This window comes from Drosophila navojoa, chromosome 4 (assembly GCF_054131105.1).
Source record: "Drosophila navojoa isolate 15081-1374.11 chromosome 4, UAZ_NAV_1.0, whole genome shotgun sequence".
Taxonomy (NCBI): Eukaryota; Metazoa; Arthropoda; class Insecta; order Diptera; family Drosophilidae; genus Drosophila; species Drosophila navojoa.
Genome location: NC_142892.1, coordinates 24,916,839 through 25,202,098, shown reverse-complemented (window position 1 = coordinate 25,202,098; position 285,260 = coordinate 24,916,839). Strand labels below are relative to the sequence as shown.

General features: G+C 40.3%; 29 protein-coding genes and 3 long non-coding RNA genes across 52 annotated transcripts; 20 read left to right on the top strand and 12 right to left on the bottom strand.

Annotated features, from left to right (window-relative positions):
* Window positions 1-12,297: 12,297 nt before the first annotated feature.
* On the bottom strand, window positions 12,298-12,963 carry LOC108658185 (uncharacterized). Its single transcript, XM_018110841.3, has 2 exons — window positions 12,644-12,963; window positions 12,298-12,582 (listed from the first exon to the last, which is right to left on the bottom strand). The coding sequence occupies exons 1-2, from the start codon at window positions 12,853-12,855 to the stop codon at window positions 12,405-12,407; spliced, it is 390 nt and encodes a 129-aa protein (XP_017966330.1). The 5' UTR covers window positions 12,856-12,963; the 3' UTR covers window positions 12,298-12,404.
* A 9,741-nt stretch (window positions 12,964-22,704) lies between these two features.
* DCX-EMAP (Doublecortin-domain-containing echinoderm-microtubule-associated protein) lies at window positions 22,705-61,775 on the top strand. Of its 2 annotated transcripts, XM_089260439.1 has the most exons (12): window positions 22,705-23,591; window positions 24,345-25,599; window positions 50,775-50,969; window positions 58,067-58,183; window positions 58,342-58,730; window positions 58,805-58,954; window positions 59,015-59,186; window positions 59,247-59,342; window positions 59,413-59,811; window positions 59,885-60,305; window positions 60,364-60,760; window positions 60,823-61,775. In XM_089260439.1, the coding sequence occupies exons 2-12, from the start codon at window positions 24,679-24,681 to the stop codon at window positions 60,974-60,976; spliced, it is 3,411 nt and encodes a 1,136-aa protein (XP_089116565.1). In that variant the 5' UTR covers window positions 22,705-23,591; window positions 24,345-24,678; the 3' UTR covers window positions 60,977-61,775. The 2 variants fall into 2 exon arrangements, with proteins under 2 accessions (XP_089116565.1, XP_089116566.1); XM_089260440.1 differs by lacking the exons at window positions 22,705-23,591; window positions 24,345-25,599 and adding an exon at window positions 45,282-45,762.
* Window positions 61,776-76,566: 14,791 nt separating this feature from the next.
* Window positions 76,567-159,636, top strand: LOC149091547 (uncharacterized). The gene is made up of 2 exons (XR_016196876.1): window positions 76,567-76,896; window positions 159,539-159,636. It is a non-coding gene; the product is annotated as an uncharacterized LOC149091547 (long non-coding RNA).
* Tom (Twin of m4) lies at window positions 88,673-89,827 on the top strand. Its single transcript, XM_018099797.2, has one exon. The coding sequence runs from the start codon at window positions 88,740-88,742 to the stop codon at window positions 89,229-89,231; it is 492 nt and encodes a 163-aa protein (XP_017955286.1). The 5' UTR covers window positions 88,673-88,739; the 3' UTR covers window positions 89,232-89,827.
* On the top strand, window positions 97,554-98,499 carry Ocho (ocho). Its single transcript, XM_018100278.3, has one exon. The coding sequence runs from the start codon at window positions 97,645-97,647 to the stop codon at window positions 98,131-98,133; it is 489 nt and encodes a 162-aa protein (XP_017955767.1). The 5' UTR covers window positions 97,554-97,644; the 3' UTR covers window positions 98,134-98,499.
* Window positions 99,933-102,386, top strand: LOC149091548 (uncharacterized; the record flags this gene model as incomplete). Its single annotated transcript, XM_089260115.1, has 2 exons — window positions 99,933-100,001; window positions 100,074-102,386. Coding segments are annotated over 2 exons (2,376 nt in total), but the record flags the coding sequence as incomplete, so codon positions are not given.
* LOC108650927 (angio-associated migratory cell protein) lies at window positions 103,405-105,082 on the top strand. The gene is made up of 3 exons (XM_018100267.3): window positions 103,405-104,397; window positions 104,471-104,678; window positions 104,734-105,082. Exons 1-3 carry the CDS (start codon window positions 103,536-103,538, stop codon window positions 104,945-104,947), a joined length of 1,284 nt encoding a protein of 427 aa, XP_017955756.1. The 5' UTR covers window positions 103,405-103,535; the 3' UTR covers window positions 104,948-105,082.
* Window positions 110,326-117,709, top strand: mnd (L-type amino acid transporter minidiscs). 2 transcript variants are annotated; one of them, XM_018100266.3, is made up of 4 exons: window positions 110,331-110,671; window positions 116,191-116,409; window positions 116,469-117,064; window positions 117,126-117,709. In XM_018100266.3, the coding sequence occupies exons 1-4, from the start codon at window positions 110,350-110,352 to the stop codon at window positions 117,510-117,512; spliced, it is 1,524 nt and encodes a 507-aa protein (XP_017955755.1). In that variant the 5' UTR covers window positions 110,331-110,349; the 3' UTR covers window positions 117,513-117,709. The 2 variants fall into 2 exon arrangements, with proteins under 2 accessions (XP_089116620.1, XP_017955755.1); XM_089260494.1 differs by lacking the exon at window positions 116,191-116,409 and having other exon boundaries at window positions 110,326-110,671.
* On the top strand, window positions 118,141-126,271 carry Zip71B (Zinc/iron regulated transporter-related protein 71B). Its single transcript, XM_018100260.3, has 5 exons — window positions 118,141-118,464; window positions 122,305-122,584; window positions 124,141-124,440; window positions 124,497-124,535; window positions 124,595-126,271. The coding sequence occupies exons 1-5, from the start codon at window positions 118,327-118,329 to the stop codon at window positions 125,581-125,583; spliced, it is 1,746 nt and encodes a 581-aa protein (XP_017955749.1). The 5' UTR covers window positions 118,141-118,326; the 3' UTR covers window positions 125,584-126,271.
* On the bottom strand, window positions 126,179-127,726 carry mRpL39 (mitochondrial ribosomal protein L39). The gene is made up of 5 exons (XM_018100272.3): window positions 127,544-127,726; window positions 127,086-127,407; window positions 126,923-127,023; window positions 126,424-126,866; window positions 126,179-126,355 (listed from the first exon to the last, which is right to left on the bottom strand). The coding sequence occupies exons 1-5, from the start codon at window positions 127,614-127,616 to the stop codon at window positions 126,296-126,298; spliced, it is 999 nt and encodes a 332-aa protein (XP_017955761.1). The 5' UTR covers window positions 127,617-127,726; the 3' UTR covers window positions 126,179-126,295.
* Window positions 127,945-129,145, top strand: Prosbeta2 (Proteasome beta2 subunit). The gene is made up of 3 exons (XM_018100274.3): window positions 127,945-128,125; window positions 128,191-128,370; window positions 128,432-129,145. The coding sequence occupies exons 1-3, from the start codon at window positions 128,064-128,066 to the stop codon at window positions 129,000-129,002; spliced, it is 813 nt and encodes a 270-aa protein (XP_017955763.1). The 5' UTR covers window positions 127,945-128,063; the 3' UTR covers window positions 129,003-129,145.
* Reck (Reversion-inducing-cysteine-rich protein with kazal motifs) lies at window positions 130,107-140,907 on the bottom strand. Its single transcript, XM_089260441.1, has 7 exons — window positions 140,356-140,907; window positions 136,950-137,005; window positions 133,910-134,027; window positions 133,641-133,852; window positions 132,801-132,954; window positions 131,138-132,739; window positions 130,107-131,072 (listed from the first exon to the last, which is right to left on the bottom strand). Exons 1-7 carry the CDS (start codon window positions 140,699-140,701, stop codon window positions 130,279-130,281), a joined length of 3,282 nt encoding a protein of 1,093 aa, XP_089116567.1. The 5' UTR covers window positions 140,702-140,907; the 3' UTR covers window positions 130,107-130,278.
* LOC108650935 (uncharacterized) lies at window positions 143,566-146,961 on the top strand. 2 transcript variants are annotated; one of them, XM_018100276.2, is made up of 5 exons: window positions 143,566-143,722; window positions 143,788-145,808; window positions 145,874-146,276; window positions 146,352-146,624; window positions 146,676-146,961. In XM_018100276.2, exons 1-5 carry the CDS (start codon window positions 143,668-143,670, stop codon window positions 146,837-146,839), a joined length of 2,916 nt encoding a protein of 971 aa, XP_017955765.2. In that variant the 5' UTR covers window positions 143,566-143,667; the 3' UTR covers window positions 146,840-146,961. The 2 variants fall into 2 exon arrangements, with proteins under 2 accessions (XP_017955765.2, XP_089115022.1); XM_089258896.1 differs by having other exon boundaries at window positions 145,868-146,276.
* Window positions 147,130-155,382, bottom strand: Cep135 (Centrosomal protein 135kDa). 2 transcript variants are annotated; one of them, XM_018100250.3, is made up of 12 exons: window positions 154,949-155,382; window positions 154,759-154,885; window positions 154,559-154,705; window positions 153,096-154,497; window positions 152,823-153,033; window positions 152,650-152,765; window positions 148,507-148,632; window positions 148,190-148,343; window positions 147,991-148,115; window positions 147,682-147,928; window positions 147,407-147,592; window positions 147,130-147,335 (listed from the first exon to the last, which is right to left on the bottom strand). In XM_018100250.3, the coding sequence occupies exons 1-12, from the start codon at window positions 155,114-155,116 to the stop codon at window positions 147,174-147,176; spliced, it is 3,171 nt and encodes a 1,056-aa protein (XP_017955739.1). In that variant the 5' UTR covers window positions 155,117-155,382; the 3' UTR covers window positions 147,130-147,173. The 2 variants fall into 2 exon arrangements, with proteins under 2 accessions (XP_017955739.1, XP_017955741.1); XM_018100252.3 differs by having other exon boundaries at window positions 147,991-148,097; window positions 154,949-155,380.
* LOC108650925 (uncharacterized) lies at window positions 149,240-154,648 on the top strand. Of its 3 annotated transcripts, none has more exons than XM_089258897.1 (4): window positions 149,240-149,558; window positions 150,664-151,094; window positions 151,148-151,485; window positions 151,547-154,648. In XM_089258897.1, exons 2-4 carry the CDS (start codon window positions 150,673-150,675, stop codon window positions 152,320-152,322), a joined length of 1,536 nt encoding a protein of 511 aa, XP_089115023.1. In that variant the 5' UTR covers window positions 149,240-149,558; window positions 150,664-150,672; the 3' UTR covers window positions 152,323-154,648. The 3 variants fall into 3 exon arrangements, with proteins under 3 accessions (XP_089115023.1, XP_017955754.3, XP_017955753.3); XM_018100265.3 differs by lacking the exon at window positions 149,240-149,558 and having other exon boundaries at window positions 150,299-151,094; window positions 151,547-152,213; window positions 152,420-154,648; XM_018100264.3 differs by lacking the exon at window positions 149,240-149,558 and having other exon boundaries at window positions 150,299-151,094.
* LOC108650923 (uncharacterized) lies at window positions 155,697-158,238 on the bottom strand. The gene is made up of 6 exons (XM_018100261.3): window positions 157,568-158,238; window positions 157,320-157,474; window positions 156,707-157,259; window positions 156,377-156,650; window positions 156,213-156,319; window positions 155,697-156,053 (listed from the first exon to the last, which is right to left on the bottom strand). The coding sequence occupies exons 1-6, from the start codon at window positions 157,923-157,925 to the stop codon at window positions 155,758-155,760; spliced, it is 1,743 nt and encodes a 580-aa protein (XP_017955750.1). The 5' UTR covers window positions 157,926-158,238; the 3' UTR covers window positions 155,697-155,757.
* A 4,887-nt stretch (window positions 159,637-164,523) lies between the features above and the next one.
* Ctps (CTP synthase) lies at window positions 164,524-178,018 on the bottom strand. Of its 2 annotated transcripts, none has more exons than XM_089259666.1 (4): window positions 177,588-178,018; window positions 166,314-166,484; window positions 165,754-166,255; window positions 164,524-165,689 (listed from the first exon to the last, which is right to left on the bottom strand). In XM_089259666.1, the coding sequence occupies exons 1-4, from the start codon at window positions 177,751-177,753 to the stop codon at window positions 164,597-164,599; spliced, it is 1,932 nt and encodes a 643-aa protein (XP_089115792.1). In that variant the 5' UTR covers window positions 177,754-178,018; the 3' UTR covers window positions 164,524-164,596. The 2 variants fall into 2 exon arrangements, with proteins under 2 accessions (XP_089115792.1, XP_089115793.1); XM_089259667.1 differs by lacking the exon at window positions 177,588-178,018 and adding an exon at window positions 171,261-171,700.
* LOC149091546 (uncharacterized) lies at window positions 166,996-168,994 on the bottom strand. The gene is made up of 3 exons (XM_089259668.1): window positions 168,695-168,994; window positions 168,298-168,447; window positions 166,996-168,223 (listed from the first exon to the last, which is right to left on the bottom strand). The coding sequence occupies exons 1-3, from the start codon at window positions 168,846-168,848 to the stop codon at window positions 167,208-167,210; spliced, it is 1,320 nt and encodes a 439-aa protein (XP_089115794.1). The 5' UTR covers window positions 168,849-168,994; the 3' UTR covers window positions 166,996-167,207.
* A 429-nt stretch (window positions 178,019-178,447) lies between the features above and the next one.
* Window positions 178,448-180,985, bottom strand: GlyRS (glycine--tRNA ligase). The gene has a single exon (XM_018100254.3). It carries the CDS (start codon window positions 180,906-180,908, stop codon window positions 178,617-178,619), a length of 2,292 nt encoding a protein of 763 aa, XP_017955743.1. The 5' UTR covers window positions 180,909-180,985; the 3' UTR covers window positions 178,448-178,616.
* Window positions 180,986-181,286: 301 nt separating this feature from the next.
* Window positions 181,287-184,995, top strand: sstn (stepping stone). Its single transcript, XM_089259665.1, has 3 exons — window positions 181,287-181,618; window positions 181,686-181,746; window positions 182,254-184,995. The coding sequence occupies exon 3, from the start codon at window positions 182,404-182,406 to the stop codon at window positions 184,549-184,551; it is 2,148 nt and encodes a 715-aa protein (XP_089115791.1). The 5' UTR covers window positions 181,287-181,618; window positions 181,686-181,746; window positions 182,254-182,403; the 3' UTR covers window positions 184,552-184,995.
* A 1,136-nt stretch (window positions 184,996-186,131) lies between these two features.
* Plp (Pericentrin-like protein) lies at window positions 186,132-210,741 on the top strand. 7 transcript variants are annotated; one of them, XM_089259663.1, is made up of 14 exons: window positions 186,132-186,534; window positions 190,380-192,467; window positions 192,532-193,392; window positions 193,451-193,591; window positions 193,764-194,003; window positions 201,652-201,777; window positions 201,835-203,010; window positions 203,177-203,344; window positions 204,269-204,931; window positions 206,305-207,000; window positions 207,060-209,269; window positions 209,334-209,444; window positions 209,540-209,635; window positions 209,855-210,085. In XM_089259663.1, the coding sequence occupies exons 1-13, from the start codon at window positions 186,508-186,510 to the stop codon at window positions 209,607-209,609; spliced, it is 8,577 nt and encodes a 2,858-aa protein (XP_089115789.1). In that variant the 5' UTR covers window positions 186,132-186,507; the 3' UTR covers window positions 209,610-209,635; window positions 209,855-210,085. The 7 variants fall into 7 exon arrangements, with proteins under 7 accessions (XP_089115789.1, XP_089115788.1, XP_089115787.1 ...); XM_089259659.1 differs by lacking the exon at window positions 209,540-209,635 and having other exon boundaries at window positions 186,139-186,534; window positions 209,855-210,741; XM_089259660.1 differs by lacking the exons at window positions 186,132-186,534; window positions 209,540-209,635 and adding an exon at window positions 188,971-189,143 and having other exon boundaries at window positions 209,855-210,741.
* Or71a (Odorant receptor 71a) lies at window positions 197,599-199,451 on the top strand. Its single transcript, XM_018100269.3, has 3 exons — window positions 197,599-198,942; window positions 199,008-199,274; window positions 199,328-199,451. Exons 1-3 carry the CDS (start codon window positions 198,088-198,090, stop codon window positions 199,382-199,384), a joined length of 1,179 nt encoding a protein of 392 aa, XP_017955758.1. The 5' UTR covers window positions 197,599-198,087; the 3' UTR covers window positions 199,385-199,451.
* Window positions 210,742-221,181: 10,440 nt separating the features above from the next.
* Window positions 221,182-249,897, top strand: Sytbeta (Synaptotagmin beta). Of its 4 annotated transcripts, none has more exons than XM_089260488.1 (8): window positions 221,182-221,383; window positions 221,449-221,508; window positions 248,029-248,259; window positions 248,338-248,869; window positions 248,932-249,212; window positions 249,285-249,434; window positions 249,494-249,634; window positions 249,696-249,896. In XM_089260488.1, the coding sequence occupies exons 1-8, from the start codon at window positions 221,270-221,272 to the stop codon at window positions 249,840-249,842; spliced, it is 1,656 nt and encodes a 551-aa protein (XP_089116614.1). In that variant the 5' UTR covers window positions 221,182-221,269; the 3' UTR covers window positions 249,843-249,896. The 4 variants fall into 4 exon arrangements, with proteins under 4 accessions (XP_089116614.1, XP_089116613.1, XP_089116612.1 ...); XM_089260487.1 differs by lacking the exons at window positions 221,182-221,383; window positions 221,449-221,508 and adding exons at window positions 236,347-236,367; window positions 247,534-247,961 and having other exon boundaries at window positions 249,696-249,897; XM_089260486.1 differs by lacking the exons at window positions 221,182-221,383; window positions 221,449-221,508 and adding exons at window positions 236,487-236,589; window positions 247,534-247,961 and having other exon boundaries at window positions 249,696-249,897.
* ind (intermediate neuroblasts defective) lies at window positions 228,704-230,110 on the top strand. The gene has a single exon (XM_018100273.3). The coding sequence runs from the start codon at window positions 229,052-229,054 to the stop codon at window positions 229,988-229,990; it is 939 nt and encodes a 312-aa protein (XP_017955762.1). The 5' UTR covers window positions 228,704-229,051; the 3' UTR covers window positions 229,991-230,110.
* On the top strand, window positions 231,082-232,041 carry Rpn12R (Regulatory particle non-ATPase 12-related). The gene has a single exon (XM_018100275.2). The coding sequence runs from the start codon at window positions 231,167-231,169 to the stop codon at window positions 231,959-231,961; it is 795 nt and encodes a 264-aa protein (XP_017955764.1). The 5' UTR covers window positions 231,082-231,166; the 3' UTR covers window positions 231,962-232,041.
* Window positions 244,488-245,189, bottom strand: LOC108650940 (uncharacterized). The gene is made up of 2 exons (XR_001925498.3): window positions 244,840-245,189; window positions 244,488-244,784 (listed from the first exon to the last, which is right to left on the bottom strand). It is a non-coding gene; the product is annotated as an uncharacterized LOC108650940 (long non-coding RNA).
* A 3,351-nt stretch (window positions 249,898-253,248) lies between the features above and the next one.
* Window positions 253,249-259,428, top strand: LOC108650917 (uncharacterized). Of its 3 annotated transcripts, none has more exons than XM_089260474.1 (2): window positions 253,249-253,671; window positions 256,816-259,428. In XM_089260474.1, exon 2 carries the CDS (start codon window positions 256,824-256,826, stop codon window positions 259,242-259,244), a length of 2,421 nt encoding a protein of 806 aa, XP_089116600.1. In that variant the 5' UTR covers window positions 253,249-253,671; window positions 256,816-256,823; the 3' UTR covers window positions 259,245-259,428. The 3 variants fall into 3 exon arrangements, with proteins under 3 accessions (XP_089116600.1, XP_089116599.1, XP_030244985.1); XM_089260473.1 differs by lacking the exon at window positions 253,249-253,671 and adding an exon at window positions 255,702-256,321; XM_030389125.2 differs by lacking the exon at window positions 253,249-253,671 and adding an exon at window positions 255,702-256,704.
* On the top strand, window positions 254,701-265,858 carry LOC149091545 (uncharacterized). The gene is made up of 2 exons (XR_016196871.1): window positions 254,701-254,776; window positions 265,190-265,858. It is a non-coding gene; the product is annotated as an uncharacterized LOC149091545 (long non-coding RNA).
* Window positions 259,487-262,610, bottom strand: Liprin-beta (liprin-beta 1). The gene is made up of 3 exons (XM_018100255.3): window positions 262,136-262,610; window positions 261,067-262,076; window positions 259,487-260,836 (listed from the first exon to the last, which is right to left on the bottom strand). The coding sequence occupies exons 1-3, from the start codon at window positions 262,352-262,354 to the stop codon at window positions 259,936-259,938; spliced, it is 2,130 nt and encodes a 709-aa protein (XP_017955744.1). The 5' UTR covers window positions 262,355-262,610; the 3' UTR covers window positions 259,487-259,935.
* Vps36 (vacuolar protein sorting 36) lies at window positions 262,833-264,328 on the top strand. The gene is made up of 3 exons (XM_018100268.3): window positions 262,833-263,023; window positions 263,091-263,807; window positions 263,871-264,328. Exons 1-3 carry the CDS (start codon window positions 262,928-262,930, stop codon window positions 264,249-264,251), a joined length of 1,194 nt encoding a protein of 397 aa, XP_017955757.1. The 5' UTR covers window positions 262,833-262,927; the 3' UTR covers window positions 264,252-264,328.
* Window positions 265,859-268,004: 2,146 nt separating the features above from the next.
* Window positions 268,005-277,423, bottom strand: Spt20 (transcription factor Spt20 homolog). Of its 3 annotated transcripts, XM_089260433.1 has the most exons (8): window positions 276,709-277,423; window positions 275,534-276,640; window positions 273,284-275,470; window positions 272,213-272,290; window positions 272,029-272,173; window positions 270,318-271,952; window positions 269,637-269,864; window positions 268,005-269,569 (listed from the first exon to the last, which is right to left on the bottom strand). In XM_089260433.1, the coding sequence occupies exons 1-8, from the start codon at window positions 276,742-276,744 to the stop codon at window positions 269,232-269,234; spliced, it is 5,754 nt and encodes a 1,917-aa protein (XP_089116559.1). In that variant the 5' UTR covers window positions 276,745-277,423; the 3' UTR covers window positions 268,005-269,231. The 3 variants fall into 3 exon arrangements, with proteins under 3 accessions (XP_089116559.1, XP_089116558.1, XP_089116560.1); XM_089260432.1 differs by having other exon boundaries at window positions 272,029-272,290; XM_089260434.1 differs by lacking the exons at window positions 268,005-269,569; window positions 269,637-269,864 and adding an exon at window positions 269,871-270,005 and having other exon boundaries at window positions 272,029-272,290.
* Window positions 277,424-277,776: 353 nt separating this feature from the next.
* Window positions 277,777-284,221, bottom strand: Tgi (Tondu-domain-containing Growth Inhibitor). The gene is made up of 3 exons (XM_018100262.3): window positions 283,517-284,221; window positions 279,046-279,414; window positions 277,777-278,974 (listed from the first exon to the last, which is right to left on the bottom strand). The coding sequence occupies exons 1-3, from the start codon at window positions 284,076-284,078 to the stop codon at window positions 278,211-278,213; spliced, it is 1,695 nt and encodes a 564-aa protein (XP_017955751.1). The 5' UTR covers window positions 284,079-284,221; the 3' UTR covers window positions 277,777-278,210.
* Window positions 284,222-285,260: the final 1,039 nt, after the last annotated feature.

Sequence of the window (285,260 nt, the reverse complement as noted above, 5' to 3'; positions counted from 1 at the left end):
ATACCAGAAATCATGTTAGTTGAAGAGCTAGAAAGTTGAAATTCGGTATCTAGATCCGCGTTGACCCCCCAAGTCCAAAAAGCTATGGTGGATATATCTACGCCCATTGGGGGCGTGGCAAATCAGATATAACTGTATCTACTAAAGTTCGCACGTGAGCTAATGCAATAATTGTATAATGACTCATGAAAAAATTTTATGTCTATGCCTAATAGGGGCGTGGCAATCGGCATTTGTAGTATCAAATTGCGAAATTTATATGCTTGAGCTATCTATGTATGTACATGTATATACAAATAGGCTTAATAGGCATTGATAACACGGAAGGAAAGATTTTTATAAAATTTAAAAATAAAATTTAAATATTTAAAAAATATAAAACAAGCTAAAATAACAAAATTTGCAATTTACAAAAAAGAGTTTTCCGCGGGATTTGAACTCTCACCCAAGTCATGTTTGTCAAAAGAACAAAAACAAATTGAACCGGCACCTTTGCCGACAGCGCCACCAAATGAAATCCAAAAATAAGATTCTTGTTATGAGAGTAGCGGATGGTAAATTCAAGAACAAAGCAAAAACAAATCAGTCTCATTTCAACGCTAGAGTTTGCATTTATGTGTACATACATACACATATACAAATGAGCGCGTGCATAAGAAACGCTGGAATGCTTGATGCTACATATGCGTGCAGACTTATGTATTGTATAAATGCGTACATATGTATGTACATATATGAGGGTTATTTAAGAAGAAACAAATTTAAACTTATAAAATTTTTCAATTAGAAAAAAGAATAAAATAAGTATCTATTTTATAAAAAACGAAATATGTATGAAAAAAGCACACAACATTGAAGGGGCTTTGAACCTCCGCCGGTGTAACATAACCTGCGACGCCCCTATCACCAACGCTATCGTTTTGCTTGACAACCTGGTAGCTAAAATACAATAAGCTAATAACAGAGCGTCATCTGACAAAACTACAATAACAGCTAGAAAATCCAGAAATCAATCGCAATTCTTAGAATGCTAAAAAGCGCGTTTTTGTAATGTAAGCAAACACTAAAGAATCTGCAATAGGTGTGACCGAAAGCTATTAACGAAAATTGCCATACATTTGTACTCAAAAAGTGCACGATCAATATAATAATTATCGATTATTCGATAAAAATTACCAAAAGCTACAATATAGTCAAAAAGCTTAATTGTTTTGTACAAAATTTTTTTAAAGCAAAATTAAATTTGAAATAAGAATAAATGCCCCTTTGTAAACATAGCATCATGTATACGGACTGTGAATGAGTATTCCGCAGTCGGTAGCGCCCGACTGCAACCACTAACCAGAGAACACATAGACTAGACAACTAGTGGAAAGCTTTTTGCACGCTTTTTCTTGGACTTTAGCACCCCAGACTGCTTTGAATTCGCTCGGCGAATTACTTTTAGGCTCGAGCAACGAAAATATACGAAAGCACAATCATTTCGCTTCACGCGCTCGACCGAGATGGTCAAATGTTGAACAAAAGATGTGTGAGTAGTTCACAAGATCTACCAAATGCGAATTCGGGGCTCTGAAATTGCTACAGGCAGCAAGAGCTATGCACACAGGCACACAAATGTTCATAATACATGTAGCAAGGGAGAGTGTGTGCGTGCACATTCGTCGCGAAAGCATTTTCATGATGAGCAGCAACGCTTTTATACCCTTCCCACAAGTAATATCGAAAACACATATACATATATTGTACGAGCTTGTTAAACGGTTTGATAAGTTCGGTATACTCTTCACACAGAAGGGAAGGCATGGGTTCTTGCTGCGAAGAAATTTCAATTTTCGTGAGCTGGCAGCTCAGAGCTGCTGCTTGTGCTCACATGCATACACACATATACACATTTGAGAGAGCATAGAGCATCGAGAGAGAGAGAGCAAGGGAAAGATTGAGCATAGAAGGATCTTTTGTTCAACATTTGACCATCTCGGTCGAGCGCGTGAAGCGAAATGATTGTGCTTTCGTATATTTTCGTTGCTCGAGCCTAAAAGTAATTCGCCGAGCGAATTCAAAGCAGTCTGGGGTGCTAAAGTCCAAGAAAAAGCGTGCAAAAAGCTTTCCACTAGTTGTCTAGTCTATGTGTTCTCTGGTTAGTGCTAGTAGCCTGTTACAACTGTAAATGTAGAGTCTGTCTAATGGTATTCCAATGAGGCTCAAAAAACAAAATCAATTTTTAGGTTATTCTCGATAAAAAAGTTGTCGGATGAGTTATCGAAAAAATAAAGAAAACTCGTACAGCGTATGGTATACACGAGTGTGCACACATTTCAGCTCTCTAGCTCTTATATCTTCTGAGATCTCGGCGTTCATACAGGACAGACGGACGGACGGACGGACAGGGCTATATCGACTCAGCTCGTGGTGCTGATCAAGAATATATATACTTTATGGGGTCTGCGATGATTCCTTCTGCCTGTTACATACTTTTTCACAAAAACATTATACCCTGATTTCCCATTTTCAATGGGTTCAGGGTATAAACATTATACCCTGATATCGCATTTTCAATTGGTTCAGGGTATAATTAACTTATTTTATTATATGATAAGTATACCCACAATTAGGAAACTCCTAGGTTGTATGTACTTAGTTTAATGTTTTATGCAGCTTAAAATTCAAGTGGGGGTTAATAAACCTGCTATTATATAACAAAGTTCATAGCCCGCATCATAATGTGGACCTTGAGCCTAACCACAGCCTTGTTGCCCTAGGTCTGAAGTCATGAAAGGAAGACTAACATTTCTGGTAAATATGCGAACGTTGTGTGATATCTGCGTTTAGGTGTGTGTGTGTAAAGTATATTCAGACAACACTCGCTTAAGTCTCACTTTTATATATTAAAACTGGTTATTACATTAACACTTGAGCGCTATTTAACACGATTTTCTTAAGTATTTTTATTCGCTCTCCAGCACAGCCCACTGCCAAGGAATGTCTGTGTCCTGTTGCTATCTGAATGGCAGGGCTGGCGGGTGTACAGGCGGACGGGACGAGGCAAAGTGTCTCTAGCTACTTCCACCCATCTTCAACCTTTTCAGTTGAAGTGGCAATCGTGAACTACCTGCCCCGGTGCACTTGTAAGCATTTAACTTACCTACACCAACAGCAGTTTCAGCAGCCCGAGCTGCTTCTTCATTTTTAGTCCTTGGTGCTCACTGTGCTTCTTACTTGCCACGACTGATGCTGCGACTTATAGGCTGCCGTTAGCTACATTTTTTGTTGCTGTTTGTCCTTGTTTACTGCTAAACGCCCTACTGAGAGTACCTAGACTTGGTTGCTCGTCTCTCTTGCCTTGCCTTGCCTAGTCTGAGCTTGCCATTATTGCCAGCCGCCTGGCCTGAGACTAGGTTGGTGACTAGAGCCAGAACTGCGCTCGAGAGTAAACCAGAGACTAGGGCTGTGGTTCCGGATTTGGTTTGTTTTTGCCTTTAATATTGGATTGCCTGTTGTCAACACGCTCAATCTATGTGCTGTCATTTGCTGGTGTTTTTGTGTTGATTTCATATAATTAACTTGTTTGTTTTATGTTTCCCCGTGACTTTTGCTATGATTTGCTGATCGTCTTTAGCCGTGTCCTGTTTGCCCGTTGCCTATTGTCCCAAACTGCTTATTTTAGGGCTACGTTTTATTGTTCCCGGACTCGTTTCTCCAAATAATACAAATAAAAGATAAAAAAAATTTGGGGAGATTAGTTTCTCTCATTTAAAACATTCTAATTTGAATGTCAATATCTAATTAAATTAAGGGTTGTGCTTAGTCTTCGTAGTGACTGCTGTTAAAGTATTCATATACTAAATAGAGATGAAACAAGTAAGAACGTTGCAGTCGGGCGTTACCGACTGCGGAATACTCATTCACACCCCGCAGCGATTTGGTGAACTTTTGCGGTTTGCCACGCCCTCTGAGGGCGGACATATTTCCACCAAAGCTTTTTCGTCTTGGAAGGTCAGCCCGACATACATATATACCAAATTTGAGGTTTCTAGCATAAATAGCGCCTAAAATATAGCATATTAATTAATTTAAATAATCCTTATATTATAGAATCAACACATTAAGTCATGTGCAAGATTTTAACGTTCTAGCTTAAAGACTCTAGGAGATACAGTTTTATCCGATTTGCCACGCCCCCAATGGTCGTAGATATATCTTAAGTGAGCAATTCGGATCTGCATTCCAAATTTCAGCTTTCCAGCTCTTCAACTATTGTGATTTCTGGCATATCGGAAAATGTATTTTCGGATTTGCCACGCCCCTAATGGGCGAATCGGGGAAATTTTAACATCTTATGTTAAAAATATGTATATAAACACCGCTGAAGGTCTATCTTTTTTGCTAAAATTATTCTATGTTAGGTTCTATTAATTGTAACGGACATTCTTTCGTTTATGCTTTTTTTATTAGTCAAAGCGTGTGCTATGCTCATATGTGCAAAATGTTCAATGCTTGCAATTGAGAAACTAAATAGTGAAAACTATAGTGCGTGGTCAGTGCAGATGAAAAGTCTGTTGATTCATTCTGTCTTGTGATCGGTGACATGTGGTCGGTTATTGAAAAGGAGAACGATACAGTGGAACAGAAAGCGTCGTGCATGCCTTCGGGACCCGCGCGTAAAGTACAGTAGTTCAAGCAATTGTTGTATATTAAAATGTCAGCTACAAACAGTGTTTCTGAGCATTTGAATAATTTTTATCAAGCCATGGTATAAGAAGTAAGAAAACTCTAGTCGAGACTGCTCGACTAGGTGATACCCTGAGCCCTACAATCTGATATTCTAATCACTCTACACTTTCTTACGGCACACATACATATACTCTGTTAACTGCACAGTAAGCAGCGACTGCGCTTGGTCTGCGCTGCAGTGTGGGCAATTAATACGAGTTTATTTGTTGAATAATTTAATTTCTAGACGTACGATCTTAATGAAACTTTCTGAACGTAAACATAATGTTAAATAAGTAAGAAGACTCTAGTCGAGACTGCTCGACTAGGAGATACCCTGAATCCTCCAAGCTGATATTCTTATCATTCTGCACTTCTTTTATGCACGCACACATACATACACATGCATCGGCTAACTGCGCAGTAAGCAGCGACTGCGCTTGGGCTGCGCTGCAGTGTGGGCAATAGTATGAGAATTTACTTGGTGAATAACTTCTTTTGTAAACACACGATCTTAATGAAATTTTCAGGGTGTAAAGGATCTAAAGTACATGTCTCTAGTACTTGAAATACGTTTTTTACAAATTGGGGGCGAAGGGGGTGTGGTATCCAAAATCTGTTGACTACAAAATGTTTGTATTCATCATATTGTAAGGTGGCCTTTTTGCCCACCTTACATGTTGAATTATAGTTGTTGAGTTCACAGCATATTTGTAGCAAGTAAGTTAATGAATTGAATCGAAGTAAATTATAGTCGTTGAGTTTATATGAGATTTGTAGCAAGTAAGTTAATGAATCGGATTGAAATGAGTTATAGTCGTTAAGTTTATATTATATTGGTAGCGACTAAGTTGATGAATTGAATTGAATTGGTTGATCTTTATAGTTGTTGAATTTGTATTATGCTCGTAGCGATTAAGTTGGGTTGGATTGATTTTTGTAGCCGTTAAGTTAATATCTTATAGTTGTGGTATATTTTTGGTAGATAATAAGTTAGATAGTAAGCAGGCTAAGCGTTAGTTTGTAAGATAATTAAGATATAGGTGCCATAGCTATTAACTCTAGACAGTAAGCAAAATTAGTGGGCGGGCACACGATCAGCAATGCAACCGTGCGGTTTGAAAGCTCGCGGTTGTGGATTGCATTGCTGGTCGCGTGGTAAAATCTGGAGAGCGGGAGGAGAAGCTTGAAAGCTGCACACAGATTTCAGGAGGTGTTTAGCTCTCGGTTTGAGCAGTAAGAGGAAGTTTTTGGCTCTCGGCGTGAGCAGTCAGTTTTTAGCTCTCGGTTTGAGCAGTCGGAAAATAAGAAGTCAAAAGAAAAGGAAATAAAAGAGAATTGATAGGTGCAGGGTAGAAGGTATAAGGTAATATTTGAAATAAAATAAGAAAAGTATATAGAAACAGTTGCGCATTTATTTGTAGTTAGTATGCTAACAATAATTCACCAATAATTATAACAATACTAACAGGTAGTTAGAACGTGGTCCAACCCCGTTCGCCAGACGGTTAAAACTCTGGCATGCAAAAACCGCGTGGTCTGGAGCGAACGCCGGCGACAACGCTGGGCGTTCCTCGATCCGCGGTCTCCCAATCATAGTAGCTACACTAATACCCCGCAATACGCCTTTGCAACCCCGACCCCAGCAATCTTGAGTGCGCTTGATCGCGCCACTCGATCGCTGCAGCCTTCCCACGTGCGAACGTGTAGGCGTGGTCGGCGAGTTCAGGCTGCGTGGCCGTTTGATACGGAATAACTCCCCCACCCTCTCCTATTTCTCTAACCACGTAAAGTCCCGTATCTACTTACAAATTTCTTGAGAGTTATGGCCCTGGGCAGACTGAGACTCTGACCCCGGCTGGAAAACAAATGTAACCTTACAATATGTATATACACAGTAAATCTGAAGTCTCCACGTCTGATAGTACTCCGATGAGGCTCAAAAAACAAAATCAATTATTCGGTTATTCTCGATAAAAAACTTATCGGATGAGTTATCGAAAAAATAAAGCAAACTCGTACTGCGTATGGTATACACGAGTACACAAAATTTCAGCTCACTAGCTCTTATATCTTCTGAGATCTCGGCGTTCATACGGACGGACGGACGGACGGACGGACAGACGGACGGACAGACAGGCGGACAGGGCCAAATCGACTCAGCTCGTCGCCCTGATCAAGAATATATGTATATACTTTGTGGGGTCTGCCACGCCTCCTTCTGCCTGTTACACACTTTTAACAAAATCATTATACCCTAATTTCCCATTTTCAATGGGTTCAGGGTATAAAAACGGGTGTGCCCGTTGTTGATGGCGACTGGGCTGGCGACAGTAACGATCGGAAGTCATTTACGTGTTGGTCATTCTACCTTACTGGAGCAGCAGTCTCTTGGGAATCAAAGAAGAAGTTGGTCGCCCTTAGTAGCACAGAGGTCGAGTACTTGGCACTTTCTACGGCAGCCGAGTAGGTGGTATACGCTAGAAAATTTATCAACAAAATGGAGCTCGTGCCGATAGTAAAGGTGCTGATTTATAGTGATAATCAGAGCGCACAATGTCTTGCTAAAGATGCAAAATTTCATTCGCGTAGTATTGAAATAAAATACCATTTTGTCAGGGAAATGTACAAAAATTATGTAATAGATATAAAGTACATTCCCACAGATGAAATGATATAAGATATATTTACTGGAATGTTAGAATTAAAATGATACATTTTCGTAAAATAGACATCGCGTTGAGAAGGAGTGTTAAAAATATGTATGTAAGCACCGGTGAATGTCTATCTCTTTTGCTAACATTATTATCATGTTAGGCTCTGTTAATTGTAACGGACATTCTTTCGTTTATGCTTTAAGTTCATTTTTCGACTGCCTGGGCTGCAGCGTATATTCTTATGTATTTTTAGTCTCTAATAAACCACTGAATCGAATACATTATAAATCGGAGATATATACGAGTATTTTTATACCCTGAACCCATTGAAAATGGGAAATCAGGGTATAATGTTTTTGTGTAAAAGTATGTAACAGGCAGAAGGAATCATCGCAGACCCCACAAAGTATATATATTCTTGATCAGCACGATGAGCTGAGTCGATATAGCCCTGTCCGTCTGTCCGTCTGTCCGTCCGTCCGTCCGTCCGTCTGTCCGTATGAACGCCGAGATCTCAGAAGATATAAGAGCTAGAGAGCTGAAATTTGTGCATACTCGTGTATACCATACGCAGTACGAGTTTGCTTTATTTTTTCGATAACTCATCCGATAACTTTTTTATCGAGAATAATCGAAAAATTCATTTTGTTTTTTGAGCCTCATTGGAATACTATTAGACATAGAGACTTCAGATTTACTGTGTATATACATATGATGAATACAAACATTTTGTAATCAACAGATTTTTGATACCACGCCCCCTCCGCCCCCAATTTGCAAAAAACGTATTTCAAGTACTAGAGACTTGTGCTTTAGAATGTACACACATTTTGACCATATGATTACGCTCTGAAAGATTAAGATTGCATGTCTACAAAAAAAGTTATTTATCAAATAAATTCTCATACTATTGCCCACACTGCAGCGCAGCCCAAGCGCAGTCGCTGCTTACTGCGCAGTTAGCAGAGCGCGGGCGCGTGAGGGTGGATGCATGTGTATGTATGTGTGCGTGCATAAAAGAAGTGTAGAATGATAAGAATATCAGCTTGGAGGGTTCAGGGTATCTCCTAGTCGAGCAGTCTCGACTAGAGTCTTCTTACTTGTTTTTTTTCGATTTCTAGCCTCTAGCTTCAATAGCGCCGAAATAAACTGGGGACACACAGACGGGCATTGCACAAAACCGATATACTCATTTCACTTTCGTGAAAGAATATAAAAACAAGGAGGAAGGCTCTAGCCGAGACTGCTCGACTAGGAGATACCTTGAACCCTTATTCTTATTTTATGCACACACACATACACATGCATCCACACGCACGCATAAGCCCGCGCTCTTCTAACTGCGCAATAAGCAGCGACTGCGCCTTCCCTGCGCTGCAGTACAGGCAATATTATGAGAATTTGTACTGCGTATGGTGTACACGAGTATGCATACTAAATTTCAGCACCCTACCTCTTATAACTTCTGAGATCTAGGTATTCATACAGACGGACAGACAGACGGATAGGGCTATATCGACTTAGCTTGTCGTCCTGATCACTTCATGGAGTCTGCGACGACGCCTTCTTTAAAAATGCCCATGTATATTAAGTATCAAACGTATATATCAAGTCGGTTAGTTTAAGTCCAAGAGCGCCATTGGTACGCATAAGTAAAGTTAAATGGGTTATGGCTCTGCTGAAGTGGTCATTCACTATACTTATTTGCGAAATGAAGGAGTATTTTGGTGTTGAGCCATTGTCCTTCTTGCATCGCGTCTGTTCGTTCACTTGTGTGTTCATCTATAAAAAAATAGACTATAAATTTAAAAAAGTACATCTCTTGGAGCTCGTTTTTTTTTTTAGAGTCACTCCTGATACCTGATCTCAACCTCTTCGTACACCAGCAATGATTATTATGCAGTCTGTAGCACCTCACAGGGCCATTCTCACTTGGATTCTATTGCACTCTGGATGTCTCTGTACAGTGCACACATATAAATAATTTCAAGTTAGTTATAGTTTTCGGTGTGCAATAGCAAGGGACTTATAACAGCAGCGACTCCATCAGAAGCAGGCCCACAGCACCTGTACAAATATTTTGCAGGTAGCTACTCAGTCCTCGACTTTCAGCTCTTGCCATGCAGTTCAAGCAGACTGCGAAACGCACAACTAATGCTGCTAACGATGTTCGCATTTCACATTGAGTTCACTCAACCACTGATTTGGAGCACCGATTGAAGTTAGAATATTTTTATATTTCTCATATCCTGTCTGCCATATCATCAATGCAGATGGCTTGATGTGACTGATAACATTATATCATTAGACACTTATATAAATCTAATTCATCAATACAAAAGACAGCATCGGATAAATGAGACATTATTTTAGGCTAACATAGATATCTAAAATCGAAAGTAGGGTAAACGATTTCACTACTTTTTGTAAAAATATTTATTCGAATCTAAAATTTGTAAAAACGGATATCTTTGGACAGACGCATTCAGTATGCAACTATTTAATATTATTATTATAAAATTATTAAATATTCTCTTATTACTCTTCGCATTCACCGCCTTCGCTATAATCCATACTTTATATTGCATATAATGGAAATATTTCATTATACATATATGGCGTTTTCATATATTATTATTGCATCGCTTATGTAGAAAAGTTGTATTAGTTTTGTCAGCTAGTTTTGAGAAAATTTCGATGATTTTTTAAATGTCTGCACTAAGAAAAGTTCAAAGTAATTGCTTTTCTAATTTAGGTTCTTTCAACATCTTTTCAAAGTACTTAAACGTTTTGGCTTTAATTAAAATTTCAACATGCTTTACATGTAGCCGTTCAAACACACACACACACACACACAGTCGCTTCCACACCCGCATAAATTAACTTTGCGTAGTTCGTGTCCCATGCCGATCCCCCCTAAACGTTGCTGTAAGTACCTTATCTTAATGCGCGCCATATCTACCCTAATGCAGATAATAGGACAGGCCGCTGTTTAAAGTCTAACAACCCTTTTTATATGCAAATTGTTGCTCTGTGCGCAACGCCCCGGCGTCCCTTCACCACATCTCCCATCGCCGCGACGCTCCAATATTCCGACGCCTTGGCTGCCAACTGACTGACTGTCTGACAGCCAAGTTGCGCGCACAACTTGACATTTTTTGTACATATATACATATAAATATATATATATATGTATATGTATGTATGTATGTATGTACAGTAGAGGTGCGCTCCTTTTTTAATTTCCCCTATTTAAACATGCTGTGAAAAGGAAAAGCAATGAATATACCGTGGGTGTGTGTGAATCCTGCGAAGCTCTGGAATGGGCGATAACTCGCCTAAGGTTTACTCAGCAATGTGGTCCTTAGTCTATGTGTGTACTTCTTGTGTTTCTATACAGCATTTTATAAAGCCTTTACGGAGGGTACATGAGTATATTGGTTCTGCTCATGTTCGACTATTTGTCCTCATCAACGAAAATCGTTCAAGATTTGAAATATCTGTAAATTCGTGACAACTGAGTAAGAACTTCAGAGTCAGGCATTACTGACTGCGAAATACTCATCCCACACCGCCACCATATTAGAAGATACAGCTGTTTTCTGCTTATCGTTGTACCAGGCGCATGGTAGTCGATGAATGAACGAAGATATATGTATATTTAGGTTTTATGGCTCTAAAACTAAAAGTAAAAGTATGATTATACTTTGTTGTTTATTAAATTACAAATACGGTGGATTAATCTATATAATCTCTCACATTAGAGCAAATCGATAGAAATTGCAAGCCGATTACAGCCATTACCTCACTCATGAGTTAAATTTAATGATCCGTTAAGGAGTATTATACAGTCGGTAGCGTTCAGCTACAGCTCTCTAGTTTGTTATGTCTGCCTGTTCGCGTTGGAATTTTTCTATACTTATATATATATATATATATGTATATATACATACATACATCCAGATATACACATACCTATGTATATATACATACATATGTATATGTACGTAGAGAGTGTGTATGGGAAAAGTTTAAAATAATTTGCAATTTAAATAGTTTTAATTAACTTTTACTAATTTGTCGACGCTCAACTTGCTCAACTTGGCAAACTAATTTTAAAGTGATTTATTATTTAAACGGTTTGATGATTGACAACGCCCAAAATGGGCGCTAAATTGCCTACGGCCTAATTAGCAAGGTGTGTTAAGCGCACTGTGGTCTCCCAGTCGATTGAGTGAAAACGCAACGAAAATGGCCGCAAAAGGTGTTCAAAACACAGACATAACTGGGAGAGTCAAAAAGTGTTATGCTATGGCTACGGATATCGCATATTCAGATGTTGCTGACAATATGAGAACCCTGAAACCATTGAAAATGGGAAATCAGTGTATAATAGTTGTGTGTAAAAGTATGTAACGGGCAGAAGAAATCATCGCAGACCCCATAAAGTATATATATTCTTGATCAGCACCACGAGCTGAGATATAGCCCTGTCCGTCTATCCATCCGTCCGTCCGTCTGTATGAGTGCGTCGATCTCAGAAGATACAAAAGCTAGATGGCTCATTTGAACATTATTAGACCTGGAAGCTTCAGATTTACTGCGTATATACATATCCAAATTTGAAGCTTCCAATTTAGATAGTTAAGTTACTAATAACTTCCTTTACCGATTCCTCAAATAAAATTGTTACGCTTCTTTAGGGGCGTCATTTTTTCATTTTTTAAGAGTAAGTATCCACATTTTGCATCTAGGTTACCGTTAACTTGTTCTATGAGGTGGCCAAAAATAAAGTGCCTACATTATTACATTACATTATTAGAGCTAAACTTGGCTACTAAATTGCTGATGGGGTGTGAATGAGTATTCCGCAGTCGGTTTACTTTTACGTTCTGAATCGAATAAAATTTATAAATAAAACACCATATTATATAAATGACTTGCCATTGATAGCTTTTGGCACGAATTTAAGAAATGAGAAGGTAGCTAAAAATATAGTTACAGAATAAAATATCTATCATACTTGCTGTTTGACTAGGCCATTACAATGCAATCATTGTAGGTCCAAAAAATTCCCGACTTGCAACTACCAGATCCATAAATATATGTGTGGTTATATCGACGTATCAGTATCAGTGCCAAACCCATTAAAAGGATAAAGAATATACAAAATAAGCCGGCATAGATTCTCTTGGTTGTGATGAAGCTGAATCTAAATTTTAATGTAAAACTCGTCAAGATCCACTTAAAATCTTTTGATTACACATACGCACCGTTGCCCACTCTTCAATAAGTCAAAGTTGCAACGTCCAATCAAATGGCCACAGTCGCGGCATTTCGATCTTTCGAGTACTTGGCGCGTCTCAGAAAATAGTCTCTTCTTGTACTTGCTTATGATTTCAGCAATACTTTTACACGTTCGCGCCACAACAAGGCGAGTGTGAGAGGGCTTCTCTGTGCAGCTTTTGGGATTGAGGTTTGTCATATTCAAGAGAATGTAATGTATTCATAGTCATCATATAATAAAACGTATATCTTTGAATGAGAGTAAGAAAATGATCTCGGCCTGCTACGCTAGGCACTCACAGATCTGATAGAACGCCAGTGGCATGAAGTTAGTCCAGAATAAATATATATGTATGTAATATGTCAATTCATTGGCTATGAGTTTTCATTACTTTCTGTCGCTGTGTTCTTTTAAAATCATTTTATCGGTAAAATGTAAATAGGGTGAGAAATGGGTCAATAATAAGAATTCGTAATGAGTTTCAGGCAATTATGTAGAAGAGAGTCAACGCTGTAGACCCTGTTAATAGAAATATTGAAGCTGATTTCAATTATAACGACGCCGGACCGTTACGTTGCCAGATGACCAATCCGCTGGCCTTAATTTTCAATAAAAAGTCCGCGATGCAAAATGTAATTAACAACAAATGACTGAGATGTGGAAAACAATGGCGAGCCGCAGACGATACACTTAGAGCTAATTACATTTGCAGCGGCTCTGAAATGATGGCTGGCAATAAAGGCAAATGCCACGGGACAAGAAATTCACATTCCTAAAGTATTCTGGTTTCCATTAACGACAAGCGCTGCGTCAAATTAAATATAGCAAATAAATTAATAGTAGCGAACGAACAATTTAAGGCCATATAATTGATTTAAAAATGTATTTATTTCTTCATAGTGCAGCTAATGAAAAGTTTCACATTGGTTGAAAGGAATTTTGGAAGCCAAGTGCCATACACAGTATGTAATTAGTATATATGTATGTATAAACATTCCAGATACATCCATGAAAAAAGCCGTTTTTAACTCAAAACGCTCGCAAAGTAAAAGCTACGGGCTCGAGCCACAGCATTTTTGGCAAGTGATGCGAAACTAATGTGCGCAAAAGTCGACTACGAAAATGGTTACCATTGGCTATTTTGTCGGAGACGCCCACTGTGCAGCTGGCTTTCACCATTCAACTCTTTGACGGTCCTGGCCACCAAATGTTGGCGCAAATTGCAATTATATTAAAAGCAGTCGCCAAATGAACGAATTAAAGGAGCCAACAATTAGTTAGCTGACCACACAACTGAAATGGGTATTGAAAGAGCATTGAAATTTCAGCTTTTGCTTCTATTCAGTTCAATTTTTCGTCTCTAACTGTCAAAGACTCTATAATGCATTTCGCCAAAGCCTTTATAGCAAATGGGACTGTGATACATTAAAATTTTAAATTAGTAACTCTTATTTATATTATACTAGCTGGCCCGGCAAACGTTGCATTGCCCTATCCATTATTTCTAGGTAAAAAATTGTTGAAAGCTATGTTGTTCAAGTTGGGATACACTCTGATTAATTTATTAATCGGATTTTCATTCAAGCACCTTGTGGTAAACGACATTCTTTGTTTTTTGGTCAGGTGCAAGAACAAATAATGCGGATGCTTTGCCAACACGTGAGCATGCCACGTACAATTGACCATGAGAAAAACACGCATTTTCTAGATTGAGGCCACAAATAGTCAAAGATTGGCCCTGTGATTTGTTGATCGTCATGGCGAAGGCAAGACGAATCGGGAATTGAATTCGTTTAAACTCAAAGGGCATATCTGTTGGGATCATCGGAATCCTTGGAATAAGAACTTCCTCATCTTTAAATTTTCCTTTGAGTATCGACGCGTGAATCACATTGCTCATCAGTTTTCTTATCATCAAACGCGTTCCATTGCACAGGTTTGGTTGGATTAAATTTCTAAGCATGATAACTACCGAGCCAACCTTCAGTTGTAAATTGTGCGGTGGTAAACCAGGCACATCCAAGGAGTTCAAAAATTCAGTTGGATAATTAGTGTCTTCTTGTTCGTTTGTTACACAGTCGATAGATTTGAATGAATAAAGAGTACCAACGATTTTATTTTGAATTATAAGATTAAGGTCATCTACATCTTTATTTTTAGCCGCCGAAATTGCTCGCTCACTTAACCATTTAGTATTTTTGTGGAGAGCAATGATATTCGGAAATACTTTGTTGATAAGCTCATCTTTTAATGAGACGAAATTGCAAAAATTTTGAGGAAATGAAATCAAGCCACTCGATTCGTCAACAGAAATACGGCCATTACCGATATTCAGCAATTGCTTCGAGAAATCATCAGCAGATAGATCGTTCAACAATGCAACTCTCATATTTACAGACAGTTGAAGTTTGGTTACATATCGCCACAGCTTTGATGCTTTGAAGCAAGCGTTTATTTCGTCGGCAGTAGTAGATCTTGGAATTACTGGTAGTGTTTGTCGGAAATCGCCAGATAATAAAATCCTTGAACCGTTTCTTATTGCCGTTTCACGGGCTGCCTCTCTTTGAGAAACACGAACTAAGGACCTTCTTTGCTGGGTACTAACGCGGCGCCTTTCCCAGGTGATTTCTCGTTCTTCGTCAGATAATTGACTCGCGTTGTTCCGTTGCCTAATTGCATCATGGGTCCGCCGGGAAAGATTAGATCTTCTAGGACGCGGCATTTTTATTAATAGTAATACTGAATATGCCCTCGCACAAAACCACAAAACAATCGAGATATATAAATATGAATAATTTACACAAACTAATGTCTGAGACAAACAAATTTTTTTTTTTATAAAATTAGCTTTTTTATGAATAGTCAGGATCGCCTGAGGCTGTGCCGTAGACTGACTGACTACATTTGTTTATATACTTCTATACTATTGTATAACATGAGAGCAGGACCGAAAACTGTCACTGTTAAAAAGCCTACTGAGTATCAATGGAAATTTGAATTTTTAGGGAAAAACCGCGTTTTTCAAGTATTCGTGAAATTTTTTCAGTATTTTTAAGATCTGCTATCCTACTCGTTGCAGAGACAAATCCAACAAATCCAAAACCATGAAAATTGGTCCAGCAGATCTCGAGTTAAAAGTGCTGGAAAACTTTTCACAACTCTCTTTTATATACATATATAGATTTTATACTGAGTTTTGAGGATTTTAAGGTGTGGAGGTTTTACTATTATCCAAATTTTTGGCAAATCCTTGCCGCTTCATATAAGAAAATGCAATGAACATATTCCGCTCGCTTGCATCTCAGCGGCAATGTGCTCTTCTTGTTGTTTCTTGGCTGTAGCTTTTGGGTGTGGCCTAAAGGTGAGGCGATTGTTCAAAATGATGCCAAGGTATTTGACTTGTGACGGCTGCTCCAGGGCAACCCCCTCTACGTAATTGGAGGGGTTTGCATTGCTTTTTGAAGGGTAAAACATGGGCTTGTGGTTTACAACGAATTAATTTTCATGTTCCACCGTTTACACCATGCATCAAGAGTTTCAAGATACCTGTACTGGCATCAGTGCAAGTTTTTGAGTTGTAAATGACTGCGATGTCATCGGCATGTGTCGCAATAATAGCCTTGGCAGGATCGTCCATATGCTGAGAGGTGGGGCTTAGTATATCCGAGACATACAGGGAAAAGAGCAGTGGATCCAGGACACTGCCTTGTGGCACACCTGCTCTCATATAGGTGGCCGAGTATATGTCCTTTACCCTGACTTTAAACTCTCGTCCTTCCGAATATGACCTTAGTAGACAGTAATAAGGGGATGGCAAGAAGTTTTTTATTTTGCACAGCAGACCATCGTGCCATACTCTATCAAAGGCTTGCTGCATGTCAATGAAGGCAGCGCTTGAGTATTACATATCATATCATACGCCTGCATGATGTGCTTCACCAATCTATGGACCAAATTGGTGATCCGGTAATGTATTGCATTGGCTTATATTGGCAGAGATCCGATTTGCAATAGTCTTCTCCCATAACTTAGACAGGGAAGGCAGGAGATTTATCTTATAAGATTCTGGATCCGCTTCTGGCTTGCCTGGCTTGTGTATCATTGTTATTGCAGCTAATTTCCATTGCTTTGGAAAGAATTGCAGCCTGACGATAGCATTGAAAATTTAAACTATATAAACTAGCGCTCTTGTAGGCAGGGCCTTAGCGTGGCATTGCAAATCCTGTCAATACCTGGAGCATCCTATTTTAGTGAATTCTAATCTATCGATAGCCCGATTAGATGTGAGATGGTTTGGATGCACTTTAAGCCTATCCAAACCTGTCATATTTTATTCTGACTGTACGAATCCTTAAGTCCTTATGTCAATAAGAAGTCTGTTCCAGTCTAGTGTGTGGGCATACAAATAAAATTAAAAGGCGGTAAGTGTCTATCATTCCCTCATTTAAAGGAGATTCCTTCCCAAACATCTTTAAGACTCGAGTTTTATCAATGTCATGAAGTATTTGCAGCACACAATATTGCAATTAATTGTGTTCGTACACGCAGCAGTAGGAGGCAGGGCAAAAACTTAAACAATCACATTCAGAATAGCATACACATATCCTCGGGCGGAGACAATTGAAACTTTTGCCAACAACCGTTGACAGCTCGAACTGATTCTCTTTTGAGGACACGAGTTTTTTCCTGATTGCCGGCATGCCAGCGACCAAATTATCGCAAGAGATGTGTTGGCCCACAATGCGAACAACTGCATTGACTTTACCATTTCTAAGGGTCCGGGCTTACCGTCACACATACTCCAACATATAAATACGTAAGTGTGTGCACATTGCTATGCGTATTTATGTGCAGTACTTAAGTCTGTGGCTGGCTGGACTGACCTACGTAGCTGGCCGAGTAGTACTCCGTGGTCGGTTTCATGCCACCCACACTCGATTCAGTTCTTTCTTTTCTCTTATTGTCATTTTGTCATGCGTTTCATTCGGCTGGACAAAGCAGATGCTTGCTGCTTCTGGACTGATGTAGGTCTTGGAGTCTATTGGATTTTCTTCTTTGCTGCCGGTGCTTACGGAACGAGCCATTGATATTTGGGTGTAAATGCAACAGCATCCACATTATTGGCAGGGCCCCTGGCACACTCAGAGCCCGTCTCTGGCTCATTATTGACATTTTCGTTTTGTCGCATCTTCCATGAAACAGCTCGCTTTTGTTGCGGCCCATCACGCTAGCTGCACACTGGCTTCATGTCCCTCCAATGTCATCGTCACGTCTCGGCTGTCGGAGATGCATTCCTTAACGTTTGTTTTCCTTGCGCAACGTGATGGACATTATGCTCGTACATTGTACTGAAATGTTATCTCGCGCGATGGGAAGGACTGCAATTATACCCAGACAGCCGTTTGTGAAGCTGAGCTATAGACACATAATTCGCGAAGCTAGTTATCTGAGTACTAAATACAAAATTTTAATGTCTGGGTCAGGTAAATTTTTTCATAGTCGTAGATTAGCTCAGATACAAACTGACTCGCTCGCTTAATATATCTTTTTGAAATTGTTTATTGGGTAAGCAGCGAGCTTTTGTTGAAGCGTTAACTGCACCCAGTGGTGGCTTTGTGTGTATGTGTCTGTGTGTATGTGTGTGTATCCATTGTCCTTATTGCTATTGTTTAATGGTCACATTAAAGCAGCCCCATTGTTGTCGCTCTCGTTCTCGTTTTCATTGAGGTTCTCTGGCAGTTGCTGTCGTCGTTGCAGTCATTTGACCACACCCTTTGCACCATTTTTTCTATCGCATTTATTTACAATACTTCAGATAGGAACTGCGAATCACACATTAAAAAACAAGTAAGAAGACTCTAGTCGAGACTGCTCGACTAGGAGATACCCTGAACCCTCCAAGCTGATATTCTTATCATTCTGCACTTCTTTTATGAACGCACACATACATACACATGCATCCACCCTCACGCGCCTGTGCTCTGCTAACTGCGCAGTAAGCAGCGACTGCGCTTGGGCTGCGCTGCAGTGTGGGCAATAGTATGAGAATTTATTTGATGAATAACTTTTTTTGTAGACATGCAATCTTAATGAAATTTTCAGAGCGTAATCATATGGTCAAAATGTGTGTACATTCTAAAGCACAAGTCTCTAGTACTTGAAATACGTTTTTTACGAATTGGGGGCGAAGGGGGCGTGGTATCCAAAATCTGTTGATTAAAATGTTTGTATTCATCATATATATATACACAGTAGATCTGAAGTCTCTATGTCTATTAGTACTCCGATGAGGCTCAAAAAACAAAATCAATTTTTCGATTATTCTCGATAAAAAAGTTATCGGATGAGTTATCGAAAAAATAAAGCAAACTCGTACTGCGTATGGTATACACGAGTATGCACAAAAAATTTCAGCTCTCTAGCTCTTATATCTTCTGAGATCTCGGCGTTCATACGGACGGACGGACGGACGGACGGACGGACGGACAGACGGACAGGGCTATATCGACTCAGCTCGTCGTGCTGATCAAGAATATATATACTTTATGGGGTCTGCGATGATTCCTTCTGCCTGTTACATACTTTTACACAAAAACATTATACCCTGATTTCCCATTTTCAATGGGTTCAGGGTATAAAAAAGGTATGCAATAAAAATGTAGGCTTGTGCCATTGGACTTGCTAGTGGGTTTTTGGTGCACTGCCACTCATATGAGCAGTATACTCAAGAGGCATTTGTTCTTTGTGTACATACTTGACTATCTCCATATGCACTTAAATACGGACAGCAAGGATCTATATATGTCTCTAGAAATTCACCACAGACGACGGAATGAACGAAGTGAAGTGGGCTTTCTATTGGTTTTAGCTTGGTCGCAGATACTTAGGTTCAAAATAGATCTATACTAAAACCTGATAATTTATTGCATCTCAGAGTAGTCCGATTTCTCTGTCTGTCATATAATTATGAGCAATTAAATTGATTAGTTACTAATGCGACTGATAATGTGCCTAACAGTTCGATTTGAAATGTCTATGGAAACCGTCGAATTCTTTATGGATATCTATACTGTTATCAACTTGATAACTGAAACTAAATAGTCCAAGTCTTGACCTTATTGTATATATTATATCCTGGACCCAGCGAATATAGGATCTTGACAGCATGTGTATATATTTTATTATATTGTATTTATCAAGAAGAAAAAGTAGGGTTAGACCTCAGGACAACGAGCTGAGCAAATCCACATAGGTCTGCATGCCTGTCCAAGTAATTAATTCTTTAAGCCACAAAAGCTAGAGATTTGAAACCTTAAATCCGTATGGCTTAGGGTATGTAATAGTCAGCAGTCCTAAGGTGTTTTACTTGTTCTTCTTAACTGCAAAAGCAAGATTATACACGATTTAACTTTTTATTTGCAATGAGCCAAAGTCACGCACTTTCCGGAAATAATATTAAAATAATACATTAACTTCACCAAACGGTGCGTCGCCCACGCGACTGTAAGAACAAGGAGTAAAATTATTAATTACAAAACAAAAGTTATCAACAGAATATCGAACTTAAGATACTCTAACGGAGAGACATACATGTATGTATAATAATTCTTTTTTGCGTTAATTCATTACTCTCAGGCTATATAAGCAATTTCAGTGATATTTGATTTCTATATGAATGTGTCTACCTGTGTTAGCATACAAATAGCATCAAATATATTTAAGGTGAACAATTCCTTTAGAGAGTCAATGGATTAATAATGTCTCCCACAGGGGGCTATGTGCTTCGGCTTAGTTGTGGAACTCCTGAGATTGTCGTGGAGAAATTTAACCCAACTAGACCTTGAGACTACCTAGTTCAATATTTCAATAGTCAATATTTCCACCGGAGTTTCGTCTACTTGCGAGATAAGTAATTAAGAGTGAATTATTAAAAGTGCCATTTTATAAGATATCCCGTATTTAACTATAATTGGATACATATTTTATCATATAGGCATTTTAAGATTTTTTTCTATTGTTACAACTTTTACATTCCAACGATTTTAATTAAATTCTTCATTAAGAGGTTATAGGGTATACAGCTGTAGTTGCACTTCTGTTAATCAGTTCTGGGTGAATAGCGTGACCCAAAACAGAAATTGACGGGATTGCAGCTTGGGTTTACCAAAGAAGTGGGAAAAGTATGTAGGAAATACGTTTTACTCACACAGATTTGTATACCCTGACCCCATTAAAAGTAGGAAATCAGGGTAAAATGGTTTTGTTAAAATTATATAACAGGCAGAAGGAAGTATATATATTCTTGATTAGGGCGACGAGCTGAGTCGATTTGGCCCTGTCCTTCTGTCTGTCCGTCCATCCGTACGCCCGTCGATATCAGAAAGTATAAGAGCTAGAGACTTAAAAATATCGAGTTTTTTTCTCTAAATCGATAACTTAAAACCTTATTGAAAGCTAGCAATTTAATTATATTGCCTTTAAGCCTTATAGCTATACATCTTTAAAGCTAGAGCTTCTGAATTTTAAATGTAGACTTATATGTGTTACTTATATATTTTCGATTTTTGTTGTAATTTATCCTCACAACTTTATATTCACCCCCTGACCTTCACCTTTGTAAAAGGCATATTCAAACTACTAGAGATCTGATCTTTTGCATATGCACGCACTTAAATGTTATAATAACGACCTGCAGTTTCATGATCATAGTTCATAGTTCATCAACAAGAAAAGTTATTAAGCAGTTAAATTTCCATAGTAATCCCACAGCCCATGTGTGTTAATGCTTGCATCCCTGTGTTTTTATACCCTGAACCCATTGAAAATGGGAAATCAGGGTATAATGGTTTTGTTAAAAGTATGTAACAGGCAGAAGGAGGCGTGGCAGACCCCACAAAGTATATATATTCTTGATCAGGGCGACAAGCTGAGTCGATTTAGCCCTGTCCGTCTGTCTGTCCGTCCGTCCGTCCGTCCGTCCGTCCCTCCGTCCGTCCGTCCGTCCGTCCGTCCGTCCGTATGTATGAACGCGTCGATCTCAGAAGATATAAGAGCTAGAGACTTAAACTTTTTTTTAAAATGTCCGTACATATCGCGCGCATATCGAGTTTATCACTAAAAAACGATAACTCATTCCGATACTTTTTTATCGATAAAAAACCTTATCGAAGATCACTTAAAAAATTATATCTCCTACATCTTTCAAGCTAGAGTCTCCAAATTTAAAATGTATATTAAGATTCATTTTATACAATTTCGATTTTTGTTAAAATTTACCCCCCACCCCTAAATCCACTCCCTCACCCTCATCTTTGTAAAAGTCGTATATCAAATACTAGAGACTTGTGATTCGGTATACACATACATTTTAACATTATGATTACGTTCTGAAAGTTTCATTACGATCGTACGTCTAGAAATTAAATTATTCAACAAATAAGTTGTCATTATATTGCCAACACTGCAGCGCAACCCAAGCGCAATCGCCTGTATACGTGAGTGTGTGTATATGCGTGTGTTTGTTTGTATGCGTGTATGTGCGTGTGTTTGTTTGTATGCGTGTGTGTGTGTGTGTGCGTGTGTGTTTGCTAATTATTATTGAAATATCAGTTGCTTGCAGGGTTCAGGGGATCTCGTAGTCGAGCAGTCTCGACTAGAGCTTTCTTACTTGTTCTGTGTGTATTTCTTGTGCAAGCAGAAAGGCTCGAAGAATTGTTGTGAAATATCAATTCTTCGAAGGGTTCAAGGGATTTTGCAGTCGAGCAATCTCAACTAGAGCTTTCTTACTTGTTTGTTTGATGAGATCGGTATCATGAAATTACCCCCTATTATAAAAACAAAGTTAAGTAAAAGACACAGGTTTGATCCTAGCTTACGTTCCTGATGATGTGCTTTCTGATTGTATCATCATAATTATTGATTACTTAATATTGATGATATTATAGCTAGATTCTCGTTAATGTCTCTATTTAACGACTTTCCGATAGGGTTAAAGTGTACGGTATCCCGTTGTATATACGATCGAGTATAAAACGTTTGAGCCATTAAGTAACAAGTGCTAACTTTTGTGATACCTCAAACTGAGTTCGAGCACTTTACTCATGTCGCCGAGGTGGTTAAACCTCCCGCTAGCATGTTTTAGAGGGGTTTTTCGACCACGAGTTTGGAAGGAGGCGGAGGAAGTGGCACAGCAAAATGGTTAAACGAACGACTACAATGCCCGCCACAGGGACGGGTGACTTATAAGCAGAGCACAATTAGGCGAACGGGAGCTTGGAGGTGTGGCGATGCCGGAGAAGTCGCGTGGCAGCATTAGCCCATAAGTCAGGCGCCTGCACCACAATCAAAGCAACACAACAACAGAAAGTAATTCAATGCCCGCGACGTCGAAGTCGTCGTCGTCGACGGAGCCCGAGGCGCGCTCTCTATGAAAATTGGCTACGTGTAGGACTTTAGAGTGGACAGGCACATGAAACACAATTCAAAAACGCTTCGACCGGCAAAGTTGCCAGACGGAATTTCTTCTGCATTGTGCACAACACGGCCAAGAGTTTCCAAGGGAAGTCCAGTCTAAAAGTTAAGCATTCCTCTTTGATAACTTTCTCGTAAGATATTTTAATAAACTTTGCTCGACTTCATTAAATTCGATTCAAGTAAATATGTGCGCTTGTCTCCGCGCCGGCTGTTTTCCCCAATAAGTAGAAACAATCGAGCCTGATTGATAGTCAATTAGTGCGAGTAAACGCGACGGAGCTGCGCCATCCGTGGAGCCAACAACCGCTTGCACATTAGCGGTGACTGCTCATCCCAAAGGTCCGTAGATAAAGTGGCATTAACCTAATTGCCGCAAAAAATAGTGCAAAGGACAACGAACGACCGCAGAGCAAAGCAGTGCTGTGCAACGTGTTGCAATAAAAGTAATTTACATAACCCAGGTAAGTCAACGGTAGAAAACGTGGAAGCATTCGCCAATTTCCCACAGCCGATTCCACCGACCAACCAACCATTATCCAAAAAAAAAAAACTTCGCAATGGTAAATTTCAATGCGACTGAAATAGTTGCATATGAGCCAAGCGTCAGTGGGGTCGACGGGCCAAACTGAACAGACCCACATCACTTGAGGCATGCTACGCCCAGTTCTTGGTCAGCTGCAGAACTTGGATATACTTGCATATAAGTGAAAAATACTTGCCCACTTGTACGTACAACAGAGCAAGTTGGCCAGCTGGCCCGAAATTTCGTTTAAAGTCAACTGTAGGAGCAGCCACTTCTGAGGCCCTACACAGGCGGACTGCGCCAACACAGGCATAGTTAAATGTAGGGGAGACTTAAAGGGCGGATGCATGAAACAAGACAAATAGTGCGCGATTTTTCCAGTCAAGAGCCGAACGCTGGCATCATTGTCGAAGCAGTGTGAGAAGTTGAAGTGGGTTCCTTACACAGTTTCACTGTTTACAGACAAAGGAACTGTGAAGTTGTTGGTCCGACAGTTGTTGAGTTGCGTCTGGAGTGGATCTGAAGAGCTTCTGAAAACGGACATGACATGGACGCAATGCCTTTTGCTAGTGCTGCGATGATGGCTATCGAGTAGAAAGGCCCAAATAGCTCAAATGGCGAGATTTGAGTGCTACCCCAAACCGAGATTTTATTTAAAACGAATTTCTAAGTAACTCGACATGTTTTTTAGGACCATCTACAGCTGTGCATTTGGATCTAATAACGGAAAATGTAAGAGGAAACCAGAACCTCTCAGCACATGAGGCCCACGTCGACTACGTCGAATCTAAATCTTATACGCGAACGAATCGAGTAGAAACTGCACCTTCAAGCCGCTTTGAGTCGTCGTGATACAGAAGCTACCCTGGCGACTTTTGACCACAACAAAGGAGTCACGCAAGGCAACGGCACGCTGAGATTGGTGTCACGCCAGAGTGTGCGAAGGAGAGGTAGGGGGAGAGAGACAGAGACAGAGAGCCGAGGAAAGCAAAGAGAGCTTGAGCACAACTCTTGCTACACGGACAATGTCCAACGAAGAGAACGACTACGGGGACACTGTTGCTGGGGGTGGTGCTGGTACAGGCACTGCTTCTAATGTTGGTCATGGAGATTGCGATGGTGATGGTGGGCTCGCAGCTGTTAATGGCGAGCCCATTCTCGGCGGCCAAACAATGCCTCAAATTAGTTCGAACTTACAACTCGAAGGAGACGTTTCGCCGACATTCACTCAGCCGACAGCTCAGTTCGATGATAACGATAACCTCTTAAATAATAACAACTCGCGCCTGGGCCGAAACAGCGATAGTAACTGCAATAGCCCCACTAAGAGTCCCACAAGTCGACGTGCCGGTAGCTCAACAAGCTTTCAAATACATCTACAGAATGCCCAATACGACGAGGATGATGACCTAGCCGTCGGGGACTTGCAGGGCAATAGCAGTGCAGCTCCGACTGTTGGTGGAGGTGGCGCCGCAGTCCGTGCCGCTGCCACTGCCGGTGGCTCCTCGCAAGATTATTGGTCTCAGCGCAACGGTAGAGCCAGCGGACCAGGTGGCGGTATCCAGGGTCGTGCGCTTAGTCCCAGCTATCTGGATAACATGAGTGAAAACTCAGAGCAGCCGCCAGTCGTGCCGCTTGTACGCTCCAAATCACGACCAGAAATCTCGAGTGCCGCTGCCTCCCGTTACTCGAATCTATCGTACTGGAAGGCTCGTCGTGTCGTGTTCTACCGCAATGGCGACCCTTTCTTTCCGGGCGTCGAGTTGCGCTACCGTCCCGGGCGAGATGTTACCTCGCTGGACAATCTGCTCGACAAAATCTCTCCCAAAATGGACTTGCCACGCGGTGCACGCTACGTCTTTTCCATGGATGGCGACCGAAAGTACCACCTAGATGAACTGGAGGACGGTGCATTCTATGTGGTCTCCTCATTCAAGGTCTTCAAGGTAAGTTCTCCTTTTTATAACGCGTATTATAAGCGACGCGTGCTTAGCTTTAATTTAAATTTGTTTTACACATTTTGAAGTTTAAGTGTTGCTTTTCACGTCAACTTTAGTGCAAAATCAATAGAAATTTGAATATTTTGGTATAATTATGCAAATTGAATTCCAAAAAACATATATATATATATATATATATATATATATATATATATATATATATACACTTTATATACATATATACTCATATAAATTATATACACTGTAGGTTTTTGCGGCTAGCGTTCCATTCCCCAACTCCAGTCCGAGCCCTCTATTCGGGCCAGTTTTGGCCCAAAAACTTAAGAAACTCTCACTTTTGTTTTTCCACAGTTTTCGGTTCCGCACTCACATGTTTGCATGCGAATACTTTCGTCTTTTTTGACCATTCGTCGCTCTCACTGCTGAGCGCTTTTTCCTAAGTTCTCAGTATGTGTACAAGTGTATGTGTACAAGTGTATGTGTACAAGTGTATGTGTACAAGTGTATGTGTGTGTGTACAAGTGTAAGAATATGTGTATAGCAACTGAAACTATGTAATACTCGTTTGCTAGTATTTCTAGCCTGTTGGTCTATTTGTATAACATTCGTGGGAGTTTCACTTTTTACACGCTACGCGCGCAAAGTATAAATTCGTGAAATGGGGTGAATTTAAAAATTAGGTCTTGCGTTTTATGGCCCTTTTATATGGTTTCTAAGAGAACTATCGCTGTTTGTAAAAGAGCAAAAGAGAGTGCTCATCAGCCACGACTTTGGCATGGTTGGTAAAATATTTTTGTGAGACAGAATTGAAAGTTCGAGACGCAAGTACCGATACTTCACTTCTTAAGTAAAAAGCAGCTAATCTAAGCAAAAACTAAACAAAAACTCAATCAGACACACATTTCTATCCAATTCATTCAAATAAATCATTATACATCGATAGATTCCGATAAGCTCACGTGGAAGGCAAATACTCTAATGCACGATTCTAGCCCCCTGTAAACGCAGTGAGACTCTGTAGATATTTTCGAATTGCATGAAGCTCAAATCGAAATTTTAGGCAATCAACGAACTGCACTTCCTGCACGTCCCACGGCAACTATTGAGCGAGTGTTACATGCCTTTGGGAAAGTCTGAGCAGTGTCGATAGGAGTCCATGCATTCATAATCCGCAAAGATAATGGCTTGGTGTGCCTTGACCTGCCTGGGCATTCCGCGTATTCAGGTTATTCGCCGACTGTATTCCTAGTGCACTCAGCCCGGCAAGCGCATAAGATCGTTCGAGACAAAGGCTCAAGCTGAAGCCAGCCAAAACCCATGCACCTGCACCAGCAAAGTACCCCGGGCACTGCGCGTGGCTGGTAAACAAAAGCGCAGCAGGAGACTTTTACCATATCAAATCTTATGACGAGGCGCCGGTCGCTCCGCCGGCGGTGCTGCTGCCGCATGGAGTTCCGTGTGGAGCAGGAGGTGCACGAAAGGCAAGAAGGAACAATACCAAAGCATCAGGCACCGGAGCAGGGAGGGGCAGCCATGCCTTGCAGCTGCTTGAAGTGCATGGGATCCAGTGTTGTTCTCTGTAGCTCTACGAAGCCCCTTGTGAGGAACGGGCCAATTTAAAACTTGCGGCATCTCACTTAGGGAAATTAAACGTGTATGCATGAGAAGGACAATGGGAAAGGAGGGCAACAGAAGAGAGCCCTTCCTCGAGAGGGCGTCGACTGCGAGCGCCCTAAGCAAGTGTAATAATAGAAATTAATCTAGGCTCATATTTGATTAAACAGGAGCTGAGCTTCTGGCACGCAAGCAACGGCAGAGGTTTACCAAAGCATTTATGATAATTCATTTGTCACGGGGCGTGCGTGACCCGTGTGCTGCAGCCGTTGAAGCTCATATGATTTGGGGTGCAGCAAATTGCATTCGCCTTGTTAAAATAATTGATAATATGGCAAAATGGCCCTGAGTAACTAGGCCAATCGAGACTGGGATACACCTACTCAATGCTAGTCAATTAGCTGCTCTACAGTATGCAGAAATGCTCCGTGTCCATCCACAAATGTTATGGCAAAATCTTTCAGAATTCAGAAATTTGAAGCTCCTCTAAAGTTGTTAGGTGCAGCCAGTTGGAAATGATAACCGGCTAGGGCAACCGCGAATCGCATGCACGATATTAAAGGAACGGAAGGGTGTCGGCGTCGGCGTGTGTACTTTGAGGCTTGGGCTTGTGCGCCCTAAATTGGAAGAAAAATGGACACGAAGGGCTTCTGGCTTTCAAGCCATTCAAAAGAAATTAAGATTTTTGGCACAAACGTGCGCCGCAGGCCAAGAGCGAAACCTCTGCATCGCGAGTGCAGCACGCAAGGTCAGGAGTCAGAAGTCAGCAGCCAGGAGCAAGGAGCCAGCAGGAGTCACGAGTCAGGGCCAGGCGCATTGTAATTAACTCCAAAACAGAACCGCACGACCGCACGAAATTTGACGAGTTCTTATATGTATATATATATATATAAATATTATAACCCCATGCATCTGTGCGCTTCTACCGAGCGTCGCCATCATCCACAGACAAGTAATGAATTCCGCTGCCATTTACGTGATGCATGCGACTGAAATGTGGACACAAATTGCGCGTTAGCATCTGTTAGCGAGGACAATCTCATCTGCAGCCATCTTCGTCGGCAGCTACCACAATGAATTGTTGCTGCTCGCATGTCCATCCGAAGAGGGCTGATGCATTTTTGAGTACGTCAGCATTGCTTTGCATATTAAGTGAATTGATTCGATAAACAATTGTTGCACGTAGCGTCTGCCAGTCGTTTGCTTTTTGGTTTATCGCCAATTTAGCTTAGAGTGCGGGCTCAGGGGTGCTCTGGAAATACCTAAGCACACATACATATATATCCATATAAATACTTGCGTGTGTGTGTGTGCGTGCCCTGAGCCATATGCTATTAGGGTTAAACGACGCACAAGCCGTTGCCGCAGAGGCAGCAGCAGCTAAATAATCTCTGCAACGCAAGCACCGACTTAACATCTATTAATATTACGCATAGGCCATGTTGCAAATGCATTTGAGTTGCAAATGTGACCGAAGCCGGCACAGCTGCTGGTGTTGCTGCAGCTGCATAATCCGTAAGCGGACTTCAACCTGGAGCCCAAAAGCACTTTAGCAAATTACTGGCTGCCAATTACGAGGCATTTCCAAATCATAATAGACACGTTTGATGCCATTTAAAAGCCATTCAGCCATTTCAAATGTTGTGGTCAAGTGTGAATGCGATGTTTTAATTGAAACACAGCAGACGTAAAGCGACAAGCGCTGATGAAATAAATATCGCAGCCACATATGCATATATGTAGGTGTTGAAATTAAAAACACACAAGAGAGAAAACATCGCCACCCAACCAGACCAATAATAACAATTATTAAATGCAATGGAACACAAATTGAAAATAATAAAGCCAACAACACACTCTCACCGCCTTCGGTGGCGCAATAACAACTCGTTGAGCTACAGTGGATACTACTTTAAGAGAGCACTATTTAAATATATTTTAATATCATACCAACATCATTAATTACAGGCAGGAGGAATTCGGGTTTTTCTAAAGCAAAATAATGGAATGAAATTATAATTAATTAAATTGTACATATCTAACTTCAAAAGACGCGATAAAGATGAAAGAGAAGCTTTAGATACATTTGAGTGCATCATACATTCGATTTGTGAAAGTATAACAATACTCAAATAGATTCAGGGTATCTGCATGAAAGCACTACCGACTGCTACAGCTATTTCACTTGTTAGTTCATCTCTGAGCTATTTTTGAGAAATATTATAAATGTTTTTGGCTGACTGCACTCTGTTCTCGACCATTGTTCACTGTTCAACAACCAGTGGTCAGCATTCAGCTCCGCTCAGTGTGAGCAGGCCGACTCGCCGGGAACAGCCAGAGCGTTCCGGCCTCTTGGCACCCGCCGGACATTCTTGTATAAACATGACAATTTAAAACGCATTACAGTGTGGCAATTAATTAAACTGTCATTGGTTGCAGGATTCGAAATTGCTCGCGTGCAAAGAGTCAAAATAAATTGTGTACAAGGCGCACTGGGCTAAAAGTAGCTCCCAGGGTAAATGGATGGTCAGCCGGTCGCACTGCCAGACAGTCAAATGGCTAGACCGTAGATGGCAGTAAAGCATTGCGTGAATTTATTGAATTGTAAAAAGAACATATATCAGCGTTTTTAATTGCAGCATCAGAAATTGCGACGTAAACACCAACAAGAAGTGGCGTTGAATAAATAACGGAGAACAGTCGCAAGTTGCCGTGGTTGCAGCCGCACCACTATAAATTAATAGAGCGACGGCGTTATATTTCGCAGCGGAGCACGACTCCAAGGCAGTCTTATCATATTTGCAATTTTGAGCTTCTTTAAAGATGTTCTATTTTTATATATGGGCATATCTCCAGAAAGGTCAACCACAGCCAAAAAATTCAAAGTCAATGAATGCATGTTCTGATAACATATTTTTATAGCTAATCGATTAAATTTAACTAATATAAACTAATTTTACATTTATTCATAGCACATCTCGAAATATTGACACACAAAGTCGAGCAATTGCCAAAGTTCGGCTTTGAGCATTTCTATTGCACATTTTGTTTTTATTACTGTTCTTAAAGAGAGACCGCTATGCAATGAAATATGCTATTTCAAATCTTCGTTTATGCATAAAGAGTACAAGAAAAATATAAAACGTACGATGCAATTGACTATTCGGTAAATTTGTTCTTCTGTTCCACCGTATGTTTCGATGTCACCTGCGACCTCGAAAAATAGGTTTTATTGTCAGTAAGTCAAAGGTATTTGCGCAACTTGCATCAAAACATATTAGCAAACATAGTTTTGCATTGCAAATTTATTTTTTCACACGAAAATATCTCTAATGCTTTTATTCATGTACAATTACTAAAAAATTAAAAAAAAAAAAAACCTGTGTTAAAAATGTCTCATTCGACACGTCACCTTCGACCCTGATTAAATCTAAACAATAAAAAAAACTACTCAATATTTTTGAATCAATTAAAAAACATTGTAAAGATGTGCCAATTTGTAGTAATTTCAAATTACTCGTAATAAATCGTCACTTAAGGTTTCGCTAAAATCTCAGGTTGAACTGTTCATTTAAAAAGCGACTTACGTTTTTTGTAGCCTGCGAACTTCTTGGTTTTTTGTGATTATCTTGAAAACTAACATTTGCCTAAAATCAGATTTAGCACCAATTATAGAGCTAATCAGGAGCTAACAGATTCACTATTCGTCAAAATAAAAAAATGTTTTGGCATTCGTTTTTTTTTTTAACTCAAATGCGTACGAATGTCACATTCGCCACTAGAGAATTGCCCATATTATAAATACATCTACATATGAGAAGAGGCAATTGAAAAGCCACTTCGGGGTAACCCGTCGCCGCATTTTATGCCCTTTCATAGATCTCAAGACCCACAACCTCAATCGCAATGAATTGATTAGGGGCAAAACAAGCCGCGAAATAATTGTATTGTGCCAGAACCTAGCCAAATTGTGCGCGCTCAGACATATCGCAGCACAAATTAGCAAAATGTTGGCATTTACCCCTGCATTTGAATGGCCACAAAGCCCTAAACTTAAGCCAAATGACAATGTTTAGAAATTGTAGTCTGTTTTGTTTTTTGTTTTTGTTTGCTCCTCTTTTTTGCGGAAGGGGTCTAACCCAGATGCTGGCACGAAGGTTGCTGGCTGCCAAGAAATAAGTGGCCAACTGGCAACAGCGGCTGAAACAAATGATCACAAATTTTATACAGCGACAGAACGACACAGGACAAAGCACCTCAACTATTTATCCCATTTGCAAAATATATATAAATTATTCACAGGCATCTCTGTGCAGCTGGAATAGCGGCGAAGCAACAATGTCCCGACCCCATCATATTTTCATAACTACTGACCAAGACTTGCCGTCAAGGGATTTGTTTAAACTATGCAAAACAACTCAATTCAGCCGGCGCGCTGAAAAGGAGGTAACGGCGCCCTGACTCAATGCGCGTAGCCATAAAACACAGACGAAGCAAAATTGGTGTCGCCTGGGTGGAAAACGGGAAGTGGGCAATGGGAATAGGAGGAGCACGAGAATGGCAAAAAGGCGTCTTCAACTTGAATTGATGGCTCAGACAACAAATTCGACTTGTGTGTCGTGTTCCATTGTGCGCTAATGGAGAAAGTTGTCAAGCAGCTGAACAGGGGCGGGAGAGGCCGACGCCGATGCCGACGCCGATGCCGACGCCGATGCCGACGCCGAGGCCGCCTCTTGGGCGCTAGGGCACACTTCCGTTATTTTTCCAAGACAGCTTTCGCTGCCCGGACAAGGGATCAATACCGAGCATTGCATAATGAAAACGAGTAAATGAATGCCAATCTCCTCCTTGGCTTTCGCTCTAGCACGCCTCAATATGTGTCTGCCTCAAAGCCCCCACACATGCGGACAAAGCCCTTGGTCATTTGCTATCTGCTTAGCTGTTCACAAAATTATTTATTTTTGCCACTGACAGTTTGCATTTGCCCCACAGTGTGCGCCGCAGTACGGCGACATATTGAAAAGTTTTAGAGTTTACAGATACTCGTGCCGCGCCGTCAGCCGCAAGATCGCGCACTGTCCAAGCAGCCAGCTGAGCCGGGCATACCCAAGCTGGTCACGTCGTACGTCGTCGTCGACGACGCTGTCATCGCTATCGTCAACGTCGCCTCGTTGACTAAAACTTATGAGTTTTGAAATGAAAACTGGTACAAGCGGAAGTGCAATTGAAACGCCGCCATAGTCGTTCTGCATGTGTGTCGTCGACATTGTTGTTGATGGCTAACGTGTCACTACGACCAGACCCCAAGCCCGACCTCAGCCCCAGCCCCATCCCTAACATCGTTACCGTCATCGTCTTCTTTGGCGGAACCGTTAGCGCAGCCGTTTGTGTGTATTGTGTAGGTTTTATACAAAGTTTGTGAGCTATTTGAAAATTCCATTAGACCTTGCCACACACACACACACTCACAGCTGCGCAGCTCTGCCAAGGCACTCGGCCTGCCCTGGCCTGGCCGCTTCTGTTGCTGGATCGGTTTTTGTTTGCTTATGTTTATGTATGCAATGCAATATTTGCGCCATATTGTCGCCTGTGGTCTGGCGGACTCACAACTTTTCAGCGGACATAGGCGCGAAGAGCCAAATGGCGTAAGCAGCTCGCACAGGCCAAACAGTCGTGAAACGGCAACACGGGTATTGTGGTTGTCCGGGTCCGGGTCTAGGCAATACGCCATTAAGAGTGGCTCCCAAAAACATAATTTGCTAAGCGCGGATCGGTACGTGCAAACGATTTTCTCGAGACATATGATTTATGCGGCAAGTGTAGTGCCAGTGACATTAATTATATTAGCTGTGATAAATGCTTTTTTACACGGTCCATATGGTGTCGTAAGGCCAATTATTCAAATTACCAGAGCCAGCGTCAGAGCCAAAGCCAAAGCAAGAGGCGAGCAAAGCATTGCCGCATAAATCAGGTCAGACCAAGTGACACGTGCTTTTAATTCATTTATTAGGCGAATCAAGTCAAGGCACACATTCTATGCCAAAAATAGCAAATCAAGGCTAACTAATCCGCACAAGAAAAGCCAATTACCGACCGACATGTACGCCGAGTCGACCACGACGGAGATGACCACCTACCCGACCCGAGAGCCACCCGAGAAGTCAACACTCCGTGATTTTTGGGCGAAAGAGTCCGCTGTAAATGCGTTTTTGCAAACATCGCACGTAAATATCAATTGATTGTAGTCTTTCCTTCGACCCTCTCTGAAACACTTCTGAAGAGTCATCACAATACATGTCCAATTCAACATAAACTGATTAAATGCAAAAGGGATTGAAGTGCTTGGGGGAATCAAAACTGCATTAATAAATTGAATATTTTCCACTTTTGCAACGTGCATCTTTTCAATTATAATCCTCCCGTTTTTGCAGCCTCATTGTATTTTGCTTAGGGATTACTCCCAATTCCGGATATATGTTTCAAAACAAAGCCTAATTGCAAGCATTGATCATACAGGCTATCAATGTTAAGAAAGCAATCGCATTTTGTTTTTAGTTAATGGAAGAATGGAGAGCTCTACTTCCATATAAAACGCTACAACGCTAGCAAATACTTGATATATTTTCTGTGTCTGATATATTTTCAATCTATGAGCTCCGACTTTATTGTCTATTTTGATAATATAAATTGATTTCAAATCCATAATAAAGCTACACTAATGATTACAACTAGAAAGTTTGACGTGAGAGAATCATAGAATGATCGGAGTGGAAAGTTTAATGCTTTTCTGTACTTTGCTAATGTCATTTGTATAAAATGTTGGTGTAAATACTCATTAGCAATTTTTGCTAGCAGGAAACTAGTCTCTTGAAGCTGCTTGGAAGTAAATCAATGGTATTATCACATTTTATTTATCATTTATATTATATCTGAGATGTGGCTATCCCCTGTGAATAGAATTGAAATAGAATAAGCGTGTTTTATGTAATATTTTGAAAACTTCGATATTTGCGAATGATTTTGGTTGTTCTTTTATCATCCCAATATCAATGAGTCGTGTTTAGGTCACCCACGTTTCTAAAAAGCCCAATAGAGATTCACCAGATTAAGGAATTGCAAATTTTATATCTTCACGGCATAGCTCTGCTCCAATAAACAGTTTTAAATGGAATATTTGTTCAAACGATAGAGGATTCAAACAGTATGTTATTGTTAATACTTGACAATTATCAGAGAGGTCATCATCATCATGCAAATAATAGCAACAATAAAATGTAATAGGAGCTGAAGATCATCAAGTGTAAAAAGTTGCAGAAGACGCGAGCAATATATCGAATGCTCTGATGCTGTGATTCTTAAAGACTATCAAGAGTGAGTTCCTTAACGGATAATAAAACAAATTCAAAAATTCATCACAGAACCCGTTTAATAATAAATCGGAACAATGCAAGCCAGAGTAGCATCCTGAACGACAACGGAAGTCAAATGATTCAGACACGTATGTGCACGCCATTTTACGACCTACTCTAAACGCTACAAGAAATATGACTCCGTGCGGAATATTTATGCAAACTATAGCTATAGCAGAAGTCCACCCACATACATTCCCCCACACAGTTGCATAGACGTTTTACAGACTCTAAGTACAATGACGCACTCACATAGTGTTGGCAGGCAAAATATTCGAAACTTTGCATATGCATGAGCTGGCGAGTGGCGAGACAGAGACAGAGAGAGGGAGAGCAAGTATGTATGTGTTTGTATGTGTGTGTGTGTGTGAGAGAGAGAGAGAGAGAGAGAGAGAGAGTGAGAGAGAGAGTGAGAGAGAGAGAGTGAGAGAGAGAGAGTTGGGAGTGTGGCGCATTACATTTGTTAAATCTGGCACACGAATGCAATAAATCACAACACAGCACACAATATACACCCCCGATCCAGCATATGTAAATACACGCACATATCCACCATCCAACACTTACACACACCCACACACACACAGGCAGGAGCCACAAGCTCACACATACACATGTCTCCCGCCCTCTCAGACGCCGCGTGCATACATTTGTATAATGGTTATTATTAGTAATGCAAGCGCATAGTTCGCCAATGACTCAGGCTCTAAGAACTCCGAAAATTATTGGGGTCACACGTGTAAAAGGATATTTCCTTATTAACTGAGCGTCCCGCATGTATGAGCGTGTGTACGGGTGTGTGTGTGCATGTGTCCTTACTTCAGTGTCCATAAATGTATTCTGGTCACAAATTATTATGGTGTCAAATAATGAGGCGGAGACTGTCAAATTTGCATACGTAGTATGACACAGTATCAGTTTGTTATTTCCAAGGACTATTCTGATATATGCATAAATTTAAGCACAATGTATGAAAAATGGGAACGGATCCGCTTTGCAAAACAAAAGATGCCCGCAAACTCTTATGCCATTCGTCCGACATGGAAACTCCATATACAATTGTCAGCTATGGAACGTACAACTCTTTGTGTGGGTGGGATGTGGATATTTTTAATGCATTACTTTGATGCACAGATGATTCTCCTTAAGATGTATGTACATGGGCATGCATGTGGTGACATGCAAGCGGGAAAGCGGAAGTAATAAGTGTATACTTAGCTATTTGTCTGCTCTGGCAGCATGTGTGGGCACCCAGCATTCATTCAAACGCATGCAACAGCCAACATAACATATATGTAACTAGACGTCCCTTGCGAACACCATCGCAATCGCATATGGACAGAAGAAGGGACTCCGGACAGTTGGCAAGACTCGGAGCCCGCAATGCGAAAAAAGTTGAACGTGTTGGGCCGCTCCTCCACTTCCATGTTGACGGGTCGTCTGTTAGACATGATGAAAATAATGGAGCAGAAAATGTCACCGGGCATGCTAAAGACACACATACACATGTATGTGTGCTGATATATAGTATTATATTGTATATCATGCATGCAGGCCACATATCATAGTATTTGTCCTTGTATGTCCATGACAGTCGACACTGATAGTGCTGCTAGCCTGGTCACCCACGCCATCTCTAACGCAGTCGCCCTCAGATATTGTCTAACATGCTTGAAATGATTTAGAAAAGTTGGCATTGCTACGAGCATAGTGCCACTCATTAGACTCCTGCCCAAGACAGGTTCAACACTCGTCACGAAGTGCAATTAGTTGAGCACGCCCCCTACTCTGCGTGGGGCTCTCAGCTACCTTATTTATCAAATTCATCAACAATTTGTCAGCGTTATGAGGAATAACAAGTCCGAGTCGCGATATTGATCCAGTCGTCTCGCGAGCCAAACTCAAATTTGCATAACGGTTATCGGCTAACAAAACAGAGCCCAATGTCAACTCCACAAAAAGGCTGTTGTGCCGCATAAATTCGTAATTAAAATTAAATCAGCTAAGCATTTTCTTCAAAGTGTACATTAATTAACATTCGTTATTTTAATTTGATATTCACGGATAACTACATAGGTAGCTGACGAGACCCCATCCGTGCTCTACTTCCATATTGCATGCTTCTCGTTAAAAAGTCGAGGGCTAAATGGGGGATGCAGTGCAGTGAGTGTAAATCTTTGTAAGTCTTTGTGGATCCCTAAAATATAGAGTGCACAGAAGGCTAGAAGACACTCTCTATACAGATATTTTAATATGGACATAGAGGATGGGTTACGTACACAGCACACAAGGTGGAATAATAAGAAAATAAGTGGCATAAAAAATTTAATGGTAGCAATTATAAATTCCAACATAATCAAAATAGATAACCTATATATGAACAAGTAAAAAGGCTCGACTAGGAGATACCTTGAACCCTCCAATCTGATATTCTAATAATTCTGTACTTCTTTGATGCACATATGCACACATACGCATCCGCACCCTTGTATGAAAATGCGCTCTGCTAGCTGCGCAGTAAGCAGCGGCTGCGCTTGGGCTGCGCTGCAGTGTGGGCAATATTATGAGAAAATATTTGTTGAATTGTTTAATTTCTAGACGTAAAATCTCAATGTAACTTTCGGAACGTAATTATAATATTCAAATGTATGTATATTCCAAAGCACAAGTCTCTAGTACTTGAAATGCGTTTTTTTCAAATTGGGGGTGAAACGGGCGTGGTATCCAAAATCTGTTAATTACAAAAAGTTTGTATTCATGTCTAATAGTAATAAAATGAGGCTGAAAAAACAAAATTAATTTTTCGATTATTTTCGATAAAAAGGTATCGGATGATTTATCGAAAAAATAAGACAAATTCGTACTGCGTATGGTATACACGAGTATGTATGCCAATGTATTTCAGCTCTCTAGCTATTGTATCTTCTGAGATCGGTGCGCTCATTTAGACGGACAGGGCTATATCGACTCAGCTCGTCGTCCTGATCAAGATTATATATATTTTTTGGGGTCTGCGATGATTTCTTCTGCCCGTTACATACTTTTTCACAAAACCATTATACCCTGATTTCCCATTTTCAATGAGTTTAGGGTATGAAAATTAATAAAAAATTAAAATTTCATTCGAAATCACGTATACGCCTTGTTCCTATATATGGGATATTCGGGTAGGCGTGGTCAAATTAACTAAAAATTTTCTTTACATATTTAAAGAGCCATAATTATCAAATATACCAAGATTCAGCTCGATATCTGCGTTTTTCGACTTTATGCCAATTATTTGGCGATTTCGCCCAGCGTACTAGTAGGCCACTGCCCATCGCACCACTCTTGTAGTGCTTTCTTAACCTCTAACCAACGATGAGAGCTTATGCCGATATTGACCTCCACACTGGAAATTAAGAAAACGGGAGCACTTGACTCAATGGCGAAGCCAGTGCTGATGTGGCCATTAATTAATGGCGAGCATGAAGGAAATAATTAAGACAAAAAATACACTGCACTAAAAGTTTTATAAATCATAAAAAATTATGTGTTATACGCGTGCGTAAAGGAATAAGTATATTAAAAATCAGAAGTAATCCAAACAAAAGGCCAGCCATAACGAAAGCCAAACGAGCAGCCTTCGGGTCACCGGTTGAACATGCCAAAGTCTTTAGCAATCATTTCTTAGGTCATAGGCACAATTAAAAGGGGAAGCCCTTGCAGCCACGTCCACGCAGAGGCACAAGAGTGCCAAGGCTTTGACTTGGGCTCCGTCTTTAGCCCGGATGGCAACGAGTTTCATGCATTGGAATAATTAAGCCATAAGCCTCGACCTCTTTCTTGCTCTCGTCGCGAGCTACATTTTTGTTTATTTAGTATTCGGCCGATTTGTGAGCTTGAAATATTTACACCTAAACAAATAATTAAGACCGAAATTATTTATACACGCACGCACACCCAAACGACGGCGCTGCTCTGAGTAAGCTGCTTGGATCTGACAATAGCCGACGAATGGACGCAGGACTATTGTCGGCAGAGTGACGGCGATAAGTCACCAGCCATGCTACTTCCGCACGAATGTTGCATAAAAATAATTCGACTTGGCGAGGTAGTCGGACATGGGAGATGAGGTTGGTAGAAAAGCTGTGCCCTGGTGGAGACTTGCTGGGGATGGAGCGTCCAGCATGTACGTGCTTACTCGTATTTAGTAAGTCAAGAGGTCGAAAAAACAATAATAAAACTATGAAGGACACATAAATGAGGCAACAATGTACAACATTTGAAACTGCTTAAATCAAAAGCAAAGCATGCGAGCAGGGTGCCAGGGGATAACAGTATCTAACGACCAATGAGGTTTCTTTTTCCTTTGGTGCAGCCCAGTTTCCCCAGGAAATATTCTCAAATATATTCGTAGTTCAAATATGCAAAAAGCTTGTGTCGAAATGTGGGCAGGGTGAAGGAAATTGCGAGTATTATTATGACGTTTATTAATTTTCCATCCCGTACAGGCTTTTGTTTTATGCTCTCATTCCATTGTGTCTCTGTCTCTGTTACACACACTCGCCTCCCTGCCTGGCCAAAAGGGCTTTTGTTTTCATTCTACTTTTGGACTTTTTTTTGCTCCCTACGAGAATAATGGCAACGGCTGTGTCCAGTTCAAGTTTTTCACTAAAGAACTCTGCACGCACGCGTTGGCCAGCACCAGCACCAGCACCAGCACCAGAAGCAGAAACAGCGCAGAAACAATATCAAAACTGAAGCAGAGCCAGAACCAGAACCAGAACCTGGAACAGTGTAGGCAGTCGACCCTGAGTTGCGGCTTAGCTTTGGCTTTCGGCTCGGATCTTTGATTTATGTGCGTGCTAAAAACTTTAAATTGTGGGCTCCGCAGTAATCATTTCGCCAAAGCATAAAATAGGTAAAGTTTTATTAACAACTTGTGCGACATCCAACCAATGCGGCGTCCAACCCCGCCGAACTCGGCGTCCAGACTGAAGTGTGGGCGCTGACAAGAACAATAGAAATTGAAAATATGTTTGCAAGTTGCCTCTGCTCACAGAACTATGCGCCACAATGCTGACCACTGGCATAGTTTAGGCCGACAATACGAATATTTTGGCCAATTCCGTCGCTTTTATTGAAAAATATTGCAACAGTGTAGAAACTCGACAAATAACATGGCATGTGATTTTCATAGCCAACGATTTTTATATATACATACAGAAAGGAAAATATTCGAGTTAGAATTCGTTGAACGGCTTGCTAGGAATTAACACGTATTTGTGAATATTAAAGCTTGTTCTCGACTTAAATATGAAATTAAACAAGTCCGATACTGTCCGACTACGAGATCTCCTGAACTCTCGAGCAACTGATATTTCAATAACAATTCGCATACTTTTAACAAAACCAATATACCCTGATTTCCCATTTACAATGGGTTCAGGGTATAAAAATCTAGCAGCCTTATAATCGACTTGAAAGAAAACAATATTTACTTATTAATTCACTAAGTTAATCAGTTTTGATTTTAAGAGAGTAAGAGTAATGCTAAAAAAAAAAATTAAAAAAAAAATAATAATAAACAAGTAAGAAGACTCTAGTCGAGACTGCTCGACTAGGAGATACCCTGAACCCTCCAAGCTGATATTCTTATCATTCTGCACTACTTTTATGCACGCACATATACAGACACATGCATCCACCCTCAAGCGCCCGCGCTCTGCTAACTGCGCAGTAAGCAGCGACTGAGCTTGGGCTGCGCTGCAGTGTGGGCAATAGTATGAGAATTTACTTGGTGAATAACTTCTGTTGTAAACATACGATCTTAATGAAATTTTCACGTCGTAATTATATGGTCAAAATGTGTGTACATTCAGCACAAGTCTCTAGTACTTGAAATACGTTTTTTACAAATTGGGGGCAAAGGGGGCGTGGTATCCAAAATCTGTTGATTACAAAATGTTTGTATTCATTATATGTATATACACAGTAAATCTGAAGTCTTCACGTCTAATAGTACTCCGCTCAGCTCTCTAGCTCTTATATCTTCTGAGATCTCGGCGTTCATACGGACAGACGGACAGGGCTAAATCGACCCAACTCGTCGCCCTGATCAATAATATATATACTTTGTGGGAACTGCCACGCCTCCTTCTGCCTATTACATACTTTTAACAAAACCATTATACTCTGATTTCCCATTTTCAATGGGTTCAGGTATAACAAGAGGGCTCTAGTCGAGACTGCTCGACTAGGAGATACCCTAAACACTCCAATCTGATATTCTATTCATTCTGTAATTATTTTATACACATATACATATATACACATGCATCCGCACGCACGCATATGCCCGCGCATAAGCGACTGCGGTTTGTTGAATTATTTAATTTCTAGACGTATAATCTTAATGAAACTTTCAGAACGAAATCATAATGATCAAGTGTATGTGCATTTCAAAGCACAAGTCTTTAGTATTTTAAATCGTTTTTTACAAATTGGGGGCGAAGGGGGCATGGTATCCAAAATCTGTAAATTACAAAATGTTTGTATTCATCATCTATATATATAAAAGAGAGTTGTGAAAAGTTTTCCAGCACTTATAACTCGAGATCTGCTGGACCAATTTTCATGGTTTTGGATTTGTTGGATTTATCTCTGCTACGAGTAGGATAGCAGATCTTAAACATACTGAAAAAATTTCACGAATACTTGAAAAACGCGATATTTTCCCTAAAGATTCAAATTTCTATTGATACTCAGTAGGCTTTTTAACAGTGACAGTTTTCGGTCCTGCTCTCATATTATACAATAGTATAGAAGTAAATAAACAAATGTAGTCAGTCAGTCTACGGCACAGCCTCAGGCGATCCTGACTATTCATAAAAAAGCTAATTTTATAAAAAAAAAAATTTGTTTGTCTCAGACATTAGTTTGTGTAAATTATTCATATTTATATATCTCGATTGTTTTGTGGTTTTGTGCGAGGGCATATTCAGTATTACTATTAATAAAAATGCCGCGTCCTAGAACTAATCTTTCCCGGCGGACCCATGATGCAATTAGGCAACGAAATAACGCGAGTCAATTATCTGACGAAGAACGAGAAATCACCTGAGAAAGGCGGCGCGTTAGTTCTTCCCAGCAAAGAAGGGCCTTAATTCGTGCTTCTCAAAGAGAGGCAGCCCGTGAAACGGCAATAAGAAATGGTTTAAAGCATCAAATCTGTGGCGATATGTAACCAAACTTCAACTGTCAGTAAATATGAGAGTTGCATTGTTGAACGATCTATCTGCTGATGATTTCTCGAAGCAATTGCTGAATATCGGTAATGGCCGTATTCCTGTTGACGAATCGAGTGGCTTGCTTTCATTTCCACAACAATTTTGCAATTTCGTCTCATTAAAAGATGAGCTTATCAACAAAGTATTTCCGAACATCACCACAAAAATACTAAATGGTTAAGTGAGCGAGCATATAAAGATGTGGATGACCTTAATCTTATAATTTAAAATAAAATCGTTGGTACTCTGTATTCATTCAAATCTATCGACTGTGTAACAAACGAAGAAAAAGCCACTAATTATCCAACTGAATTTTTGAACTCCTTGGATGTGCCTGGTTTACCACCGCACAATTTACAACTGAAGGTTGGCTAGGTAGTTATCATGCTTAGAAATTTAAATCAACCAAAACTGTGCAATGGAACGCGTTTGGTGATAAGAAAACTGATGAGCAATGTGATTCACGCGTCGATACTCAAAGAAAAATTTAACAAGTAATAAAGCTCTAGTCGAGACTGCTCGACTACGAGATCCCCTGAACCCTACAAGCAACTGATATTTCAGTAATAGTTAGCACACTTACACACACACACACACACACACACACACACACACACACACACACACACACACACACACACACACACACACACACACACACACACACACACACACACACACACACACACACACACACACACACACACACACACACACACACACACACACACACACACACACACACACACACACACACACACACACACACGCACACGCACACACACGCACACACACACACACACACACACACACACACACACACACACACACACACACACACACACACACACACACACACACACACACACACACACACACACACACACACACACACAGGCGTTTGCGCTTTGGTTGCGCTGCAGTATTGGCAATATTAGGAGAACTTATTTGTTGAATAATTTAATTTCTAGACGTACGATCGTAATGAAACTTTCAGAACGTAATCATGATGTTTAAATGTATGTATATACCGAAGCACAAGTCTCTAGTATTTGATATACGACTTTTACAAAGATTAGGGCGAGGGGGTGGATTTAGGGGTGAGGGGTAAATTTTAACAAAAACCATTTTCCCATTTTCAATGGGTTAAGGGTATAAAAATGAAGTTGTTATTCCTAGGACTCCGATGATCCCAACAGATATGCCCTTTGAGTTTAAACGAATTCAATTCCCGATTCGTCTTGCCTTCGCCATGACGATCAACAAATCACAGGGCCAATCTTTGACTATTTGTGGCCTCAATCTAGAAAATGCGTGTTTTTCTCATGGTCAATTGTTCTTCCACCTGACCAAAAAACAATGAATGTCGTTTACCACAAGGTGCTGTGTATATACACAGTAAATCTGAGGTCTCCTTGTCTAATAATGTTCAAATGAGGCTAAAAAAACAAAATCAATTTTTCGATTATTCTCAATCAAGAAGTTATCTGATGATTTATCGAGCAAATAAAGCAAGCACGAGTATGCACGCCAAATTTCAGCTCTCTAGCTTTTGTATCTTCTGAGATCTACGCACTCATACAGGCGGACGAACGGACGGCCGGACGGACGGACAGGGCTAAATCGACTTAGCTCGTCGTCCTGTTCAAGAATATATATACTTTATATGACATACCGAATTTTATTTTATTATCCGTTCCCACTATTTTGTATTTATACTTATGATTTGAATTATGCTATTTATTTTATTTCGCCTACTACAATTGCCTTGATGCACAGAGGCAGATGTGTAAGAAATGTATTTAGTCATTGTCTTGCAACATGTTTGAACATGCAGGGGATATTCTAAAGAAAAGTAGAAAAAGAACTTGTGAACTTGTGAATGAAAACGGATTAGTCAATGAAACTGCGATACATATTTAAGCACTAAGCTATAATAATTTGAGAACAGAACAAAATGAAACGTTTTGCCAGCTCGCAGGAGAGTGGGAATTGATAAGAGTGCGTGCTACTTGTAAATGAAACACAAACACAACCGACATGGTAATAAATATCCGAATAAGCTACTCAAAGTCAAAAGCAATAAGCCAACTAGAGGCCAGTCCGAGCAGTGAACGCCGGAGCTTAGGACGCAACTGCTTGGCATGCATACCAATTCCCAACCAATAGCGATACTATGAAGCAATGCCAACACTACTGCCGCTGCAATACATCCTCTTCCTTACCTATGTCAATACCAAGGCCCACACCAAAAGCAGCGCAGTGCTATACTACTGGCTATGCAAGCCAACGCAAAGCCAAACACAAAGGAAGAAAGTTGCGCCAATGTTGATGGTGTGCGTGGGAAAAACCAAGTGAGCTCGTGCTGCCGTAGCCGTACCTGGAAGCTCGTGGGCAACCAAAAGGTTCAACTGGGTGCGTTAGGGAGGGGGAGCTGTATTCTCCAACAATAATTAATAGAATCCATAATATTCAAAAAGGTGAAATATACCATAACTGGTACATGAACAATGACCGTGACTGTTCCATCTGCCGACTTACAGCTATGTACATACAATGTTTTTAGCGACCCTTTGGAACTATTGACATACTGAATGAACGTCGAGCGCCACTCAGCGTCGAGTGGCGGTACTACCGAATTGTTGACGGACAAACACTAAAGCAAATTCTACACCAACACCAATACCAACACCAACACCAACACCAACAACCTATCGGTATACAATACAAATACAACAGCAACACTACCACTAATATAACAACAACTAAAACATAAAACGGACACAACAAAATGGCAGCTAATGCATGCGGCGTGAGATCGCCATTGCCGATTTGACTGAGCAATAAATGAATACAAGTATATACAAGTAGTAACGCATACTGGCCGGAGTATACAGTTGTAAAGCTATAATTGTGTTGGTATACAGTTGTTGGGGTGAGCGAGTGTAGCGGGACTCACGATGTCGTAAGGCTGGGCGTCAACTTGGTAATTTGAATATGGTTTATGTATACAACACGTGTATTACACGCTATATTGCCTTATGTATATATGAATACAATAAATACATATACACATATACATAGATATTTATATATATGGTCAGATGATATCGGATAGCGTAACGTAACGTTGTGTGTAGCCTGGCGTGACGTGACGTGATGTGGCCTGGCGTGGCGAGGCTTGGCTTGGTCTGCCGTTTTGAGCAAGTGAGCCTTTCGATTTTGAAATTCAGCCACTTAGCCGCAGTCGTTTGGCAAACGCCAAGGAAACGATACGTAAATGCGACGCAAGAAGCCACAGAACGAAATATAATTAAAATAGAAGTGAAAGTTCACTGGTCCAAGGAAGCTTCACTTCCGACTCTGACTCTATGTCTATGACTATGACTATCTATCATGAGGTGTTGCATAAGCGCGATCAGTTGCACTGGGCAAGCAATCAACTAATTTAAAGTGCTATTAAATGAATTGCTGTTAATTGCTGAATTAACACTTTAAAACGGCAGCCAGACAAAGTGAACGTTTAAGCTATACATACTGCGCTTTGGCGGGCGAGAAAACGTTTATTTATTATTAAGTTAATGCCGTGCGCAGCTCCTGCTGCTGATGTTGTTGATGTTGTCGTTGCTATCATTGTTTTTATAAAGAAAAACTGCAACTGCAAGTGAATTAAAACCAAAAAGGCAACTAAAGTAAGCAAACTGGCGCACCCGTAGGACTCAGAACGCCCAACACTCAGCGGCCAACACAGACTCATCAACAGCTAGTGCAAAACTTTCGCACAAATGTACATCGACGAGGATAGCGAGGAAAGTTCGCCCTTTGTGATGCTCACATCGCCGACCAAGTCTTGGGTCAGTGTTCAGTGTAAACAATGAGCTCACCCCCACAATCCCACTAAACAACATCCCAGCCAATCCCACGCCCACCGCCTGCCAACCACCGCCCACCGGCACACATCTCTTAATTTCACATTTTTTCTGCTATTTGCTGTATACACACACTCAAACTGCAGAAAAAAAGTTGGTAAAAAGTTTAAATGACTTTTGTTGTTTTTCTAAGTGTTTTTTAATGGTCTACGTGTGCAGGCTGGGCGACTGCCATTTTTTGATCCACCGTATGCGCATGTTTAAATATTTCATTTGAAGTCCACAAAAGAATGAAATGCCTTTTGCATGCAGCCCAATAATATGCAAGACCTGCGTCACAAAATAACATTTGAGCGTTTTAAAAGTTTACAATCCCAAATTCAGTATTCATAAATCATTTCCTACAAATAAGTTTAAGGCAGTTGGCCTAAATAGACTATAGAGTGGACTATGAAGGTTTTCTGGCTGATAAAAATGGGTTTGTTAATGAAATCAATGAAGGTCTTTGCATCGGAATAAAATCTTTGAATAATTTTGGAACAAATTTTCACTCATTCAAAAGCATAAGCATGCTTGAAATATTAAAACATAAAGGCCAGATAAATGAAATTACAGTAGTGTCGAGAGCACTGATAAATTATACTCTTTCATGTCCATGTACAATGTTAAATACCTTAACTTTGACTGAGACAATGTTTTAAAAGCATCTATCTCAACTGGAAGCTGACTCGTGAGAATTTAAAAAAAAATCTTAAGCGATTTTATTGAATTCAAGGTAAACAGAAGATCAGAAGATAAATCCATAAATTTATGTATTCAACATGTAAGATGGCTCTAGTCGAGACTGCTCGGCAAGGAGATACCCTGAACCCTCTAATCTGATATTCTAATCATTCTGTACTTTTTTTATGCACATATACATACATACACGGTATAATGGTTTTGTGTTAACGGCAGAAGAAGGCGGGGCAGACCCTATAAAGTATATATATTCTTGATCAGGACGACGAGCTGAGTCGATGTAGCCCTGTCCATCTGTCTGTCCGTCCGACCGTCCGTCTGTATGAATGCGATAAGTCATCCGATAACTTTTTTATCGAGAATAATCGGAAAATTCTTTTAGTTTTTTTCAGCCTCATTTGAGCAAATTTAGACCTGGAGACAACAAATAAATTCTCTTATTATTGTCCATAATGCACTGCAGCCTAAGCGCAGTTGCTGCTTACTTACTAATTAGCAGAGCGCGGGCTTATGCGTGCGTCTGGATTCATGTTTATGTTATGTGCATTAAAGTAGTGCAAAATGATTAGAATATCAGCTTGGAGGGTTCAGGGTATCTCCTAGTCGAGCAGTCTCGACTAGAGACTTCTTACTTGCTTCTAAATGTAAGCGAACAAAACTTATTTACAGACAACCCGAAACGGTGAACAGTTATTTGCAAGCTAGGATTTTACGCGATGGGCTCTCAGACTCTCTATTAATATTCTAGGCCAAGTGTCGAATTATTTTCCGAATAACAGAAAACAGTCTAGACTTCCTCTCATGTTTGCGTATTTATTTGTTTACAAGATATTTGCATAACAACCTTTTCGCTTAGGACAATAAAATAAAATATCCTCAAGTAATAATAATCGGGATGATAATGGCTGTTGTGGAAAAAGTATGGGCAAGCTGTTCCTGCGATTGAGATACTACTTGAGGAGCTGAAGGGCTCATGGGCCTGTGGATTGCTTCAATGAATTTTCTGGAAGGCTGCATCTCAAACGAAGGGCTTTGAAGTTGCGCTTACTTAGTCTGCCTGCGTGCTACTGCTCACTTTTCCGAGTTGCTCAAAGTTTAATTGAGCGCGTAATTTAAGCTTTTGCAAAGCTATTTGTAGTAGTTGTTAAGGTATGCTGTCATCAGAAATGTAAGCACCATAACAACATTTATCGAGGACCCGAATCATCTCCCTGCTCCTAGCTCATTTGAGTTGCCCATTAGGGGCGTGGTGAATCGGATAAAACTGTATCTCCCAAGGTTGTAAATCTAGAATGCTGAAATTTTGCAGGTGAGCTAATGTTTCGATTCCTTAGAGATGGAATCTATTATCACCGCCCAAAGGGGGCGAGGCAAACCGCAAACTTTTATATCTGCTAAAGTATAAGAGCTAGAAGCTTCAAATTTGCATATTTAAGTTACCAGTAACCTCCTCTATCGATTCCCCAAATAATATTGTTACGCATTTTTAGGGGAGTGGCATATCGAAAAATACCCTGTAATTTTTTCATTTTTTGAGCGTAATCTCCTAAATATACCCTGAACCCATTGAAAATGGAAAATCGGGTATAATGGTTTTATGTAAAAGTATGTAACGGGCAGAAGGATCATCGCAGACCCCATAAAGTATATATATTCTTGATCAGCACGACGAGCTGAGTCGATATAGCCCTGTCCGTCTGTCCGTCCGTCCGTCTGTATGAGTGCGTCGATCTCAGAAGATACAAAAGCTAGAGAGCTAAAATTCGGCATGCATACTCTCGTATACCAACGGAGTACAAGTTTGCTTTATTTTTTCGATATATCATCCGATAACTTTTTTATCGAGAATAATCGAAAAACTGATTTTGTTTTTTCAGTCTCATTTGAACCCTTTTAGACCTGGAAGCTATACTGTGTACATACATATGATGAATACAAACATTTTGTGATCAACAGATTTTGGATACCACGCCCCCTCGCCCTCAATTTGAAAAAAAAACGCATTTCGAATACTAGAGACTTGTGCTTTGGAATGTATATACATTAGAACATTATGATGACGTTCTGACGTTTCATTAAGATTGTTCGTCGCAGATCGCAGCCCAAGCGCAGTCGCTGATTACTGCGCAGGTAGCAGAGCGCGTTTTTATACGTGCGTGCGGATGCATGTGTATATATGCATATGTGCATAAAAGAGGTATAGAATGATTAGAATATCAGACTGGAGGTTTCAGGGTATCTTCTAGTCGAGCACTCTCGACTAGAGCCTTCTTACTGGTTTTTCAGCTAGGTTACCGTTAGCTTGTTACTTAAGCTGGCCAAAAATGAAATGCAAATCGAGAAAAACTGTTCAGTTTTTAGCTACTAAATTGCTTTTGAAGTGTGAATGAGTATTCCGCAGTATGTAACTCCCGACTGCAACGTTCTTACTTGTTTTATTTTATACACGTTCAGGTAGTGAAGTTAAGGACTTAGTTAAATTTGCGTTAATCTCTCTAGGTAAACTGTACATATTCAAATGTATTGGAACTTGAGCTGGAATATTAACACAAATTCAAAGATCTTTCATATATTTCTACCTTGATGGGTTCAGGGAATGTTGAAAATGGAAAATCAGGCTATAATGGTTTTGTTAAAATGTATGTAACAGGCAAAAGGATGTGTGGCAGACCCCACAAAGTATATATGTATATTCTTGATCAGGGAGACGAGCTGAGTCGACTTAGCCCTGTCCGTCCGTCCGTCTGTCCGTATGTTTGAACGCGTCGATTTCAGAAGATATAAGAGCTAGAGACTTGATTTTTTTTAATGACCGTATATACAGCGCGGATGTCGAGTTTATTTTTAAAAATCGATAACTATTCCCGATATTTTGTTATCGATTAAAAACATTATCAATCAAGGCAGACGCCACTGTAGCTAATTGTACAAGATTTTTAATTTTTTCAAATTTGTTAACTATTCATTAAATTCGGTTTAGTCAATCGACGTTAAATAATAATAATATGCTTGGCCAATTATCAAACGCACGTGCTGCAGCAACAGCAGCTTTCCTATACGTGTGCACACATGCATTCAAACATCTTCTAGCACATTCTTAGAATCACATCAGAGTTAGTTTCGTTTGGTTCTGCTAGATGGCGTTGCATCAGTGAATCTATTTCAGTTTCGACATCGCTAGTTCGAAAATGAAAATGGGGAAATCAGGGTATAATGGTTTTGTTAAAAGTATGTAAAAGGCAGAAGCAGGCGTGGCAGACCCCACAAAGTATATATATTCTTGATCAGGGCGACGAGCTGAGTTGATTTAGCCCTGTCCGTCTGTCTGTCCGTCCGTCCGTCCGTATGTATGAACGTGTCGATCTCAGAAGATATAAGAGCTAAAGACTTGAAATTTTTTTTCCTAGGTCCGTGTGTATCACGCGCATATCGAGTTTATCACAAAAAATCGATAACAACTCCCGATATTTTATTATCGATTAAAAACCTTATCGAAAGCTAGTTCTTTAATTATATCTTCTACACCTTTAGAGCTAGAGCTTCCAAATTTTAAATGTAGACTTATGTGTACTTTATATAATTTCGATTTTCGTTAAAATTTACCCCCCACCCCTAAATTCACCCGCTCACCCTCACTTTTGTAAAAGGCGGATTTCAAGTACTAGAGACTTCTGTTTTGGAATATACATACATCTGAACATTATAATTACGTCTAGAAATTAAATTATTCAAATTCGCACTGCACCACAGCATTTTAAATACATCGAAATTGAAATTTGAACCATACTAAATGTGCTTTTCTATTAGTTTGGTTCAGGGTAGTATCTAGTCGAGAACTCTCGACTAGAGTTTTCTTACTTGTTGTACTAGCACAGGATACAAATGAATTAAACATTCTGTAATATATTTGAAAATATCTTTTCCATTTTTATATAAACTTGAATGAATCTTATTATTTATAATTACAAATATATATACATATACATATGTACCTTTTTCGACCATGTCTATTACGTTTTGCAAAACAATTTCATTAAATTCAGATTTGCGCGAAAATTATTCGCAGAGACGTCAACTTAACGAAACGAACGCCTACCAACAATTTACACACAATTACGAACACAAAGACAAAAATAAAAACACACACACATGCGCTCGTATATATGCGCTCGTGTATATATTTGTACATGGTCAGCGGTAGAATTTCCAACAATTTACGTATTTTCCTATTTGCTTATTTTTGTTGCCGTGGACAGCCCGCCAGCTACGGTAAAAAGAACGGCATGTGGTACGCTTCACCCGGAAATCAGGGCTGGGGCTCGAAGCCCGCCAGTCGAAAGCCCTCAATAATGGAAGCGGATTTGGGCACATTATCGACCACATCGGGCTCGATAAAGCGCAGTGCAGGTCGGGTGATACGCATCATCAATAATTTGGATCATTCCGTTCAGGTGAGTGCAGGGGCAAAAATCTTCCAAATATTTATCAGGCAGAAATACATTCCTCTGCACATGCTTTTATTATTTCATCCATCAAACTGTTTGTAATATTGAATGTAGATTAAAAAATCCAAATACCCATCTCGTTTCTCATATTTGTTTAATAGATTTATTTACTGCGTTTAGAATTGGCTCTAAAATATTATTCAACGATTTCATCAATTATTTTTAGTGGACTTTTAGTTAACATTTTTTTAACTACTTAGAATTTTTAAAATGTTAACTAAAAGTTCACTAAAATTAAATCGTTGAACAAAAGTACATAGTTTATGCATATGATATCTACAGTTATACCGAAATGTCGGAATGCTTACTGAATATTCAACAGAGTGAATTCGCAAAATAATACCACATATTCATTTATCTGCATGCATACCTGACCACAGGGGGCCCGGTGATCACCTGGACGCGAGGCTTGGATATATTTTTAACCAATTCGCTGTTCAATTGGCTTGTTTGCATTTTAGATATTGAATTGGTAAATATTATTTATTTGGCTTGTCCGATTGTCCACTTAGCAGCATATGCAAACATGCTTTTCTGTTTTCAATAAATAAACTATTGTTTTTAAACATTTATATGATTTGCATGGGCATCTCTTTGTGGTAGCTATTTGCAAATACGGCAGCTATTCGCACATATACTCCAAGCAGAATTAATCTTCAATATATTTATCATGTGTAGACTTGGAAATAATCAAATCAATGGAGTACTCCTTCTCGCAAGGGTCAATAAGTAGCGGTACTTCACTTTGACATTCAAATTTGTGTATGCAGAGGGGCAGGCAGGCGGAGCACAGGGCAATTAACCTTTGCCTACTTTTCGGTACACCCAAAGGAATGCAGCAATCATATGAAAAATCAATTGTCTGCAATTTGTATTTTATTATACTCGTATGCATGCAACAATGACGCGCGAGCCAAATTGACGCCACGGTCAATTTGGGTGTTTCCGCTGAAACTGAAAAATCCATGGCTCCCACACTTCGCATTCCGTACTTTGCATAGAGGGTTAAATATCTGCTGGCTCTATAGGCGACGTGGCTTAAATAGGTTTGGGACTTGCACTTTTCTTCACCACTTGGACTATCCTAGCCAAACCTAGGTCGCGTAGTCGGTCCTAGGTTTCAGCAGACTTCGACTGGGCTCGGTTTCGGCTCGGATAAATTGATTTCGGGCTTGCAGCAGTAATAGTGTTTTATGGTAATTTCGCTAAGTGCAGCTCAATTTTTTAGCACTCTTTTCCTCTCAAGAGGCGGGTGTTGTTTTATGAATACACTTTACATATCAAGCGGTCCGCGTAGTCTGAGTCTGGTCCCTAGGTAAAAGCATAGTGAGTATGGAACGTGATGGGACTGGGCTGCATTTCAGAGAACGGCACTCGTGCTGCCTCCGCCACGGACTCTAGTACTAGGTTACTTAGCTGTATATATTTTGGTAAAAGCTATTTTCGAGGTCACTACTGAGTCACATTAAGTAACACATATTCTGACACGGCAAGTTCTGAGAATGAAATGAAAAACAAGTCAAACCGACTGTAATTATAAATCAAATAACATCAACAATTACCCTCGACTGGGATTAGTATCTCAATTTCGATATACATATCGGACGAATTATTCACATTGCTTGAAGCCAACATAAATATACTCATTCACGAAAGTGGATTATTATACTCATTTACGAAAGTGAAAAATTATGCTAATCGAGAAAAACTGAATTTTCTACAGTATTAGAGCAAAACTTAGCTACTAAGATGCTGATGGGGTGTAAATAGGTATTCCACAGTCGGTAACACACGACTGCAACATTCTTACTTGTTAAACTTACATATTTAAGGGTACGGGTTTGGCGTCGAATCAAAGTCTTATTGAACTTCAGTTTTTTATCTCGTAAGTTTTTAAGACTTTTCATATTTAGTAGGTACTGGTAATGTTCCTATTAATTATTATTGCCAGCAAAAAGCATTTAATACAGATCTGATAAATTAGATAAAGCTCTTTTTGTAAAATGGAATGTGGCGTATGAATTGAGAATCAATAAGACAATATTAATTAAATGTAATGCAACTTAAATAGTGTTTCTATAAATGTCCATATATGAATTAAAGTCTCATTGTATAACAAAAGATGTCAGACACAGCCACAGAACCCACCGACAATCCAAAGCTCACAAAACAATATACATACTTATAACATCAACAGCAGTCATAAGAGCAACAACGACAAACGGTAATTGTTATGCCTTTGAGTTTTGTTTGTCGAACGAGACGAGCCAGGGCTGCACGCGCTCAGTGCCCAAACAGGCCAAGGACATGACCCAGCCTAGGCGAGCGTAGCAGGGAATACCGCCAAATATGTTACAGACTCGCAGACAAGCATAGCACAAGCATAGCGAGCATTTGAGCATTGGCCACAGAGACATAGAGGTCCTTCCATTAGCCAATTCCATTACCATTTCTGTCGCCATCGACGGTGACGGCGAAAGCGACGGCAACCGCGCTTGGCTCTGCTCCCTCTCGTACTCTGCCATAATGGCGTGTTGCAGTCTCGTGACTGGTGCTAAATAATATTTGGCATCGCGAAGTAGCACGCGCAACGTGGCTCATTGTATTTTGATTCGTGCAGCTTTGCCGTGAAAGCTTTCCTGCTGACGTATGATCAACTTTACTTTTTACTTATTGTTTCGGCACACACAAGGAAACTTTTTCAGCTCTCCACATGCCCGTGGCGCGGAGGCCACATTCTCTCCATCCGCCGGCCGTATTGAATAGTCAACAAAGACATGCCAACTGAAACTGATGCAACAGCACCTGACGTACAGGTACATACGTTAAATGACGGCAAACATAAAAAGTGCTGGGCCCTGAAAAGTATGCAAAAACCCAAAAAGAATGCACAGCCCGGCCCAACTGCCAACTGAGAATGCCCTGCAAAACGAGGCATATCAATTTGTCTACCACTCAACGACAGTTGTCATTTAATCAATTACAATCCATTGTCATTGTTGTTGTCATTACTTTCGAGTATTATTAAGAAATACGTTGAATATCTTCATGAAACTTTGCCCTATTAGATCGACATTTAAGTACATTCCTAACAGATATAGCTTTACCTTTAAAGCTAACAATACGTCCAAATAAATATACATGTATTGTATTCCATGTTTAGTTGTAGTTATCTGACTATTTTACTTTAACAACCTGCGAAGATCTTTGAGGATAGCTTAGAAAAGAAAATAAAAACTGCGTTGAAATATCCACATAGACTCTTTATTATTATGTAATTGCCATATGTGAATATTTGTAATGACTCACAAATTAATAAACATGTATTCCGAAAAGTATAGTATTCGGAAGTCGGTGCCTGCCTTTGGCTTTGGCTGCCTCTATCCATTTGCAATAAACCGGTTGCTCGTTTGTTTAGGGGTCCTTTGCCTTATGCAGATATTTCTGAATTCTATTGAACTCCTATGTGTCAACAGTATTTAGGAGTCACACAAGTTATTTTTAAAAAATTTCTGTGATTTTAACAACGGAGGAAGACGTCTGAATGGGATTGTTGGGCAAATGTTCCTGCCAAATGTTGTTCTCAGTTTGAGCCTTCAACAAAAAATGTTAAAATTTCAACTCCACAGCTGTCGCCTGCTGTCACACACACACACATACAAATGCAAATACACATGCATGATTGTGTCATGCGGAAGGAGGAAGTACGCATTACACGGACATGGAGTACGGCGTACTTTCTTCTTCCGTCAGCTGCTAGCCACCATGTCCCAGCCCTAGCACCGACCCGACCTGACCCGACCCCACCGAAAGTGCACGTAATTGGCTTAACAAATGCCATTTGTTTGGGGTCACCTGATTGGAGCTGCCAGAGTAATGTAATTATTTACGCACATAATTATATTTGTTTATACTGCAACGACCGGCATCTTGAGTGCAGCTGCTGCTCCTGCCTGTCACCTTTGGGGCACACACACACATAAAGACATACAGACAGAAAGAGAGACAAAGTATGTGTGTGCAAGAGAGAGAGAGAGAGAGAGAGAGAGAGAGAGAGAGAGAGAGAGAGAGAGAGAGAGAGAGAGAGAGAGAGAGAGAGAGAGAGCGCTATATGTATTTCCAATAAGTGCCAATCATGCATAATTTGTGCACAGCTTGCAGATTTTGCGTACACAGAAGTTGAAGTCTCATAGTGTAATAATACCGTCTTGTCTGCTAGTTTACTATGCATTATTAAATGTTATCGCTACTGTCGACTCAATCCGCCGAGCGAGACACATCATACCGCATCGCATCGCACCGCTTTATCCGTCCGGCTCTACAGTTCCCGTACGCACAGCAGTTCGCCTCAGGTGTGTCGGTTTGATAAACAATCAATAAATCGTGATTAATAGTTGCCAACACTAGTATAGGCAGTCAGCAAACGGTAAGCCTGGCCCAGTCCGCCTCTTCGTCGACATCAGCTAGAACCATTAGGCCAGATGCTCTAAATGGTACAGTTTGAGCGTTTTTGCACAAATGTATAAAAATCAAATTGATCGCTTAAGAGTCGGAAAAGAAAACAAAAAGGCTTAGCAGCAATACAAGAACACATTTTTTTCCAACTGGCGAAGGGTTTTAGGCTTAAGGGTTAAAGTGGCTATGACAATTTTAAAGCGTGTCCAACTAGTAAACTATAACGCGGAGGTAGGAAATAAGGGACCAGAGGACAGTGTACGAGATAGCATGAATCTTGAAATGTAGACACTTTTCAGACTTTCCAAATTTAGTTGTTAGTATTTGGCAGCAGTATTGACAAAAGTTCTCCGAAGCATTTGTTTAAAGTGTCTACCAGTTGGGCTCAATAAGCTTTTTATTCGCAATTGTGCTATTAGTAAAATCTGATAAGATGTATTACCTAAATGTACAAGATAAATTTATAAAAGACACTGAAGATATCCGAATAGTAGTTGAGGGGTAGTGCCTAAACAACATGCGGCTTGCTATTTATGCGCCACACTTTTATAATGGTTATCTAACATCATGTATCTGGGTATTCTGGGTATTCTAATACTAGAATACTGATAAACAAGTAAGAAGACTCTCGTCGAGACTGCTCGACTAGGAGATACCCTGAACCCTCCAGTCTGATATTCTAATCACTCTGTACTTTTTTAGGCACACATACATACACACGCACGTATTAGAATGCGCTCTGCTAACTGCGCAGTAAACAGCGACTGCGCTTGTGGGCAATATTATGAGAAGTGTGGGCAATATTATGAGAATTTATTTGTTGAATAATTTAATTTCTAGACGTACGATCGTAATGAAACTTTCAGAACGTCATCATATTGTTTAATTGTACGTATATACCGAAGCTCAAGTCTTTACTATTTTAAATACGCCTTTTACATAAGTGTTGGTGTGGGGGTGGATATAGGGGTGGGGGGCAAATTTTAACAAGCCGAAATTGCATATAATGCATCTTAATATACATATTAAATTTGGAAACTCTAGCTTTAAAGATGTGGGAGATATAACTTTATAAGTGTTCTTCGATAAGGTTTTTTATCGATAAAAAAATATCGGAATGAGTTATCGTTTTTTAGTGATAAACTCGATATGCGCGCGATTATACGGACATTTAAACAAAAAATTTCAAGTCTCTAGCTATTATATCTTCTGAGATCGACGCTTTAATACATACGGACGGACGGACGGACGGACAGACGGACGGGCGGACGGACGGACAGACAGACAGACAGACGGACAGGACCAAATCGACTCAGCTCGTCGCCCTGATCAAGAATATATATACTTTGTGGGGTCTGCCACGCCTCCTTCTGTCTGTTACATACATTTCAACAAAACCAATATACCCTGATTTCCCATTTTCAATGGATTCAGGGTATAAAAAGTTTCGCAATCATTCTCAGCAAAATCAACAGCACACAGCTCTCAACATAGAAATAAAACCATTAGACACTTTTGCCACGAAAATTAACTAAATACATAAATTAGATCCAGTTCATGCAAAATGTCAAAGTTGGTCCTGTTGGCAATTGTCAGCAGGAGCCGGGCAGCAGATAAAGTTTACGCCATATGACTTACTTTTTTGCTAGACATGGTCTCGCGTGACTAACAGATATCAAGGCTTGAAGGTCGTTAAAACTCAAGATGCACACTTGACATAAGCACCGAGAGCAGGCAGGCGGAGGGAAAGCAGCAGCAACTAAAGCCACTGCTAAGCAGCCAAATGCAACAATGCGTATCGTTCATCTGGGCTGGGGGTGGATGTTGCGTGTACATCCAATTATGAGCGCAAAAGTTTAAGTGCAACAAAAACAACAATAGCAACAACTAGCAGCGAGCAGTGGCAGCCGAAACAGCAAGAAGCAGCACAAGTAGAAGGCAAACAATGCTGGAATAGCCCGACGACCCCTAGCAACTACAAATAATACCATTAAGCAGTGAAATAAAAAGCAAAGTGGGTCACAGCCTCGGCTGGCGGCGGAGCCAAGAAGCATACGAGGATGTTGGTGTCGCCGCATTCATATAAATATGAATATGAATATGAATATGACTATGAATATGAATATGAATATATACATATATGTATATATTTATATTTACACATTAACGTTTCTGGGTGAGAGTATATATATATATATTTGTGTGTATGTGTGTTGGCACGTAATTATAAATATTTGTTGCTACCAACTTTGCTTACAAACTTGAAGTGTCATGGCCGGGGCAGCGGAAGCGGAAGTGGCGTGTCACGGCTAAGTTCCTGTCGCAGGACGAGTGTTGAAAAGTCAATGCGCGCAGTCAATGCCGAACTCTAAGCCTGCACATATACACATTTATATTTATATGTGTATATGTATGTGTATGTATGTGTGCACACACACTTCACGCAGCCCAATAATTCATATTTTATGGCTCCCTGACTAATTACGCACTCATAAAACGGGCTGTGGCCCCAGTACATTAGATTAAGGACGCAACATTTTCTATATACGAATTATGCATATAGAGCAGATACTTTCTTTGTTTTCCAGTGTCGTGTTTTGCTTAACCTACGCACCTCGCAGCCGTTTGAGGAAGTGCTCGAGGATTTGGGTCAAGTGCTGAAAATTAACGGCGCTAAAAAAATGTACACAGGCACTGGGCAGGAGGTAAGCTGGCGTGGGCTCCGAGAGCTCTTTCTTTTCATTTCCTTCATGCCAACCAATTTTCGTTATAATATCTTAATTAGCATAAAATAATATAAGAAGTGAAATATCACAAACCTTGCTAAATTCTGCACATTTGCGCTTGCTCTATGTGTTGACAGGTTCGCAGTTTTTCGCAGCTACGCAATGAATTCGCCGACGTAGACACATTCTATTTGGCCACTGGGACAGCCTTGATTGCTGGCTCGCCCATTCGACGCTCGCGCTCACGCCCTTCGGTGGTCGCTGCCGCCCCCATACTCTCCACAGAAGAACTGCCCAAGGTGCCGTTGCGTGGCACGCGACCTAGGAGCAAGAGCCGGCCCCGAATCCTCTATGCCCCAGAGAGTGAGATTCTCCGGCCGAATGGAGAGTACACCATGCTGGACATCATGAAAGAGGAGCCCACAAAAGTGACCATACGGGGTTTGAGGCGCACCTTCTATCCCCCCGTGCACCATGCACCGGCTGAAAACTCGCCTCCAGACAAAAAGCTACAGCTCCAGTGGGTGTGAGTATATATATTCCATAGTATAAATACCAACTCAGCACTTATTCATTCACTCACTATTTTTCTTTCTATAGACACGGTTACAGGGGAATCGATGCGCGCCGCAATCTCTGGGTACTGCCAAGCGGAGAGCTGCTCTACTACGTAGCTGCTGTGGCCGTCCTATTCGATCGCGACGAGGATGCCCAGCGCCACTACATAGGCCACACAGAGGACATAATGTGGTAAGCGAAACCATTTGAGATCTCAGTCATGGTTGTCTCATCTCCCATGTTGTTGCACAGCATGGACGTGCATCCGTCTCGGGAATTGGTGGCATCAGGCCAAAAGGCTGGACGCGATCGTAAGTCCCAGGCGCATGTACGCATTTGGAGCACCGAGTCACTGCAGACGCTCTACGTCTTCGGCATGGGCGAATTGGATACGGGAGTTACCGCAGTAGCATTCTCCCAATTGGTAAGCCGTGTGAAGCTCTATCCAATGGATCCCAAGTTACCTAATCCAATTTCCTTTCAGAATGGAGGCAGCTATATACTGGCCGTGGACAGCGGTCGCGAGAGCATCCTGTCCGTCTGGCAATGGCAGTGGGGCCACCTGCTGGGCAAAGTGGCCGTAAGTGACGAGCATGCTTTATCTCTTCTAGATTCTTCATCGATTGTCGATTGTTTTGCTTCACTTGCAGACCCTGCAGGAAGGCCTCTCGGGCGCTGCGTTCCACCCCTTGGATGATAATCTTATCATCACCCATGGCCGTGGTCATTTGGCCTTCTGGCACCGGCGTAAGGACGGTTTCTTTGAACGCACTGATATTGTAAAACAGCCGTCGCGCTCCCACGTTACCAGCGTTCAATTCGAGCCGGATGGCGATGTGATTACCGCCGATTCTGATGGTTTCATTACCATATACTCCGTGGACTCCGATGGCGCATACTTTGTGCGCACCGAGTTTGAGGCTCACAATAAGGGCATCGGCTGCCTGATTATGCTGGGCGAGGGGACTTTGCTGTCGGGTGGCGAAAAGGATCGCAAAATTGCCGCTTGGGACTCGCTGCAAAATTACAAAAAAATTGCGGACACAAAGGTAGGTAGTCGCTTTTACAATCTAAATACACGTATATATGTATGTATATACATTAATCGATGTGACGCCTCAGCTACCCGAAGCGGCTGGTGGCGTGAGGACAATTTATCCCCAGCGACCAGGCCGAAATGATGGCAACATCTACGTGGGAACGACAAGAAACAACATCTTAGAGGGCTCGTTGCAACGGCGCTTCACGCAGGTTGTCTTCGGCCACGGCAGACAGCTGTGGGGCCTTGCCGCCCACCCCGAGGACGAGCTTTATGCCACGGCCGGCCATGACAAGCACGTGGCGCTGTGGCGCAAGAACAAACTCATTTGGACCATACAGACGGGCTACGAGTGCGTGGCACTGGCCTTCCACCCGTTTGGCACGGCATTGGCTGCTGGCAGCACCGAAGGGCACCTGCTGGTCATCAACTGCGACAACGGAGCAGTTATGTTAACGCTACGTGTATGCGGCTCGCCTTTGAACTGCGTCTCATTTAACCAGGGTAAGCGTGCTTAGTTATCCCCACTATGCAAATACTATATGCCAAGTTTGTGCAACAGTCGGCGACATGATTGCCATGGGCTCGCAAAATGGAAGCATTTACCTGTTCCGTGTCTCGCGCGATGGGTTCTCCTACAAGAAAGTCAACAAGATACGCGGCTCCCAGCCACTGACGCATCTGGATTGGAGCATGGACGGGAACTTCGTACAGACAGTGACCATTGACTTTGATTTGTTGTTTTGGGATGCGAAGTCTTTGTCCCCGGAGCGAAGTCCCATCGCCATGAAAGATGTTAAGTGGCTGACCAACAATTGCACCGTCGGCTTCCTGGTGGCTGGCCAATGGAGCAATCGGTACTACGGCAACGCCAACACCATCATAGCCACCTGCTGTCGCTCCGCGGCTCACGATATGCTCGCATCGGGCGATGCGGAGGGATACCTGCGGCTGTTCAGGTGAGATAAGATACACGGCGCTTAATAATATGTGATAATATATTATCAATTGGCATTAACAGATATCCGTGCATCTCACCGCGCGCCGAGTTCCACGAGTGCAAGGTTTACTCCGGCATGCTGGCCTGCGTGCGTTTCCTCTGCGGGGATCACACACTTATCACTGTGGGCGGAACAGACGCTTCGCTCATGGTGTGGGACATTGTTGAGGAATAGCTGAAATGGCCACCGTGGCACTCTACTGCACAACCCGAATCGCGGTATCAGGACTACTGGCATAGACGCATCTCGGAAGTGTCCTCGACGTTTCTGGACAGCGACTCCGTCGACTATCAGTAGCGTGAATTGAGATTGTGTAGATTCGCTTGCTTCTTAAAACAAAACATAACAATTGGTCAGTAACACATTGGCTTACTATATTAGATAAATCGAATATTGAATAACGAGAGTATAAGAAAACAGTACACATATTTACGTTTCCAAGGCAACTTAAACAAAATTTATCTCGAAATATATGATCCGTTGATAATTATGTGAGGCTCTGATATGGGCAGCTCAAGTGCACCCAAACTTTGGCTTCCAGTTCAAAATCTTCCGTCAATATGCTTCCCGTCTTTGTCCTCCGTTTACAAAAATCTTTTATTGCATCCTGAGTTGGAACCTAGAAACAGACTTAAATGCCACTGGTGGATAATGTAACAATACAATGCGAACGCATCTATATCTATATATATCTCGATGTCTATAACTTCTATGCAGACTTACGACATATCATCATTTGACTCTCCTCCCATTGATGTCACATCCTATTTTAAAGAAACGCTGTAACTGACACTCTACACTCTACACACACAAATAACGAAAACTAAGTGCACTTAAGCATGTATTGAATGAAAAGAATTACCCATAAAATTATATTCGATATACATTGTTAATGCAAATTTTTAATATAAGCGTTGAAATAAATAAACCGTTTTAACAGAACAAATTAGCTCTAAATATCACTCAAGTTTTCGAGAGACCTGAAAAAACAATCGCGGTCAACAGTAATACATTTTTAAGTAAAGCAAGTAAAGGAAGCAGTATGAAAGTCTTAAATTTATATTTCAAATTTCAGGGCGCTATAGCATTTGAAAAGCCTCAACGTTAACAAAGAACAATTACAAAAAAAAAAATAAAAAATAAAAAAAATAAAAAAAAAAAAATTCCACAATATATATGACATTAGATGAAAAAATTTAAGATAACGGCTCTACCAATATGTCAGATAAAGTTTAGTAATGTTAATACAATAAAATATATGGTATACTTCTGCCCGTGACATATACTCAAATATATGTATATTCTAATTTAACAGCGTTTCGGTAATTTGTCAAAATCAGGTTGGCAGCACACAATAGTCATTGAGTTATCGATTGTTCAATATTGCAAATTGCTTTGCCGATAGTTGGTTAGGACATTCAGTATGTCCACCCTAAATTTATAATGCAATAGGCGCGATTTTTAAATATGCTCAATTCACAATCGCAGATTGTACTTGTGAATCTTGTCTTTCATAAGAAACTAAAAACTCATCTCCGTTTGTCCGCCTTTTCGTACATTTTTGTTAATATATGGACAGGTTCGCGTTTAGTAGCAGAGCACATTTCGAAATATGGCGCAACAATAGAAAACTTCAATCTGTATCGAATGGTACTTGCATCAAAATTATATTATATTAATTATAATACTATATAACATTAATATAATTAAAATATAATAAAATACTAGACAAAAAAGAAATATATATAAAAAAACATTAATTTTATTTCATTAGTTCTATTCATAGACATCTATCTATGTATGTATGTTCCTTAGGCGACAACGCTTCAGAAGCCAGTATGCAAAAGATAAATCTATATATAAAAGAGAGTTGTGAAAAGTTTTCCAGCACTTATAACTCGAGATCTGCTGGACCAATTTTCATGGTTTTGGATTTGTTGGATTTGTCTCTGCTACGAGTAGGATAGCAGATCTTAAACATACTGAAAAAATTTCACGAATACTTGAAAAACGCGGTTTTTCCTTAAAAATTCAAATTTCCATTGATACTCAGTAGGCTTTTTAACAGTGACAGCTTTCGGTCCTGCTCTCATATTATACAATAGTATAGAAGTAAATAAACAAATGTAGTCAGTCAGTCTACGGCACAGCCTCAGGCGAATCTGACTATTCATAAAAAAGCATATTTGATAAAAATAATACGCGTGCATACAGAAGCTAAATATCTCGAAAGTTCAGGTATTTATATTACTATTAATAAAAGTGCCGCGTTCTAGAAGATATAATCTTTCCCGGCGGACCCATAATGCAATTAGGCAACGGAATAACGCTAGTCAATTATCTGACGAAGAACGAGAAATCGCCCGAGAAAGTCGCCGCGTTAGTTCCCAGCAAAGAAGGGCCTTAAATCGTGCTTCTCAAAGAGAAGCCGTGAAACGGCAATAAGAAATGTCCGAAGCATCAAATCTGTGACGATATGTAACCAAACTTCAACTGTCTGTAAATTTAAGAGTTGCATTGTTGAACGATCTATCTGCTGATGATTTCTCGAAGCAATTGCTGAATATCGGTAATGGCCGCATTCCTGTTGACGAATCGAGTGGCTTGATTTCATTTCCTCAAAATTTTTGCAATTTCGTCTCATTAAAAGATGAGCTTATCAACAAAGTATTTCCGAATATCTTTGATTTCCACAAAAATACTAAACGGTTAAGTGAGCGAGCAATTTTGGCGGCTAAAAATAAAGATGTTGATGACCTTAATCTTATAATTCAAAATAAAAGCGTTGGTACTCTGTATCCATTCAAATCTATTGACTGTGTAACAAACGAAGAAGAAGCCACTAATTATCCAACTGAATTTTTGAACTCCTTGGATGTGCCTGGTTTACTACCGCACAATTTACAACTGAAGGCTAGGTAGTTATCATGCTTAGAAATTTAAACCAACCAAAACTGTGCAATGGAACGCGTTTGTTGAAAAGAAAAGTTATGAGCAATGTGATTCACGCGTCGATACTCAATTTAAAGATGAAGTTCTTATTCCTAGGATTCCGATGATCCCAACAGATATGCCCTTTGAGTTTAAACGAATCCAATTCCCGATTCGTCTTGCCTTCGCCATGACGATCAACAAATCACAGGGCCAATCTCTGACTATTTGTGGCCTCGAGCTAGAAAATGCGTGTTTTTCTCATGGTCAATTGTACGTGGCATGCTCACGTGTTGGCAAAGCATCCGCATTATTTGTTCTTGCACCTGACCAAAAAACAAAGAATGTCGTTTACCACAAGGTGCTTGAATGAAAATCCGATCAATTAATTAATCAGAGTGTATCCCAACCTGAACAACATAGCTTTCAACAATTTTTTACCTAGAAATAATGGATAGGGCAATGCAACGTTTGCCGGGCCAGCTAGTTGTTTATATTTTACAGAGCAACAGATTCGTCGGATCCATTATTATCGAGTGTTTGCAAGAAATCATTGGTGACTTAATAATTAAGTTTCGAAATTTTTAATTTAAATCAAAAATGACAATATTTTTGTTATAGTTTATTTTATTTACTAAAAGATTAGATACTTAAACTAATGGAAGGCAAGTACTTAATCTAAATTATGAAGTTAGCTATCACAGAAGAAATTTAAAGCCGTTGCCGAGATTGGATTCCTGCCGGAGCACAGATCCCATCGCATATCAGGATATCGATTAGAGCTTTATTAGACAAGCAAAGCCATTTTTGATTCAATTTGCGCAATCTGACAATTTTGAAGCTCCTCTAATTAAGGAATACTACTGTGCTTGAGAGCTCTATTATATTATCTATTTCCATCCCATTTATTAACGTTATTGAGCACTCAAACGGGTTTCTCTCTTTAGGAGCACTAACAGCTTTACTGTTACTGATAGTAACAGGTAAGAATGTCGAAGTCGGGTTTTACCGACTGCGGAATACTCATTCACACCCCATCAGTAATTTAGTAACCTAGTTTTCTCTAATATTGTAGAAAATTTAGGCTATAATAGTTTTGTTGAAAGTATGTAACCCCACAAAGTATATATATTCTTGATCAGGGCGACTAGCTGAGTAGATTTAGTCCTGTCCGTCTGTCCGTCCATCTGTCCGTATGTATGAACGCGTCGATCTCAGAAGATATAAAAGCTAGAGCATTTTGTTTCCTAGGTCCGTGTATATCACGCGCATATCGAGTTATCACAAGAAATCGATAACTACTCCCGATATTTTATTATCGATTAAAAACCTTATCGAAATCTAGTTATTAAATTATATCTCCTACACCTTTAGAGTTAGAGCTTCCAAATTCAAATACAGACTAGTAAACACATTGTAACGAGTTACATTATATAGCGCAGATGGTGGGATAGGAGGGTTGGTGTCAGTGCACGCGCTGGATCCGGCCATTGGGTCATCGGGAAGGGGAAGAGGGTATGAAGAGGGGAACTGCAACTCCTAGCGCTGCCAATATATATTTATAAATAAAAATTCCCGTGCAAACGACTATCACCGGCCAATTGTTTAGAATAGAGAGATTGGAAAGAATTAGACACACACAAACATACATGTCCAAGCTGGGTCTCGCTGCGCAAGCAATTATGTGCTTGCTCAGCGAAAGTCGGCCTTCGATATTAAGGCGACCGACCGTGCCCACCCTACCTTGATCGCTGGCTACCTGCCTCTATTGTCAGCGACCCCATCCCCAGCTTGGAGAGCTAAACACCTATCAAAACGCGCCGCATGGCCCCAAAATAAAGAAACTTAGTTATACTTCATTAGATTTACTATTAACAAAATAATTATACATTATTGCTTTGGGCAGAAGGCAGAAGCGATAGGAGAGCTTTTAGAGAGCTTTTTCTCTCAGCATTAGATCAGCTGATCGAATTAAATATAATGCGTGGGAAAGAAGATTATTGCTTATGCATTATGTTTTTTTCTAATGCAGCTGTTATGACCGCTGACAGAAAATAATAACAATAAATGTGCAAAGTGTTAAATATGAAATGATTCGTCACTTACAGCAATATCCCTCGATGAAAGCGCTTCCACTTCGGTGTGGCTGCAAGATGTGCTAAATTTTGTAAATGCATCTAAGTACCGAAAAAAAAATAATGCATGGAAGAAGAAGAAAACAAAAGTGGATAGTGACAACGAAAGAAGTTACGATAGAGAGAGTTTAGCTAATAAGAAATTTTCATTGGTAATAGGTGTATAGTTAGGATTAAGAATACACAATGTCTATAGCTTATCGACTAGACCTAGATTATTTTATTGTATAATTATTATTTATTCATTTCATGACGAAATCACTCCAAACTGTGCAAAAAAAATATAAGCCCAGTGACTAATTAACACTAGTAAAAGCTGGCAAGATAACTGTGCCCTTTTTAAATAAAATTGTGATGCACTGTGTGTAGCAGTGACAGTGTAGAGGCGTGGCAAATGCGAAGATATGATGTATTAATGCAGCTGTAGATATCCAGACAGCGCGATGCGTATATTTAGTTGCGCGGCTGCAAACCCAATTGCACGTTGGCAAAAAAAAATTAAATTTTAGGCTGGGTGCCAAACCTGCAAAGAGGTTTGTGCATAAATGGACATAAATAATTGTTGCTTTTTTCTTTTGTTTTATGGCCTTAAAGGATTTGGCTTACCACTTATTAATCTGGCACTTTCACAAAACAAATTGTACTTTTAATTTCAATTTTCACAATTCTCACATCAACTTTTCACTGTGAAATTTGTAGTCAACCTTTATGGTCGGTGGTTGAAATGTGAAAGAAAAAGGAAATATGGCCGATCCCATGAGGCGGCAAGTCATCGCTTGGGAACAGTTCTAACCGTGGCCGGCGAAAGTGACAATTGCTCCTGTTAATAAGGTAGATTAGGGATTGCCAGATTTGTGATTGCGCTCAACTACGCTAAGCCAATCAGCGGGCTTGCCTACTTTTAGGCTGTATCTATTTTTCTCTATTGACATATATATATGTTCGCTATTCCAGAGCCACTACAACATAGTATTTTATATATATCGATATTTTTTGTAGTTTACCCCCACCCATATATCCACCGCCTCACCCACACTTTTGTAAAAGGCGTATTTCAAATACTTAAGACTTGTGCTTTGGAATTTCAATACATTTAAAGATTATGTTTACGTTCTGAAAGTTTCATTAAGATTGTACGTCTTGAAAATAAATTATTCAATAAATAAATTCTCATAGTATTGCCAACACTGCAGCGCATCCCAAGCGGAGTCGCCTGTGTATGTGAGTGTGTGAGTGCGTGTATGTGTGCGAATTATTTTTGAAATATCAGTTACTTGAAGGGTTCAGGGGATATCGTAGTCAAGCAGTCTCGGCAAGAGATTTCTTACTTGTTATAATTTATATGGCTTGATCACAAAAGTACCAGATCATATAGCTGTATAAATGCTAACAGTAACACCGTTCCGGAAAAGTGTAAATTGTTATTGTACCTACTAATATATGATAAATTTGACTTAGAATTAAAAATTATGATTTTAATATTTCATAATTGTCTCCCTTGCCTATAAACAATATTTATGACGTTGATGTTTTGTTATAGTTATTCCTTAAAAATATTATGGGTTGAGAGTTGCTCCAGACGGCAACGTTGTACTCCATACTGTAAGTAAACGCTTAAACGTTTATAATACGATTTCCAAATTCGTGAATCATCATAAAAAATAATTTTTAAGTATTTGTAGAATTTTTTCTTTTAAGTTTTAATTTATTTACACAAATAAATATAAAAGCAATTACTTAATGCTAATGGAAGACAAAGGATCGAGTATTTAGCTTATTATTATTTGCAAGAGAAGGGGGCTTTTGAGACTTCGAGACGTGTATCTACTCATCAATCCATTACTCTTGCTATCACAATAAAAATATAAAGCCATTTGTAGACATTGGAATCGTGCCGGAGCACAAGTCCCATCACAGGTTATAATCAATATCCGTTGATTACAGTCCCGTTACCGAAGCAGAGCCATTTTTGATTCGATTTGCGCATTCAGACAATTTTGAAGCTCCTCTTCTGTAGGAATACTACACGCAATCGATTCAGAGAAGTGCTCCTCCGATGATGCTGTTCTCGAAGTTGCGAAAATACGTTTAACTGACTTCAATAGTTTTTTCAGGTTGACTACAGCACCAGTAAACGATCCCTTTTCGGAGTCCTCGAAGGTGTTGCGTTGTCGCATGCTTTCGGCAATCATTTCAAAGGTGGTTATCAAAACTGATCTGATCGATATAAGAGCTGGAACAAGAATGAAATCCTCTTCTGATGAGACTTCCTTTTATACGATTTTTTGTTCGACAAACAACCACTGCGAAAGTACGATAAGGACAATAGCCGTCAGGTAGTGCAATCTACCTGTCTACCGGGCATATACGTATATGTTTCTCTCGCTTGCCTATCTATTTATATGTTAGTTGTGCTCTAAATTAATAAATAGAAAAGCTAGCACATCAAATTTGGCGTCGTATATGAAAGACAAGCTTGCCGCAAACTTCTAAGGAATCCAATCATTTTTTGGATTTCTCATAAGGCGGCTATGTCAGGAATAGAGAAGATCGCATTACGATGCGTATCCACCCGTGATAGCTCAGTGCCTTCGAAGCGACTTGCTTTGGCAATAAAATGTGTTGCCAGCGAGTCACGAAGTCGTAGGATGGATAATCATATCACAGAACGCTTTTTATACTCATTCACGAAAGTGAATGAGTAGATTGGTTTTACGCAATGTCCGTGTTGCTGTCCGTCCGTCTGCCCGACTGTCTGTCTGTCCGTATGAACGCAGTTTATTTTGGCGCTATTGAAGCTAGAGACTTGAAATTTGATACACATACTCGTGTATATCGCCGATTTATAATGTGTCAAAATTTTTACGAGCCGCCTACTAGGGGCGTGGATATCGTGTTATATTTTGGACATTATTGACCTCAAATTTGGTAAATATACTCGGGCTGACCTCCCAAGTCCAACAAGTTTTTATGGAATATGTACACCCACAAGGGGCGTGCATAACCGCAAAAGTTTATATCTCCTAAAGTATAAGAGCTAGAAACTTTCAAATTTGGATAGTTAAGTTACCAGTAGCCTCTATCGACTCCCTAAATAATATTGTTACGCCTCTTTAGGGACGAGGCATATCAAAAAATACCCTGTAATTTTTTTATTTTTGGAGCGTTGGCATCCAAATTTTGCAACTAGGTTACGGTTGGGTAGTTCCATGAGCTGACCAAAAATGAAGTGTCTACGCCAGGTAGAGGCGAGAAAAATAGAATTCTCTACAGTATTAGAGCAAAACTTGCCTACTAAATTGCTTATGAGGTGTGAATGAGTTCCACAGTCGGTAACGCCGAACTGCAACCTTCCCTCAAGTTTTTAGTTTTATTTTTTTAATCGAAAAATATTGATATATCGATTTTTGTTTAAAGTTGCATATCAAATATCATTATGATATTTTCTCAAAACTTAAAACATTATTGATACGATATTTTAAATATATTTGACAACCCAATTATATTGAATTGTTCAATAGCGAAGCAATGGGAGAATCGATAACATAACATATTCAATAAGAAAATTCCCTGAACCCTGCAATGATCTGATATTTCAATCATATTACGTTTCTTTCTTTGCATACAGAATACACAAAAGCTGCACATAGACATACGCATGCGTAAGCGCGCAAAACTACGCGCTCTGCTAACTGCGCAGCGCAGAGGGCGTTGCTGCAAGCTATGTTATTGATATGCATTTGTAGGATTCGTTTATTATCGATACAAATTGATGAGTTATTGAGATTCTATCATTTTCATTTTCGGAGATCTCTGCGTTAGTACGGGTGGATAGATGGACATAGATCAACTCAGTTCGTCAATATATGTAGCTTTATTTTGCAGTGTTTTGCGCTGGTTGTACCTCACAAAAATTATCTTTATCAGTACTATCGTTCAGGAAAGAAAAAAACCAAAGAACATTAACATATTCTATTATTATATTGATGAAATTAACTCAAAATAATCGTGCAAATTGCGATTTCTCGGTATGATTTCAACAAGCTTGCAACTACTTTGACACATTTCGAACTGCATTTGAGATGAGCCTGTGTGGTGAGTTAGTGATACGAGCGTAAAATGGAAAATTGCTCGTATCGAACATCTGAAACGAAACGCACTTCACAATTGAATTTCAACGACTTGGAACCAATTGATTTAACATAGGTTTATTTCCAAGAAATAAAATGAAAAATAGTCAAAAAGTCCAGCAGCAAACTAAGCATTGTCAAGTTCCAGCACACACGCTATGTTGAATGAGTCTGCATCGACGAGCAGGAGTCACAGCCAAAGTGTGCAGCTCCTTTATGCTCGGGTTGCTATTGTATTTATTATGAAAGGAGACACCACTGCTGGCCTTTACTAATGACAACTGCTATGTTTTCTTTCAGCTTCCAATTTGCAACGCATGAGCCTACGTATTCTTAATTTTGGTACAAAGATCACGTTCCTCAATACCCTACACTATTCTTCTCTGCTCTGCTTTGCTCTGCTGGTTCGACCTAGTCGTCCGTTAAGGAAAATCAATTTGTTCCAAATGGGTGACGATGTATTGCTTTTATCCAGTAATATTGTGTTTCACTTACTATCCCAATCTTTCTAGTTTTAGGTATAATGCTGACCAAAGATAAATGTTTTAAAGTCCAACCATAGTAAATGGCACATGAAATGCTAGGCGTACGCTCTGTGAAAATTGTGATTTAAACGGCAATCGAAATTTGTCATCCAATTCCAATGTAAATGTCTAAATGTCCTAATACTTAACATATATTTAGTTTAACCATTTCCTTCTTTGATCAGACTATATTTATGATCCGCCACTAAAAACTTGTTAAGTTGCTGTCCATTTCTTATTAAATTTATACAATTAAGCAGCCCAATAGGCATACAATATATCGCGTTTTGGAAACAGATTTACACGGGATGGAATGTAATATTTGAATTGAAAACTTTTGTATATATTCTGAAAAACTTAAGAGTTCATGCTAAATGCATAAAGTACGATTTTCGACTTTAGTTAGTGGATCGAAGAACTTCAATTTTTTCTCGACATTTGGAATAACTAACGAATTCCAAGTTAACAATCGATTGTCATTGAAACTCAATATTTTAATAGTCATTAGCACAATCATATATAAGAAAATTCATGTGATATTAGCAGATTTGTTTCCATTTTTATCAATTGCCTTTATTATCATTATTGATTAAGAAGGAATGACAGGACTAAACTATAAGCAACAAAATTAAAATTTCTTGCTCAGACATCTGGAACATTGGCGAATCAAACAAACCAAACAAGAAAGATTAGGCCTATCTGCCTGCTCAAATGAGCTCGTTATTGAATCTTAACCAAGTAGAACGAATCAAGGTAAATTCTTTTAGAAACCAGTCAACCATTTCCAACGCATACATCTGCATTTATGTATGGAACGTGTGCGTGTAAATGTCAAAAAAGAAGAGGAGGCTAAAATGTTTTTTTTTTTTTTTGGTAATAAATAAATTATAAAATGAAATAAATAAAGTACCGGTTCACAACGAGAAATGGCAAATAAAGCTTAGGTACAATCTTTACATAAGCATTAATTTTCAACAGTCCGAACGTTGCATTTACACCCTATCAGCAATTTAGTAGTTAAGTTTTGCTCTAATACTGTAGAAAATTTATTTATCCTCGATTTGCCACGCCCCTAAGAGGCGTACACACTTCATTTTTGGCAAGTTCATAGAACAAGCTAACCGTAAACGAACTGCAATTTGGATGCTTGCGCTTTGTGAGGGGGTTCAGGGTATAAAAATCCCTATGTTGTGAAGGGCAGAAGGAGGCGTGGCAGACCCCACAGAGTATCAGGGCAACGAGCTGGTCCTGTCCGTCTGTCTGTCCGTATGTATGAACGCGTCGGTCTCAGAACATATATAAGAGCTAGATATTTCAAATTTTGTTTTCCCATTGAAAATGGGAAATCAGGGTATAATGCTTTTGTGAAAAAGTAAGTAACGGGCAGAAGGAATCATTGCAAACCGCATAAAGTGTATATATTCTTGACCAGGGCGACGAGCTGAGTCGATATAGACCTGTCCGTCTGTCCGTCCGTCCGTATGAGTGCGTCGATCTCAGAAGATACAAAAGCTAGAGAGCTGAAATTTGGCATGCATACTCGTGTATACCATTTTTCGATAAATCATCCGATAACCTTTTTTTTATTGAGAATAATAGAAAAAATTGATTTTATTTTTTTTAACTCATTGAAATATTAGATTTACTGTGTGTATGCAAATTATGCATACGAACATTTTGTGATCAACTGATTTTTGTTACCACGCCCCCTTTCGACCAAAATTCGTAAAAAACGCATTTCAAGTACTAGAGACTTGAAAGTCCTGAAAGTTTCATTAAGGTTTTACGTCTAGAAATGAAATTATTCAACAAATAAGTTCTCATTATATTGTTCACACTGCAACGCAGCCCAAGCGTAGTCGCTGCTTACTGCGCAGTTAGCAAAGCGTGGGCCTATGCGTGCGTGTTCACAATGGAGGGTTCAGGGTATCTCCTAGTCGAGAGGCCTCGACTAGAGCCTTCTTATTTGTTTTAATTTCCGTATACATATATAGCGCGGACATCGAGTTTATCTCATCGATAGCTCATCCCGTTATTTTATTATCGTTAAAGAACCTTATCGAAAAACAGTTATATATATTATATCTCCTACATCTTTAAAGCTAGTCTCCAAATTTTATATATTTGCTGTGGCACATACATATGTACATATACATACATGTTATAATCAAAATCTGTTCTCTTCTAAGTTTCATGAAGATCGTCCACCCACAAGAAAAGTTATTGTACGCCCACGCTTAAGCGCATGCATGTTTATGCGTGCGTGCGTATGCCTGTGTATGTGCGTGTGTGTGTGTATGCGTCTGTGTGTTCATGTGCAATCGAGCAATCTATGTCTTCTCTATCAGAAATCTGTAGTACATGGAAGCTCTAGCTCTAAAGGTGTCGAAGATATACATAATTAAATAACTAGCTTTTCATATGGTTTTTGATCGATAGTAAAATATCGGGAAAAGTAATTGTACTGCGTATGGTATACACGAGTATGCATGCCAAATTTCAGCTCTCTTGCTCTTATAACTTCTGAGATCGACGCACTCATACGGACGGACAGACGGACAGGGCTATATCGACTTAGCTCGTCGTACTGATCAAGAATATATATACTTTCTGGTGTCTGCGATGATTCCTTCTGTCCGGTAGATACTTTTCATAAAACCATTATACCCTTATATCCCATTTTCAATGGGTTCAGGATATAATTAGCTCAAATTTATTATTGGGTATAGCCATGTCAGAGTTTTTTAATAGAGCAATGCTTTTTTGTATTCTCTCTTATGCTACAACTTTACTGGTGGTCCTCGCTGTACTAGATTCGACGGCATTTTAAAAGTGAATCGGAGACTGCCGTGTTCAACCCATCGAAATCAGAGGGACAACACTTCTCTGCATGAAGACGAGCACGAGTAGCAAAAATCACAAAGGTAAGTAAGGGAAAGGAACTGCTACTTTTCACACAATGTTCGGCGTACGAAACAAGACACCTCCAAACTATTTTCTTGTCACGTTGGGTATGCCGCCGTAGCATTATTTTGTGTCAAGCCGACGCATCCGTCACCTGGTGCGATTAGCAACTACAAAGAGGGTCCTCGATACGGCAGGATCAAAGTGGAAAATTCATTTTTCTTGGTGGTCTTCGCCATGGTTGCTTTGATGTTCGCACAAATTACCGTTTGTAAAGGTAAAGAGAAAATTAACAGCCCAAATAGGGAATTGAAAGGTCTATTTCGTTATAAATACATATCCTTCTACATATTCTAACCGGTATGTTCGGACCGACCGTCTTATGAGGCTATAACTGAAAGTGTACGAGAAAGGGAAATCGAGCAAGTGAAGGACAATAAAATTACTTTTTATACCCTGAACCCATTGAAAATGGGAAATCAATTTGTTAAAATTTGCCCCCCACCCCTAAATCCACCCCCTTACCATCATCTTTGTAAAAGTCGTATATCAAATACTAGAGACTTGTGCTTCGGTATACACATACATTTTAACATTATGATTACGTTCTGAAAGTTTCATTACGATCGTACGTCTAGAAATTAAATTATTCAACAAATAAGTTCTCATTATATTGCCAACATTGCAGTGCAACCCAAGCGCAATCGCCTGTATATGTGAGTGTGTGTGTATGCGTGTGTTTGTTTGTATGCGTGTGTGTGTGCGTGTTATTGTTTGTATGCGTGTGTGTGTGCGTGTGTGTTTGCTAGTTATTACTGAAATTTCAGTTGCTTGTAGGGTTCAGGGGATCTCGTAGTCAAGCAGTCTCAACTAGAGCTTTCTTTCTTGTTATACCCTGAAACCATTGAAAATGGGAAAACAGGGTATAATGGTTTTGTTAAAATGTATGTAACAGGCAGATATTCTTGATCAGGGCGACAAAGTGAGTCCGTATGTTTGAACACGTCGATTTCAGAAGATACAAGATATATTTTTTTTTTATTCCGGCTCCAAATTTAGCAAAATCCCCAGTGAAAGCTGTGTTCTCTGGTTAGTGTCGAAAGCTAGTTATTTAATAATATCGTTTACACCTTTAGAGCTAACGCTTCCAAATTGGTGCTTTGGAATTTACACACACTTAAACTTTCTAATTACGTTCTGAAAGTTTCATTAAGATTGTACGTTTAGAAATTAAATTATTTAACAAATAAATTCTCACAATACTGCCCACACTACAGCGCAACCCAAGCGCAGTTAGCGCGTTTTTATACGTGCGTCTGGATGCATGTGTATATATGTGTGCAGAGGAGAAGTGCAGAATGATTAGAATATCAGATTGGAGAGTTCAGGGTATCTCCTAGTCGAGCAGTCTCGACTAGAGCCTTCTTACTTTTTTTTTAATTGTATATACATATGTATGTATGTCTGTTGTGAGACTTTAGTTAAAGAGGAATCCACATGATGTGTAAGCCCGTAGGCCATTGAAGGTTTGCTCACAGAGTTGATGTCATTGTGACTGCTTGAAAAATTAGACATTCGTTACGCATGTGCAGATAAGTATCCTTTGTCTGAAAAACTGAATGGAAGGACCTACTCTATAAACAATGGCTGCGCTCTTCAGTCGAGTGTGAATATCAGCAGAGGTCCGGCAAAAGTAAATCTTGGAATATCGTTTATTGATAAGCAATGGTGAATAGCTCCGCAGGACTAATTCACAATACGTTGCATTTTAAATGCCAATTGAAAATTTTAAACGGAAGTGAATGAACAATCGCTTATATCGGAATACTCTTACAACATTTCCTGCCATGCTCTTTTCCCAATTGCCTTAACCAATTGTGTTCCTCAACTTTGCAGGCGCAACTAAACCTTTATTCGTTACACCTAACACTGAAATTGTATGTTAGAAACGGAAAAAACAAATTAGGAATAGAATATAATAAAACGATTTCGTTTAAATTTATATGAATACTTAACTGTCGCCCAAAAAACTTTTACTCACGCTTGTAAACGTTCTAACGCTAATCCGAAATGTTATACAATTTTTATACCCTGAACCCATTGCAAATGGGAAATCAGGGTATAATGTTTTTGTGTAAAAGTATGTAACAGGCAGAAGGAATCATCGCAGACCCCACAAAGTATATATATTCTTGATCAGCACGATGAGCTGAGTCGATATAGCCCTGTCCGTCTGTCCGTCCGTCCGTCCGTCCGTCTGTCCGTATGAACGCCGAGATCTCAGAAAATATAAAAACTAGAGAGCTGAAATTTTGTGTGCATACTCGTGTATACCATACGCAGTACGAGTTTGCTTTATTTTTTCGATAACTCATCCGATAATTTTTTTATCGAGAATAATCGAAAAATTGATTTTGTTTTTTGAGCCTCATCGGAGTACTATTAGATGTAGAGACTTCAGATTTACTGTGTATATATATATGTAGAATTCAAACATTTTGTAATCAACAGATTTTGGATACCACGCCCCCTTCGCCCCCAATTTGTAAAAAACGTATTTCAATTACTAGAGACTTGTGCTTTGGAATGTACATACATTTTGACCATATAATTACGCCCTGAAAATTTCATTAAGATCGTATGCTTACAAACGAAGTTATTCACCAAGTAAATTCTCATACTGTTGTCCACACTGCAGCGCAGCCCAAGCGCAGTCGCTGCTTACTGCGCAGTTAGCAGAGCGCGGGCGCGTGAGGGTGGATGCATGTGTATGTATGTGTGGGTGCATAAAGTAGTGCAGAATGATAAGAATATCAGCTTGGAGGGTTCAGGGTATCTCCTAGTCGAGCAGTCTCGACTAGAGTCTTCTTACTTGTTGTACTTAACTTTAGTTTTCTTAACCGACAAACAGTCACAAATACCTTGCACGGATAGGTGGGCAGAATAATTTATGTTACACAAAAGCCAAATACTTTTTTTAAATTTTTTTTTTAAGAGAAATTATAAAATATATTTATTTACAGCTTCGCGCACCGCTACCTTATTGTTAACTTAATCTAAACAGAATTACAATAATTTATCTACTTAATAGCTAAATTAATATTAATATTATATATTGAGATATTTATGGTTATTTATGTACATATATTTCTGACAAATTTGGATGTGTTAAGTCAAGACCCTATCCAGTAGGTCTTGAGGGTGGTGGTGTTTCAGTCTTCTCCTTATATTTCTACGGTGGTTGACTGCAGAGCCTAGTCGTCTGGCCAAGCTATTTGGGTGTGCATTTAGACTTCCAGTGTATTTTTTGGCTAACTCTTGTATTTTGTCTCCGATTTTGGTTATTTTGAGGTCGCACTCGATGTTTCTTGTTCTAATGTACCACGGAGACCCAGTGATCATCCTTAAAGTTTTTGCTTGTAATACTCGCAGTTTATTTAAATGACATTTGGCTGCGATGCCATATATTTGTATGCCGTAAAAAAGGCCAAATACTACCGTAACTTTTTGAAAGTTTTAAAAAGTGTCAGATATAACAAATGTCGAATAAAAATTCAGATGAAACTACAATACATCATACATACATTTCTTAGACATATACGTAAACCCCCATAAGACAGTCCCCCCATACAGTCCTCTCATTTCAGCAATTTGTTATACTCTGAACTCATTGAAAATGGGAAATCAGGGAATAATGGTTTTGTGAAAAAGTATGTAACAGGCAGAAGGAAGCATCGCAGACCGCATAAAGTATAAATATTGATCAGGCTGAGTCGAATAGCCCTGTCCGTGCGCCCGTCCGTCTGTCCGTGAGAACGCCGAGATCTCCGAAGATATAAGAGCTAGAAAGCTGATATTTTGCATGCACACTCGTATATACCATAGACAGTATGAATTTATCATATTTTTTCGATAACACACCCGATTAATTTTTATCGAGAATGATGGTTAAATTGCTTATCTTTTTTCAGCATAATTTAAACACTTTTAAGCCAGGAGACTTTAAATCTACTGTATACATATGTATATTTGATCAATACGAAGATTTTGTAATACCATGCCGCTTTCGCCGAAATTTGTAAAAAACGTATTTCAAATTCTAGAGACTTGTGCTTTTAAATATACACATATTCTAACCATACGATCACGCTCTTTCAAAAAAATAGTCCTTACTGTGCAATTAGCACAGCGCGTTCTTATACCTGCGTACGGATGCATGTGTAGGCATGTGTGCATAAAATAAGTGCAGAGTAATTAGAGAGTTCAGGGTATCTCCAAGTCGATCAGTCTCGATTAGAGCTTTCTTCATTGTTTTTTTATTAATTTATATATTTTGAATACATGCCGACGGATATTCTAGATATTCAAATAGATACTAATATATTGAAATGAAATATGTTATTCTTCTGTTGTGCTGATTATAAAAACATCTTAGTTAATTGCGTTCTGGTCTGCTTTTAAATATAATAATACAATGTCTATGTCTCAGTTTAAGAAATACATAAATACAGTCGGTGAAGTAATGGTCGAAATGTTTATTGAAACAAGACGTATACAATCACTAGCATGATATTTGATCCTGTTTCCATTGTTTATTTTATCAGGGCAAACATATCTTAAAGAAAATAAGAAGAAATCTAAAAATATTTACGCACTTAGACGAAACCAAAATAAATTCAAGTACATACAGGACTTCTGTCTGGTCTCGCTTGATCTCGTCTTCTTTTGTCTCCGGTCATCTGGTTGGTGATAATCCGGTCACATAGGTCCAAGATATACGAGTATCGGTGTTAGCAGCGTATTAAGAGATGCACACAAGAGATAAAAACTTTAAAAGCAGCACAGTTTAGGATTAACAATGTAATGTACATGTCCCTGTTATCCATGCAAGTAAAGCTGATATCCTGTGTGATAGGAAAATTTATTAGGCGCTACTACTACAACTGCTTACTTTTTATCTTCATTGCTAAATGATTATCAGATAAACTTTTGTAACCAAATTGGTTAACCAGATAACTGTGTTCGAGCTCTTAACATCATTTAGATTTCAGCTTCTATACATGGATTACAAATTAAAGAAATCGAAGATCTAAGGCCCATAGCCCCCTATGTATAACAACAGACTTCACTTCTCAATCTTGAAACAAATAAATGGAGAAAATAAAGCAGAGTAACGGAAACAAAGAACAAAAAGCCAAAGGTTTTTGTTTCAATTTGTTAAAACAAAATTAAATATCTTATAATGGAAGTAAAATTAGTTTATGAATTCGTGCATCTGCACATTTCTCCTTATGAATCATTTCGTAACAATTAGGGCTAGGCATTTTTTAGAAAGAACCTTCTTCATATAAACTACTATACTATTAATTTTCCCACTAATAAAGCGACAGTTTCATTAATACTGTTGCCAACATCTATGAAACTTTTCTTTATAAAGCGTAAATTAAATTAAAGTTATACATCAAAAATACCCTTTAATTTTTACAAGTTGTACAATTTCATTATGTTACACTTCTTCTAGTCGAGAAAAACTATATTTTTAAGGATTTGAAATGGAAAAACGATAATACTGCATCTCAATACCTAGATTTGATTATTATACCCTGAACCCATTGAAAATGGGAAATCAGGGTATAATGGTTTTGTTAAAAGTATGTAACAGGCAGAAGGAAGCGTGGCAGACCCCACAAAGTATATATATTCTTGATCAGGGCGACGAGCTGAGTCGATTTAGCGCAGTCCATCCGTTCGTCCTTCCGTCTGTCAAATGTCTGTACATACTTGACCGATTAAAAACCTTATCTGTTATAAAATTATATCTCCTCCATCCTTAGAGCTTGAGTCTCCAAATTTTTCATATATATTCAAATGCATTTTATACAATTTCTAATTTTGTCAAAATTTACCTCCACCCCTACCTCCCTCCCTCACCACCTTATTTGTAAAAGGCGTACTTAAAATACTAAATATACTAAAGAAAGAAAATACTAAAGACTTGTGCTTTAGAATGTTCATACTTGAACATTATGATTACGTTCTGAAAGTTTCATTAAGATTGGACGTCTAGAAATTAAATTATTCAATAAATAAGTTCTCATAATATTGCGCAGTCGCCTATATATGTGCGTGTCTGTGTATGTGCGAATTTTTATTAAAATATCAGTTGCTGGACCTCGTAGTTGAGCAGTCTCGATTAAGCTTTAGTACTTGTTTTTATTAGGAATACAAATATGTCATATACCAGAAACTGCTTAATAAGTAAGATCAAGGGTGATGAACAAACATGGTCAAGATGTCAATGGTATATAACTAGCATTGGGTAATCCCAAGAGTATCCCACATAATGAGCGAGGACCAAAATAGATCCAGACAATCAGGTCTCAGTGGTAAGCCGAAGCAGTGGTTGCCCGTTGAAATTGAAGGTTTGCTCTTCGAGAGTTCATATGTGCTATTCTTTGGCTGCTTTCCATTGTGAGCGCCTTGTTTGAGTGAATACAAATATGTCAACTGGCTTCAAGAAATCCACCCTAACAATAACCTTTTATTGTATTGAGTTCCTTTTTACTTTTACATTCATATGTACTTCTTTATCAATATAACAAATCTATCGAGATGTATTATTTCAACAGAAATGCTCGTTCTTAACAGCACAATAGTATGGACATTTTTAAGAAAATAATTTTGTTTGTATTTTCTAAAGCTAAAAAGTAATACAAACATTTTAAATAACTATATATATAACTACTATATATGTAAATTGTTTGTATATGATCGTTAAAACTTATTAAAAGCTAAATCAGATCATAAGTAGTTAGACTGGAACCCGAGCCCGACATATTGATGTAGAACATGTACATATCTTCAACTTGTATACAATATTTATTTGAAATAGGGTTGACGATCCCTTACACCCACTGAAAGCATGACTAAAGACTTGGATTTTATTCCATATCCTAATGGATCTCTTGCCCAAAAATATAAAGTATTTACTACTGGTACTCTGTAAATTTAAGTAAAACTGTTTCCATAGATTGGGTAAAAGTATACATAGATTTAGTATATGTCAGACCAGCCACTAACTAATATAAGAAATTAGCAAATACAAACTGTACTTTATTTGGCTTGTATAGGCATTAGGTTTGAAAATCGAAAAGAGTCAACAGGACACTGCCGAAAAAATCGAAAATCAACATGAGACATCAACCGATTGTCCGAAAAGTCATGTATTGAAACAATAGTAGACGTGTCTTTGTTTAACTCGCTTCAAAAATATTTGTAAACACATTTTTGGAAGTATGCAGTTTTCAATGTTTTGTTTGGTGTTGCCTATCCGTGGGTTCGACGGAGGTATGTAGGTATGGCCGACATAGTGAGACGTCGTGGAGTTTCACGTGTTGTCACCAGCCACCAACCACCAGGCTTATTAATGCCCTGAAAAATGCCAGCGAGAACCAGTAGATATTGTTGAAATGTGAAACGTGATGCGTTCAAGCCAGACAATAGGGATTACTGCAACCTACGGGGGCGAATAGAAAAAAGTGTGCCTTTTAACGAGCTCTAATTTGCTGCTGCTACAAAATTCTGTATGATGGAAATAAATTCTCTATAATCTCCACTCTGTTGAAATTAGGGCCTGCTCAACCGAACTCAAATGCTCGCAAAAAGGATATATGCGGGTACAAGGCATGTTCGCACAAATATCGTCGAACAAAGTCCCATTCCAAATGCTATTTTCTCGGTCACTCATGATAATCGTAATTTATCTCTAATCCTGGTCTGTCTTTAGAAAGTTAAATTTAAGATCTTGCTACTGCTTACATTTTTACCTTAATTGAATGGAATTCGTTACTGTTAAGTTATGTTAGGAGTGGCTCATATTTGAAATCTGATAAGAAGAAATCAAACTTTACCCCTGTAGACATAGGAAATAATGTAATTAAATATTAATATCATAAGTGATTAATTATTATTGTTAGCCATCCTATAATAATATAGCTTGAATGAAGCCACCCTTGAATAAAAACTGCGTTTTCCAGCAAGGTAGTCTTGCATTCCTTTTTATCAACAGCTATCCCTTTGTACAAAAGTACATATCAAAATGATAGAAATTGAGATTTTAATGCAAAACGGTTAGAAAATGTCTGTCTCACATAATTGCAAAAAAATAAGAACTCAATTCGCTATTGTTTCGGAAAAAACCAATCTCAATTTTTTGTTTGATGACTATGATTACTTTTTAAAGAGGTATGCAAATTATAAATTTGTAAACAAAATATGTTACCATAAATGATGTAAGTAATATATTGATAACAAGTAAAAGTGTCGAAGCAGCTCGACTGAGAAATGTGATCTTTTCTACATACTCAGTAAACAATGGTAACATTTCATGCAGGTTTACAAAATATTCCAAAAAAGAAAAATTTCTTAAAAAACACATCAATTTGAAAATTGTCGATATTATAGCTCTAAAGACTACAATAAATCAATCTTAATTAAACTCTTAGATCGTAAACATAATATTTAAATGTATGTACATTCTAAAGCACAAGTCTCTACTATTTGAAATACGCCTTTTACAAATATGTGGGTGAGGGGGTGGATATAGGGGTGAGGAGTAAATTTTAACATAAATCGAAATTGTATAAAATGCATTTTAATGTATATTTTAAATTTTGAGACTCTTGCTTTAAAGATGTAGGAGATATAATTTTATAATTGATTTCCGATAAAGTTTTAATTTGGGAAAAAATAACGGGACAATTTCTCGATTTTTAGTGATAAACTCGATATGAAGTCTCTAGCTCCTTTATCTTCTGGGATCTACGCGTTCATACATACGGACAGACAGACGGACAGGGCCAAATCAACTCTGCTCGTCGCCCTGATCAAGAATATATACATTTTGTGGGGTTTGCCACGCGTCCTTCTGTCTGTTGCATTCATTGAAAAATATACCATTATACCCTGATTTCCCATTTTCAGTGGGTTCAGGGTATAAAAAATCAAAAGTGTAACTTTTATAATTTTTGAGATTTATATTATATATATATATATATATATATATATATATATATATATATATATATATATATATATATATATATATATATTATTTTTATTTAAAAGATTACAGCTTTTTATGATATGCGACTTTTTAATTATAACGGATTGGAGAGGTTAAATACTGGAATTCGAACGTAGTCATAATAACTCCCGAACTCATCGGTCAACATAGAATTAAATTATGCGTCAATCCGAATTTAACAAAGATGACCAATTTCAACAATACACATGCAGACAAACATTGTTCATGACCGTATATATATGTATGTTAGGATCTAATGTGCTCACGCACACACACACACACACACACACACAGACAGCAAACTGCCCAAAAAATTTCGCTGAACAATAGAAACCCAAATCAATAAAACTGGGCACCGCAGGGGACATTGCTATGGATTAGACAAACGAGTAAAATAAGAGACCGTGCACACGTGTTCACAAAGGAAAGTGGCCGACGCATCTATTGGGATGTTTTGTTCTAAAGAGACCATAGAACAATTTATTTAAAATTTGTTTGTGTTTTTTCAAAAAATGCTTAGGTGGTTTAGATCTCAGTGGTTGTTGATCGAGTCGATAAAACGTATCCATTTACAACCATAATACGCAAACGTTCTAAACTATGGCAAAGTATGGGTGTATTTCTCCAAAAGGCACTTTTTAGCAGTCTTCAGCTAAGATGTTGACTCTGATGATATTAATACTATTCTATAGTATATTCTATATTCTATAGTAGTCTATTCGTGAGAAAAATAACTATCAAGATATATTCTGAACAGCTTCGATTACTATAAGCATTTTAAGAAAGACTAACGCATCATTACGTAGTTAGTATCAATTATATTAGTATTTATGGACAGTAGCTTAAAAACATAATATAAGTAGACGTTTCTTAGCTCATAGTCTGGTTTGATATTAACAAATGGCTACTAAATATGCGACCTCAACTTTTCATACATTGTAGACGTAACAGACACTCCACCGATTTTCCTTACCACCAACAACGTAATTTGATCCCAGTACAAGACCTCGAGCAGCACTTGACAATTAAGATTAAAAGTGGCCGTCGCGATGGCGAAAGATTGAAGTGATATGTTCGTTCGTAAATATCACTTTACAATGGAGCAACAATAGCTGAGATGGAATGGTATCCCAGACGCTGTTATATTTGACAACAGGCGTTACCCGCTTCAGATCTCGTAAAACAAATTTCAACAACCCCAATCAGTGAATACATTTTTCATAAATTAAGTGCCGCAAAATGTAAAGTGAAGGATATTGGTATTCATCAACTATCGATTTTTCATCTTAAACGTTTCCAGACCCCTCGGAGTTGGTACTTACCTTACTTACATGAAGGCTGCTTTACTCATTGGCTCTTTATACTCATTCACGAAATGAAAAAGCATATTAGCGTTGTGTACTTTTCATACTGTTGAACACTATCGTGCCGCTTGTATTTTATTTTCGGAACCATTTAACCGCTATTGTAGTTAGGATCTTAAGATTTTAAATATACCTATCGTAGACTAGATCTGATCTGACAGAATCTCTATGATTTGTAGTTTCATAGACTATAATTTTGAAATATTCTATAAAAGATCTACGCACGCTGGATTGGTAATAAGTATTATACGGTCCGTACCATCCGTCTGCAACAAACTGAATTTTCTTTTGGGTTTTGTATTAATGGAAGCTAAAGATCATTTATATGTTGCTTACATAAGTGCAGTAGAGAGTGCAATCTCATCACATAACTAACGGATCTTAAAGTATTGATCAACTTGAAAGAAAAGATGAACACTATTCTACTTTTGGGTAAAAAAATAACAAGTAAGAAAGCTCTAATCGAAACTGCTCGACTACGAGATCCCCTGAACTTTTCAACCAACAGATATTTCAATGAAAATTCGCTCACACACACATACCCAGGAACTGCTCTTGAGCTGCGAGTTATACAGTGTGGGCAATATTATAAGAATTTATTTGTTACATAAATTCATTTCTAGACGTACAATCTTAATGAAACTTTTAGAATTTAATCAAAATGTTAAAATGTATGTACATTCCACTCCAAGTCTCTAGTACTTGAAAATCAAATACAACAAAAACTGAAATTATATAAAATACACAGAAGTTTACATTTAAAATTTTGAAGCTCTAGCTCTAAAGGTGTAGGAGGTATAATTAGATAACTAGCTTTCGATAAGGTTTTTAATCGATCATAGATAAACTCGATATGCGCGAGACTAATTTCAAGTCTCTAGCACTTATAATTTCTGAGATCGACGCGTTCATACAGACAATCGGACGGACGGACAGACAGACGGACAGGGCTCAATCGACTCGCTGATAAAAAAATAAATATACATTGTGGGGTCTGCCACGCCTCCTTTTGCCTGTTACATACTTCTACACAACCATTATACCCTGATTTCCCATTTTCAGTGGGTTCAGGGTATATTTAAAAATGTACCAGTCATGGAAAACCGTTTGTGACATGTACTTGGAAGATGTGAAGAACTTAGGTAGGTGCAGACACCTACCCCTAAAAGGTTTTTGGGCTAAGTTGTGCCAATTACTTTTTACCTAAGGTACATATAATTTATTTAGGTGGTAAAGTATGTGCGAGTATGTACCAAAGCCTTGTAGACGTCTGGATAAAGTAAGCAGCAGGACGCCGGCGCCACTTTAATTTACGTTTACTGTATTCTCATTGTTTGGGATTCTAAGAAACGCTACAAATGCATCAGATTTTTAAGATTGGTAGTGAGATTTGTCACACTTATTCAACAAAAACGGCTCCGTAGATGCGCCTGTTTGGACGTAGCCACTTAACAAGTAGTATAACAGTTTTAGTCAATTGCCGTTTGATGCCACAGTACTCTATGCATTTTCATAAAAACGCTTCTTCGATAAGTCCAAGTCAATATACACTGTAAATACTTATATGTAATCAGAAGCGGAATTAGATGCGTTGGTTTCCTAATCCAGCCGACTCTCACAGGTGGGGCTATTAGGGAGCTCCAAGCTATTGTGCGCGTTAATAGCGAAGTGGATTGGTATTAATGATAGTTATGATGGACTGCTATTAAAATCGCTTGTCTTGTGGCTTCGCACTAGAAGATATATTATCTAACTTTAACGGCTTGGTCGGAACTATTACGTTCAACACTGCAAAACTAACTCAATGAATATCAAGAATAAATAAAGTAAATCAAGGCTAAATACAAGTAAATTAAAGGTTCATAGCTGGAACCATGGAAAGGGAAATTTAGCATGCATACTCGTGTATACCATACGCAGTACGACTTTTTTTTCGATAAATCATTCGATAACTTTTTGTATCGAGAATAATCGAAAAATTGATTCTGTTTTTTCAGCCTCATTGAAACACTGTTAGACCTGCAAACGTCAGATTTACTGTGTATATACATATGACGAGTACAACCATTTTGTAATTTACAGATTTTGGATATGACGCCCCGTTCGCCACCAATTTGTATAAAACGCGTTTCAAATACTAGAGACTTGTGCTTTGGAATGTTCATACAATTGAACATTATGATTACGTTCTGAAAGTTTCATTAAGATTGTACGTCTAGAAATTAAATTATTCAACAAATAAATTCTCACATTATTGCCCACACGGCAACGCAGCCCAAGCGCAGTCGCTGCTTCCTCCGCAGTTAGCAGAGCTCGTTTTTATACGTGCATGTGTATCTATGAATATGTGCATAAAATAAGTACAGAATGATTAGAATATCAGATTGGAGGGTTCAGGGTATCTCCTAGTCGAGCAGTCTCGACTAGAGCCTTATTACTTGTTCATTTCCTCATTGCATGGTTCCGGTGTATGGAGTTTTTAGTATATACGTACTATATAATCATTGCTGAGCCCAATAACTATCTTATATGCTACTTTCAAAATTATATCGATGTGATATAAAATAATATCTTCATACATATACATATATACTAAAAACTCCATACACCGGACGGAGAACACCATAAAACCAAGCATATTTTTAATCCGTTTTTTCTGTTGAATTTTCCTTTTCTAATGCATTCGGGCTATAGAATTCCGATTGTGTGTTGTTAGGTTTGGTGGCACAGAGTTCCACACGTGCAAGGGTCAGTTTGGAATTTGATCCAGGTAAAAACACCAAACGCATAAAAATATAAAAGAGGTCCAAATGGAAGAAACCCTTAAATTACCCCAAAACGAAATACGGTACGCTTTTCTCTGAGATAGCACGATAAGCAAAATTGAACTCGCTAGCAAATGATCGCGAAAACGGACAATGCACAAATACAACAAAAGTCTGATCAAGGAGTCTGACTAATGACAGAGGTAGAAAAGTTGTTATCTTTGTGTCTTTACCTTGCCTTAATAATAATGAGTTATACATTATATTCTTTAACAATTGTCATAGTGTTGCCTTTTTTTAAGTGAAGGTTTCTAATTTCGCATTAAAAACCTGTTTGTTAAACTTGAATTATTTAATTCTATGAAATCCAAAATTTAATATATTTAATAATATATATATATATATATATATATATATATATATATATATATATATATATATATATATATATATATATATATTACAACCATATATATATTAAAAAATAACTATAGATCCTCAGTGTGATTTAAGTAATTCGTCAAAAAATCTAAAACAAATTTTATTAAAAGAATGCCTAGCGTAAAGCCTTTAAAAAACGACTGTGACGTTTCACATGGAACGTTCAAATAACAATCGGAAGGCCCAGAAATAATTTGCCGACAAATTTTCAGAAAAAATTTGAAGATCAAGGATGCATCACCCGCGTCGCAAATTGTTTACGGACCCACAGAGAGATCCTAAAAATAACAATGACGAGCAAATGTGTGTGCAAACGGTTATGTGTGCACACTACCTGCCACCACGAGAACGTTGTAAGTCCCAAATATCGCGTTAATTCGATTTGACTAACCATCAAAACTCACAACAATCCGGCAGACAAAAACAGGAAACAAGAAGGATCTAGTCCAGACTGTTCGACTAGGAGATACCCTGAACCCTCCAATCTGATATTATAATCATTCTGCATTTATTTTATGCACTCAAACTTATACATACGCTCTGGGCTGCGCTGCAGTGAGCTGCAGTGTGGGCAATATTTTGAGATTTTACTTGTTGAATAATTTCTCTTATAGTAAGACTATCTTCATGAAACTTTCAGAACGTGATCGTATAGCCAAATGAAATGTGAGTGCATTCCAAAGCACAAGTCTCTAGTACCTGAAATATTTTTATTACATATTGAGATCGAAAGGGGCGTGGTATCCAAAATCTGTAAATTATTAAATATTTGTATTCATCAAATATACATACATAGTACAGTAAATTTGAACTTCTCCTGGTCTAAAACTGTTTAAATTAGGCTGTCATAAGAAAAGTAGTTTATCGATTATTCTCGATAAAAATAAATCGGATAAGTTATCGAAAAAATATGACAAGCTCTTACTTAAGGTATACACGAGTAGTATACACGATTAGCTCTTCGCCCTGATCAAGAATGTATATATTTTATGCAGTCTGCTATGCTTCCTTCTGGCTTTTACATACCTTTTCCCATTTTCAATGGGTTCAGGGTATAAAATACGTTACTTTCTACCGACAGGTTACAGAGCTCGGGACGGTATTGGAATTTTCGTATTGTGTTAAAGAAAAGGCCAACAAGTAGGTTTTTCCAAGCGAGATGGCCTGAGAGATATGTATGTATGAGTGCGCACTATTGTTATTCTCGTTCCTACCCTGCTATTTTTCGGATAGTGTGTCCAATTTTAAAATCCTCTGCACTTAGTGTTGGGTATTTACGGACTTGTTACGACTTGTCTGTTCATGTCAGGGCAAGGCACTTCGGAATGTGATTTGGAAATATCATGCTGAGCAGGTAGCGGCGAGCGAGCCAGGAGATAAGAAAGTCGATTTTGAGCAACCCGAAAACTCCAACCAAATATACACTTTCAAAGATCTGGAATATCAGTCTCTCCCTTTCTTTCACTCGGGTCAGTCAATGCGTAAACAACCACCTGCCTCAAGGAAGCATTTTCATTGGCTGCATGAGGAGAGAGCGTTGAGAGAGCACAGAGGTTCAGCTGAGCGCTGATCGTATAAAAGCGGAGCCTTCACTATCTCAAACAGCACAACAGTACAGACCAGCAACGTGACAACATCCTCAATTTAAGTCGCTCTCAATGTCTTTCATCACACGGGAATACAAGTTCGAAACGAGCATCATGATGCAAAAAAAATCTGATCAACATGCAATGGCAATGCTTAGCCTGAAGAAACTTGTCAAACCACTGCTGCGGCTAATGAAGAAGAAGAAGCTAATTCACAAGACCCTGGCCGAGGTGCAGTCCCAGAACGAGATAAACTCATCGCTGGAGGACATGCGTAGAGATTCAGTGACCAGCTGTGACAATACGGCAAACGAGCTGCTCGAACAGAGACTCTACAACGATCTGCGCGAATGCCCCAGCAATGCCGCTATTATCGTCCAACAAGATCAAACGCATTGCATTGTTCCCGTGCATCCTGATCAGACCTTCATCCCGGTCCACTTTGCCCGTACGAGCAGTGGAACATTCTTCTGGACTTCTCTAGATGGGAAGTGCCAACAGCAGCAGCAACATCAACAGGAGTACCAAATGCGAACCAAGTACGATCGCTGGGTTCAGGCCTGAATCTAGTTCGATTAGACAACAACGGGAAGTCAGCTTTAAAGCCAAGTCTAGGGTGATGCTGGTCTTGGTACGGTCGCAATTCTTAGGTGATATTAGCATAGGGTTTTCCCCATTTGTTTCATAGAAGAACCAATCTTCAATCAATATGAATACTTTTAAATTATTGTGATTTCATAGTAGCTTTCTTTCATAGCTATAAGAAAATCATTGTCTTCCATGTTTGTTTATTAGGTTACTTATGTATAGGCTAAGAATCATTGTCTTCCATGTAAAATAGTTTTTAGTGTTAGGCAAATAAATAAATAGACTAACTAAAAAATTAAATCTGTATTCTTATTAATTTAACTTTTAAACAGATTATTTCTCATAAGATAACAAAAAGTGGATAGAACAGGCCCATATATATATCGGGTCCACACTGTAATTGCAATAGATAACGTTATTCTAGTTTGATAAGATATAAAACTAGTTGTTTCGATAAAGAAATTATCCATTAAAGAAAAGAACAGTATTTTAAGTACATTTTACGATTGTTTAAAGAAAAAGATCTATTCGAATATGACTCTTGATCAATAATAAATTTATAGTCAATTTAACTGTTGAACTTGTTATATTATTGAATGTATTCAGAATTGGTGCGTCAATTTATTTATTTATTTATTTATTTATTTATTTATTTATTTCTTAAAGCTATTGACAAAAACGAGAGTCAAATTAAATTTAAAAAAAGAAAAAGCCTAAACAAAGTACAGGATATAATATCAATAGTAACACCGACCCGATGGGGGTATTTTATTTGCCAGTCCGGCCAGCTATGCCCACGTCTCACAGCCATATATGGTCAGTGAAACTAACGATGCTATAAAAAGAAGTGTTAGTAGGAAAACTTAGAAAAAAATGTTAAATGTAAAATAATAAATATTTCTTAAAAATATAAAATAAAAACAAATATATTAAAAAAAAGAAAGAAAAAAATGTGATAAATAAGAATTAGTACAGAAAAAGAAAAAGTAAGGTTTTAAAAGAAATTGCAAGAAAAGTTAATAATAAAAAAAATAAATAAATAGATAAGAAATAGTAAAAAGAAAAGAGTAAAGGAAAAGCACAGAATAGAATGTAGGATAGAATTGAGAAATCACTACACAACATTGACAACGAAAATGTATACCAATGCTTATGCCTGGGCATTGTGAGTGATTTCCCTAAGATGAGCTAATAGCAAACTTTTTAATTTAGGAAGAGAGAGCTCTAAGGAAAAAACGTGATAATATTTATTAAAATTAACACTAAGAACATGAAACGCACTGTGCAAAGAATAATCCCTAGTGCACACCGGTAAATGAAGCGGACGATAGTGTCTAGTTGTTCGGGACGGAACCGAAAAGTTTAGACGACCCAACAAAGAGGACGAATCAATATCACCACTAATCAATTTATGCAGAAAAACAATTCCTAAAATTGTTCTGCGATTGGTTAGCGATGGAAGATCAATAAGCTGGAGCCTACTATGATAAGACGGTAATCGTAAATTACTGTCCCATCGAAGATCCCTTAAGGCAAAGAGAAGAAACTGTTTTTGGACCGATTCAATGCGATCCTGATGCAGTTTATGCTGCGGAGACCAAACAACAGAGCAATACTCTAAGATGGGACGCACAAGCGACGTAAATAAGCGCTTGGTGATAAAAGGATCTTTAAATTCCTTGGACCAACGTTTAATAAAGCCAAGCACACTTTTGGCTTCATTAATGATGGTAGAAATATGAAGATTAAAATTTAGTTTACAATCGAAAGAAACACCAAGATCTTTGATTGTGTGGATGCGTCGCAAGGAAATATTGCTAATTTTATAATCAACAATTAGAGGAACGGTACGACTGAAAGTCATTGTCATACACTTTGAGCAATTTAAGTCAAGCTGGTTTGCCACACACCAAAGTTGAAATGCATTTAGGTCATCTTGAAGGTGATGATGTCCAGTTGCACTGGAGTATGGAAGGCAAAGTTTTACATCGTCAGCATACATAAATATAGTAGAATACGAGATACAACTAGGAAGGTCATTTATAAAAAGGGAAAAGAGTAATGGACCCAAATGGCTACCCTGAGGTACACCAGACGAAACAAAGATAACTTTAGACATAGCTGTTCTGAGCAAGACTCTTTGGGTTCTACCAATTAAATAGGATGAAATCCAAGATACAAGTCTAGGCGAAAATCCTAAGCGTTCAAGCTTAAGAAGTAGTATCTGATGATGTACTGAGTCAAATGCTTTACTGAAGTCAGTATAAATAACATCCGTTTGCATTTTTTTAGAAAAACCATCATTGACAAGCGAAGTGAATTCAAGTAAATTAGTGGACGTTGATCGATTTTGAACAAAACCATGTTGAGATGGTTGAATAATCGATTTGCAAAAATGCTGCAAGGCCGATGTTATAATTTTCTCAAATAACTTCGGAATGACAGATAATTTCGCAATGCCTCTATAGTTGGAAATATCAGATCTTCCACCTTTTTTGTATAAGGGAATGATGAAAGATTCTTTCCATATTGAAGGGAACACAGCAGTATCCAAGGACAAGTTAAACAATTTTAGTAATTGTGACTGAAGAGAAACACTGCACTCTTTAATCACACAACTAGGAATATTGTCGGCACCGGGAGAGAAAGATGATTTCAACGTCCTAATGGCCGCAGCCAGAGAGGCTGCAGTAACTTTGGGAATATTTATAGACCCATATTCAGAAAGAGGATATGGATATGAGTTGTTGTAGAGATTAGCAGAAGAATAAGTTGATTGAAAAAAATCAGCAAATAGATCAGAGGAATCCTGGTCATTGCAAGTTTTTTCACCACCAAGGGCAAATGAGGACGGCAAACCAGAAGATTTACGCTTCAAATTTACAAATGAATAAAATTGCTTGGGATCTCGAGCAAACTGACGTTTGCAACGTATAAGATAATTCTCATAACAGCTAGAATTTAAAAGATTGAAGTTTGACTTGGCAATGGAATATTTTGACCAATCAACACTTGAACCAGACTTTTTATAATTTTTAAAACATTTAGTTTTAATGTTTCTCAAGTTCAAAAGAGTCTTGGTAAACCAAGGTGGCTTATTTGAAACTGGCGAAATACGGCAGAGAGGGACACAAACATCCAGAATAGAGTTTAAGGTAGAGTAAAAAAACGATGCTGCCAAATTAATATCATTCGACTCATATAAAGTAGACCAGTCTGTTGAATTAATTAATTCATTAAGCAAAATAAAATCGCATTTACGATAACAGCGACATGGATAAGAAGGCAAAGGAGTATAATTGGGATGATTATCGACAGCTAATAATACTTCTAAAGTGGGGTGATGTATATCCTCAGGTATACAGAATGGAGTCGTTCTCACGACATTTAAGAGCGAATCGTGATTAGTAAACACCAAATCAAGTGTGCGATTTAGGTGATTAGAAATAGAGTTAATTTGAAACAGAGACAGGTTAAACAATTCATCAAAAAGACAGTGATCAATTGTCGGAATTAAGTAATTCGTATTACAAGTTGCTAACCAAGAAGTGTTGGGAATGTTAAAATCCCCCAACACAAGAAGCAAGTCTGTATCATTCACATGCTCATAAACCTCTTTAATACAATTAATGTGATGAGCATAAACTTGTAAATCAGAAGAGGGAGGGATATAAGAACATGTGATAAACAGTGAGCGCGATGGGAGAGTTAATTTAACCCCTAAAATCTCCGCATCATGAAGGGACGAAAAGGTAAACACATCAGAGAGTATACTGGATTTAACCGCAATTAGCACTCCACCCCCTCTGCGCATTGAACGATCAAGTCTAAAAATAGTGAAATTATTTGAAAGTATTTCACTATTATGAATATTATTACTTAGCCACGTTTCAGTAAATGCAATAATATCATATTGTACACTAAAACTGTGTAAGAATAAACTATTAAGTTTAGAATTCAAGCCGCGTACATTTTGATAAAGCAGAGACAGCTGAGAAGAAGATAGGAAAGAATTTAGTTTTTTGGTACAGTGTTAGATGACGATTGCACCGAAGGTAGATTTACAGCAGTAGGAGTAGATTTATTACGATTTTTAGGTCTAAATTCATGAACTACCACATGAGGTGGCCAGAAATTTGGATCACATAAAGTTTTAAAATGTTCTATCGGCACATTTATTTTAAAAGAGGCAATTTCGCGCGGAGCTGCGAAGCTAAACTTCGATATAAAAACCTTAGCCGAAGTCTTGCTTGCTATAAAAGCAGTTACCGCCTCACAGGTCGTATCTGATGAAAGCCTAGATAAGAAAACTTGCTTTCGAGGAGAGACGACTGATAAGGATATGCCGGGAGTGGCTGAATTATTAACACCCGTGGCTTGAACAGCAATTGGAGAAGATTCCAATTTTTGAACAGAAACCTGAGTATCAATAGCAGCCTCAACAGAAGAACCAATAGCTTCAGGAACAGGTGATATAGGATCGAGCGAATTAGGAGCGGATGACAAAACTGAAGCGCAAGGTGAGGGAGGGGCAAGCGAATTAGGTGACGGTGTTGGTACAGAGGGAGGTACCAACAACGATAAAGACTCCAAATGAGATAGGGGACTCTCGAAATTAAACTGGGATAGTATTTCTTCAGCAGCAGCCATATCACTGGATAACTGCTTAGAAATCTTTTTCAGTTTTAAAAACTGAGCCCTTACAGCGCTGTACATTTTAGAAAAGTTGATCTGTCTTTCTAAGCAAATCGGACAAGACCAGCGTACACCCCCACTACCAATTTTTACCGTGGACATAATCTTGTCGTAATCACGACCAGTGAGACCTGCACATTTAATATGCATCATATTATCGCACAACCAGCAATTGACAAATTGCGCTTGTGCAGAGTCCACTGCCTGCCTGAACGTACAAGATTTTTTGCAACAGCTCATATTGGCAATTGGGATTACAGTAGAAATTAAAGAAAAGCAACAGAAATAAAAACAAAGAGAGTAAAATATGCTGACAGAGCGAGTCCAACAACAACCAGCCGTTGAAGAGTAGAACGAATGATTATGTTGAGAGAGATAATCAACAACAAAAACAGACGTTACAGAGCGTAACTAAAGAAACACAGAGAGTTATTTGCACAGCACGACGACCGAAATCGAGAGAGCAAGTAAGCTCACACGCACACTAACAAACGTGTAGAGAGTAAAGTCAGGGAGCAAAGTGCAAACTAAATGTAAATAAGACGCTGCACCAAACTTCAAAAAGATTAAACAACAATTTTAAAAGAAAACACAGCAAACCACGGATCAAACCTTGCACAGGAATATTACAAAACCGACCGCAGTTGTGTGAACAATTAATAAAAATGAATTAATTAAAAAATCAGGCAAATTTGCGGAGCAGAAAACAAAAGCGACCGCACACTCTCATCCCCGAATGAATAAAACTCAGATTAAAAGTCACCACCTTATAAAAACTTTAGTTTGCATTTAAGAATTTGTCATTAGATTCAATGAAAAATCATAAATGAATTATTCCACCAAATTTTTAATTACACCATTTACGATTCAGCTCTAACGGAATAATATTCCACCGAAAATGCATAAATTCAAATAAATTTTAATTACTGAATCCACGCAATACTGTAGAAAATATAGGTTATTTTATTGATATTGAAGAACTACCACCAGTAATTGATTTTAATTTAATAGCTCTCAAACGCTAGAAGATGTTGTTTGTTTTAACGCATGTATGTATGTATGTGTTAAATGATAAGATATTCAAGTATTTGTTATACCCTGAACCCATTGAAAATGGGAAATCAGGGTATAATGGTTTTGTTGAAATGTATGTAACAGACAGAAGGCGGTGTGGCAGACCCCACAAAGAATATATATTTTCTTGATCAGGGCTGAGTCAATTTGGCCCTGTCCGTCTGTCTGTCCGTCCGTCCGTTTGTCTGAATGAACGCGTCGATCTCAGAAGATATTAGAGCTAGAGACATCAAATTCGTTTTCCTAGCTTCGTGTATATCACGCGCATATCGAGTTTATCACTAAAAATCGATAACAGCTCCAGATATTTTAATATCGATTAAAAACCTTATCGGGAGTTACTTATTTCATTATATCTTCTATATCTTTAGAGCTAGAGCTTCCAAATTTTAAATGTAGACTTAAGTGTATTTTATATAATTTCGATTTTGGTTATAATTTACCACATCCCCCCACCCTAAATTCACCCGCTCACCCCCATGTTTGTAAAAGGTGTATTTCAAGTACTAGAGACTTGTGCTTATGATTACGTTCTAAAAGTTTCATTAAGATTGTACGTCTAGAAATTAAATAAACTCGTATTATATTGCCCAGCAGCGCAGCCCAATCGCAGTCGCTGCTCACTGCGCAGTTAGTATAGCAGTAGAGTAGAATATCAGATTGAAGGGTTCAGGGTAACTCCTAGTCGAGCAGTCTCGACTAGAGTTTTCTTACTTGTTGTACTTGTATTTGTTGAGCATTGAATAATAGCGCTATTTTACATACAGATTGTATAGTATTAAACATGTCCTGGTATGTCTGTGGAAGTTTATCTGAAAAAATCGAGAGTACATATTCCTTGTACATATACTGTATAGCTTATACTCAGTCGGACGGGCATTGCTATATACTCCGTCACTTCATAAAATGTTTGTAAAATAGTTTTCTAACTACAAGTTAAACACATTGACAATGACTTAGACTTCAATGTTGTGAAAGTAATGTGTTTTTATTACAAATATGCAAATACATTTACAAATCTTAGTTCATTTGTTACCTGCATTCGCTATAAAACCTCAGCAAGGGCCACCAAAATTATATCAGAATAACAAATAACTGATCCGAGACCTTTTCTTGGCTACCTGTTCCTTCGCCCTTGAGCTGAAAACCTGTTCTCGATCCAAAACATGTTACTGCTAGTGCATTGTCAACGGTTGTTTTGCTTTATTTGATAACTCTTAAGCAGTGCCAGAACATTCTCATATTTCATTGAAGCAGGTAAGAAATGACCCTAACCCCTGACCCATTCAATCCGGAATCTAGTTGTCTTATATGACTTGCACGATCCGTACGTATACTGTGTTTTTTATACCCTGAACCTAAAATGGAAAATCGGGGTATAATGATTTTGTTCAAATGTGTATCGACTTAGCCTTTCAGAAGATATAAGAGGAAGGGACGTGGTCCGTGCATATCACACATAAATCGACAACTACTCCCATTTTGTTATCCCTACACCTTCTCAACTGAGTGTCCAAATTTTAAATATAGATTTTTATGTATTTTATAGAATATTATTATTTAAATAAAAATTAGTTTAATGAATGCATTCTTATTCGTTAAAAATGAACATATCATTGTTTAATAAGCTTACACACGTACATCTATGTCTACAAGATATCGCCTATATAAATTAGTCGACTTAATAGTATTACCATAAAGTAGGATAGAACAAGTACGAAGGCTCTAGTCGAGACTGCTCGAGGAGATACCCTGAGCCCTTCGAGCAACTGAGATTTTAATAATAATTCGCACATACAGACACACACACGCATACAAACAAACACGCACACACAGGCGACTGCTCTTGGGCTGCGTTGCAGTGTTGGAATATTTTTTTGAGAATTTATTTGTTGAATAATTTAATTTCTAAACGTACGATCCTAATGAAACCTTCAGAACGTTATCATAATGTTCATATGTACATATGTATACACCGAAGCATTTTACAAATACGGAGGTGAGGGGGTGGATATAGGGATGGGGGGTAAATTTTAACAATTATCGAAATTGTATAAAATGAATCTTAATATATGTTTTCAATTTTGATACTCTAGTTTTAAAGATGTGGGAGATATAATTTTATAACTGATTTTCGATAGGGTTTTTTATCGATAACAAAATAAAGGGATGAGTTTTCAATCAAATAATTAAATTAAATAATTAATATGACATTCAACAAATTCGAAGGAATACATAAATAGATCAGTAAATCAGTTGTAAAAAGCCTACGAATCTAGGTAATTGTAACAGATTTGAATTTGAAAATGGTTAAGTTATTTATTTCTCACGCATAAAGGTTTCAGGATAATGACCTAGAGAGACGAGGCGAGAGATTCTCACGCTTCTAGTCCTTTTTAGGACTCTAACCTGCGAGCGTTGGGTATTTCAAATCACTGCCCAAACGTGAGAATCTTCTAATATTCCACCTGGCGACCATCAGCATCTGTGATTGGCTGAACCGCTTTGAGACACTCAAAGAGAGAAACTGTATAAATAGGGTAGACACGTTAGAGACAGCATCATAAACAGATTGACTACCGCACCGGCAACACTCACAACATTTACTCAAGGCAACGCAATGTCGAAGATGTCAGCTACAAATAAACAACAACTCAACTTCAGCAACAATAAGAAAAAGATTATGGTTTATTCGCACAAATCGAAAGTCTCTCCTACACGCCGACTCACAAATATAGTGAAGCCCTTGATCAGACATCTCTTCAAGGTAAAGGCAAAGCAGCCAAAGCGAAGCTCCTACATCGCATCAGAGGAAAAGGAGATAGAGTTCGACTGGCTAAACAATGACATGGATAATATGTCAAACGAGCATCTAGAGAGGCGACTTATTGATGAGATCAGGCAGTGTGCCAAGGAGGACGCCATAATCGTTTACGACAAAAACGGATCCGGCGAGCTTCACACGTTCGATCAAGAGGACTACTATGTGCCCGTGCACTTTGCACGAACCCATGGCGATACATTCTTCTGGACTTCATTTCAACCCAGCCACCAGGTGAAGCCCTATGACATTGAGTGGCACTTTCACGATCGTTGGGCACAGGCGTGAAGGACACATTTCTGAAACATCTGGGTTCTAGCTTTTTCAAGTCTGGGTACGACTTTAGCAGGTTTCGAAATCAAGACTTTGCCTGTCTTCGGGATCAAATTTTCTGGATCTTCGATCTTGGCCACCTCAGGATCTTATCTGGGGTAGGCAGACATATTCGTAGGGGTAATCGAATTGCTTTGCATTATAAATGGAATTTAAAATGCTTAAAGCGTCATCAAAATTCATTCACTATGGCACGACATAAGCAATTTGTTCTTTTACTAGCATAAAAGTATTTAATTTGCATAGGACTGTAAAGTGAACGTGGGTAGTACAGTTGAAAACAAGATACAGTATCAATAAAACATATTATTTGAAATACTATTCCAAATTGTATTTATTATATCATATTTTTATACCCTTAATCCATTGATACCATTAATCCATTATACCCTTAATCCGTTAAAACGGGAAATCGGGGTACAATGGTTTTGTTGAAATGCATGTAACAGACAGAGGGATCTTGATCAGAGCGACGAGCTGAGTCGATTTGGCCCTATCCGTCTGCCCGTACGTATGAACGGGTTTAGAAATTCTGAGTAAACTCTCATTTATCACAACGATACTAAATTGAATTTATTTTTTAAATATAACAGAAAACGTCGATTTTGCGATTTTACATTAAGATATCTCAAATCTTTTTATTACATCTGCGTTTCCTTCACTTTTTCAATATCTCTTTGAAAACAAAAGTATATTGACTACAAAATCTTTCAAATAAAAATTTAATCAAAAAGTTATCAATATATTTATTTTTTCACACTAAAAGCCGAATTACTCAAAATTTATGGAAGACTTAAACGAGCAACATCGTTGACTGTAGTAACTCGTTTCAAAATAGTATATATGCTATTTCTATTTCCAAACCGCATCGAGTCCGAATAATATATATACTTCTGAATACGCTTGAAAACATGTTGCCATTTGCGGTCGTCGCTGGGTACTGATTTGTTGGTCAGAAATACGTCGGCCCTATTAAAATACAAGCCTCGGTATCAGAACTCTCCAGCGAACATCGCATAAATTGAGATAGGCAAAATATAAAAGAAACCTTATATAAATGGACCTATCAATTATGTGCTGAACGGGTTTTGTTATCAAGAAATATGTTCATATGCTCATAGACGAACTGAATAATGCACCCATATAAGCGGCTACTCTGTGTCTGCTTACACACACTCGCCGACACACACACATATGTGTACACTCATATTTGTATGTATGCATTTGTTCATTCATGCATTCGTATCGCTCTTATCATTAAAGTCTTGATTTGTATGTATACACAGACTTCCTGTTGAAGCCCAATATACCTGTTGAAAATGGAAATACTGGCTATATTGGGTCTTTGAAAATGTATGTCAAGCCTAACAAAATTAATAAGTATTCTTTCTATTAACTTGAAATATTTATATCATATCAAGTTCAATTAAATAATTCTTTGTCAATAATAATAATAATTATTATTCAATAAAATATGTAGAACATATGGTCTTAATGATAACACTTGAGAAACCGGAGAAAAATACTCGGAGACATACTCATTGATTGTGGCTATGTTAACTTAAATTTAAATATTGTAATTACTTTAAGTGAAGATCGGACGATCTTTAGGGTATTTCTTATATACACATGGACTCCCAAATAGAACATTGTGCACTTTATGGCAAAAGTATAATTATTACGCTCTGATGATTTCTGTTTTTTATTGGTAATCAATTATATAAAAAGAATGATGTAAGTGAATAACAAAACTACATTCAGTATTCAGAACAGTGGCGAAAAGTGCAGTTGCATTCAGAATAAGAAGTTGGCAACCGAACATGGTAATGGGACTAAGCTTTGTCAAATGCAAACAAAATATTCCTATAATTCTATTTTCAATTATCTTATTGCAGGCAAATGCATTTCAAATGCTCTTAATCATTTCAGCTTTTCATTCTAACAAACTGTTTGTAAATGTAAAATTAATGGTAGCACTATCAGACATGGATGCGTCGGAAATGGAAAAATTTGAATATTGCGTTAAAATACTTATTATTTGCTATTGTACACATGATAATCCTGCTGATTACAACGTGGACGATACAGACGATCGTTATGATTACTATTTAAGGAAAAACGGCTGCATTAAAGAAGACCTAACTGGACAAGACAACGCTACATTTTGGAAATATGTTCGTGAATGGCAACATGACGTTGAGGAGATAATGTTGGATCTTAATATACTTTCAATTTCCGAAGTATTTGATCATGGAAATAGTATAAAAATCGATTTAACCTTGTATTTCCACATACCTAAAGTAGTTATATGCGATCGGAAGAAAATGTTTGAAAAAACGACATCTTCTATTATAACGACGACAAAAACAACAACTATTACCACTACTTTAACAACCACAACATCTACAACGACCACAACAACAACAACCACGGAGCCAACAACAACAGAAATCATTGAGCATGGACCGCAATGTAACGAGAGTGATCCAAAGGGAAAATGGATCATGGAACAGACAGAATTAGGACGTAAATTGCCTACACTGGTCTCCAGACTTCCGAATGTCATGGTAAAGCTGAACGTATTATTGAATCGGAATTGTTGTCCATATCCTATTATTCGTGATAGAGTCGAGATAATTAATGATATCGTCGACCTTTTAATACAATTGTTCTGTGTCCCGTATACTGAACGAGCAAAATCCACAGGCTATGCATTACTTGATATAGAAAATTTAATGACAAGACTAGGCCAACTAAACCTACATGCACCTCAAAATAATCGTTTCAATTGCAGTTGCTGCAGCGACTGGGAAGTTGCTGTTAAAGGTGTAACCGAAAGATTTAGGAAAACATTAATATCCATAGTTCCAGACTATGTTTCAATCATTTCGATATTTAATTCACTAAGTGGAAACCAAAATAATCTAGTGAAAAATTCTAAAATAGCCGAAGATAACCTCTCCGCGATCGCAAGAATAATCGATAATAATAATAATGAAGTCAAGTGCTGTAATATCACATATAGCAACGTTTCACTGATCGATAAAATAGAATTCAATAATTTCAATAATGTTTCAAGTCAGCAGCTGCACGAAACTCTTATGACCTTTAATGTTTTTATAGAAAACACACAAAATGCCATCCATAATGTGGAGTCCAAAATTACAAAATTTATTGCGTTTTGTGAAGGAAAGCGATTGGAAAATGAGCAGAAAAAGTTGCAAATGAATTTCACAAAAACTAAAGTAAATCAACTAGAAGAAAAAATTAAAAATTTTGCATTTAATGTCCAAAATTCACTCGATAAAGCTGGTAAAGTCGAGTTGCAGCTTCATGAATCGGTTGACAAGGGGCAGCAAAATGTAGAGATCTTTAAGGCGCGACTGAAAAGTTTATTAAATGAAGCGCACCAAAGACAAATAGAGGCCCAGGAAAAAAGATCCACATTTAATTTAATGAAAAGAAACGCTCTGACTGCCTGTTTGAAAAATATAAATGAAATAAGTAACTTGAAGCCACTGAGCCTAGTCCTTAACCAGAGCTCCGTTTCATTCATAAATTGGCAGCAGAAATTAACAATCTCCCAAGAAATCGTAAGTGACAAATCGAAAAAATTAAGAAATAAATTGAACGAAAAATTGGAGGAGTGGGAATCGAGTGGGAAATTCCAATACAATTCAAGTGCAAACAAGCAATTTACTATCGTTATTTATGCTATGCAAAGTGAATTAACGGAGCTATACAATAACATTATAGGTGTTAGCGGATTACAAGATGCAGAGTCCAAGAAGATTAGCAGCCTTTTGGTAAAAATGGAGGATATGCTGGCAAAAGAGTGGAGCAATATGGAACAAAATGATGTACTCGATGCCAAAATCAAAAAATTTACTGAACAAATTTTATACGATTTCGAAAAAAAAATAAACGCATCATCCATGGGAGCATTGAATGAGCTTTATAGTAAGTTGGAATATCTAGAAACCAACTTCAGTGACATCAAAAGCAAAACTACTTTTATGGAAAATGACATGCTAAAGAAAGTTATAAACATTCAGTATATTTTCAAGGAGCTTAACGAGAAGCTAATTCATGCGGACATTGGGGTCAATAAATGTTTGTCGGATTGTGATTGGGGGGATATGCCGTCCTTAGATAGCCTAGAGGCACGTATTGAGGCACTTGAAGAAAAATTAAATATTTAATTACTTGTTTTTTTTTTTTTTAAGTACATTTAACACCTTGTTTTTTAATCAAATTACGTTATAAAAAAGTGTTGGGCCATTATTATTCATTTAAGATAACAGGGCACAGTAGTCCTTTTCAATTTAAAACTAATCATTGCAAATTGACTTGTATTAAAGTATAATAAGTATGTGGGGAAACCGTTATATAAAAGTCTTATTAAAAATTAACTTTAAAACTACATCTCAAAAGTTATTTTATTATTATCATCGAATATCAATTATCAATATCCAATATCATTATCCTCAACCAAACATACATCAATTGGAGAAACATTTTCAAAATGCATAAGTGAAATATTAGATCACGAGCTATGACGGATATATCTACGCCCATCGGGGGCGTCGCAAACTCTATCTCCTAGAGTTTTAAAGGTTTAAAGTTTTGAATGAGCAAATGCTATGATTCTATAATGACATGAGGATCTGAGGATATAGTTATTTTTCAAATTCTGCTATATTTTCGACACTATTGATGCTAGGGACCTCAAATTTTTTTTTATACACTCGAGCTGACCTCTCAAGACCAAAAAGCTTTCTTGGATATATATATATTCGCCCATAGGGGGCGTGGCAAACCGCAAGAGCCTATATCTCCTAAACTATGAGCTAGAAGCTTAAAATTCGGATAGTTAAGTTACTAGTAGCCTCCTCTCCAATGGGCGTAGATATACCTGAAATAGCTCGTGATGTTGGGTGGTCGTCGCGGATCTATGTACATTCCAATTTGTGCTTGCATTACAAAACCAATATACTAATTTACTTTCGTGAATGAGTATAATTACACTTTGCTGATCACGTCCAAAATGTCATAAACATCTAATTCGAACCTTGTATCAATTTATAAATGTGAATTCTCGCCTAAGTTTAGAAAATAAAATTCTAGGTTCATCATAAACAAATTTTGTACAACAAATTTCTTTCTTTTTTCGCTTGTAACACATTTTTAAAAATACCGCCAGACTCAGGCTCATTTAGGTAATTTCCAGTGCGCAAGAGTTGGCAGGTCCGATAGCAGAAACAGCTGAGTGTGCTAACACGTGTGCATTACTTGTATAGATTTCTTTATTTATTGAATTGTGTAAAGGACAAACAAGAACAAATAAATCATACAAAATGCGTCAAAACACACCACCACATCGTCCCGACTTCGATTATGAAAATGACGAATTTCTGGAGGAAATCGAATTAGATGGCGATCCACCGGCAGATGATGATGATGAACTGGAAATGGAGGAGGTGACTTTATCGCAGTTAGAGGCTCGTTTGGGAATGCAGAGCGATTCGGACGACGCAATGGATGGAAATGAGGACGAAGAGGAAGAAAATCGCATTGCAGCCATCAGGGATGATGCGTTGATTACTTTTAGGAAGCACACAGCCCCCGTCTTCGGTTGTCATCTGCACCCGCGACTCGATTGGGCTGTGACCGGCAGCGAGGACGACCGGGCCTATGTGTGGGACACCAATAACGGCGAGGTGTTGTTCGAGATAACTGACCATAAGGACACGGTCACTGAAACGCATTTCAGTCACGACGGTTGCTATTTGGCGACAGGCGACATATCCGGCGAGCTGTTTGTGTTCAAATTGAACGAATCGCAAGACGATCGCTCGATTCTGTACAAGGTTTGGGAGTACTCCATGCTCGATATGGCCTGGATGTTCTGGCATCGTGCCGCTAACGTCCTCCTAGCCGGCAGCGATAGCGGCGAAGTGTACGTCTGGCGTATTCCCAGCGGCGAATGCAAAATTCTGCCTGGACATTCGGCGCGCTGCGAAGCCGGCGATTTAAGTGGCGATGGCAAGAAGCTACTCACTGCGTACACTGATGGTGTAGTCAAGCTGTGGGATATAAAAACATGCCAGGTTCTGATGGAGGTCAACAATCAACATCCACTTGGCTTTGGAGAAGTCAGCCATATCGTGGTCGCATGTGAACAGAACTCGCCATTCTACTTATGTGCTGAGGGCGGTGGTTAGTAACTCAAGTTCTCAAATCCTTATCCGTACATGATACGAAATCAATAACAAAAACTGTGACTTTGTAGGTAAATTACTCTTCTGCACTAACAATGGACCGGTGAATGTTATACAGTCCGAGCATCTCATTGAATGCGTTGCATTTGCGCCTTCAACGACAGATCTGAAGCTTTTAGCATGCGGCTCGTTGGAAGGGCAAATTTCCATTTGGGACTATTCAAAATACGCCCTTCGCACGGTCTGCGAAAGCCCCGTGCCATTTGATGGAATTCTTCGGTACATTTTTTAGCATATACATATGAACAAACTAATCAAACTGTAATTATTTCAGACTGAAATGGCTAAATGACTATACTTTGCTGGCCGCCACCGCACAGGGAAAACTGAATGCGTTTGATGCACGCACTGGCTCGCTTAAATTTACACTGACTGGCCACTTATATCATATATATGAATGCGCTTTTAAATGCGAGGAAAATTGTTTATTGACCGTTTCAGAGGACAATACAGCTAAAGTTTTTAAGCTACCACATTTGGGTGAATAGATATTAGTTCAAAGGTGTCAACTACAATAAGTAATTATTCAATAAGATTCTTGTATATACACTAGATATGTATGGAAGTGTGCTCTGAGTGCAGCATCAGCAAAATTACAAATGCATTGTATTAATCTCAATGAAGACCAGCTGTTTACTTAAATTCGAGATAAGATTTTAGCACCGTGACGTACTTTTATGGCAAAAATTATTATTATTATTATTATTTATTTATTAGATAATATATAAAAAAATATAAATCTAAAAATTATTAAACGTGCTAGCTACGAGGGCCATCGACGTGAATGTTGGAAGTTAAATTGGATGAAAAATATTACAAAGATTTATAAACTTAACAATTAAATTAATATTTACAGCTGTAGGTTCGCTAAGTAGTGTGGTAGGAGGTGTGTTGCCGAAGAGTCTTATCCTCTCCCGTTGGTAGGTTGGGCATTGGTCAAGTATATGGTCTACCGTTTTACGTGTGTTGCTGTTGTTGTTACAGCTGCAAAGAGGAGGCGCAGAGCCCGTAAGTAGGTGACCGTGTGAAAATTGTGTGTGTCCAATACGCAGACGAACAAAAGTTGACCACTCCTGTTTTCGGGTATTGGGGGGATATTTGCTGCTAAGTCCAGTAGCGTTGTACGTTTTGTAGCGATGGTGGAAGTTATTCCAGTCGCATGAAGTTATGTTGGCGTGCCGAATAAGTTGTAAGCGGATGTCAGTCTCAGCTAATGGAATATGCATGATGGTTGGATATTGTGCAACTAGATTAGCTGCTGTATCCGCGTTTTCATTGTATGGCAAAAATATTTGTGTATCTAATACTATCGTACTATAGATGCACATTGTGACTGCACTTTTCGGGTGAATTGTGCTCTCCGGTGACGCACATGCGTGCAACAGTTTAGAGAGCGGCTTGCTGTAGAATAGAAATACAGAGTGCACGTACAGATAGCGACGCGAAATGGTAATATATGTTGAAAAGAGCTTATTTATATTATGTATGCGTGTCTACAGTTCCTGCTCAACACATATCACTCTAAACGAGCATAAATCCACCCGAACAATTGTATACAATTGTCTAAAATTTTGTGGATTTTTTTTATTATTATTATTATTTTATTAAAGCTTTTCGTATTTTATTTTACTAGTGCAGGGTTTGTGTCATTGTGCATCAGACGGAAATAAATCGGTCTCAGTTCTATTCGGAATTTCGAACCGTGCGTTACGCTTGTCCAAACGGACTGGCAAACAAATTCATGTGCATTATAGGTATGTATATTAACCTATAATACACATGGTGTTTTACCCTCTCCGTACTTTCACTCTTGATAAGGGTCACTGACTAGCCGAACTATCATAGAACAAGGACTTGTTCACAGTGACCACATGGCTGCAAATACAAACGGGAAAAAATCTATTAAAAGAATTCTGAATACAACATTCACCATTAATACAAATGTCTAACAGATAAAATGAGAAATTAATGAAAATTGCATATGGAAGTAATCCATCATTTTTATATATACATATATAATTTTTTTTTTTTTTTTTTTATGAGAGTAGGGCGCAAAACTAAAAACATGAATAACAAACAATAAAATTCGAAACCACAGTTAATCAACGACAAAAACAACCCACAGTATGTGCACCCACACAATCACACAGACATGACAGAATGTTCCTGTGTGGCATGCGTGTGTCTCATTGACGACTCTTACAATTAGATTACCAGTTCAAAACAACAACAACAACCATCGCCGCCATCTATAACATTATAGTTGGCAATCAAAATCACAGGCACTATGTAAAAGCATTCGGTTCGTTTCATGCAGCACAGTTGACAGTAGCTGACACATATATACATATATGAAGACGTCTTAAACAATTATTTGTATTTCGTTTTTTTTTTTTTTTTGTATTCTTTTCATATACATATATTTATTACAATAATGTCTTTAATGATCAGTCGATTTTCGCAAGTGATAATGACTTATATACCCTTCATGTACGGTAAATGAATATTGTTAATATTTATATACTATATGTACATACTAACGTATAAGAATCTTCACTAAATGTTCATTGGCATTACGATCAGCGCAAAATTGAATTATCACAGTTTGAAATGTCATACACGCGCCTAGTGATCCCCACCAGCAGCAATCAGCGATTTAGTTCTGAATACTTATAAATGTGAATAAATAATATATAGAATTTATGTTTTTTTTAGTTGATAATGCTCTAATATGTTATATACATTCATATAACACAAAAATTATATGGTATGCACATACATATATATAAATATATTTAATCACTCGACGAAGTATTAAAGCATTTATTTAGAATAGACCGAATAGAAGCTTACTATATATTTGTTTAAAAGTTTCGTTTGCCAACAAAAAAGACCTAAAAGCTTAACCCTATGATCAGTTTTACACAAGTCAAGAATGAGATCCACGAATACATCGGAAAATAATTCAAAACTACGCAATATTTATACAAACTATAATGATTATATGCTATTAATTCAAAACTTGAAATCTATGAAGCCGTAGCCAATAAAATTTAAATTGTCATTTCTATATTTAATCCTAATGCTGTTGCAAATTATATGTTTATTATTATATTATTATTATATATTTATCATATATCATACATTTATATTTATCATATTTTAAGTATAATTTGATGACATGATGAGGTTCCCCAAAATTAAGTTCTAGTAATAAAATCAATGCTGTTGACACAAACCCTTTTAATAAACGTGCTCAAGTATACTTTATATTGTGCGGCTACAACCACAGAGAATAGATACATATGTATGCAGCTATCAAAGTTTTAGTCAATTATATATGTATGTATGTATGAAACACAAAGCAGACGCAGTTTCGGTACCGACTGCTTACGACTCCTTTGGGTCTACTACAAAATGATATCTTCTAGTGGACACTAAGCTAAACTTATTCTTTTAAGTGAGAAATTGGTGTTTGTTATTACCTTTCCCGTACATCCCATAATTGTTTAATGGATATTCAGTGAAACAAATCAAATGCTACATTTACCAGCATACCCACCCGGTTGATGAACTGGCACGCCTTTAACATGTCTAAAAGTGTCAAATTTTATAAACAGCAATCAATTAGCACGAAATATGTATGGTATATTCCGATTGTGCGTGTATTCTTGCGGACTTATACCAGGAGATTTCGATATTTCGTTGTTACGGTCTCGCCACTTCGACTAGTTTCTACTAGTTTAGTGAAAGTCGATAACCAAAAAAAGTTGACACTTAATTAGCTTTTAAGATACTTAAATTAATGTGGGAACGCGAGCGCATTAGGCGATTAAAAGTCGACTAGAAAATACCTTATATACATACATACATGTGTGTGTGTGTGTGTGTGTGTGTGTGTGATTGATACATATGTATGTATGTATGTAGTATATGTGATTGTCTCAGCAAATTTTATGGGAAATGAACTGGAAATCAAAAGATTTGCCCAGCCCCAGCAATGGGTTTTGACAAGAATCAGTAGTACACTGCTAAAAAATAATGATTGCCACATTTACATACATACATACGTACATTAACCTAACATTATTGCGTACATACACGTAGCTTTAGATGTATGTAAATACATTTACATAAATATAATATATACATACACATGTGTTAATACATAAAAATGTTGTATTTCAATTGTACATATAAATACATATGTATGTATGTACATATTTAATATGAACATAATTACACAGAAATAGCTTAGGGTAAATACAACATACTTACATATACATACATACATACACATGTATATCTACTTACATATCTGCAGTAGTAATCAATGTAAATGAATGAGCGTTTTTAATTTGTATATTATTAAATCAAATACACTGCACAGAGAATAGGGAGAAGCTTGCACGTAAACTATGTTGGCAGCTGATGTTGCTTACATGGTTGTACATACATATGTACATATGTATGTGTGTAAATACATATGTATACATGTATATGTATATATGTATATTTATGTACATATGTACATATTTTTATATTCTGAATATGTATAAAAATGTGGCATACATTCAGAGTGAATGCATACATATGTATGTATGTATGTATGTCATGTATGTTTTTGTTTTGTATGCGATACAAAAAACATCCATGCTGCGTACACGCATACATACATATGTACAGATATCGAGAAGTTAACGTACTGCTGAAAATAAATGCTGCAGAAATAAGGCCGATTCTTGCATCATGCTAACGCCACACATACATATGAATGTATGTATATTTACATATGTATGTACATAACCAATGCGTATTTGGGCTATGCGAAAAAGAGTGAACTGTGCGATGGAGTTAAAGAGAGAAAGAAAGAACGCGTTTATAGAGAAGCAGTGACACGCATGCGAAAGTAATGCTTAGCTCTAACGACCATCTTTCATTACAGGTTCTCAGGTAACGACCCATCAAGTCTGTTCAAGACTAAAGGCCTAAGAGCGAATGCGTGGCGAACTAACAGAGAGGCGACAAAAGTGTGACAGTGAGAGAGAGAGAGAGAGAGAGACAGCTAGAGAAAGAGCGCTAAAGCACAAACACAGCTGTCGCAGCCGCCTATGTCGCGGTGGCTAATGCAAACCCAAAGCCAAAGTTAACCGCTCAGCCGCGCAGCGACGCGTCGCGCCTCATCACATAAAAGGGAAGTGTGTATTTATATGGGAAACTTAGTTTGGACTCGGAGCGCGTAAAGTGCGGTCGATCGGGCAGCGCAGCGCGTGAAGCTAATTCTTGAATTGTGAGCAGGAATAGAAACCGAAACCGATCCGAAATTGAAATAACAATTTAAACGGCAAAAGTTTTGAAAATAACACGCCAAACAAACGATGCTGTTCATCGCACAGCGAACTCTTCTCACTAAAACTGTTTAAGAGCGAGTGTCGCTCCACGTGTGCTTTATGTTTTTTTAGTGTGCAGCCAAATGAGTGTGCATGCGTGCACTGACATACATACAACATATGTACGTACACACACTTATACATACACACACTCACAAGCAGAAGCACATACGAAAGTGCGACAAGTAAAGTAAAGTATAAAGAAAAGTAAAGCATGAGGCCGACCGCAAAGTAAAACACGAAATTTTGCTTGAAACTGAACAAAATCCACGCTGGCAGTGCGAGTGTGGAGAGCGCAGGCTGACAGAGAACTCAAAATACCAAATAGAAAAGAAAAACGATAAAATTAGTGTGCACGATTATATGTATGTACATACATATGTACATATGCACAAAACACTATATTTTCGAGGCTATTTAACAAAAGGACCAATTTGTGGCAGTCGAATATTTGAAAACAAAGTAATTCGCCAAATATCTGAGCATTCGTGTCGAAAAATATGACACGCATTCAAGCTAGCGATACGTTAATACCGCGTCAGGTATTTGAGGTGCCAATAGAGGCGGGCAGTGATAAAAAAGCACGTGACCGGAGCAATTCCGCCACAGATACCTCCAGTCAGAGTTCGGGAGTAAAGCTCAAGAAACAAATCGGATTGCTCGATGGCGTCGCAATCATCGTTGGTGTCATCGTGGGTGCCGGCATTTTCGTTAGCCCCAAAGGTGTGCTCATGTTCTCCGGCTCAATTGGACAGTCGCTCATCGTGTGGGTGCTCTGTGGAGTTCTCAGCATGGTGGGTGCCCTATGCTACGCCGAATTGGGTGAGTAAATAAATGAGGTAAGCACCTGTAAATCCGCTGACATCAGTCAGCTTTGCCATTTGATGTGCTGACGAAGAAACACCTGTTACACCTTTGCCAAAAGTGGCGCACGACCTTGTTAATACTTGCTGAATGCCATGCCAGCTACGACAGGTGTTACAATTAGGGTCATATATAATTCAATTCCATATTTTTTGTCGTGAATAATCTGATGAGTAGACCGGACCAAATCTAAAATTTTACTGATCTTTAAAAATAATCCGTTCAGGTCGATATATGTATATAATAACGTTATACCAGTCGACAGTAGTATATAGAAATGCGCCACATTGTTCTAAATATATTCAATTTTAAATATAATTATTTCACTTATAATTTCATCAATAAAGCAAAAAGAGAATAATAGGCCAATTTAGAACAAATCCGGATTGTGTAAATTTCTTCAACAAGACAACAAACGACTGTCTTCTTATTCTCCTCAAATTGTGATTTCTTTATGTATTCTTTATTTTTTTCAAGTCGCATATTTTGAATAACAGATAGAACGTGTTTAATGTCTGACAAACTTGATTTGCTAAACTGTTATTTGCTTATAGTATTTACATATATCTGCTCAGAACCGTGTAAAAAAGTTTGTAGAAGCTTTGAATTCTATGGCAGTCATTTAATTAAAGCACCCATATGAAGACTCGCTGCCTCGAAGATAATTGATAAACTCAAGCTGAAGAGTAACTCGATAGAATGGATGACATAGACCAATGCCTGTTATAGCATATTATCTATTATATATAAGAGATAAGACCACTACAATAAATAGATAATCTAAGTTAATGCAAAAGAAAAAGGTGTTCTCACTGGAAGAAGAATAAGTTTGCCCTTTACAGGCTTCTATAGATATCGTGTGGAGAATTCTTCAGTGCACAGTAATTGCTAACATTCGAAGCTGTAAAACAGAAACATATTACAATACATTAAATATGTATATATCCTTAATCCGGAATTCAAAATTGGCAATTATGAAGGCTCTAGTCGAGCCTATATACCCTGAACCTTCCAAGCTAATATTTTAATCATTTTGCATTTCTTTTATGCATTTATGCATTTCTTTTATGTACGTATAAGCACTAAATGCGGTTGGGCTATTATGAGAATATTTTTGTCTAATAATTTCTTTTGTAGACATACAACTATAATGAAACTTTCAGAACGTAATCATAATGTTTAATTGTGTGTATATTCCAAATCACAAGTCTCTTGTATTTTAAGTACGTTTTCACAAATTTTGGAGAAGGGGGAGTGGTAACCGAAATCTGTAAATTACAAAAGTATTTTATTCATCAAGTATATGTACACATTAAATCTAAAGTCTCCAAATCTAAAAGTGTTCAAATTAGGCTGAAAAAAAAAAGTTCGATTATTCTCGATAAAAAAGTTATCGGATGACTGAATCCTGAATCCATTGAAAACGGGAAATCAGGGTATAATAGTTTTGTTAAAGTCTATGTAACAGGCAGAAGGAGACGTGGCAGACCCCACAAAGTATATATATTCTTTCTTTTCTTTTCGATTTGGCCCTGTCAGTCTGTGCGTCCGTCTGTCCGTATGCTTGAACGCGTCGATTTCAGAAGATATAAGAGCTAGAGACTTCAAATTTTTTTAAAAAATGTCATAGCATACATACGTACATACATGTCATGTCATACATAGCGCGCGCATATCGAGCTTATTATTAAAAATCGATAACTCATCTCGTTATTTTGTTATCGAAAATCAGTTATAAAATTATATTTCCTACATCTTTAAAGCTAGAGTCTCCAAATTTTAAATATATATTAAGATGCATTTTATACAATTTCCATTTTTGTTAAAATATATTTTTTGTTAAAATATATTATTTATAAGGGTACCTTAACTATTAAATTGGCTATATGCCTTTATTACTAGATGTTACTTTAATTGAGGTCACTTTTCAGGTCCATGGGGTGTGAACTTTTCAGCCTTCTGTTGATGGTGTTCGTTAATAAATTGGCTTCAAGCTGGTTTGGGTGGGCGGATAATCTGTCCGCGTACCTTGTGCTGTGCTGAGCTCAGCAATTGTCGGTATCTCGAGGTCGGTGTGCAGGGTTTCGTTTTTGACGTACCATTCGGCTCCGGTCCAAGTCCTTAGTGCTTTGTTTTGTATGACTTGAATTTTGCTTATGTGAGTTTTTGCAGCAGACCCCCATAAAGGCATTGCATAAGTAAAGACCGGTGCCACTATTGCGTTGTATATATGCCTCTTACTTTGTAGTGACAGAGGGCTATAGCTTCTTAACATCCAGTCAAGTTTTTTTAATTTGAACTTGCACTTTTTGGCTGTCTCAGTTATGTGCGGGCCATAGGTCAGTCTCCCAGGCTCTCCTTCTGGTTGCAAATGTGATGTGCGTGGACTTTTGGGCGTTGACTCCGATGCTCCAGCGAGTTAGCCACCGATTGAGATCCTGCAAGTAAACTTGCATTTGACTAGAGGCTACTTCGGGCGACTTGTTGCGACTCAGTATGGCGGTGTCGTCTGCGTATGTCGCTATAAGCATGTCGCTGTTACTGAGAGGCAACGGCATGTCTGCGGTGTAGAGTGTGTATGTAGTGTAGATTTTGCCTGTCCTTTTAGCACCTTGAAGCTTCTTCCTGATAGATAGGAAGCTAGCAACTTGAAGTGGGAGACAGGTAAGGCTTTTCTAATCTTGTCAAGGAGACCCAGATGCCACACCCGGTCGAATGCCTGCTTGACATCGAGAAAGACTGTCTCCTGAAGCCGGATTGATGCTCTGGTATGGTACTTCTTAGACTCAGCTCGTTCAGTACTCTTCGCAGCAGTATTCTTTCGAATACTTTAGAGAGTACCGGTAGCAAACTGATGGGTCTGTAGGAAGCAATTTCCTTTTCGGGTTTTCCAGGCTTCAGGATCATAATTATCTCAGCACGTTTCCAGCAGGACGGAAAGTGCTGAATGCGAAGGATGGCATTGCATAATACTACGAAGTTGTCTATAGCTGAATCAGGCAATGCCTTGATAACTTTTCCATCTATTCGGTCGTGTCCCGCCGCCTTTTTTGCTTTTACAGCTTTCAGCTGCTTGAGAACCTCTGCCTTTGTGGATGCTTCGATGGGGATACCTTCTGGGATAGGAGAGTTCGCAGTTCTTCTGATGCTATTTAGATCTGGCAGCTCGGTAGTTAGCAACGGCGAGAATTGCTCATAGAGGTGGTCAGCAAAGGCTTCGGCCTGCGCTTCGTCTCCAGTAAGCCACTGACCCTTAGCACTCAGGATGGGGTGACGACGCAGAGGCTGCCTTTTAATATTGCGCGTATATCGCCATAGCTGAAATTCCGCCCCAGCTGGAGTATCTGCTCGTTCTAGCGCCTCTCTAATACGCGTACATTGCATGTGGGCCAGGGCAACTTTGAGCTGTCTGGTAGCTTCATTATATCTGCTTTTGTCGCTGGCTATGCGCTTTCTAATCCAGCGGCTCCTTGTCCATCGTTTGTACTCAAGCAGATTTTGAGAGGGGTGAGAGGAAAGGTTGTGGGTGAGCGTGGACGGTGACTATCAGCGGAAGATGATCCGAAGACAGATCGAGACATTCTTCAATGCTCAAGAGTCTGTCGCCTATTCCTCTGTAGATAGCGAAGTCGATTGCAGAGGGATGGTGTCCATTTATTGGGTAGCGTGTGCGGGCTCCCGTGGCCAGGATGTAGTATTGTGCGTTTTGTATTGCGTCGAATATTGTCTCTCCGCGTTGGTTCGCTCTGCTGCTACCCCAAAATGGGTGCCAACCATTCCAGTCGCCTCCAATTAGCGTTTTTTGGTTTCTGCGATTGATGAGTTGTACGATGTCTTGTACACAGAGATCTGCGTTAGGCGGGCAGTATATCGATGCAATCTCAATCTCGCCAGTCGATGTTGAAAGGCTAATGGCAGAGAATTGAAGTGTAGCGTCGGAGAATTGAGCCGATGGTGTGAGTGCCAGAGTTGAGCGGATAAGCAGCGAGGATCCTCCGAAACTGTTAGCACCACCACCATGAGCGTGATAGTGTTCGTATCCGTAGATTTTTAGCGTGGGGCATTCACGAGTTTCTGCAATCAGCATGACGTCGATGTTTCTCCGTGATAAGAATACGGCTAATTCTTGAGCCTTGCTGCTCAGGCCATTAGCGTTCCATATGCCCACGCGAAGCGAGCTGAGTTTTGTTATGAGAGCCATAAGGCTGGTCAAGACGTTTGCTTGCTGAGCTTGCAGCTCTCGCATTGCTTTGATTTCAGCATTAATGACGTCGAATTGTCGCTGCTGCTGTTGAAGAAACTCAATAATAGCTGGATCGGGCTTGTTAGATGCTGGTGCCATACGTGCATCAATTCTGCTCTGCATTTCTGCCTTAATCCTTTCGGATTCAGCTGCTAGACTGTCAGTGTTCATCGCTCTTTTGTTTTACTTCGCCCTAGAAGTATGCTATATTTCTTGGGTGATGACGATTCCGAAGACACAAACCAGTTGAGCTTTGTTGCGAAAGCCCAGCTAATTTGCTCAGCTGTTTTGATCGTGGCCGCCGGTGTGTGGCCGGGGCTCCACTTTGCAATTTCGCTGGCACAAAAGTAGTTTTGACGACTTTGGCGTCTTTGGTGTCTTAGAGAAGATACTGCAGCAGCACTTCAACACTGTTAGGAGGCTTGCGGTATATTTGTATCAAGATTTCTTTAACTTTACTTTACTTTTGCAGAACGCGTATGTACACTTGGAGGGCTTACACACGTGTGAAGATCACATCTAGAAATCAAATTACTCAATAAATAAATTCTCAAAATATTGCCAGCACTGCAGCGCATCCCAAGTGCAATCGAAATATCAGTGGCTTGGAGGGTTCAGGGGATAGTAGTCGAGCAGTCTCGACTAGAATTTTCTTACTTGTTACTATTCACTATTCATTCTTTATTATCATAATTAATTATTCGTAATTTATTATTTATTATTCCTAACTCATTATTCATAGTTCATTGTTCATTATTGATTACAGATTTTTCATGATCAAAATTTAACAATAAGAGATTCTATTAAAACTTAAATACAATAATAATTCGTTATATTTTAAAACTTAAATATAATTATAATTATAATTATATTAAACAGTGTTTTCTTGTGGGGAAAAGCATCTTCAAATGATTTTTCAAAATGAAGCTAAATCATAAGTAATAAGTCAAACAGATACTGTGTGGCATAGATTCCGTTAAATTCTACAAAAAGTACATGGACATTTTCTCGAGAAACAATTTCCACATGAAAGACAAATCTATGAAAATAATCCTGTTATGAAGTTTAATATTTCATTAAATTTTGCATCTGCCTGAGAAATATAAAAGCCTTATTTCAAATCCTCATCTATTCTTTTAAAAATCTAGATCAGGACCTTTGACTATAAATGTAGAATACCAAGGATCGTATTATCAATGAGTTGCCATAAAACTAAACGTTTTTATTTTTGTAGGTACCATGATACCGAAATCAGGAGGTGACTACGCCTATATTGGCACTGCATTTGGGCCATTGCCTGCGTTTCTGTATCTGTGGGTAGCGCTGCTCATACTTGTGCCCACCGGCAATGCCATCACAGCGCTAACATTCGCCCAGTATCTGCTGAAACCATTTTGGCCCTCATGCGAAGCACCTATAGAGGCTGTTCAGCTGTTGGCCGCTGCTATGATCTGTAAGTGGTGATTTGTAATAGTATCATATAGCACTCTTATCATATATGATATTGAACAGGTGTCCTGACTGTCATCAACTGCTACAACGTGAAATGGGTCACTCGGGTAACGGACATATTCACAGGTACAAAGGTGGTTGCGCTCATGGTAATTGTGGGTGCTGGCGTGTGGTACTTGGCGGGTGGCAACACAGACTACTGGGATCAGCCGTTTAGCGGAGGACACAAAGAGCCTGGATACATAGCGCTGGCCTTCTACAGCGGGTTGTTTTCTTACTCGGGCTGGAACTACTTGAACTTCGTTACAGAGGAATTGAAAGATCCGTACCGTAATTTACCGCGTGCCATTTGCATATCGATGCCGGTTGTCACGATCATTTATATGGTGACTAACGTAGCATACTTTTCGGTGCTTTCCACTGATGAAATACTAACATCTGATGCCGTAGCCGTGACTTTCGGCGACAAAATGCTGGGCTTCCTGTCGTGGATAATGCCCTTTGCTGTGGCGTGCTCGACGTTTGGTTCCTTGAACGGCGCCATCTTTGCATCATCTCGCTTGTTTTTTGTGGGAGCACGCAATGGCCATCTACCAGCGGCGATTTCGCTAATAAACATTAATTGCCTAACGCCGGTGCCATCATTAATATTTCTGGTAAGAATCTGGACTACTAAAATCCCGCAAGACATCATAGCTCATATTTTTCTTCTTACAGTGTCTAATTACGCTGATGTTGCTGTTCATAAAGGACACATATGTGCTCATCAACTACGTTAGCTATGTGGAAGCACTCTTCACGCTCGTCTCTGTGTCTGGCTTACTCTGGTTGCGGTTTAAGCAACCCAAGGCGGAACGACCCATACGCGTCAATCTATCACTACCCATCATTTATCTTATTGTCTGCCTGTTCCTGGTCATCGCATCCTGTACGCAGTCCCCCACCGAGGTGAGCGTCGGCACTGTGATCATACTTTCCGGCATTCCCGTCTACTATTTGACCATACATAATCCGGTTCAATGGTTGGCCGACACCTCTCAAACTATAAATATGTGGTGCTCCAAATTCTTCATCTGTATGCCAAATCAGGATAAGTTCGACTAAGATTCAATTAATATTATTAGGGCTAATCAAGTGCCTTCTCTGTAGGAATCAATGATCAATGAATAATTCGCCTGCTAAGCAATTATTATAGGTACCTCATAGGCTCGGCAAGCTTTTCCAAATACCATTTTTGTAAATATCTTATAATTCTCAAAGAAGTCAATTAAAAACCAATATCGTTAGCTTGTAAATCTAAATATGTTGTATGTGATTATGTACGACTATATATATACATATATACAAATCTATACATATATATAGAGCGTTTAAGCACAAATAAAAAAAAATAAATAGAGAAAAGACAAACCCAAAACCAACAATAGATTAACTTTCTCATATAAGTTAGAAATAAGAGTTATTATGCAAACAGAAGTATGATGTTGTAACAAATTTTGTACTCGTGTAAATCAAATCATATTGTATAAGTTTTACAAAATATATAATAATACGCTTTTCTAGCCAAAGACTGTTCGCAGTCAAGCCAAAATCAGACAGCTTTTATCTGCATTTAAAAGCCCAAGGTAAATATCGGTCGGCAGCAGTAAAAGCTCTCGAAATTTCGAAAGCTTGGCAAACAAATAAATGCGACGAGCGACGAGCGCTGAGAAGCGATTAAGATCAGTGCAAAAGCGGCGCACAGACGAGATGGTCGCTCAATAGACCTCCGAACGGGATTACGGACACCTGCGTTCCGACTCTGGCATTTAAATTGAAATCGCCTTTGAAATGATTAGAGCGGCATAATAATTGTTCGGCACAAATCGTGAAAATAAAAAGTGTTCTTTAAAGTAATAAACTTTTGAAACTATTTGCAATGGCGCTGAAGTCTATCGGTCTATACCTTTTCGTCGGGCTGCTTTGGGGTACCACGATTTACGCATCGTCCGAATATAATCGTTATGTGACGCAGATATTTGAAAAGTACGGTAGTCGCAACACCATTAGCTTCGAGGTAAACCCAAATAAAGTTCATCAACTAGATTAATCGCCCACATATGTTTGTCCGAAATTTTTAAATTAGTCCAATTCATACAGTTTATAGCTACATGGATATATTTCTGTAAAATTTTTAAGTTTTACACGGGTCTAGGTCATGTATTTGTGTTGAATCACCTTTACTGTGCCACACTTGCTAATCTGTTACCATTTGGGAATTGTGTGTTTGCAGCTTTGGTAAAAACACACGCAACAGTCACTTTTCATGATAAAGAATTTAAGGAAAGTTTAGTTGATTGTTCTTAAGAGATGAGTCAATCAGCTTAGTGTCTCCCTCATTTTTGGAAACATTTTCAGTTCTTGTTGTTGTAACCGTTATTGGCAACAATAAATAAATTTAGTTATTTATGACTTTTTTAAAATACGATTTGATGTTATGCAAGAAAAATTAAGAAGACAATATATATAAAATAATGAAATCATTAGTAAAAAGATTTTATGAAGCTATACGCTTCAATTAATCTTATAATCTGTTCTCACTTTCACATCTCAAAGGGTATGTACTATTCGACGTGTCAAATATAGTAGGTAATTTCTATATTTTCACTGTTTATCACATTGGCTGACGATTTCCAAAACTGTTAAGAGTCTTCAATGACCAACACTTTATTGGGAGTGAAATCTGAAACCTTGTCTCGGATATCCCAGAAGTATTATGTATTTGTGTGATCGTTCGTTACATAAATGTGTGCCAGTTAAAACGTAGAACTAGATAGTAAATACTAGGCTTGGGCTGTAGCAATCGTCGCAACAATAGTAATCTTTATAATCATTCTTATACACGGAGCCTTTTATTACAGACAACGAACGTCGAACCGTAGCCAGAGGCTGTTCATGTACTCTTAGCATTAACGGTATCATAAATTTAATCAAAATCTTGACATATGCTTATCACTCGTCTGGCAAACACTCCCGCAAGCACGCACAAGGACAGATACATTCAGATACATCGCGATATTTATATGTATATATACTTGAAGAGTCGGTCGGTTATATTTATGAAGAGTCGGTCGCCTATACAAATGTTTCGTAAGTACGAATCATAGCAGTCACCCATAGACCAATCATTTCTAAATATTAAGAAGCGACGGCTTATGCTATGTGCGATGTGATGCAAAGCTTGTGACACTAAATAGCTGACATTATCTAAATAATAAAGAACAAATGAAAGGGATAGAGCGGATTGCCTCTCCTTCTAGTAAAAATTAATGCTTTGCTTTGAGTTCAATTATAAAATTTAATTTTCAAAATGATCCTTTAACAATTTGAAAGTCGTAAATAAGGCTCAAAAGTAATTTTATAGATAGTCCTCATCAATTGTCGAACAGAAATGCTACTAGAATAATATTATTTTCAACAACGTTTACTAAGACACATTAAAGTAATGCAAATAATGCAAACCTTTTGTTTGAGTACCTTAATCTCTTGTTGCGTTACTTAAGAACGTTAAGTTTTTACTATGATTTTAAACATCGATAAGGTCAGCAGAGATGACATATCAGAGAGTTTAGTATCAACACGCATAACACACTCAGTTTGATTTAGGTGGAAGAGGTTTGCACTATTTATTAAATATAATTATACAAATTAATGATACTATATATGAATTCGCGTACCATCAATATTATTCATCCAAATAATTTGAGTATAATTATTTTTGCCTATTTTTTCGCAAGCATATCATGAATGGGCAGTAAAAATTAGGCAATAGCCTTTGACCATAATACATTCGTGCTATCAATATTTATACATATGTATGTTTATATATACATGTTTATGTATTAGTGCATTATGTACATGCCTGATGGCGATGCTGACACCTGTCCATAAGGTATTCAGCCAAGTCCAATTAATTGGCATTACTCATGCGTAGGCGTCGCCGGCACTACGCAATACCTCTATGCACTTAAATGAAAGTCTCGTTACGTATGCGGCATGCCAACTAAGCGACCACATGCTCCAGCCATCATGGCTGGGTAGCGCATGTCCCGGCAACAGCTCTTGGCATAGAATATGCTGAATGAAAGTAAAACGGCGGTACCCTTCTGGTCCACTAATATCGGCAGTGATGTTAGAAGTTAGAGCAATGCGTATACCCTGTAGAAATTCAAAGTAAGTAACAGATATCCATGTGCTATTATATAAATAAGTCTATGTATCTATAATAGAGATACACATAGGGATATTTTATTTGCTCAATTTGAACACATACATTTAATCTCATAAGATAAGATTTCCATATAATTTATAAATACAGAATGTGTTTACAGGGTATAATTCAGTATACCAACACAAAATGTAGTACACTCACTTTTCATACTCATTCGCGAAAAAGAAATGAGTATATTGGTTTTGCGCAATATCCGTCTTGCTGTTCGTCCGTCTAATCGTATGAACTCACTTTTTTCGGCATTATTAAAGCAACACATACTCGTGTATATCTCCGATTTCTGAAGTGTAAAAATTTTCCCGATCCGCCCACTAGGGGCGTGGCAAATCGGAATGTAGATCCGCGTCGACCACCACAGAAGAACACCTGCTATGGCGGATATATCTACGCCCATTGGGGACGTGGCAAATCGGATAAAACTATATCTCCTAGAGTCTTACAGCTAGATTGTTATGATTTTATAAAGATAAATGAACAAATTATACATATGTATATGTGTACGCCTACTAGGAGCGTAGCAAAACGGACCTGAAAATATAATGATTTTTCAAGTTCTGCTATATTTTGGACACTATTGATGCGGACCGCAAAAGTTTATATCTCGTAAAGTATACGAGCTAGAAGCTTCAAATTTAGATAGTTAAGTTACTAGTAACCTCTTCTATCGATGAGACAATAATAATAATAATAATAATAATAATAATTTTTACGCCCCTTTAGGGGCTTGACAGATCGAAAAATATCCTGTAATTTTCACATTTTCGGGGTGTATAGCATCCAATTATAAAACTGAAGTTTCGTCAGTATTAGAACTAAACTTAGCTACTAAATCGCTGATGCGATGTGAATGAGTAATCCGCAGTCAGTACTTACTTGTTTTTATTTTGGCTTATGGGTTAAGCGCGTGTATACTAATGTGACTGACAGACTTTACATACAAAACAACTGCTTAAAAAATCCATACAGCTGTGGACTGCCGCCAAAAACTTTATCGTTTACCCCTTGATGGGCCTGATCTCAAATGGACTTCTGAGTGTCCTAAACTATATAAATAATAGCTGTGCTACTCTCTCAGCTGTTAACAGACAGGCCGCACTCCCTATGCCCATGCCAATGGACAGAGGCTGTCAAGTCAAGTCAAGTGTGTACGAACCCAGCTTCATTCAATTTTCCATCATTAATATGTAAGTGGAGGCGTGCATAGACATGTAAATATATAATTGCTTTGCTCGGTAACAAGTGATTTTTGTGAGATTCTCGTGCATCCACAGTTAACACGTGACGCCGCATAAACAAATATTTTGTCAGTAAATGAACCTATATTTGAATATCTGTTCATTTTCGATGGATGCAGTGTAATGCGTTGGGCTTTCAGTAGACAAATTTACTTTGATTGGGTCGATTATAAGCTCATCCTTATGTGGCCTAAAATAACCTAACTTATCATTTGAAGCATGTATCATCGAAAAAAAGTTGTTTTTGATGTTATTTTAAGTACATACATATATAAATTTCCCTATTCTTTTGAAGTGTTACTTTATTATTAATACCACATTACTCACTGTAATTTCTCCTCGCTATTACATGTAAATTTAATATTTCTATTCCACATATATTTGTACATAGGGCTTGGAGCACTTGATGTACAACTTGGGCCTTGGGCATATCGAATTTGGTCCTACGCATACGATAGAAGAGCACCGGCCGGAAGGCTACAACACCACCAAGGTGAAGATTAACTCAACGTATTCTAGTACTGATGATGCCTCCAATGACGTGTTGCTGTCTATCAATCAGCTGCATAAGAAGGACGACAATATCGAAAATAACTCCATTGATGATGTCTCTCTGATTGAGTTCCGAGAGATGCACGATCCCAAGCATCGACACCCCAGGGAGAGCAGTGGTAAGCAGCTACTCTTGAATTTTTGCGAATAGATGAGATAAGATGAGCTCTAATTATTTATAGCCAATTTGCCTCGAATTTTATTAAGCATTGTAAATCAGTCGTATGGCTTAAGCCATGCTTGTTTTTTGTTTACTCAGATATATGTACACTTGATATACATATATGTACATATGTATGTATGCGTATGCGTAAGTCAAGTATACGTCAAATATTCCCACCACAATCGAGCGGAGCACTTGACAATGGAAAAGTGCAAGGTACCCACGACAATGAGAACACAATGAGTTTAAATGAGAACTTAAACGACAATTATAAGCTGGCGTGTTCTTCATCCCCGACTAAGTATACGAACTGTTTCTTGACGAGTATAATAGGTAGACGGATAAGGAAAAGAACACTATATTGATCTTGGAAGCATCCGCCTGACTGTCAATATGCCAATCCATACTAATGAGACTAAGGTGAAATATCTCCACGTAATTTTAAATGCGATATACATAGGTATATTTTTCCCGTTCCAATTGTCGCATTCAAATATAGGATATTGTGGCTTTGGGTTATCATTAATTGTGCCAACGCCATATAAATATTATATATTATCTAACAATCTGAAGCAGTTCGTAGATCCCCATTTAGCAATAGATAATTTAAATACAAATATAAACGCTAAGAAGCTTTAATATTCCCTTCAATTACTATATTTGATTAGAAGGCGAACTACAAAAAGACATAATGATAAGAACGTGTTGTTGTTCTCGTCAAATGCGACATTTAGTTCTAGAATGGAGCTAAGACTGGCAGCCAGATCATAATCTATATCTCGGTCTCTAGTCAAGTTAGAACCCCGTACAGTGGGGCTGAGTGCACTATTTCCTTACAGTTAAGAGTTAATTCCAGATAAATACAGATAATTTATATCTATTGTTTTGCGATTACTTATATACAGAGGTGTTGTATATACATACATAGATATGTATCCGTCTAGACATATCGCTGAACGTGCTAAAGCAACGTCAACAAAAAGTCAGTAAAACGATCCCCATACTTGTAATCATATCACCCTGGACTATAAACGCAGACCTATAATGATGGAGGAAATGAAAAACGCACCATAACTGTTGATCTTTTCCCATTCGTTTTATGATTATGTATACCTGCCCAGTTTCACTACACATTTCACTGACAAAAATCGGAAGCATTTTTATTACCCGTTACCTTGCTCAGGTGTGATTTATATAGCTCTTGTAAAAAGCGGGCTTTTATGTTTGATATATATATTGTTAAATATACGATCTTATCTAAAGTAATTTCACTGATTTTTTTGTTAAATCTTTTGCATGTAGTTAAAAATTTATAAAATGAAATATATTGGCTCAAGTACTACCGTGTTTTTTCAAAATTCAATACTTAAATTAAGACAATATCTCACTCAATGGTGATTTTAATGTTTTTTATTAAAGCTTTATTTCCGTAATGTTGGTTTAAGGGAAATCGCGATGGCACGAATACCCTATTGAAATGAAAAAAAAAAACTATCTTTTTACCGTCTGCAGCTGCCATAGATGGAACACCGTTCCCTGAGGCCACGTGCCTATCGCCAAAGTCGCTGCTGACGCTGATTGTGGATCACAACGATCTGCACCGCGGCACACGGTACAGGCAGATTGTCAAGACGGAGGAGCACAATTGGGAGGAGGAGTATAATGAGTTCATCAACAACGTTCGGATCACAACAGGCGCATTCATGAAGTTGTGCCCAGCGCTGCTGGCACAGATCGACAATGGAGTTTGTATTCAGCCGGCACCGCATCCAAAGCATTCTGAGATGGACAGGGGACTGAGGATCTGGAATGGTAATTCTCTAAAGAGGAAGTCATTAGAGTATATTTTAATACTTCATTGTTCACAGCTTGGATATATGCGAGCATTTCCATGTTTGTGCTCTCAGGTGAATATCGCATTAAAGTCTCACATCTCTCAAATCACTAAGCAAACCTGCCTTTAAAGCTTGTGGGCTGCTGGGTATTCTGCTCGTGCCGCTAATGAAGACGATGGCTTATCAGAAGATACTTAAGTTCCTAGTGGCGATAGCCGTTGGCACACTTGCGGGAGACGCCTTTATGCACCTGCTGCCACATGCGCTTTTTAAGGAGGAGAAGCACGAGCATGCATTGGACACTATTCGTTTGATAGACAAGGACAAGGAGCGCGGCCACAAGCACAGCACGGAGGCAGCTCTGCTCTGCGGCAGTGCTTTTCTTGCAGCCTTATTCATGTATGTGCTGGAAAACCTCATCCCGATCTTAAAGGGCGATAAGGCTGGTCATGGACACAGACATGGCCATGGACACGGTCACGCACACAATCACACTCACCCGAACACGCACAGCACACAGAAAGATGTGGACAAGGTACAGGCAACACTCGAGGCACAGACACCTCGTGAACTGAATGTCATGCTGCACGAGACAAAAGAGGATCAAAAGTCTCCAAATCGCCCACTGACCCCAGTGGCATTCATGGTCATTATTGGCGACGGACTCCACAATCTTACCGATGGCCTGGCCATAGGAGCCGCCTTTGCCAGCGATCCCGTCACAGGGCTAGCTACTGCCTTTGCCGTCCTATGTCATGAACTGCCCCACGAGCTGGGCGACTTTGCTTTGCTTATACAAACGGGCGTATCCATACGTCGTGCCATCTATATGAATATTGTCAGCTCGGTGCTGAGTTTTGTGGGTATGTCCATTGGCTTGCTGCTTGTCGGCATTGGCAACGACATGACTCAGTGGATATATGCGGCAACTGCGGGATCCTTCCTGTACATAGCATTTGCCGATCTGGTGCCAACGATGAGCGTGGCTCACAGCCCCGATCAGGCCAACGACCCGAAAGGCATATTCATTCAAATATTAGGCATTTTCCTGGGAGGAGCCATAATGTTAATTATTGCAGTCAATGAGCACGATTTAGAGGATTTATTCCAAAGTTTTTGAATCCCTCACTGTTTCACAGTATTAGAATCTCAATTATCCAAAAACCGTAGTGGCAACATGAGGTTGTTAAAAAATTTACAGAAAATCAGTGTGGAAAACCAAACGCTGTTAAACTAGCCCAAAAACTAATGAACATACGATTGGTTGCTTAGTTAGTAGTATACATTAAATATACAAACATATGTATATAGTCTTTTGTCTGCTCGTGATCCATTGACTAAAATACACCTAACCTCTTAAATGTTAGTTGACTCGTAGCACGAAACTGTTTTCTGTTTGCTTCCACTAGTCTTTAGAGATCGAAGAAACCTTGACAGCCAATCCGTACAAAATTATATATATAGTATAAACATTATATTTGGTAGTGTTCCATTGAATGATCATTGCCGAGCAGGTGAATTTTAAATATCAACCAAAAATTTAAACTATCGCACATATTTATGCTTAGATATGTACAAGATATATGCAATAAAAATTACACAGTCTTTGTTTTTATAAACAATAATAGTGTATGCAATAAATATATGTTCCAATTAAGAGGTATTTTTGTGCACAGCTTTAGGGACTTACAAAAAATACAAAATCTGTTACAATATTTACAATTAAGGTCTTTATAACGATCTTTAATGTATGGGGTAAACATTTTTGTAGACTATAGCTTTAAATATTAAAGAACCTCTTGTGAATATATGTACTAAGCTTTCATTTCAATTTAAGATAATTGCATTTGTCGTTGTTCCTCAAAGGGTTCGTTGGGCAAACGAGCGGGGTTCTGCAATGGGTATTAAAAAGAGGATTACTGAATGTAAGGAGTCGATATTCACAAGTAATCAGACTGACCAACTTCTGGGCACGCTGCTCCAGCAAGCCGTATGCAAAGTGATTTAATGCAAAGCCGGCGGGCAGGGCCACGCCTTGTACTCGGTAAAATGCGTCCGATACACCTTCATTGGCCAACTTGTGTGCCGCTAACACAGTGCATTTTCCAAGGAAACGGGTGGAGGCTACCATTGGGCCACGCGAAATGTCAATATGTTCGCCAAGGCGATAAAGCGTTACGCGATTCTGATGCTGCTGTGCAATACTTGGTAATTGCTCACTTTTATAGCGTAGGTCTTTGAACATTTCCGTTGCTAGATCCAGATCCACCTCCAAGCGCTCAATGCGGAAGTCCTGTGCCGCCAGTTTAACCATTTCTGCTGAAATGGCTCGCATTTCAGCTTTCGTCGGCTCCCAGTTTTGCACGCCAAGCACGATGTCATGAACAAAGCTTCCCGATTTAACTGCAAAGTATTATCGATAAATATTGTTCAACTGTAGTGTATATATTTAAACTTACTATTTGGTCCCGGAAAGCTGTGTAATTGAAGATTAGCTTCCTGTTTAAAAACCCTCTGCAAGGCAGCACCTAGCATGAAGCTGCAGGTGCGCCAAAAGGCTCTAATAATATTTTATAATATTGTTAGTCTACTGTGTATACGCCGATATTTTGTTTCACTCACTTGTTAACTAAATGCGGATCGGATACGTTAAAGTTAAGAAGCTGCAGCGTGCAGGATTCCTGCAGAGGCCTGTGCATATCCCAGGGAACACTTCCGTCTATTAATGCTAATGCACTTCGTTTGCAGAGGCCCTCGCTTAAGTGCTGAGCGCAATTATATGGAGTCGAGATGTTATTATTCATGACCAATGTCACATCCTCGGGTAGACCCAAATAACGTACTTCGATCTTCTCAACTCGACCAACTGCACCCTGCTGGCGGCTCCGCTCTTGATTGAAAAGTTCATTCCGCTGTCCATTTGAAGTACTGTTCGCTGATTTTGCTAGTTTTTTAGTTACCAATTATTAATGAAACTTTAACTCACAAAAATTAATAGGTTACTTTACTAACATAAAACCCATCCGGCGTTACATAAAGTTTCCGCATGCGGCACTCAAAATGTTTGCGAAATAACTTACCAATGTTTCGATATTGCTGTATTTGCGAAATACCGCCCAATGATTTTCTTAACAGTTTTGTTGCCGCAGCCATTGAATTTCAGTCAATAATATAATTATTATTTAAACAAGTCAGCAAGCTATTAACATCTGTTGGTTTGGAATATAACAAGAACGACTCTTTTATTGCTTTTAGTATTTTTTCACTTCCTAGTCACTGTCGCGACTAAAAGTAACAGTAGCACTTCCACATAAAAATATAAGTTTAGCTGTGTCAAGATTTCGCAGCCTTAGTTATAAATAAAATAGTTTAGTAGTATTAGCAGAATGTGTCTCAAATTTCTTTAATTGCACAAATTATTAAAAATCGCATCTTCATCACAGGGACGCATTAATCACAGCAACTCGATAAATTATTATCGATACTCAACATACAAAGTATGCGAAGTGAAAATTTCTCGATAAGCAACAATTTGTGCCTGTCATTTGCACTGTCATTCTGTTTGTGATTTTAAAAGGAGTAGAATATTATTAATCCAACATGACTTTGGATACTGCCCCAGATCTACCCCGCGCTGGCTTCAACTTTGACAATTGTCGGCGGTAAAATTACTGTGTGACTGCTCTTAGTTTTGCTTACTCAAGTATGTACATTTGTAAAATTTCAGCAATGCTGCCCTCATACAAGGCGGCTTCAAGCCACCGACAATGACGAAAACTGGCACCACAATTGTTGGTATAATTTACAAAGATGGTGTCATATTGGGAGCTGACACTCGTGCCACTGAAGGACCCATTGTATCTGACAAAAACTGCGCCAAGATCCACTATCTGGCTAAAAACATTTAGTAAGTAGAATAAAGGCTAGCTCTATACTTACACATATAATATAAATATATGTTGATTTAGCTGCTGTGGTGCCGGCACTGCCGCTGATACGGAGATGACCACAGACTTAATCTCATCACAGCTGGAGCTCCATCGGCTCAACACTGAGCGACAGGTCCCTGTAGTATGTGCTAACAACATACTAAAGCAGATGTTGTTCCGTTACCAGGGTCACATTAGTGCTGCGTTGGTCTTGGGTGGTGTCGATAAGTACGGACCGCACATATATTCCATTCATCCTCACGGTAGCTCCGATAAATTGCCCTACGCAACCATGGGATCAGGCTCTCTAGCAGCTATGACCGTTTTCGAGAGCCGTTGGAAACCCGATCTATCTGAGGAGGAGGGCAAAAAATTGGTACGTGATGCTATTGCTTCTGGAATCTTCAACGATCTTGGATCTGGATCCAACGTGGATCTATGCGTAATTCGAAAGGACAGCACTGAATATTTGCGGAACTACGAGCTAGCCAACAAGAAAGGAGAACGCCAGTTGGACTACAGATTCAAAAAGGGCACCACCCTTCACACAACACTTAAGGATCTGGAAATCACCGAGCGAGTGCAAGTCGTTCCAATGGAAGTCTCTTAAGGCATATGGCTTGCACTTAAATGATAAATTCAATTAATATGTATGAAGTTCACAAAGGAAAATAAAGAACTTTTATACTAAAAAAAAAAAAAAAAAAAAAAAAAAAAAAAAAAAAAAAAAAAAAAAAAAAACAAGTAAGAAAGCTATAGTCGAGACTGCTCGACTACGAGATCCCCTGAACCCTACAAGCAACTGATATTTGAATAATAATTATCACACACACTTGCACTCATACAAACAAATACATGCACACACACACGCATGCAAACAAACACACGCACGCACATACACACTCACAGATACAGGCGATTGCGCTTGGGTTGCGTTGCAGTGTTGGCGATATTATGAAAACTTATTTGTTGAATAATTTAATTTCTGAACGTACGATCGTAATGAAACTTTCAGAACGTAATCATGATGTTTAAATGTATGTGTATACCGAAGCACAAGTCTCTAGTATTTGATATACGACTTTTACAAAGATGAGGGTGAGGGGTTGGATTTAGGGGTGGGGAGTAAATTTTAAGAAAAACCGAAATTGTATAAAATGCATTTTAATATACATTTTAAATTTGGAGACCCTAGCTTGAGAGATGTAGGAGATATAATTTTTTAACTAATTTTCGATAAGGGTTTTTATCGATAAAAAATATCTGAATGAGTTATCGTTTTTTAGTGATAAACTCGATATGCGCGCTGTATATACGGACATTTAAAAAAAAGTTGAAGTCTCTAGCTCTTATATCTTCTGAAATCGACGCGTTCAAACATACGGACAGACGGACAGGGCTAAATCGACTCAGCTCGTCGCCCTGATCAAGAATAGATATACTTTGTGGGGTCTGCCACGCCTCCTTCTGCCTGTTACGTACATTTCAACAAAACCATTATACCCTGATTTCCCATTTTCAATGGGTTCAGGGTATAAAAAAAATAAACGATAATGCAGCGAAATACATATGTGGCGTGCTTTATAAACCATATTAACTTTAGTACAATACATTACATTAGATTGATTAGCTATAATAATAGGTAAATAACGCTGCTTTGGTCGGTATAATTGAAACTTACAAGTGTTCAATATTTAATACTCGTATCCATGTCTTCAATGTGAGTCGCCGTATATTTCAACAAGTAATTTTGCTAATATCACATTATAAAGAGGGTCAATCCCTACCTGCTAAAGGCACGATGGGGGTTCCTAACTTAACTGCTAGATGTTTGGCACCAAGAATTCACTTGATTTGTAAGACCGTATGATTATCTAAAAATACACTTAAATATATATATAGCGGCTGATCAAAAGTCCAATTAGCAATATGCTAATTCTTTGCGATGGCATTAACGCGCCGCCATTTACAGTGGGTTCCAGCATATGGGAAACGGTCAGGGCGGACAGCGCAAGATTCGTTGTAATCCGTGGGGATTGCGAGCTAATCAAGGCCGAAATTTTCTCCGCTTCTGTAGCGCACACTTTTGCCTGCAGTAAGGTTGGAGGGCCACGAGGGACGAGCGCCACAAAGATGCCCACCTCGATGGTGAGAAAGCCGGTCAGCTGACAGTCGCTGACTTGAACCAAGTGATCGATCTCCTGCAGAATGCCATGTAAAGTCAGCAGAGAGCTGTGCTGGCCACGAAGTGCATAATAGGCTCGGTCCAGTTGCTTGCGGGAGTATATGATCCGAAATGCGGCGCCGCCACAGATCGGGCAGCAAGCCCCAGGTGGCACTATCTGTAGGCAATGCTTAGAGGGAAGGTTTGGGCATTGCACCGTCTTGCAGCGCCGTCCCATGTCGCTGACAAGCAGTCCCACCTCACGGCAGCGACCCACGTAGTCGACAGTCACAAAGTCGGCCAAAGCAGCAAAGCTACTCCGATAGGTTACTCCGTTAGTGCCGCAGACTAGCTCAGACAACTCATTTCTCGCCTCGTACTCCGGCCGACATGCACCCCAATAGGCTAGCTGAGAGTGACCCTGCAGCAGGGAGCAGGCGTTCGGGTGAGTCTTACCCGCCGTATCGCACAGCTGTTGCCGGTGCTGAATCCCACATCCAGAAGACGAGACATTCACTGCAATAGCAGCAGAGGCGGAATATAAATCACTTGTTCTGTTCTTTTCGCACCGTTTTACTTACCGCAAATATATTGTGGACACGGCCTCTGCATGCTGGAAAGGCAAACTTGACGCTTCTCCAGACACTGAGTGCCGGACGGACAGCTAGTAGACCCTGACTGGCAGGCATTTCGGGCATTACAGGCTCCGTACACAAAACCGTTCTCGGGCAAGCCCAGGCACTTAGCCACACAAGCCGATGGATAGGTGTTGCCATTGGCCCCACAGACGGGCACGTAGTGGGCAGGACAGTTGCACGGCAAGCTGGTGTAGTTCACATCCACATAGCCTGGCAGGCGGCACTGCTGCTTGGTGCATGTTATTTCACCGGCAAAGCAGCTGCACAGATTACACTCTAGATAAAAGGATGAGCCGTGGCGAAAGCTTCGCCCACCAGGCAGCACACAGTGCACATGGGTGTAGCTGGGCAGCGGCTGACACTGATCCACGTTGCCACGAATGCCACAACGGCACACTACATGCTCCACACTCAGCAACTGATTACTCGCCAGCCCAATACCACTGCGGGGGCTGCTTATTTTGCGAACCCGGACGTATGCCCCAAATGGCACGTTGAGAGTAGAGGCCTGTCCCAGGCTGCAGCCCGGAACACAGGAATACCCCTGGCTACCGTTTCGCTGGGGCACACACACCTCGCTGGCATTACAGGGCTTAAAGGTGCAGGGAGAATTGACGGCCAAATCCATCCTGCCCGATCCCTCGTTCCGCACTTCAGCTGGATCGTTCTCTTTCAGATAACCCCGTAGTGATATGCACGGCATTGGGTCTTCTCCGTCATCCATCCCTGAGGGCGGCTGCAGTCGGTCGCAAATCGCTTGAGGCCGCTGCGGCTGTCTAGTCCAATCCAGGCACTCGTCCAGTAGCTCCGTGCAATCCTCTCTGCAAATCCCATTGTACAGACCGACCCGGGTGCAAGGCTGCAACTGTAAGGCGCAGACCAGCGCTTGCCATTTGTCAGGGGCGCAGCGCGTTGTGTTCTTTATGTAAAGCTCCTGACCCAAGACACGAATGAAGCCGCGCTGCTGCAACAGTGAGAAATCTTCCCGGGCGGCCGAATCATGCGCGGGCGAACAGCTGCGAAACAGCTGAGTTGGCCGATTATTGAAATTGCTGCAAAAACTCAGTCCACGACAGCCCAGCTCACAGGGCGCGTCTACGCTCTCAATGCAGCGCCTTAGATCCATCTCAGCGGGCTGCTCCAAGCACTCGGTGTCGAAGCTCGCGCGTGTCTCCCACCAATCGTTGGTGAATATCTGGGTGCACAGGCGGCGGCACTTGTGGCTGCTGGCATGCTCGCAACACTGACGCTTGGCTGCATCGATGCCCAGTTTGTTAGGGTCCTCGTTGTCAACGCCCTGGGAGGACAGCTCAGGGCGCCACTGCCTCGTTCGCCCCTCCTGCGAGGGCACATACAATTTGCGAGTCACCGTCAGGAAGCATTGCCAAAAGGGCAGATGGGGCATCGGGAGTCCGCAGCCTGCCTCAAGGCGCGCAAAGACCACGTCACTGCGCTCGGCTCTTTGCTTCAACTTGGATGCATGTAGCACATTCGTGCATGTTTGGTGGCACTTCTCCTCGTGACTGAACGCACAGCATGGCAAGTCTATTTGGGAGAATCTAAATTAATCATAGATCATTTATATACGGGCGTGCGTGCACTTTACATTTCTCAATGTCTACAGGCGGGGTCATATCCGTGCGATTGTGAATGCATTGCAGCACATCAGCATTTCGTTCCCCACATGTCTCATCCACCAATTTACTATCGGTGTTTGCGGATCCAGTTTCATTCGGGGGCTCAAAAACCTCACGGCAAGCCTGTTGTAAGTAAATTATACATATGTATCTAGCTCAATCGTAGTAAATTTTAAGAAAAACCGAAATTGTATAAAATGCATTTTAATATACATTTTAAATTTGGAGACCCTAGCTTGAGAGATGTAGGAGATATAATTTTTTAACTAATTTTCGATAAGGGTTTTTATCGATAAAAAATATTGGAATGAGTTATCGTTTTTAGTGATAAACTCGATATGCGCGCTGTATATTACGGACATTTCGAGCCAATTTACCACGCCCCTAATGAGCGTAGACATATAAATTTTTCATTATCCTTATAAAATCACTAACCAGAGAACACATGATTTTGTGTTCCCATATTTTAATAGCACAAGCCTAAAAAGTGAGGAGCCGAGCAAATACGAACGGTCTGGGAACCAATGCTTGAAAATAAGTGTGCAAAACGCTTTGCTTTACGTGTCCGGCCTATGTGTTCTCTGGTTAGTGATAAAATCATAACATTAGCTCACGTGCAGTTTTACGTTACAATTTTAGCAGTCTAGATCTTGGAGATACAGTTTTACGCCGAATTCCCATTTTCAATGGGTTCAGAGTATAAAAAACGATCTATAATAAACCGAACCCTATTGCCCTACCCAAGCGAAACTGCACTGTACACCACAATTAGTAGAGGCATTGCGTCTTATTTATTGCATATTAATTACCTGCAGGCACTCAGAGGTGCGCGCCTTCCCACAGCAACTGTCAGCTGCCTCCTGGTGCTCAAAGCAATCGTAGAGCACTTGCTCATCGCTGCGCCGGCAGACTTCAATCAGCTCGTTGCTGGCCGCCGCAGTTGCGCAGGAGTTTTTGCACTTTGGTAGAACGGCCACTTGGCAGCATCGACGGCCGGACCATGATTTACCTCTGTCAACCGCTGTAAATGCCATTTAGGAAACACTCTTTGTACTGGAAACACTGCCATCTCACTCACCTTCAAGTGTGCGATTCACACAGCTCCAAAAATCTAGTTGATGCACCTCACAATACTTTCTCAATTCCGTGCGTGGCTCCTCGCGTGCATTGGTAGACTCCAATTGAATCAAAGATATCTGAAAGTAAATAGTCCATATGTATTTACTGTCAAGACTATATTAAATATTAGAATAAACATATATATGTATATGTATTCTGTTCTTGTTTAGGTTCAGTGGAACCAGATCCTTCTTTTGCATTAATTCTCAAAGGTCCTCAATTCTGATCAACATTTTCTCATATCATCAATACATTTTCAATATTATTATATATGTATCTATTCGTAAATTATTTGTTCGTGAATTTTCCTAACCTAATTGCTAAGTGTCACAGTATACTCCGATTCGCTCTTAATGTCACATCAATCTGTTTCAATAGTTTAAAACGGATTTTTACAAGTTAATAAACTCATATTTGCATAAGCCATGCCCGCTGTGAAACATCTTACTTTGGAAATCCGTAATTTCTGGGTGTTATCGATCCGATGTTTGTCAGTTTTATATGACCTATCTTCGATTTAAGATCCGTAAGTATACAAGCCCTTCTACTGTTCTGTTGATCGTCTTTCGCCGTTTCTGTTTCAGGTCATTCTGTATGGGTCTTGATTTTCGCCAATCTCCAACGCTATCTGTTATTTTCCTCTTATAATTACATATCCATTATTTTATTAACATTGTCAACGCCACTCCTAAGAAGCTTCGTATTTGAATATATCGCTATATTAACTATTGTCTGATTGTTCGCTTAAATTCTTTGTTCTTCTTTTGTAATCTCCCTCTTACATTTCTGAATTAATATACTTTATCCTCAGCTCGAATTGCTCCATCAAACAATATATGGTAACATTAATACTTTTTATATATTATTTTTTATTGTTCCATTATATCAATATATTAAATACTATCTCCGTCATGGAACATTTATCACTTCCAAAATGTGACGTTATACCCTGCACTTTATTTGAGCGCTTTCATTGTCTTTCGCACATCACGTGTATTATGTTACATTCGAGATGTGAGGGCAAGCCAGCGCCTCATAAATAAGGCGAGAATATTTCAATACGGAGCAACAAATTATCTGGCCCGCTTATCTGCCGTAGTAATCTGAGTCCGTTGATGTCTATTAAAGATACAAAACGCCTATCCGTTCACTCTCTCAGTCATCTCACTATTCATAATCTACATACATCGTATCCATTGGCCAACTTGCTTCGGGCATATGTCTCTAGATCGGAGCACGCCTTTCTGTTACAAGCTTCCTATACAATATATATAAACAATATATACAATTACAATGAGTGTAAGGTACAATCAAGGTCCGACGTCTTTCAGAGATGTTTGCATCTAGATAGACGCACTTTAAACGATTATTGCCTGGCCACGCCTTCATCAGTCTTGAAGAGGGTTATTTTGTCAATAGCAATAATATGAGAAATTATCAGCTAGATGCAATCTGGCTCGACTTTTCACACGTTTTTTGGGTAGATTTGAGTTCTCTCTTCGGTTTCAGTTGGGGTTTCTGGTTTCCATTCGATGTGCTGCTGCTGATACTCTGCTGCACACAATGCGCTAAACCGGTCTGGCAACAGGTATTATCCTTTTGCTGTCATTTTGTCGGATTCAATTTAAGCAAAGATTTAATGCCTTCATTTGCATTCATAAATGAAAAACTCAAGCTCGAGCCATTCTCTGCAGCAAACGAGAAACTGTTGCAGAAACTAATTGGTTTTAGAAATTGTTATGATTACAAAGTTAAATGATGTCAGTAGTTTGATTGCGGGTCGACTCTAGTGCGGGGCAAGGCAGAAAATACCAACGACAATCCCAACAGCACAGGTAACTGGCTCTGTGTGCAACTCTCGCAGACACTCACACAGAAACAGAAATTCATATGTGGTCTTAGGGATGCTCTTTCCCGTGTATATTACTACATCAAATGTATAATTATATACATACATATATATAGAAATATATAATATATATAATCACTCAACGTCATAAATGTCATAAATATATGCGCCTCTAATAACATTTTACTGACTTTTGAAACCCACTTATGAAACATGAAACAATACCATGAAATATCTCGATGCAACTATTAAGAGAGCTCTTTCTAAATGCGGTATAGAATAGGTAGAATCATCATGTAGTCGGTTTTTATTAGGTTATATCCAATTCTTTATCTTAAATAATTCCAAATAGTTCTCCGAAAAAAATAATTCAATATTATTCAGCTATCGAAGTATTTAAAATACCTAAAATAAAGACCACTATAACTAGAGGTTTTTGATCAATTCGGATTAACTTCTGGTCCTTGTTTATTCTGGAACTTTAGAGATTTAATCCCTATGTGAATATGATCTTAGCATGACACGGTTAGTCAGTTTTTCTCTCTGCTAGAGTATTATATATTCACTTTACCGTTGCTGTTCGCTCCTTGTTTTTACTCCAATGCTTAAACTTATGAATGGGTTTTAGTGGCAAACAGGTTGAGTTGGTCGTTGATTGTTGATTACCTGTTTGTGGCTCATGCTAATTAACAATGTAATTGCTCGAATCTGAGCTGTCTCTGCGATATTAGCTACTTACTCGCGCCTGGATTTCCATTCGGGACAAGGCTGCAGCATTAACAACAACAACATCAGCAGCAACGGAAGTTGTCAAAGTTCTTTCTTGAAGACACGAATTGGCTGTCATAATAATTTTCTGAGCCCGTCGCGCACAATGCATTCTAATAACTTTTATTTATAACAGGCTGGCGCTTGGTTTAGTATGCAGCTCGTTGCGATAGGTATAAATACCAGGAAGTGTTCGGACACAGTAGTCTCTCGCCTTATCAACGGATCTTTCTTTCACATAATGTATTCAACCTGTGTCACAAGACACTCATGTAAAAGCCAGGCATTTGTTGAACCTTACCGAGGCGAACATACAATATATATCATACATATATACATACATAAGCATAGCGAGGCAGGGCCATCGATCCCGGGTACTTACGTTCTCGCATGCTGTGCGACATGAGCCAAAGACCTGGTTGCAGCACGTGAAAATATCTGCAAATATACAATTCAAATACAAATCAGTTAGAATGATTAATTCAATTGCGATTGGCTAAACACCAAACTCGAGCACCCTTTTATGTTGCCTATGAATATATAAAATATGATCAGGTAACTACTACAGCAAACTTCTCGGTTTTATCTTCTATCCTCTCCGATAAACGTAATTAATTAAGTAGCTATTTAATGCAGTCTGGTCTCATTCGATAAACATACGAATGAGTTTATATTCAATGTATACCATAAGTTTTTGGGAATCGGCAAAGCTCGCGAATTCGCTGATTTGCAGCCTCTGCTTTTGCACATTTTTTTATATCTGAGACAGCAGATACATGCAGCACAATTTCGTTCTGTCACTGTTGCTTTCGCTGTTGTTGTTGTTGTTGTTGTTTTTGTCGTTATCGTTGTCGTTGTCGTTGTCGTTGTCGTTCTGGTGGATGACTTTCGTAATACCCAAGCACAATTAGTTCGATTCACACCGATTGCCCATCTTATCTATGCAAATACCCAGAGAGGTGCTGATTGCATATACGTACATACATATATGCATGCAGCACATGCGAGTAGATGTTGCATGTGCGCATTGCCCATAAGTAGCCTGAGTGATCTCTTATTAAGTACTTGCCGCTTAGATTGCCATGGCTGGCATCATTTAGCGATTTCTCATTGGGTGGTGAACTTTGGCGAGCAACATGTGCGCCACATGCCTCACCCTAGCCATCCGTCCCAACAGCCCAGAGACAGTTGCACTTGCAGTCGCCCTGGAGCGGGCTCAAAGAGTTTCGTTGGTTGCGTGAAAAATGTCGCTTTTGTCACATGCTCTTAGGCAGACGACTGTGAGGGGCGGGCAGGGATTTCAACTCAGTCCCAGCAGAGATGGGGCCAGCTGCTCAAGTTCCCAAAACATCAAAAGCACAACTCATTAATTAAGTGTGTGCAATTGCTGTGGGCACAAGTTCCTCGAGTTTCCCCATCCCGGCAGCTCGTCTGCCTCCCGTATTTTTGGCATGCCCCTCTATTTTGCCAGTCGAGTGCGACAGTTTTTGGTTTATGACTAATTTTAGAGCATTCACTTTGAAGTCTTGGGAAATCATTTTTGATTTCCACGCGCTCTTTCGCCATTCCATTTTTATTTTGATTCCAAAACAGCTTTTTAACAATTGAAATGCGTGAATCGTTGCTCGTAAGGTCTGTGAACAATTCTCATTTGATAGGGAACATTTAATGTTTATACCCTAAATACACTAATAGAGTATGCATAGATGAACTCATCTGCGTACATATGTACCTACTAGTGCATACATATGTGAAAGACGAGTTGTTTGTTTGATCCGATGATACAGGGTATCCCTTAGTCAGCGATTCGTTCGGTTCGGCTTATTTCTATTCTATTTGTATTTTTCCTGCCTCAAGTGCTATTTTTATTACAGTTGCAAAGTTGCGCAGTCTTCGCGCGGCGTCTGTCATAGTCATAGTCAGAGGCAGAGTGTGGCCAATGATCTTAGAAGCTGTCAACACAGGCCGAAGCACCCAAGCACTGAGGCAGATGTAGCCTATAAATAAAGGAAACGTCTCAATAGCAGATACTTTAGCTAATTTTCGTATATCTCGGTACACAAGCAGGCCTGTCAAATGCCGCTACTAATTTATAGAGCTCAGATTTGCCACGATTTACCGCAGGCGGGGACGAGAATCAACCTGCCACGTTGGGGCATGGCCACCGTAGAGGATGGATCATCTTTTATTCAAAACGCATTCATAAATAATCGTTTTACTACCATTTATTATGGACAAGTCAAACAAATAAACAATAAATGTGAACAGCTCGCCGGCACTCGGAATTTATTAGTATGCAAAGCGATTCTAATGATTGTCAATGAATTGATAATGCCAATGACAATGCCGATGCCGACACTCAACTGCATTCGCATGCGAGGCGTAAGCCCAGGGCCTGTCCACCCATGGGCAGAGCCCTTTTCGCAATTGCAAGCGGCAACCAGCTAAGCACCGCCACCGACAAATATGTGCAGCCCATAAAATCACATTTCATTGGAAATCTAACAAACCTATCACACACTCGCCATTATTCACTTCAGAGCGCAAATTAAGTGTTGGTGTTGATGGCAAGTGGTTTGGTAAGGACGACCCCTGTTGCGTTCGAGCTCCAGTTCCAGAAGCTCGGGATGAAGCGGCATTTATATGTATGTGGAATATGCTGGCGCCAGCAGCCGTTTCTAACGTAGTTTAAATACATAAGGCTTTAAAACAGTTTCAATTTGGATTCACACACGACACTCAGACAGTGGCGCACGCGCGGTCCAACGTGATTCTATGATGGCTGTAAACGTTTTATACTATAGAGGCACCAGAGATAATACAAAGAATCTTCACTTGAATTTTTTGCATTTTATAAAATATCATTTTATAAAGAATTGACAAAATTATATTATGCCAGTAAGATACGTTTTGAAATCATCTTATGCTTGATTACCAACTATTATTATATTTTATTATAACCATATTTCTATTTCTCGAATTCAGTTAGTAATAATAATTTGTGGTATTGAAACATTTAATAAAGGCATATGCGAAACATTCGATGAATAAACAGTCCCCCGTTGACTGTAGAATACGCCACTGCTTTTCGACACATATACATACGCAACATATATACATACATACTCGCATGCACGCTTATAGTTACTCATCATCGGGCACTTTCAATTAAAACATTTCATTCTCTCTTGTACATTGCCTTTGATTAGGCTAGCGGATGAGATACATTCACATGGCATATTTGAATAGTGATATATGTATATGGGTATATGTAGATATGTACGGCATATATCATTCCAAGATCTTTGTATGTCTTTCATCAAATTTAATCGAATTTCTCTGACATTGGGCAACAGTTTTAAATATTTTTCAAACATTTTACCTATTCTAAGCGTTAGACGTTCAAAGAACAATCAAGGTATGACTATGGGAGGCTCTATTAACCAAAACTACATTTTGATAGTTAACAGATTTAAGCAAAGTGCAATACGTGCTGTAGAATTCAAAAGAAAACTGAGAGATTTACTATGTGGAAAATGTACTACGCAGAAGGCAATTTGAGTGAGATTTTCGGTCTACTGAATGGGTTTATGGATGATCCACTGTATTATTGTTTGTGACTGAGAATGCCAGAGCTATAAGTCATCGGCCAGATTTGAGTCAATGAATAGCTGGCAGTGCGGACTCAAGCAGCTGATAAGCCGTTTCGTTTGAAGCTCCGAGCGGGAAAAGGGTCATCGAGCAACCATTCACACTATAGTTGCACTGATAAGGCGCTGTCGACTTACCATGGGGAGCAGAGATCGCTGTGGCAAGATGCAGAGCCAGTTTGGGATGGTCATCACCATCGCTGATATCCACGTCGATCCAGTCGGTTCCCTCCTCCTCATCCGCCTCCTCCTGGCTGGTGGTGGGTCGCCTGTTTTTCTCCCTTCGCATCTGAGTCCGGGTTCTGGAGTCGGAGATTTTATTGCGTCGATGTGGACGAAGATCCGTATGCAAGTGGTCGTCCCACCTACTGTGGCTCAAATCCTTCTGCTGCTGCTGCTGATGTTGCTGCTGTTGCTCCAGTTTTAGTGCCCTGACACTTAGCGTTAAAAGAGCAATGCCTAGGAACAGGCAAGAGAGCCTCATTTTTTATGAAATTTATTTGGAGTTCCGTATTTTGTGGTTTTTGTTTGTTTGCTGCTGATAAGCGCTTCTGTGGTTGCCCTTAACGTCCTTGTCGTAAATGCATTTCGCAACCATTTGTTTATCGGCTGAAGGAAACGGATGTCACCGCGAGTAGTTCACTGGCGAGCGCCCGTTCGATGGCTATCTATTCCGTTGCCTGGCCGGAGAACGCGTCCGCTTACGTAAATGTGGAGTGGTACGCCTATATATGTAAACATATTCAATGAGGCTACCGCCTGAAATGATTGTCTGGTTTTAGATAGTGGAGAATGCGTCTACTAAATATAATGCGATGGCAACTTTAAGCAATGCATTGGCAACACAAATGTATAAGCGTTTCAACTGGACTGGACTGAACTGGACGGGGCTGGGCTCCCGAAAGAATACAAACATCACTGAAAATAGAACCCCTCGTCCGCATGCCCCCCTCATCTCCTCAGGCCCTGTCACACAATAATTAAGCCAATTGACCTCGCGTTCGCCCGTTTGCAAGTGTTAAAGAATAACGGCAAAGCATAAAGCGACTTGTCAGAAGGGGCAGCGGCAGAGTCGCCCACATTTGATCAAAAGTGAGCACACGAAAAACAAAAAAATACAAAATTAAAAACATTTTTAGAATATACACAAATTATGTGAAAGCACAGAGGACTTCGGGCAGGCCTTTAAACAGACTGACAAACTGAAACTGAAAAACTGACATACTTCATACTTGGTACGTACACACGGCTGCGCACTAATGATGGGGCTTGGTACTTCAATGCTGGCGGTATAATGCTTTGATGTCCTTCTAATTGCATATTTTACGGCGCAATGGAACCACCCACTTACTAGATGCACAAACACTCACACACACGCATTCGCGCACACACAGTCACAGTGCATTACACGCTGCTAAAGGGTTCCACTCTGCGAGTGTGTGTAAGTGGAGCTATTTGTTGTAAGCTCTCACACAAAGGCGACAGGATGCTGGCGATGAGCCGCTGACAAAGCACAAAGATCTCAGAAGTCAAAAGACAAAAGGGAAACGCACACAAAACTAGACAAATATTAACTCATATGCAGCGAGCATACAGTGAAATGTCATGAAACCGAGTGACGGGTGGCCCAACTGTCACTCTCCCGATCTCTGTCTTTGTCTCTGTTTCTGTCCCTGGCGGGTTCCAGCTTTGATTTGGTTACACACACACACACACACGCACACATATGTGGAAGGGAACAATGCACACCAACCAACTGTCACTACAAAAGGCGCTACTTTTCGAAAGCACACGGGAGGATGCACAGCCGAGGCAAAGACACTTCAACGGGCGAACTTTTTTAATATAATAAGCAACCGCGTGCTCAAAACACTTAACGCCAGCATCTCTCTGTATCTTTGCAAACACTTGTACTCGCTTATAGTAGATATAGCGACACATTTCCTTGGAGCTCTTTACCGATATTGAGGATTGATATGTTTTATACTGTTCAGCAAACCATCGCCATATTAACGGCAATAATCAAACGCAGTCTGTAGTACAGCGCCGAGAGCCGAGAGCCGAGAGCCGAGAGCCGAGAGCACACAACAACCGCGAGCGCGTTGGCTGACAGTCGACAACTGAATGAATTGGCTCTTAATCTTCATGCGTGCGGCAAGCAGCAAGCAGCAAGCAGCAAGCAGCCAGCAGCAAGCGCAGAGTGAATAGGCCACGCACAGTGGTGCAGCCTCTGAAAAACAAGTGATCAAATTTCATTTCACGTTAAAGTACATATTCCAGCACTTGCTTAATACTTTTTAACATTACCCGGCAAAAAATTGAATAAAAATTTAAGATTAAAACCCATGTTCATTCTCCTCCTTAAAGCGAATATAACATAATTTCAGAGAGAAAACGAGTTTAACAACATATAGATATATATGCTTTGAAATATATTTCTCATGCACACCCGAAACCTATAGACTCTGCCTTTTTCGAGTGTGATTAACATATTATACCACTGCCTTACCTTTGAAACCAATATTTTCATAAAACCTTAATTAGGCTAGCTCTGCTTCCTTTTATTTCAATTCTACCTATTGAACAATAATTGATTAAGTAAAAGCTTTAGTGGTATTCTCCAATAATAGAGGCACATTCAAACTACATTTTTTAAACTATTCAGTACACTATTTAGAAATAAATTTAAAAATATATTAGATTACAACTTGTCTAATAATAAATGTCGAATTATCAAAATATTTGTATGTGGAAGTACCATCAGATCAAATCAGATTAAATCAACGAGTGACTGAATTAACTGTTGCAAATGACTGCTTGCAGCCAACATAAAAAACATAAATAATTAATTTATTTGATATTCGGTTTTACAATTAAAATTTTATGATATTGGTTAATTTAGTATATCCGAGATGCTTCAACTCTTTGGATGGTCGAAAAAGTACGTCAAGCAGTGCAATAACGTATATGGAAATAATAGTATTTGTCGAGACTAAAGCGCCATCTATGGTATTTGAAAATCAAATAAGAAAGCACTTAGCAAGTTTCTACCTCTGCACAAGAAAATTGAAAATGGTTTGTGTCGTATCTAACGCACTCATGACAGCAAATATTCGACGTTTCTAAGACGTCAAAAAATTCTAGCAACAATCAAATGAAAACTTGAATTCCTCGTTATATTCGTTCTTTTCAAACAATATGTTGGAGCTTTTTGAAGTTTATAATATCATACGATAAGAGTTCCGTTCTTTTGCTCAAGATTTACTTCTCAGTTAGCAAGCTATGTTGAGCATTGGCAACGTCAACTATTAAGGTCGATCGATCCGACAAGGCAGGTTAGACATATACAAATTTCAAAATTTACTAACTTTTGATCATCGTTATATTTCACAATTTGAAAACACAACAAAAATTATACTTATATTTATACAATTATTTGTATTATATCTCATGTTTACAGAAACCGTTATGGACGTAAAAAATGATACCAAACAAAAAGGGTTGGGTATGTTCTAATATCGAGATGCCCTAACTATATTTTCGAACTCAAAGTCAACCATAAATTCTTAGGTAAAGGGTTTGTACTAGAGAGAAAACAACGCATTTCTATTGAGGGTCGCGGCGATATGTATATTAAGAATACACAAACCCAGGTTCGCGAACTCTTTGGACGCGATCATGCAGAGAAATCTCGACGGACCTCATCTTCCAGCAAGGATAACAAGATAATATCGACCAGTGTGCAGGTGGATGCATTGCACAAAAAGATTGAAAGTGAAATAGGAAAACTAAAGAACTTCCGTAAGTCGTTTTTAAAAGACACTAAGGGAAATCCTGAAAGAACTGCTCACATATTAACTGGAAAGTACGAGGGGCTCAACTTTCCCGATAGTTCAATAGCAGCCAAATGGCAAGAGGTGGTCAACTTGGAAATCGGATCCCCAAAGACTCTAAATAAAGCCCCGTGTCTCCGCACCATGCGCATAGTATCCTCGCCACAGTCGAGCAGCAGCGTCGAGCCCCACTTAAAGCCAGAGCCAGGCGCTGATAGTGCACAAGTTGAATCACCCGATGAGACCATTGCACGCATGTGCGGTGGTTGCAACAATGGATGCTGCGATACACGACCAGGAGCATACTCAATCTACCAAAGGGACTACTGTCACCAGGGAACTGCATGTCCCATACGCATGTCAGACTGTCGACAATGCTATCTTAGCAATGCTAGTTGTATAACTTGTATGTCGAGAGCTATAGCTGTGCCCATGCCGTATTCATCCAACCCGTGCTATCAGTATCCAGTTGGGGCACTTTACCAAAAGCTAGACATGCTAGTTCCACAAAGGAATGGCTGCGAAATGTACACATGCAACTGTCCCAGAAATCCCTTTTGTAAGCGTACAACGGATTTAAATACGTCGGATTTTTGTAGCAACTGGTATCCAGATCCCGTAGCCACTGTAACTCGTGCTGTAAATACTAAAGAAATTCCACTATCTAAATTCCAATTTACACCAAAACAGCCCATACAGGCAGGTGGGAAAGAAAAGGGGAAAAGCGAAAGCCCCCCTAAGAGCTCAGATAAAATAATGAAACTTCCTTTTAGGCAGCAGAGACCTGAGTTGAACGAAAGTGGAATAGCTAAAGACAAAATGACCGTTAAAATATACGGGTCAGTGAAAAAGAAACCTAGGGAAGTCGCCGATATAAATGCTGAGAAGTTGCGCATGCACCGTGAATATATGGAGATGTACAAGACGGAACATAAGAAAACTGCCAACAAAGATTCAAGCCAAAACAATTCGGAGCTTGAAACTTGCCCCACATACACAAGGTTACCAGTAGAAAATGGAAATGATGCTAGATTGTCTGCATCATATGTTAAAGAAATTGATCCTTCTACAAATCCGCATCCGAATACAGTTACTAACCTAATCCCGCCGGAGAGAGCTGAGGACGGTGTTAATCAAGCACCATTAGTAAAACACGCAACAAATGCAATTGGAAACGTGCAGCTAATAGCTCAAAACAATATTGACCAAAGTAAAAGTCATATGCTTAAGAATCTGTCCGTTAAACGAAGTAATGCTCCAATGATGCTATCGCCAATAATACATGAATTTTCTGCACCCGGTTTTCCCGATTCGCATGACAAGAACGTTCGTTTGATTTGGCCACCTGCCAAGCCGGTCATGAGCGACAGATCTCCCATGGAAGAAACTCAAACGGATAATCAATTGAATCTACCATCCAATTCCACATCACAGCATCACATCACTAGCCAATCTTGCCAAGCATCCTCTAAAAATCAAATAACGATTGATCGCGCAGTCTTGAGCGACAGGTCTCAGCTTCACCGGACCAAAGAAGCCCAAGCGGATATTCAATTGAATCATCCGCAGCTATTAACAACCTTAATAAGCAACCAATCTAGCCAAACGTCCCCCAGAAACCCTAGGCCATCACAATCCCAAGTACAGGAAACCCAAACCGATATTCGAGACGGTGCGGAGTGGGGAAAAATAAACGCGAACCAGAGGGAAAAAGCGTCAACTTTTCGAGAAGATACAACTTTCAGTAAATATGATACGGTAGGTATACTAATGCTACAAAAAAGTGTTTCATATTCTTATGAGCCATATCCCATAAGAAGCAGAAAGCTCATGGAAATAAACAACAAAAGGGTCGTACCAGTTGCTCAGCAAGACATGCATCTAAGATTGACAAGTTGCAGATAATCACATCAGTAAGCTCAGGTAGAAATTTTATTCCTTGGCACACATTAAGAAGAAAAGAGGGAAACCGAAGAATGATCGAGAATTACAAGGCAATGATCCAGCACAAACGTGTCGACACTCACACTAATAAATTGGAAAATAACCCATCTACTAAAGAAAAAGCCTTACCCGCAACCCCAAATCATAGTGACGGCAACTACATAGACCTAGAACCAGGCCAGAACAACTTTCCGACTGTCTCAATTCGTTCCGATTATCAGAGTTTGCCACAATATACGGAACCAAATAATCAGGCCCCACAGGATGACAATACTTTTGAAAGTACTAAAAATGCTATCAATTATAACGGCGCCGTTAAAAAACGCCATAAATATCTGCCTATTGTCCACAACTTAGCTAAGACAGAGCAACGTCCTCAACCCTTCGACCTCTGCGAGGAGCCATGCGGACCCTCGATGAGTCAAAATGGAAATTCCTTTTGCACAGAACAATGTGTTCGGGAAAAGCGTAGGCGTTCAGTGACGTTTCGAGATGAAAGCGGACATGGCAACCGTAGCGCCGTCGATTGGGAGCGATTGTCCAAGCTATCCATTGAACGTGACACAGCGGGTGCTCAAAAGCCGGATGATGATAACGATGATACAGACGATGATCAATTAGATTCCCACAGTAAGTACGAAACATGCAATGAAATCCAAGTATAATATGGGCCGTTTTCAGGATCAACAAACACAGAGTTTACATGCAACGAGTCCAACTATGAGGACGAGTGTTCAACCCTCAATGACAGCAATCGCGATTATATACCGCCCTTTACTGGATGTCCCTGTATGTACAATAAATACCTCAAGCTGGTTGCCAAGTGTAGGCGAACAAATATCTGATTTAAGTGAACTGAGGACGTTTGGCTCTCCACATTCAATTTATGAAATCATGAAAGTTAAATTGGAATTTTGTATTTGTTTTGAATTTAGTCTAGTTATCAAATGCATATTTTGGTATCGCCTAAACATTGTTATTATGACACATAAAGCTTAACATTATCATCCGATATCCTATAAAGAATCGATTGATAATCGATACTAATTCTTAATTATTCAGTTTTAGATATTGAAATCATTACATTAGTCGTTAGGGTCGTGTTGTAAATTCATTAATGACACACTGAAACGTAAAAAATTTGTCAACTACAAAGATGAAATAATAACCAATACAATTTTACATCGGTTCTTCTTGAACCCTGGGGGTGATTTCCCTTGTGCGCGCCTGACAGAAGCGATCCTCAGTCAAATTCTTGCGTAATTCCCGAACCTGCTGCTCGTACTCATTAGCAAGCCGTTCCTGTTTGTGACAACGATCCCGCTCTTCTTGAAGCTCTGTCTGTTTTCAATGAGTCAAACAAAATGCTTACTAAAAATGTAATTAGGCTTTTCGATTAAGTATATAAATACCAGTGTCTTTGCATGTAACTGCCGCAGTCGCTCCATCTCGCAGTTCGTGGTTACCTCTGCCTCATCTTGGCGCTGCCGCTCGCCGCGGATGCGATCCAACAGTTGCTCTCTAGTCTCAGTGTTTATATGATTTAATTCAGACTTTTGCTGTAATTCGGCACGCAGTTTTTCGCACTCTTTATCCAGCTGTAATTAGAGTTTTGTTAGTTTTACTAAATTACTAAATAAATATGAAAATTATAATTGTAGCCAACCTCCAACACACATCAGCTTACCTTATTGCGAATTTCATTTAATTCGTTGAGCTCGGCATTTAACTTCTCTTTTTCTATATCCAGTTTATCACATAGCTCCTTTCGCACCTCCAGTTCTATTTTCTGCTCTCGCGCGTTGCTCTCTAAGCACCGTATTCGAGTACGAGCGGCAGTTAGTTGCATCTCCAGCTCATCAATTGTGCACTGTCGGCAATGCAGCTGCTCCTTGAGTGAATGTACTTCAAACTCCAGTTCGCAGATTTGCCGCCTTTCCACATAGGATTTGAGTTTAGTAAATCTAATGAACCTTCATATTTATCAGCTACTCACTTGAATTCATTCGCCTCAACCTCCAGGCTGTGATTGTTGCCCTCCAAGAGAACTTGGTCCTGTGTCAAGTTGTGATAGCAGTCTAGCAATTCCTCGCGCTCCTTTTCCTTTAAGATAAAGTGTACCTAGCACGTTAACACGAAGTTCAATTCACGTTCTACCTTACGAACTAATTAAACCATATTGTCGAGCAATATACCTTTTCCAGAAGCAAATCTTCGGCTCTTTTCACCTCCTGGACATATTTAGATAGCTTCTGTTTCATATTAGCCACCTGCTGCTCCGACTCACTGAGCTTATTTTGCAGCGTCCTCGTTTCTGCCAGGGCATTACTCAATTTGTCCGTGAGGCGTCTGCTGAGTCACAAACAAATCACATTTAGTACAATGAAAACAGTCACAAAAAACTAGCTAATTGTCGGACCCAATACAAGTTTAGCAAAGTTTGGTTGGCGGACCAGTAAGACTAATGTCTTATGAAGCAGAGCATTGGCCAATATTATTTATTTATACGCACCCGTTTTCCGCAATCGCTTCGTCGCGACTGACTTTTAGTGCCGCAATCTGCTGCCGCAGTGTTTTGCTTTCCGCCGACGTCTCATTCAACTCCGAGTCACGTTGTCGTGTTCTTGCGGTCAGATTGCTGTAATCAGATTTCAATTCGAGTGTTGGCTTTAGAGAGCCGCTGGCTCTTAGATACTTTTTGTGTGTGTTCGGGAAAAATTAGCTTACATCAGCTCTAGAAACAAACAGACGTTGCGTTGGCGGCCAATTGAGGTGTCGCTACCGTCACAGGGTCGAACCGGAATACCTCAGCAAAGAGCCGACTTATGCACAGACGTAGGTTAACCCACCTCCGATTAGCTTATGTTATGTGCTCACTCTTTGCTATCCATTGAAAGAGCGGACCACGTATTTAGAAGCTACGCACGTCCGCACATATCCGCAATTCGAATTCAAACTCAAGAACAACGCGCGACCCTGCAAGCCGGTTTGCTTCTGACCAGCCCCAACCCCAGCCCCAGCCAAAGCCAGAGACACACCTGACGACCATCGATGCCAATCAGCATTGCCTGGCAGAAGTCATTTGCATTTGACGAACTAAGCATAAGACTGAACTCCCACGACGGCGAACATATGAAGGATTGAAAACCATCTTACAAATCTTGTTTGCCTAAGAGAAGAAGCGTAGATTTGTATGTCCAATTCTGTTAAGTGCAGAGCGAGTACCAAGAGCAAAGCGGCGCAAAGAGAGCGTTATAGTAAGAGAGCAACGCATAGTATGTTTACCTGTCGCAGACTTAGCGCTGGCCGCATCGAAGCGGCGCTCAGACGTCTGTTACCTGCGCAGGCGAATGGTCGCGTCGCGTTAAGTGTCGGGTCGGGTTTTACGTTGCGCGCCGATCTGCTACATGTGTGAATTGACATTGGGTTTCGAATCAAAATCGGAGTCAAATCGAAAATCGCCACTGCAGCTTGTGTCAGAGCGGGATCTCGCGGGATTCGAGTGCTTGGGGCGGATATATATCATATATATATATCATATCAAACACAAATCCGAGACCCAAGGTGAGCATACGTGTTAGGAAGTCTATGCTGAAAATTAGCAAGAATTGTTTACGAGCTTCAAACAAGACACACACACACACATGCAAAAGATCTTGACTCTACATACATACAAATCTAAGTATAATTGATGTTCAGGCTGAAATTGCCATTGTTCAGTGTTCAGTGTTCAGCCTCGGTGTTCTTGTTGACCAAATAAAAGAGAATACACTGATTTGCGGCATTAGGAAACCTGTTGCTGTTAGCTGTTACGACAGAAACCCAACACAACTCAAAGCAGCGCAAGCTGTGGTTAGCCTAATGCATTATTTATAGCTCAGGCTGCAGCTGTTGTGTGTTGGCTGATGTCGGTTGTCTGTTGGTTGTTGCCTGTTCGCGTTTGATGTGTTGTTTGTTGCTTATTCGCGGCAGAGCCCAGCCCCGGGGCAAGCAGCCGTTGGAAAAAATTAGGGAATTAGTGCAAAGTATTGCCCGTTTTCCCAGCGCCGCTTGACTGGCTGCTTCTGCCACTTGTTTCGTCACAAACCACATGCAGGTTTTCAAAGCACGACGATTATGTAAATGCGGCTTCGCTTTTAGGCACTCGTTGGCCAACAGAATTTTTCTGCCGACTGACCAGAGCAACAAGGGCTGGGAAAGGGGAAATGGAAGAAAGAAGTCAAGATAAATGAGTATTTAGGTCATGGTTAACAGCGCACGACCACATACTGGTTTTGCTTTATTTTTGCTTAATTTTTTTTTAGTTTGTTATTTTTGTAAGCCGCGGAATCAACAATATTGCTACACAACACATCGGCCTGCGAGTTGGCTAATTTAATTTGGACCTGCTAAAAGCTCATATCCAAACAAATGTTTTGCCTTTTATATTTGGGAGGGCCGCGTCTCAGTGCTTCAAGCATTCTGCCCCTGCCCGTGCCTCCTGCGAAGCGCAGTAAAAAGCATTTAATTAATGGCTTTAGGCCATTCACCAACTCACACAATAGAAAACTTATCAATCATGCGGTTTAATGAGCGATCAAAGCCGCTTTGAATAGGCTCTAGCCAAAGCATTGAGAGTAAAAGTGACATAGGCAAATTGAATCCAGTTCATCATTATTGACAATTACAGCCGCATACGATGCGAATGAAGCGCCGGAAGCTGTTGGTCTACTGGGCAGCCCTGCAGGCAAGCAGCAGCATATTCACCTATTTGCTGCTTCTCCTGACACAACACCAAGCACTGGGCGGCATTGTGCCCCCGCCCTGGAGTGACCCGGCAAAGAATCCATGCGCTAGCATGGCCGGCGGCTGGCAGCTTCTCTACTGGACGCCGCTAAAGAAATGCTTTAAGATCTTCACGCTTGGCTATCCTTGTCCGGACACTATGGAGCTCAGTCCGACGGCAACAAGCGCTAAGAGGAAAAATGTTCCCGCGGCCGAGTGTCGCTGCCCACCGGGCACGGCGCTAAGTGCGCTCACCGATGCTTGCCACAAACTCTATGAACGCGGACCCTGTCCGCACGGCGAGTACTTCCAACCTGTTCCAGAACAAGCGAAGAGGTAAGCCATTTGATTCCGACTTGATCGCTCCTCCATACATTATGCTGTTTCAGAGCTGGCAATCGCTGGGGCAGCTGTAAGCGCCCACTTCATTGCGAGGATGGGATGCTGTTCTGGCCAAAAGACGGCAAATGTTACCCTAAATACTCGAAGGGTCCGTGCACTCGGGGAAAGCTGCTGGCACGCAACGATGACGGCTTGGCCGAGTGCCGCTGTGAACAGCGAGGGGAGCTGCAACCATACTATTATGCGTTAGAGGAATCCTGCTACGAACACTACACTATAGGACCCTGCTCAACGCCCGGTCACCTATTCCTGCCTGGCGGCCGCTGTGACTGCCAGCGACATCTGCCCCACTATCACGCGCCACATCAGATGTGCTTCGAGCTTGGTAGGGCTTCGACACAAAATAAGTTCAAAATGCTATAAATTCATGTCGACATTTATTCTAGACACTCCAGGTCCTTGTCCTCCTGGCCATGTCTTCCGCATACCCGATGATATTGAGACAAGTCAAGGGCCGAACTCGCAGGTCGTACCCCATGCCGAGTGCATGTGCAAGGATGGATATGTGCCATGGACCGACGGCCTGTGCTATCGCCTATACACACGCGGACCTTGTGAGGCCAACGAGTTTCTGGTTAATCAAACCTCGTGTGTACGCAATTTCTGCGGCAAAAATAGGCTCTACTTCCCTGCGGAAGACTCATGCTATAGGATCGGTTCTCAGGGACCGTGCTCTCTGCACCAAGTGGTAGTCTTTGATTTTACGGCAAGGCCATCTATAGATGGAATCTCTTACAACGGCATTTGCGGTTGTGCGGGCGTCATTACAAACTTCGACCAGCAGTGTTCAACCAGCAGTGATCAGGAGAAGAGCTTTTGCGAGGCGACGCCCGGAATGGTTGAAATAGGTGGCCAGTGCCACAAGCTTTACACGCGAGGACCTTGCGGCGCCGGCCAATGGCTGGAGCCGCTGAAAACACAAACAACCAATGGCACTGCGCTCTTTGGCTATGCCAGCAGAGCCAAGTGTGTGTGCCGACCAGGCTATACGCCGACCGAGAGAGATCACGGCGGAACGCACAGCTGCAGTGCACCCAGCGTAAGCCTAGCGAGGTATTTAACCATCGAGCGTCGAAACTCGAATTTCCTCACTGAATCACCCACTTCAAACCCCAGCGCCAGAAATCCCTTAACCTATCCTCTGCCTATGGGTTTGCGTTAATTTCCTGTTGTTTGTCTTTAATTATCTGTTTTACTGGACGACCTACGGTACTGTTTCACAATAGATCTCTCGATTTAATCGTTTCATTTCCTTTTAGGTGGTTCTTAGATATATTTGGCTAACGTTCGCGGACAGAGTTTGACTTTAAAAGGCGCCAGGGTGGGAGATTGTGCCATGAATGTATTACCCCAACTGTATAAGTGTTTAAGTGAACTATAGATATGTATATGAATAAATGAATAAATATTATAAGTAAATCCACGTATGGCACGGAAATCGACTATGACCGATTTCATTGCTTAAATTAATGTGTCTTTGATTACATACTTAACTTTAGACTCCAGTTCTCTAACCGTTTGCTCCAGTGCGTTTCGTTTATCCTTACAATCTTTGAGCTCGACCTCTAATTTGAAGAGCTTCTCAGTTTTATTATCCAATTGGTTCTATGAATAGATGATGCATTAAATTAAGAAAAACTGAATATACACAATCCACATTACCACTAGTGAATCCTTCTCATGTTCAAGGGTAATATAAGTCTGACGTAATGAGGCCATCTCGGTACGCAATTGATTCGCCTCATTGCGATTCGATTCGCGACTAGAATCCAATGTGCTGACACGCACATCTGCCTTGTGCACTTGGCGCTCTGCTAGCATAAGCTTACTTCGATATTCGGCTATAATGCGTTCATTTTGTTCGTTTATCAAACTATTAAAGATACAACAATTGAAACTTCATAGAGATTAATTCAATACAATCATAGCATTTACGTTATTTGCCCGTTCTCCCTTCTCAAATTCTCTGTATCGGTCTGCAGCTCCGATAACCGCTTTTTCAGCTCAGCTACGTCTTCTTTCAAGAGAGCATTTTGTGTTTCAGTGGGAATGCGGGCCGAGTTTACCTCGCGATACTCTCGCTCTAGTTGGCGTATGCGATTCTGCAAGTCCTCATTACGAACGCGCAGCGTCTGCAATTCCTCAGCGTGAAGTTGCACGCTGCTCAACTGTTTCTCCCGCAGCGTGTCTCGCTCGCAACGCATACGCTCGAGCTCAACACGCGCACAATCGCGCTCGCGCTCAACCCGAGCAATCGCAGCCTGAACGCAGTCACTGCGATTACTAGGGCTATATGTGCTGCTAACCGTGGGTGGCGATATGTTTTCACTTTTTCGAGGTGATAGCTGCAGCTTTGCCGTTGACAGCATGCAAAGCTCAGAGCGCAAGACATGTAGCTCCTCGTCCTTTGATTTGATTTGAGCGTGTAAAAATGCAATCTCGGAGTCCGAGCCAGATTTGCCCATGAGCCGTAGATACTCTTTCTGGAAGAAGTCTCGCTCTGACTTAAGTCGAATTTTCTCCTCGTCCAGTGTCACACTGTTTTGTTGTACCTGTTCTTGCAGCTCTTTTTGCGTAGCTGACATTTTGCTCTCCACTTTGTGTAGCTTCTTTTTAAGCTTTTCAATAACTATTTGTAGCTCTTCCTCACGGCGCGTCAACACATTAATCTTCTCATTGAGCATATGTTTGTCATCATGGAGTGTTGATTTATCGTATCCGGCAGCTTGTCGTCCTTTGGATCTTTTATCGTTACGCTTCTGCAGTTTCTCTAGCTCAATTTGAAGCTGCCTTAGCTCCGCTTCTTTCGCATCAATTTCAGAATTGGCTTGGTCCTCTACTTGCAAGGCAGCTTCCTTTAACTCGCACAGATTCGTTTGCAGTCTTTGTTTTTCCTCCTCCAGACGCAACGCACGCTGCATAGCATCGTGCATCTTATCTTGATACTCGCTAACCTGCGTCATCAGCTCCGTCTTTTCGCGCTGTAGGAGGTCAATGTCTTCTGAGAGTGCGCCGACTTCCTTGTAGCAGCATTCCTTTGCTAGCACTGCGGGCGGACGGCCGCCTGAGAGCAAACCATTCAATCGTCGAATCTCCCGGTTCCGCGACTCCACTTTCCGTTTAAAAAACTCTAGTTGCTCCCCGGCACTCGCTAGCTCGTTTTCGAGTCTGGTCACCTCTTCTGACGGGGCGGTAACGCCTTCCTTAGAGCTAACTGCACACCTTTGAATCACTCCGGCATTACACTTTGTACATTTTAATGAAGGAATCGTTGCTGTAGCATTCGAAGGAGGCAGCACTTCTCCTGAGCGTACGGTTGTAATAAATGGCTTTCTTTCTTTAATGGAATAAACTTATATTCAGTAACATACTCTTTATATATTTTTACATATACATACTCTTCACTTCAGTTGGCGTTCGTTTACCAGATGATGCATTGATTATTTGCTTTGACAGGAACGTATCCAGTTGAGCTTGGAGTTGGGCATTATGGCTCTGCAAATGATCACTGTCAGTCTGCAGATTGCGTATTCGCCTCTCAGCCTCTGCGGGAATTTTTTTTATATGTACGCAAAGTAACGCTACTTCAATTACATACCACAAAGCCGAAGTTCGTAGCCTTCTCGCTCCTCAAGAATCTTCAAGTGCAACTCATTGCACTCGGCCAGTAAACGCGTATTGTCACATTTATAGGGCTCAACTCCCAATTCCCAGCATGCTTTTTCCTATAAAGAAAAAAAAGCTAAATTTTTCAAGAATGCACATATTAGAACGTTGCAATTAGCTACCTCTAATAGCTCAACAACTTGTTTTTTTGTATCACGGAGGCATTCCGTGGTTTTTACTAGATCGCCAAAAATGGCTCCAACCAGCGGAATTGCTAGTACTGGTAATGTTTGGGTGAAGCCCATAACGTCCAGCTTAGCACGTAGCTCCTTAAAATCCCACTCAGTCATATTTGGGTTTAAAATTCTACTTTTCTTTTCTATATTTGCGCGTTATCTTCCTCTTATAATTTTCAATCATCCGATACGTTTTCGATAAGTTTTCGTGATCAGACGATGAAGTGTGGTGGTAAGCCGATTCAGAGTATTGCCAAAGCCAATTTATAAATTTACGTATGATGTGGTGAGTTTGATAAAACGGTTAAATTTTAAAAACAACACAATTGCCTAACTTACAAATAATTAAACATGAATTCCTCGATTATTCATATGCAGCATAAGTTACAGATATGAAATAATTCATGAGCCTTTGCTCTGCAGAGTTAGGCAAAAAGATGATTTTAGATACAATTTTAAACAGAAGTATCAAAGTTTACCAATAATATTTTACGGCACAAAAATTCGCAATTTTTTTAACAATCGTAAATAGTGAGTGAAAACATACCTTTTTTTTTAATTTTTTACTTTTAACTGGCTTGACACATAAAACAAAAATTTGAAACAGTATCTCGCACTTGCTGTCGATGTATGTACGTACAGAAAGTTAACTCAAATCAAACAGAAATCCATCACAATGTACAGAGCTAGTTACTTTAAAATCGATAAAGAGTACTTTTATTCAGATAGATAAACAACAAGAGTAACGTACGAACCTACTCAACAACGAAACACTGATAGTTTTTGAACATAAAAGGCGAATCATCGTCCGATATAAAATTCCGTTCCGGCTTCTCCGAACAAAAGGGATTTGTAGTAGGCGGAAGTACCACTGTTAAGTGGCGATTAGATTGATTTAGAAACTGACTCAAATCTAGTGGCGCTTCGTACTTAGTATATGATGTGACGACAATAGGGCATTTTATATTCAACGTCGCCCGAATAGTTTCAGGCCAGGTGTCTTCCAAGGCGTAGCCTGTAGCCCGATATAGGCCCGGATTGAAGAAACAGACTGTAAATTAACAAAGCTCAGAATTATAAATATCTCATATGCATAAATACTTATTACTTTAGTTCTAAATAACCTCAACCTTACGTAAAACACTAAAATACTAACTACAAATACATAAAGTATAAGCAATCAAGATAACTGTAGTCTTCCACTGATTACCTAAGTCCGGCTTTAAAAAATCAGGCTCCGAGTAATAGTCATGATAAAGACGATTTTCAAAATGGTATTGTATGGTGCGTTCTGATTTTCGACATAAACGACAGCATCTGAAATCAAAAAAGAGGATGAACATTTCGTTTGCATTGAAGTCAAATGCACTCAACCTAATCGTAGATAATTGATCGAATGATATATTATTAGGATTAAGTTCTGGTCCAATGAATACGATATGCAAGGTTTTAAGTGCTGGTAAAGTGTGCAGCAGGAAAATCTCCCATTTCTGAAATACGTCCACTTCGAACTCCATTTCAGCTCCGATGAGATGTATTGTAAGCTGCTTGGCTCCCAGAAGTCCGCAAATCTTAAGAGCAAAAAATGCTGTCAGCGGTCCAGTGGATACTTGTGTCAACGCCGCAAATTCGCACCCGTCAACCACATCTAGAGAATGAAGCATTGAATTTCTAGGATTTCAAAAAGTACGTTCATTCACTTACTGCAATTTAGCTTTTTTAGTATTTGCCTGGTGTCTGAGCAGAAGCTAGGCGCCTCCCGCAGCACCTTGTCGGGCAAAGGAGGCTCCACGCGTCCAAACTTTGCCTGAAACATCACAAATGCTTTAAACAGCTTGTAGGCGCTGCACCACTCGGCATGGCCGACGCTCAGATGATCCTGCTTGTCCTTGCAAAAGGCAACCTCGCCGCACTGCGCGCATGCGGCTAGCCTTTTAAATTTGTGCTCCCGGCACTTTGCATGGCCACAGATGAACGGAAAGAGCAATACTTCCTGTTCCGTGGGGGTTAATGATCGGTTGATCGCCTGCTCCACTTGACGTATGCACACGATGCGGTACGATCGGAACTGCTCGGCACTGAAGTCTCCACACTTGTAGAAAATGTCATGGCCCTGTCGCTCTACTACTTGGCGCAGGCCGCAGCATAGCTGGCGGTGCTCCTGATCGTCCCGCATGTGCAGGACGGTGCAGTAATAAACCATTGCACAGTCTTTGCATGGAATCGCCTGGCGCCCGCACAGATCCAATTTGCAATGCTGTGAAGGTCGATGATTTTATTTCAGTCGGCCGAGCTGCTGGGGAATGGATGCACTTACGTTGCACAATGATGTCATAAAATATTGGCGTGGCCTGTATATGTACTCCACGTATTCGGCCTCCTCATCGGATGATTCGGCATCGGTCATGGGCGCCGTGCTAAACATTTCGGCCAGTTGGCTAAGAAGGGCTCCGGTGGCCGCCTCGGTGGAACCTAGAAGAAATTATATAATATATTATTCCCTACATGCACTACTGTACACTATATATCCACTTAGTATGGATGCAATGCTGGTTGAATTTGAACCTTTTTGCAAGTTGCTTCCAATACACTTCAGAAGATCATTTACATCATCGCTTTTACTGCCCATTGCGCTAGGTTTCCGCAGTGGGGAAGAAGTCTTTGCCTGCACAATGGATGGATTTGACGGCTCCGAGTTGTCCGCCTTGGCCAGCAGTTTCTTGCGAAGAAGCTTTTGTATTAGGGCTATGGCTCTGGTATCAGGCTCTGCTCTGGCAGGCTCCGACTGGAACTGCTCTAAGACGTTATTGGCACCAGCACCTACACAGATCTCTCCTCCATCGGGCTCCGAGTTGAGCTCATTTGTTTGATTGCATTTGTTTCTGGGTCGATTACGTGCTCGCGTTTTCTTCTTGGCATGCATGGCAAGTCGAATATCTGCACTGAATTCTCGTTGATTAACTCGCGTCTTCTCGCAGAGAATGCACACAACGTACTCATCGAAATGAACAATGAACTACATGAACGGCCAAGTAGAATGCCCAAGATAATTAGCTAGTCCGCTTATGCACGGGCACAGCCAAAAAGACATATAACCAAACGCCACAGGCATACGCTCGTCTATTTGCGGACCTGGCTGGTTCAGGCGGCGGCAGTCGTCATGGCTTCGTTGAGCATTATCATGAGCGTTTGATAAATTTCTGCGACGGGCCAGAACGAGAGCAGCATTTATTCAGTGTCTTTTTTGCTGAGTACACAGTATGGACCACAATATGTACGATTCGCCGATTATACATAAGTCTATATGGCTATATATACTAACTTGACGCGCTGTATATAAGCCTCTACCCTACACTATTCAAAGTGATATCCCAAAATAAACTATCTCTGGTTAGAGCATACTGGATGTCAACGTATTGTTTCAAATGATGTAAGCCGTGCACCTGTTTGACAGCCACCTGTTTGACGCTTTATAAGATATTATACTTCTTCTTATTATGTTATGTTTTTTATAAAACGTAAGCGTGTAAGAGTACTTAAAATCTGTCCATTTGGACAATGATTAAATTTGGTGACAAGTTAATATACTTACGTGGCGTTAAAAAAGCCAAAGTGAAAATCTGCTGGAGGGTTTAGTGGGTGGAGATCAATCCAAACTTTCCAGTTGGAATCAGGCTTGAAGGGCAAATCCAGAAGGTGTAGTCTTTTTAGCCTGCGACGACAGTATTCATTTGTTAGGTCAGTCGCCAGCCGGTTGAGGTGGCTGCAGAGTCTGTCGAATTGACCGGCTCCGAAACTAAGAACCTTCTTGTGGACTGAAGGGGACTTTAGGTCCCCACCAATCACAGGATTCCGGACATAGGATGAGGCACCCACCAATTCACGTAGCAACTTGTTTTGAAATCTGTGCAGAGTTTTTACGTAGGAGTGACACGCGCAGCGTGTCACTTGAATGCCATATGTCCATACGGGCTTTAGTATAAGCTTGTATAGCAGTATCATGTTCGATGTGCTGAGTTGCGATTTGCAACCAATGAGCCAATGAGCCAATGCATCGTCCCCGTTTTAAGCTTTAGCTGAATCGTCTTAGCCTCGATGTGAGCCTTCCAATTAAGTCCAATTTTCAACGTTCGTCAATACTTCTTTTATACCTTGAGCCCATTGAAAATGGGAAATCAGGGTATAATGGTTTTGTTAAAATTATGTATGTAAACAACGCTGAATGTCTATCTCTTTTGCTAACATTATTCTCATGTTAGGTTCTGTTAATTATAACGGACATTTCTTCGGTTATGCTTTAAGTCCATATTCGGCTACCTGCGCTGCAGCGTATATGCTTATGTTATTTTTAGTCTCTAATAAACCTCTGAATCGAATAGGTTTTGTTGAAATGCATGTAACAGGCAGAAGGAGGCGTGGCAGACCCCACAAAGTATATATATTCTTGATCAGGGCGACAAGCTGAGTCGATTTGTCTGTCCGTCCGTCTGTCCGTATGTATAAACGCGTCGATCTCAGGAGATATAAGAGCTAGAGACTTGAAATTTTTTTCCTAGGTCCGTGTATATCACGCGCATATCAAGTTTATCACTAAAAATCGATAACTACTCCCGATATTCTATTTTCGATAAAAACCTTATCGAAAGCTAGTTATTTAATTATATCTACTACACCTTTAGAGCCAGAGCTTCCAAATTTTATATGTAGATTCATGTGTATTTTATATAATTTCGGCTTATGATAAAATCTTAAATCCACCCCCTCACCCTCGTGTTTCTAAAAGGCGTATTTCAAGTACTAGAGACTTGTGCTTTGGAATGTACATACACTTGAACATTATGATTCAGTTCTGAAAGCTTCATTAAGATCGTACATCTAGAAATTAAATTATTCAACAATTAAATTCTCATAATATTGTTCACACTGCAGCGCAGCCCAAGCGCAGTCGCTGTTTACTGCGCAGTTAGCAGAGCGTGTTCTAATACGTGCGTGTGTATGTACATACATACATATGTGTGCCTAAAAGAAGTGTAGAGTGAGCAGAATATTAGATTGGAGGGTTCATGGTATCTCCTAGTCGAGTAGTCTCGACTAGAGTGTTCTTACTTGTGTTTTCTTAGTATTACATTCTTGTCAAAATACTTATTCCGCTGCAAAAACCGTTGGCTTCTGGCATTTGTTATCAGCAGAAAGAACTGACAAAACATAATAGACAAAATATTTTGCAAATTTACAATTATTAGTGTGCACTTTACTTTGGCATTCATTTTCGCTTCGTTAAATGCAACGGTACTTAGAAAAATAGACTAATAGTGAAATGTAAATGATGTCAGAATATATATATCGACCAGGTAGGTTTAATAAATTTCAGATATTTCCTTGCTTTAAAATTCTTTATCAATATTTTTGCAAATACACAAATATTAAAGTCTTAATATAAGAAACGTCCTGAACAGAGCATTCTAACATTTTTTATTTATCCTAACTAGAAAATGTTTCATAATATAGAATTTTTAAGTACATTTCTAATATTAAGACTTCAGCTTCAAGCTATTATGAGCAAACTTATACGCTTATAGCGTCTTGCGGGTATAACGATGGTACAATTTCTATATCTTTTGTATTAGTCTGTTGAAAATCAACAACTTTGGTTAGGATGGACTATACAGTGATAAAACGTGGGGTGAAGAATCATATCATAATATAATTATTTTCTAATTTTATTTATTTTAGTTTATTTTTTCCGAAACCAACCAAACAGAACAATAATTCAATCAAAAAAGCAAGTCAAAATGTTGCAGTCGGGCGTTACCAACTGCAGAATACTCATACACATCTCATTGATATAGAATAGAAAATACAATTTTCCCGATTTGCCACATCCTTACCGGGCACTTTTGACCATTTCTTAGAACAAACTGAAGGTAACGTGACTGCAAACTTGGATTTTTACTCTCCAAATATGTGAAAATTACAAATGTTTTTGGATATGCCATGCTCTTGAAGAGGCATAACAATTAATTTTGGACCTTCGACAGAGGGTACTAAAAACTCAACTATTCAAATTTGAAGTATATAGCTCTTAAACTTTTGGAGATATAAAACTTTGCCACACCCCTTACTGGCGGAGATATATCCGCCATAGCTTTTTGTATTGTGTTATATCATATTTTAGGTCACTAGTTTTAATACCGCTCAAAAGATATTAGAATTTTATTAATTACTTTACTCACCTTAAAAGAAAAGGTTAGCACCATTTCTGAGTTCCTTTCTTTATCAAAGGCGTTATCCAAAATATAGTAATTTAGAAGTATGTATATCACTGTATTAATATACCAATCTATATATTAATATATGTATGAATATGTAAATGAATATTGTATCAATATATAAATATAAGAATGCATTATTGTATCAATGCATTATGTAAAAAAAATCAATTTATAAATAGAGCAACAAATAAATATATTAATGTATCATTATATTATTTTATCAAGGTTACATTAATATATTTATATATATATATATATATTATTATATATTATTATAGAGAATATGATCTACATATTCTATTGAATGGCTGACCTTCAAAGCGAATATATCATCGAAAACAGCGCAATGGGTCGTGATATCCGAACTCTAAAAATTACAAATATCTTCGCATTCCTTAAATATATATACGCAATAAATCTGAAGTCTTCAGGTCTAAGAGTATTAAAACAAGTAAGAAGACTCTAGTCGAGACTGCTCGACTAGGAGATACCCTGAACCCTCCAAGCTGATATTCTTATCATTCTGCACTTCTTTTATGCACGCACACATACATTTACATGCATCCACCCTCACGCGCCCGCGCTCTGCTAACTGCGCAGTAAGCAGCGACTGCGCTTGGGCTGCGCTGCAGTGTAGACAACAGTATGAGAATTTACTTGGTGAATAACTTCGTTTGTAAGCATACGATCTTAATGAAATTTTCAGGGCGTAATTATATGGTCAAAATGTGTGTACATTCCAAAGCACAAGTATCTAGTACTTGAAATACGTTTTTTACGAATTGGGGGCGAAGGGGGCGTGGTATCCAAAATCTGTTGATTACAAAATGTTTGTATTCATCATATATATATACACAGTAAATCTGAAGTCTCTATGTCTATTAGTATTGCGATGAGGCTCAAAAAACAAAATCAATTTTTCGATTATTCTCGATAAAAAAGTTATCGGATGAGTTATCGAAAAAATAAAGCAAACTCGTACTGCGTATGGTATACACGAGTATGCACAAAAAATTTCAGCTCTCTAGCTCTTATATCTTCTGAGATCTCGGCGTTCATACGGACGGACGGACGGACGGACGGACGGACGGACAGACGGACAGGGCTATATCGACTCAGCTCGTCGTGCTGATCAAGAATATATATACTTTATGGGGTCTGCGATGATTCCTTCTGCCTGTTACATACTTTTACACAAAAACATTATACCCTGATTTCCCATTTTCAATGGGTTCAGGGTATGAAAAAAGGAAATTAAGTTATCGAATATTCTCGATAAAAAAAATGTCGGGTGAGTTATAGAAAAAATATGATAAACTTGTTCGGCGTATGGTATAAACGAGTATGCATTCCAAATTTCAGCTCTCTAGCTCTTATATCTTCTCAGATCGACGCACTCATACGGACGGACGGACTGACAGACAGGGGTATATATGTATACTTTATGGCGTCTACGATTATTCCTTCTGCCTGTTACATACTTTTCACAAAGCCCTAATTTTCCCATTTTCAATGCGTTCAGGGAATAACAAGTGAAATGCTCTAGTCGAGACTGCTCTAACATAAATCGAAATTGCATTAAATGCATCTTAATATATATTTTAAACTTTGATACTATAGCTTAAAGAATGTAGGAGATATAATTTGTTGGCAATATTTTGAGAATTTTTTTGTTGAATAATTTAATTTCTAGACGTACGATCTTAATGAAACTTTCAGAACGTAAACATAATGCATAAATGTGTGTATATTCCGGAGTATTTTAAATACGCCTTTTAGAAACATGGGGGTAAGGGGGTGGATATAGGGGTGGGGGGTTAACAAAAATCGAAATTGCATTAAATGCATCTTAATATATATTTTAAGCTTTGGAGATATAAGGAGATATAATTTTATAGCTGATTTTCAAAATCGTTTTTATCAATAAACAAGTAAGAAGACTCTAGTCGAGACTGCTCGACTAGGAGATACCCTGAACCCTCCAAGCTGATATTCTTATCATTCTGCGCTTCTTATATGCATGCACACATGCATACACATGCATCCACCCTCACGCGCCCGCGCTCTGCTAACTGCGCAGTAAGCAGCGACTGCGCTTGGGCTGCGCTGCAGTGTGGGCAATAGTATGACAATTTACTTGGTGAATAACTTCATTTGTAAACATACGATCTTAATGAAATTTTCAGGGCGTAATTATATGGTCGAAATGTGTGTACATTCCAAAGCACAAGTCTCTAGTACTTGAAATACGTTTTTTGCAAGTTGGGGGCGAAAGGGGCGTGGTATCAAAAAAAAATTACAAAATGTTTGTATTCATCATATGTATATACACAGTAAATCTGATGTCTCCACGTCTAATAGTACTCCGATGAGACTCAAAAACCAAAATCAATTTTTCGATTATTCTCGATAAAAAAGTTATCAGATGAGTTATCGAAAAAATAAAGCAAACTCGTACTGCGTGTGGTATACACGAGTGTGCACACAAAATTTCAGCTCTCTAGCTCTTATATCTTCTGAGATCTCGGCGTTCATACGGACAGACGGACAGGGCTATATCGACTCAGCTCGTCGTGCTGATCAAGAATATATATACTTTATGGGGTCTGCGATGATTCCTTCTGCCTGTTACATACTTTTACACAAAACCATTATACCCTGATTTCCCATTTTCAATGGGTTCAGGGTATAAAAATATTGAAATGAGTTACCGTTTTTTAGTGATATACTCGATATACGCGCGCTATATACGGACATTTTAAACAAAATTTGAAGTCACTAGGTCTTATATCATCTTAGATCGACGCGTTCATATATGCGGACAGACAGACGGAGAGGGTCAATTCGACTCAGTTTGTCGCCCTGATCAAGAATATATGTGGGGTCTGCCATGCCTTCTTCTGTTGCATACATTTAACATAACCATTATACCCTGATTTCCCATTTTCAATGCATTCAGGGAATAAAAATCGAAATTGTATAAATTGCAAGAGATGCAGTCATTAGTTCAATTTCCAATTTGGGCACCCTTTTTGCACGTTTGTGAAAGTGCGATTGTTGTTTAAAATAAATAAATCTTTTACTCGATAAAGGAATCCAATTTAAGAATACAAATCTTTTTCTCTTGATCATATTTTAATATCTTCATTCAAATATTCAATTTTTTTTAAGACACATTCCAATCACTTCAAAAGTGTTGACAGAATTTTGTGTACATTTAGAGCCAAATGATAAGAGATTCTTCTACAATAGCTTTTTCATATTTATTTCAAAACTTTATCTTAACGTTAATAGGAAAAACATGAACTGTAAGCAATTGAGTTCAATCTGATCTAGATCCACCACAAGCACCGTCGTGATCGTTGTCCAAGGTGTGATCATTGGCGTTTAGGCCATTTATATTGCCATTCACTAGACCGTTTAGGGGCTCACATTGGTTATCCGTGCTAGTGCAGGTGCTTGTGCTGGTGCACTTCTTGTTTCCTTGGAGCTTAAGGGCTGCAAACGAGTGTGATACGCCATTGACCGATTCGTCCTCATCTGAAGATGCATCAGAGAGTTGACGGGGGGACAAGCGGCAACCACGCTCTATATAGTTCTGGAGCCTATCCTCGGCTGCAAGGATTAGACCAAGAAACGGAGGCGACGGCTTCAAAGGCCTTGACAAATATTCCGGATGATACTGGGTAGCCACAAAATACGGATGATTACTCAACTCGATAATCTCCATTCGATTCTGATCAACGTCTGTACCCACGAAGTTCATGCCATAACTCTCCAGTTGCGACACATACTCAGGATTCACTTCGTATCGATGCCTGTGCCGCTCGTCCACCGTCTTAGGATTACCATACAGCTGTCGAATCGTACTCGGCTTGTCGGCAAATACTGTTCTTCGCTTGCCCAGACGCATAGTGCCCCCCATTTGGCCTTTATGATGCTCCGGCATATCGATGACTAACGGATGGGCTGTATCCGGATTTATCTCCGTGCTATTAGCATCTTTAAGGTTTGCTACATTGCGCGCAAACTCTATAACAGCCGCTTGCAGACCTAGACAAATACCCAAAAAGGGTCTCTTATTTTCGCGTGCCCATTGGCAGGCGCGTATTTTTCCCTCCATTCCACGTGCTCCAAAGCCACCAGGCACGAGTATGCCGTTGCTTTCGCACAACTTTTGCCACTCCTTGTGATACTTGGAAGGCTCACGCTGCAGAGTGTCATGTTCCAGCAAGCATGATTCAATAAAGACCAAATTTGCCTTGCGGTTCACTGCCAATGCAGCGTGTTGCACCGCCTTTACTACGGACGCATATGAGTCTGCAAATTTGGTGTATTTTCCCACAATAGCTATGTTGACCTCTCGCCGAATAGTTTCCGTGCGTCGAGCTAGATCCCGCCAATGCTGCAAGCACCTGGAAGTGCAATGGTAAACGCTGTCAAAATTTGACTAAGTATTTGCTACAGCTTATCTCATACTTGGTTCGCTGGCTCATGTCGATGTTCAGCTTAAGCCGCTCATTCAAGAACTCAATTACGCCATTCTGCTCCATCAAGAGGGGCACATGGTATATAGAGCTCAGATCATGTATGCATATGACTTGGTCCGGGTCAACATGACAGAAATTACTAATCTTCTCTTTTACCTCTACCCCGATCGGCTTCTCAGAGCGACAGACAATCAAATCAGGGCTTAGGCCACATCCGCGAAGCTCCCGCACGGAACTCTGTGTGGGCTTTGTCTTAGGCTCCCCAGTGGCTTTAGGCAGCGGCACCAGTGAAACGTGCGCTAAGCAGAAATTCTCGCGTTTTACGCGAAACTGAAACTGCCTGAAGGCCTCGACGAAGGGCATGCCCTCAATGTCGCCAATAGTGCCCCCAAGCTCGACGATGCACACCTGCGGTTTGGAGGAGCCCTTGACAGGCTTTTCCGCGACGCGCGCCACCCACTCTTGTATGGCATTTGTTATGTGTGGGACAACTGTAATAAAAAAAACATTACTGCCACTCCAATTTAAAGCGAGTCTTTTGATTCTTACCCTGCACAGTCTGGCCCAGGTAGTCTCCCTTGCGCTCCTTTTCGATCACCATCTTGTAAATTTTGCCCGTTGTTATGTTATTGTCCCGGTGCAATGTTATATCGAGGAAACGCTCGTAATTACCCAGATCCAAGTCAACCTCAGCTCCATCATCCAGTACGTAGACCTCGCCTGTGTAAAACAATAACAACATATTTTATTTTAGCTTTACATGTAAAATATATGAAATAGCTGAGACTTAGCATTAGCAATGAGGGAAAAACACAACAGAAACCGGGAATCTCCCTAATTCAATTTTATGTGGCTTCCAGTCAGCGCCTGGTGTCAACATACAAACGTAAAGTATGCCTAAGAGCATTACTAGTGTGATTAAAGCTAAAGATCTTTGGAAAATATATTAAAAACAGTAAATATTGTGGATACATGGTTCTTCTTATGTATCCATTGAAAAACATGAATATAGAATCAAAAAGTGAAACAAATGATATTACTCCCATATTTAAATATATCAAATGGATCTGATTCCAAAATTTCAGACAGATTTATGCATTTCCTAGGTTTTTACAGGAATTTTAACGTCGACTTGACCATATCCATACGTCATATATACAATTGGTTCTTTCCTTGTGAGCCACTTACCCTTCTTAAAAGAACCCATTATAGCCGAAGAGTAAGATTTCGATTTGAAAATAAAATTTAAAGGTTTTTATTTGCAAATCTTTGAGCTTACGCTAAATGGCGCGCACCAACACTCGTTTTTGTAGCTAGGTAGGCGCTCAACTAGAAAATAGCATGGCATAGATAACTATGGAATATATTAATCCTTACGAACTAGACATTCAACGCGAATCTTTATGTACAGTCTTTATGTTCATGGATATTGAGAGCGGGCGACTACTTGGACTCTTCAAGGTCTTCCTTGTACAGCTCCTTAAATATGAGCTTCTGTATCTTTGTGCGAATTCGCAGCTTCTGTGCAGCCGTCAGCTGCTTCATGTACGGATGCAAGCTGAGCAAATAGTGATAATCGTCATCATCGGGCACCAACGGAGCGTCCATTGTTGAGGAACCATTGAAATTGCTGTCTTCGGAGAGGCGCGGACGTTTCAATTTAAGTGCTGGAATCAAACCATTGGCGTAAGAGTGTTGAGTGAAGTTCAGGTGCTCGCTAGCCTGGCTAACGGCGCCTCCACCAAAGTCTTCCTTCGATCCAACCGTGTGATGTCCGACGGATAATGTGGGCAGTGGATGGTGTGCCTTGTTGTATAGCGGAGGCGGCGATACTGAGCGCTTTCCGCCCATCGCTCCCGCGTTTCCTGTCGTATTGGAGGTAGTAGTGGCTGGAGCTAGAACTGTGCCTGCCAGCTGCGTCGCCGTCGCCACTCCACTATGCGTGCTGGTCGTCACCACCGGCGGCGGGGAGCAATGGGCAGATACAGATGGTGCTTCCTGATTGGTGAGTGTTGCCATCGCTTTAGTGACTGTTGGAGTCGGAGATCGAGTTGGAGTTGATTTCTTACTCAAGTCCTGCGCTTCCCTTTCCAGCTCCAGCTCCATTAACTGGGCGCGCAGCAATCCCGCCTTTAGAAGTGCGTGCTGATGGGAGGCGACAAACGCCTCCTCTTGCGCTCTGATGACCCCCGTGGCCAGGGGCGTAGTGCTTATTTGAGTTTGTTGATGCGCCGCTGGAGGAGTGGGCAGACCATCCATGCTACCATCGCTGGCCTCGCCAGCACCATCCCCAGTCATGTCGTCTTCATCATAGTCTTCGTCGCTATCCGGCAAACGACGTATCAGCCCGTTGGTGAGGTCTGGCTCGACTACGGTTTTCTCGCAGTCCTCGCTCTGTTGGTTAAAGTAATACGACTGATCCTGTTCGTTTTTGGGCAGACGATGGCGCATGTGGTCCGCTGCAGGTGATATGGATGCAAAAGTCAACGAAAATGCAATTGGGCGTTCGATAGATTCCCGTCGCGCTACTCACTTAAAAAGAGTAAGGCGTAATAGTGCAACCACTTGGACTCGAATGTGGCTGGATCCACCAGAAAGTCTCCGTTGTCCGCGCGTGGAATGCGCTTGTACTCGACTCTGAAGTTGTCCCGCAGTCCCTTCCACTTTGCTTTGAGCACAATCTCTGTAACATGAAGTGGAGAGAATTAACTATATATAATCGCTACTTTCACACGTCTGCCCATAGAAGAAGCTACTCCGAAGGCACAACGTCTCCCCTCCCCTCGTCTTAGTTCTGTGTACATCCTTCCTTCTTCTCTTTCAGTAAGCTAAGCTGTTATCTCGTCTTCGCTTCGCACTTGATTCGCCGCAAAGTTGTGCCTCGAGAATTGCTTCGTCCATGTGGCCCGCGTTGCTCCTCTTGTACTTACTCGGTAACTTGTGTGTGCTGCTCAGCTCGTCCCACATTTGCTCGAGGAAGGCCTTGTTGCAGTGGAAGTTGCGGTTCCATATTGCCGGCCTCTCTTCAATGTCGTGAATGAATTGTTCCACATTTAAAACAATTGTTGATTTTTTTGGCGCCATTTCACGGGACCCTGCTCTCACAGTCTGTATTTTCGTTACACTTAGACACTCGCGTCGATTCTCTATTACCGCCTGTTAACAACGAACGCAATTCCAAATTCAAGAGACAGCACACATACACACACATAAGTAAGGATAAGGGCGGGGAGGGGAGGGCAATGCAAATGCAATTGAATCTTATGTTGCTCACAAGATAACCGATAAATTAACATTTTCGCTATTGTTAATAAGACCACTCTCCACTCCACTTGCTGCTCCCGCAATTGGAGAAGCGATAGTTCAATAACTACGAATATACCCTGAATACAGGATATGACACTCCTGTGTAGAGGAAAGTAACGAAGTATATGCTCTTATATAGTATATGCTCTTATATAGTATATGCTCTTATATATCATATTGGTTTACAATCGATCAAAATTCTCTATAATGAAACTGCATCGATCCCACAACTTAACGAGTCACATGTTCTGAAAATTTCCTTCCTATGACTTCTGCCTACGGACTTTACTTGCTAGCATTATTTTCTCATTAAGATTTCATATGAACAGTTTATATCCTATGAACGAATATTTGCTTTGATTAACTACCTTTCTGTTGTTAATATCCGATTCCGCAGATTCATAGTAACATTAATTAGCACTGTTACTGCTAAGCAAAGATTTCAATTGAAAGCGTGTCAAACAAATGGCAAAAGCTTCATTCAAGAGTATATGTATGTATGTATATACATATGTACATTGTATGCTGACATATATACTTGTGCACTTGTGGGTCTGTGTGTGTGTGTCTGCGTATGTTAATGACACAGCAACACCAACAACGCAGAGCTGGGCAGGCAGCAGAAACGCGAGCTGAGCACAACACAATAACTTCATTAAGATTCCGTGGCCTGCGACGATGCCATTGCTGCAGCCTGTTTCAGTTTCTGCTGCTGCTGCTGCTGCTTCTGCTGCTGCTGCTGCTGCTGTTGCTGTTGCTTTGGCGTGCCAACGAATTTGCAGCTGACGGCTAGCCCCCCTTTTGCCGACCCAGCATGCATGGGCCCCTCACGTCCAGTCATCCTCCTCGTAGGCCTAGCAGCTACAGCTACAACTACAGGAAATGCTGGTCCGTCGCTATCGCGCAGCGAAGCGGGGAGAGAAAGAAGCAAAATCAAATTATAAACATACGCCAGGCTGCGACAGCCATGCAGTGAGCGCCCCTGCACCGTCTTCGCCTCCTCCTCCATATCACACTCCTCGACCCATTCGGCGTTCTCTTCTCTGTCCCATTCAAACAAAACACAAGCTGCCGGCTCTGTGTGAGTGACTCAGACTCAGCCGTAGCCAGTCAGTTAGTCAGTCATGCAAAAATGCTTGCAGCCGCTGCCATCGCAGTTGCCGCCGCCACCGCCACCTCGTGTACGAAGTGCGAAATACTAAAGCAGCGGGTGGGGGGAGGGGTAGGCAGAGAGGGACGCAGTTGGTGAAGCTCCTTCCAGCCAAGCAACTAGCCAGCCAGCCAGCCAGCCAGCCAGCCAGCCAACAAGCAAGCAAAAGCAATTTCTGGCGGCGCGAGTCTGCGGCAAGCTTGCTGCGGGCTGAACTGCTAAAAGGCAGGCCAGACGCCCATCAGGCCAGGGCACCGTCAAGCAGTCAGCAGTGGCGGCAAAAGCAACGGCAACGGCAACGGCAACAACGACGACGACGACGACGACGACGACGGCGACGGCAGCGCAGACAAATAATGCGTCACGTTGCGCAGTCGTTAAATTTTCGTTTTCGTCGTTGCTGTTTTTATGTGCGACAGCAGCTTGTTGTGCACGAGCGGAAGGGCCCGGGAGGAGGGTCTGAGGATATTAGCTTTGGAATGAGCTGCGGCCAGCTGCTGACGCCGTTGTTACTGCTGCTGCCGTTATTGTTGTTGTTGCTGTTGTTGAGCTGAGGTGCTGAGGTGCTGGTGGTGCTAGCTGCTTGCTTGGTTCAGCTTGATGCCAAGAAACTCGCAAGTTTGGCCGACGCCAATAAAGTTATGAGCCCAGCGAGTGACAGACACAGTGAGGCCTCATTCGAATGGCCAAATGACCACAAAAAAAGGAGGTAGCATATAGGACTTGAATTCAACGCACCCAATCAATTGGGTATTCAATATTCAAAAAAGCTTGCCTCATATCTCTTGATCTGTTTTCTACTCTTTTGTATCTCGATTATGTACATATGTATGTATTTCAGGCCTGTTTATCGTGAGATCGCGTTTCCTTAGATCGCATTTCAGAATATGTACATATATGCAATTATATGTATGCATGTATGTATGTGTGCTTGTGTTTGTGCGAACAAACAGTTGATGCACAGGGAGGCGGGTGGGGCAGCTCCAGTTTGAACAGTTGCCGACGACTTTGTTGCTCTACAAAATCAATAAAACACGCACCGTATGAGCGTATATATTCACGTAGGTGCCTCTCCCCCTCCGCCCCTAATGCGTGTGTGCGTGTGTTAATGTTACACACATGCAAAAAAAAAGCGCGCGGGCCACGAAATGCGCGAAATTTGGGTGAGAGGTGGTATTTGGTTGTGGGCGGTGAACGTCGTATTTACAATATTTCGCTTTATGATGACCTCGACCAACAGTGGGACAATCCGACCGGCCGACTGTCTGCTGGCCGCGGCACTCGCAAATCGGCCGTAAGCACAAACTCAATCCGAGCCGAATCAAATCGAATCAAATAGAAACGGACCGAGCCCAACAGAAGCGAGACGGAACGGAACGAGACGAGACGAAACGAAAGAAGGCGAACCAGTGCTGATTGCAGTCAGCTTACAACTGAAATTGAAAATTCAGCAGAGCAAAGTGCGAAGCGCCGCCAGCGCTGCCGCCATAGCCGGCGCAGCGCGAGCGTGGCGACCGCGACAGGCTGCAGTCAGAGCCAAGCAGACAGAGCAGCCATAGCCCAAGCCCGAGCCTAAAAGCAAGCGAGCCAACAAAACGTGCCAACTAACATAGCGGCAGCGCCAGGGCAGCAGAACAGAAACGCAAAAAACGCCAAGCAGGCAGGCAGGCACAGCACAGCAGAGCAGAGCCATAGCTGTAGCTGTAGCTGTAGATATAGCCAGTGCCAGTGCCAGTGCCAAAGCCATGCCACAAGCTTTTGCGACGACGACGATATGCGGAGGACATACATACAAACACTTGTGCATGTGTGAATGTGTGCATGTGTCTGTTTATGTGTGTTTGGACACATACATATATACATATTATGTGTATTGGTGTGTTTTGGGGGGCGCGTACAAATGCTAAAAGCAGCCGTTGCCGTTGCCGTTGCCGTTGCCGTCACCATCACCATCACCATCACCATCGCCTATATCAGCCCCCGTTGCTGGCAGCATGCTGCTGCCTCTGCCGCCGTTACTGCTGCTGCTGCTTTTGGGCATTTATTGCGCCCGGCATTTGCCGGCTAGTCAGGCACGCGCACACATACATGCATACATGTGCTGTCACAATGTGTATGCGTGCGCCTGTGTGTGTGTGTGTGTGTGTGTGTGTGTGTGTGTGTGTGTGTGTGTGTGTGTGTGTGTGTGTGTGTGTGTGTGTGTGTGTGTATGTATGTGTGTGTGTGCATAAGTGCGAGAGGCGGGTGTACGGTGCCGGTGGCCTGGTCTTCTGTTGTTGCTGCTGTCGACGACGTCGCTTTGCGCATGCAGCCGCAGCAGCAACAACGACAACGACAATCAACGCGCGGAAGCGAGCGAAAAGCATAAACCATGGAGATGGGAGGATTGTTAAAATCACGCGACAGGAGGTAAGCAGTCAGCCAGCCAGCCAGTCAGCCAACCAGACGGCCAGCGAGTCAAAGCCAGCTCACAGCGCTAAAATGAATCGCCGGCTGCCGTTGACGTTGGCGAATGGTTTCGGGCCTGTCGTTTGCACGCAGCGGCTTTCAGGGAACGAGCGGTATAATGGGGTGTACATTTTTGTTAGCTGGTAGGCTGGTTGGCTAGCTGGCTGGCATTGGATGTTGCAAGCGTCAGGCGTTAATTGCTATTGCCCCCACAGAGGAAGTTGAAATTGTGGAAATGTGCAAGCAGCTGGGCAAATAAAATGAGCCGCAAAATTAGAAGAGCTCAGTTTTATTCGAATTTAACTTTATATCAGATTCACTCAAATATTGCATATAGGACATAGGGTCCCTATAATATCCTGCTAGGCCGAAACTGCTACACAGAAAAACAAGTAAGAACGTTGCAGTCGGGCGTTACCGAATGCTGAATACTCATTCACACCCATCAGCAAAGTTGTTCCCGATTTGCCACGACCTTACTGGGCGAAGACACTTCATTTCATAGAACAAGCTAACGGTAATTTAACTGCAAAATTTGGATGCTTACGCGCCAAAAATGAGAAAATGACAGGTAATTTTTCAATATGCCACGCCTCTAAAGAGGCGTAACAATTATAGTATTATATAATATATTAACCTAACTATCTAAATTTGAAGCTTCTACTTTATACTTTAGGATATATAAACTTTTGCGGTTTGCCACGCCACTTTTGGACGGACATATATCCACCAAAGCTTTTTCTTGGGAAGCCATCCCGAGTATATATATACCAAATTTGAGATCTCTAGCATCAATAGTGTCCAAAATATAGCAGAATTTGAAGATCACTTTATCTTCAGGTCCGACTTTCTACGTCCCTAGAATCATAACATTAGCTCACGTGCATAATCCTAACGTTCTAGCTTAAAAACTATAAGAGATACAGTTTTATCCGATTGGCCACGTCCCCAATAGGAGTAGATTTATTTGCCATAGCTCGTGTTCTTGGGTGGTCGATGCGGATCTATATTCCAAATTTCAGCTTTCTAGTTCTCTAACTAATATGACTTCTGGTATATCGGAAAATGCATTTTCTGATTCGCCACGTCCCTAGTGGGCGGATCGGGAACATTTTTTTTAACTTTATGAATCGGAGATATACACGAGTATGTAGTCCAAATTCCAAGTCTCTAGCTTCAATAGAGTCGAAATAAACTGCGTTCATACCGATAGAAGGACGGACAAGACAGACATTGCACAAAACCAATATACTCATTTCACTTGAATGTGAATGAGTATAAATAGCATCCGCTACAACAGCAATTATAACGTGAACGAAATTTTATTTTCCATTTCGCTTTTTGCACATTGCCGTCGCCTTCGTCGTTGTCGTCGGTGCCATTCGAAAACGTGTATAAATGCGCAAGCAGAAGAAAATAGCAACAACGAGCCATATGCCAGAGCCAATGGTGTAAGGAGGAGGAGGAGAGAAAGCAACAGCTGCTAACAATGTTGACGCGTCGAGTCGACGACGCTCGTCGAGACTGCCCAAAACGAACGCAGAAATAAGCGAGAGCCAGACTCTTAAGACGCTAAGCAAGCGAATCTACAGGGAACGTCGGGATAGGTGCAAATCGCAAAACGCAAAACAAAACAAAACTCGCAAAACTTCGACCATAAGGCGGCTGAGGCTAGTTAATAATGATCATGATGATGTAGGTGATGGAACGTATTAAGCAATACAATTCGACAATATGGCGTCTCCCATGCCACAACCACGTCCCCAACCTACTGTCCACATGCGACCCACTCCCGAAATTAACGCCAAGCAAATGGAGCACAAAGCGCGCACACGCATGTGCCACATGCGTCACGCTGCCGACGCTGGCGTCTGCGCCGCAGTCAAAATCGACGCTGCTGAAGTCCTCACCGAATCCCTTACCCACACCAATGCAGGAACAAAGCTTGCACAATAAATGAGCAAAAGCTGCACAAAATGCAATGCAAACGACCCCCAAAACCGAAAGCCATCCGCTGCCCAATGTGAAAAATGCAAATGACAGGCAGTAGACAGTAATTCGTGGTGGAAATCAACGTGTGAGCTCGACAGACAGCAGACTGCATACTGCAGACAGCAGACTGCAACGGGAGCACAACGTAACCAACTTAACCGCCCACCCTCAAATGTGTCTTTAAAAGCAGCATGTGAGGAATAATTCCCCTTTCCCACTTGTGAAGATACCCTATGCATATTGAGCATAAAAATTAAAATATCAATAAGTGTTGCAAGACGATTGTCCAGAATGTCTTTTTATGCTAGCTAAACAAATACATACATACATATGTACATAATTACATGGTATTAAAAAAACCACAGTTGGCAGCTTTTATGGATTACTTTTTAAATTCCATTATAAAACATTTTACTTTTGATTGATTTGTTTGAGTTAGTCGAGCAGCGTGCATTTTAAGTACATATGTATGTATGTACATTCATATATATTATATTTGTATTTATGTTTGGAATGGTAAAAACCGCATATCTATGCAATCCATCTAGTATATACGCACGCACACTAATGCAAATATTTTCCCATTCATTCATTGCTGAAACACTCACCAACAAATTATATGCCGCTCTCTGTTATTCCACGCTATTCGCAGAGAACACAAAACTACTCATGCATACATAAATACATACATATATATGTATGTATGTATATGCACATACATATGTCCTTTTCAATTTTATATTGTTGAACTTTACAATTAAGCGCCTTATCCGCAATTTGAACTACAGTAAATATTTTTCGAGATACTTTATAATGATGCGTTCTCATATACATATGTACATATGTATATAGTAGGCAAAATGCACATACATATATACATATGTATGTACGTAGTAGGCAACACGCTGTTGGCATAACCCACTCAAGAAACCTAGAAATACCCTCACTCAACACAGCACAGAGAAACCAAGCGAATGAAAGAATTGGCGAACAAGGCGCTAAGAAAATAAAACATGAACGAAAAAACTTCCATATTCAATGTCAAGCATAAAAAGAATGCATCGAACAATGTCATATGTATGTATGTATGTACATACATTTATATATTTATACCCTGTATCCATTGAAAATGGGAAATCAGGGTATAATGGTTTTGTTAAAAGAGGCGTGACGTCCTGATCAGGGCGACGAGCTGAGTCGATTTGGCATGTCCGTCCGTCTGTCCGTATGTATGAACACGTTGATCTCAGAAGATATAAGAGATGGGGACATAATATAAACAGCGCGCATATCGAGTTTATCACTAAAATATTATAACTCATTCAGATATTTTTTTTTTAGCAATAAAAAACATTATCGATATTCAAAGCTAGAGTCTCCGAATTTTAAATGTATATTAAGATGCATTTTATACAATTTCGGTTTTTGTTAAAATTTACCCCCGCCTTTATGTCCACTTCCTCACCATCCTATTTCTAAAATGCGTATTTCAAATACTAGAGACTTGTGCTTCGGAATATACTCACATTTATACATTATGCTTACGTTCTGAAAGTTTCATTAATATCGTACGTCTAGAAATTAAATTATTATACAAATAAATAGTGCCAGCACTGCAGCGCAAACCAAGCGCAGTCGCCTGTATATGTGTTTGCTTGTATATATATATATATATATATATATATATATATATATATATATATATATGTGTGTGTGTGTGTGTGTGTGTGAATTATTCCGGGGATCTCGTAGTCGAGCAGTCTCGACTAGAGCATTCTTGTTTTACATAGCTTTGTTTGCATTTATACATACATACATATGTAGATAATTGTGGCGTTGTATGTGTGTACATTTGCACTTTTGAATATTTTCTTTTATCTAAGTATAAACACGGATATGTGGATATTTATTGATTCATGAATGACGTGTATATTACACATGTACATATGTATATAAACAGCACATAAATGTACATACATATATTGTAAGAAATTTATTAAACATTTGGGATATACATACTTACAAATATGTATATTTAAATATCTGTGTATCTACAAATGTATGCATTTTATAAAAACATATTGTATAAATAGTAAAGGATTTAAATATTTGTATATTTCAATTAACTTTAAGCAGTGTACAATTAGTAATTCCTATAATCATTTTTAATCAGCCCTGTTATATGTATGTACATACATATGTACATTTACTTACCGCAATAAAAATCTCCGAACCTAGGTCAATAGTTATTGATTTGGGCTTATCTAAGCCGAAATGAATAAATATTTTTGGATTTCGCATGCCAATACCAAGGAATCATATAATAGATTAATTATAGTTAGATCAAGATTCCTACGATTATATGTACATATATTTACATTTCATTACTGCATTAGATTATATAAATATACATTACATATGTATGTATATGTATAAAATAATCCGTACGACGCATTATACGAAGAATTTTAAGATTTTGGATCGAATCTCAGATCATATTATATGGAACATTTAGACTTGGGTCCAGGTTAGCATAATATTTGTAACAAATCAGCATCCTCTTCGAGGCTTAAATACGAAATGAAAGGAATAACATATGATATGAATATTCGCGAATAGTTATGTAATCGCGAATATCTACATATCCATACACGTATGCACATACAGACAAAAGTTGGCACAAAACAAATTCGCTTTACCGAAGCGGAAGGCGGCGACAAGATATTCTCACACGTGTACATACATACATACATACATATATTCGCAAAGAGAGAAGAAAAAGTCAAAATTGTTGTTTACACATATGCAATTAAATATGTATATATGTACATACAAATATACATAAATACATATATATTTGTTTTTGCGCCATTTTTGTCTAAGTATATGCTAATGTGATAATTGATAGACATCAATAAGTAACTTACCATGTTCGTAGGGAGAAAATGTACCCGCGTCGATATTAATGTATGGGTCAATTTTGATCGAAGTAACATCTAGGTTGCAGGACTTAAGGATTCTGCCGAAAGAAGAGGCTATGACACCCTTGCCAACACCACTTATAACTCCTCCCGTAACCAAAATGTATTTCATTTTATTTATTATCACTTTATGCCTATTTTATTTGAAATATTGTTGTTCTTAACTTGTATTAAGCGCAATTAGAAATATATACATTAACTTGCGCAATGCTTAACAGTATCTTGAGAGTTTGTCACTTTGAGCCTTTTATTTATAGTTGATCACATCTAATTGTCATAGTTAATAGTACTTTTATACGAAAGTATATTTTAATAAAACATCACATTTTATTAATTTCACACGTGTTTTAGTACCTTGCTATTAAAAGACTCCGTCGCAAACAGTAGTTCCGATACATTTATGTTAACTAACAGCTCTGTTGTGACGTTCCATTTTCGACATTCGCTCTGTTATCGGATTAATTGAAAGCACAATTGGTATTTTTCATGACAGCAAAGATTTTGGCAGTTGTCTAAAATCCCATCTCTGAATTTTGTTATGTCCCATGCAAATTCCTCTTTTTTTTTTTTACGAATTAATTAAATTTAATTTGTGATTTAATTACTAACGTTTGCAATAAGTTGAGCTAAGTACAGCAGGAAAGTTCCCCATACTTGGTCACAATTAGGAGTGTAATCTTTTCTGCTTGAATCGAATTGTGTTTGAATTACTAAAAGCTACTTTAAGCTTGAATTTCCTGTTATTTATTTTTCTGCTTTTGTTATATGTATATCAAATTGACTTGCTTTCCCAGAAAATAACCTCCTTACATTTTGAAACGAATTGGCGAAAGAATTTTTTTATTGAAGTTTAAGCATTTTTGAAAATAAGCATTTTAAATGCATTTAAAAATACACGATTCTATAAGTTCAGGCTTGTTTATAAATATCTTTAAATTGATAGCGTACAAAGCAATTGTGGCATCAAAATATTCTTCATTTCGTAGCTTCCTGCTGCTCAAAAGCTGGATATTGCTCCAAGACTTGTGCCCAAGTGAGTTTTGTCGTTGCCAGATCCTTGACCACACTAACAACTACATCGAGTCCAATGCGAACCTGCTTCATGGTGTTTCGATCACGTAGCGTCACTGTGTGAGGCTCCTTTAAGGTGTCAAAGTCCACAGTGATGCCGTAGGGGATAGCAATTTCGTCGGTGCGCGCATAGCGACGCCCTATGGATCCACTCGAGTCGTCCACCTTGTGGGACAGCTCCGCCTTGGTCAACGCCGAGGACAGCTGTTGAGTGTACGGCTGGAACTCAGCGTTGTTCGAAAGAGGCAATATTGAGCATTTGTACGGGGCAACAAGAGGCGGCAATGTGAAGTAACAGCGCTGCTCGTCACCTTCCCGGCATTGGAAACTATGTTCCAGCAGAGCATACATGACGCGCCCAATGCCAAAAGATGGCTCCACCACACTCGGTATAAACTCCTCGACGTGCACAGTTTTGGTAGCATGCTTCACAGCGATGCTTTCCGTTCCGAGCTCATGAGTACCGCCGTCAGGGAGGCGCAGCTTATACTGTCCACCTGCTGCTAGCTGCGTCTCAACTGTCTTAATATCATCCAGCGACAGCTTAGTCAATGCATCTGTTATGGCCTTGGCTTCCTTTTTGAAGGTTTTTCCTAGCGCCTGCTTATTGGGCACAATCTCAGTGACTTCCACGGTCTTTGGAACTGCCAAACGCTTCTCGGCCACCAGGCGTACGCCGGTGGCGGCCGTGTGCTGGCCGAGATCATAGGCTGATCGATCGGCACAGCCGACGCACTCCACCCAGCCATATGAGGTGAGAATCTCTGCGTCCCAGCAATCGCAAGCATAGTGCGCCATTTCATTGCCCATATGCTGACGGAAGCGCAGGCACTCAGGCTTGATGCCAATTGCATGAAGGAACTGCTGGATCCGCGCCATGTAATAGCCCAATGTTTCGTTGGCCACCAGTTTACTGGACACTGCTTCGCCAATGGTTAATGCCTGGGCTGATTTTCCGTCCATCTGGTTGCATGCTGAATACAGTGTTAGCTTCTCGTTGGCTACCCGCTTGAACTTCGGATGATCCTTGTGCACGGGATCGCAGAAGTGCTCAATCTCCGCCATCGTGAACTCGCGCACTCGTATCAGGCCAGACCGCGGCGAAATCTCGTTGCGAAATGAGTTGCCGATCTGGGCCACAGCAAAGGGAAGCTTGCCCTGGTTGAACTCGAGAAGTCGTTTGAAGTTCACAAATATGCCCTGGGCAGTCTCCGGGCGGAGGAATCCTTTCACCAGACCAGTGGGTCCAATTTGAGTGGCAAACATTAGATTAAATTCGATTGGAGGCGTTAAATCGTTGCCCGTCAATGGTGACTTTATGTTGTACTTAGCTAACACGTCCGCGAGCTCCTGTTTGCTTAGGCCATCCAGTTTAATAATAATGTCCTCGCACTCAGCCCGCAGCTCTGCGGTTGCGTCCTTGGCTGCGGACAACTTTTCGAGTGCTTGCTTGATGAGATGGTCCAGGCGGAAGCATTCGCCTGTCTTGACATCCTTCACCATCAGATCGGCAAACCGTTCCACATGTCCAGAGGCCTTGAGGACTGGCTCTGGCGTCAATATCGAGCAGTCCACTTCCAACATTTGCTCCTCTAAGCTAAAGAATTGTCGCCACAGAGCTAATATGTTGGATTTGAGTGCGCATCCCATTGGTCCAAAGTCGTATTGGCCAGTTATACCGCCGTATATGGCAAAGGATTGATCGTAAAAGAAGCGTCGCTTCAGGAGATCTTCCATTTTCGCGCGATCAAAGCTCACAACACTTGGCGTCAGCGCCAATTCCTTCTCCTCTAGAACTTTCTTACGAATTTTCAGCTCGGCTACGGCCTTCTTGACGTCCAGTTCGGGTGCTCCCTTTGCCTTCAGTTCGCGGACCAGGTTGCCTTGCTCCTGCACTCGCTCTCGCAGCGGTGCCAGCTGCGTTTCTATCTCAGGATTCGACATGATGAAATCAGTTGCTACTCGCAACTGGACACTCCGCTTTGGTTTCTTGCTGCCCCACGATTGTGCTGAGCAGGTGTGGGAGGTTGTGCAGAAAAATGCTTTCAGTTGTGCTTTGTTGGCAAAGGTCTCTCGTTCACGCTTGCTTTCACGACAGGTCCACGTTTTTACGAGCGCGCTGTTTCGTTGCAAATTTGATAAAATTCCACTAGCGCTGCGTAAGCGTGTGTGCGCTTTTAAAAACTGTAATGACATATGTTATTTTGTATGCGGCCAACGCTAAAATTTATGTAATTTTTATTCACGGTTTCGAAATTCATGCATACCTTCAGCTACCCCTTGAGTGATTCACAATAGAAATGATTGTGATGTGCAACACTGCAGCGAAAAGTTGCTGCAGACTGGCCTATCGTAACGTGTGTGAGCCTCATGTATAACATACATTTCATCATAGCAGCTTATTTATCCAAAGGACTGAATAGAATGTTAATTGTTTTTGTTAACCACAGTCAGTTAATATTAAAGAGAATTCATAATTTATTGTTTGAATCAATGTCAACAGTTCTGTCCAACACTGATTCACCTATCGAACACTTTAGTTGATACGTTTTGTGTGCAGCTGTTGGCATATCGATACATCGATGAATGTGTCAAAATTCATTTTGTTCTTTACTGCTCAGAAGCATTTTTTCTGCATGTTTATTTTTAAAGTATAATTTTGCTGGATTCGTTTTTATTTAAGGAAACGAACAACGTTTATTCTTCATTTCTTCTAATTTATATAATATTACCGGAAAGTATTTAATTGTAAAAGGACCTATGATTTACTCGGCTTAAAGCGTTTGTGATCAATGAAAGGTGACGACGCCGTCTCAACTACGACATCGACGACTGTGCCACCGCATTTCTTCGTAACGTAAATCTTGAAGAGAGCAGCTCTACTTGGAACAAGGTGTTTACCTAAGGTATTTGTTATTTACAACGCCGATTTAAATATGTGGCTTCGATTTCATGTGAGTGTTCTTATTGCAGTCTGGCGCTTTGTTTGTTTGGTAAACATCTTCAAATTGGGGCAGTGCACGGCAGGCTGTAGGTGAGTGTAATACTACATAAAAATCCCCACACGCACACACACATACATATGAACGAACGCTTTGCATGTTATTTGTTTGTATTGTATTTTGTTATTTAATTGAATGAGGGAATTTTAAGTGTAGTTCTTGTCAATCTCGGTTAATGTTCGCCTTGTTGTCCTGTACAGTTAACATTTCTCGCCTACATAAACCACACTTTTTAGAAGTTACACAGGTGTTTGAAGTAACATTAGACCGGTCGACTGATATATGTATATACATATGTATATACACATACACAACTGTCTACTGTGGTGGTTGTGGTGCAGCGGTGGTGTGGTGGTGTGGTGGTGTGGAGTCAGCAGGCAGCTGCTGCTGTGCGTTTTACTCTCGTACAAAGTCTAATCAGGTAGTGCACGTCTCTAACAAACAAGCAAACATACGCCCCAGATTAAAACATTGCTAACCCTCAACTAAAACCAAATATACAAGAGGCTTACACCTGAAGACTGTTTATGTCTTTCTAGGATATACCACATGCACCGCTCACCTCTCACCTCTCACCGCTCACTGCAACCACTGCAACCACTGGTAGTCCAACCAAACGAACAGACCAAAACGAAACTGTAAATGAAAGCCGAACTCGACAGCAGCAACAACAAAAGTAACAACTGGCGATGCAATTAAAAGCGCCAAAGAGCAGGAATATGGCCAGTCTCAATGATGATGAACCAGCAACCAACAACCGGCGAAACAACAACAACAGCAGCAGCAACTACAATAACAACAATAGCAACATCAACAATAATAATAATAGTTCGAGCATTAATCCCAGCCCGAGCACCAATATCAATAATAATAATGATATTGAAGATGCGACAAGCAAACGGGAGTCATTGGAGGCACGCAAACAAAATTTAGAGCAGCGTTTGAACGAAAAGAGTTGGCTGTTGCAACAAATACAAAAGCAGGAGGCCGCAATTATGCATGGCAACTATGAACAGTTGACGATCAATGAATTTTTCGCCCAACTGGCGCAGCAGTATAAGCATGAGCAGCAATTGCAGGCATTGGCTAAGGATAGCGGCGCTCTGCTGCGACGTAAACAGAGCACGAGCAGCCGGAGTGAGGGCCAGCCGAGTAGCAGTCAAACTTATAGCACCAACAGCAACAACAATCGCCAATCGCACTCGGAAACACACTCTAATCGCAGCTCGGAGTATGATAACTATCAGCCGGCAGGCTTCAATGGTGATATGCTGGTCATAGGCGTTGCTCAGCATCAGTCGCAGCAGCATCCGCACGTAAAAAGCGCACTGAAGAAGCGTCCGACACCCACACCTACTGCTCAGATACAAATGCAATATATTGCACAACGACAGCTGCAGCAACAGATACCTCAGCAGCAGCAGCAAAACATACCCCAGCAGCCGCAGCAGCAAATACCACAGCAACTGCATCACCATATGGATGGCTTTTCCCCCCAGCATGGCAGTTATCTGCAGCAGCAGCAACTGCAACAGCCAAAGCAACGGGTTCAGGGCCAAAAAGACGTTATATCTATGTATTCGGCCAACTCGTCCAATGTGGCCACCTTGCGGCAGCAGCATGTGGCGCCGCAGCAACAGCCCATTATCGTGCAGTGCGACAAGTATTATTTGTCGCCGACGCATCAGAGCTACAGTGAGGGCGGCTTCATCAAGTCGAGTCAGAATATAAAGAAGTATGTGTCGCCGCTCGCCTCGCCGAGTGCCATTAGCTACGAGCAGAGCTCGTTGCATCATCATCGCCAGCTTGATGCCATCTCTTTGGCGCCCAGCTATATGTCTGTAGAGGTGGAGAGCGTGGAGAGGCTGGACAGGGTACAGCAACAACAACAACAGCAGCAGCAGCAGCAGCAGCAGTATCGCTGGCGTTCACAATCCCACATTGCAGCACTGACCCCACCCCATCCGCATCCCAATCAGAGCATAGCTGCTGCGCTTGCTGCCGAGCCAAAGTCGCATTCCAGCGATATGTTAGCAGCGCCGCTACCGTGTTATGCCAGCAAGTCGAAGCCCCTGGATGAGATATCGCTGTGTTCAACGACGACGATAGAAAAGAAAGTCAAGCCTAAGCAGTGGCTGGAATCATCGCTCGACGGGCCAGCAGTCCTGCGTCAAATGGATTCCACAGCGCACAGCCCCGTCAGCAGTATTGGCAGCGGAGCCGCCGGCGCTGCTGCGGCCGTCAGTAAACATCGAACGAAATTGTCCTCACAGTCCATGTCGGTCTCTGGCCGCCACTATTCCATGTCGGCTCAGCGAGGGGTCCACAACTATGCGCCCAATAACTATCCGTCTGTTGGCAGCTCCAAGGCTCTGCATGTGGATGAAAGATTTGCAAAGCTGAGTCAGTCCACTTCCTATCTGAATGCCATGGACCAGACAGTGAGCATATCAGCATCCTATACACTTGAACCACTCGAAATACCGCCATTCAGGCATCTGCCGCCCAAGCCAAATCAAAATCAACAGCCTTCGCCGCCGCCCAGGCCACCTCCAGTTGGCAACAACAACAACTACAACAATAACAATAATAATAGTAGTAGCAACAGTGGAAATGCTTTGCAGAGTTCCCTGGCATCGCCGCCCGCTGCTGCTGCTACTGGCACAGCTGCTCCTAGCCTGTCCCCCGAGATTCGTATTGAGTCCCCCATAAATATGACTGTGGTGCAGCAGGCCACGTTTCAACCATACAAGGAGGTCATCAAGCCCTTCGAAATGTCCGACTTTTACAAGTACTCGACCAAGTTTAAGCAGAAAGATGGCGGCCGACCTGAATGAGAAGAACATTTCTGCTTTTCTAATTGGGATATTTTTATAGTATTTTGTTATTATTTTATGTTATAAGACATATTTAATATCTTTTCGACTGACAGTACCAAGTGGAAATTCTGGCTTTCGTTTGCGGTTAGCGTAAATTTATCGAGTTAGAACTTTGACTGAAGAACATAAACATTCAAATACAAATCAATATGTTGAAAATGATTGAGATGACTATTCAAGAAAAGACGAATGGAATGGTACCTATATTAAAACCCGATTGACAATATGAAACGAACAAATTTGTATATTGACTCTACGCCTTCGTAAATAGCCTTTTGCAAAAGTTTTTTAATCTATAAATATATACTATATATACTGATATTGTATTTACAAAATTGTTATAAATTTACTGTACAAAATTATTTGTACGCTGACTTGAATATACACTAATCTTTATACATATGGTCTTGTCTTTCTACATAGTAAATCATCATAAGTGATTATCTGATAGTTAATTGATCTTGACTCAAGTCCCTTTAGACATGAGGATTGTTGGAAATTCCATTGGGTATACACATACCTTGAACTCATGGAAAATGGGAAGCAAGGATTTAAGGCTTTGTGAAAAGTATAACAGACAGAAGAGATCATCGCGAAGAAGAGATCAGACCCCATAAAGGATATATATTCTTGATTAGCACGACGAGCTGAGTCGATATAACCCTGTCCGTCTGTCCGCCCGTCCGTATGTATATATGACCGCGTCGATCTCAGAAGATATTAGAGCTAGAAATCGAAATTACGCTCATATATACACGCATTTGAATGTTATAAAAACGACCTATGAGTTTCATAGCTCATCAATAATAAAAGTTATAAGGTGTTTAAATTCCCATACTAAGCCCGAGGGGCTCACTGGATTTCGTAGTCGAGCAGTCTCGATTAGAGCTTTCTTACTTGTTTCATAAAAAATGCATTTTCCGATATGCCATAAATTTGATTACCTGAAGAGCTAGACGGCTGAAATATAGCGTTTTTCAAATTCTACTATATTTTAGGCATATCCTACAGTTTAAGAACTAGAGGCTTCAAATTTGGTGACCCAAAAATATTTGTTTCGCCTTTTTAGGGGCGTGGCATTTCGAAAAATACTCTACTTTGAACATAAGCATCTAAATTATGCAGTTACGTTACGCCCATATTCCTACTGAAGTTATTCAACAGAACATTTCTTGGGTGTTAAATTTTTTGGGCAACTTGATATAGCTTTACTACCAATTCTGATATACACAGATTCCAAAGTTTGTTTATTTCTTTCGTATTTACTTTGTATACCTGTGGGACTATGTATATGTATATGTTCGTCTGTGGGAAAGACGCGCGTACACATAGATTGAGCTAGTGCTTTTATATACGGAAGAAATTTTGCTCTGCTCGAGTGAGCATTACGTTGGGGTCGATTCTCTTTCGAAATATCACAAACCAAAAATAAAATAACCGTTCTCTTAGCATGGGCCAGATCGGTTCAGTTGCATTGCATGCGCCGCGTAACGCGCTGCTGTTCTGATCAGTTGCACTTTGCTTTAGTGGACGTTCTGGTGCTGGAGTACATATTATTTCAGAGGAGCCGGAAGAGCAACGCGAATATGATCTAACGTATCGCGTCTTCAGTTATCGTCGTCGTCTTTGTCTTCTGTGTATTAGTTTCATAGTTTCGTCAAAAGTCAATTGTAAAGTCGCACTGTGTTCAACATTTTACGTAAATCCGTTTCCTACATAACCTCGCCGTTCTCGAAGTGAAGTGAAATTAACCAGAAATAGATAAACAGAACTTGGAGTTTTCGACTCCATTTTCATTTCAAAATGGAGCACCAATAACTGAACCAAGACAGCCTCTACCTTTCTCGAACACTTTTGGCGGCCAAGTGTGACCCAATATAGTGGACAGTGATAATGAAGTGAAATTCGGGCAACATGAATCTATACACCATATACGATTGGGTACGTAACATATAGCATGAATGCAGAGAGTGCGCTAGTACCAAACTAATTTTGTGATCGAAACCTTTAGAGCCGCAATATTAACTGAACTGAGTCAAATTAATTTATTCTTTCACATAAAATATCTTTGATTTCAATATTAATAAGTAAGAAGACTCTAGTCGAGACTGCCTGACTAGGAGATACCCTGAACCCTCCAGTCTGATAATCTAGCGACTGCGCTTGGGCTGCGCTGCAGCGTAGGCAATATTAAACGAATTTATTTGTTGAATAATTTAATTTCTAGACGTCCAATCTAAATGAAACTTTCAGAACTTGATCATAATGTTCAAATTTATGTACATTTCAAAGCAGAAGTATCAACTAATTGAAATACGCCTTTTACAAATGTGATGGTGAGGGGGTGTATTTAGAGGTGGGGGGTAAATTTTAACAAAAACCGAAATTATATAAAATACACATAATTCTACATTTAAAATTTGGAAGCTCCAGCACTAAAGATGTAGTAGATATAATTGAATAACCAGCTTTCGATTAGGTTTTTAATCGATAATAATCTATCGGGAATAGTGATCGATTTTTAGTGATAAACTTGATGAAGAATATATTTACCTTGCCTTACCACGCCTCTTTCTGCCTGTTACATTACCATTACAAAACCATTATACCCTGATTTCCGATTTTCAATGGGTTCAGGGTATAAAAACAAGTATGAAACCTCTAGTCGAGACTGCTCGACTACGAAATCCGCTGAACCCTTCAAAGAATTGATCACTATGATTCTTCGCGTCTTTTTGCTTCTACTCACACACAGAAAAACATAGGGATGCAAGCAACTATGGAAACTTAACTGCTTAATAACTTTTCTTGTTGATGGACTATGCTTATGAAACTTGTGATGTGTAGATCGTGATTATAACATTAATGTCTAGTATTTGAAATACGCTTTTTACAAAGGTGGTGGTGAAGGGGTGGAAGCAGGGGTGAAGAGTACATTACAACAAAAATCGGAAGCTCTAACTCTAAAGGTGTAGGATATATAATAAAAAAACTAGCTTTCGATAATAAAATATTGGGATTAATTATCGATTTTTAAAGAAAAACTCAATATGTGAGTGTTATACGAGTGGATAGTTAAGTTCCTATTAATCTCATATATCGATGACCCATTATTATTTAAGCCTCTTTAGGGGCGTGGCTTATTGAAAAATACCCTGTAATCTGTAGGCATCAAAATTTTGAAGTTAGATTACCGTTAGCTCATTCTTCAAACTGACCAAAAATGAGGTGGGGGCGTAGGTAGGGGCGTGGCGAATCGTATTAGAGCTCAACTTAGCTTTTAAATTTCTGATGTAAAGTATTCCGCAGTCAGTAACGCCCTACTGCCACGTCCCTACATGTTTATGGTTGTCGCTTTCATAATTGGCTTTTAAATAAATAAAATTAATTTTTCAATCCATATAAACAAATGAAATAAATTTCCTATGCAATATGTACGCTGTAAACATTTTTATAACTTTGGCATTGCACTTTGTTTCTTTCTTACCAGCATTTTCTTCGCTCCTACGCACACAAGCACGGATACTGATCACTGATAAATGCATACATATATACATTTCTAGCACCGTGTTTTAATGCTTGAAAGTTTTGTCATGCCGGACTGAATAATGTAAAAAATATTGTCGGTATAAGCGGATTGTCGTTAAAATCGGAAACGTACTACTCGGGGCCTCTTTCAAATAAGTTTGTATGGGGACTAATCGAGACATCGAATTTTCGTTGCGATAGGCGGACGGAAACTATAAGCGGAGTCGTTTAGCCGGATTCCACTGTACAAATTTGGTCGATGTTCAGCATTTCGAATAAAGCCAAAACCTGGCTGCTCAGATATTGGGAAATAGAAATGCTACGTATCCGTGTGCTTAAATGAAGTCGAAATAAATATGTTAAATGGGCCCTTTGACCTTTCACTGCACGAAGCAGCTCAAGGCTTCAAAATAAACATTCAAATTCAGCGCGTTATCAACTGGCAGCTGGCATTTGGTCGCAGATAGTCGGCAGCATGTTGATGGTGCTGTTCTCTCCATTTCATTCTTGCTCTCGCTCTCGCTCTCGCTCTCGCTGAACTCTGCCCGCCAACATGTTGCCTACAGAGCGGCTACTTACGTTCCACATGTTTGTTTATAAATAAAAGAAATGTGAGCGCATTCGGTGCACGGAACCGCTTCTAGTCGGTGCAAATTTTGTTCGCGCTCATTTGTGCCTGCCTTCTGGCTCTCTGCCTCTAGTGATTTCTGTAGATTGACTGTCTCTGACAGAGTGCCTGAACTGAATTGAATTGGGAATCGAGCCGGCGCCGACGTTGACGCCGTCGTAGTCTTAGTATTTCTTTCTTATTTATAAAAGCACCTGCATTGCAGACGGTCGTCGTAGTCGGGAGTTCCTATCGTCGAACGTGTCGAACGTATCGAAAGTTGTAACAAAAGCAAAAATGGATAAATTGTATGTGTATCTGCAATAATAGAAGCAAAGTGACAATAAAGTTTTACTGCGCGTCTAACTAAATTAAGTTGAGCACTTCGGTCAATGCGAGCATGAGTAAATTACAAGTGAGTAAAGTCGTACTTTGAATCCTTTAGTGGCTTGGAATGATATCAGATCAGAGTGGAGCTTGAGCCAAATGTGTGTCACACCCCAATAACTGAAATTAAAAGCCGCCTTTTTGACTACCGCAACTGCGAAGCGGAACCCAATTTGGCCCATAGAAATATTCGCGTAGGAGCAGGACGAAATTGGGTTCGACACGCACGTATAAGAAAAAGAAAAGTTTTTTATCAGGAACACATGTAACCATGGTGATGGCGAAAACTGTTATCCCGATACGGTTATGGGAGTCAAATTAATTTGCACAATGTTGACAAGTTCAAGGACGTTCAAGTTGACGTCTCGCAGCTCGTTAAAGGCGTTTGTAAAATTTCAGCAATTAGGTCACCGCTCAAAACTGTCCGAAGCAAAAGCTTTGGGCGCAACGATCTGAATTAATGCCGAACACACATTTAAATTTGAATCTAATTGGATCTCCAGCCCCACGATGCTTGTTTCTGATTACCTCACCTACATCTATGAAGTGGACAGGCGGTTTAATTAGTGCCCACATATTCATATATTCAAAAAACAAAAATAACTTTAATAAGTTGCATGCGATAGCTCGTCGAGTTTATTACAAAATTTAGAAAGAGATGTATGTTGATTCTAATTTTAAAAGGGCGATCAGCAGCCAAGCAGCCAAGCAGCCAAGCAGCCAGGCAGCCAGGCAGATAGACAACCTGATGCGATACGATGCGATGGCCACTGGCACAGCTGCAATCCATCAACTAGCGCCTGAGTCAGCCCCGCCAATTGGCGTTTGCCATATCCACTCGAGCTGCCTAGCGCTTCTTGTCAGAGATGCGGGTCAATTGGCTGGATGACTATTGCCTAATCTATGCTGATCATTCAGCTTTTTTCGTGTTGTATGCATTAGGCCAAGATTCTTGTCGAAACCCCATAATCCCAATAAGACTCGCGCTGTTTGTTGTTGTCACAATGTCTCTAGGAATGAGGTGACATCATTAGGAAAATGAAAATGAAAACAAAAATCGAAAAAAGTATATTGTGGCGGCAGACCAAAAATGTCACTGCCAAGTCGGCCAAAATGAAATCTGTGAATTATGCAGATCTTTCATGTGTTATGTATATATATAGTTATTTGGGTTATGTAAATTGAAGTATTTTATTTAAATAGCAAGCCATCATTAAGTTCATGTGCGTAAGAGCGAGTAAACAAATGCCAATCTTCATTGCAGATCACATCGCTGCTCCGCACGGGCAGCGGCAGCGCGTTTTACAAGGCAGTCGAAGCACCGGAACAGCCAGCTGCACCACCAGAGCCACCCACAGTCATCAGTCCACAGCAGCAGCCACACACACGGTCGGCAGCCAGTCGCTGCTGTATCGCACAGAATGTGGATGTTGAGTTGATACCAACATTGAATTTTTTGTTTCAAGCATCAGCAGCTGTCAGCAATACGCCAGCGGATAGAGAGCAAGAGCACGAGCGTCAGCAACATGCTGCTTCGAAAGCACGCGATGATATTGACTGTTCCGGCACCAAATCTGACGATGATAACGAATCAACGCACACGTATGTAATATCCACAAGTAGCTTCACGGCAGCCACAAGATCGAGCACCACACCGTACGCGGTCACATCCACAGATACTGCCGACCTACTACGGCAGCAAAACAATCTGAGTCTCACAGAGGACGAGCAGACGGTGTCTTCGTTCAGCATTGAGCCGCCTACTAGTTCCATATCTATTGAAATGGACGCTCAGCAGAGATACACAACATCAGCTACAACAGCGACAGCAACAACAACAAGCGCTGAGACCAACAGCGCGAACCTGGCTCCAAGGGAAGCCACACAAACCACAGTCACAACTACAACTAGCAGCAGCATAGAAGAAGACATTGAGGAGGCGATTGAAATCAGCGAGGTGGAAGAGCAGTTAAATTCGAACCTTGATCGGCTATACGATGTGGGTGGAAAGAGCCCATCAAAGATTAACGATCCAACATTACGGAATATTGCCAAATCGGAGAGTAGCGAAGAGGGAGACCAGTTCGGCATCGACGATGCTCAGCTTTCTGGAGGCCAATTGGCCCAGCATTTTCTGGCTGATGAGAGCGACGATGAAGATGCCGATTCACCCAGTCTAAAAGATCAAGCAACACCGACCGACGATGACGATGACTTTGATATTAGCCTTCCATTGGAGGGGCGCAAACCAATGCACTCCCAACACGAAGATAATGCAGAGGAGTCTCCCCATGGACACGATGAGGGCGAGAGCCTTAGCAATCAAAGCACCACTGACGATGTCTCTGATTTTGTGGACGAGCCGCAGCAGACCACGGACTCGGCAATCGAAGACCAAAACGCACAGTCGGGCAGTGTTGCAGCGAACACAATGGCATCGGCACTATCGGAGGCGGTCGAACCTGAGTCAAGGCTGGTGGACAGTGAATTGGAAGAGGAGGCTGATGCTCACAGCGAGCAGGATCACTCTTTGGAAGAAATCGTTGCTACTAATGAGTCCATTGAAATAATCTACAATGCAGAAGAGGGATCCGCTAACAACTCGCAGCTAAGTGCACCGCAAGAACAAAACATTTCAGCCAGCTTAGGTGTGACAGAACCAGCAGAGACACCTACTGTGGGGCAATTAAAACTACCCCAATTGCAAAGTCCCCAAACCATCGATCACAAAACAATAAATATCTTAGAAACAGTTCAGCTAGAGCCCGAGTCACTAAGTCGGATTGTGGCTAATTTGAAAGTCGATGACGATGAGGATGAGGATGAGGATGAGGATGAGGAGTGTGCCATGCAGCTGTTGAAGCTGCGTCTAATGGCCATGAATCAGCAGACCCAAGTGGATACCGGTGCCAAAGGCTCACCCACAGAGTCACCATCTACTCAAGAGTCTGGAACAATGGAGCTTAAGCAAATGGAACGCGTACCTCTGACAGAGTTCAGCAAAGACGTTTTGGAGGATATTACAGAAGAGAGTGAACGTCTTCTTTCAATAAGTACCACGGCCGAGGATCCCAAATCACTGTCCATGGAAGAGTCAAAAACTTTGCAGGAAACTAAGGGCGGCAGCATTTCAAGTTTGGTGAGTTTGAACATGCTGAAGCAGCTTGAAAACAAGGTTCAGGACCTACACTCACAACTAGAGAGCAAGGACAATTGCTTGGCTTCCCTGAATCTCCAGCTTGAGGCTGCCCGCCAGGAGTCCAGCGCCGGCCCGGCGTCTGCCCGGGATAGCAGCTCTTTGGTGACTAGCTCTACAGAATACCGCACATTCCTAGAGGAGTTTGGTGCCCCGGTAAGCATAGCTATAAAGTCTTTAAGGTCGGCGCAACTAATTTCTTATTTTTTATCTCCTATAGACACTCGACATCTATGTGGAGTTGTCCCGACGCGACGAGTTGATCGCAAAGCTCACGGATTCATTACAGCAGTCATTGAACGTTCGTGGCCAACTGCAATCCGACTCTGAGAGGTTGAGTGAGGAGGTGCAATCGTTACGTAGGCAGCTTCACGAGGCCATCGACGCAGTCAAGCGCAGCGGCGGCTGTCCTGATCAACAGGGCAATATCGGACAGCGCATCTCAGAGATATCCATGGATCTGGTTAGCGAAAGTGAGGACGAGATGGAACGTAACTTTCTTACCGACCAAGAGGGGGATCGGGTGTTGCAAAGCTCACGTGAGCGACAGCTCTCGGTGCCGATCGATGATTTGGGCGTGGAGCCTTTGCCTCCTGAATGGCCGCCAGCCTTCAGCAAGCAAATCGAACAGTTCCAGAAATGTTTGTTGCCTGGCGAGGTGCGCCCGTTTCTCTTGGTACAGCGCAAGTTTGACGACTATCTGTCGCAGCAGTTGGCTGAATGTCGGGAGCAGTGCTCGCAAGAGCTGAAGATCAGTCGAGATCAATGGGAGAGTGAGAAGTTGGCTAACGAAAAGGCGCAGCGTGACGCGCATGCTAAACAAATGGAGGAGCTGCGTAAATACTTTGAGCATCGCTGTGCTGATTTAGAGAAACAGTTTTCCGACGAAGTTTTCTCGCATAAGTCTCAACATATGGGCGGGGACAGCTCCTCCGAGTGCTCGGAGGTGGATCAACTGCCAGAAGAGACGGCCTTAAAAGATTCCTCTCCAAGCAAGCGTAATCGCGCTGAGCTCCTGCTTAGCCCCAGCCACCGTCAAATAACGCCCTGTGGGCTTGATCCCCAGGAACCCAAAGACAATGTAAGTAAGCAGTCGATAATAGACAGGATAAATCTATTATATTGTAAATGCTTTTTAGGTATCACAACAAGTTGCTGACCTAAAAATATTCTATCAAGCACACATTGATGAACTGAAGCGCTCCCATGAAGAACAAGTGCGCAAACTAAAGGAACGTCTCAAATTCTACGAGCGACACCAATCAGATGATGATTATTTGGTATGTTGTCTTGGCTTAGCATATTATGCCTGTGATCGAACCACTCATATTTCTATTACCTGAGTCCGTCAGTTGATCAATCGCTAACTGCATGTTTCTTCTTGTTCGCTTGCTTTTATAACCCAATAAACAATTAACTGCCTGGCCACCCCACAATAACTAATCCGCACAGCCCGCACGACTCAAATCAACGACTACCTGCCAAAACGATAGACAAGATGCAGTGGAGGTCGAGCCAACTGCTGGACAGAACCCCAGCGCTTCACTAATTATCATTGATGAGGATGAACTAAACTTGAACAACGAGTCGCAGGTTATTCAGCGCATCATCGATGAGTATGAGCGGCGCCTGCAGGAGCAGCTGGCGCTGGCACGGCAAGACATAGTCGCCGAGCTAGAGCAACAGATACAGGTAAAGTATGGAGCAAATGCATGCATGCATGGAGCGCTCTTTGACAACTTTACTGCACATTGCACTTCTGTGAATATATTCTGCATGCTGCGTGATTCACCTATGTAGCTTCATCTATAATGCGCGAAACCAAAATTATTTTTATTCACTTGTTAAATACTGCACAGCGGTCGCAAATTTTGTTCCGTGAAAATTTGTCAGTACGCCAGCAACATAAATAAAAGCCCGAGGGTGCTCTAATAGCCGACTAGTGTATACCCATTACTGTACTTCCGTTTTAAATTCCATATTATATTTATTCTGTCCAAGATCAGACTAGACTTTTCAATAGAATATTATGTTCAATATTTATACCAATAGGTACAATATTATTGAAAACGAGAAATCAGGGTATAAAGGTTCTGGTAAAATGTATGTAACAGGCAGAATGAGGCCGTATCCGTATGTATGAATGCGTCGATCTCAAAAGATAGAAGAGCTACTGACTTGAAATTCTTTTAAAAAAATGTCCTGATATATAGCGCGGATATCGAGTTTATCTCCAAAAGTCGATAACTTATCCCGTAAGCTTGTTATCAACACTGTCCAAAATATAGCAGAATCCGAAAAATCACTATATCTTCCGACTTTCCACGCCCCTGGTGGGCGTAGACATATAATATTTTCATGAATTTTTATAGAATCATAACATTAACTCACGTACAAAGTTTTATCGTTTTAGGCTTAAAACTCTAGATACAGTTTTATCCGATTTGCCATTCCCCCAATGGGCGTTGATATATACGCCATAACTCGTGATCTTGGATGGTCGACGCGGATCACATTCCAAATTTTACATATCTAGCTTATGAACTAATATTATTTCTGGTATATCGGAAAATGCATTATCCGATTTGCCACGCCCCTAGTGGGCGGATCGGGAAAATGTTAACAATTTATAAATCGGAGATATAACTTCCAATGCTCCAAATTTCTGTAGCTTCAATATGCGGAACGAATTGCGTTCATACGGACAGACGGACATTGGACAAAACCAATATACTCATTTTATTTCCGTGAATGAGTATAATTATATCTGCTACATCTTTGGAGCTAGACTCATATCTACTTTATAGAATTTAAATTTTTGCTAAACGTTACCCAACCCCTTTGTAACAGGCAGAAGGAGGCATGGCAGACCCCAGTAAGTATATATTCTTGATCAGGGCGAAAAGCTGAGTCGATTTGGCCCTGTCTGTCCGTCTGTCCGTATGTGTGAACGCATCGATCTCACAAGATATAAGAGCTAGATTCTTAAAAATGTTTTCCTAGGTCCGTGTATATCACGCACATATCGAGTCTTATCACTAAAAAACTAACTACTCCCGATATTGTATTATCGATTAAAACCCTTATCGAAAGATTCATGTGTATTTTATATAATTTCGGGTCATGTTGTAATTTATCTCCACCCCTATATCCAACCCCTCACCCACACCTTTGTAAAAGGGCGTATTTCAAGTACTAGAGACTTGTGCTTTGGAATGTACATACATTTGAATATTATGATTAAGTTCTGAAAGTTTCATTAAGATCGTACGTCTAGAAATTAAATTATTCAACAAATAAATACTCATAATATTGCCCACGCTGCAGCGCAGTCCCTGTATGTATATGTGCCTAAAAGAAGTGCAGAAATTAAATTATTCAACAAATAAATACTCATAATATTGCCCACGCTGCAGCGCAGTCCCTGTATGTATATGTGCCTAAAAGAAGTGCAGAGTGATTAGAATATCAGATTGGAGGGTTCAGGGTATCTTCTAGTCGATAGTAAGCCGTGCAACCTTAAACCTCGTTTTACTCCTTTACTCCTTACTTATATTGGAGTTACCCAAAATAGATATTGAAATGAGAAGTTCTCACCTTTATCTAATACGGCACTCAAGTTACTTGTCATTGAAATATAATGCTCTTCAAGTAGCTATTTATAATAACAAAGTCAACGATCCCAGTCCTTCCTGCGTTTTCTCTTTAACCAAGGTTCAGGTTTATTGCGTCAAGTCAAATAATTGATCAAATACAATTCTGAAATAGTTTGTCAACTTAAAAGTAAGTCGATAATGCGCTACGAATAAATGTGTGTCAAATTTAAGAAAGTTCTCAAAAATATATTTCATCTCAGATTGACCACATGCCAACATACATGCATACATATGTACGTACATACATACGTACATACACATGTGGCATGCATGCATACATGTGTGCTCTTTGTTTATTTGCCAACACAATTTTGCAGACATTATTCTTCATTTCTTTGGGTGTAAAGTGCATATATGTATGATCGTGTAGGCTTTTTGAACATACTTATTTGGGCTGAAGTATACAATGTTTTATAGATACAAATGTGCGCGTATAGACATTAATTTCATATATGTAAATGAACGATTGCTCTCATCTAATAAAGTCTGACCGGAAGCACAGGGGTAGTCTGATTTAGAATTAATTAACTCCGTTGAAGTTACTTGGTGTAGCTGAAAGTGTCGACATGCATGTACATAAACACAGTAATTTAATTATATACTTTAGTGCCCATGCGAGTGCAATAATACTTTGGACTGCTGTTCAAAATTAACGAACATAAATTTATATTAATGCAGCATACACACATTCAGACACATGCGAGAGAGAGAGAGTGAGAGTGAGAGAGCAAGCAGTGCAGTCTGCACTGCTTTGATGGCACTAGGCACTTGCTCTCACGTTCGCTCTCACTCTCATTTCACTCCCTCTCGACCATGGCGGCGATCTTTAATAAATAGCCTGTTGCTTGAATCGTCCGCTCAGTCTTTTCCGTTACTTCAAGGCGGACGTGTGAGATTTGACGGCTGATGTGCAAAGTGCCAAATTATAAATACATACCCAGCTACATATGTATATGTAAATATCCAAACAGAAGAGGGCATATCTATGCCACACATGCGAGTCTATAAAAGAATTAAAATGAAAACATGTGCGTTGAAGAGATGTTGAATTATTGTAAATAAATGAAAAAAGGAAAAAACGGTAAATCAACAGAAGCGCAAAAATACATACATATACATGTATGTATGTGTAAATGAGCTAATTGAGTTGTTATTGTGAATAAGTGTTATACATACATATATTGGTGTGCGTAAAGTTTACGAATGAATGGGCACATGTATGAACGTGACAGTACTTATTAATATAATCGCGTTTGTGTGTGAACTGCCTCGAATCCGTTACTCTTTAAATCTAACGATTTCATGGTTGGCCTCTTTCCACAAAAATAATAGCATACATATATGCATGCAAGAGGATTCTTTGGATTTGAGAGAGCTTGCAAAAAAGTAAGAATATTTTTAATTTTTGTTTAGAGCAATACGTTTAATAGAGTGCTTAGACTCTACGAGTTCACTAGCAGAAGGCCTACTGATAATGATCATTTTTGAATTTATAAGCTCTTAGCCACACCATAGAAAAATCATCCATACCTCCACACGTTTTTTTAAGATAACGATTATAAATTAAATGGTAGGAAAAAACGTATTCTGATTAACTACAGAATTCTAAGTAATAGTCCCAAGCATACACATCTCTTATACATATGTATGTACATACCGTTGATAGAATGAAATATAAATACTTTTGGAATCTAACGTCAAAAGAGTCGTTGCCCTCTTCCGAAACCCATAAACACTTCCTCTAGCCGGTCCCTGTCGCGGCATGAGATTGTATTTTTGTGAAAGGCGCAAAAATTTTGGTTGCATTGGATGGTGCTTATTTGGGAAACTTGTTCTATTTTTAATACGACACTCGGATAGGGTACTCATTCCTCATTTTCCAATGTGCATTGAAATCTTTCTCTGTAGGAAACCACGGAATGCACTCGTTCCAAACCAACCTTTTGATACTGATGATATCGATTTTCATTTTAAATACAATATCTAATTGATTTTTAATTGAAATGGTTAGACACCCATCAAATTAAGCAATTTGCGAATCAATTAGTAGTAGGGCTTGGTCTGCTCTATATAAGGCCAACAAGTCTGACTTTCCAATCAAAGTAAGGAGAAGAACAGTCATGGGTTCGGACAACATCAAAGGCTCGCGAGCTTTGGTGCGGAACCTGAAGTTTTGTAGACTGTGGCCGAATCGAAGCTCAGTAACATCTAGTTCTACGTCTGCATCACGCATCAGATTGCTCGAATTGATGAAGTCGTTCACGCTGCATTTCTTTGTGACCTTTACGTTCACGGCCATGATGTGGATTGAGGCTGTAAGCAGCGAGGACTTCGAGCACTGCACAGATGTGCTGTTCATCACGCTGACGATGACAAGTCTGGTGGCAAAAATTTTCAACAACTGGCATTATGCTAAAATTGCTCGGAACTTACTCGAAGAGTGGAGCGATAGCCCACAGTTTGAAGTTCACTCCGGCCCGGAGCGTGATATGTGGGAGCGGGAACAGCTGCGCTTTTTGCGTTTCGCCCTCCTGTACTGCTTCTGCAGCCTGGGCGTGGTGCCGTGCATCTTCATATCCGCGGCGTACAACTATCCAAATGAATTGCCGTTTTTGGTGTGGGTGCCCTTTGACTGGCAGAAGCCCGCTAAATTCTGGTGTCTATACGCTTATCAGCTGTTCGCTGTGCCATTTACCTGTCTGTCCAACATAACGTCGGACCTACTCAATTGCTACCTAATGCTGTACATTTCGCTTTGCTTTAAGATGCTGGGCATGCGTCTATCTGTGCTTGCTCCCACTGGGCATCGCGACTCTGAGCGCCAGCTGCGTGTGCAGTTGCTGGACCTTATTAGGCTTCATAGGCGCGTCAAGGCTCAGGCTGAGATGATTCAGATCTTCATCTCAAAGAGCACGCTTATTCAGATCTTGTTGAGCGCCATAATATTGTGCCTCTCCATCTACCGCATGCAGATGGTAAGTGAATAATCAGCGGCATTATGTAACATTGTGCGTAACTCCACTTAATTATTCCTCGCCAGCTCAATGTGTTCCAGACACCGAGCATCTTCTTAGCTATGTTAGAGTATTTATTCGCGATGACTATGCAAATCTATTTGCCCAGCATATATGGGAACGATATTACCCGCAACGCTGATCGGTTGCCGACTGCTCTCTATAGTTGCTCTTGGCCAGATATGTCGAAGCCAATGCGTCGTCTGATACTCTGTTTTATGATCTACCTCAACCGTCCCTTGGTTCTACGAGCAGGCGGATTTTTTGAAGTGGGCTTACCACTTTTCACCAAGGTATAAGTGCGTTTCTGAATTAGATATTGTTCTATCGAAATTCTTTATTTTAGACCATGAACCAGGCTTATAGTCTTTTGGCCTTGCTCCTCAACGTGAACAGCAAGTAAGCCGGAGATAAATAATCTATGCAAATAATAACATAAATAACTATGTAGCTTCAAATAAAGTAATATAGAGTGTCTACGTTCTTTCGGGGTTTCTCATGTTATGTTGTCTAAAATTTTGAAATGTTTGGCATCGGCATCAAATAATAATTCTTGTATCGTCAGACATAAAATTTCTCGTATATTATACGAATTTACAACATTCAAGATACCACATGAAACTTGGCTTTTAATCTCTTTAAGAATAATATTGAACGATTTCCATCAAAGTTTCGCCTACTTTTTATTCCCTGAACAAATTGAAAATGGGAAATCAGGGTATAATGGTTTTGTTAAAATGTATGCAACAGGCAGAAGGAGGCGCGGCAGACCCCGCAAAGTATATATATTCTTAATCAGGGCAACGAGCTGAGTCGATATAGCCCTGTCCGTCTGTCTGTCCGTATGAACGCTTAGATCTCAGATGTTATAAGGGCTAGAGAGCTGAAATTTTGCATACATACTCGTGTACGCAGTACAAGTTTGCCTTATTTTTTCTATAAATCATCCGATAACTTCTGATCGAGAATAATGAAAAAATTGATTTTAATTTTTAAGCCTCCTTGGAATAGTATTACACTTGTAGACTTCAGATTTAGTATGTATATACATATGATGAATACAAACATTTTGTAATTTACAGATTTTGGATACCACGCCCCTTTCGCCTCCTATTTGCAAGCAACTTATTTCAAGTGCTAGAGACTTTTGCTTTGGAATGTACATACATTTGAATATTATGAATTAATTCTGGAAGTTTCATTAATATTGCATGTCTAAAAATTAAATTATTCAACAACTAAATACTCATAATATTGCCCACACTGCAGCGCAGCCCAAGCGCAGTCGCTGCTTACTGCAACAGAGCGCGGGCTTATGCGTGCTTGTGGATGTGTATGTGTGTGCGCATAAAAGAAATGCTTAATGGAGGGTTCAGGGTATCTCCTAGTCGAGCAGCCTCGACTAGAGCCTTCTTACTTGTTCTTTTTATATAAGCTATTTAGATTCATTAACGAAACTGAAGGTTATAGTGTATACCTGAAATAGCTTATATATATATATATATATATATATATATATATATATATATATATATATATATATATATATATATATATATACTAGTGGATTAATCAATATTTGCAGTAGAAGAACTGTTGACCTCTTCTGCAGATATTTAATGATCGGACAATTGTAATCAATATAAATCAGATGAAGAGGGCTCATACAACTGAGTAGCAAAAATTCACTAACTCAGGATTTTTTTTATTATTTCAACAAATATGTATATTTTGATTTGCTTTTGCGTGAAAATGCACCAGTAAAACTCTCATTTGTTTGTTTTCCACTCTTGTATACATTTTGAAACTGATAAACAGGGGGTGATGATGTATGAGCATTACGCGACAAAAAGCAATGCAAAATTTTAAATAAATAAACTGATCAGAGTGTTAATAATCTAGAAATTATTAATCAGTAAGGGGCATGACCCAGGGCTGGAGATAAGAATTCTGCTGTTGATCGACTTGTAATTATACTCATTCACGAAAGTGAAATGAGCAATGTCCGTCTTGTACGCCCATCTGTTCGTATGAGCGCAATTTTTTCGGCGCAATTGAAACTAGAGACTTGAAATTCAGAAAACATCGTGTTCCGATTTTTAAAGTGTTAAAATTTTCCCGAATGTGAATGAGTATTCCACAGTCGGTAACGCCCGACTGCAACGTTCTTACTTGTTTTATTTGTGTTCAATTCATATTTATGTAAACTAAAAGAAAAAATGTTTCCAACCATTCTAACCCTTGGCATAGTTATGATTTTATTGAAGATTTTTTGTGGAAGCAATACCACTTCAACTTCAACAGTCAAGTCAGTGTAGATGCAACGCCACGCCCACGTCTTGTCGGAGTGTGGTGTTAAACAACAAAAATGACAACAGATCGTTTTCTGCTCTGATCGTTTTCTGCTCTGATGTGGGATGTAAATAGGGAATGTAATAGTGTTAAATGCATTTCTCAGCAACGAATACGTAAATATTTTGTTTTCATATGACTATAAACAATAAATATTTATGTCGTGTTGCGATGGACTGAAGCTTCACGAAGAGAAGTTTGGCAGATGTTTGGTGTTTAAACTGCCAGCCTTGATGTATTAGGCCCAACGTATATCCAATATGTCTGCAACTGTTGTTTGTTTACAATTCTGAAGTCCTCCACAAATTGTTCTTTTAGAGTTTGTTGTCGGAGTGCGCCGTCGACGATCAGCATTGGCCCAAGGAACTAATACTGTTGCGAGAGAAGTTTACGGCCAAGAGTCAATTGGAAATAACCCAGCTGAATATAAAACATGCCGAAGAGGTGAGCTACTGAAATTCGCAATTTACGCCTTATCTCTTACACCTGTACTCCTACTAGATGTCGCGAATGAAACTGGAATATGAGAAACAGCTCAACCGCAAGAACAAGCGGCATTTGACGTTTGACTCGGGCCGTGATTTGCAGCACATAATAACCGAGCGAGATGGGTTACGGCAACTATCGAAGAGTTTCCGTAGCGTTCTCTGCCGGTTGGCCAAGTGTGTGGCCAATTGCGAGGGTGACCTCAACGCCACTCTGTCGGAGGAGATGCAGCGCTTGCTGACGCAAAGTCGAAATCAAGATGGTAGTGAGGATGTTGAGCACACTTTGAGTAGCTCCTTGCTGCAGGGGTCGTTCAACAATTCGAAACACCTGCGCCTGGTCCCTGACGTGCACAGTCTCCTAGAAGTGGTGGAGGATCCCAGTCTCGTGCAGTTTATCGACAGCAAAAATCCCGACGATCAAAACGATTACTTTGATCTGGGCGACTGCCTAGAGCGCCTGAAAGCAGAAGCCGCTTATCTGCTGCAACTATCTGAGGATCTTGAGAGGCAGCGTGCCATTCATTCCGTGGAAAGGCAGGATGAGCCAGAGAAACAGGAGCATGAGTTGTGCTGTGAAGCGGAGGATGGCTTAAAGACAACAGCTCCATTGCCATCAACTCAACAACAGTTGCTCCACGAACTGGTCCGCACCAACTCCCTGAACGATCAACACCTCGGCGTGGCTCATGAGCGTAGGACCAGCAATGGTACGCTGATGACCAAACCGCATAGCTCGCTGCCGATCGATTTGCAACAGCAGTCGGGAAACGCCTCGGAGCTCAGCTTTCAACTTGTAGAGTTAAAGAATCGATTGATCAAATCGGAAGCAGACCGACAGAATCTGCAGCAACAGCTGACGCATACCATCGATCGCAATGCGGAGCTGGGCCAGGAGCTACAGGCATTGCGTGATCAATTGTCGCAGTTGAACTCTTTGAACCAGACAGATTATGCCGAAGGTTACGGCCTTGGTGACATGAAGGGTCCACAGACTATGGATCAGTCGTCCGCCAGCTTTGTACAGCTCCAGGAGAGGGCTCGTCATTTACTGACCTCGCCCACGCAACAGCAATCCCAAGAGCCGGGCAACGCAACGGTTGTATTACTTCAGATGATAGAAGACTTCTGCCGCGAGGGAGATAAGGTGGTAGAATCAGGAAAAAAGGATCGCGAGGATCTTCAGTCGCAGGTAAGCTACTCATTAGATAATATACCACATATGCCACAAAAACAAGAGATAACAAGTCAAGTGTCTAACGCATGATCAGTAGATTATCCGCTGAGCGCGCCTAGTTGTAAGCCAAGTATAAGTTTAGGTTATATTACCTTCTATCCATGCTATATCACAACCATAGATCGATACCGCCGACAAGCAGCTGAAGGCGACGCGCCAGTTCCTGGAAGAGCAGGCCGCCGAACGCGAGCAGGAACGCGATGAATTTCATCGTGAAATCGAACGGTTAAGAGCGCAGCTACGTGCAAAGGAAAAGGAACGCAGCTCTTTTGCCAATGCCTCTGAGGAGGTGAGTGCCCTTTCCTGTCAAGGGTCTTTGCGTCATATATACAGTTTTAGATGTATATATATATATATAATGACTTTGATTTGGAATTGGTTGTGTTAAAATTTTTTATTAATTGTTTGGTTTTTGCTAATGGGTTTCATCTTTTATTTCTGGACTATCCGCTGATTATACTTTTATGATTTTGTAATTTCCGATTCTCTTCTACAATAGCCCAGGTGTCCTTACTATATTGCACTGGCTCTTAAATCAAAACTTTGAGCAACATTATTTTTATTACTATTCAAAGATGTGCACACAAACTACTTGAAGTCCTTGAGTTGTTTTATTAAAGTTGTTATAAACGTTGAACTGCTTCCGATGATTTCGATGCCAAATTATTTTGCTTGCCTTATTAAAAACTCAGTATAATCATAAGCATTCGGCCACCCCCTGGTGTCACTTTGTTTGTTTTTAATATCGAAGTCAAGGGCAGCAAGATTGTCTGCTTTATGTACTCATCCACACATAAGTATATACATATGTATTTATATGTATATATATATATATATATATACATACATATGTTTCGTAAGCATGTGCCGATGTATTTATAGATTACTACAGAAAACAATAATTTTCTTACAAAATGCTTTACATTAAATATTTCTTGGAAACACACTAATAATGAATTCCTGATTCCTCATTGAAACTCTTAGCATGCACTCACATTAATAACAACAATCTAATATACTTATTTCCAATGTACCTAAAAATACCTTTGCACCTGAAACTCAACTGCACCCCGAAAACAATTTAAGGACATGCATGTAAGTTGTTAACTAACTGTAACACTGTAAGAAAAGTTCCACGCACCACACTTCGAACAGAAATTACTTTGAATTAGATCTGAAAACTAATGGAATGTCTGTGTGATCCGTTTAATAGTACGCTATTCTGGAGACACAACTGCGCGAGGCGAACCAGCAGCTGAGCGACTCCAATGACAAACGGGATAAAATGGAATCGGAGCTGAAGGCATCCATAGACAAGATCTTTGTGCTGCGCGAGATAATTTCGGAGCTGGAAACACAGGTGCAGACCAAGGCGCTCAATGAGCAGGTGCTGGACGAGAAGGTCAAGCAGCTGGAAGACTATATACAAATTCAATTGCGCTCCAATGATGCGCTCACACAGGAGGTGCACAGCCTAAAGACGGACATAGGCGAAACCTATCAGACGCGCATACGCCAGCTAGAGGACAAGCTCCAGCAGGGATTGCCCTCAGCCGAAACTGCTGTGGTACTGAAACAGGTGGCCGACCAACTGCTTCTGATTGAAACAACTCTGGAGCAGAAAACAAAGACGCTCGAGTCACTTCACAACTCCAACACAACCTCCAACTCGTGCAGTCTTAGTGCCACAGAGGATGTCTCCGCCCACGGTGCCAACAGGCAGGCAGCTGAAGGGTCGCCCGAACACTCGTTGACGGTGGAGGGAGTGCAGCGCGTGCTCGAGAAACTGGAGAAGCATACGCGTGTGGAGGAGGCTGCAATCAAGCGTATACGCGATTTGGAAATGCAAGTCACCCAAATGCGTAGTGGCTGTGTGGTGAGTAGAGATAAATTATTCTAGAGCTTTCGTGGTGAATATCCGGATATTGGTTATTGTCTTCGCTCAAGATCAATAAAAATATTTACCCACAGTGCAATTCTTTTCAAACAAATTGTTTGAGGCTGTGATGAATGTGCTTTTGTATATGATTACAAACTAATTATAATATGAAAAATCTTTCCGTTTCTGATGCCGTGTGCTCTAATTGGGATTTATGAGTACTCTGCAGCAGGTTTTAGTGTACCTCAACTTACTCTGAGGTTAATAATTAATAATTTGAATACATTTTTTTTTGTAATTGAATAGTAGACCTAATTAACTCTACCAATATATTGTAATATTTAATTTCCATATCTGGCACAGTTTTCAGCAACTGTGTTATACGTTTTCGTCTTAGATTTAAACAGTTTTAAAATCACTGTGCTATGTTACCGTCGAACAGTTCGTGGTGTACTGTGCTAAAATTATATTTTTGTCTCTGATAATATGAACAGTTTGCAACGCACTGTGCGATGCTAATAAAACCGTTGTGGTCTATTACGTACTCTGTCAATGGTACAGTTTTGAATCATTGTAGAGTTATCCAATAAGCATCCAAAGAGCAAATTTGACCGCCGTCGTTCTTCAGCTCTCAGTTCGTCAGTCGATCAGTTGCCCTCAGAACGTATACCGCGACGCACATTGAGATAATTGTGTTTGGTTAGGCATTTAAGTGGTTTTTGCCTCAATTCATTAGAAAAAATATATATTTTCATAAACATTAATAAAAATGCGAAAGTGACTGCATTATGGGGCCCATTCGAGTGAGTTGGAATGTATAGTCGTGGTGCTTTGCTTGTATAGATGCGTAGGCAAGTGTAAAATAATTGAAGCTCAATTGGCATGTATACATAAAGAAATACATAAGAATATGTATGCATATACATATGTGTGAGTATATGGAATTTATGTTTGTCAGGCTTAGCAGACAAGTGCAGAATATATGCTTCGTACAATTTTCCACCTATTTATAGGAAAATGTACACAAAGTGGAACAGACAGCACCATCAAGTGTACCTAAAAAATCTTCTGAGAGGTCTTTTAATTCCTGGGGCTCTCTGCGGCTGTTTCTTCCCTGTGTTTACACTATGCAGCACGCCACGGCAAGAGTCTCGCTGAATGACGAGGAGCTCGTGCAGAACAGGGGCTGCTTCAATAGAGTTCCTTGTTCGCAGTGGGTAGTCGCTTTTAAGAATACAAGTATAAATAGAGGCTCAGATTTAATTGAAGTTAGATAGGTTGGAAGGTCTTTGCTAGGGGGTCAATGGACCGGTCTTTGACTGCGGCAACATACTGTAGAGTTGAAAAGTCTGACCTCTTTTACATTGCAGGAATTGCAGCACGAGCGCGACTCGCTGCAGGGCCGCATTGATGAGCAGACGCATCGCATTTCGACGCTGCAAAAGCGCTTGGAAGAGCAGCGACAGCGCGCCGAGCAACTGCATCGGGCGGGCACCTCTGATCTCAACACGCGTATTCACGAGCTCCAGAACGATTTGCGCAATCTTGGCGAGCAGCTGTCTGCGCGCGATAAGCAAATGGCCACAATGCAGCAGCAGCTGCAGCGCAGCAAAGACGAGATAGTGCGCCTGGAAGCTGAGCTTGCAGTGCGCACACAGCCAGATCGTAGCTTGGTTGAACGCTTGGAGGCCGAGGTGCTGCAGAAGAGCAACGAGTTGCAGAAGCTCAGGGAGACAATACACACGGAAATGATAAATCGCCAAGTGCTGCCTGATCTAATGCAAACAATGCTGGCTGATAAGAACGACGAAATAGACCATTTGCAGGAGCAGTTGCAAGCGAAAGAGCGCGAGATACAGGCCGCTAAGGACCACAGTAGCCAGGCTTCCTCTCCGGCTGCTGGCAAACAGGACGCGAGTGCTAAGCACAGCGCCCGAACACTGAGCGACATTGGCTCGATCACCGAGTTCCCTGAACCGGATGTCGAGCGTCGTGCAGCGTGCCGAAGTCTCAATGCTCCCCTTCAATTGCCCGAGGCTGCGGGCGGCTTCTTCCATCAGACAATGGTAAGTGCGGTCACAAGGGCTGAAGTGCAGCTATATTAATAACAATCATTCTCTTGCAGGAAACCTCAAAGGAAGCTGTCGCGAATCTCACGTACAAGCGCACAGACGACTTGAGTGAGTTTGTGGTGGCTCATCCTATCAATACTTTTGAGCACCCGCACTACTTTCAGGATCAAAATGCGCGCGGCTTGACCACTGCGATCAGTGGGGATCTCACACCCGGCTTGGTGCCGAGACAGATCAATTTCTCGAATTTAACAGAGGACTCTAAGCTAAAGACGCCCAGCCTGTTGATGCAGACTCCTGAGCTGCCTAAAGCGATGCCGTCGCCGGAGCTTCAACAGCTGAAGCAAAAACTTTCAGCCCTGGAAGAGGAGAAGCAAAAGCAGAGAATAGAGATGGAGGAAAATCTTGTAAAGTTGCAAGAGCAACTCTCGCGCGAGAAGAATCTGGTTGAGAGGCAACAAAAACTACTTCGGCACCACGAGGAAAGCGAGACCAAATACAGGTTGCGTGTAGACTCGCTTGAGGAAAAGATTCTGGAAAACGCCGCCCAGGAGGCGGCTGAGCGAGAGACTCTGCGGAAAGAACTGAATTTAGTGAGTGCCGCGCATGCGCAATGTGAGCAACAACATAAGGAAGCGGCTGCTACTCGAAAGCGAGAGCTTGAGAGTCTGAATGCAGAAATTAAGGAAAAGACTCTGCGCAATCGGGAGCTGGCTGATCAGCTTCATTCAACACAGCTGCGCAGTGATGAGCTACAGCGCCAAGTGCACGCCTTGGAGCGAGATCTGGAGCGGCTAAGGAATAGCGAGCAGAGCTCCAAGCAGTACTCGGTTGACGAAATCGCTCAGCAAGTGGAGAAAGAGCTTAACTACTCTGCCCAACTGGACTCGAATATACTCAAAGCTATTGAGAGTGAAGAGGAGAATAACTTGGACAAGCTTCATCAAAAAGATGTACAGACGGAGGCTGATCCCTCAAGTGGAAATGGAAATGGACACGGCACCGACGATGAGAACTTTACTGGTGAACGCGATCTACTAAACCAGCTAGAGGCAGCTAGAGCTCAGCTAGCTGTAGAGCGTGAGCAAGCTGAATCGTTAAGCAAAGAGCTCCTCAGCGAGAAACAGCACTCGCAGGAAATCCAGGAACAAGATGTGCTCATCATCGAGGCGATGCGTAAGCGCCTAGAAGCTGTGCTAGAGGCTGAAGACGAGCTGCACAAGCAGTTAGATATGGAGCGGGAGCGTTGCGATAGGCTACAAACACAGCTTACCTCTCTGCAGCGAGCAGAGAGTCGGCGTAGCAGCGGTCTGCTGAAGTCGCCTACGGACTCGCCCCGCAAGTCACCTCGAGCAGACTTCGAGTCGGAGCTGTGCGACAGATTGCGCAGCGAGTTGAAACTGTTGACGGCCCAAAATGAGCGGGAGAGAGAACGATCGGCAGATGCTCAGCGCAGCAGTGAGCGTGAGCGCCAAAGATACGAAAAAGAGCTCCAGGAGCGTGTGGCATACTGTGAGCGTCTTAAGCAGGAGATGGTGAAGCTTGCTCGCGACAAGGAATCGGCAGAAATGGAGCTCGAGCATTTCAACGAGCGTTTGACCCTGCAAGCTAACGAAATCGAGAGCTTGGAGGCGCGTATGGTCACACTACAAGAAGCAGAGACGCGGCGCGCCAGCACAAGAGCTCGGCAGCATCAGGAACAGGCGAAATTGCAGGCCGAAATTCACGAGTTAAAGGCGAAGCTGTTGACGGTAGAGTCCGAAAAGAACAGTTTGGAGCTGAAGATTAATCAACTGCGCTTTGATGTGGCCCGTTCAGCACAGCGCGAGTCCAAATTATCGGAAGCCCTGGCTCAGGCCAACGATCGCTTGGCCCATGGCATGGAGGAATCAGTACCAGCACAGTTCCTGCAAAAAATGAAGGAAATCAACACATTGCTGGCGGAGAACACTCAGGAGAACAAGCAGATGGCCGAAACAGTGCAGTATCTTGTCGGGGAGCGACTGGCGCTGCAAAAGAAGTGCGAGGAGCTTGGCGGCAATGGAGGTGCGAATGCCAGCGAGCTGGAAGAACGATGTCGGCAGCTGCTTGGCCGCTACCTGCGCGTCGAGAGTCATCGCAAAGCGCTTGTCTATCAGAAGCGCTACCTGAAACTTACTCTCGAGGGCTATCAGGCGAGTGAGCAACTGGCGCTACAGAACATCGCTGGGGGAGTTGGGTTGAGAGTCAGCCACCCGAAAACCAACAAAAAGAAATTATTCAAGTAAGTATTGTTTTGTAAATATACCTTGTTAACTCTCTAGCTAATACTTGTTCACCTCTTTTAGGACTGTCGCTCTGGCCATTGTTGCCATACAACGCATCAAATACATTGGTCGCATTTGGCACACGGGCAAGCGGATCGTGAGCAAATCGATATTTACAATAACTCAACAAAGGTGAGGCAAGCTGTTGAATATTGGACTTCAAAGAGAGCTGCTTTCCTTAACATGTGCTGTGCATAACTACTCTCATTGTTTTTTACTCCGTGTAGCACCAAACTGCCTCTAGTGACAGTCAATATGAGAGTCAAGTTAAGCAAAGGCGATTCCGCCCATAAATAGATACCCATGAGGCCTGGTACCAAAAGGTCTGCTACATCCACTTCATAATACTCAGTTTCACTTACCACAACAACAATTTTTATCAAATAAGCTAAAAGTTGCAACCTTATGCAGTACCCGTATAGAATCTTTTTCATATTGATAATCAGTTGTGTAGTTCGATTCCATTTCGATTGGCTCTATCACCCACTAGCACCATTTGCACCCTTTGTATGATTTCTGATATCATTTTTCATGTCTTGCAGAACTGGCCCGTGTCTCACTCGGAATGTGGCTCCGCTTTTGCCCGTGAGCCAATCTCATCAGAGTACTAACCTCAACAACAATTTGCCCACCAATTCTCACAGCTCAGCAGCACGTATGAGCTACGCACCGGCCTCGCCGTCCCTCGCACCAGCCGTGAACTTAAGCACCTTGCAGCCCGTCGTTCTGACTCAGGACTACGCCTTGCAGACGGCGCCCTTCAATAACAACAATGATGACAGCAATCATAAAAAGTTGGAAGCGGCGCTGCCCTCGCTGACAACGCTTGAATGGACGACAACGCAGAAGGCCAAGAGGGTACATTCACGGCATCATTAGGATACGCATAGGAAACATAGAAAACATGCTCAAAATATGCCATTTAGATGTACCCTTCGTATTACAGCCATTAATAATAGACGATTTTCAGAGTGCTGTGTAGTTAGTACCTAGTGTAGAGCCGAAAATCCTCAACAAACCCAGCATCAGACACGAATTTGAATATACCAATAATTTACCAAGTAATTGTTTAATTTATAATATTATTCTATGAACCTGATTTTATCTCACTCCCAGTATTAAGATTAGTTTTGGTTCAGTTGGTAAATTAATTACCTGAGACATATCCACATATATTACCTTAATTTCGTTTAAGTTTTAGGCCTGAGTGACTGTCTTTTTTTTTAAAGGCTGATTTAAGCTAATTTAACCACAATTTAAGGTGTCAATTTTTGTTTATCATTTGAGTTTTTCTCGTTTGGCAGCAAATAATGGAACACATTTCGCATGTGCCTTAATTGTGGGAGAAGGGCTAATGAAGCATTTATTATTAAACTTGTATAAATAATTCATTAGAATTTTAATAAAAATATCCCTGAAAAGTAATGAAGATTACCTGATGAATTCATGAAAATGCTTTTGAATACTATGTATAAGCTACATAGAGCACCCGCAACAAGTGGGAGTGGAGTGTACTCTGGCTGGAGGTGGCTCTGGAAAGCGACTGCAAAGAACATTGCGATAGGGTGGCCGTCAATCGCAATTAACTAACGCTGATTGCTGAATAGATAGTCGAGGCAATTACGTTTTAGCCTCGTTATCAAGATTTCAGCAAACCGCTGCCGAAGCATCTGCCGGACATGACAGTAATCTGTGACTGATAACAGGCGAAAGCTTTTTGCGAGGCGAGGGCTAAAGCCCGCAAGGAGCTTTTTGCGACCAACCCGACTACGCGACTGGTGAGAGTATATCTAGCATATGGTAGTAATCTATTCTGCAGCGTCTACCATTACATATCCTTGTGTTGTGAGAATCAGTTGGAACCTGGCGAGCAAGGCGTAAGCTGCTGCAGCTATCATTTCAAGTGTATCGACCGAATCCAGTTAAACATAAGATAACATTAAAAACCATTTACATTTTCCGTGTGCTCCCTCGGATGTGTAATAAATAAATAAAATAAACAATTATGTGGCGCGCTCGTAAGACGTAGATTGTAACGATTGATGCTACTCTATAAAAGATCTACTGAATAATCGAACTGCAACCCATTAATTTCTCAAACTTGACATTGGAGACTTATTAAGTCGTGGGTAAGTTGTAGATTATTATTAAAAAATTAAAAAAAAAAAAAAACAAGTAGGAAAACTAGTTAAGACTGCTCGACTAGGAGATACCTTGAACCCTCCAATCTGATATTCTTATCATTCTGTATTTCTTTTATGCACGTACATATACATATGTACATATGAATCCACCCTCACGCGCCCGCGCTCTGCTAACTGCGCAGTAGGCAGCAACTGCACTTGGGATGCGCTGCTGTGTGGGCAATAGTATGAGAATTTATTCGGTGAATAATTTCTTTTGTAGACATACAATCTTAATTAAATTTTCAGAACGTAATCATAATTTTGAAATGTATGTACATTCCAACGCACAAGTCTCTAGTACTTGCGTTTCTTACAAATTTGCGGAGAAGGGGGCGTGGTATCCAAAATCTGTTGATTACAAAATGTTTGTATTCATCATATGTATACACACAGTAAATCTTAAATCTCTACGTCTGATAGTATTCCAATGAGGCTCAAAAACAAAATCCATATTTCGATTCGAAAATATGATAAACTCGTACTGCGTGTATACCATACGTGCTGATCAAGAATATATGTACTTTATGGGGTCGGCGATGATTCCTTTTGCCTGATATCCTATTTTCAATGGGTTCAGGGTATAATTATAAAAAAATAAGTAAGAAGACTAGTCGAGACTGCTCACTAGGAGATACCCTGAACTCTCCAATCTGATATTCTAATCACTCTGCACTTCTTGAACTTAATCACAATGTCCAAATGTATGTACATTCCAAAGCACAAGTCTCTAGTACTTGAAATACGTCTTTTACAAAGGTGAGGGTGAAGGGGTGGATATAGGGGTGGGGTTGAAATTACAACAAAAACCGAAACTATATAAAATACACATAAGTATACATTTAAAATTTGGAAGCATAAGGTGTAGGATATGCGCGTGATATACACGGACCTAGGAAACAACTTTAAAGTCTTTAGCTCTTATATCTTCTGAAATCGACGCGTTCAAACATACGGACGGACGGACGGACGAACAGACAAACAGACGGACAGGCCTATATTGACTCAGCAATATATACTTTGTGGGGTCTGCCACGCCGCCTGTTATGTACATTTCAATAAAATCATTTTACCCTGATTTCCCAATTTCAATGGGCTCAGGGTATAACTAGTTGAGTAAACCTAATTAGTGGAATAGCTTTGTTTCAAACCCGTAGACTTAAAATAAACGCTGAGTGGACTGTAAGTCTGTACGTCTTTATCAGATAATAATGTCCCGTGGAACAAAAACAAAATATTTTATGCTTCAGCCAGAGCAGCCAGATTATTTGCCTCGGAGAAACGGAATTATGCACTCATAAATACCGACACGCTTGTATTCCTTAATAAGACAGCCTCATCATCAGGCATTGCTTATAAGAAGTTTCTATAATTCTCTAAATTTGGTTTGACAATATTTTCGTTACGCCATGCAGATCGTTTGGCTGTTATGCCTACTCTTATTGGTATATTTATATCCATATATATATACATACAATATGTATGAATATAAACATATGACGTCAATTGGCAATTACATCGATAACATGTATGTATATACGATTTTTGCCCTACTTATCTGAAGCTGTCGCTGACTGAGATAATCAAGCTTGATTAAATTTATTAATTAGTTTATCTCGCTGTCCGCCCTGTTCATGCTTTGGTTTAGTTTCCGGATTTATCTATTTTTATACCCTGATCCCATTGAAAATGGGAAATCACGGTAAAATGGGTTTGTGAAAAGGTATGTAACGGGCATCAGAAGATAAAAAGCTAGAGAGCTGAAACTTGGCATGTATACTTGTGTATAACATACGCAGTACGAGTACGAGTTTGTATTTTTTTTTTCGATAAATCATCCGATAAGTTTTTTATCGAGAATAATCGAAAAATTGATTTTGTTTTTTCAGCCTCATTTGAACTCTTTCAGACCTGGAGACTTCATGTTGAATGCAAACATTTTGTAGCTTACAGATTTTACATACCACGCCTTCGTCCCAAATTTGTAAGAAACGCAAGTACTAGAGACTTGTGCATTGGAATGTACATACATTTGAAAATTATGATTACGTTCTGAAAGTTTCATTAAAATTATATTTCTACAAAAGAAATTATTCAACAAATAAATTTTCATAATATTTTCTACACTGCAGCGCAGCCCAAGCGCAGTCGCTGTTTACTGCGCAGTTAGTAGAGCGCGATTTTATACGTGCGGATTCATACATATGTATGTACATACATATGTGCAGAATGATTAGAATATCAGCTTGGAGGGCTTAGGGTATCTCCTAGTCGAGTAGTCTCGACTAGAGTGTTCTTACTGGTTTATTGTTTCAATGCTTGTTTACAGAGTTCAAAGAGTATATAGACTTGGCAATAATGATTGATTTTAGACGTCCAATAAATACTTAGTACTTATACCTGAGATATAGTATTCAGATTATGCTTGCATACCTTCCTTAATAGTAAAATAATTTAAATCAATAGATTCACTGATGCTCACTTACACTGCAGATCGAACAGAAAGCATGATGCTAAAAAAGATTTATTAAAGAAAGTTATTTAGCTTCAGAAACAAATTTTCTATTGCTACTTAAAATTGTGCCTTTGGGTTTGTAGCCGTTTTTAGCGCTTAAAACGAAGCCAATTAGAGTGCGACGGTACAAAACTGAAGTTTTATTTGAACAGCTTTTTAAGCTGACTTGCAGACTTGTTTTTGGATTATTTCTAGAAAAACAAAGAAACACTTGTTCTATTGGCAACCCGTTGTCAATTTTCCTCAAGCTAAGCAAATAACTCGACCGCATGACGCTTGAGATTCGCATAATATGCACGTTTGAATTATAACAATTGGTGGGTTCAGTGAAATTAATTGAACCAATATGCGTGAAAAAAGTGAAGTACTCGTTTTGCGATAAAAGCAGCCAACTGTGCAATTCGGAATCAGTTGAGGACAGGACTCGTAATCCAAAATGCGTTGCCTCAAATCGTTTGTTTTCATCACCTTGATGGCCGTTGTGGCGGCGCAGACACCAAGTCTCAGTGTTCGTGCACCACTCTTGCGCAAGCCGCTAATCAAGCTGGCCGTCCAACCTGCCATTGTCAATCAACCAGTTGCCGTAGCTGCTGTTGAAGAAGACCCAGCGGGCGTACTGCCCGCTGTTGCTGCTCGTCCCATTCTTCCCTTAGTTAACCCCCAGTACTGGGGACAGTTCGGTGCCCAGAACTATGGCCCGTATAACCCATACGGCTTTAACCCATATTGGGGCGGATACGGTCAGGTCAGACCCAGACGCTTCGGTAGCCGCTTTTGGGCTCCTCGCGTCGTGGTCGCCGCCAGCACAGTTGCGCCTGCCGCAGATGCCGATAAAGCTCCTGAAGATGTTGCCAATGCTGATATTGAGGTCGTGGAAGCAGCTCCCCACATAAACTAAGGGCTTTCCGATGACTTGTCACATTTAACCATATGGGAATTCGATTTCAATAAACAATTCTGAGGTCGCTAGACTTTTTGCATAAACAATAAAAAACGGTTTATCTTATCGAGTACTTTGCAAATGCTCTATGCTTGTTGAAATATCAAAAAAGAACATAAACACGGCGCCCCAGTCAGTCATCAAAGTCAATTGCAGAGCTCCCAACTCTGCCATATGGCGCAATATTGGAAAATCCAATCAAAATGTTAATTCGTCGACAGGACTGGCACGCTTTATGCTAAGTCTGCGCAAAAACCTGTTGGATTTGTTATGTATGTAAAGTTTGATGGCAGTGTGCCCCAGCAGCTCTAGCTGGGCAACATGTTCCGTGCTCCATGATTCATACACCATGTTCTATGTTTTTATATATTTATACTACGTTTCGAAGTGAATAAGTATTGGTTGAGTGAAATACCCGTTTCGCCGTTTTGTCCTTTTTGAAAAGACTTAAAAACTACTAAACCTATTGGACAATGATTTTTTTTTTTTTTTTTTATACCCTGAACCCATTGAAAATGGGAAATCAGGGTATAATGGTTTTGTTAAAAGTATGTAACAGGCAGAAGGAGGCGTGGCAGACCCCACAAAGTATATATATTCTTGATCAGGGCGACAAGCTGAGTCGATTTGGCCCTGTCCGTCTGTCTGTCCGTCCGTCCGTCCGTCCGTCCGTCCGTATGTATGAACGCGTCGATCTCAGAAGATATAAGAGCTAGAGACTTCAACTTTTTTTTAAAATGTCCGTACATATCACGCGCAGATCGAGTTTATCACTAAAAAACGATAACTCATTCCGATATTTTTTTATCGATAAAAAACCTTATCGAAGATCACTTAAAGAATTATATCTCCTACATCTTTCAAGCTAGAGTCTCCAAATTTAAAATGTATATTAAGATGAATTTTATACAATTTCGGTTTTTGTTAAAATTTACCCCCCACCCCTAAATCCACCCCCTCACCCTCATCTTTTTAAAAGTCGTATATCAAATACTAGAGACTTGTGCTTCGGTATACACATACATTAACATTATGATTACGTTCTGAAAGTTTCATTACGATCGTACGTCTAGAAATTAAATTATTCAACAAATAAGTTTTCATTATATTGCCAACACTGCAGCGCATCCCGAGCGCAATCGCCTGTATATGTGAGTGTGTGTATATGCGTGTGTTTGTTTGTATGTGTATGTGTGTGTGTGTGTGCGTGTGTGTTTGCTAATTATTATTGAAATATCAGTTGCTTGTAGGGTTCAGGGGATCTCGTAGTCGAGCAGTCTCGACTAGAGCTTTCTTTCTTGTTTTTTTTTTTTTTTTATATCCTGAACGCATTGAAAATGGGAAATCAGGGTATAATGTTTTTGTTAAAATGTATGCAACAGGCAGAAGGAATCATCGCAGACCCCACAAATTATATATATTCTTGATCAGCACGACTAGCTGAGTTGATATAGCCCTGTCCGTCTGTCCGTCCGTCCGTCCGTCCGTATGAACACCGAGATCTCAGAAGATATAAGAGCTAGAGAGCTGAAATTTTGTGTGCATACTCGTGTATACCATACGCAGTACGAGTTTGCTTTATTTTTTCGATAACTCATCCGATAACTTTTTTATCGAGAATAATCGAAAAATTGATTTTGTTTTTTAAGCCTTATCGGAGTACTATTAGACGTGAAGACTTCAGATTTACTGTGTATATACATATGATGAATACAAACATTTTGTAATCAAGAGATTTTGGATACCACGCTCCCTTCGCCTCCAATTTGTAAAAAACGTATTTCAAGTACTAGGGACTTGTGCTTTGGAATGTACATACATTTTGACCATATAATTAAGCCCTGCAAATTCATTAAGATCGTGTGTTTACAAAAGAAGTTATTCACCAAGTAAATTCTCATACTATTGCCCACACTGCAGCGCAGCCCAAGCGCAGTCGCTGCTTACTGCGCAGTTAGCAGAGCGCAGGCGCCTGAGGGTGGATGCATGTGTATGTATGTGTGCGTGCATAAAAGAAGTGCACAATGATAAGAATATCAGCTTGGAGGGTTCAGGGTATCTCCTAGTCGAGCAGTCTCGACTAGAGTCTTCTTACTTGTTTAATATAGTTTTATTTCAGCTTTTGTCGTGAAGTCTATAGCGCATTTATGAAGGTACCTCAACTATTGAAGTGGCTAAATGCCTTTATTGCTACTAGTTACTTTAATTTAGGTCACTTCTCAGGTCCAGGGGGTGTGATCTTTTCAGCCTTCTGTTGATGGTGTTGGTGGATAAATTGGCTGCAAGCTGGTTTGGGTGGACGGATATTCTGTCCGCGTACCTTGTGCTGTGTCGGCCAATGAGCTCAGCAATTGTTGGCAGGGTTTCATTTCTGACGTACCATTTGGCTCCGGTCCAATTCCTTAGTGCTTTGTTTTGTGTGGTTTGAATTTTGTTTATGTGAGTTCTTGCAGCAGACCCTCATAAAGGCATTGCATAGGTGAAGAATTTGGCCTTTAAATCTTACATATCTGTGATCAACATAGACTGTAGCACATTTTTAGGCACAACACGGTGCCGTATGAAAACAGCGATAATGTAACTAAAACTATAAATAAAATTCTCAAGAGATACATTTTATTTTGAATTCGCTTTAATTCGTGGTATGCATTTTATTTCAACGCAAAACTATTCTTTAGTAAGAGGTTTGGATTCGGGAGCTACCAGCTCACAACAAAAGTTTATTGAAAAGTCCCCAATGAGCATTATACAAATGTCTATGTATAAATATGTAGATGTATATTTTTATACCCTGAACCCATTGAAAATGGGAAATCAGGGTATAATGGTTTTGTTAAAAGTATGTAACAGGCAGAAGGAATCATCGCAGACCCCACAAAGTATATATATTCTTGATCAGGGCGACGAGCTGAGTCAATTTGGCCCTGTCCGTCTGTCTGTCCGTCCGTCCGTCCGTATGTATGAACACGTTTATCTCAGAAGATATAAGAGCTGGAGACTTCAAATTTTTTTCTGAGTCCGTGTATATCACGCGCATATCAAGTTTATCACTAAAAATCGATAACTACTCCCGATATTTTATTATCGATTAAAAACTTATCGAAAGCTATTTATTTCATTATATACTACTACACCTTTAGAGCTAGAGCTTTTAAATTTTAAATGTAGAATCATGTGTATTTTTTATAATTTCGATTTTTGTTAAAATTTACCCCTCACCCCTAAATCCACCCCCTCACCCTCACCTTTGAAAAAGACATTTTTCAAGTAGTAGAGACTTGTGCTTTGGAATGTACATACATTTGGACATTATGAATAAGTTCTGAAAGTTTCATTAACATCATACAAAATATTGCCAACACTGCAGCGCAGCTCAAGCGCAGTCGCCTATGTATGTGCGTGTGTGTATGTTTCTCTGTGTGCGTATGTGTGTATGCGTGTATGTTTGTGTGTATGCGAATTATTATTGAAATATCAGTTGCTTGGAGGGTTCAGGGGATCTCGTAGTCGAGGAGTCTCCACTAGAGCTTTCTTACTTGTTTTGTATAAATTTATAGAGGATGCTAATAGCAATTAACTCGTTAGATTTCTAGCTTTAAATACCGGCAGGGGAAGCAGTCAGTAATTCTAAGTTTCTCCGTGTCTCCATGTCATGGGTGTAGATAAATCCTCAATAGCTCTTGATCTTGGGTGGTCTGTGTGGATCTACATTCCATATTTCAGGCTTCTAGCTCTTCAACTAATATGATTTTTGGCATATCGGAAAATTCATTTTCCGATATGTTTGCCGAGTCTTACGACTGTGAGCTACCCGAACAACTGCGTAGTTGCTTGTTTGTTAAGGAAGTCAATTCCAGATGTCGCATTTATGCATTAACATATACATATATGCTTGTATGTGATTAACATATTTTAATTCATCCACAAGGCATGCAAATTAAACCACTGTTGGCCCATTCTTTAAGATTGACCATCCTCAGATATAGAGCTAAAGTATAAAGTATATAAATATTTTACTGCTTCAAAAACAAATCTGTAAATTGCCTTGAATATTTTGGTTATGTTGAATTACTTTTTTTGAAGATCGATTATTGTAATCAAAATAAAAAATTGATTCTTGACTATAGTTTACTGAGCTGTGAACGATTATAATGCGATTGGCTTCGTGCGGATTAAATGCTACTATATAGTTGACTTTATCACTCTGTTAACCGCAAAACAATGTTGGAAAGCCTGATGAAAAGCCTAGCATAATTTAATTGCTTTTATTTTAAAGGCCGTGCTGACGTATGGGAACATAGCAAATATTTTTAGCAGACCTCCGTCTGCCACCAATTGTGCAAACTTATCCGAATTCTGAGAAAAATGATATTCATTAGGAATACACAAAAATTCCAAATATGAAGTTAAAGTATGCAAATATTTAACAAACCTCGAATATTCATGTTCGACTCGATTCCATTCAACATGCCAGCTGTTATAAAACAAATAATAACAGCTAAATTGTATAAGATATAGCCCGTGGCAGTCAAATCGATGCTTCCGTATAAAAAGTTGCCAGGCAGAGCTTCAGAGATCAGTTCACTAAGAATCCAATCGACATGCGCTCCATTTTGTTGCTTGCCCTGTTCGGCTTTGTGCTGCTCTCCACAACAGCCACAGCTGAAGAAACTGAGCAGACGGATGATATAGATATTGCGGAGGAAAATATTGATGAGCTTAAGAATGAAGAAGAATACAAAGATGATCTGGATTACAAAGAGGATGAAGATTACAAAGACGATCTGGATGAAAAAGATGATGTAGATGAAGAAGATGACAAACTTAATGAGGACGACAATGATGACTTGGACTACGCACAGGACCAATATGATGCTGATTCGCTTCCCGCTGAGGAAACACAAGAATCAGAATAATACCACTCTCCAACCTATGAGAGTAATAAAATCACAACTCACGCTATAAAAAAAATTAAAATAAAATTTGCTAATTGCATGCACCATTACTTTCTATTTGAAAATTGTCTGTTGAAATTTGTTATTTCATAAAGCTAATTGGAGTCCATATAACCTTTTAAAATCTCTCTAAATTGAAATTTATTGTCAAATCTATTAACAGGTAAATGAAGCTCGTTTATTGGGATCATCGTTATATGTTGGGATCATCGTTATTGGGATCATCGTTATATATATAATTCGAAATACATAATACATACATACATGCATGGGCTGACAGATGAGATATAACTGTCTGTGTGTGAGATTTCGGAAGATATAAGAGCTATATATATATATACCAAAAACGTATTCCAAACGCAGTCCAACTTTATCGTACATTTTTCGATAACTTATCCGATTTCTCTTTATCGAAAATAATCGAGCAATGGATTTGTGGTTAATTCAGGAAAGACCTGCGTAATTTAAAGACTTGGAGACTTCAGATTTACTGTGTATATACATACATTGGACGAATACAAAGATTATGTAATTACAGATTTTGGAAGGTCGTCCATATTCGCTCTCTATTTGTATACGAATACGTATTGCAATACAATTTGGAATGTACACAGATTTGAACATTATCATAACTTTCTGAAAGTAGCTTATTGCGACGTTATCAGAACGTGTGCTTCCGTCGTTGTATGTATATATGTGTGTTTATGTGCATTTATTATGTTTATTATATATCGCGCGGATATCGATTTTATTAGTAAAAAACTATAACTCATCCGATTATTTTTTATCGATAAAAAAAGTCGTCTGTGTATGTGCGTATGTGTGTGCCAGTATGTTATTGAATTATCAGTTTCTTGAACGGGTTCAGAGTATCTCGTAGTCAAGCAGTCTCCACTAGAGCTTTATTACTTGTTTGTATATGTATGTATATAAAAGAATGGCAGAACGATTGGAATATTATTTCTTTGCCGGTTTGAGGATATCTTCTAGTTGAGCTCTCTCGACAAGAACACTTTTACTTGTTTGATATAAAATAATTAGTGGACTTGTAGAGCTTCTTAAATTAATTAGTTAATTAATTAATTTTGCAATTCTGGATTCAAACTGTAACAAATATAATCTAATTCGATTTATCACGTAAAATTGTAAGTCTCTGCTTAAATAGCGATGGAACAGTTTGTTTTTATATAGACGGACTGGTGGATAGCAAGACGAACATTGCACAAAACTAAGATAAATTTTATACTTTGGGAAGACACATTTTATAGTAAAGTAAATGCTTCCATATTTTTACTTTAAGAACTAACAAGGCCGCCTGAACTGAAGAATACGCGAAAAGTCATTCGTCTAAAGGGAGATCTAAAATGGTAATAGTAAGCTCGGCTGTCTTGGGTGCCGCAGCTGGCACTGGGCTGGCGCTTCTGCTGGCAGTAACTATAGTTATGTATCGTTATTATCTGCTGCGTAAGCGCGGTAAGGTGAGTAATGTACAATTCACTTATCCATTCTAGTCACCCTTTCGTATTTCATGTATCCAAATCAGGAGTGGGACGAGCTTGATCGCTGGGAAGAGACGCGTATCATGCGTAACTTGCAAATGAAGGTAAGCTTATTTCGAATAGAAATGCCATCATGAATAAGGCATGAAAAATGGCATTCCAATCATCTATACCAGTACAGTTTTGCATTCACTGAGTTGGATGGTGCCATATTTTGAATTTCACATCTCTAAAATGGTTTGCGACTTGGCTAACAACCTTGTCTGCAAATTAAAGCACAATTTATAAACAATTGCCAATAAATTGGGTATTGCAGATCAATGACTTCTACTCTACACCATATATGCTATTTTAATGTATCATATGTAATGTTGTTAATTAAATTGTACAAAAATAGGTCCAAGTCGACCACCCACCTATGGCGGATATATCTCCGTCCAATGGGGGGCGTGGCAAATCGACATTCCAACAAACGGATAAAACTGTATCTCTTGAAATTTTGCCTTTTAGCTAATGCTTCGATTCTTTTAAGACGGGTGGAATAATTATATATCCACGCCTACTAGGGGAGGGGCAAATCGGACCTGACGATTTCAAATTCTGCTATATTTTAGGCACTATAGATGCTAGAGACCTGAAATTTTGTATATATACGCAGGTTGACATCCCAAGTTCAACGAGCTATGATTTATCTCCGCCCAAGGGGGGCGTGGCAAACCGCAAAAGTTTATATATCCTACAACTTAAGAGCTAGAAGCTTAAAATTTTGATAGTTCGGTTACCAGTAATCTCCGCTATCGATCTCCCAAAAAAAAAATTGTTACGCCTCATTATCATTATCATTATTATCGAAAAATACCCTGTAATTTTCACATTTTTTTAACGAAGGAATTAAAGTTTAGAATTTAGGTTACCGTTAGCTTGTTCTATAAGCTGGCCATAAATGAAGTGTCTACGCCCAGTAGGGGCGTGGCAAGTCGAGAAAACCTGAATTTCCTACAGTATTAGAGCAAAACTTAGCAACTAAATTGCTTATTTGGATGAGTATTCCGCAGTAAGTAACGCCCGACTGCAATGTTCTTGTTATATTTATACTCATTCACGAAGTGAATTAGTATATTGGTTTTGTGCAATGTCCGTCTTGCTGTCCGTCCGTCTGTCCGTCCGTCCGTCTGTCCGTATGAACGCAGTTCATTTCGCCGCTATTGAAGCTAGAGACTTGAAATTTGGAACACATATTCGTGTATAACTCCGATTTATAAAGTGTTAAAATTTTCCCGATCCGCCCACTAGGGGCGTGGCAAATCGGAAAATGCATTTTCCGATATACCACAAATCATGTTAGTTGAAGAGCTAGAAAGTTGAAATTTGGTATGTAGGTCCGCGTTGACCCCCCAAGTCCAAAAAGCTATGGTGGATATATCTACGCCTATTGGGGGCGTGGCAAATCAGATAAAACTGTATCTCCTAAAGTTCTATAGCTAGAACGTTGAAATTTCGCACGTAAGCTAATGCCATAATTCTATAATGACTGATGAAAAATTTTTATGTCTACGCCTACTAGGGGCGTGGCAAATCGGACCTGAAGATATAGTGATTTTTCAAATTTGGCTATATTCTAGGCACTATTGATGCTACAGACTTGAAATTTGGTATATATACGCGAGTTGACCTCCCAAGTCCAACAAGCTATAGTGGATATATGTCCGTCCGAAGGGGGCGTGGCAAACCGCAAAACCTTATATCTCCGACAGTTTAAGAGCTAGAAGCTTCAAATTTGGATAGTTGAGTTACTGGTAACGTCCTCTATCGATGCCCCAAAAATAATTGTCACGCCTCTTTGGGGGCGTGGCATATCGAAAAATACCCTGTAATTTTCACATTTTTTGAGCGCAAGCATTCAAATTTCGCATTTACGTTACCGTTAGCTCTTTCTAAGAACTGGCCAAAAATGAGGTGTCTACGGCCACTAGGGGCGTGGCAATCGGCATTTGTATTATCAAATTGCGACATTTATATGCTTGAGCTACCTACATACATATGTATGTATGTATATGTATATACAAATAGGCTTAATAGGCATTGATAACACGGAAGGAAAGATTTTTATAAAATTTTTATAAAAAAAAGAGTTTTCCGCGGGATGTGAATGAGTATTCCGCAGTCGGTAGCGCCCGACTGCAACGTTCTTACTTGTTTTGTTTGGTACATTTATCCTCCATATATTATTTGACCAATTGATCGTTAGCAACAACAATATACATATGCGTATGATATAATAATAATAATAATGATAATCAGAATGTGATGCTTAATATATATTTATATACGTCCAAAGCATAAACAAAATCCAAAGCATAAACATAATATTATTAAATATCAAGCTCTCACCTAATCATACAACTTACAAGTTAGATTACAACAAAAATAATAAAATAAAAGTGGCATATTTTAATGAATCTGACGCGTGCAAACTGTCTAAGCCAAATTGTCTAATTGGCTACAATTGGAATATAGAATCAAGTATATCTGTAATCCTAAATGGTAACTATTGACTTAAGTTCTTCCTTTCTAGTACTAGCTTTGTATTCCCATTACCCAATTTGTTTCATTTAAGTAAAAATATTCGTTTGCAGGCAGCCATGTTTGTCAATTTGGAAATCATAAACGGCGATAAAGGCACAAAGAGATACGAATGTAACAACTGCTGCGAGTCCCAAAAGGGTGCTTTGTCTATTAATTGATAATGTAGCCGTGTGCATTATGTATTATATTTATTCATTTGAGTCAATCCTGGGGTTGTTTCGATACCATCACGAACACACTCCGTTGTAGAGCGTGCCGCCTATTGCGCAGAATCGCGAGCGACTGCCAAGGACAACGCGCGCGTTTTTCCAGTATGTGGACACATTTATTTATTTATTTTTGTTTTTTCCTTTAATTTTATATGTGGTTCTTATTGACTGGCTGCAGCAGTTGATTTCGCGAAGTGGTGGAAAGGGATGTTAAGAAGATCCATTTTATTTGTTTGTATATATAATTTGATTAGTTGTTACACTCCGTAAGGGCTGAATGTTCAGAATTTTAGCTGGCGGCGACTCAATTGTTTGGACCTTTACACCCTATTGGCCTCTTTAAAAAGCCACAACATTGACCACAACAAAGCACTTCTGATTAATGGTAGCGGCCCTCGACTAGACCACGATGGCCGCTAAAAAATGCCCAGCTAAACTATCTGGTATCTGCGTTAAAGTTAGCATTCTTACATCCACTGGTCCCTGGCCTGGCGGCATACAAAGGACATTAGCTACATGAATGGTGAGGTCTGCACAAAGACATCTGCAGATCACTGCAAGTGCTCGCAGCCTCAGCTCTTGTCTCTTAGTTCAGAATCCAATACAATTGTCTCATTGTTTCGGTTCTTTGTGCTGCACTGACTTTCATTCATAAATGAATCATGGAGCTGGGCATTGTTGTCCTGGGCCTTTGGTCGAATGCCATCAAATATTAAAAAGTCGGTAAGGAACTTTGAAATGTATTTCTATAGCCAACAGTATTGACGCTGTCATAGGAGAATTGTAAAGTCCTTCAACAATTTGGTACTAAACGACATTCCAAACAAACAGACCGCACGCACTCACCTATTGCCGGAGGTCTGATGACTCAAAAACACGCAACGGAACCCTAATTGCTCAGTGGTGCAAAGCTCTTCTATAATTTATTCATAAGCGCACTATAATATGAGGCTACTTGAGCGGTAATGAAGTCATATTTGTTAAGCCAACAGCCGTTCATAGAAGTGTTTCTCTCTACTTTCTGTCCATCAAGAGCCCCTGAGCCACAATAAATAAACCCTCAGCCGTAATGGGTAATGGGTACAGCCCGAGCCGCTCGCTGACTGTGTTGCCAAAGTAGCAACAATGGCAACTACAACAATCAGTCAAATGCAAATGTCACAACCAATTAATGTCAAGAACGATATGCTGTACAATCAAAGCAACTGAACTCTCATAAGCCAAACGGGGTGCAGCAGATCCCATCTTGTTGGTGCTGCCCCTGGTGGTGGTTCTTAGCGTACACGCGCTTACTGGTGTATCCAGTTTGGCCATAGAATGACACTCTCTATCTCTCTGTTTCTCTCTATTTGTCTTTCTCCTTCTATCACATTGGATCCGGCTTAAATTATATACAAAGTTTCTCTCCGCTTTCATTTGCTTAGCGTTTACCCCCGTTTTGTTTACAATTAAAATGATATTGTGGTCTTCGCTTTTCCAAAAGGGAGCTTATTAAAGCCCTCCGGATTCATAAGCATGTTTGCTAACAGAATTCAAACATTCTCTCAGTGTAAGTACCTGCTTTGACCTTAGCATTCCTGGAAAACAGAATGCTATAATAGCACGATCTATTCGATCAACAATACTCGAAGTAATTTGAGCGTATAAACTAAGCATGTACAAACGGATGTGGTCAAAGGTGAACAGCACAAAGTGCTCAAGAGGCCCTTCACGAATAACAATATCTTATAACAAAAACTGGTCCAGACTCTGAGCACGAGACCGGCGCAACGCCTACACAACGCATTGCCAAAAAAAAACAATAAAATAAAATAAAATAAAAATAAATAAATAAAGATTCATTGATGCAGCTGCGACTTGGATTGCAAAGAATTTTTGCATGGGCTTACATTAAGGAAAGTACGCCAATTAAGCAGAAGCCAAAACCAACAACAATGCCCCAAAGTAGAAAACCAAATCGATATGTCGGACTCCTAAAGCCATGCAACTGCAGTTAACAATGCAATTTGAGATGTACCGTCAAAGTGGAACAACAATTAACGTTTGTAATTGTGTGGAGTTTTGTAGCCACTTAACATATGATAAAATATCTTGAAAGAATCACAGAAAGAAGAGATACAACACAAAGCAGCACCCGGGTAGACACCTAAGCATTACGCACCGTAGCACAATGGCGTGAAAAGGACAATTATAGGAAATCCTAAAAGTCAGTTAACAAATGATAAAACTGCCGCCAAATGTTCTCTCTGTAACGTAGCCCAAAAATCAACTGTCCTGCACTCCCTCTCGCTCTTGCCCTTGCTGTTAGCTTCTCTCTTTTTAAGGAGACTCACTGTCTGGCCGAGCACAAAGACGCAATGGGCATCGGCATCGGGCATCGGGCTTCAGGTCTAGGGTCCAGGTCGTGAATGAAATGCCACAGCTCATCCTGAATGGACCAAGTTTGTATGCGTGTATGTGTGGTTGAGTGTGTAATAAGTACAGCTATGTGAGGGCATTGTTAACCGATTTGGCAGACAGACATAAGGATAATGCATCCATAAAAACATGTTAAGGTTATCATAATTCAGTCGACAATACAAACAGACAAATTGGCAAGCAAAAATATAGCATGAAATTTCTAGACTTCAGTTTTCCGTGGGATCGATCAGCTATATTTCAGTCCGAATATTTTTTGAAAATCAAAGCATTACTTCCAATTAAATTCCAGAAAATTTCTACGGAACGAGTCGAAAGGAACCTTAAACTAAGGAATATTAAATCTACAATATTTAAGTTGGCTTCAGCGAAACGTGCAATTCAAAAAAAAAAGTACGAAAGCTCTAGTCGAGACTGCTCGACTACGAGATCCCCTGAACTCTCCACGCAACTGATATTTCAATCACAAAAAAAATAAAAAAACTAAATACACGATGAGAATGAGAATTGGAGACTCTATCTTTAAAGATGATATGCGCGCAATATATACGGGCATTTAAAAGATAAGTTGAAGTCTTTAGCTCTGATATCTTCTGAGATCAACGCGTTCATACATACGGACAGGCGGATGGATGGACGGACGGACGGACAGACAGACGGACAGGGCTATATTGACCTAGCTCGTCGCCCTGATCAAGAATATATATACTTTGTGGGGTCTGCCACGCCTCTGCCTCCTTCATTCATTTCAACAAAACCAAAACCCTGATTTGTGGAAACTTAATTGCTTAATCGCTTTTCTTGTTGACGAGCTATGTTCATGAAACTTTCAGGTCATTCTTATAACATTAGTATTTGAAATACGGCTTTTACAAAGTAAGAAGGCTCTAGTCTCTAGACGGCTTGTCTAGGAGATACCTTGAACCCTCCAAGCTGATATTCTAATCATACTGCACTTCTCTTATGCATACATACATACACATGCATCCCACGCGCTTTGCGAACTGCGCTTGGGCTGCGCTGCAGTGTGGGCTGTATTATGAGAATTTATTTATTGAATAACTTCTTTTGTAGATCGACAATCTTAATGAAACTTTCATAACGTAGTCATCATTTTTAAACTGTGTATATTCTGAAGCACTAGTCTGAAATACATTTATTGAAATTGGTGGCAAAGGGGGCGTGGTATCCGAAATCTGTAAATCTCGAAATCTTCATATCCTTTAAATATATAAACACAATGAATATGAAGTCTCTAGGCCTAATAGTATTCAGATTAGGCTGAAAAAAAACGAAGTCAATTATCGATTATTCTCGATAAAAAATATATCGGATGAGTTATCGAAAAATATGATAAACTCGTAGTGCGTATGATATGCACGAGTAATCAAAATTCCAGCTCCCTAGCTCTTCATCTTCTGAGATCTCGGCGTTCATACAGACAGACAAACACACAAACTACATATGTATATCAACTCAACTCGTCGCCCTGATGAAGAATATATATACTTTATGGGGTCTGTGATGATTACTTTTGGCTGTTACATACTTTTCATAAAACCTGCTTTTCCATTTTCAATGGGCTCAAAGTAGTAAAAACAGTTCCGAGATATTAATTTAATAGACCGTAAGTCCATACAATTCCACAATAAAAGTATAATGATGTATTAAAAAAATTAGATATCACTGTCAGAATTTGGATGCTGAATAACGTTTTATAATATTATCGTACGCAATCTAAGCGCATAGTCAAATATGTGAGTAAATGTTTATTGTAATAGAGACAGAAATAAAATATCGATTGCTTTTTATATATTTCTTCTTCTACTAACTGTTCCTTTCCCATACTTTTTATTCTTCCACTACTTGTGTTGAATTCCAATTTAAAATGTAGTATATAAATAATTATTGGGATCTAACTCGAAAGTAAATAAAAAAACTAGTACTCTTCCCTTAGTGTGATCAGAAGCCAAACGCAATCAAATATATTTCATGTATTGATGTTATATTATATTATAATAACACATCGAATCAAAATTGTCTGTAGCATTCTAATTTCCAACTTTAGTTGACGACATTGTACATTCAACCACTATCGATATATGTTACCTGCCATTGTGAATGATCTGTGTGTCTTAGGGGCGGAGCTTCAATGGCTACAGTTTCTGAGTTTAGACGAAGACAAGCTGTAAATGGTGGCTTAATGGTCAGAGGGAAAAAGAGAAACAACCCTCAAAGAAGTCAACAACAATAAAAAGGCAGCCAGACCAGGGCCCAGGGTGTGCAAAAACAACCCCTCAGCCAACGGTGTCTATATAAAGTAAATGAAACAGCCAGAGAGCTAACCAGTAACGCTCTAACAGCGATCGTGCTAGGATCTCGCACCGAATTGAGTAGCAGTAATAGCATTCACGAATCACGACTTTCAGGAAACATGTCGCGCTCTTTTCTAATGGACTCGCTGCTCAGCGATATACCACCACTCAACAAGAATAAGGAACCACTTGGGTCGCCCATTGACCCCACTGTGAATGCAACGGCGGCAGCTGTTGCCGCCTCAGCTGCTGCAGCCGCAATGCTGCCAGGTATACCCATGCTGCCATATCCAGCAAGTTATGTGGGCAGCTATCTCTTCTCCCTTGGCATCCAGCAACAACAACAACAGCAGCAGCAGCAGCAGCAGCAGCAACAACAACATCAAAAGCATCAAGCAGCTGCAGCTGCCGCTGTTCACGCATCTCTGTATCATCCGTATGCGCAGCTTTTTGCAGCCAAGCGAAAGTCCAGTGGGTTTGGGAGCTATGACGATTGCTATCCATCGCCTCCACTATCGGCCAATGCCGTTGCTTACAGCTCTAGTGCACAACTGGCTCTGCCATCAATTCCGCTGACGGGAGCCTACGGTCAAGGCGTCTATGAAGCCGGTGCCTTCTGTACCTCGCCATCGGCATCCTCGACTACTTCGTTGGATTATGGCAATCCTGATGAGCAGCCTATGAAACGCTCCAAGCATGATTCTTCTTGCTCACCTGCCAGCTCTCCCGTTAAGTCTCAAACAACAGTTTCCAGCGCCGGCTTGGAGATCACCCCCTTAATCAATGACTATGCCGACTCCAGCAAACGCATCCGCACTGCCTTTACCAGCACCCAGTTGCTCGAGCTGGAAAGAGAGTTCTCCCACAATGCCTATTTGTCCCGTCTGCGCCGTATTGAGATCGCCAACCGTCTACGACTGTCAGAAAAACAAGTGAAAATTTGGTTCCAGAATCGACGCGTTAAGCAGAAGAAGGGCGGCTCCGAAAGTCCCACTTTCAATTTATCAGCCAACTCGACTAGCCCCCAGACGTCACCCACGGCCAAGTGCTGTGCGTAACATATGTATATTGTTGATTAAGTTCTATGTGTACAAAAAATAACTGATTCGTTGTCCTCTTAAGATAGTCATTAATGTGTACATTTTGTATAGTCCAAAATAAAAACTCTTTGAAAAAAACTCAAAGCTCTACTTAAAATACTCTGAAGCCGTCGATAAAAAAAAATCTGAAAAAGTAAAATTTGATGCATGCTTCCTTGATCGGAACATAAGTCTGGGTTAATCAAACTGTGTCAGTCCTTAAAGAGCTATAGACATAAGTTCTCTCTGACGATTTCAAAAGCGAACTTTAATTTTTAAGCAGTAATTATTGCACATTTAAGGATTCAAATACTAATCAAATATCGGATACGGCTTTTCACGAAAGTGAAATAAGTGTATTGGTTTTGTGCAATGGCTGTCTGTCTATCTATCCGTCTGTTCGTATGAACGCAGTCGTACGAACGCGCTATCGAAACTAGAGACTTGCAATTTGGAATACATACTCGTGCATATCTCCGATTTATAACGTGGTAAAATTTTCCCGATCCGCCCAATAGGGGCGTGCCAAATCGGAAAATGCATTTTCCGATATACCAGAAATCTTAATAGTTGATGAGCTAGAAAGCTGACATTTGGAATGTAGATCCGTGTCGACCATTCAAGATTACGAGCTATGGTGGATATATCTACGCCCATTAAGGCGTGCCAAATCGGATAAAACTGTATCTCCTAGAGTTTTTAAGTTAGAACGTGAGCCAATTCTATAAAAATTAATGAAGAAATTATATGTCTACGCCCACTAGAGGCGGGGCAAATGGGACCTGAAGATATGTTGATTTTTTATTTCTGCTACATTTTGGACATTATTGATGCTAGAGACCTCAAATTTTGTATATATACTTGGGCTGCCCATCCAAGACCAAAAAGATCTGAATTCAAAGTCGCCCAACTGTGAGCTATGTATATAATAAGTTATCTTACAGCATCTGCAAATCACAATAATTTACTCTACATTTATTTCCATGAAATCGAATTTTACAATTTTATATCAGAATTTGGATACGAATCTTATATACGAATGTTTAGTAGGCCTGGAACCGTTATTTTCTACCAGCTGTTTCCAAAAAAAAAATTTAATAAAACAGCAGATGGAAAATACAAACTTATATCTTACAAATTCAACGTTCTAACGTGATGTCGAGCATTTACAAGGAGCTGAAATCAGAATGGTCAAAGGCCTCACCGAATTTAGCGCATTGCGGCCAGCTCTTGAACTCACTTAAGTTGGAGATGGTTCGCTCTGGCTACGTAGACGTTGAGGACGAGGGCAAAGTAAATCCCCAGCAAAAACAGGAGCTGCAGAGGTCACGGGATATGCTGGAAATAGCTATTGAGCACAGCATTAAGGTTAAAGACAATGCCGCCTTTGAGCGATATATGACACAGCTAAAGATGTACTACTTTGATTATGACAAGCATCTAGACTCCTCGCATCAGATGCACAAATTCATGGGTCTCCATTTGCTCTATTTGCTGGCCACCAATCGCATTGCCGACTTTCATATTGAGTTGGAGCGTTTACCGTCGGCTCTGCTTCTGCAAAACCCTTTTATTTCGCCGGTGCTGGCGTTGGAGAACTACTTCATGGAGGGACGGTACAACAAGATCTTGCAGGCAAAGAAGTCGATGCCATCTGAATTGTATGCTGATTTTATGGATCTATTGGTGGATACGGCCCGGGAGGAGATAGCCTCATGCTTGGAAAAGTCTTATGGCAAGATCGCCGAAAAGCAGGCAGCACTACGCTTGGGTCTCAAGCCCGGGGGCCACGAGATGCAGGCTCTGGTCAGAAAACGGAAATGGACCCTAGATGAGGATGGAAATTTCAACTATACCGATCTACACATGAGGCAAAAGGAGAAAGTGCCGGCAAAAGATATCGCTGTTCATACGCTGACATACGCCCAGGAACTAGAGAAAATTGTTTGAAGTTATAGCAAAAAAAGCGTTACACGTTAATCCAATCAACTAGAAAATGATGGCCTGAAATATAGTTGGTTTTTCCGAAATTTGTCAGATTACATTTTCACACATCTCAACCTAGATTTCATTCCGTCCTAAAAGCCGACAGGCGTTATAAATTGTGGACAGATCCGGAGTCAGGGTAGTCTAATCGAGTTTGAATTTTAGTGTATCTGTTATACATAGGATTTATATTTAGAACACTTTAGAATTCAGATGCGAATTCATGGTCTCTTCCATTGGATATTTCATATACTACAAGGCCGACCGCAACAACGACAGTAATGACGACAATGAAAGTTGCATTATCATTGCCACTCAATTAATCATGTGAAATATAACGATATCATTGTGCTACTTAAGAAGGGTACTTGAAAATCTTAAGGTTTAATGTTTAATTGAGCGAAAACTCCTATCAAAGATGTTTTGCGCATGTAACAATTTTAGCACATCCGTAACATTTAGAATACGTCAACTCAGATGCTTATCATTGTTGGGTCCAAATAATCAAATGATACTGAGGAGTACCATCCAAATCGAATCAGGCGCAACAAAACTCCTTCGGGCCTTCGGTCTTTTAGTTGATTCAGACAAAGTCAAGAACAATTGTCATCGATCTTTCAATGAGCAAGGCAGACGCATTCTACTCTTCATTGTGGGCTCTTCCAAAACTCAATGAGAGAGAAAGAATGAGGGGTGCGGTGCTAATAAACGCAATTGCACCTACGCCCCTGCGGGTCAGCAGTTCTCGTGCAGAATAGCCCCGTCGGTGGCTTTAAATGGAATTCTGAGTTCCATTCATTGTGCACATTCTTGAAAATTCGTCGCAGGTAGTATTCATCTATTGCACGATCGTTATCAGAAAGTATATGAAAGACTTGCCTTACTGTTTTTCAAGTGTGCGCCCACTTGAGTTGAAGATCGAGCTCTTGAGACTGAAGTGCTCAGGTAGGTGGTACCAACTCCTGTTGTGTATGCAGTTTTTTTTTTTTTTTTTTTGTGCAAATTCATTGAATATTGTGCTTTGTACATAGCACGCCATTGACGTAGTAGTGAAACTAAAATTGATCTACTTTAAATAAATATTCGGCTAAATTTTACTGTAGAGAGATACCGGATAATAGAAAGTCGATACAATTGATAAGAAAAGTATATATTTATATTTTCGGAAATGAATTTGGGAGCTGGCGTTAACTACGTATACATAAGGAGTACTAATAGTTCTCAGATTTTCTTAATATGGACAGAGTAAATTCGGCTAGTACACTCTAAATTTGCTTCGGGTGTCAGGCTTGACTTGATTATATTCCATGCAAAATATCAAAAAACACGCGCTATTCATGAATGAATGGAAACCCAACTGTGTCAAGTGTTGTTAGGCATTCTCAAAATGTTTTCCCAATTTCTGTTACATTTCATGAATGAAACCTACACCGAGACTTAGAGGCTGTTTAGCTACGCTGTCCGCCGCTTGACTCGAAGTTCTTCAGAGCTGGGAATTTCCGCTATCTTGTTAAAATATCATTAGACTGCGCAGTGCTAAAACAAATTCTTTTGAAAATTTGTTGGTCAGGTTACGCTGAGGCTACCTGAACTTAGACCGTTATGCATTTGCCAGGTGCGGAGACTGCACTTGTCTAGACTCTAGACACTCTGTCGCCAGGGAGCTCGCATTGAGTATCCTGCAGCGCAACGGCTGTGGTCTCAAGTACTTAATTTTAAGTGTTTACATCGATCTTTAGCTATTTATGTGGAGCTACATACTTGACCTTGATATTATCTGGCGACTAACTAACACTGGTTAACATTCAATCTGGTTATATGTATAGCTAAATAAATAAATGACAAATTTTTGATAATATATTATATAATATCAATCTCGAATTGCATTATCATGTGTATATTTATTGACAAAGCTAATATTTGAGTTTCTTCAATATTCGTCTTACAAGTCTTGCAAGCATGGGCTTGAAGCTAGAGACTTGAAATTTTTAATATATTTATATATTTAAATTAACCATTTTAGTACATATATGTATAATCATAAAACTATTGTAAAGATCTTCAATTCCTTATAATTATAAAATGCTGTATGAATGGAAACTATTTGACGAGTACATACATATATACTCGGTATATCCGGTATCAAATTTAATGTATTTTTCCCCGTATGGTGCTTAAGATACCTTCTAATTAAAGTGTTAAAGTGTTGAGCCCCAAGAGAAACAATATATGATAGATAATAGCTGCTGCGTCATGAAAAGCCGAACATGTCTAATTCATAACTAGAAAAATAAAAATTTGATATTTCCTACTGTTTAGATTCCCCATCGATGACTCTTTAAGTTATATATAATATATATATATTTTTCAGCTAAAAATCACGACAACAAAACATTGAAAAACAAGTAAGAAGGCTCTAGTTGAGACTGCTCGACTAGGACATACCCTGAACCCTCCAAGCTGATATTTTAATCATTCTATACTTCATTTATGCACGTATACATACATACATACATACGGACAGACGGACAGGGCTATATCAACTCTGGGTCTGCGATGATTCCTTCTGCGTTTATCAAATGATTTCCAAAGACGTAATATCTGAATAATGAAGACATATGATGCAAGGTTAATTTACAATATATTTAATCTTCGTCTCTCATCAACTAATGAACCAATTTGATGGCATATTCATATGTGGGATGAGTACACGGATGACTGCCACAATACATCTCCAACAGAGACGCAGACATATTCTAATTTTCGTGGCGCCTAGCAAGGATTGACGCCTTTCCGATTCGTTGTGTAACCTACATATGCATGCATACATACATACATTTTCAGAGCTGTGCTCAAGTCGATCCAATTATGATTATTCGGTAATAGAACATAGTGTTTCACCAACTTGACGTGGATGAACGTGTTTGAGTGGCAAATGTACATATGAAGATGAATTTAGGACATATTCACATATGCCTACGCAATTTCCCCGTGATTCAGTAAGGAGTCCAGTGAATGTCATTAGCCCTATCGTTAAGGGTCACAACACAGTATATTCGGTTTGTCTAATGCCCATCCGTGCGTAACCTCGTCCAATTATATTCTAAAACTTTTACATTCAAATTGTCAAACCTTTTCTTGTTGCTTTCCAACTAAATTATTAAAATTGAACAAGCTTGCTTTGAAGACCTTGCATGATACGGAAGATTATACTTGTTATCTATGTAAAAAATATATAAACCTATGATTACCAGCTTCAGAAGGGTCAATAACTCAGACTAGCTTGGAAAAATCCCCTTAAAAAGGTCGGCAACATTTATCATTTAAAACGCAAACTGAGTTACTTAACACCGGACAGCAAGAAAATCGATTAGTTAGTTTTTAATAACTTTCTGCATTTATTACATACTGACTATTTTGATACCTGGATGTGTGCGACAATGTATGATTGAAGAATTCAAGAAAATTCTGTTTACTTTACTCTTTGTTATAAGCACAGACTTTTTTGGGAATAATAGCTTACAATAATTTGAGATCGTATGCTCGTACTCAACACATATTGTGCAGAGAAAGTGTGGAAAATCTATGTTTGTATACGCACAAACATATTTATTATACATTTATACGTACATTTGTATTATTGAGTGGCATCCATGCAAACAGGTTACATTGACGGTATTGCATTGGTATCGGTACCTCCATATATGTATATATCCACACATTTATTTATATATGTACATATGTCCTTCTCTAAGGTTGCGTTAAAGTGAAGTTGTTGGCAGGCACGCGAAAGCGCTATCATCACTATCAAAGCTTTCACAGCTTTTTCGAAAATCAGCCATTTTAATTTGTTTTCACTAAATGCTGACAAATAAGAAAACAAAAGAGAAGTAAGTAAAAGTAAATCCACAATATGGAATTTTAGCTGTAGATTAATGGAATAATCTCTATTAAAAGTAAAGTGTTCTATGTAGGTTTACGGACTAAGACATCATAGAACAATAGCTTTACAAGTTTTATTTATATTTGATAGAATTGTTTTTACTTATATTTTCAATTTCTTCTGGCATTTGCGCAATGTCCCCTTATCACATAGAGGTACACACATTTGTATTTAAATTCGAGTGAAGCAAGTGCAACAGCTGATTGGGCAACAAGTTGCGAAAAAGCTTTCGAAGCTGTGAACTCGTAGTTCAATGCCACGAAAATTTGGCCGAGCAATGTCGTCGGGTATTGTGGGCCTCGTTATTTTCGACCTCGACCAACTCGAATTTTGCAACTTGTTGTGCGTGTGGCCACGTCCTCGTCCTTGTCGTGGCTAAAAAGGCAGAAAATCAAAGTCAGTTGTACTCGCGCAGCTCTTACGTGTGGTACGTTGAAAATTCGTGTCCCGAACTCGCATCTCAATCTAAATCTGAATCCGAATCCCGAGTGAAATTAATGAAAATTGAACGCAGAAATCTAATATATGTGTTTTGTTAATTTGGATTGGACATTTTTTTGAGCTGTCATGCAAAGAACTTCGACCTATATATAATCTATATCATATCAAATGATACCAAACTTTTGTTAAAGAGACAGCGCCCAAGGAGGTACCTAAAGCTTACTCTTGGCAGCCAGTGAGCCAGTGGGCCAGTGAGACAGCCAGAAAGGTGTTTTTTATGGATTTTCCTTCGTCGTTTTTGTGGCTACGTCGAAACTGTTGCTTTGTTGTTTTCCATTATTGAAGCAGGTGGCTTTTAGGTGTACACAGCGTAGAACTGAGCTATTCATAAAGAATGCCTAAAAGGAACCCAATTAAGTTAAATATTCTTGCTTAGGTTATATATACATTTTAAGCTGTTGCATAACGAAAGCAGGTAAAACACAATTAATATTTCCATATTGTGAATTTTCATATCAAATATGTATATGCATGTATATGGTGTATATGGTGTATATATATATATGTATATGGTGAGCATTGAGATATTGAAAGTTTGTTCTAGCACCCTAGAGCAATTCAATATGGCGGCATCAACGAGGACATATGCATATACATTAGAATGTGATCATTATAGGTATAGGAATTTAGATCACAGGAATTTCCATGAAATTTTTAGCTGCCAGACTTTCATCAAGTGATTCAGCGACACATTCAAAGTGAAAGTCTTTTTTGCCTTTGTTGTTTCTCTTTGCCATTTCCCCATATAGCTAATATTCTAATATTCATCATAAATTTGTAGTAAATTAGGCAAGCTTTTAAAAGGATTTTAAAAAGCAGAACGTTAAGAACCCATAACAACAAGAGGCAAGGCGAGCTACCAAAAAGCAAAGTTAATATAATTATTTTTAGATAACAAACCAAGCGAGTGCACAATTTGTCTCTGGCTTCCTTCAATATTGACAATGGCGTTGCGGCTGTTGTTGTTGCTCTCGTTATTACTGTTATTGCTCGGGCTGTTGCTGTTGCTGTGGCTGTTTCTGCTGCTGCTGCTGCTGCTGCTATTGAAGTAGCAAAAGTGCGTGAGACATAAGAGGGGCATTGCTCAGGACGTGTCTCAATATGGGGCGCATTTGGTTATGTGCGTGTTTATTGCCGCTCAAACTTAAAGTTGGATTAAACTTTTCCTTAAAGTCGCCTGCGAAAGAAGTTCTTTGGTGCTCAAATATGAACTCACTGTAATGAAAACACAATACTACGACACCAGTTTATTGATATTTCATCTGCCAGCAAAAACCAATCAGCATTCAGCATAAGCCTTATACCGAGTCCTCCACATATGTGTGAGTGTTTGGTAACACAATCTGTCACAATTAAAGTGACACGTTTCATGTGATGTTCGTGAGTCGTGGAAAAATATGACGTATATACCCTGTATATGACTGTGTGCAGGCTACTTTCAGGTCTATATGGAAGCCAGAAATTATTGTGATTGTGATTTAGCTTCTGCTAAATGAACAAGTGAGGATTCACTCAAAGTCGCATTGTACGCAAGGGGTATCTACTAGTCAAACTCAATTTAGCCTTCCATCGGTAGCCCTGGCAATCCTCTCGAACATTTCAATTTGTCAAGTAAGATGGCACAGCATACGAACACAAGTGCACAAACAAGTATGTAGTCTCTGATTTGTTTGTATCCACACATGCGATTTGTATCTGACAGATACATATATGCATATGTGCAGCATTATTTAGCATTTGGCCTGTCCTTCAGACATGAGCTGCGTCCTGTTATGCTATGTGGTTAACTACTACAATTCTGTTTTATTTTTTCTTAAATCCTGGAAACATTCATTAGTGGCCATTGATTTTTTTTATACCCTAAACCCATTGAAAATGGGAAATCAGGGTATAATTGTTTTGTTAAAATGTATGTAACAGGCAGAAGGAGGAGTGGCTTTCTTCTTGTTTTTATACCCTGAACCCATTGAAAATGGGAAATCAGGGTATAATGGTTTTTTTTTTTTAAGATATTAGTAAATTAGTGTTGTTTGATTGGATTTCAATTCGTAAACATAGTTGTGATTTTCCACACATTTCATTCGCCCCGAATATTAAATGAACAATTTAATTGAGAACACAATTAGTATGCAATTATAATGTAGTGTCAGATGTCCAGGAAATGAAAAAATGAATATAACGGCAGATCTCAATGAAAGCTTTGTAATTTTTGAAGACTATAAAAATAATGGTTGTAACGATTTCAATCATAAGACCTTTAAGATGGAAGAGTAATTCGTATAGAATTTGTGTTCATATGCAATTTTGAAAGCAGAATCAAATTGAATGAATCCTATGCGTATATTAATTTTTGGAAAGGTTGTATTGCGACGCCATACCACCTTGATTACGCTTATTGTCTTGTCAGCTAGTCCCACAGAAAAACAAAATTAAACATTTTCGCCTAACATCGAGTTGATGGCATCGACTGCATAATACTCATCCACGGCGCAAAAACATCTGAGTGCTTGAAGCACTCATTGCAAAATTGACGATATGGAATGGGAATCAGTCTATGCTAATAAAACAAGAAGCAATAATCCGAGTTACTATTTGTTGAGATATTTTTCATTGCTAACAAGATTGACGCAAGGCCAAACAAATGCATCAAATCAATCCACGCTGCTGGCAATGATACCTTCCCTAGTATATTTGGTGAGCTTGTATGTGTGTGTGCACGTCAACAACTACTACAATAACAAGATGACAATAGAATAGGAAATCGGATAATGGCAATTCATCACTGCAAAATATTCGCGTTTTACCGATAGATACAATAGCATTTATTTTTGAAATGGAAAAGGGTTAGCATAGCCAAAATTGTGGAAGGTCGCTGGTCTTTGATGTAGACCTTTATTTCATTATTTGCACGAATGCAGCATCTGATTTGTTTTGATCTAAGCCGCAAGAATTGCCCATCCTCTCAAGACCGACTTGTGACTCATACATATACATAATAAAACTGAAATTATAGGCATTATAAACCTAATTTTCCACAATTTGGAATGGAAATGTACATTTGGGCATTTCTCCAGAAAGGTCAAAATTCAAAGTTAATACAAGAATGTTCTACCAACATATTTTTATACCCTGAACCCATTGAAAATGGGAAATCAGGGTATAATGGTTTTGTTAAAAGTATGTAACAGGCAGAAGGAGGCGTGGCGGACCCCACAAAGTATATATATTCTTGATCAGGGCGACAAGCTGAGTCCGTCCGTCCGCCTGTCCGTATGAACGCCGAGATCTCAGAAGATATAAGTGCTAGAGAGCTGAAATTTTGCATGCATACTCGTGTATACCATACGCAGTACAAGGGTGCCTTATTTTTTTTTCGATAAATCATCCAAAAGCTTTTTTATCGAGAATAATTGCAAAATTGATTTGGTTTTTTCAGCCTCATTTGAATACTTTTAGACCTGGAGACTTCAGATTTACTGTGATTTACTTAGATACCACATCCCCTTCGCCCAAGATTTTTAAAAACGTATATCAAGTACTAGAGACTTGTGCTTTGGAATGTACACATATTGATCAGGTTCTGAAAGTTTTATTGAGATTGTACGTCTACAAAAAAAATTATTCAACAAATAAATTGTCATATTATTGTCCACAATGCACCGCAGCCCAAGTGCAGTCGCTGAGTCAGTCAGTTAGCAGAGCATGCATATGCATATATGTATGTACATTGGGTGCGTGTATAAGAGAAGTGCAACAGGACTAGAATATCAGCTTGGAAGGTTCAGGGTATCGACTACAGCCTTCTTACTAGTTTATTGATAAACAAGTAAGAAGACTCTAGTCGAGACTGCTCGACTAGGAGATACCCTGAACCCTCCAAGCTGATATTCCTATCATTCTGCACTTCTTTTATACACGCACACATACATGCACATGCATCCACTCTCACGCGCCTGCACTCTGCTAACTGCGTAGTAAGCAGCGACTGCTCTTGGGCTGCGCTGCAGTGTGGGCGATAGTTTGAGAATTTACTTGGTGAATAACTTCTTTTGTAAACATACGATCTTAATGAAATTGTCCGGGCGTAATTATATGGTCAAAATGTATGTACATTCCAAAGCACAAGTCTCTAGTACTTGAAATACGTATTTTGCAAATTGGGGGCGAAGGGGGCGTGGTATCCAAAATCTGTTGATTATAAAATGTTTCTATTCATCATATATATACACAGTAAATCTGAAGTCTCTATGTCTAATAGTATTCCAATGAGGCTCGAAAAACAAAATCAATTTTTCGATTATTTTCGATAAAAAAGTTATCGGATGAGTTATCGAAAAAATAAAGCAAACTCGTACTGCGTATGGTATACACGAGTATGCACACAACATTTCAGCTCTCTAGCTCTTTTATCTTCTGAGATTTCGGCGTTCATACGGACGGACGGACGGACAGACGGACGGACGGACGGACAAACGGACAGGGCTATATCGACTCAGCTCGTCGTGCTGATCAAGAATATATATACTTTATGGGGTCTGCGATGATTCTGCCTGTTACATACCTTTACACAAAAACATTAGACCCTGATTTTTCATTTTCAATGGGTTCAGGGTATAACAAGAAAGAAAGCTCTAGTCGAGACAGCTCGACTACGAGATCCCCTGAACCCTACAAGCAACTGATATTTCAATAATAATTAGCAAACACACACGCACACACACACACACACACACACACGCATACAAACAAACACACGCACACACACACACACACACACGCATATACAGGCGATTGCGCTTGGGTTGCGCTGCAGTGTTGGCAATATAATGACAACTTATTTGTTGAATAATTTAATTTCTAGACGTACGATCGTAATGAAACTTTCAGAACGTAATCATAATGTTAAAATGTATGTGTATACCGAATCACAAGTCTCTAGTATTTGATATACGACTTTTACAAAGATGAGGGTGAGGGGGTGGATTTAGGGGTGGGGGGTAAATTTTAACAAAAACCGAAATTGTATGACATGCGTCTTTATATACATTTTAAATTTGGAGACTCTAGCTTGAAAGATGTAGGAGATATAATTCTTTAAGTGATCTTCGATAAGGTTTTTATCGATAAAAAAGTATCGGAATGAGTTATCGTTTTTTAGTGATAAACTCGATATGCGCGTGATATATACGGACATTTTAAAAAAAAGTTGAAGTCTCTAGCTCTTATATCTTCTGAAATCGACGCGTTCATACATACGGACGGACAGACAGACGGACAGGGCCAAATCGACTCAACTTGTCGCCCTGATCAAGAATATATATACTTTGTGGGGTCTGCCACGCCTCCTTCTGCCTGTTACATACTTTTAACAAAACCATTATACCCTGATTTCCCATTTTCAATGGGTTCAGGGTATAAAAAACAAGTAAGAAAGCTCTAGTCGAGACTGCTCGACTACGAGATCCCCTGAACCCTACAAGCAACTGATATTTCAATAATAATTGGCACACACACACGCACTCATGCAAACAAATACACGCACACTCACACACTCACATATACAGGCGATTGCGATTTGGTTGCGCTGCAGTGTTGGCAATATTATGAGAACTTATTTGTTGAATAATTAATTTTCTAGACGTACGATCCTAATGAAACTTTCAGAACGTAATCATGATGTTTAAATGTATGTAGAAGCACAAGTCTCTAGTATTTGATATATGACTTTTACAAAGATGAGGGTGAGCGGGTGGATTTAGGGGTGAGGGGTAAATTTTAACAAAAACCGAAATTGTATAAAATGCATTTTAATATACACTTTAAATTTGGAGACTCTAGCTTGAGAGATGTAGGAGGTACAATTATTTAAGTGATCTTCGATACGGTTTTTTTATCGATAACAAAATATCGGAATGAGTTATCGTTTTTTAGTGATAAACTCGATATGCACGCGATATATACGGACATTTTAAAAAAAAGTTGAAGTCGCTACCTCTTATATCTTCTGAGATCGAAGCGTTCATACATACGGGCGGACGGACAGACAGACGGACAGGGCCAAATCGACTCAGCTTGTCACCCTGATCAAGAATATATATACTTTGTGGGGTCTGCCACGCCTCCTTCTGCCTGTTACATACTTTTAACAAAACCATTATACCCTAATTTCCCATTTTCAATGGTATCAGGGTATTAAATATAATATATTATTCTGAAATATTTATAAACTACAAGATCATTTCTAGACTATGCCTCCACGTGAAAGATTCAATTATAGTTATACGATCTGCCTAAGAGATATACTTTAAGATGAGAGTAGTCACTGGACTCAAATAAATTTGATCAGGGCGAGTTGCAGGCGCCCATGTAAATAATGTTAAGTCTTTAGCTCTCATAGGTCCCGCGATCGACACACTGAGACATTCGGGTTCGGGTTATGAGCATGGAAAAAACACAATCTGGTATTAAACACATTCCAGCAAATCCCTTATTCGATGTATGTGTGCGTGTGTGTGTGCGAATGTGTGTGGCCTCGGGGTTATATAACAAATTGATATAGAACTAGGAGCAACGCGGCACAATGAAAAGCTATCACAGCTACCGCATTGCATTATAGCAGCCGCACAATTTCCATTGTATTGTTGATTAATTTCTAGCCGCCGGGTCTGGTTGTCTGGTTGAACTACAGCTTGGTGCTTTGTAAACATGTTGACAGACAGAGCGACCGACAGAAAGGCCAACAGACCGACAGACAGCCAGACGGGCTGTATTGACGTTTCATGAGCGGATTATCAACGAATGCATCCCATTTAGAAAATCCCAGTCAACAAGTGTTCTGGTCCTTTCTCACGTTTCGCGCTCTTATTGGTTGCAATCGCGCAATAACAACTTCAATCTAATCCATAATATCTATAAATAAGATGCTTTCATGGTAAAACAATTTTTTATCTATATAATAGAAAATCTATCTCAGAACTTAAATCAACTAAAATTATTATTAAAATTAAAGTTTCTTTAATCCAACATAGTTTTTTTTTATAAATATCTCAGCCCAGACAAAAATAATTATACACATTTAAGTAGGATTGCTTGATTGATTGAAATATTAGTTCAAGTCTAGGATATGTATATATGTAGACTAAACTAGTAAAAATTGGAAATTTTAAATGTAAATAAGATTATATTCTTTAACTTAAAATTCTAGTATTAGACCAATTAACTTTTTAAATCCGACCTTAAACGTATCATTATTTGAGACAAGATTCTAGGCTATAACTCAAGCTCAAGTCACATACCATTAGGATAAATTAGATTATTTTTGACATCAAATTTGTTCCTATCTTCCCAACTCTTACATAGATCTCCTCAGCTACCGTTGCCGCTATACCTACGTCCAGTGCGTGAGTGTAGGTAAGCGTATAATGAGCTTCTGTTCTTGTATATTAATTTCCGGCCGCACCTCTCGTGTCTGTTATGAAATGCATTTATATATTCCAGAGTTTGTACGGCATTGTTCTATTGTACGCAAATCGTTTGTGGCACAATTATTTAAATGACTTAACATGGGCTTAAGGAACGGAAATACCCGCTTAGTATTATCTGTGGGACTGGACTACTGCATTCGGCTGATGCCATTTGCTCTTTTCCGTTCAACCTACTTCGTGTCAAATATTTGCAGGCCAATTTCCATTCTTTTGACCTTGGTTGGGTAATTGCTTAGTCTACTTCAATGGCGAATAAGTCGGTGGGATTATGCTATTGTATATACACTTAGTTCATTGCAGCTGATATACCCGTTTGCTGTTGCCAGTCTGAATGAGCGCAAGCTATTTCATTGTCAATAATGGTTCAATATTCATTGCCCATTATTCCCAAATTGTGTCAAATATTTCGACTATCATTAGAGGTAGATTTTCTGGACACTTTATTCCAGAATCTTGAGCTGGGAGCAGAAATTACAAATTTTCTGTATTTTGCATTGACTGGCCGATTAGAGTCGAGCAGGTTCGGTTCTACATATAGTTAGAACTAGACTTAGTTTACAGCTTTTTGTTAGATAGTTATTTAATGGCTGGATTATGGTAGGCAAATTAGAATTTGGTTATACTAGAGGTAATAAAAATTGATCAAAAATAAAATGCACATAGGTATAGTAAACTGATATTTCGAAATTAATATATAGAAGTTGACGTCAGCAGGCTCTCAGTTCACACGGAACACAAAAGTACATGTACTTGGGTCTGGAATTTGATTGGCTACCCGATCCATCCTTGCTCCATCCTTATTTACTATAGTCGCGCTTTTCGGCCTATTCTTTTATTAACACTATTTTCTTCTTCACACCTGCAAGAAACCATATTATTTGTCTGGTTGCAACATACGGTCTTCATCAACAAACGTATTCTTAAAACAGTTTCGGGGAATTAGGCGTTCACATAGGTACTCTTCGTTTGTCGCTATGGCATCAGAAGCGTTCTTCTTATTAAGATTGCGCACCTGCATATTAAACATTGGATTGCAGATGGGCAATTTAATAACACAGGGAATGGGCATGATGCCACATCCGAAACGATTTATGAAACGTAAAGCCATAGTCAATCAATATATAGACCCAAAATTAGGAGAACCGAGGACTTGCTGATTATTCACTAACGATTTAGATGTACTTACAGGAGATTATCAAATTAAAATGGCTTATATTTTCATAAATTCGTAGTTTTCGAACGATTTTTACATCGCCTGCTTTTTAATAACTTTCCTCTATTTATTCAAGATATATTTCATAAATGTAAATAGAAATATATATTGGATATATATCCATCGGCTCATTGAAATGACTATGATTATTAATTCAATACGCGACTCTTGTATTTGTTTTTATCTCTTTTAAACATGTATGTCATACATATATTCTATATTTCCACTAATTTGTAATTTTGGTTATATACTCGTCTTAGTAATTCGCAATCAATACTATAATATTCGCACCGATTGGGAACCTTATTGTTGATATTTTCTGAAACTATTTTTCGTAGGTTCTCAATTGTTCAGATTGATCAAGGCTTAACCAATTAAACTAAGTGGAAAATTTTAATTTGATATTACGCTTGAACCATCAACCCTCGGACTATTTGTGCGTAGGATCACCTTTCTTTCGGGGTTGACATTCATATGCGAATGATAGCTGCAAAATGCCAAACCATTAAAATGCCTTTTCTATGCAATTTTACGCCATGATATGGGCACGTAGTGTGAGTCCGCTTTTCTTCCTGAATTTGGGTTGTTTTTCCATATTTTCTTCAGCGAATTTGATGGGACTTTTCGCCACCACCATAAGGGCATTTGAGCATATGTCGGTATCTGTGTGTGCGGCGTATGTGTGGCTGGGTGTGTGGCTAGGTGTCATCGTTCTTCGCTGGCGTTGAAAAATGGGCTTGGCCGTCGTCCCTTTTATTATAGTTTAGGTGTCAATTAGCAACGGTGCGGTTGGGTGCCTCTCAATGATACGAATTATATATTTTAGTAGGAAGAGCTCATAATCCGGGATTTAATGAGACAGCACATGTAAACGAACGCGACTGTTGACAATAGCTGGTTACAATTCTGTGCGTAACTTAAACTTGTTCATGAAAAGCGCATAAGATTTGCTAGGAGTATGTGATATACACAGGCCGGCACATCACACGTACACATTTGTATATACAGTCGAATATACATAACGCGACTCACTGACTATACGCATTCGAAGTAGATCTGTATATCACACACATATAGATATATTTGTATGCATGTACATACATACTTATATGCACTTTGTACATTTTATTTGCTTTTTATACCCATTCACGAAAGTGAAATGAGTATATTGGTTTTGTGCAATGTCCGTCTTGCTGTCCATCCGACTGTCCGTATGAGCGCAGTTTATTACGGCGCTATTTAAGCTAGGCTATGGCGGATATATCTAAGCCTATTGTTTTAAAGTTAGAATGTTAATGTTAGCTAATGTTATGATTCTATAGAGATTAATGAAAAAATTAAATGTCTATATTTTGGACACTATTGGTGCCAGAAACCTCGAAATTGGCAAACCGCAAAATTACCCTGTATATTTTTCATTTTTTTAACGTAAGCATCCAAATTTTGCCGCTAGGTTACCGTTAGCTTGCTCTATGAGCATGGCAAATCGAGAAAAACGGAGCTTTCTACGTCATTAGAGCAAAACTGAACTACTCAATTTCTGATGGGATGTGAATGAGTATTCCGCAGTCGGTCTCACCCGACTGCTACGTTCTTACTTGTTATGTATGTATGTGTAAGCATTTTCACACGGATAACGTATATTTATGATCCCGAACTAATATAGGGGTTGGTCTTTGATTTTTTCTCTCGCTTGCTCTTCCCTTTCCCTTTCGCACTCTGTGTGTTTTGATGTCATTTGCTACACGTGCTTAAATTCATTTAATTTATTTAATACTTGAAAATACATTTATTGTTTACAATTGCACAAGAAACAAACCCTCCGTTCATTTTGCTCAACCCTCCAGCTTGTCATTGAGAAAACTACTTGAACTATGGTATTGGGTGTGACTGAAAATGAATTCTTATTGCGTGTTCGATACGCTGCGTAACACTGCGAGTGAGCCCTGGCATCGCCGCTTAGGGATTGATTCCCATTCATTTGCTGACGATACCTCGCAAGGCACAGGCGTGCCAATCGAACGGCCTTGGAATGTTGTACTAGAACTATATGTATGCAACAGCGTTGAATGCATCTGCATTTGCATATTTGTAGTCATGGCTTATAATTTGGTACACTACTCGTTCCAAGGCTACAATCTTGCCCACCGGCTCTGTTTAGACTGGAGAGCAGGTGGTGCGCAGTAATAAGCAACAAGAGCCAAAGACATTCTTATCCAATTACGGTATTAAATATCTAAGCTTTGCAAATGCCCAAACAGATAGGGTGGACCAACAGAGATTGAATAGTTTCGACATAGCCACGTAGAAAGCCCACCCATTCCTTCCAATACAAAGCTCTCGAGTTTCTAATACGCCAACTATTCCTCCTCCATCTCTCTCCCTGTATAACAAGAGTTCCGAGAATCGAATCCGTGATCCAACAACTAAGTGAAAAGACAAATTAATTTAGCGTAAGATCAAAGCCCACACATACAAAATATGAGTGGCCTGGGTCCGGCTGCCTGTTGGCTAGCACACAAGCGAATCGAATCGTGGTCCCGCATGGCCAAGGAGCGCGTTGGTGCCGTTCGCCGTGTTACACTTGACCGCAACTCGGCTGAAGATAGCGCTGGCAGTGGTAGTGGCAGTGGCAGTGGCGGCAGCAATGGTTGCACCCAAGTGCTGCCAGGAAGCGAGGGTGCGGCATCCACGACGCCGCCGCCTCTGCAGCCGATGACGCCGCCGCCCTCGGCATCATCGGTGACCTCGACGACGAGCGGCATTGGCAGTGTGTCCGCTGGTAGTGGCAGCGATAGTTGTGATTTGCCGACGGATTCAGAGGTGCTTTACCAAAAATCACTACCGCTTTAGTTCCAAATTTAAATATCCGATATTGTGTCGTTTGCAGGAAGTCAATATTTCTAAGGAGTCACACACAATTCAACCTGCCACACAGCTTCATGGCATCCCGTGTGTACCGACCAATCCGATTCCATCAGACATTTTGCGTGGTCCTGCTGAGATATTTCACAGCCCATTGCACTTGCACCATCAGAGCCGTTCCTTTCCACCGCGGCTACAGCGAACACCCTCTATTTCCAGTCAGAGCAGTATGGATAGCGCTCCCTCCCGGCAGTCGGTGAGCTCACTCCTCTAAAATTCTCTTCTCTATGCCTTGGTTTATCTGTAATAATAATAATGCAATGTAAAATATTAGGGACATCGCGGCTCTTCACCCCAAATAAGGACGTTTGGACCCGACGGACGAAGTTCTCTTCCGAGTGATTCAGCGTTTCCCCACCATCTGCCCCGTTCGCCCAGTCCCATGCGGACCATTTCGCTGGATGCTCGTTGCAGCAGCCCGGCTTCAGCTGATGTAAGTGTCATGCGGACCCCCAGCCCTTCCCAGAGCAGCCTAGCCTCTTTATCTGGTGGGTTCGGTGTTGGAACTGCGCCGAATATGGCTATGACTAGTGGTGTTGGATCTGTTGTTAGTAAGGGCATGAACATGAACGTGAATACTGGTCGCTGTCTCTCCCCACTGCTAATACCTCCGCGTCCTCAGCCCGGCATCGACCCAACTGTGGGTCCTGCTTCGCCACTGGGTGCCCTACAACCGGACCTATACCGAATGCCCGATGGACCGATCTACCTGACGGCCCCCGAAACTAGCCATGCCGTGGGCCGTTTGCACTTGCGGGTAAAATATGATTACCACCTATTCGACTTAACGGTTCACTTAATTGAAGGTGAGTAAATTTTAGCTAGATATCTGAGATCTAAAGCTTAAACACTTTGAACTTCATTGAAGCGCACAATTTGAGTTCCATTGAGGATGGCGGCTTCAGGGACCCTTACGTGCGTTTGATGCTTCAACCTGATGTAGATAATCGCAAGCGTCAAACACATATACACCGCGGCGAGTCGAACCCATACTTCGATCAGCACTTCAAGTTTCCGGTTTCCCGTGATCAGCTGCAAGGCAAAGAGCTTGTCCTGCAGGTTCTCGATTATGACAGATACTCGCACAACGACATTATTGGCGAAGTTCGCATTTCGGTGGGTGGCCTAGATCTATCAAAGTCCGTCGAGGTAAGCATTGTGCTCTTCGAATTCCGAAAACAATCTGTTATTTGTTATTCTCTATTATTTTATTCGACCTAGATCTGGGGGGACTTGCTACGCACCAAGAAGCCCAAAGAAGATCGACCAGAATTGCTCTGTTCCTTGAACTTTCTTCCACAGGCAGAACGTCTGACCATTGTAATAATGAAAGCCAGAAATTTGGATACTATTCAGGAGCCGTACGTCAAGGTATGGCAACAATTTGAACATAATTAAATATTTATCTTAATTGAATGACTTAATGTTAGATATATCTGATACAAAACGGAAAGCGCATAAAGAAGAAAAAGACAAGCATTTCAAAATCCGATGATCTAAGCAATCCCATTTGGAACGAGGCATTCACATTCAATCTACAATCAAATTACTTACAGAGTTCCGCCATTGAGGTGAGATTTCGTTAGTCAGTATTGTCAATAGTAACACAATCTCTTGTTTTAATATGTGTAGATCTATGTAGTCGGTGCGGGTAGCGAAGCGACTGAAATCGGCTGCTTTGGGCTTGGCCCCCAGGAAAGTGGAACTGGTTGTCAACACTGGCACGACATGATTAATAATGCACGCAAGCCCACAGCCATGTGGCACTACATCCGTTAAGGATTGCTTTGATTTCAACAACTTCAAATCTTCATCAAACGGTTTTCAAAGTACAAATCCCACATGATAAACAAGAGCTGAAAACCAACCTCATCAAGCGGGTTTCGAAGTACAAATCTTAACTGAAAGAAAGAGCTGAGAACTAGCTTGAGGGGATATCGGAAGCTTCTTACATATGCTTCTTACATATGCCAGTATTTATTAATAACTATAATTTTATAAACGTTTTTCTATGGTGTTTAAAGTTTAACCCTCTATTCCTATTACTATTTATAAGCATATATATTCTATATTTACTTAACGAGAAATACACAAGCTCACCCAAAAAGTTCCTACGGTGCCCGAACAAAACGAGCAGCCAACCTTCATTCAATCTACATTCTGAAAAGAAAAGGATACGAAAAAGGACCCGATTCGAGTAAAGGAAGAATGGGGCAAGTCAGCGGAGTTGTTGACATTTTGGTTCGCTTTGACGAAGAGAATTCAAGTGTGCATTTTTTAATAATTATGAATATGAAAACATTTCAACGGCATTTCGTTAGGTCTCAAACGGTCGTCAATCACCGCCCCTTGAAATTTACTTAGACCACAGCAACAAGACTGACGGACTGCTTTGTACCGACGACAGTTGACAAATTGCTCCTGTTGTCCTTTTCGAAGCGTCAGTATGAGTTGCACCCATGTGCGAGCGTTTTGGCACTCATGGAGTGAGTGCCCATGGTTGACAGTTTAGAGTGCAAGTAGGCGACCTACGAGCTATAACTAACCATATACAAACACAAACATACAAAAGAAAGTTTTACAATTGTTTGCCTCTGACTATACACAGCAACTTTATGCGCTGCAGTCGTCACAGTTCGCACTATGCTCTAGAATGTATCTATGCACGAATGGCAATCAGACATACAAAGAGAAGCTCTGCTGATTTACAGAACCATTTGCCAGGCTCATAATAAGAGTCGATTTTTCATTGCATTTTCGGGCTGTCGCGCACCATTAGATTCGATTGTCCGTGTTTTAGCATTTAGACACATGTATGTATACGGATTTGTCTGCGTTCTCCTTGTGACTGCAATATGCTGAATCTTCTTGATTAAGTCCAACTATGGCAAGTGTGGTGATGGCATGTGGTTAGTGATACTATGGGACAAATGAAACGCCAAGAACAATGCAACTGGTTTACTTAAGAGAATGTTCCTATCATTTCAAGCAGCCCACCATTTGGCAATTATTATGAATATTCCGTATACAACGATATCAACATTAATCCTTCACTGTTTGTCGATGGTAACTACATACATAAATTATAACATACATACATACATACGTACATACATGTATGTATATCGCATATACATGAATGCAGTATATAAGGAGATAATTGAATTATTTCCTCTACTCCCACAATATTATTATTCTATTTTTGATGTTGTACTACTATTGTATGAATGCAGAACAAGCTTACTGTAAAATATACACTATATATAAGGTAAACATATGAATACATGTCATATAAACATGTTTATATAAGCCATAAAAAAAAATACATATATATATATATACATATATACATATGTATACATATATGTTATATAAGTTTATGAAATTCGCATCACTTATTATCTTACTGCAACTATTTTTAAAACCAAAAATTAATATATATTTGAAAGACTTGGAGAGATTGTACATCCTAAACTATATATAAATATATATATACATATATATATGTTCTAATGCCATTTTAAATATGTATTTGTAAAATTAAATGTTTAGTTTCTCAATTTTTCAATGTAAATTATTATTTTATATATGCACATATACTTATACATAATATACATAAAATGCGTATGATCAAATTATTCAAGATATATAATAGCTTATATATACATATAATATTGACAAAGAAAAACTCATAAGCTGAAATACCTCCGACTTATCTAAAATTACTATACAACAGAGATTGTGACCTAAGCGAAATACTAACGATTTATTTCATGGAAACAATGAAAACTGTTTACACAAGAGTTTACTATTCTACTCTACTGAAAAATAAACCAAAATATCTCAAAATATACCACCTATTCGCATATTGATATGCATACAAAATCTATGTGAACAATTTATTTCTTAATTATTGAGTGAATAAATACACACACACACAAAATAAAAACTTTTTGTTAAGAATTCGCACAAAATATTGAAGTTAAAGTAAGTATCAGAATAATCGAACATTTTCAGATAAATGAAGAATAAGGACAGATGCAAATAAATATGCCTAAACAATACTTAGCAAACTAATTTTATTGTCAATAAACCTTTTTGTTACTTTTTATACCCTGAACCCATTGAAAATGGGAAATCAGGGTGTAATGGTTTTGTTGAAATGTATGTAAGGAGGCGTGGCAGACCCCACAAAGTATATATATTCTTGATCAGGGCAACGAGCTGAGTCGATTTAGCCCTGTCCGTCTGTCTTTTCGTCCGTCCGTCCGTCCGTCCGTCTGTCCGTATGTTTGAACGCATCGAGTTCAGAAGATATTAGAGCTAGAGACTTCAACTTTTTTTTTTAAATGTCCGTATATATCACGCGCGTATCGAGCTTAACACTAAAAAACGATAACTCATTCCGATATTTTTTTTATCGATATAAAACCTTATCGAAGATCACTTAAATAATTATATCTCCTACATCTTTCAAGCTAGCGTCTCCAAATTTAAAAAAATGTATATTAAGATGAAATTTATACCATTTCGGTTTTTGTTAAAATTTACCCCTCACCCCATCTTTGTAAAAGTCGTATATCAAATACTAGAGACTGTGCTTCGGTATACACATACATTTAAACATTATGATTACGTTCTGAAAGTTTCATTACGATCGTACGCCTTGAAAATAAATTATTCAACAAATAAGTTCTCATAATATTGCCAACACTGCAGCGCAACCCAAGCGCAATCGCCTGTATATGCGGGTGTGTGTGCGTGTGTTTGTTTGTATGCGTATGTGGGTCCGAATTATTATTGAAATATCAGTTGCTTGTAGGGTTTCGGGGATCTCGTATCGAGCAGTCTCGACTAGAGCTTTCTTACTTGTTGATTTTAAGTGATTTCATTTGTCCGGCAACTGAACTGCTTGTATAACGAGTGCACTGCTTGCTTTCAAACTCACAGTGCGTGCAAAACTGTACAGTGTGTGAAACAAGCAACTATTATTTGTTCTAATCGATTCTATTCGATTTCGTTCTTCCCCCATTAAACAGTAAAATGTAATATAACATATTAATAATATATGCGTATACACATCTATTTTGAATTCAAACATCGGAATTTTGACATATGTCAAATAGTTGTCCAACTACATTTCGTGAATGGTATGTTGTTAATAAATTCAAATATTTTAAATGAAATAATACTCAAATATTAAATAGGAAATCCTGCTAGTCTGGCAGCTTTGTCAGTCCCAATCAGCTGCTGTGCGCATGCGAATTTGCGTCCGTTAAAAGTCTTGCAAGCGCAGTCGCAATGACGCCACCGCAAACGGATCAACGTTAGTGCGCTTAGTTTTTGATTTGCTAGTGATCAGAGTTTTGCATTGTGCGTGAAGAAAGTTGTAATATATTATCAATTAGGTATTGAGCGAAGCGAATTGTGCACAGTAAAAGCTATTGCTGAGAAAGCTCCTGCGCTACATGCGTATCATGCTGTCATGCATGTGTCGCTCTCGTCTGCCCGTTGAGGCTCCTCCCGTTCTGTGGTACTGATGTTCTTCGAGCGAGCGAGGCAGCGCGTAGGCGGCCAAAGTGGCAGTTATGGCCATAAATACAAATATGTACGTTCGCCAGCAGGTATTGAATAAGAGCACAACAAAAAACAAAATAAAATAAATGAATGGTATTGAATGCCATTTATATAAATATTATCAGAAACTGTGGCAGTCGCAGAACCAGATAGATGTGCAATACATACACTTCGCCAAAGTTCTGACCAACCTACGGACTGCAAAGCCACTCGCCGAGTACTGCCGATGGTGATGTAAGCACCACTGCCATCCAAATGCGAAAATGTAAACAGTACCTGGTTAGCTGGTTCGAGCAGTCAACTATGTATGCATACGTACGTACCAAATGACAGCATATTTTGTAAACTCGCCCACCTACTGTAAATAATAAAGTTTTTTACTTTATTCCCCTAAATGCAGGCAAACACACTCGAATAAACTGCATCATACACTCATTGACAAATGAACTACAAATATGATGGTGATGTTTAGTACACACAATTAAATACAGTGATAAATATAAAACGACTGATTGGGTTAAGTTTTTGGTACTCCTCCTGTACAAAGTCGTCAGTTCAAAATTAGTTTAACAATGCGAACACGTTCTTGCTCCTAATATAACCTGATCATCGGAATTCGAAATGAAATTAACTTATTTGAATGTGTTTGTTCCCAATGTATAGGGGAAATTTATTCTCTTGGCGCCAATTCTCACGATAATTTTACAATTTAAAAACAAAAGCAAATTGTAAAATTATACATTAAACAAGAACACATCGCACGTACGCATTAACATACATACATACATTGGCTGCCGTGTGGGCTTACTTTGGGAAATTAATTGTTTAATAAGTTTTCTTGTGAATGTACTTTCTTCATGAAACTTTAACATTGTAATTATATTATTAAAATGCGTATATTTGCCAAAGCAGATTTGTGGATGAGAGTGAGGATGAGGATGAGGGAGAATCATATCAAAAATCGAAATTGTATCAAGTACATCTGAACATATGTATGTTTAAAATTTGAAGACTCTATCTTTAAAGATGTAGCAGATTAATGATTTTATTGCTGAAAAAAAAAATAACGGAATGGGTTACCGATTTTTGGAGATAAACTCGATATCCGCGCTGTAAATACGGACATTCTAAAAAAAGTTGAAGTCTCTAGCTTTTATATCTTCTGAGATCGACGCGTTTAAAAATACGGACAGACGGACGGTCAGACGGACAGCCCTAAATCGACTTAGCTCATCGCTCTGATCAAGAATATATATACTTTGTGGGGTCTGCAACGCCTCCTTCTGCCTATTACATACATTTTAATAAAATCATTATACCCTGATTTCCCATTTTTAATGGATTGAAGGTCTAAAAACAGGGATGCATTAGATAAAGCACTTAAATTGTAATACGTAAGATAGGTGAGAAAGATATGAGAAGATAAATTTATATACATAAATCCTAAGAAATTTCTATACAAATACTTATCAATTTGAAATTATGAAAACAAACTCATAAATGCGCATGTGATATAAAATTCAGCGGTCCAGTATCAAGTATACGATTCTGAATTTCGTTTTAGACGAGATCAGTATGACCCATATTCACACATAGGTATCTAGAGCCATTAGAGTGGATGTTTATAAATACATATACATATGTAGATGTACAAATATACAAACAGATATACATCCCGAAATAAACGAACAGAAACGAACATTTTGAGGGCATTTTTCCTTTTCGGAAAATAATAAGCCGCCACATGCACTAATACACCTACGCTAGAAGCAAGGCTAAAAACAGATGCCCTAACTTGAAGTCTCGCATAGGTCTATTAATAATCGCGATATCAACTAAGCGAATACCTATGCGAAGAATCAAGAACTTTGGGACGCTGCTCGCACATACCTTGAAAGATGCAGCTGCTAGCATTGAATATGAAAATTGATCGAATATGTGATAACCTATAAATGGTAGGTAGACTGAACTATATTTGCAGACTAGCTGTAACTGACGCAGTTGTTTCCTTTCGGACGACCCATGCAAGCTGTTTTTCTTGATCCGTAATTAAGCAAACTAAAATTTTACGAAAACGAATTTGGTTTGTCCGGCGTGCTTTTATCGCGTTTGGCTGCTCTATGACCGTAGAGCAACGCGAAACGAGCATCGCGGCAACAAGTTGGATTTTTCTAAAAATGAATACACGAAATATCTTCGTGTTTGGCGTTAAATACAGACGGGCACGACAACGCACCGTAGCCACGAATGATAAATACAAAAAAGAGCGAAGCAGAAGAATTTAATTTGATTTTCATTTGGCCTGCTCAGCGTTATATTCTTCGTCTATTGTGTGCCGGGGCGTGTTTGCTCTCTCCTACTTCGGCCTCACCACTGTCTCTGCCTCTGCCTCTGCCTCTGCCTTTGCCTCCGTCTGCGCCTGCGTCTTCGGCTGCGGTCCATCTAAGGAGCATATTTTCAAAATGATGCCTTTCGTGACTTTCCCACAACTAGTTGAGTTTTGGATGTCAACACGATGTGCACGCGCGCGATGGCGATGCAGCAAACCAATCCAGTGCGATAGAGAACGCGTGAATCTTTGGCTTCTCCTCATATAGGAATCCCATTCAATACTCAATCCAGCAATCAGTCTGCATGACTCAATGATAAACTTGAATAGCACTTACAATAAAAGGAGAAAGGTAAAAATATACAGCGTACATGCAAAATGCGAGCACCGTCATTCTTATGACTAAAGTGATATTATCAATACTCAAAGCGTCCGTCGGACATGACCATTGGCACACGATTCGGTGTTTGCCTGATTTTAAGCCTTTTATGGCCATAGACTTTCGTATAGGGAATCGAATTTCACGTACAAAAACAAATTTCAACGTTCTCTCAAAAAAGCATGTGCATATACATATGTATGTCTGTGCGTGAGAATGTGTGTATGTGTGTGTGTGAGATACGCCACTTGCCAGTTCGCAGAGCATTTAAATAGAATTCCCGTGCTGCCACCGACACCGCCGATAGACGGATACGGATACGATCGGACGATGACTATGACCGGCGTGTGAAAAATGTGAAATGTAAATTATGAAAAGTGTGTGTGTGTGTCTCAATTTCAAATAATTAGATTTATTCCATATTGGGATAGCAGAGAATGTAGCATGGCTTATTTATTTCATTTTAGTGCGTAACATGGAGGATCTGGTGCGGGAGAAAGTCATGGCCTATGAAGATTGTGACAACAGTAGCATCAAAAACAACAAATCACAAATGTGCAACAGCTCAAGAAGATCGCACAAGTTGCCCCAAGTGCCACCAAACGGCATGATTGCTACAATACTGCCATTCATTAAACTAGACCCAGATGGAGGTCAGATCGTCGAAACGGAAGTCTGGCAGCACATGTCAGTAACTGATCACATGCGCCTGGACCCATTGATTACCAATAAGCTGTTGCTACAGGGATCCGATGATCCATTGATTTCGCACGGAGCCAGCAATGATCCGCACGATGAAGACCAGGACTACTCATTCAAGACGCTGCTAGCTCGCAGAGCGGAGGAGCAGCATACAATGCAGCATGGAGCATGTAGCACGGTCACAAAGCAACAGCTCAAGGCTAATCTGATGAATGCTAGGAAATCCCAGAGACCCATCCCGGTGCAAGAGGTAGCCGTGGCCACGCAAAGAGTGTCCCAACAAGGCAAATCAAAGAAACGCCCTACATCCAATACAGGCGCGGTCAAATTGCGTTTCCACCATCAGGCCTTGCCGGCAGAATACGCTGCGCACTATGAGGCAACTCAGAGACGCCATTTGTCCAACACACGAACAGCTCCATCTGCAGCCCCAGCCGCAAAGCTCACACATCCGCCGCAGAGCCAGTCGCACGAGAATGTACGCAGTTGGCTGAAAAAGATAGCCGAAATTCAGCGGAGTGCGGAACGACAGCAACAAGAACAGGAATTGTGCAAGGACCTTCGATCAGAGCAACCATCGGAGCCAATACGGGTTGTCGCAACTCAGCCGCTGCAGTCCGTGGTAGAGGTGTCCAGCCCGAGGCGCGGTGCCATTAAATACGCTGACTTGCCTTACATGGGCGAGATCACCTTGGATAACTACAAGCCTCGACGAGGCCGCAAGCCAAAGAAGGCGGACATTTGTCATTTAATCTACAAGAATTATGGCACCATTGTTCCAACCGACGTTCCTACTACATCCGCTGAGCGCGGTCCACTGCTTGAGGCTAGGCTTCCAGCCGGTGGAAACGCGTCGATACTCTCACATCGTGTTGGGCCCAGCCCATCCGCAGCTGCCGTTTTACTAGAGGAGCCACTGAATCTCTGTCTGCGGGATCAATCCAGTGATCGTTACTCAATATCAAGCGGCGACAGCGATAAGCCGTCGACAGTGACAAATGCAGGAAGCTACTCGCAGCGTGCCACGCCCTTGCCAGATCCCACAGCGTCAACGAAGCCTATATCAATTAAATTTGCAAGGGATAAGGAGGTCAGTGTGTCTGAGAAACTGTTGCTACAGCCTGTAGGATTAATCCATCAAAAATTCATGGGCAATTGCCGCTTGGGCGTACAAGTGGAAACCATTGAAAAAGACAATCAACTGTCATTGAAAATTCCTATACCTAATGGGTTCTTTGACACCATAACCTCCATCACCACGTCACCCAATAAGCGAGAGCCGCTGGAACTCTCGATCAACACCGTAACGCCGCCTGTCATGCAGAAGCGTAAGCGATCGGCAATTTTTATCCCCCCCATACCAACCGAGCACAGCGGCAGCCCGTCTACCGAGGTCAGCATTTGCAAGTTTAAGTTTACGGGCGGCGCTAAGCCCATGCTGGAGGAAAAGAAGATGCTGTCGGTGGATGCCGAAGGGAACTATCGCTATTACAATGGCACCGGCGACAGAAACCTGCGGGGCTATGAGTTCATATCACGAGAGCAACAACAACATCAACAGCAGTATCAGACATCAGTTTCATCCAACACCAGCACCGATAAACTATATATTGATATACCACCACCCTCCACGGATCTCAGCCTGGAGCAGCTGCACATACCACCAGAATCGCCAACGTCGTCTATTTTCTTGCCGAGCAGCCTGGTGCCAGTAGCGTCGCAAAGTCCCTCCAATTACTCCAGCTGCCATAGTCCCATACAACACGCAGCGCCCCAACCCGAGGATTGCAATAAACAAATAGATTCCCCAGAGAAGCTACATGGATCACTTGCGAACTCAAGACAGTTGACAGCGTCAGCAGCAAAGAGGGGCCGTTCGTCGCGCCGCTCCAAGCAGCGCGAAAAACTCGAAAAGACATTCAAGGAAAAAGGATTTCTGATACAAACTCAACAACTGCAATCGGCCGAAGGCGCCACGTATTGTAAATTCAGACAGCTGAAGAAGTTTACGCGCTACCTCTTTCGCAACTGGAAGGACCACATACCGGAGAGTGACATTTGCAAGCACCACCAATGCAAGGATGTTGTTGCTCGCGATCAGCACAACGTTCTCGAGAATATACTAACCAGGCAAAATGGCCTAGGTGTAGATAATTTGGCACCAGTGCAGGCTACAGCGAAGCAGGCCACATAGGAGATCCCGCAACAGCTTTATACAAATTACTATGACTCTGAATACACTGCCAAAGATTGATAGATTTACGAAACAGATGTCGAAAAAGATTCTCTCGCTAGACAGCCATTATCTACATACAATGTTGATTCCGTCCAAGTAATGTTATTGTTAACAATAAAGTCGATTTCTAACAAAGTCAAAATTCTTAAAATTTATTGAAGTAAGCTGTAAGTCGTTCCCAGATAATCGAAAACCTGTGATTCTGTAAAAATGCGTTATATACTTTAATTATGGAGCTAATAACATACAAAATAGTGTTAGTAAAAATAAACTCGGGTGTTCTCCGTTATGCCAGACTTTCGGATTGCTTTCCAGGTCAGTAATATGTGTGATCTTTAAATACTTAATTTTTTGGAAGACGTCAATGCATGTAGTCCTCGTATAAAAAAGTGAAAAATTCAAATATAGGTATGTATTAGTATAGTTGTGCATATAGCAGCCTGCTTTGTTAATACGTTGTTGTTTGGTCATTTGGTAATGGTACCATAAATTGCTTAGAGGTTGGCTAAACCGTTCGCCATACTAAATTCTGGTAAATACAACTTATTTCGTGTTTGACTTTCGTTAGAACGAAATTCGATCAATTTTAAAACTAAATTAACAATACGTTACTCGTAAGTATACTTCTTGCTATGCTCTTAGGGGTTGATTAATGAGAGCTCAAAGAGCCATCGTGATCTTTGCTCGCCTCTACGTTGAAGGACATGGCAGGGACAACCATGTTCATCGGGCATACTAAATCTGTCCAATCGACCTCAGCTTGTCCCTTTGCACTTTTGCGACGTTTTAGTGTAAACTGTGATCGCTTTGGCGGTTTCAGTTTGGCTGTAATCGTCAGCGGTAGATAGCCGGGCGCAGCTTCGGCATCGCGTTTGCAATGTATTACGGTACGCCCAACTAACTCCTTAAAATGCATTGCCAAGTGGCGTCGTAGCAGGGATTTACTCGGCGGTATCGAAAGTAAATCAGCTAATAAGTCGGCGTTGAATTTTTCCTCATAAAGCATCAGTGCTCCGTGGACACCAGCTCCGCGTAGATTTGGAGCATATTCAGACAAATCTATGGTTTTTAGCCATTCCATTACTCGGTGGGCGGTCCATAAATCAACACTTTCCTTTTCTGGACTATTAGCTTCGTCGCTCTGTTCAACAATCCTGGTGGAGCGACGAATCAGACCTTCAGGGTCCCAGCGCAAGCGGCGCATGCACAAAATACCACATCGCAATGAAGCAATGTGCAGGCATGAGCTCACATGCAATTGGGAAAGATCCTCGAGCGTTAACCGATGCAGCATGCGCCCATCGACCTTCGCTTGCAAAAAATAATCCTTGTATTGAGGCAAACCAATGTCATCTAACCAGCGCAGCACCCAGCCCACATCCAATTTCGCAGCCTTTATTGTCAGCTCATCAAACTCCCTCTTTGTTATGTCATCAATGGCCAACATAATTTTCTTCCGATGCAGTACCGATTTCAAATGAAGTTCACGTTCGATATCGATCGGGGATGCGGTGAAGAAACAAACCGACGGATCGCTTTTCAGCCATTTTCTGGGAACAGAACAATCATGGAAAACGGAAAGTTAAACTCGATGTGGTTGTTAGGGAAGTTTTAGTAATCTAACAATCTACTCTTCAGTTAATGTCTAGAGATAGAAAATTCGTGAATTCTATGCTAAATCAATTTTTTAATCAAATTTACTGTGCTTGAATCAAGTACTACACTCGGCGAATATTATAATCTACAATGATCAGCGACGATATATACGATTCACACTCACCTACAGTTGTCCTGGTAACATCCAAGACCCATGTGCGCCAACCAGTTGCAAACTTCCTGGGCGTTCCAGCTGCTATAATGTTTTTCAGCATCGGTGAACAATGGAGTCTGGGCACTCCATTCAATGCGGCCGCCTGCAGTTGCACGCGAGCCACCTCGACGAAATTCGTCTGGCTCGGCCTTTTCCAAAGCAGTCAGTTCACAGTTGCTGCTATTACTCCGCCGCAATTTTCCTAATATGCTGCGCAATCCACGCGCGGAACGCTCGCGTAATTTTGGCGAGGGTGTGGATTGCGTCTGGGATCGAAAACTTGAGTACATAGACATTGCGTCATCAGTTGGGCTAATACTATCGTTCAGCAAACTGTCGTCGATAAGAATTTGTTCGTTAGAGGCAAACGCCACATTTCGTTGTTTTCCACTACTGTTGGCATTCACATCAAGGGTCTGGTTATTATTATTGTTAGTGCTTGACTGCAAGCGCTGCACTTGCTTTGTGGCACCACCATGTGATCGTGGCAAGCTGTGAAATTGTGGTTTAATCTGATGCCGCAAGACTGATGGCGGAGTTTTGAGAGCTAAACGACCATCTGGGGTGGCCTTTTGGTTTAGATTACCCATGCTGCCATAGGGCATATTGCAATTTGTGGCATTCAGCTCGTTTTCACACTCAAGTGCCGTGCGATGCAGTTTCAACTCGCTTAAAGCAGTCATTAATTCAAGCTGCTGTGTTTCTAAGGCCGATTGCGAAATCACTTGGCGCTGCAGTTGCTCTTCTTTGCTGCAGAGCTGCTGCGATTTCTCCGTTAAAAGTCCTTCCAATTCAATGATTCTGTCTGCTTGCTCGGAAACACGTTCCGCCAGCATCTGATATTGTAGAGCCAATCCTTCCTTGTCGCGCTGCAATCTACGCATTCGTTCATCTGAGTCTTGACGCGGTATATGCGTTTCCAGCCAATCGCTTATGATTGCTGCAGTAACTGGATCTGGAGCTGGCGCTGCTAAACCAACCTACAAAATCGATGCTAGCTCATTTACAGCTTTTAATATTTAAATAGCTTTTGACTCACCTGTTGCAGTGCCAAAGCCAGGGTTTTAGCTGTCGATAAGACATTGGTTGCCGAAATTAAATTACGCTCACAAAAGCTTGTCAACGCAGCAGTAGTTGCAGTTCCTGGCTGAGTCTGCGACTGACTACTCACAGTTGCAGTCGCCGAATTGGATATTATGCCATCCATCTGTTGCAATGCTGCCTCAAGCATTTTACTCGCTTCTGTCGCTGTCGTCATGATACATACAATGATTTGAGCGAAAAGCTTTGACAGTAATCCGTACGAGGTGATCGATGTGCAAATAAATTTATTTCCTGTGTTCGTGCTTGTTACATAAGCACCGTCAATTGGAATATATCATTTCGGAAGTTTTTAGTCTCCGATTATGTATTAATAAAAATAATAATACCACAAAAAAAAAAAAAAAAAACTGAAACAGAAAGAGCAACAAAGTGCTATTGCCTTGCTATTGTAGGCACATGCTCATAGTACAACTGGACCTATCGATATGCTGAGCTCTGGGCTATCGATAGTTGTGGCCAGGCGTGACGGATAAAAAAAATAAGCAACGTTTATTCCATTTATATGAAATTTTCGTACTTTATTTATGAATGTGTCCATTTATTACGAAAAACTCGCATGGAAGATAAGAATTGTCGATATTTACATGTTAGTATTTTTGTGGCATCAACTTACGATTTCATATGTGGTATATCAATATATCGTAACGGTGCTATCCAGGGTCACATATCTAGTTCTAACAAGAGCCAAAACAAATCTAATAATATTTATTTAATAGAACTAGCGGCAATGAATCGCTTTGTATATGAAGAGGCTCGTTTAACAGAAAACGAGTCATTCGTGAGTCGTGATCGCAACGTCAAAATCTATGATGGAGATCAGAAGGTAAATCATCATCATCATGCAAATATTGCATTTACTTTATTTGGCTACGGCTACACCTTTGTTTCAGACGGAATTTGAAGATGGGGAAGTGGTGCTAACGACTCATAGATTATTTTGGGGGCGTCCTGGAGAAATAGCTCGCGCAGCCATTACTCTTTGTCTGCCACTTAGCTATGTTATCTCTCTCAGTGAGGAAACAACGGCCTCCAATTTTTTTGGACGCAAAACACGGATAATACTGCACTTGCATCCGCCCAGCGTAAATAAACCCCCTGGGCCACTGGACACAAGTCGGGCTACCCACATAAAACTCTCAGGTAAAAATGGCCTAAGCGTGGAGTTCCACACCGCGCTGCGAGAGACTTTAAATGCGCGTGTCTGGACCATCGCATTGACGAATGAGACCATTCTCAAGGGACCAGAATCGACGTTAAGTGTGGGTGATAAGTTAGCTAGGATTCAAAAGCGCACGGGAATAGGTGGAATAGAGCGGCACCTAGAAGCGAAAGCCAAGGAAACAGACGAGAACATAGCACTTGCATTTCAGGATCTAAGTGTTCTTATGGCTATGGCAAAGGATATGGTAGGCGTGTCCAAAAATATAAGCAGCAAAATACGTGAGCAAAGAGGTGAAATATCCGAGGATGAAACAGTTCGATTCAAATCCTATCTGCTTAGCTTGGGCATTGATGATCCTGTGACACGTGACAATTTTACCAGCAATTCGGCTTACTTTAATAGTCTGGCTCAACAAATATGCGGAATGCTACTCGATCCAATTGAAGTGAGTGTAACTCACAATACATTCGAGTCATGTTTTACTGTATGTTGTATATGTTTTTGGTAGGAACATGGAGGCATGATGTCCCTGGCTGATGTATATTGTCGTGTGAATCGCGCTCGGGGTCTGGAACTTCTTTCACCCGAGGACTTGCTGCATGCGTGCGAACGGCTTAGTGGTCCTATTAAGCTACGTCGTTTTCCCAGCGGCGCAATGGTTTTACAGCTCGAATCTCATGATGATGAGCTTATTTCTATTGATACATTAGAAATAGTGCGCTCTGCGGAATCCTTGGCGGTGGAGGAGCTGGCTAAGGTGCTGAACATTTCGCTATTGTTGGCTAAGGAGCGACTGCTCGTGGCAGAGAGACTGGGGAAAGTTTGTCGGGATGAGTCCGTGGAGGGGTTGCGCTTCTATCCAAATCGATTGCTTGCTTGTGATGACTAAATGTAAATCTATATATATAAAAGAGAGTTGTGTAAAAGTGTCCCTACACTTATAACTCGATATCTGCTGGACCAATATTCATGGTTTTTGATTTGTTGGATTTGTCTCCGCTACGAGTAGGATAGTAGATCTTAGAAATACTGAAAAAATTTCACGAATACTTTCCCTAAAGATTCAAATCTCCATTGATACTCAGTGGGCTTGATAACAGTGACAGTTTTCGGTCCTGCTCTCATATCATACAATAGTATAGAAGTAAATAAACAAATGTTGTCAGTCAGTCTACGGCACAAAAAGCTAATTTGATAAAAAAAAAAGATTTGTTTGTTTATTCATATTTATATATTTAGATTGTTTTGTGGTTTTGTGCGAGGGCATATTCAGTATTACTATTAATAACAAGTAAGAAAGCTCTAGTCGAGACTGCTCGACTACGAGATCCCCTGAACCCTACAAGCAACTGATATTTCAATAATAATTAGCACCCACACACGCACTCATGCAAACAAATACACGCACACTCACACACTCACATATACAGGCGATTGCGCTGCATTGTTGGCAATATCATGAGAACTTATTTGTTGAATAATTTAAATTCTAGACGTACGATCGTAATGAAACTTTCAGAGCGTAATCATGATGTTTAAATGTATGTATACCGAAGCACAAGTCTCTAGTTTTTGAGATACGACTTTTACAAAGATGAGGGTGATTTAGGGGTGGGGGGTACATTTTAACAAAAACCGAAATTGTTTAAAATACATCTTAATATACATCTTAAATTTGGAGACTTTAGCTTGAAAGATGTAGGAGATATAATTATTTAAGTGATCTTGGATAAGGTTTTTTATCGATAAAAAAGTATCGGAGTGAGTTATCGTTTTTTAGTGATAAACTCGATATGCGCGTGATATATACAGACATTTAAAAAAAAGTTGAAGTCTCTAGCTCTTATATCTTCTGAAATCGACGCGTTCAAACATACGGACAGACGGACGGACGGACAGACGGACGGACAGACAGACGGACAGGGCTAAATCGACTCAGCTCGTCGCCCTGATCAAGAATATATATACTTTCAACAAAACCATTATACCCTGATTTCCCATTTTCAATGGGTTCAGGGTATAAAAATGCCGCGTCCTAGAAGATATAATCTTTCCCGGCCTTAGTTCGTGCTTCTCAAAGAGAGGCAGCCCGTGAACCGTTTGAACCGAGCAGAGTTTCGATATGATTGCACCATTGATTACAGCTTGCATCGTTTACTTTCCATTGGTCCAATGGACGTTGTTTGCCAACATTGTGGCGCATTGAAGTTTGCTGGTGAAACGCCTGGTTTGTGCTGCTTTAGAGGTAAAGTGACATTGCCATTAGTGGTCCCGCCACCAGAGCCATTGCGTTCCCTGTTTTAGCGAACACTCAAAAATACAATGCCTGTTTCCAAATGACTTCATTTGGGGCGGAAATTATTGAAGAAGATATAATCCAACATTTAAGGTAATTTGGAATAATGTAGTTTGTTAGATTTCTGTAAAAAGTGTTTGTAAATCTTTCTATAACTATGGCTTTGAATTTAAAGATTCAAGGCCAGATTTGCCATCGCATTGGATCATTGCAACCTATTGAAGATGCATAGCACAAATTCTTGCAAATATTTTTCATGGGCAATATGGAAACAACTTGACCGGCGTCAAGAAATCAACCCAGCTATGAAAACAGCAATCCTCCAAGATTTACAGCAAATGCTTCATGAGCATCATGCATTGATCAGGCGGTTCAAGACTACTTTGGAGCGCATGCCAAGTATTAATCAGAGCAGATAAAAGACCAGCTGGGACACATGAACGCACATTTAATGCTCCAACAATCGATGAAGTGGCAATCCTGATTGTTGGTGAAAGCTTGGAAGCACGCGATATTGTGCTTACACGACGCAGTACTAATAAAATAAAAGAATATCTGAATATCCATTGAATGGTAAGATCAATCATTGTTTTAAATTGCTTCTTCTTGAATAGCGGTCACATTGTTATAACGATGCCGTACGGCTCACTCTGCGTTGAAATTGCCATTAAATCTTCAATCTACTGAACAACCGACATGTAACTTTTCGAAACACTCCGCAATGGCCATGCAATGCAATGCATTAAAAATTATCATATGGGACGAATGCACAATGGCGCACAAATGCGCACTGGAAGCACTAGACCGAACATTAAAAGATCTGCGCAATGACTCGAGATGTTTTGGTGGTTCACTGATTTTATTATCTGACGATTTCCGACAAACACCACCAGTAATTCCAAAATCTACTGCTGCCGACGAAATAAACGCTTGCCTCAAAGCATCAAATCTCTGGCGATATGTAACCAAACTTCAACTGTCTATAATATGAGAGTTGCATTGTTGAACGATCTGCTGATGATTTCTCGAAGCAATTGCTGAATATCGGTAATGACCGTATTCCTGTTGACGAATCGAGCGGCTTGATTTCATTGCCTCAAAATTTTTGCAATTTCGTCTCATTAAAAGATGAGCTTATCAACAAAGTATTTTCGAAGATCATTGCTCTCCACAAAAATACTAAATGGTTAAGTGAGCGAGCAATTTTAATAAAGATGTTGATGACCTTAATTTTATAATTCAAAATAAAATCGTTGGAACTCCGTATTCATTCAAATCTATCGGATGTGTAACAAACTAAGAAGAAGCCTCTAATTATCCAACTGAATTTTTGAACTCCTTGGATGTGCGCGGTTTACCACCGCACAATTTACAACTGGTGGTTAAGGTTGGCTCGGTAGCTATCAAAAGATGAGGAAGTTCTTATTCCTAGGATTCCGAAGATCCTAACAGATATGCCCTTTGAGTTTAAACGAATTCAATTCCCGATTCGTCTTGCCTTCGCCATGATGATCAACAAATCACAGGGCCAATCTTTGACTATTTGTGGCCTCAATCTAAAAAAATGCGTTTTTTTCTAATGGTCAATTGTACGTGGCATGCTCACGTGTTGGCAAACCATCCGCATTATTTGTTCTTGCACCTGACCAAAAAACAAAGAATGTCGTTTACCACAAATGCGATTAATAAATTAATCAGAGTGTATCCCAACCTGAACAACATAGCTTTTAACTAATGGATAGCGCAATGCAACGTTTGCCGGGCCAACCAGTAGTAATACTAAATATAAAGTAAAATATATGAATGTGTTCAGCTCAAAAACTACTCGAGTTCATGTGAAATTAAAAAGTTCATATAAACACAAAGTTTGTACATTCACACAACAAGACTGTTTTATATTTGATTTATCAGAAGTCTTCCTTAGATGTATTCTTGACTATCCTCAAATGTGAGTAGCTTTTGTCTGCGATTAGGTTCGGTTCTCCATAAGTCTTTAAACGTTATTCGTTTCATGTTTAGGTTAAATAAAAAGATTCGACGTCAGGTATTTAGATAAGCAGTTATTGAGTTGAAATTACATTTGTAATTAGTTATATATAATAGCTTATGATGAATTTTTAGATTGCTCTTGAACTACTTTAACTCTTAATTAATCCTTAAACTTTTCTCTGAAGAAACGGACTCATGCGCGTTTTCGGCTTTCACTACCTGTTTTATTGTAACATTTAAAAATTTTTAGGTAGTTCCATGTTTGCATTCGTAAATCACATTTATTATAACATTGAGTAAATTATTTTTGAGTGTATGTGTTTATTAATGGGTAACTCGGGTTTATGTTTTTGTTTGTTTCAATCATTTGTAGAGTAATTTGTATTCTATAGGCATTTTTTTTGTTTTTGTGTTTGTTGTACAGAAAAGCATACTATGCCAGACATTTACAATTATATCAAGAGATAAAACAATATTAAAAATAACTAATTAAATAAATAATTCCATACTACAAAACCAATTCCTAATATATAGCGACATTTTATCAGCTCCGAACTACTGCTCGTTACTTATCTGTCTTCATCCATACGATTGTACACAAATATCGCTTTTTCCGATCGGATAATATTACTCTATTATAAATACATTTTTTTTAATTACGATTTGCTTGACTTTTAGGTATCTTCTGCTTTCGTTTGTTGATCTTTTTGTAAATTTTGAGTTACTATTGGAAGTACAAGTAATAATTTGTTTTGTTTTTTTTTAGTTATTGTTTTTTTCTTTTTCAATACAAACTAAATATGATTTATTTAAAAAAAATTAGATTAAGCATTTAAATAATTAGCAATAATAATAATTACAATATTTATAATAATAATGCATAAGTATATTTATAACATATTTTATATGAACCCTTACAGCTGTTCATATCTTTTTCATAACTAATTCAAATCGTAATAGTAGCCATATATTTTACTTTGTGTTTACAATCAATTTTACATTTTATATTGTGTTTTTCTTACTATTGCTTTTGTTTATATTTGCATTTGCATTTCGTGGGGAGGAGCCGTTCTCGCATTACTGCTTATGCTTAAAGATACCACGACGCTTACGTAGTTAGCCTTAGAGTGTAACAAATTGGAGTTGGAGAGCCAAACTAATAGACATTGTTGAAATGGCTTTTCGGAGCACGTATTGAATATTAAACAATTAATATGTACAATTAGAAATATGTATAGATAAATACATATATGTTTATCCATAAGAGCTATACACTTCATTCGTTTTATGGTTAACCTGAAAAACTGCAAGGGGCAGTTGCAGTTCCAGTTCAGACTGTTGGTTTGATCTGATCTCATGGCGTGAGCAGCCAGCCACCAGCATGTGCACTTACACACAAGTGTGTATACCGATATATGGGTATACAATCCATACAATGTACTGGTATTCCAGATTTGAAGATATACTATAATATCATGCAAATATATAGCGCGTAGCCTTATTCCTACTCTCCTCTCTTGAATTCAAAATAGAAATAAATGGTACGCCTGCATCAATTTCTGTCTCCAGTACCAAGTTTGACGTCTACTTGGTGGCATCGGTTGTGGACCGCCGTCGATTGACAGCTGCCTGTTGCTGCTGCTTGGCCGCTGCCAGAGCTGTAAGGGTGCGCTGACTCATTACGCTAGCGTTTGTGGGCGCCGACCGACCAGGAATTTGAATGTGCTGTACCTGTTGATGTTGCACTTGACTGGGACTTGGCAGAGTCTGGGAAGTTGCGGTGACGGTGCTCTGGTTGAGTATTCGATGCTGCTGCTGATGTGCTTGCTGCGTCGGCGTTTTCACAGCCTTCAATTGCATTTTCTGCGCAGACATCACAATCGGCCCGGCACCTATGTTCGTGCTATTCGTAATGGCGTTGTCTACAAAGAAAGAGTATTCGGGTTGGAGCATTCATCTACTGGAACAGTTTCATTACAGACGACTTACTGTTGACACCCGTTGTTGAAATCTTTAGCGTCGAGCTACCAATCTGACGCTGTGCGGTGAGCAGCTGTCGACTGCTAGCTAGCTGCTTGGTCCCCACGACCTGGACGTTGCGAGCTCTCGGTTGTATAGCTCCGGCTGCTGCTGTCGATACAACACCTACACCACCACCACTTGAGGTACGTATTGTTTGAGGATTTAGTTTCTGTACTCCGGCACCGACTAGTTGAGCTGGAAGCAGAAAGCAGAACGGGCGTGCGGGGATATTTTGTTGTTGTTGTTTAGGTTACAATGAATCTGTTGGTCAGAGACGATAACTAACCGCCCCAGAGGCCAAGGAAAGGGCCAGAGTTAGCTGGTGCAAGTGTTAAACTGATGGCAGTGGTTAAACACAAAACACATAAACAGTTTAGTTGCATGAATATCGGATCGAGTGGTTAAGAGGTTTATGTGTGAACAAGAAACGAAACGAAAATAATCGAAACGAAACGAAAACAGAGAGTAGAAACAGAAAAGAACAAAATTAAGCATGTTCGTTCAATAAATAAATATATCACTTATATATCAAAAGAAAACTTAATATATAATTTACGAGGATCAATCATAACAATACAATCATAACAGGTAGACAAGCAATCTGCTCCGCGAATCATCATCTTATCTGCTGCCAGTGGCACCACTTACCTATAGGAAGCGTGAGCATAGCTGTCGTAGCTCCTGTTCCACCTCCGTTGCCGCCTCCACTCGCTCCTCCACTGCTTGCTGAATTGTTTGTGATGACTACCGTTTGGGTGCCACCCACCGACGAGGGTAGGCTGACGATTGTTCCTGTGGGCGGGGCATGCTGCTGCGGCTGAGGCGAAGATTGCGTCGTCTGCAGCGTAATGGAGTGAGGCAGTTGCTGCTGCGTCGACACAGGCACCGAGACCAGCACACTGCGCTGTTGAGTCTGAGATGGCGCCAATGATCCGCTGGCAGTGCCTCCACATGTCGTGCTTTGCTGTTGTGAAGATTGCTGTTGCACCTGCACTGGTGTTTGCAGACTGTTGCCGGAAAACTGCAGTGAAATGGGCTGTGTAAAGCCTGGAATCTGGACCTGTACATTTTGAAGACCTGCAAAGTTCGCCATAGCACCCTGCAGCTGGGACAAATTGATGCCCTGCAGATTCAACGTCGCCGTCGTCTGCTGTTGCTGCTGGGGAGACGCCGACGGCTGGGGATGCGGACTCGACATTGGCGAGTGTATGGATGATGTGGCGGGCGAGTGCACAAGTGTCTTGGTGATGAATTGCTGCTGTTGTTGGTTCGACTGTGCCGGTGATGGTTGCTGTGGCGACATGTGGGGCATGGCCACTGCAGACACGGCTGACACATTTGTTGTCACGTTGCTGAGTCTTTCAAGCAAGACCTGATTCGGGTGCGTTTGCGACGACTGCGAATGATCCGAGCCCGACGGCGAGGGCGTGGCTGCATTTGTGAGTAATGCATTCAGAGCCCCGCTGCCTCCGCTTGATGCAGACGATAAGTTCGTGGGCACAGCAAAGCCACTCGCATTTGAGGCATTGGAGTCGCTACCAGGTGAGGGTGCTGCCATGCCCACCACAATAGCGTTTGGTGGCGCAGTGGTGCTATCCCTTCGCAACGAGCTCAGAAGGCGCTGCTGCTGCTGTTGGCCAGTATTGAGTATTTTGAGGCTACCACAAACGCCGCCTGTGCTGACAGTGTAAGCGCCATACCCAGTTGGAGGGTTCGTCATCACTGCCGGAGGCGATGCCAGTTGCGAGGCAAGCGCAGACATGGACACGCGCACCGACTGACTGCCATCAGTAGCCTGTTGCGCACCTTGACCTTGAGCTTGGTTAAGATTGACGGCTATAAGATTACCAGCTGAGTTAGCTCGAAACGTTGTTCCACTACTTGCGCCAACTATATTAATTTTACGGTTCGAATTCAGAAGACTCTGCAAAACCTCACTCGATGGCTGCTTGCGTTGGGCATTTACCAGTGTCGGCGTTCCGCGCGTCGTCTGCACATAGGTTGCTGTTGTCGCATCCACATTGGCGGGAACAGATTGCTGTTGCTGCTGTTGTTGCTGCTGATGCTGCACCAACGTCAACGTTTGCTGCTGACCTGTCGACGACGTAGTGAACGTGCCACTAGCGACTGGCGTGCTCGTCATGGCCGCTGGAGCGCTATTCAGCAAGTTTAGTATAGAGGCATTGCCCGAGTTCTTTAAAGTTGTTGCTGGACTGCCGCTGCTGTTGCTGCTAATGTTGATGATGGGCGTCGAGTTGGCGTTGGAAGTGGGCGTGCCGCTCGCTAATGGTTACAAATTGAGCAAAATGTATATATAAGCATGTGTAATAACGTGTTGTATTGCAAGTAAATGACTCACAGTGCTGCTGTTGTTCTTGTTGTTGATGGTGCTGCTGTTGTTGTTGTTGGTATTGGTTAGCAGAGTTCATGATGCTGGTGACTATGGCATTTATCGCAGGATTGTTGTTGATTACATTGTTGTTTGTGGCAGTTATTTGTTGTTGTTGTTGTTGTTGCTGTTGCTGCTGTTGTTGTTGTTGTTGCTGTTGCTGCTGTTGTTGTTGTTGTTTCTGTAGCAGCTGATGAGTTGTAACAATCGCCGACCCTTTTAGTTGCGATTGCTGAAATACAGAAAACAATTATTTAACTATTTAGATTTAAGCTATAAATGTTTTTGGCAATTAAATTATGGATGTTCTTTAATAAATGAGAGTTCGATGATTACAGTACTGGCTGATAATTATTCATGTAGCGAATCGCCCAGCCCTTTTCAAATCCAATACTAGCTGAAGTACAAGCTCTTAGAACAAGCTAACGGTAACCTAGCTGCACAATTTACGCTTACCAGGGGCGTGGCAAACCGGACATGAAGATATAGTGATTTTCCAAATTCAGCTATATTTTGAACACTATTGATGCTAGAGACCTCTCGGGCTGGATATATGTCCGCCTACAGAGGGCGTGGTAAACCGCAAAAGTTTATATATCCTAAAGTATAAGAGCTATAAGCTTCAAATTTGGATAGTATAGTTACTAGTTCATCAAATAATATTGTTAGGCCTCTTTAGGTGCGTGGCATATAAAAAATACCCTGTAATTTTTTTCATTCTTTGCGCGTAAGCATCCAAATTTTGCAGCTAGGTTACAGTTAGTTTGTTCTATGAGCTGGCCAAAAATTAAGTGTCTACGCTTGGTAGGGGCGTGGAAAATCGAGAAAAACTTAGTTTTCTACAGTACGGCTGAGTATTCCGCAGCCGGTAACGCCCGACTGCAACATTCTTACTTATTTCAGCCTCATTGGAACACTTTTCGCCCTCAACATGTAATAAAACACATTTCAAGTACTAGAGACTTGAACTGAAAGTCTCATTAAGATTGCACATTTAGAAATTAAATTATTCAACAAATAAATTCTCATACTATTGCCAATACTGCAGCGCAGTCGCTGCTTACTGCGCAGTTAGCAGAGCACGGGCTTATGAGTGCGTGTGGATGCATGTGTACGTATGTGAGCATAAAAGAAGTGCAAAAGGATTATAATATCAGATGGATGGCTCAGGGTGTCTCCTAGTCGAGCAGTCTCGACTAGAGCACTCTTACTTGTTTATACTTACGAGGATTGGCACGTTGGAGTTAAGCTGGGCGCGCAATGCGGAATTGGCACCTATTGCCGTGTTCAGCTGGGTTGCTGTCGCCTTTTGTTGCTGTATATTAGCTGGATGTATAGTAATGCCTGAGTGTTGCATTGTTGTATTTAACTGCTGCTGCTGGTGCTGCTGCTGTTGCGGCTGTTGTTGCAGCAGCACCAGTGATCCGTTGCCCAGACTCACTTGATGTGTAGTACTAGCGGATGTATTGCTGGTTGTAAGGAGTTGTATATGCGGATGTTGTTGCTGCTGCTGCTGCTGCTGTTGCGTTGGCTGCTGTAAAATGCTGTTGTTGCCACTACCGAGTTGAGGCTGCTGCTGATGGACTTGCAGTGTGCCATCTGTATTAAATTGTGTAGTGGCAACCGCTTGTTGTTGCTGGCGAAACGTTTGTTGCAGACCCGCCACCTTAGTAACGATTGCGGGTTGCCGGGACAGAGTCACATTTGGATGTGTTTGCGCGACATGATGCACTGTAGCGGGTAGCTGTTGTGGCTGCTGACTAAACTGTCGTTGTTGCTGCTGTTGTTGTTGTTGCGGTTGTTGTTGCTGGTGTTGCTGCTGCTGTTGCTGTTGTTGCTGCTGCTGTTGCTGCTGCAGCAACAATCGTTGTTCATTTGTGAGTCCAGTGTGGGTAACAATTGGCACATGTCCGGGTATAAGGTGCGTGATCTTAACAGCCTTGCGTCCCTCTTCAGTAAATATCTCCCGGAATTGCTGAATATACCGATTCGCATGGACACGGGTGCCAAGTGCGAATCGACACGATTCTCCATTACGCTCGCCCTCGCGATAGTCGCGGTCGACGTACAGTTCGCCCAGATATTCGGCATCGGAGGGTCGCTGGAAAATAGAGAGCTTTATGTGATACAAAGCTCGCCGGCCCTCGTTCGCCTCGCGTTCCGTCTCCAGCACATATTCCTCGATGAGCTGCGGCTGAAAGTTGTGTCGGCAACTCGCCTTGCAGCCTTCCTTGCAGGCATCGCTGAACTCGTTCAGTGGCTCGAAAGTCTTCGCGTACTTCTCCACACTTATTACGTGTTCGGGAACCTTCAGCTTGACCGGGTAGTCTAGGGTGGGTGGTCTTATTGGTCTGATGACATCGTGCGGTCGCCGTGGCACCTTTGAAGTGAATGAAGAGAGCATGGCACCCACCAATGGGTTGTTGCTGGGCGCTGTCGCGGGGGTTGCATTCGCTGTGCTGTTGCTTGAGGTACGCGGACGCTGACGCAGCCGTGTTAGATAGTCGCAAAGCTCGAGGCCTTGGTGATGCGTGAACTGATCTAGCTTGCGTTTGCGATTAATGGCCACCTGCGTAAACTTTTTCATTTGGCGGCGCATTTCGTGCGAGTTGAAGCGTTGACGCTCGTGCTGTGCATTGATAGATTGACGACCTATACTTGGGTCTGGCTCCAGACACAGTGGCTCCGCCGTGGCCAGCACCAGTTGGCTTTCGATCGTTAGCCGGTCCTCTGGCGTTGAGCCGGCCCAGCCCAACGAACTTCCCAGTTGCTGCACGTCCGCGAACAGGGTCGCATTGCTGGGCCGCAGTAGGATGTGCTTCATATCACAGATATTTGTTGAGGTGGCAAATGTCTGGCGAAAATCGCGTATTTGCGCAATTACACAGCCAGCATAGAAGACGCTGGGCTTGGCATACACCCGCGACCCGTCGCTTCCATCTTGTGGGGAGTTCAGAGTGACTGTTTCGGCACTCAGCAGATCCATGAGGAATTCGGGCAGGAGTTCGCGATCGATGCACTGAAGGAGCAAATCGTTTTCATAGGGCCAACGCAGTACTTCAACCAAGCCATAGCCAGATGATACAGGCATTGATGCTGTGTCTCCAGCCGATGCATCGCTTTCGTTCAGTCTGGACTTCATCCTGAAAAGATTATTGCTAGCGTCGCTATCGGCATGAGCTTTGTTGCGACTAGTGATGCTAGTCGAGTTCTCGATGGTGTGGTTTCCATGGATGTGAGCGGGATCCGTGACGGTCCACTCGTTTGTAAGTGGGTTAAGCATTGTTTGCTCATCGTAGTGGAGTGCCAGGGAGTAGCCCTTGTTACCTGGGTACAAGTTGACAACAATGGTGTTTAATTGCTCGCACTCAACAAGTCTATCTAGAATGAAGGAACGGCTCCTCTGCTTCAGCTGCAAATGATAAATAACAAGAATAAATTAATTCAATGTTAAATCAGTTTGTTACAATCTTACCCCAGTTTCCGCGAAATGATTTAAATCGTTACTTAGCAGCTGCAGATATAGCTCCTTGATTTTGTCGTGGATATTAAAAAACTTCGTGGTCGATTCTCGTTTGTTGTTCACTGAGTTGGATAAGGTGCTACTGGCATTGTTGTTAGTATAGGTATTGGAGCCAGGTCCGGCGCCAGCACGAGGTGATACAGACGTTGGAGCTGTGCTGCGACTAGAGTAACTACACTCCTTGCTATTGTTGTTGTTGCTACTGCCTCCTTTAGACCGCTTGCTAGGCGATGATGTGGGAGACGACAGTACATTTTGGTGGTTGTGAGACTGATGGATTTGCATGTGATGATGATGCTGTTGATTGTGACTGCTTGTAATGCCGGACGAAGCATTTGAGATGCTTTGGGGGAGCCGTCTATCAACCTTCTTGGTGTTGCTGTAAGATTGCTGTTGCTGTTGGTGCGGCTGCGGCTGCGGCTGCTGCTGTAGGTGCTGAAAAATATGTGACGATGTGGCGGTGGTGTTATTGCTATTTAAACTGGAATTGACACCCGGTGGCGTGGACAGTAGCAGGTCAGGAACGACTGGTGAAGGCGATGTGATCGAGTTCAAATTCGAGAGCGTCGTTGTTGATGAGGAGCATGATGAAGGGGACGGCGCTATAGCAATCCCAGAACAAGGCAGCCCGGCTGATGTTGCAGATGAAGCGGATGGCTGCTCCGAGAGTATGACAATGTTGCCACTAGCAGGCACCTCAGTAGGCGATTCGTCGTCATCGAATATGCAGATTGGCGGTTGCGCAGGTATTTGAGGTATCGCCTGTAATAAAGATCGTACGCTGACGGGGACCGGAGCAGCTGATACTTGTTGTGGTTGCTGCTGTTGCTGGCTATTGGTGATGGCAAGCGTGGATGAGCATGTGGACTGCAACACCGTGTGCAGCTGGTGGTATGACTGCGGCTGATTCTGTGGCTGTGGTGACCCTTGGGAGCCTTGCGACGCTTCGTAAACAAATTGCTGCTGAACAGCAGAGCCAACGGCATGCGGTAAGCCCTGTGAGCTGGCATTCACTGGATTATCGCCTTTTAGCTTCTTAAGCGTGTCATTTATTATAAACTATTATAAACAGAAATTGATACATTGTATTTGATAATTCGAAACCACAAGCAATCTCTAATACTCACATCTGCTTCTTGGCATGAGGAGTCCAAGCTTTGCATGTTGCCAGTAAGGAGTGCAAGTCGATGTTGCAGTCCCAGTATTAGTTCCAGTTCCAGTAGCACAGCCGAGTTTCAATTCAATTACCAGCGACGACGACATTCAAATCAAGGAGCGAAAACTGTACGAGAGCAGTAGTTAGGCGCCTCCCCAGGACCAGTTCAGTTGTTTTCATCGCTCCTCCTTGTGTTCGCAGGTGTCTGCCAGTCGAGTAACAACTACTCAACAACAACAACAACTCGTTATTTTCTATTTCGATTCCTTTTTCAATGCAATTTCATTTAAGAAGCGCGCATTGCCATTTGAAATTGCGCCCTTTTGCACAGTAGTCTTTGAATATTGTTATTGTTAAGTATTAATACGCTTATCCTTCTCCCAAATGAAATTTCTTTACTCTTTTTCTGTGGCTGCTGCTTTGCGTGACATTTTCTCTTCGTCTTCGTCCCTCTTTTGCCTTAGGTCTTTTTGCCTTTTTACACACACACACAACACACAAACTCCAGGCTTTAAACGCAATGCATGCACACGTTATTTACTTCAGCTCTTCGATAAGTGACTTAGTTTTATTTTTTTTCATTTGTTTAATGTTTTTTTTTTAGGTTTTATGCAGAAAGTTTAGTTTTGCAATGGTACGTTCTCGCCGAATACGCGTACACACTGGCAGCCAATAGTTTCGCTATCGATATCGATAAATGTACAATTTAGGCTTGGAATGATGATAATAATTTTGAATTAAAATTGAAAAAATCGACTCTACTCAGATTATTCAAATTATATTTTACATATAAATTATAGTCATGTAATAATAAAAACCCCTGCAATAATTAATGATTATGAATCTAGCCGTTCAATTCCTATATTTTTATTTTTAGAAAGAGCAACACTGGCAAACGATTATCGTATACGATAGTTGAGTAGGTCGTTGTGTACACGCCAGTGCTGCCAGAAAGTAGGAAATGACAAACAAAATTCGGAATCATGCAACCATTCCCGCGCTTTGAAAATTTAAAAAACAATCCTAATAAAATCAATACAAAACTCGAGAATAGATTTCTTTTAATTTTTATTGTAAGTCACTTACACAATAAATAGAGTGCTTTTAGAGAGTAATGTGTATTTGTCACTCACATTTTTTTTAAGTTTTATAGGATTCATTTGGATAAATATAAACTTACAATATTTTCATAATTTAGAATTATGAAAAAAAAACATGCGTAAATAGAATGAAAATATTTATGCACAAATGTTAATACATATTAAGGATTAGTCTATCTATGCAACTATGTATGCATTAAGAATACCAATTTTTCACATGTACGTATACGCTTTTATATATAAATGTATATATAATAAAATCATAAGAAACTTGCAATAATACACTCGCATTTGAAAAATTTTCACATCTTCGTCATGAGATCTTTAAAAATCAATTGTGTAGTTTAAAGTTAGAACAGCATTTGAGATGGTTTCACTCCTTGTGGGCCTGCAACTTTTTCCAAGTGTCACCCAGTGCCTTGGCAAAGTGATCGTCCACAGAGGCCTCAGTCTTGGTGAATATCGAAATGTTTGTGGATGAGGTAGGAGAAGCGGGTGGCGTATGTGTCGACGATGCAGCGGCTAGTCCCGGTTCGGCTTTCACACGTATTATAGCTGGCATTGTGGGCGTCGACGCCATTACGCTGGAATACGCTGGTGGGGGTGTATTACATCTGGGTGGAGTATGATGAGGCATGTCTAAAGCTTTTTCTCTCTTGGTTGCCGGGGTATCTAATATTTGACTGGCGCCAGCCAGTGGTATCGGTGAGCATGACAAAGCGGAAGCACTTCGAGCGGGTAGCGGCGACAGGGACAATGGCTCTTTCTGGGGCGGTGGCAACTCATGCTGCGGCGATATCGGTGCCGGCTGCAACGTGGGTGAGTGCACGATGGGCAGGCCCAGCTTAGACAGGGGCAGTGGCAGCGGTAATTGCGACTGATTTTCGTAAGTTGTTGCTGTTGGTTGTTGCCGATAGGCTTGTGGCGAGATCTGCTGCATTGGTGTTCCGTTCCCAGCCGCCGACTGCAACTGCGTCTGCGCCTGTGCTTGCTGTGACTGTTGCTGCGACAGCGGCTGTGGCAGCGGCTGTGGCGACGGCGTGGGCGAGCTGGATGCTGGCGATTTCAACAGGGCTGCATAGCCAGGTCCCAGGGAACGCCGGAAATGCTCGTCGATGTCACAAATTGGATCGGACTCTGCATGCAAATAGGATGAAACGTAGATTACATATATGGAATCACAGCAGAATCAGAAGTTTTCAACCTACCCATACTGCGATGGTCATGCTCGTGGCTAGAGAGCGAATGATGGTGGTGGTGCTGGCTTTGGTGCGCATGCTTCGGCTGCTCCCGTTTGGGCGGTGCTTGGGTAATAACGCTCGGCCGGCTGGCGACGTAACAGTGGCTGTTTGCGCCACCAGCCAATGGCTCACGGTACGGTGGAGGCGGTGAAGCGCGTTGATGCTTCACAGTGTTCGACGTCACGGTCATATCAATGGGGCTATCCATGTCAGGTTCCCTCTCCCGCTCCATTTCACTGTTTGAATCGTGAACTTGATATTCGGCGGCAGCGGCTCGTTGACGTCGCTCGCGACGCCACTTGTTGGTTGGAAGCTCTTTTGAAGACAGTCGTGTTTCTGTAATGGATAAGAGACAGGACTTGGAATAAATTCTCTTTCATTTTATTATTAGCTTGGTTTTTTATTTATTAGAAGAATTTGTTTTAGATAATATTACTGAGCGATATTCTCTGTGTCACCAGAGATCTTGCTCGGTTCCTTTGTTGTCTTTATATACGGTCTTTCGGACCTCTGTCTCGCCGTCTTGAACTTTGATCATGATGTGGGTGTAATGAAACATATGGAGTTGAATGTATCTGCCGGCATCGCAGCCACATTCAAGTTTGTTGCTTAAGTCTTTCATTTTTTCGGGTTTTTCAATGAGTTTCCGCTCAAAAGTCAGAGAGCCAATTCAGATTAAGCGACGGCAACGGTAAGACACTCAGGCTCAGACTTAATTTTAGAGACACGCAGGAGGTGAGCACAACAATATATTACAAAAAAAATAATAGTAATAATAAATAAATAAAAAAAATTAAAAAAAAAAACCATTATACCCTGATTTCCCATTTTCAATAAAAATAATAATACTAATAATAAATAAATAAAATAAAAAACAAGTAAGCAAGCTCTAGTCGAGACTGCTCGATTAAGAGATCCCCTGAACCCTCCAAGCAACTGATATTTTAATAATTCGGACACACACACGCATACAAACAAACACACGCACACACAGACACACACACGCATATACATTATATATGTTAACTTATTTGTTGAATAATTTTATTTCTAGACGTACGATCGTAATGAAACTTTTAGAACGTAATCAAAATGTTTAAATGTATGTGTATACCGAAGCACGAGTCTCTAGTATTTGATATACGACTTTTACAAAGATGATGGCGAGGGGGTGGATCAAATAAAATGGGTAAATAACAAAACCCGAAATTGTATAAAATGCATCTTAATATATATTTTAATTTTGGACACTCTAGCTTTAAAGATGTGGGAGATATAATTTTTTAACTGATTTTCGATAACGTTTTTATCGATAAAAAATATCGGTTGAGATATCGTTTTTTAGTGATAAACTTAATAGGCGCGCCATTTGAACATGCGGACATTAAAAAAAAAAAAAATTTGAAGTCTCTAGCTCTTATATCTTCTGAGATCGACGCGTTCATACATACGGACAGACAGACGAATCGACTCATTTTGTCGCCCTGATCAAGAATATATATACTTTATGGGGTCTGCCACGCCTCCTTCTGCCTGTTACATACTTTTAACGAAACCATTTTACCCTTATTTCCCATTTTCAATTCAGGGCTCAGGGCATAAAAATAAACCTAAAATAAAATGCGAAAAGAGTCCAAAAACAACAATAGCGAAGAGCACACAAAATAAAAATACAAAATCGAGACTCCGAGTCACAAAAGTTGGTTAACAAAACTAGTTTTTCTACCATCACGGTGAATGCGTCAGTGTATGCGACTGTAAAGCGTTTACAATGAATAAGACGCTGGGCCTCCTCGTCTGGACAAACATGGCTGGCATCCCAAATAGATATTGTTCGAGTTTATTGCGTGGGAAGGTGGTGCGTGGGCATCAAGCAGATTGGCACAGCTTGGCACCGAAAACCAGATACCCTCACCTCACCACATGCGCGCCAACTGGCAATTTCTGTTCCTGATTTGCTGGCCGCTTCTCAAGAAGCGAGGGCAAGAGAAAAAGTCAAAGCTAACGTACAGCAGGCGACTCGAAACCGCGTCTTCGAACCCAAAATAAAAGGGGCAGGCAAACCCGTCAAACGACTTCTGCACATTTCGAGCAGAGGTGCCTGCCTTGCTCTCGCCTCTCGGCCAAGGCATAGTCGAGCGCATGAATGAATGTATGAATGAAGGAGCTTGTGGCGTTGGTGGAGGCGGCTGTCGATGTTGCTGTAGCTCTGGACCTGGATGTGGATTTGGTCCTGACTGTTGCCGTTGCCGTTGCTGTTGCTGTTGCTGTTGCTGTTGCTTTGGTGGAACCAGTTACTCTGGTCCCTTTTTGGCAACGTCACCGCTGCCGCTGAAAGTTATTATTATTTTCTGTGCCTGCGTCACTAAAGGTGCCACAAACTGGTTGCTCTTCAGAGTTTCGTGGAGTGGACCGAAAGCAAAACATACACAAAATAAAAACAACAACAAAATCAGACGGACAAGAATAACAACAGCAACAACAGAAGCGGCGAGACTTGCTTCTGGTTGCAGCGGAAGATGATGGGGATGATGATAATAATAAAGAAACATTCAAATTTTATTGCACATTTCCGGCCGTCGCTCAAAGACAACTCTGTCCGGTTTTTACTGGGGACTCATCATTCATGGGCCGGGTCTGTTGCTTCTTTTAGTATTCTGTGTGCAGCAGTGTTTGTTGTTGCATGTTGCATTTACAAACACGATGTCGTTGCTGTTGTTTCTCTGTTTGCTTGGCAGTTCGTATTGCTGTTTATGCTGAGTCCAACTCAATACACAACAGCAAAACAAATGCATCCACCCAAGCCAATTGGGCGAAAAAAGGTGTCCCATACACAACATGGCTCTCCCGACTCGACTTCTGCTCCATCACCCAAACAACCCGCACGCAGAGCACATCCTATCAAGAATCGCAGCCAGTCGAAAAGTCGCTGTGGTCTACTCTCGCACTCCAACAGCAAATAGAAAAATAATATTTGCGGCCTATGCAAACACGTTTTAGTAATTGTTGTTGCTGCATTTGTTGTTCTCATTGCTGTTGTTGCTCTTTTTGTGACTGTTGTCGCAGCCACCGTCACAATCGCCGTCGCCGTCGCCGTCGCAGTCGTTATCGTTGTCGATGTCGGTGTCGTCGTCGCAGGCGTTTCTTATTATTTTTTCGCCGGCTTGTGAGTCATGCTCGTGCCCGACTTGATTGCAAATCTGGTTTTAATATGTCAACAAATTAAAAAAAATATATATATACATATATATAAAAAACAACAATCTTTTGCTCGCCGAAGACCAAATACGCTTGTGTTCTAAAGCAACTTTAAAGTGTCTAAAAAATATTTCTATAAAGAGACCCATTTAAATTAAATATAAATTTACATACATGTGTATGGATTTATATGTATGCATTTATATGTATATATGTATGTATATAATATATACTATATATCTCTCTGATTGGTGAAGAGTGAGAGTATATTGGTTTTGCGCAAAATATACATTTTGCTCTCCGTCTGCTTACGTTAGATTATCTAATATTCTGAACGTATTCCGATTAGGGCCGTCAATTTTTAAGGCACTATGACAGCTTAAATATGAAACGGATATATTTCCAAAACCTTTGCTGATAGAACTTCGACTTGGTGAAGATTTACAAGTATAGGGAAATCGTATTAGACTGGAGAAGCGAAGACACAAAAGTCTAAATATAGAAAATTCTAACAGACCAAGATTCGAGTTTGAATACAGTTGTTGCGGGCGAATATAACGACGTTCACCCGATCTGCGCACCGTACGACGGTAAGCATGCCGTTTTCTACTCGCAGGCGTTGTTGCCTAATATGTGACATAATTTACGACCAATGTCAGGCCTTAGCAAATTTAGCAGTAAAAGTGTTTCGAATTTCATTACCGATTTCGCGCTAATGAAATGGCTCGCAACAACGTCATCAGTGCTTGCGCAACATATTGGCAGCGACACGTTTTTACTTCGTCACCAACCGAATGCAGCACGTCCTATCCATGCTTGACCTGCAAGCGATCTCTTAAAAACTATAGACTATGTACTCCAATGGTCGATTCATCAAAATTGGCACGTAGCCCAAACCATTGACGACAGCCCGATCTCGACGTGAAGATGGGCTGCCTCCACGTGAGGAACTCGTGCAAAGGGCGAATCAGCAAACTAACGGCAACAGCGATAGTCAATTTCTAAGTCGGGTCGTGCTTTTTCGATGTGTAGATTTCCTATGCTGCTCCCTATTCTTTCTTATGTTCTCTCTCACTCTCCTCCTCTCAATCTTCTTTTCCTTAGTCTCGTGCTCCATGAGAAACTTGTATGTGACAAATTCGATTTCTAGCTAACGTTGCTGGAGGTCAACGCGGTTATTCTGTTTGTATGCTATGATATTAAGATTTCTTGTCCGATATTTCCCCTATGAAACACGAACCTTTGAACAACTGTTGCTGCTGCTGCTGTTTGTAGAGCTGGTGATGCATGGCGGCTGCTTGTTGGAGATCCCGCCACGGTTGCCACAGCAAGCTGTTGGCCATGCTGGAGTTGTTTTGCTGTAGCTGTTGCAGGCCGACGCCAGTTCCCGGCTGCTGCTGATGAGCAGCTCCTGGCATCTGCTGTTGATTAATAAACATCGGCGACTGCGCTGGCAACTCCGCCTGGCCCTGCTGGTAGGCAGCCGCTGCGATTCTCTGTTGCAGCTGTTGTTGCGCGGCCGCAAGCGCGGCTACGTGCGGTGTGGCTCGGAAGTGCTGCGTCGACGAGAAGGCCGAGGTAGTGGCAGCAGCAGTAGACTCCTTGCTTACAGCTGTGGGCGAGCTGGCCGTCGAGCTGGCCGCAGATGTAGACGCAGATGTGGCGCTGGCCGATACCGAGGCACTGCCAATAGAAGGCTGTTGCGACACGGCGGCAGCGGCTGCCAGCCGCCCAATTTCCTTGATGTGATTGATGAATAATGAGTTCTGCTCAAACGCGTTCCATATGCACAGGTAATCCATAGTTATGTGTTAGCTTCAACATACATATATATATCCGATTATATGTATATAGTATATAAGGGTATGTCTCACTTCGCAGTTCTTTATCGAGATCGTTTCCAGTTTCACTTGACGTCCTGGCCACTATCTCAAAAAAAAAAAAAAAAACTATAATAATAAACACAATCTCACCCACGACTGATGGAACGTTTATCTGCCGCCGATTGTCGATTGTGGATCGACGGAAAGCAGCGTGATTTTTGTTTCTCCTTTTCTTTTCTCTTTTTCTCTTTTGATTTTAGCTTACTTTTTCCGTTTTACGTTTTCGCTTGCTTTATTGTTGCTTTAGTTTATGAATACTTTTTACACTTCAGATACACACACACACACACATGTCGAAACAGTGACTGTCGCTGATATAGATACAGATACGATCTGCGTTTGTCGTATTGCGCGACTTGACGAGTTGGTCTCGGGTTACAATCCAGGTCTACGTTCACGTTCCCGTACCCTTTCCCGTTCCAGTTCCAGTCTTCGTTTTCGTCACAGTCTCCGCCACTGCTGTAGCGACGGCAACGGCAACGGCAACAGCAACGGCAACGGCGGCGCTTCAAGTCGACATTTGCGAAATATAAATAGCACGCTTTTTATATGTGTTCTCAGAAATAATTTGCATAGAAATCGACAGAGGCGACGACGACGTCGATTCGCCCGCTGAACTTGAGCGCCAGTTTCGCTTTCAGCTCTGGCTACCGATACCACGACGACGGACGACCGATCATACGACGAGTGCGATGAATGTAGCTTTAGTTCTGTTGTTATTGCTGCTGCTTTTTCTTCTTCACATCATTTTATTTTCAAATGCACTCGAGCTTTATCTGTGTTTCTGTCCGCGCTTTGAGCTCGGCTCTTCGTTGCTCGACGGACAAACTTGAACTGATCAGCGTGCAGCGAATGGCCAGTGTGTTTGCGAGTGCGACTTGAAAACGGCGAGCTTTCGCGTTCGGAAAGCTTTGCTGTCGTTCGACTCGCTTAAAGTTACTTGCTGAGCGTTCTTCTTCTCCTTCTTCTTCTGCTTCTGCTTCTGTAATCTCTGAATACGACTTCGTCGAGTTCGTCTGCCCGCTCAAGACCTCTCTCATAACACTCTCGATCTCGCTCTCTGGTCTCGGTCCGCCCCGCGTATTCTTCTGGCCTTAAAAC

Excerpts from the sequence above, each read along its gene's own strand:
- Or71a (XM_018100269.3), top strand. The coding sequence starts at position 198,088 with ATGGGTTCGGACAACATCAAAGGCTCGCGAGCTTTGGTGCGGAACCTG. Across the intron at positions 198,943-199,007 it reads CCATCTACCGCATGCAGATG|CTCAATGTGTTCCAGACACC; the intron begins GTAAGTGAATAA and ends ATTCCTCGCCAG. Across the intron at positions 199,275-199,327 it reads GCTTACCACTTTTCACCAAG|ACCATGAACCAGGCTTATAG; the intron begins GTATAAGTGCGT and ends TCTTTATTTTAG.
- LOC108650917 (XM_089260474.1), top strand. The coding sequence starts at position 256,824 with ATGGAGGATCTGGTGCGGGAGAAAGTCATGGCCTATGAAGATTGTGAC.
- sstn (XM_089259665.1), top strand. The coding sequence starts at position 182,404 with ATGCAATTAAAAGCGCCAAAGAGCAGGAATATGGCCAGTCTCAATGAT.
- Tom (XM_018099797.2), top strand. The coding sequence starts at position 88,740 with ATGTCTTTCATCACACGGGAATACAAGTTCGAAACGAGCATCATGATG.
- Ctps (XM_089259666.1), bottom strand. The coding sequence starts at position 177,753 with ATGAAATACATTTTGGTTACGGGAGGAGTTATAAGTGGTGTTGGCAAG. Across the intron at positions 166,485-177,587 it reads ATTTTCTCCCTACGAACATG|GCGAGGTCTACGTACTGGAT; the intron begins GTAAGTTACTTA and ends TGTTTTACACAG. Across the intron at positions 165,690-165,753 it reads GACATGAGCCAGCGAACCAA|GTGCTTGCAGCATTGGCGGG; the intron begins GTATGAGATAAG and ends TTGCACTTCCAG.
- Tgi (XM_018100262.3), bottom strand. The coding sequence starts at position 284,078 with ATGGATTACCTGTGCATATGGAACGCGTTTGAGCAGAACTCATTATTC. Across the intron at positions 279,415-283,516 it reads GCAGCAACAGTTGTTCAAAG|AAACACGACTGTCTTCAAAA; the intron begins GTTCGTGTTTCA and ends TATCCATTACAG. Across the intron at positions 278,975-279,045 it reads GCATGACCATCGCAGTATGG|AGTCCGATCCAATTTGTGAC; the intron begins GTAGGTTGAAAA and ends ATTTGCATGCAG.
- Spt20 (XM_089260432.1), bottom strand. The coding sequence starts at position 276,744 with ATGCAAAGCTTGGACTCCTCATGCCAAGAAGCAGAT. Across the intron at positions 276,641-276,708 it reads CCTCATGCCAAGAAGCAGAT|TTTATAATAAATGACACGCT; the intron begins GTGAGTATTAGA and ends TGTTTATAATAG. Across the intron at positions 269,570-269,636 it reads TTCAACAACGGGTGTCAACA|ACAACGCCATTACGAATAGC; the intron begins GTAAGTCGTCTG and ends CTTTCTTTGTAG.
- Vps36 (XM_018100268.3), top strand. The coding sequence starts at position 262,928 with ATGAATCGCTTTGTATATGAAGAGGCTCGTTTAACAGAAAACGAGTCA. Across the intron at positions 263,024-263,090 it reads TCTATGATGGAGATCAGAAG|ACGGAATTTGAAGATGGGGA; the intron begins GTAAATCATCAT and ends CCTTTGTTTCAG. Across the intron at positions 263,808-263,870 it reads TGCTACTCGATCCAATTGAA|GAACATGGAGGCATGATGTC; the intron begins GTGAGTGTAACT and ends TGTTTTTGGTAG.
- Reck (XM_089260441.1), bottom strand. The coding sequence starts at position 140,701 with ATGAGGCTCTCTTGCCTGTTCCTAGGCATTGCTCTTTTAACGCTAAGT. Across the intron at positions 134,028-136,949 it reads GTCGCACAGCATGCGAGAAC|ATATCTTTGATTCAATTGGA; the intron begins GTAAGTACCCGG and ends ATTTACTTTCAG. Across the intron at positions 133,853-133,909 it reads TGTGAATCGCACACTTGAAG|CGGTTGACAGAGGTAAATCA; the intron begins GTGAGTGAGATG and ends TGGCATTTACAG.
- Plp (XM_089259659.1), top strand. The coding sequence starts at position 186,508 with ATGAATCTATACACCATATACGATTGG. Across the intron at positions 193,393-193,450 it reads CCCAGGAACCCAAAGACAAT|GTATCACAACAAGTTGCTGA; the intron begins GTAAGTAAGCAG and ends AATGCTTTTTAG. Across the intron at positions 194,004-201,651 it reads AGCTAGAGCAACAGATACAG|AGTTTGTTGTCGGAGTGCGC; the intron begins GTAAAGTATGGA and ends TTGTTCTTTTAG.
- DCX-EMAP (XM_089260439.1), top strand. The coding sequence starts at position 24,679 with ATGTCCAACGAAGAGAACGACTACGGGGACACTGTTGCTGGGGGTGGT. Across the intron at positions 58,955-59,014 it reads CACACAGAGGACATAATGTG|CATGGACGTGCATCCGTCTC; the intron begins GTAAGCGAAACC and ends GTTGTTGCACAG. Across the intron at positions 59,812-59,884 it reads AAAAAATTGCGGACACAAAG|CTACCCGAAGCGGCTGGTGG; the intron begins GTAGGTAGTCGC and ends GTGACGCCTCAG.
- LOC149091546 (XM_089259668.1), bottom strand. The coding sequence starts at position 168,848 with ATGGCGCCAAAAAAATCAACAATTGTTTTAAATGTGGAACAATTCATT. Across the intron at positions 168,448-168,694 it reads CAGCACACACAAGTTACCGA|AGATTGTGCTCAAAGCAAAG; the intron begins GTAAGTACAAGA and ends TTCATGTTACAG. Across the intron at positions 168,224-168,297 it reads TTACGCCTTACTCTTTTTAA|CGGACCACATGCGCCATCGT; the intron begins GTGAGTAGCGCG and ends TATCACCTGCAG.
- LOC108650925 (XM_089258897.1), top strand. The coding sequence starts at position 150,673 with ATGCGAATGAAGCGCCGGAAGCTGTTGGTCTACTGGGCAGCCCTGCAG. Across the intron at positions 151,095-151,147 it reads GTTCCAGAACAAGCGAAGAG|AGCTGGCAATCGCTGGGGCA; the intron begins GTAAGCCATTTG and ends ATGCTGTTTCAG. Across the intron at positions 151,486-151,546 it reads TCAGATGTGCTTCGAGCTTG|ACACTCCAGGTCCTTGTCCT; the intron begins GTAGGGCTTCGA and ends CATTTATTCTAG.
- Sytbeta (XM_089260487.1), top strand. The coding sequence starts at position 247,620 with ATGAGTGGCCTGGGTCCGGCTGCCTGTTGGCTAGCACACAAGCGAATC. Across the intron at positions 248,260-248,337 it reads GCGCTCCCTCCCGGCAGTCG|GGACATCGCGGCTCTTCACC; the intron begins GTGAGCTCACTC and ends GTAAAATATTAG. Across the intron at positions 249,635-249,695 it reads TACAGAGTTCCGCCATTGAG|ATCTATGTAGTCGGTGCGGG; the intron begins GTGAGATTTCGT and ends TAATATGTGTAG.
- GlyRS (XM_018100254.3), bottom strand. The coding sequence starts at position 180,908 with ATGTCATTACAGTTTTTAAAAGCGCACACACGCTTACGCAGCGCTAGT.
- mRpL39 (XM_018100272.3), bottom strand. The coding sequence starts at position 127,616 with ATGGCTGCGGCAACAAAACTGTTAAGAAAATCATTGGGCGGTATTTCG. Across the intron at positions 127,024-127,085 it reads GATCCGCATTTAGTTAACAA|AGCCTTTTGGCGCACCTGCA; the intron begins GTGAGTGAAACA and ends AAATATTATTAG. Across the intron at positions 126,867-126,922 it reads CAGCTTTCCGGGACCAAATA|TTAAATCGGGAAGCTTTGTT; the intron begins GTAAGTTTAAAT and ends AATACTTTGCAG.
- Rpn12R (XM_018100275.2), top strand. The coding sequence starts at position 231,167 with ATGTCGAGCATTTACAAGGAGCTGAAATCAGAATGGTCAAAGGCCTCA.
- mnd (XM_018100266.3), top strand. The coding sequence starts at position 110,350 with ATGACACGCATTCAAGCTAGCGATACGTTAATACCGCGTCAGGTATTT. Across the intron at positions 116,410-116,468 it reads GTTGGCCGCTGCTATGATCT|GTGTCCTGACTGTCATCAAC; the intron begins GTAAGTGGTGAT and ends GATATTGAACAG. Across the intron at positions 117,065-117,125 it reads TGCCATCATTAATATTTCTG|TGTCTAATTACGCTGATGTT; the intron begins GTAAGAATCTGG and ends TTCTTCTTACAG.
- Zip71B (XM_018100260.3), top strand. The coding sequence starts at position 118,327 with ATGGCGCTGAAGTCTATCGGTCTATACCTTTTCGTCGGGCTGCTTTGG. Across the intron at positions 124,441-124,496 it reads GGGACTGAGGATCTGGAATG|CTTGGATATATGCGAGCATT; the intron begins GTAATTCTCTAA and ends CATTGTTCACAG. Across the intron at positions 124,536-124,594 it reads TTCCATGTTTGTGCTCTCAG|CTTGTGGGCTGCTGGGTATT; the intron begins GTGAATATCGCA and ends CTGCCTTTAAAG.
- LOC108650935 (XM_089258896.1), top strand. The coding sequence starts at position 143,668 with ATGTTTACAGAAACCGTTATGGACGTAAAAAATGATACCAAACAAAAA. Across the intron at positions 143,723-143,787 it reads TACCAAACAAAAAGGGTTGG|GTAAAGGGTTTGTACTAGAG; the intron begins GTATGTTCTAAT and ends ATAAATTCTTAG. Across the intron at positions 146,277-146,351 it reads GGATGACAATACTTTTGAAA|CTAAGACAGAGCAACGTCCT; the intron begins GTACTAAAAATG and ends TCCACAACTTAG.
- Ocho (XM_018100278.3), top strand. The coding sequence starts at position 97,645 with ATGTCGAAGATGTCAGCTACAAATAAACAACAACTCAACTTCAGCAAC.
- ind (XM_018100273.3), top strand. The coding sequence starts at position 229,052 with ATGTCGCGCTCTTTTCTAATGGACTCGCTGCTCAGCGATATACCACCA.
- Liprin-beta (XM_018100255.3), bottom strand. The coding sequence starts at position 262,354 with ATGACGACAGCGACAGAAGCGAGTAAAATGCTTGAGGCAGCATTGCAA. Across the intron at positions 262,077-262,135 it reads TGGCTTTGGCACTGCAACAG|GTTGGTTTAGCAGCGCCAGC; the intron begins GTGAGTCAAAAG and ends TCGATTTTGTAG. Across the intron at positions 260,837-261,066 it reads TGTTACCAGGACAACTGTAG|AAAATGGCTGAAAAGCGATC; the intron begins GTGAGTGTGAAT and ends TTCTGTTCCCAG.
- Prosbeta2 (XM_018100274.3), top strand. The coding sequence starts at position 128,064 with ATGACTTTGGATACTGCCCCAGATCTACCCCGCGCTGGCTTCAACTTT. Across the intron at positions 128,126-128,190 it reads AACTTTGACAATTGTCGGCG|CAATGCTGCCCTCATACAAG; the intron begins GTAAAATTACTG and ends GTAAAATTTCAG. Across the intron at positions 128,371-128,431 it reads TATCTGGCTAAAAACATTTA|CTGCTGTGGTGCCGGCACTG; the intron begins GTAAGTAGAATA and ends ATGTTGATTTAG.
- LOC108650927 (XM_018100267.3), top strand. The coding sequence starts at position 103,536 with ATGCGTCAAAACACACCACCACATCGTCCCGACTTCGATTATGAAAAT. Across the intron at positions 104,398-104,470 it reads CTTATGTGCTGAGGGCGGTG|GTAAATTACTCTTCTGCACT; the intron begins GTTAGTAACTCA and ends GTGACTTTGTAG. Across the intron at positions 104,679-104,733 it reads CCATTTGATGGAATTCTTCG|ACTGAAATGGCTAAATGACT; the intron begins GTACATTTTTTA and ends TAATTATTTCAG.
- LOC108658185 (XM_018110841.3), bottom strand. The coding sequence starts at position 12,855 with ATGACAAACCTCAATCCCAAAAGCTGCACAGAGAAGCCCTCTCACACT. Across the intron at positions 12,583-12,643 it reads TTATTGAAGAGTGGGCAACG|ATTCAGCTTCATCACAACCA; the intron begins GTGCGTATGTGT and ends ATTAAAATTTAG.
- LOC108650923 (XM_018100261.3), bottom strand. The coding sequence starts at position 157,925 with ATGCATGCCAAGAAGAAAACGCGAGCACGTAATCGACCCAGAAACAAA. Across the intron at positions 156,651-156,706 it reads ACTAAAAAAGCTAAATTGCA|ATGTGGTTGACGGGTGCGAA; the intron begins GTAAGTGAATGA and ends TTCATTCTCTAG. Across the intron at positions 156,054-156,212 it reads TTTTTTAAAGCCGGACTTAG|TCTGTTTCTTCAATCCGGGC; the intron begins GTAATCAGTGGA and ends GTTAATTTACAG.
- Cep135 (XM_018100250.3), bottom strand. The coding sequence starts at position 155,116 with ATGACTGAGTGGGATTTTAAGGAGCTACGTGCTAAGCTGGACGTTATG. Across the intron at positions 153,034-153,095 it reads AGGGAGAACGGGCAAATAAC|TTTGATAAACGAACAAAATG; the intron begins GTAAATGCTATG and ends TATCTTTAATAG. Across the intron at positions 152,766-152,822 it reads ATGAGAAGGATTCACTAGTG|AACCAATTGGATAATAAAAC; the intron begins GTAATGTGGATT and ends ATCTATTCATAG.